Source organism: Lissotriton vulgaris, chromosome 9, assembly GCF_964263255.1.
Source record: "Lissotriton vulgaris chromosome 9, aLisVul1.2, whole genome shotgun sequence".
In the NCBI taxonomy this organism is placed as follows: Eukaryota; Metazoa; Chordata; class Amphibia; order Caudata; family Salamandridae; genus Lissotriton; species Lissotriton vulgaris.
In genome coordinates this window covers 135,696,171-135,984,528 of record NC_141697.1, presented here as the reverse complement: position 1 = coordinate 135,984,528, position 288,358 = coordinate 135,696,171, and the positions used below count along the sequence as shown (strand labels likewise).

General features: G+C 45.3%; 2 protein-coding genes across 2 annotated transcripts; one reads left to right on the top strand and one right to left on the bottom strand.

Moving 5' to 3' along the window:
* Positions 1-38,858: 38,858 nt before the first annotated feature.
* On the top strand, positions 38,859-62,737 carry LOC147689726 (carbohydrate sulfotransferase 9-like). Its single transcript, XM_086939433.1, has 2 exons — positions 38,859-38,940; positions 61,926-62,737. Exons 1-2 carry the CDS (start codon positions 38,859-38,861, stop codon positions 62,735-62,737), a joined length of 894 nt encoding a protein of 297 aa, XP_086795559.1.
* Positions 62,738-99,926: 37,189 nt separating this feature from the next.
* On the bottom strand, positions 99,927-262,426 carry LOC147689725 (carbohydrate sulfotransferase 9-like). Its single transcript, XM_086936584.1, has 3 exons — positions 262,233-262,426; positions 138,859-139,021; positions 99,927-100,992 (listed from the first exon to the last, which is right to left on the bottom strand). The coding sequence occupies exons 2-3, from the start codon at positions 138,965-138,967 to the stop codon at positions 100,181-100,183; spliced, it is 921 nt and encodes a 306-aa protein (XP_086792710.1). The 5' UTR covers positions 138,968-139,021; positions 262,233-262,426; the 3' UTR covers positions 99,927-100,180.
* Between the last annotated feature and the right edge of the window lie 25,932 nt (positions 262,427-288,358).

Genomic DNA, 288,358 nt, shown 5'->3' with positions numbered 1-288,358 from the left:
TCAACTCACTGAGGCCTTGGCGAGCGGTGATCGGCGCTGGCCCGCACCCCCATGCTCCTCACCGCACTGTGGACATCACTGATGCTGGGCAGCTCTCAACCACCCGCGCCTCCGTAGCTCACCAAAATGGAGCAGCTACTCCCGGTGGAGGGTTTAACTATGAGGTAATGTAGAGCCTGGAAAGGCGTTTCAGCACTATACAATCTTCCACCGCACCCGACCTCGCCCACAGAGCACCCAAAGTGCTCCTTTCAACCTCTGCAAGCAGGCAGCAGTTGTTGAATTCGGATAGTACAAAGAAACCGGGAACAGGACAATAGTCAGGAAGCAATAAATAGCTGGGCCGGGCTTAAGGTACGACATAGTTCGTCATCTGCGTGATCTCTGCACCACCTGCCTCGCCCTTTTGCAGTCTGGCACCACGCTTTTAACCTGCACAACGTGTGCTAGAAGGTACCGGAAAGTTTGGTAGCGTGTAAGTAGCCTACCTTTTCAAGTCCAGCACCACGTCTCTGATTTGAGTGAGGAGCAGCTGATCAATGGGTAAGTCCTGGCCACAAAAAGTTGTGATTTCTTAGTTTGTTAGTTTGCGAGTAGTGGCAGATGGAGTGGCAGCGAGGGGGAAAAAAAACAAGAGCAGTCTGCCTGGCCTGAAAGGGTAATTTTCCCTGCTTGATGTCTCCTACCCCATGATTCTTACACTCATAATAAAGACTGCTGTCAATAAATGGTGTGCATTTTAACAATCGAGCAACAGAAATATACATTTACATATTTTAGGAGACAATTATTCATGGATTCGAGGCAGCTTCTTGTGGTGTGAATGCTGGTGCCTAGAGACAGCTGGAGCGCTGCTGGGTTTGTTGCCGAATACCTCGGTTGACTAAAAAAAAAAACGGCTGGATTTCTCCATCAGGAGGGGATAGAAACACCCTAAATGGAAAAGGATTGGAAAAGCAACTTCAGCTCCGCCCTTAGCGGTGATCTAAGGTTGCAGGTTCAGTGCTACATTAAGAGCACTGCAGACAGCTGTCTGACAGCTCTGCTACAGTATTCCTCAAGAGGACCCCAGGCTGTGTGCTGCACCGCGGGTACAACTGGTGGAACAGAAGTAAACTTTCCCCTCTCGCATTACTGCAGGACAGAGTCCATGTGGCACCTAAAGTTACCACGAGGAATGTATTTGGTTAATACCTACATGCCCATGCTGTCAGAGGTTATCAGAGATGCCAGTTCCAATGCAAATGTTATATAGAGCGGGAGGAGTGAGGTGTGCCAGGGGCGGACCCTCACCCTGGAACACACATGTTTGGAGAGGTACAAATCTGGATAAGATGTATCTGATTTTGGCAATGCCATCAGCAACAGGTCCAAGGTTCCTCTGACTAGTTAGTAGGCCGTTCAGTGGACAAAAAGCCATCGAATAGTGTTGAACTAATTGCAAGTGAGCAGCGCAGTGCTTTATGAAGAACATTTATATTGGAGAAGGAGGTGATTATGGTGCGTGGAGTCCAGTTGAGAACCTGTTACATATATCAAGTTGTGATGGACCCTGGGAGCGAGTACATGTACCAAGTAGAATGCTATATATTCTATTAGGTGTTTATATTACTTCTAATTACAGATGGGTGTGACAGCGTTGCCCTTTAGTGGTCAAGGAGTGGTCAGTTGTCCATGGTGCTGCCTGTACTGATTGTATGATACCACATTCCTAACCAGGCTGAGAGCTCTTGCGAGGGTGTCGAGGGGGGTCTCTTGTAAAATGTGCTAGCTGGTTGGCTTTTAGTAGCTCACGATGGTTTTCTCTGATCAGAAGTAGCTCTCACTACAGAAAAGGTTGGAGACCCCTGATCTGGAGAGTAAGGGGAGTAGAAGCCTGGGATGTGAAAAGGCCTGGGCCTGTACTATAAACTAATTGACCCATCTCCTGCTGAGTAAATAAGGATCCAGACCCCCAGTATCAAAGGCAGAAAGGTGACAGTGGGAGGGAGACAACCAGAACTGATTTAGGGAGGGGTCAGAGACCCCTGAGCACAACAAACTAAAAAGACAGTAAGGGGTATAACTATGAGAGGTGAAACCCCTGAACGTTGGAATGAAACAGAAATGGATTGCGACTGAAAAGGCTTAAACGCATTTCGTGGTCAAGCGGAACCTTTGCTGAGGAAGGAGCAACTGAAGAGACTGCTGGGGAAAGACCAATCCTTGCTTCATGAGCTGTGGCTTGTCTGCAGTTTTCTGTTCTAACCAAGGAAGAGGTTGTTTGGACTGTGCTTTGAGGCACTGTGTCCTCCTGCTTTGCAAAGACTGTGGTTTGTGCTGTGTCTTGTAATCCCAAGGGCACGAGTTGAGTTGGCTCCCTGTTTGGAAACACAGGAACATAAAAGCTTCCAGAGAAGTTTCAAGCAACTCAGTGGGCGCGTGTTGTGACAGCTTGAGACCCTCGGAAGGTGTTCCCTGTGATCTTGGACACAAAGAGGAGAAGTGAGAATCAGATGCGTTTGGTGCGTGTCGTGGTGCACAGGAGGCGTTAGTGAAGAGCGTCTGGTCAACGTGTGCACCAAAGCTGAAGTGAGTCTCTGATGCGCTTGGTGCGTGTTGTGGTGTACCACAGGCATTAGTGAAGAGCACCTGGTCAACGTGTACACGGAAGCTGGAGTGAGACTCGTATGCGCAGTGTTCGTGTTGTGGTGCACCGCAGGCGCTGGGGAGGAGCGTCTGGTCGGCATGTGCATCGGAGGAGGAGTGAGTTTCGGACCCGCAGGGTGCATGTTGTGGTGCATCGAAGGCGTGGTGAAGAGCGCCTGGTAATCGAGTGCACCGACGGAGAAGTGAGGCTCAGACACTGTGAGCGTGTCGAGGTGCGGCCGCAGGTGAAGAGCGTCTGAATATCGGGGTACCGGAGTTGGAGTAAGTCTCAGTGAAGCAGCATGCGCGCTTTGGCGCAACCTGGGACTGTGGAGGTGATCGGCTGATCATCATGTGCCCTGGAAGAAAGTGAGTCTCTGCAGCGCGGTGTGCAGGTCTGAGACCGCAAGGAGAAGTGCCTGGTGAGCGTACACTCAGAGTCGAAGTGAAGTCCCATCAGTGTTGTGTGGTTGGCTTTGTGCCAGAGGAGACGCGGAGGGTGCGATGGTGAACGAGCACCTGGAGTAAAAGAAATCTCGGGGGCATGGGGTATGTGTGCTCTGTGACCGCCTGAGACCTTCCTAACAGTCGCGGCCCAGACCAGCATCCCCAGAAGAGCTGAGCTGAGCTGCCAGGCCAAGCCGCTGACACCCGTTGAGAGAGTTCTGCACAGAAAGCCCAGTTCCAAGAAGGAGGAGAGGAGAGTGGGGTCGCGCCACCAAGTAATGTGGATTACTACCTGGGCAGGGGGCGGGCTTGGAGGGGTACTCTCTCGCCCTCTCAGTCCTTTTAATGATGTGAGCCTTGCTTCGGCTCAGAGTGGGGCCCGCACTGACAAAAGGAGTGGCAGTACAGGGGCCAGAGTAGTAAGCTGAACTCTGTGTCATCGTTGAGCCGTGTGGGGGGCAACTGTTATCAAAGAGGCTGATTGTTGCAAAACACATTGGCAATATTGCTGCTAACGAACTGCCGGACTATCTTATGACGCCTGACATTATTATTGCATAACGAAGTACACGATTGTAGCGCTACGCATCGCTTTATTTTTCCCTTGCCAAGTACATGATTGTAGCGACCTGCATTGCATTATTTCTTCATTGCAAAGTACATGATTGTTGTTACGCATTGCATTATTCCTTAATTGCAAAGTACATGATTGTAGCAGCCCGCATTGCATTATTTCTTCATTGCAAAGTATGTGATTGGTGTGTGACGCATTGCATTATTTCTTCATTGCGCAGTACATAAATGTAGCAGTAGGCATTGCATTATTTCTCCCATTGCAGGTACCGGGGTGTTTCTTTACGCATTGTATTATATCTCCTTTGCCCAGCACATATTATCATTACGCAGTGCACTATTGTTTCTCCATTACAACGTGTCTGAGTCTAGCATTGCGACCAGTATAGCATTTTGAAAGCGGTGGTTGGGATTTGAACCTACCAGTGAATATTACTCTTTATTCTATGTTGGCTTATGTATTGTGTGGTCTGATTGTATCTTTTTTAATAAAGTTTATACTAATTTTTATCAAACTCGTGTGGAGTCCATTTGTGATGTCACCAAGAGGTTGCTGTGGGCGTGGTTGCAAATACTGAACACTCATGTCTTGGAGATAGGCCTGGCTGCTCGTGCCAAGCTACTAAGGGGGTGAGCAGAGCCATCTCAAAGGGTGTCCTTACTTGGCCTAACGTTGAGTGGGGAGCTCCGGTTCTCACACTTGGTGACAGTCATGCAGGACTGGAACTCCGGCTTCCAACATTTGGCGGCAGAGCGTTGGAATAAGATCCTAAAGTAATTAAAACGCCTATGTTCAAAACCACTCACAATAATTGGTGTACATCATAAATTGATTGCAGACCACGTCGCATCAACATATTGTTTTGATTGGGTGGTTCTATTGTTGAGTAACCTTTAACCCACACATCATGTCTTGGGAGAGCCTGATAGCCGGTGAGGCTGAGGCAGCAGAATTAGAGTTTAACATTGAGGTATTGTTTACAGACAAGGTTGATCAGTTGAGGAAATTATGCAGAGCTTTGGGATGTCACATGAAGGGTAGTGCCAAGAAGGAGGAGCTGCAAGTGGCCTTAAGGGCCTGGTGGGAAGCCGAGGCTCAGGAGACGGGTGATGTTGAGGAGGATGATGATGACCCAGGGAATGGATTTGGTCCACAGGATTTGCCAGTGGAGGGACCAGCTGCAGGGGCTTGTAGTAGCCATCCAGGGAGGAGTGAAAAGGCTTTGACCCATTTCGTGGTCAAGAGGAACCTCTGCTAAGGAAGGAGCAACTGAAGAGACTGCTGAGGAAAGACCAATCCTTGCTTCGTTATCTGGGACTGGTCTGCAGTTTTCTGTTCTAACCAAGGAAGAGGCTGTAGGGTCTGTGCTTGGAGGCACTGGGTCCCCCTGCTTGACAAAGACTGTGCTTTGTGCTGTGTCTTGTAACCCCAGGGGGCCCCAGGTGAGCTGGCTCCCTGTTTGGAAACACAGGAACATAAAAGCTTCCAGAGAAGTTCAAGCGACGCGGTGGGCATGTGTTGTGGAAGCTTGAGACCCTCGGAAGCTGTGCCCTGTGATCTTGGACACATGGAGGAGAAGTGAGACTCAGACATGCTTGGTGTGTGTCGTGGTGCACAGGAGGCATTAGTGATGAGCGCCTTGTCAACGTGTGCACCGAAGCTGGAGTGAGTCTAGGACGCGTTTGGTGTGTGTCGTGGTGCACTGAAGGCGTTATTAAGGAGTGCCTGGTCAGCGTGTGTACCGAAGCTGGAGTGAGACTCGAATGCGCAGGGTGTGTGTTGTGGTGCACCGCAGGCTCTGGTGAGGAGCGTCTGGTCATCGTGTGCATCGGAGGAGGAGTGAGTCTCGGACGTGCAGGGTGCGTGTCGTGGTGCACAGGAGGCTTTGGTGAGGAGCGCCTGACCAACATGTGCATCAGAGGTGGAGTGAGCCTCAGACGCGCAGAGTGCGTGTCGGGGTGCATCAAAGACGTTGGTGAAGAGCGCCTGGTAATCGAGTGCACCTGAGGAGAAGTGAGGCTCAGACACGGTGAGCGTGTTGAGGTGCATCCGAAGGCATTGGTGAAGAGCGCCTGGATATCGGGGCACCGGAGTGGGAGTAAGTCTCAGTGAAGCAGCGTGCGTGATTTGGTGAAACCTGGGACTGTGGAGGTGATTGCCTGATCATTGTGTGCACCGTAAGAAAGTGAGTCTCTGCAGTGCGGTGTGCATGACTTGGTGCCAACTGAGAGCGCAAGGAGGAGTGTCTTGTGAGTGTGCATTTTGAGTCAACGTGAAGTCTCATCAGCTTTGTGTGGGTGGCTTTATGCCAGAGGTGACCCGGAGGGTGCAGTGGTGAACGTGCACCCAGAGTAAAAGTAATCTAGGGGGTGTGGGGTACGGGTGCCCTGCAGCCACCTGAGACCTTCCTAACAGTTGTGGCCAGGCATGGCAGTTCCAGAAGAGCTGAGCTGCCAGGCCAAGCCGCTGAGGACCATTGAGAGAGTTCTGCACGGAAGGCAGAGTTCAATGAAGGAGGAGAGGAGAGTGGGATCCTGCCCCCAGTTAACGTGGATTACTAACTGGGCCGGGTGGGGGTTCGAAGGGACACTCTCTCGGCCTCTCAGTCCTTCTGATGACGTGAGCCTTGCTTCGGCTCAGAGTGGGGCCAGTGCTGATGAAAGGAGTGGAGTACAAGGGCCAGAGTAGTAAGCTGAACTCTATGTCATCGTTAAACCGTGTGGGGGGCAACTGTTATCGAAGAGGCTGATTGTCGCAAAACACATTGCCAATATTGCTGCTAACAAACTGCCGGACTGTCTTATGATGCCTGACATTATTATTGCATACGAAGTACACAATTGTAGCGCTACGCATTGCATTATTTTTCCCTTGCTAGGTACATGATTGTAGTGGCCCGTGCTGCATTATTTCTTCATTGCAAAGTCCATGATTGTCGTTACGCATTGCATTATTCCTTAACTGCAAAGTACATGATTGTAGCGGTCCGCATTGCATTATTTCTTCATTGCAAAGTACGTGATTGGGGTGTGACGCATTGCATTATTCCTTTATTGCTCAGTACATAAATGTAGCGCTAGGCATTGCATTACTTCTCCCATTGCAGGTGTTTCGTTACACATTGTATTATATCTCCTTTGCCCAGCACAGGATATTATGGATATTATTGTTACAGAATGTATGATGATACCACGCATACCATCGCAACGCGGTATTTTACATCACGGTTTTGTCAACGCAAGTCGTTAGGAGGGCGCTGGATTTAGGAATAATGTAAATTACTATTTCAACTCCAGTCTACATACAGTAGGGAAGGTGTTGGAATAGTAATTCACTCTATTCCTTAGTCTAAAGCGCCCTTTAGTGCAAGTCGATGTAACAACTTGTGTTGTTAAAACCACAATGTAACAATTACGCGTTGTAATGGTTTTGTGTAAAGGATGTTTCCCATCGTTACGCAGTGCACTATTGTTTGTCCATTACAACGTGTGTGATTCTAGCATTGCGACCAGCATAGCATTTTGAAAGCGGTGGTTGGGATTTGAACCTACCAGCCAGCCGGAACGAATATTACCCTTTATTCTATGTTGGCTTATGTATCCTGTGGTCTGATCGTATATCTTTCTGTATAAAGTTTATACTAGTTTTTATCCAACTCGTGTGGAGTCTATTTGTGGTGTCAACAGGGGGTTGCTGTGGGCATGGTTGCACATACGAACACTCTTGCCTTGGAGATAGGCCTGGCTGCTCATGCCAAGCTACTAAGGGGGTGAGCAGGGCTATCTCAAACTGTGTCCTTACTTGGCCTAACGTTGAGTGGGGAGCCTCGGGTCTCGCACTTGGTGAATGTCGTGCGGGACTGGGACTCCGGCTTCCAACAATCAGACTTTGTGTCACGGTGATGGGCTGGTCTCAGTCTTTGTAAAGTTATGATATACATATAACCCACTAACTCTGTGTTTTCTTTCAATCTAGTTGCCTGTGATGAATAATCCTTCTGATTAATCCTACAGCTGGAGTTTACCTAGGTGGGAGTGGAATCTCTCTTGTGATGCCTTCACTGTCAGCCCTAGCCTGCAACAACTATCATCTCCATTAATAAGGCATATTGGGTAACCCTTCAGCGAGGGTTTGGAAGATTGAGAGAGGTAGCAGCCATCACTTTATCTTTTCAGGTAAGAGAATTATGGAGTGAAGTGATTAAGCATGGGCGGAAAATCCGTTCCGCTCGCGGATTTTGCAGATTTTCGGTAAATTCGCAATCCGCGAACGCTCGCGAATTTACCGAAAATCCGCAAATTCGCACGCAGCAGATTTTTTTTTCTTGGTGAAACAATTTTGTGGCGTTCACTTACCGTCATTCAGCGTTTGCCGAGTTGTTTTTCTCGATATTTTGCGAGTGCTGCGCCATTTTGGATCTTGCTGCGGGATCCCGCGGGAGTTTGGCGATGCATCGCGAGAGTTCGCAATTGCGAACATGTAGGTGCGGCGGGCAGCAACAATCTCGCACTCGTGAAATTACAAAATTTGCAATTCTGCACAAGAAATCCACTAGCAAGCAGCATAGACCTTCTGAAAATGATGATTTTTATCAGAATAACTCCTCAGGTTGACATTTGCCTGCACTTTCTTGGATTTGAGGCCTTTTGACTCTCTTTGGATCACTTTTGGATTAGAAATCAACTTTCATAAGTAAGTTTGTTTGAGGCATTACAGTTGCTGTTCTGCAGAAAGCACTCAGCAGGTGCAAAAGTTCACTCATCATTAGTAACCATTCCCTGTAGTACTTCCTGAGAGCCCCCTCCAGAGTTCAGTTGCCTATGTTTGTTTGGGGCATTACAGTTGCTGTTCTGCAGAAAAACGAATTTTGCAAAACTGAAAGCACTCAGCAGGTGCAAAAGTTCAAACTCATCATTAGTAATAGTAACCATTCCCTGTAGTGCTTCCTGACTGGGGCCCCTCCAGAGTTCAGTTGCTAGTTGCAACAATTGTATGACCCTGCTCTGACCCTCACAGCAGGCTCATAGAATAGCTACAAGTTGGCCACAAAGGTCCTGGAAAATTAATTGCACTGCAACAGAAAGCAAATTACAGATAAGGAAGCAGGTGCCAGACTGGAATTTTAAAACAGTGACACATTAATAAATCAACCCCAAATTAATTCATGTCAGTTGAAGCAGGGCAGGTGTGCTTGCTTTCCCCCCCCCATAATCTACAGTGATGATGAACCAGAGGGTGGCATTGATGTACCAGAGGGTGGCATGGGCGAAACAGAGGGTGGCAGTGGTGAAAGAGAGGGTGCTGGGAACCTGTGATGATGAACCAGACGTAGAAACAACATAGTCACGACCGTTGCGAGCCGACAAGTAAGTTCACAATTGCAAACTGGTACAAAACCCTCGTGAACTGGCAGAAACCCTTGCGAACACACAAAAAATACAAATCTGCAAATTCGCGAGAATTCGCAGATTTTGCGGATTGCGAGTTCGCAAATACGCAAATTCGCGAACGTCAGATTCACAAAATTTGCCCATGCTTCGAAGTGATCTAGTTTAGTTAGGAATTAACTTCTACTGAAGATTAAGATGTTGTTTATCTATGTTGTTGTAGGCAATATAGACAATGGCAGCATAGCCCTCTAGTGGTCAATATAGTTACAGAGGGTAAAAGGAAAAGGGTATAATTAAATGGTATAAACTTTGATAAGCGGATTTAAAAAACCAGACTGTGCTGAAGGGCAGTAGTGCAAAGTAAAACACAAAAAAACAATTTCAGGGATAAAGTAAAAGAATAATTTCCCCTTACTTTTTCTTAGCAATATAAAACCCACCCTCGCCACCCACAACAGGTCCACCCCTCTCCCCAAAAAATATCACTCAGCCCCTACCAATGTCCAAAATGTCCAAAGAAAAACCCAACGTCCCCTTCCCAATTCCCACCCCTCCCACCAAACCAAAAATAAACAAGGGTATTGTGCTGCATAACTAAATACATATAAGGTCCCAAAAGGGAAATCTAATGGCTATGCCAATGCTTGTTTCCAGTAAGTATCAGTAGGTTTGATCTGACCAAATGTATCTGAGGATGAAGCTCTTATTGCACCCAGTATGTATTGGGGAGAGGATGTTGCCTTACAGCTAGAGCTGCCGACGTTGGAGCTGAGGAACTGGGTTCGAGCCTCTGCGTTGGCTCAACATTCTGTGATTCTAGGCAAATCACTAAATCTCCCACGCCTACCAAAATAATGAATGTGTCCTTGTGTAATGTAACTGGTGCTCATCTAAAGCCCTTTGGATCGAGTTTGGGCTATATAAATCTGCAACAACAAAAAAACGCAATTATTTTATATCTGGATAACAGGAATTATGGCATATATGGGACATTATTAGTCAGCTAGTAACGTGTGCCGCTAAGGAAATAAGCTCCCTCTTGCTCCCTGGGTGAGTGCAGGGCAGCACCTCAGTGGGGCAAGTAGGCAGAGCTGGGCCGATCAATAATTTAACTTAGAGGCGTCATGAACCCCCGTGTTAGCAGATGAAGTAGGGGTTGTCACTGGACTCCATGGCCTAATAAGTTGATTGGACAAGACAGGAAGGAAGGAAACATGAAGGAAGGTGAAATGGAGGACGAAAGGGACGACTGAAATGAACAAATGAAGGAAGAGTGCAAGGACGGGTGGATGGATGTGCAAAAGAAGAATGACAGGGTGAAGGGATGATGGATGAGCGAAAGGGTGCTTTGTGGATGGATCTATTTATAAACAGAAGCATTGTGGCTGGCTGGAATGGTGGATGGAGGGATAGACGGGGAAAGAGGGAATAATTGGATGTGTGTGTTAGTATAAATGAACGAAAGAATGAGGGACTGAATTGATGGTTTAAGGGATGATGAACTGGGAGAGGATGTGGCCTAATGGTTAGAGCTGTCGACCTTGAAGCTGGAGAACCAGGTTCGAGTCCGGGCAGGAACGCTCAACATCCTGTGATTCTTGGCAAACTGAACGTGTCCGTCTGTAACTCAACTGGTGCTCGTATAAAGCCTTCGGGTCGAGTTCGCGCCATATAAAACCCTCAACAAACATGTATACAGTGTTAGCTGTAAAGATGAAGGAAACCTTTCCAGGATGACTCTGGCTAGTTTATTTTACCTGCTCCCGCGTACTTAGGAGTTTGGTTCCGGGGGCGGGGGTGTTAAATGCAACAGCCTTGCATGGACTTTCATAATTGAGTCATTTGTTGTTAGCGCGCAGTTAAACACTGTGCAAATGGTCACTATTTGAACGTTCATCTACTCGACTCTCAAGTTTAGTGGCACCATGGCTCACAGAGACAGTGGTCTCCAAGAGCCGAGAGAGAGAGAGAGAGATAAGGCTCCTGTGATACAGACTAGTTGCGCCCCTCAGCCCCTTTGAGTTGCTGGGAGAGCCTGGGGTCACCATCGTCCCCCATAGCTTCAGCAGCAGCGCTAGCGCACAGAGCCTGAGCCAGTCAGTACTGGTCCTGTGCGCGCTGCACCTTGTTGCTTGACAGAGACAGGCAGAGAGGCTTCTGCTGCTGAGACAAACCAGAGGGTACAGTGGGGGGGGCAGCGAGTGGAGGCCGCCACAGTTTGTGACATGCCACACCAGGTATGGAAGTGGTAACAGGAGTTCAAGTTCGAGTTCAGAAATTTGTATAGCGCACTACTCACCCAGAGGGTCTCAAGGCGCTTGAGGGAGGGGGGGTGCTTTACTTATCGAATATCCAAGTTTTTAGTTGCTTTCTGAAGAAGAGGTGGTTCTGTGTAAGGCGGAGGTGGGTGGGGAGAGAATTCCAGGTTTTGGCCGCTAAGTAGGAGAAGGATCTTCCCCCCACGGTGGATCTATGGATGCGCGGAATTGCGGCGAGTGCTTGATTGGACGATCGTAGTTGGCGGGTGGGGGTGTAGAAGGACAGTCGCGTGTTGAGGCATTCGGGTCCTAGGTCGTAGAGAGCTTTGTGTGCGTGGGTGAGGAGACGGAACGTTATTCTCTTATTGACGGGTAGCCAGTGGAGGTCTTTCAGGTGACCGGAGATGTGAGCTTGACGGGGGATGTCTAGTATGAGTCTGGCTGAAGCGTTTTGGATGCGTTGGAGTTTTTTCTGTAGTTTGGCTGTGGTTCCGGCGTAAAGGGTGTTTCCGTAATCCAGTCGGCTGGTGACCAGTGCATGGGTGACCGTCTTTCTTGTTTCAGTGGGGATCCAACTGAAGTTTTTTTGAGCATGCGTAGGATGTTGAAGCATGATGATGAGACGGCGTTGGCTTGTCTGGTCATCGAGATGGAGGAGTCCAGGATGAAGCCCAGGTTAGGTGCATGATCCGTAGGTATGGGTGCGGTTCCCAGGGCCGGTGGCCACCATGAGTCGTCCCAGGCAGAGGGGGATGACCCTAAGATGAGGACTTCCGTTTTGTCCGAGTTTAGTTTTAAACGGCTGTTCTTCATCCACTCGGCTACTTCTTTCATTCCTTCGTGTAAGTTGGTTTTGGCGCTGTTTGGGTCTTTGGTGAGGGAGAGGATCACCTGGGTGTCGTCTGCGTAGGAGATGATGTTGAGGTTGTGTTGGCGCGCGATGGATGCGAGGGGACTCATGTATACGTTGAAGAGGGTGGGACTAAGTGATGATCCTTGTGGTACGCCGCAGATGACTTTGGTGGCCTCTGATCTGAATGGGGGAAGGCGGACTCTCTGGGTTCTTCCGGCGAGGAATGAGATGATCCAGTCCAATGCTTTTCCTTGTATTCCGACGTTGCTGAGGCGTTGTATGAGGGTGCTATGACAGACTGTGTCGAAGGCTGCGGAAAGGTCAAGTAGGATGAGGGCGGCTGTTTCTCCGTTGTCCAGTAGAGTTCGAATGCCGTCTGTAGCTGCGATGAGGGTGGTTTCGGTGCTGTGTTTGGCTCGGAAGCCGGACTGTGAGGGGTCGAGGCATTTGTTGGATTCAAGGAAGGAGGCGGTGAGAGTGAGAATGTGGAGTTGGGGGCACATGTAGGTTACAGAGAGTTAAGGTTTGGCTGATCGAAGGAACCCCTTGTGGTGAGAGCTGAGCCACCGGAGGTATCCGGTGGCATATTCCGAGCGGATACAAACACTTTTATGTACCTACCCAACGACAGCCACTCCAGGGTAAAATTACGCAGTTATGCGCATTGTAAATTAAAATGTTGGAAAAAAAATTCGGGTCAACATGCGCACCCCTCATCGACGATGTCACCTCAGTCACACAATATCACCTGCCTTCCAAGGTGCACACCTACCTCATCGATGCCACCTTTTCAGAGACCCCTAGAGTAATCACTGCCTCTCCAAGTACACATCACCTTAACAACAACGCCTCATGGATACACAGTATCTCCCCGCCTCCTCAGGTACACACAACTGACACTAGCCTCCTCAGGAACGCACACAATTAACACCACGACCACCATCCAGGAATTTCCCGGGGCACACACCATCCATCGCCCTTTTCGTCTGCACCCCCCTGCAGCACAGAATTGAGCTTGGATGCTTGGAGCTCCAACTTTAGGACTGAAGTCCCAAGTTCACACTCACTTTGTAAAATGTTCACCAACAAGGCTCTGGTGAAAAGTGTGAGTAAAGGGGGCCCACTTGCTTGTTGGTGCATCTCCCAGGCCGCCTGGAGGGGGTCTGCTTTCTGTCGGGAGTCTCTGCATGGCACATCTACACTGAGACTAATTGGTCTATATGTAGTCCCTTCCCTCCCCCAAACTATTTCGGTGTCACACATTTTACATAAGTAACCAGCATCGCGACCTTAACCTGACTCTTATCTACTTGCAACTGTTTGGCCAAAGCATCGTTTTGCCAAGAATTCTCCGCACATTTTGTGATGAGAAAACCAGATAACTGAGCTACCATCACTACTACTAACGACCATATTCCGCATATGAATAACACATGATTTCTAAGCGCTGTAAAAGTCCATCTCCTGAAGGCGTTTCAAAGAGGAAAGCCTCAAGTGATTTCATGGAGTCATCGGGGGGCCTTGGACGAGGGCGGCGGAGAAGCTTTGAAGTGGATGGGAATGCAGAGTCTTTCCCGCCTTGAAGGAGAAAGGCCAGCAGACAAAGTGCTGTGGGATGGCTGAAGTACGACGGTTAGCTGGTCAGGAAGACAGTAGATTGAGCTGTAGCAGTCAAGGTGAGAAGTATTTGTGGTGCACAGGGCTAAGCACTGATGTGGGAAGGGGGTGGGGGAGGGGGTGACAGAACTGCTCTGCTATTCACACTTTAAAATGGCACATTTGTCTTTAAAATAACCTACAGGGTTTGTGGTGTGGGCGGTGAAATTGCATAAGACTTCCTTTTCTGAAGCAAGAGAGGAGTGGTGCAATACTATGTACTTTCTGTTTCTATTCCAGCACAAAGGCAGTGGTGAAAGTGCAGTGGATTGGAGTTTGTCACTGGAGTAATCTTCAAATGCTGCTCTCCTGTTCCAAGGCCACAAACGCCTCCTCCGTTGTCCTCTCAATGCAGGGTGCAACTGTGCTCTTCCCTCTGCTGCCTGCACGAGCAGTACCACACAAGGGACAGTCTGCAGGGGGATATTTCAGTAGAGGAAAGGCCTACATGAAATCAAAGCATTTATTCAACACTCGAAACTAGCCTGTTGGAGATACCTGTACAAAACCTATGTGTGGCTTCACGGCTAGAGCGACCGACTGTGGAACTGAGGACCCAGGCTCGAATACAGTAGGAGACTTAAACATCCCAGGATTCTGGGCACATCACTTAATGTGCGTGTCTGTCTGGAATGCAAGTGGTACTCATGTAAAGGGCTTTGATACCTGCTGGTTGAGTTTTGGCTATATAAAACAGGCAAACAACACCCTTTACCCTGCACCAAAAAATGTCCGCAGTTAGTGACTAGTACGGAATTCAGTAAAATGTTGGCTAAAGTCGATGATTAAATGACCTCTAGCGCCACCAAGTGTTATGAGAGCAGAACTTCTACCTCTCTAAGGAACAAAAATACGTGTCACAACAGAGATTTTCTAGACCAATACAACGTCTTCACCAAAAGTTGTGTGCACACGCGCAAGCTATAAGCAGGGGGGAGGAGGGGGCCTGCGCGATTTACTTGCGGGAGCTATATGGTGGTGCTCGCTCCAGCAAGTAAATCGCCTCACGTGCAAGCGTTGTCATTGAAGGCAATGGAACGCGTGCACGTGTTTGGCTGAAAAGCCATGGCGAAGGGAAAAAGTATTTTTGCCTATGCAGCGCATGCGCGCTGCGTAGGCGAGACCCAAAAAAGGGCATCTGAGGGCATTATCTGTGCAGTGTGAAGGCTTCCTAACTCTTGGCAAAGACTTGCCACCCCCTGGCAAAGCAGCACCAGCTTGCAAAGCACGCAGCGTGGGAAGTGCTCTGGGTAGGAGGGGAGCAGCAGAGTTAGATCGGGAGGATCCCAGCTGCTGGTGGTGCTGGCAATGTTGTGGCCAAGATGGAGGCACTGGTGGCTCGCTAGAGAAACAGGGGCCCTGGGAAGTGACAGATGCCTCCGCCTCCTCCTCCTTCAGTGCCACTAGCTGACAATATTCAATCTGGATGGCCTCTATCCGGTGCTAATGCAGACAAGCAACTTTCACCTGCCAAGATGGTGGACCAGCAGAAGTAGCTATATCAACAAAGAAAAAAAGAAAAAAGGCAAATGTTAAACAATGCTGTCTGCAAATACTTGTTTATTTAGTGACACCGTAGCTGTACATTGCTGGTCCGCTAGGGCCATTGGAATTGTTGATGTGATTAGTCACAGGGCCAAGTTTTCCCCACATGCCTAACATAAAGCACAGACTGGCTGCGACGAATTAAGTCAGAATACCGCCAGATTAAAACTAAGTGATATTTTTCTTTTAAAGGATTTCCTAGTAAAAAAACTAAACAGACACTTTGTGTATAAAAATCCAAATGAATTACCTCACATGGATTATGCATCATGCAACACAATATTCTTGTTGCGCTAAATTAATGAAGGAATGGTAGCCCATTGGGTAATTTGCTACTCTCTGCAGTCTGTAGCTGGGGACGTTCTAATGGACAATGTATTACCTTATTTTAATTCCAATAGCCCTGCTCTCCTACTGCCTTTCAATTCTACCTTGACTCCAAAGAGGCATATGAATAATAGTAATACTACATCACACATGGCACATATAAAATGTGGATATCCTTTCTGCTGTAAGTAGACAGTGGGTAAAATGATGCACTGCAGTAAAGGGAAAGTAACAGGATATAGATTTTATTTGGCACATTGTCCACAGAGTTACCCATACTTCATTTCCTTCCAAAACAGATTTGATAATGATGATGTGCTGCCCATCGCTCTGGGGAATATTGGTGTGTAGTGTTTGTATTTGTCACACCTTTCCCCAAATACCTTTCCCATCCATTTATCAAACCCCTAACCCTCGTCCCCTAGGCTGTGTGATTTACTGAGTTGTGACTTAATTTACACCATAAATAGATTACGCACTTGGTGGGGTAGATGGGGTGAAAGTGACACCAAATCACTGGGTGATCTTCTATTACTTGAACAATACCCCATTCCCACTTACCAACTCACACATATAAGGGGTCCAAAATTAAAATATATAACATATTTTGTCAACATCAGCATTCAGGCCTTGAGTTGCATAAACGCTTCACCCTGTCCACTCCTAACTCTGAGTCCACTTCTCCTGAATTGAGGATTCCGTAAGTTTAGTTTTAAATAAATACTAGCTCACCATTGCTCAGAAGAAGTTACTGTTGCTAGTTTTTGTTATAATATCAGACTTTGTGTCATGGTGGTGGGCTGGTCTCAGTCTTTGTATGGTTATTATATAAATATAACCCACTAACTCTGTGTTTTCTTACAATCAAGATGCCTGTGATGGATAACCCTTCTAATAAATCCTACAGTTGGAGTTTACCTAGGTGGGAGTGGAATCTCGCTTGAGATGGCTTTCCTGTCAGTGCTAGCCTGCTAAAACTACAACCACCATTAATAAGTCACATTGGGAAACCCTGCAGTAAAGTTTTGGAAGACTTATAGAGGTAGCAGCCATCCTTTTATCTTTTCAAGTAAGAGAACTATGGAGTGAAGTGAACTAGTTTAGTTAGTAACTAACTTCTGCTTACGATTAATATGTTGTTTATCTTGGTTGTTGTAGGCTGTATAGAAATAGGCACTGGCAGCATAGTCCTCTAGTGGTCAATATAGTTACGGAGGGTAGAAGGACAAGGTATAACTAAATGGTAAACACTTTGATAAGCGGATTAAAAAAAGGCTGCACTAAAAGGCAGCAGTGCAAAATAAATCACAAAAAACAATATCAGGCATAAAGTAAAAGAATAATTTCCCTTAAAATGTTCATAACAATATAAAAATAACTACAGGCGTACCCCTCTACCCAAAAAAGATATCACCCAGCCGCTATCAATGTCCAAAATGTCCAAAGAAAAATCTGACTTCCCTTTCCCGTCTCCTTCCCAATTCCCACCCCTCCCACCAAACCAAAAAATACAAAGAGCATCTGAGGGAATCATCAACGCAGTGCGAAGTCTGCCCAACCCCGGGCAAAGACTTGCCTCCTCCTGGCAAAGCAGCGCCAGCTTGCGAAGCACACAGCGTTGTAAGTAGCCTACGTAGGTGGGGGCAGCAGGGGTAGATCAGATGGATCACAGCTGCTGGCTGTGCTGGCAATGTTATGGCGAAGATGGAGGCCCTAGCGGTCAGTTGGAGGAACTGGGGCACTGCCTCTGACTCCTCCTCCTTCAGACCCACCAGCTGACGATATTTAATATGGATGGCCTCCATCTGGTGCTGCCGCCAGCAAGCAGGTATCTCCTGCCAAGTTAAAAACTAAAGCCTGACAATGGACCCTTCCTACTAACAGCACCTGACCTCCTTTCTCCCCATAAAAATGTATCTTCCCCTCAAATTACAATTGGGGTTTGTGTGCACACTGACTGGCACCCACCGTTACTGTGCCTATTCCCTAGGGAACTAGATTCAAATAAACAACCGTAAAGGTGCACCACAAAGTTCTTCAAACAACAATATTATTAATATAATGAGTCGCGAAAAGATGATGTTTTCTTGTTTTTCAAAGTTCTTTATTTTCAATCATTAACACCATACAGCCGACGCTTTTCGTCCCGATGGGACTTCATCAGGGCTGTTAATAAAAACATATATACAATAAAATTTTGTTAAAAAAAGAGGATTACAGACGACAATTTACATTACATACATATACTAAGTGCTTGAACAAAACAAATATACTATGTAGACATTGTTAAAAATAGGCCTACATCTAAGAAACAGCCAATACAAACATGGACAAAAAAAGGCCTAATTCCTATTTAATGAAACATTACTAATCAGACAGCAAGAAAATGATGTCAATTGAGGGGGCCTCGTGAACCACCAAGTCTGCATTTTTCTAATGTCTCCAACCTTAAGATTCACATATGAAGTCTTAAATCAATGTAAGGTATATGTTACACGTAGTAATTGAAAAGAAGGAGGAAAGAATGGGAGAACTGGAGCTGAGAGAACAGTGAACGGAAAGCCATAATACTTTAAAAATGAATACCTTGGGAGGAGCCAAGATGGCGGACGGGACGGACGTGTGAGCGCCCGGCTCCCCGAGCCGTCCGACTTTACATTAAAATCCTGGACTGTATCCTTCCTACACCGCGCTCAGATGGGGACACGAACGCGCTGGTGACAGTCACGTTCATTTGCGGCCTGCGCCGGCCGTTTTTGATGGAAATTGGCGGACTTAGCTGACCACCGGGGCTCCCCCTGAACCCTGCGCCGATTGACGCCGCTGGACGCTGCTATCCTTAACCGGTAGGACGGGCTGTGGAGACACCGGTGCTTGGGATTGCTTGCTGATTGCCAGGGGACGGGGGAGCTCCCACTACGCACGGCCCCTGCGCTGATAGCTGCGTGCTCCTTAGTGTTGGGACGAAGGCTCTTTCTAACGAGCCGCCCCCCTCCCTCCAGGGTGGTTCCGAGGAGGAGATGATAATGGCGCCTGCCTTTCAGCATGAACAGACGGCTGCTCCCTTTCCCCCAGCTTGCGTGGACCTGCCTGCACTAGACCCGGAGGCTGCTCGTAATGTGCCACAGTGCAGAGCGGATCGGCAGGGGCTGCAGAGTGTTCTGACTTGTGGGGATATCCTTGATGCCCTTACAGACTTGCGGGCAACATGGCGGCGCAATGCTCAAGAGCTGGGGAGAAAGATCGAAGAGGCTACTTTTTCCACTATGCGACTGGGGCTGCCTATCTCCCTGCTGCCCACGTGTGTTTCTACACTGGATACAATGTTGCAGCATGTACGAGCGGTAGATCGAGGTGTCCCTGGCTACAATGTTGCATGTCTCCCTACTGACGATGCCATTGTTACAAAGTCTCCCCTCGCTCCGAGAATTGTGCCTCTGCCTGAACAACTGCTGCCAGAGCTCTGTTTGTCGCCCTTCCAGCTGTTTGCCCCCTACGAGGATATTGCCTTCGGAGCCTTTTTTCTGCGCTGCTGGAGTGTGTGTCATCCTGCACGGCAGGGGGGGTTCGCCATTTTGTCCGCGGCAGCTGTTGGAGACTGGGACCACTCGTCTTCTTCACTTCTGCCCCTCCCATGTCGAGAGCGGCCATCTTGCTCCTTTGTCCTGCCTGCACAGTGTCCGCGGAGATGGTCATGCCTGGAGAGATTTCGTCGTTCTGGCCAGGGTTGAAGGTGCCCCTCATCTCGATTTTGCTTGACCGGCTGGCGGAGACCCGGACTGTACTGTATTTTGCTATGCTTAATTGTTGCAATTTTAGCCTTTTTCCCACTTGCGATTGCGATTAGTATGCTCTTCTGTGTTTCTAGCTGATGGGGAGGCGGTTCTGTACGGGACCGGGGTTCTAAGTGTTAATGTTCTATTCACAGGAGCTGGCTTGTTTTACACCCGCTACCAGGCCGAGATTGGGCTGATTCATAACAAAATGGCTTCCCGGGTGGACTGACCGGGGATTGGGACTGCTTGTGTGTACTGTTAGCGCACATGGCGAAATGACTTTTTCCATCTATGCTATTGTTGCAATTGACTACAGCACTGTTGCTTTTGGAGTAGGAGGTTTTAGTGTGTGGAAGCTGTGGATGGCCGGGGGTCCCGGGTGCTCTGATGATACGTAGGCTCCTCCCCACCTTCTTCTTTTTGGGAGTTTAGATCAGAATAGTGCATTCTTTTCTCACCCCCTATATCATAGGTGTTCACGTTTTTCTTTCTCTTTCTCATTCTTCTCTTGCTCTTCTTTCTCTTCTATATTTCGGGTTTACTGGGCGACAGGCACTATGCTGGGGGGGGGGGTAGGCCGTAGCCTCCGCATTGGTGTAGGGTGGGGGGGGGGTAATTTAGTATCTTTATTGGTTCTATGGGCCTTTATTTCTTTCTTTGTTTTCTGTGCTTTTTCCTTGGTTTGATTCTGGGTCCGGGCTTGGGGTTGGCTGAATGGGGACGGCGCTGTAGGGGTGCGTACTTACTGGTGTGAATATCCTGCTGTTGATTTGCACCGCCTCACTGCCTGAGATTTTAAATTTCCACAGTTGTTTTCCGAAATACTGCCGCTCTCCCGTGATGTGAAGATAGTATGCGGACTTGAATCTCCTTGGACTTATTCTTCACTGCCTTTTTCCCTGATAAACTTATAAAAACTTTAAAATTAACCTTCATTTCTCCTTCCCCCTGGTGTCATGGTTCCCCTCAGTGTAACATACACAAATTGTCGCAATTTTTTGTCCGTTGACGCTCGGGGGTCACAATGTTTGTATTAGTGCTCAAAAGTATCGTGGCCGGCCTGATGGTTGTAGGCCCGTATTTGTTCTTTTTACATGCACGAATAAAGGTTTTCAAAAAATTAAAAAAAATAAAAATAATGAATACCTTGTAAATTGGAAGAGAATGCTTCCAAGTTAATCCTCAAAGGAGAAATTCCGTACGGCTCCTTTCACAATATTGATAAATCTTAAATGATGAAAACCTGGACTGAATCATCTAATACGACTCTGTAAGAATCCAAAAGAAGGATAGGAAAGGAAAAAAGAAAAGAGAAGAAAAAAGGAAGAAAGGCTAATTTAGTGACACTGAAATAACGCCTGAGGGCATAGCAGCCTTTTGGGAGTAATACTAGGGACCACAGAGGAAGAGACGGGGACAATTAATGAAAAAAACGTACTGTCTACGTCTGGTATTGATGCAAAGTTGGTGGACTAGCAGAAGTACCTATATCACGAAAAAAAGGAAAATGTTAAACAATGCTCTATGCAAACATTTGTTTATTTAGTGGCACAGTAGCTGCCAATTTCTGGTCCTCTAGTGCCATTGGAATTGCTGATATGATCATTCACAGAGCCAATTTTTCCTCACACATGCCTCACATAAAAGCACTGACTGGCTGCAAGGAATGAAGCCAAAACTCTGCCAGATTAAAACTAAGTGATATTTTTCTTTTAAAATATTTCCTAGTAAATAAACTATACAGACACTTTGTGTGTAAAAATACAAATAAATTGCCTCACATTAATAAGTATGGCATTATGCACTATGCAGCACAACTATTCTTGTTGTGCTAAATTAATGGAGGCATGGTAGCGCTTCTGGTACTCTTCTACTCTCTGCCGTCTGTAGATGGGGAAGCTGTTCCAGTGGCCTTGCTCTCCGACTGCCTTTCAATTCTACCTCGACTCCAAAGAGGCAGATGAATAATAGTAATACTACGTCACACATGTCACATATAAAATGCGGATATCCTCTCTGCTGCAAGTAGGCAGTGGGGAAAATGATGCATTGCAGTAAAGGGAAAGTAACGGGAAATAGATTTTATTTGGCACATTCATCACAGAGTTTCCCATCCTCCAAACTCTAAATCAGGCACTTAGTCCCACTACAAATTATTTTCAATAAATACCTTTACCTGTCAGTAAGGAATTTATTTTACAGCAGGGTAAATTAGAGGGATTAGGGTAGGTAGGAGTTTTGCTATAGAACAATGGGGTGTCACTGATTGTCATGTGCTAAGCTTTGGCTGTAGCTGATGACCGAAGAAAGGGAAAAATTTGAACAGGCACAATTCCGTTATGGATACCATCAAATTACAAAAATCACTTGGCCAGAAAAATGTGGCTAATGCCAAGAATGTATTTTTCAACTTTTTTGGTAGGCTGGAACAGAATTTAGGAAAGAATAAGAGTGCAGTACTAGGAGGTGACTGAATGTGCACTGGGAAACGCACCTTGTTTTTGGTTTGTGATGCATTGAAACATTTGAAAATGCTGCATTAACTGTAGCAGATGCACACTGCACAGCCAACACTGCAGTGCCAAATTGAAGCATGCTACACTTGGGTCAGAGGGAGTTAAATGCCATTGGCAGGGAGGTGATGACTGGGTGGGATATCTGCCTCGCTTAACTATTACAGTAAGTATACTTAATTTGTCAATAAGCAAGCAATGTGAATTGCCACCAACCATTCCTACCATCCCTGAGATTCCCCCTCCAACCACCTTCTCTGACAAGACGGGTGCACTGGCGCTGCCTCTGGCCCCTGCACTGGTGGTCTGTGTGGCTAGATAAAACAGTGCACATTTTAGATGCCAGATATGCCTCTCCTTATTATTTTAACAAAATACAACTTCAATATCTCACTACAGTTCAGTTAGCAGTAAATTCTATCAAAACTCCCACTTTGGGCCGTTTGTTGGTTGACAATGTTAGAAAATCCAGATAGTCAAGTTACTAAAGGCTTTATGTAATGCAGGGGCAGAACTATGATGACTGTAAGTCATTGAAGTGTGCAATGAAGGGGGTGTAATAATGCTCAATGAAGAACATATGGTCAAAGGCAAATGCGCTGGGACCTCATACTTTCCTGCCATGCCACACTGACATGGAAACTGTGGAAAACTGTATAAATGTATGATAACACAACAATGAGGTGGTCCACCATGACCATGGCAACTCTCGCCTTTTAACTGTTTGAGCATGAGCAGGAAAAAGAAAAAGTAAGCCTTTTCAAATAACATGCCTGTGAATAATAGCTTACTTGGACGTGCAATCTTCACAGTAGAGTACCAAAAATCTGTTCTCTTAGTCGTGCAGTACCACAAGACTATAAGGGGAGAGGGAAAGCTTACTAACAAAACAGATGGAAGCTAGAAGCTACAGACTAGTAAAGACAGGAGGAAGTCAGATACTTTAAACATGAACTATAGAAAAAAAGGATAATGCGGGGATAACAAGAATTAACAACCATGACCGACTTTTGTCGTGGATTTCGGAGTTAGGCATCCAGGGAACAGCCCTTAAATGGCTCATGTCCTCCCTAACGGACCGCTCACAGAGAATACAGCTGGCCGACCAGGTGTCGGACGCCGGCAAACTCACTTGTGGGGTCCCACAGGGCTCGGCTTTGTCTCCCCTCCTATTCAATGCCTACCTTCAGCCCTTGGTGGCCGCTCTGAAGAACATGGAGTGCCAGGTATATAACTACGCGGACAATACCGAAATTATCATCCAGATAGAAAACTCCCCTTCTGCCCACACACTTCTGCAGAACATTCTGAAATACACTGTCAACTGGATGACGGCCAATTCCCTAAAAATCAATCCTGATAAGACTGAGGTACTAGCATTCACCGCAGACACCAATCCCTGGAGGAACCTCTTCAGGCCAGAAGAGTTGTGCACAAAACCTGAATCCGCTCAGGCCGAAATAAGCTTGGGCATCAAAATTGATGCCAAGCTCTCCATGACCCATCATGTATCGGCTGTAGTAGGAATGTGTGTTGGTCTGCTAAGACAGCTTCGGAAACCAGCACCCCTTCTCTCCTTCACGACACTTAGAATGGCTGTATCGGCCATGATAGTGTCACAACTGGACTACGGAAATTCTCTGTACATTGGCCTCCCAGAAAAAGTGCTTGCTAGATTACAGGTGATTATGAATGATGCCGCTAGACAGATTTTAAGACTCCTGAGGAGGGCCCACGCCACCTCCCTCCTACGCCAGCTTCACTGGCTTCCGGTCAGGCAGAGAATCAAGTTTAAGGGCCTCTGTATCGCACACAAAGCCATATATGGTCAGGCCCAATCTTACATCAAAGATCCCCTAGTAAGCTACACACCAAGCAGGCTACTCTGTTCCTCGGAGGCTGGCCTGCTGGCCTGCTGCCGCTTCAACTTAGCCTCCAAAGGAGGTAGAGCTTTCTCAACCTCCATTCCTAAACTATGAAATAAGCTGTCAGAGAATTTGCATAAGGAACAGACCCTCCTCCCTTTTAGGAAGAAGTTAAAAACACACCTTTTCGTAGAAGCCTGGAGCAAAATTAATCAATCATTCCCTCGCCATGCGCTAGGGTGGGGCTCTCTCTCACAGCGCTTAGAGACCTGACGGAGATTATGCGCTTTACAAGCTACAATTACAATTTACAATTTACAAGGAGTTGGAAAAAAAGGAAACAGTATAAAAAATAAACAAGGAAAAATTATTCAAATAGTGGAGAGAGGTCAAAGTTAGGGAAATATAATAATAATAGGTCTTACTGGGGCCAGCAGAACCATCATTCCCGGCGCTGGTGTTGGTGTTGGTAGTTCCACCCACCACAGCACTAGTAGTGGCTGCCCTTTCATCCGCCTTAGTTGCCCTCTTGCCCTTGGATGCTGATGTAAGAAATAAAAAAGATCAAAAAATAGATTAGAGGTACAGTTAAGCTCTCCAAAAACATTTTCGCAGGCAAACGCAGTAGCTTTGTAGTTTTATAAATCAGATCGCCTAAGGTACTAGTATTGAATTGACCTACTCCTCATTGCCCAACACTAAGCCCTATTCCTAATTTCCAAAACCAAAACTACATTTAGAACTACTAATGTATTGCAAAGAATGATGTCTGCATCTCAACCCCCTTTGATGGGCAAACTCAGTCTCCCTTTTCAATGCATAGATTTATACTACACATCACTGGGAGATGGGGACTGTATGAGCTACATAAATAAAGACATAGAGAACACTAACTCACTGATATTATTACCGTTCAGTTCAGTTAATCAGTTCATTAACTTTATTCGGATAAACATTGTATCTATAAAAGTACAAAACAGTAAAAACAGAATAAATGACGGGAGAAGAGTGACGATACATAGTAATAAGGATTTACGATTGCAAAACACAATATTACAAACTCAGGGTTGTAAATAAGTGACAATTCTAGACTTGACCATTCATGTTTTAAAAACTCAAGGATTAAGCATTGCCTTACGTGCCCTAGTAGCAATTCTCAAAAATGTACTTAAATAATATTATTGCCATTATCTTAGTGACAGGAGAGAGGAGTCTGCATGACTTCTTAAATAATTAATCAGCCCAAGCGAATGCCGATGAGTGCGATTAGGTAGCGCCGAGCACCTGGCTAGCTAAAGCTGCATCATATAATATTTGTGATGTCAAGTAAACTCACCTCTGAGTGTGAGTAGCATGCTATTTGAGAACAACTATTAGCATTCTAGTACATAAAAAAGGAAATAATTACTTATATTGATGCCCAGCAGGTTGAGCAGGTCCTGTTCCCTGTCCAGCAGGTCGGTCCAGAGGTGCATCAGCTGCTGCATTGTGCACTGAACCCCAGTGCTCCAGTGCACGCACCAATGCACTCTCCCCCACAGCAGCTGATGCTCCAGCATGGCATACCCCCTCTCAGGCCTGATGCCAGCATGGAGGGGAGGTAGTGCTGCACATAAAAAACGTGTGCAGCCACCTCTGCCTTGGAAAAAATGGGGGGGTCTGCAACCCCTGGTGATGCTGGCGACCGCAAGGTGTGTGGCTTGTAGAAACTGCACTGGTGCCGCCCCTTGCTGACTGTTGCTCCTCCAACATGGTGCTGGGGTGGAAAAAAGCTGTAGGAATAAGGAAAAGAAGCAGTCAGTAAGAATTAAGGATGTAGAAAGAGTAAACAAAACAAGTACAAAAGTCACAGAAAAATGGGAGGTGGGTGATTGGGATAGGGGGAGAATTTAAATAGATTTGAAAGGGATGCAAAATCAGGACAGAAAGCAGGTAAAGCAAAATAGCAGCACCCATGTGGAGCACGTGGTGCCGTTCGTGAGGATTTTTCAGCGTGAAATGTACTGCTGGCATGAAAAGGCAGCAGAATTGGGCGGGCAAGACTTCTTTCATCCATTCATGAAGTTCTGCGGAATCTCGCTGAGTTTTTTGGAACTCTGCAGAATTCTGCAGAGCAAAACGCCACAAGTTTTGCCCAAGCCTAACTTCAACATGACCTCAGAAGCTGGAGCATTTGTCCGAGGTACTCTTGAGGGTTCTACAGTTGGCCACTGTACCAACACTTTACATTCAGCCAACAAATCAATAGTAACCACAATATCGAAAAAGGTAAACCTTACCACAACACGTTTGCAATGTTCATAAACCATTGAACCTGAGTGTGCCACAAACCAGGATTCGCTTTCAATTGTGGAAATTGGCTCATCTAAGTAGCAAGATCCCTGCGGCTTCAGGGCACATGCACATACTCCCATCCATGCACCTCTCTGAGGGAATAAACTTCACTTTGACCCCACCAAATCCTTCTTGTCTATTTTTGTCTTTTTTCTCAGAGTCTACGTATCCCTAATGTTCTCAAGATTACTTCATTTCTGTATATTGATCTCTTGCTCCCTTATATGTGTTTTCAATCTAGGTGTTCTCATACTATTTAGTGTATCATCTTTTATGTGCATCATACCATTCTTTTGCAGGATTTGGCTCTTAGGTAAGTCAACATTAAATTTGGCAGCTGTCCCTTCTAATATTGCATAGGCTCGAATAGCAAGTCAGGTAACTTCTTTGCCTAGGAACAGTAGTTCGTCTTCATGGTATCCATTTACACATCTCGCATTTAGGGTTCCTTTGATAAATATCGTCCAATTCTACATTTAGCCTATCAGTATCTAGGGGTCTTGGGGCAGCTTGCACTATTTGACTATCACCAATCTCCTGTGTGGTTCCACTTCTACTTGGTGTCCACTCTGACTGGGGTCGAGCTCCCAGTTTTAGGAATTCAGTAATACCTGGCGTAATTGGCATCGAGAAGACTACTGATGGATCAGGTGCAGTAGCACTTCCTTGCTTACATGGGACCCATACAATCATTTGTAAACCCAGTGCTCTGGTGACAGTAGTAATTAATAGGGTCCTGCTGTCATGAATGAAACAAAATGGGGTAATCCTCCTATTTGAGTTTGGGCCTGATTAACAGACATAGTCACAATATTGTCAACACATGATTGACTTCATCCAGCTGGCTGGACTACATTATATGGAGGTAGCTCGGAAGCCAGCAATTACTCACAAAAATCAGCACTAGAAGTGCTATCAATGCTTGCCATGGACTGTGTACCTATGTCATCCCTTCTGCTTTGTTCCTCAATGCTTTGTTGTTTGTTAATATAGGGTACATCCTAACTTCTTCAATCATATCTCATCTACATGCTTGTTGTTCGGCATCCCATTTTGCATCCAGCCAACTATGAACTGTCCTCTTAGGGTGGGTTAGATATTTCTCTTTGTCATTTGCATATGAGGCACACTCCCACATCTGCTGTGCTGTGCTGATCGAGGAGTTTCCTAACCCTCTTGGACAGGCACTCTTACATCACTTCTAAAGAAATCCTTTAATGTCTTAAATCATTTAAATTTTACTTTGAGTTTGGTGTATCAAAATAAACAACTTCAATTTAACCAAGTGGCAGTTCTCAGCGGATCACAGTGTAATACATAGCAATATCAGTGTCCAATACTAGTGCGGCACACATATCAATTGACCAATACCAACTCAATGCCTAATGACATAGCTTGCAGCACCTCATAGAGGCTTTCCCCCTTTACAATTAACTTTGCAGAAGCAATATTTTACAAACACAAAATGAAGAACAAATAAATCTTGTCTGTTCCAATAAAGAAATTTGAGCAACCACTCACTATAGGGGATAAATGGGGAATAACGCTTTCCAGATATAGGGCCATATGAATCAAGTCTTTTTCCCGTTTGCAAACGGGCAGATTCTCAGAATCGGCCTGTTTGCTAATTGGAAAAAGCCTTTTGGGATGTATCATCCCAAAAGGCCAGCGCAAAATAGAGAATTGCTAAATTTGCGATTCTCTATTTTGCAAATGCAATTAAGGAATTGCTAATTGCGATTCCTTAAATGCAATTCTGGGCGGGCGTGGCCAAGATGGTGGAGTGAACGGACGTGTTCCTCCCGAGCTCCCGCACCCGACCAGGCCCTGAGCCCTGAAACATCGCTTTTCTCCCCCCTCGCCAGCCCGGAAGACCAGGCGCGGTTCGGAGAGCCTCTAAACGCGGCTGCGTTGAGCTCCGGTTCCCCCGCCGGCCGCGGCATCAGGAGCGGTGAGCCCGGTCGCTGGAGCCCCGAGCAGCGGTGGTGGTGCGGGCTGGAGGTGGCGCAGACCCGGGGGATCGAAGAGAGAGGTCCTGCGAAGTATCGATGCACGTCGGCTGCCCAGCGGAGCTGAAAGCCTGAGGCCGGGGTGGGCTGGCCAGATCCCCGGTGGCGCGGTGAGCCCCGGACCCGCCCCGGAGACTAATCGAGGCCGCGGCTGCGGCCTGGCCGGAAGAGAGCGGAGGCCCGGAGCGCCGACGAAGCGGCACTGGTGGAGTGGCGAGTCACGGCGGGAAGTCCTGCGGTGTACAGGAGCACGTCAACGGCCCAGCAGAGCTGTAAGCCTGGGTCCGGAGAGCGCTGACAGGTTCCCCGGTGACGCGGTGTGCCCCGGACCCACCCCAGAGGCTACTCGAGGCTGCGGCTGCGGCCTGGCCGGAAGAGAGCGGAGGCCCGGAACGCCGGCGAGGTGGCGCTGGAGGAGTGGCGAGTCTCGGCGAGGAAGATCCCAGGCGCTCCGCGGTTAGCACTTAGAGGCTGGAGCAGTGCTGGTCCGGAGTATCGAGGCCGGACTGAGGCGGAGCAGTGCCCTGGATGCAAGATTCCCCCCCCCCCCGATTTCGGCAGAGAAGGTGAGGAGCTAGCTTGGGGGGCGTAGGGCGACGCGGAGCTCCCAGAGATATTGCAGGTCGCCCATGCAAAGAGCAAGTGTCTGAAGAGTGCCACACCGGGGAGGACTTGAGGCCGCAGCGGCGTCTGGCCCATGACACCTAGCTGGGAAGGGGAAGTGGCCCCTGGGAGCAGTGACTGAGCAGGGGAAGGCTTCCAGTGAGTGCGCGGACATTGAAGGCACGGTGGGTTCCACCGGATGGCGCAGTAGACTTTGGGGAAGTGGCGCTCTGGTCCTGGGCTGCTGCGACGTCACCGCTCCGGCAGCGGTGGGGGACCGCCTGACCTGTGGAGGAGAGGCGCTCGCGGAGCGCGGAGAGGCGGCGGCTGCTGCTGGTGCACCTATCTCGCTGTCCGGCCGGGCGGCTTGTAGGCCCGGGCCTTTGTTACTGCGCACATCTGAGGCGATCAGCGGCAGCGGAGGCACACGGGGACGGGCACTGGTGCCCTAGGCCTGGCATTGAGCGTCGGCTTGGCTGGGGTTGCGGTTCATAACGTGCGCGTTGCAGGAGCACGGGACAGATGGCTGGACAGAGGGGCGGCAAGGGGAGTAGTCGCACACTCCCGGAGATGCTTAACAGATCCCAAGGTAAAGGGGACAAGACTTCAACGCCGCCGGGAGGTGCTAGCGGTTCCCAAGTGGTGGGTGGCGGAGAGCCCCCGGTCACCAGATCATTTCTGGAGTCCCTTTTTGGGACGCTGAGGGAGGACTTTCAGGCGTTAAAGCAGGAAGTGGCTGGCAAAGTGTGCGAAATACGTAGAGAAGTGGATGGACTCGGCGAGAGGGTGGCCACGGTCGAAAGCTCCACGCAGAGGCAAGACGAGGAGATCACGCACCTGCAGCAGGAGGTGCTCCGCCTCAGAGACCAGCACATAGATCTACAACTGCATAATGAGGACTTGGAGAACAGATCCCGGCGGAACAACATAAGGGTCCGGGGAGTGCCGTCCTCGGAAGAGAACACTGGCATAGTGGACTACCTGCAGGGGCGGTTCCGTGACATCCTGGGCGAATCTGTAGACTTCCCCATTAGGATAGATAGAGCCCATAAAGTGGGACCGCAACGACGGACGACAGGGCCCTCCCCAGACATTCTGGCATTCCTTCCAGATTATCCGCTGAAGGAGCGGATCATGACCGAGGCGAGGAGGAAGCAAACGATCGTTTTCCGAGGTCACCCAGTGGCGCTGTATCAAGACCTGTCCGCGACCACTCTCCAGAAGCGGAGGGCGTTTAAGATTGCGACGGATTTCCTGAGGCAACACGACACGCCCTATTCATGGGGGCACCCTTTTCGCCTCATCTTCCGATGGAATGGAGAATCACACCAGCTACGATCCCTCCTGGACGTATGCGAAGTGCTGGGGATCACTGTGGAAGAGGAGGACTCCTCCACGCCTAGGAGGGGAGATCCTACCAACAGCGGTTGGCGGAGAGCTTCGAGGCGCAGGTCGTCTGCCGCTTCACGGAGGCCGGGCTCGCCCACCATTAGGGCGGAGATGGCGAATGCAATCCAAACTGTTTCCAGGTCTTCAGCGGCCGAGGATGAAGTGGCACTGACCGCATAACCTGGCTCCGGGGGGAGAATGACGACGCATTACTGTTGGAGCAGGCTCGGGGGGAGGTGGGGGTGTGGGGGCGGAGGAGGGATGCTTGTGGCAGGTCGCCCACTAAGGTAATCTACCACAGACTTGTCCGGTAAGGGCAGGACTTTGATTATCAGGACTGAGGGTCATGGGGGGTTGTGAGAGATGGGTGAGTGGGGGGAGTTTGGGGTTCGAGTTGGGGAACGGGAGGGGGAAGAGTTGGGGAGTTGGGGATTGGGGGTCTGGGGAACTGGGAGGGGGGAGTTGGGGACAGATCTGTCCGGTGCTTTAGTTGAGTCCATTCAGCATTGCCAGAGCTCGCAGGCCGCTGAGGCGAGGTGACTCTGGTTTGGTATGGCAGGGCTGAAAGTAGTGACCCTGAATGTGAAAGGGTTGAACAATCCCACGAAACGTAGAGCTATTCTCTCCTTATTAGAGGGTTCTCAGGCGGACATTTGTCTGCTTCAGGAAACACACCTGCTATCCGGAGACTGCCATAGGTTGCGGTCCCGCTCCTTCCCCACACAATTCTTTTCCTCCAACACCACGAAAACGGCTGGGGTGGCTATCCTAGTGTCTAAATCCTTTAGAGGGGAAGTCATACACAAACTCGTAGAGCAGAAGGGGAGGCTGCTGGCATATAGGTTTAAATTGGGCCCCCTGCAGTTAACCATAGGGTCAGTTTATAGCCCAAACGAGCACCAGGACTGATTCCTCCACACTGCTTTAGTGGATGTCACGGCGTCACCAGAAAGGCACATCATTTTGGGGGGGGGCCTGAACTTGGTGTTCGATTCCTCTCTGGATAGGTCAGCACAGCGGTACCCACAGACTGGGGAATTGTCGAATGCGGTGAGAACACAACTAGCTGATTTGGATTTACATGACCACTGGCGGGGGTTTCATCCCTTAGATAGGGACTACTCTTATTACTCACACGCACACAAGACATACGCTCGGTTGGACTATCTGCTGGTCTCTGCTTCCGAGGTGGGGGTCATCTCTCTTTCGGATCACGCGCCGGTCTCGGGGACCTTCCTCCCCCTGCCGATCCCGGCACAACGTGGGGTCTGGCGACTTCGGGACACTCTCCTACACAAAAAAACTGTGGTGCAGCGCATAACAGAGTCCGTGCAGGAATTTCAACTGCATAACTCCAACCCCGACACCAACTTAGCGACCCAATGGGGAGCACTCAAAGCGGTCTTGCGGGGAGACTTCATAGCAATTTCGTCAGCCGAAAACAAAGAGAGGAAGGTTAAGCGGGAGGAGCTCACGCAGAAGGTCAGGGAACTGGAGCAAGTACATCGTCGCACTGGGGCTCCCAGAATTTGGAAACAGCTGAAAACGGCGAGGAAACTCCTTTCAGCCTTGGATTTAGACAGGGCTGAGTATGCGGCACTGCGTCTAAAACACGCATACTATACAGGGGGGGATCGCTGTGGCCGATTACTGGCAGCCAAGCTTAGGGTTGCGCACCAAAGCCGTCGAGTAAAGGAAATAGCGGTGGCGGGGGTCAATCAGTCACAGACGACATTGACATAGCTGAGAGTTTTCGCCAATTCTATTCTGAGCTTTACGCGGGGGATGACTCGGTGATAGGTGAGCCCGATGAGTATCTGGACTCGGTGGCTCTCCAGTCCCTGGCTCCGGTGCAGGCCGATTACCTGGAACGGGAGATTCGGATTGAGGAGGTTGTTACGGCAATTTCCAGGCTGAAACTCGGAAAGGCCCCGGGCCCGGACGACTACACCTCCCTTTTCTACAGAACGTTCTGCACGATCTTGGCGCCCATACTGACTAGCTGTTTAATTCCTTTGCTTGCCCTGGTGCCATCCCGCCAGATCTCCTGCTCAGTTATACCTAAACCGGGGAAGGATAGGACTCAGTGTAGCTCGTATAGACCAATCTCCCTTCTAAATGTCGATCTTAAAATATATACAGGGATCCTGGCTGCGAGATTAGCGCAGTATCTCCCTGGGCTGATTGAACCGGACCAATCCGGCTTTGTACCTGGCAGGCAAATGGTGGGTAATACTAAGAGGTTAGTGCATGTACTGGAAAAAGCCTCACGGATCCCAGGGGAGAGGATGCTACTTTCGGTTGACGCCGAAAAGGCGTTCAATCGGGTGCACTGGCCGTATCTGGAGCGGGTGATGGCACGGATGGGCATAGGGGAGAAATTTAGGAACATGGTGTTTAACTGTTACAAGTTCCCGTCGGCTACGGTGCGCGTCAATGGCTGCGGTTCGAGGAGCTTTGATATTGAACGTGGCACGAGGCAGGGGTGCCCATTGTCCCCTCTTCTTTTTGCTCTCTACATGGAGCCCTTTGCCCAGAGAGTGCGGCGGAATCCGTACGCGATCGGGGTGCAGATGGGCGGGTACACTCACACGGTCAGCCTATATGCGGACGATGTGATATTCACGCTAGGGGACCCGAGGCGGGCCTTACCCGCATGTATGGAGGAGCTCGATGCCTTCGCGGGAGCAGCTGGGTTTCGAATGAATGTGGGGAAATCTATAGCATTGGACGTCTCCCTGACGCCTGCGACGAGACAGGACCTGCAGCGGCGTTTCCCGCTTCAATGGTCGCGGCACCACGTGCCATACCTGGGTATCCAACTAGCTCCCACGTTACAGGCGATGGTGGCGGCTAATTATGAGGGGCTGAGCAAGAAAGTTAAAGAAGAGCTGGGGAGATGGGGCAAGGGGACGATATCCTGGCTAGGCAGAATAGCGGCGATTAAGATGACAGTCTTACCCCAGATTCTGTACTTATTTCGTGCGCTTCCGCTACAGCCCCCTCGGGCTGGATACGGCAGATGCAGACTGACCTGTCCCGATTTGTTTGGCAGGGCCGCAAGCCCCGAATGATAAGGGCATTGACGACTCTAGCGCCGGAGGCTGGTGGACTGGGGGTCCCTGATCTTCAAAAGTATTTCCAGGCGTCACAGCTAAGGTACCTGGTGGAATGGAGCAGGTGGGAGTCAGACAAGCACTGGCTCTTCCAGGATCAGGCGGTGGCGGGCCGGCCCCTGCAAGAAATACCGTTCCTGCGTAGACCACACCGTCCCCCGAACCTTTAGGCATCCTATATCACGAGGGTGCCACTGAGGATTTGGGACGCCAATAACTCACCTTTTGGCCTCACCACGTTCCCTTCTCCGTTCACGCCCATTGTAGACAACCCAGACTTCAAGCCGGGGACGGACCCGGGAGCCTATACACACTGGCGGGGGAGGGGTTGTAGAGCACTCTTTCATGTATATGGTGAGGACGGGGTCCTCCCCTTTGAGGTTCTCAAAGAGACTTACCAGTTGACAGAGGCTGACAGGATGAGGTATTGGCAGGTTAGACACTGGGCCCTGCAGCCGCAGATGCGGGAATCAGCAGACAGGAACCTGTTGCCTTATGAAAGGTGGCTATCGACGCGTACGGCGGACGCCAAACTGATATCGGATCTGTATAAAATGCTGCAACCGCCGCCCTCTCATTTTTATAACCCCGGTCGAGAGAGGTGGAACAGAGAACTGGGGAGAACACTCAGCGACAAGGAGTGGGAGCAAATCTCGTACAGAGCACGACATTCCGCATATCATGTGGGGCTCACAGAAACCTTCACCAAGGTCTCTACGTATTGGTACCACACTCCGGAGCGCCTCCATGAAATGAACCGGCTCCTAGACACTGCATGTTGGCCTAATTGCGGGCACGTTGGCACACTAACACATATTTTATGGGACTGCCCACTGCTGCAGGATTATTGGACGGAGGTGATCAACGAGATAGATGCATGTTTTGGTATAGAGTTGCCCCGCTTCCCGGCCTATACCCTGCTGGGACTCCCCAATGACCTAATGTACCCACTGAAATCTCGGAGGGGGAGGCACATTGCTATTGCGCTGGGCTCGGCGGTACAGAACATTTTAATACACTGGCGTACACCCACCATCCCCTCCATCACGGGTTGGCTACATAGGCTGTGGCATGTTCTGGGAATGGAAAAAATATCACTTACACTGGCTGGGGACATAGATCAATTCCAAGAGCTGTGGCTACCCTTCCATACGCTACTGGCAGCCGAATTCAAGGAGCTTACCTGCCCGAGATACCTGAGGCTACTGAGACTTACACCTCCCATACAGTGAGAGGTCAGAATGGAGGGTTGAGAATCGCACACCGGAAATGGGAGCGCATGCAGATGGGAGATGCGAGTGTCTGCGTTCTACTTGGTGCAGAACCGGACAGATGGGGGGTGGGAAGGGGAGTGGGGAGGGTGGGGGGCTGTTGGGATGTTTGTTCCGTTGAAAGAGAGGTACAGCGGGGTTGTTATTCGCATACAGTCCAACGCTTGAGTGTGCTGCGCGAGCGAGCCACCCGGGGCGGCTTTGACAAAGCTGGGACTATTGAACTCTATAGGTAGCGGCAAGCCCCGGAGGAAGCGTTGATTTATCTTGTCAGTATTTGTCTTTTATCGCCTTTTACACTTATGCCTCCATTGCTGTACCACTGTACTTAATAAAATACTTTAAACCTAAATGCAATTCTGGAAGCACCAGAAATGTGCTATTTGGCCTTAAGGAATTGCAAATTACCACCAACTTGAAGTTGGTGGTAATTTACGATTTTCTCTAAAAAAGCACTTTTTTTTAAAAAGTACCATATGTCGCACATACATGCCCTTAGGGCATGTATGTGAACAAACTGGGCACACATGCATATTTCAGGGGTGCAACAGGGTGTCCTTTTGGCACCCTTGCAACCTTGAAATTGCATTCTCAATTTGCGATTCTCTAATTGGTAATCGCAAATTGAGAATGTCTTCCCATTCATTCCTATGGGCCTCTTAGCCCATAGGAATGAATGGGAAGGTATTCCTTATTTGCGGATCTCAATTTGCGATTCGCAAATAAGGAATATGTAGGATTCGCAATTTTTTTAGCAAATCCTACATACATTGCATTTTGCCATTCTCTAATTGCGATTCGATAAAAATCGCAATTTGAGAATCGCAAAACTCTTTTTTGATACATATGGCCCATAATCACATACACAATTGAAATCTCAATCAGTGCGAAATCACCCTGACTAGTGTAATATCCCTTCTGCACAATTGGATTTACCAATACTAATCTCTATTAGTACAGTTTCACACCAGAAATTTAATACTGCTGACAATATTTTCATACGCCGATGACACTCAGATTGTTTTCTCCCTTTCCAGCAGTGAGTGCAACAGTATATCGGTCTTGAAGACCGGACTGTTGCGTGTCGCTGAGTGGATGCAGAGGCATCTCCTCAAGTTAAACGGTGACAAGACTGAGATTGTCATCTTAGGGAAGAACAAAGATCTCTGGGGCCCCCAGCACTGGCCTAGTGATATGGGACCTCTCCCCCAGCCGGTCTCTGAAGTTCGCAACCTCGGATTTCTTATAGATGAGAAGCTCTCTATGAGGCAGCAGGCCACCAAGGTGGCCTCTGTTTGTTTTGCCACCTTTAGATGGCTTCAGAAAATCTTATGGATGCTGCCGCGTGCCACCCAGAGAACCGTTGTCCAGGCGCTAGTAATCTCCCGCCTGGACTATGGAAACGTTCTTTATCTCGGTGCCGACACTCTAACCATCAATAAACTTAGGTGGTGCAAAATTCGGCGGCCCGACTTCTTTGTAATGTACCAAGGAGATCTTCGGCCTCACAGGCTCTTCGTGGTCTACACTGGCTTAGGGTCCTGAGCCGTATTAAGTTCAAAGCCCTGTGTTATATTTTCAAAATTAAACATGGCTCGGCCCCTAAATACCTACAGAGTCTTGTTCAAACCTACAAACCCAGTCGCACATTGAGATCTTCTGCAAATGGTGATTTTGTTGTTCCGAGATTTAAACTTATAAAGATAGGGGGTCGGTCCTTCTCCTATCTGGGCCCCAAATCCTGGAACGCACTACCTATCGCCCTGAAATCAGAGACTGATCTATTCTGCTTTCGGAAAAGACTTAAGACTCTGCTCTTTCAGTAGATCTGTTCTTTTGCATTGGTTGGCTCATTGTACTGTATTGTGTTTCTTTTCTTCTTGTGTCTATCCCTGGCACCGGGAAACTCACTGCGGGTAGCTGTTGCGCATTATAAGTTTAAATAAATAAAATATTTCAAGATGCAGCCTATGGTACTTCAGGGACTGACACCACAACTCTTAACAGTCATTTTAAACCACAATATACTTAGGCCTATATTTATCAAGGTTTTGCATCACCCTTGCGCCACACATGGGGGTGCAAGGGTGACGGAAAACCTGAGTGAGATTTATGAAACCACGCAAGGCCACCTTGCGTGGCCCTGAATCACTTGATTAATCCAGAGCAACGTAATGCAGCGCAAAACAGTGCCTTGCATTACTCTGCTCCTGGGAAGTTTACCATGGGTGGAACATGGGTGTTCCTATGCATCCACTCATCGATTTTGGCACATTCCCAGAATTACCATTGGCGTCAAAATGCTACGCCTCTGCCAGTGAATAACAAGGAGAAATAGCTTTATTTCTCCTTGTTCTTTCATCTTTCTAAGTGTGGAAAATGCCTCCCAGGATTGCTTTTGTGCAGGAAGGTGTCCCTCCTGCACACAAACAATCCATCCTGTAATGCAGGCACCCATGCACCACGACGCAATGATGCCTGTGTTGGCGCTTGGCAGGCGAGCACTAGTAAAGGACAGGAATGCACCATTTAATGTTAAATAATGTGCATTCCTACCTTATCACGCAGCAAGCAAGGGGGCTTGCTATGTTGTGCTGCGTGAAAGATTGATAAATCTGCCCCATAATATCTATTGTGGAACTTAAACTACTACAATTCTGGTAACCAACTTCAACTTCTTAGCAACAAGCACCTATGCATTTACATGAACAATCAATATACACAGAGAGGCACAATAATTCTTCACAGCCTTCTGGGATCCAAAGTGAACACTACACCACAAGAAACACAACATCAGCACTAACGCTGTAAAGCTTGACAACACCAATTAGCGACATATAGCCCTGCTTACACTCATTCCTGGAACACCACCGCTACTTTCAGAAACACCAGAACATCATTGCTAATCCGAACTGGACCAGGGACTTCAGGGACATGGGCTGGCCTCGGGCAAGTTCTAATTCTTTCTGGATTGTTGCTAGCTCCCTGTAGGTTCGACCTGGACCTCTCTGCAGGGTCACCCCCAGATTTTGTTGTCTTTACCCCTCATGATTTTTTTTATGTATTTTTGTTCGCTTTAGGACTCTGCACACTTTACTACTGATAACCAGTGCTAAAGTGCTTGCACACTCTCCTCTAAAAATAGTACAAATGGCTTACAACCAATGATGCATTTAATTTCTTTTATAAGTCACCAATAAACTGGTACTACTGGTACCCAGGGCCTGTAACTTAAATGCTACTAGTGGGTCTACAGGACCTATTGTACCACCCACTTAAGAAGCCCTTGAAATCATGTCTCAGGTCTGCCATAGCAGCCTGTGTGGGCAGTTTTAAAACTGCAAATTTGACCTCACAAAATAAACCTTTTCCAGGCCTAAACCTTCCTTTGTTGATACATATACGTCACCCTTAGCGTAGGGCCTAAACAGTTCATAGAGCGGGTTGCATTGTATTTAAAAGGTTTGACCTGTACTTTTAAGTTTTACATGTCCTGGTAATGAAAAACGCAGAAATTCGTTTTTCACTATTGCAAGGCCTAATTCTCTCATAGAATAACATTGTATTACCTTATTCCATTTAATAAGTGATCATTTTTGTTTGGGAACTGGTAGGAGTGTCATTTTTGTGTCTGAGGAATTGTAATTTAAAATCCTCTTTTGTGGTAAAGTCAGATTCTATGTGACAATTCTGAAAATGCAACATTTAGAAAGTTGGAATTTTCTTGTCCTAACCATTTGGTGCCTGCAACATTTTTTTTCTGGGTCGCATGACTTGGTGTAGTTGTCAGTTGGCCTTTGTGTATTCCTCTCAGACAGTATCAGAATAGAGGGCTTTGATGTTGGCAGGATGGAACATCCTGACTTGATGGGAGGGCCAGAGCTGTCACCTGTCACACTCGCACTCCCTCAGCTCACTCACACTGGACCTATAATTGGACCTGCCTGAGCCCTGCTGGTCTCTGCTGGAGTGAGTTCTTGATCCCCAAGAGGTGCTTCCCAGGTCCTGGACCTTTGGCTGACAGCAGAAAGAGGAAAAATCCAGACAATTTGGGCTCTTCATGAATGCAAACATGGCTGATCTTACCCCTGTGTTGACCATCAACATGAAGCTCTGGGAAACCAGACTTTCTTCACGCTACAGTGACGACCGGCAACACACGATCTGCAGACCACCCTGCAGCAACAACAGTCAGCGGTGAACACCAGCGCGAAGCTACAGTGATAACCAACCGTGTCACCCAAATGGATCTTTGTGCTACAGCAACTGCCGTCCACCATTCCTGAGCTGCCCTTCGCGCCAGAATGACGACCATCAGAGATGATCTTCCTGCTTCTCACAGCCTCCTTCACTGCAAATGGAACTTTTCGAATCAGACTTTGGAAGGTAACCTATTCAGTGGGACCTGTTCATTGTATCTGGCCTGCCCTCTATCGCTGTCAGTCTACCATGACCTGATGACCACAAGTGGCGCTTTGTGCTTTTAGGTGCTATACTTACCAAACTCTTTGAAACTGCATATCTTTGGTACTAATGATTGGATGTTTGTCATTTTGATGTCAAATAATGTATTAAAGTTGTTCCATTTTTCTAATTCGGTGTGGGATTTTTCTTGTGTTGTGTTTTATTTTATTACTGTTTGTGTGCTGCATACATACCTTGCAAATTGTTGCTAAATTAAGCCAACAACCCAATTTCTCACACTATACTTCAGTGATAAACCAGCCTTCTTTGCTACCAATTAATACATCACAGATTTCTATACCTTTAGGCTCTGGTGTAGTCATCCAGATTGCGCAACTGTTAATATGAACCTTTAGATATCAACGAACTGTGTAGTCTAACTCTAACATTGAAATATAGTGAAACCCATTTGTCTCAAAAGAACGACAAAGAGGATTGTTTTCAAATCAGAAACGTTTATTAACAAATTAAGCAAAGTTACAGGTGTTGTTCATTCAGTTAATAATTTGTCAGATAACCATAAAATTAATTAGACTTAATCAATCCAACAGCGTATTTTCAGTAAACTGTACCATAAATTCTTTGCATGGTACAAGATGCAAAAGAGAGAAATTATCAGTTCCATAAAGTAACTTCCCTAAACTAAATAAATCATCTAAGGATAAAAAGAGGAAAACCTAAAGAGAAGGTGTTAGTCTAAAGTGAACTGAATAAAGGTACAGAGCACAGGAAGGCATCAACATTCAAGAGTTTAACTAAAGAACCAGGGATATTAAATCTCAGGTAGGATAGATCAGCAGAGTTAGGGAAAGGTCTTCCCTCGGCAAAGTCAGGACAAGATCCACTCCTCACTATTGTGAGACACACAGTTAAATACTTTGTTTCATCCAGAACTTCTTCCCACCAACTCCTCTGAGCTGGGCCCAATTAGGTTTCGCAGTCTCCTCGAAACAGGTAAACCCCTCTTTTTTTCATAATCGAACAAAAGTGCACACAGATGCACAACTTTGGCTGTATCATCAGTTCGGACTGCATGGTACAGGAGACACTTTCTCATCCACATGCATGAAGTAAATCACAACTAGCTGTCAATTAAAGTTCTCTAAAAGAAAACAATAAACTCCACTTCTAACTAAGCTTGTTATCTTGCTCCTACAACGAGAAAGAAAACGTGAAAGCACATTTCAAAATCAACATTACGTTTAACAGTGAAAAGGTTTTGAGCAGCTGAGGCTTACTCACAGTTAGGCATACATTTAGAATGTGCATTTTTAAACATACAAATACTATTAGTTACTGATTACTCTTCTGTTTTTCATATGCAACCACACAATAACACACGGATTAACACATGACTATTAAAAATTATAAAGCATACATTTTTCATTGCACCATACAGGACCTTTCACTTTGTAGAGTTTATTAGTTTCAAAGTGGAAAGGTTCTATGTTGTATCAAGTTTGCACTAACCCAGCAATCCTCATCCAACAAGAGTGATGTGAATCTCCTCACTTCCCAGAACTCACTGCCAACCATACATAGGATATGGTGCTGGTTAACAATAGACACATGGTAAGGGAAATGGGACATGAGAGAGAGCAGATGCCCTCCAGTGCTTAATTTGAGCCAGTGGTTTCTGGTGCTCAGCACCAGCACTTAGTTGTCAACATCGGCACTTATGACAGACTGCCATATGGTGGTGCTGTTTATCTAATTTCTATTCAGAAAGGGGGTGGTGATGGACAGAGTATCTGAATTAAACAGAACACTCGTACCCAGTCAAAAGATCAGGGCTTGATCCATCACCGTTTTTTAGCTCACTGCTCCATCCCAGCTCAGAACCTGGCTACATGCAAATTAGTCTGTCCCTGGCCCAGTGCATCATGGGAACAGGGCAGACCAAACTACCAAGCCAATTCTGCTTAATTCAGACACTCTGTTCATCACCACCCCCTTTTCTGAATCGTTTTTGGCCACTATAGGTGTGGCAGGGTATACTCAGAAATGAGTCCCTTGCTCACTGCACCATCAGGATTCAAGCAAGCCGGGCCGACGACGGCTGAAATGCCAGAAACCGGTCCCCGGAAGCTTGTCTCCTTTCCAGTGAAGAATTGGCTTGATAGTCTGGTCTGCCCTGTTCCCATGATGCACTGGGCCAGGGACAGACTAATTTGCATGTAGCCAGGTTCTGAGCTGGGATGGTGCAGTGAGCTAAAAAACGGCGATGGATCAAGCCCTGATCTTTGGACTGGGTAAGAGTGGTCTGCTTAATTCAGACACTCTGTTCATCACCACCCCCTTTTCTGAATAGTTTTTGGCCACTATAGGTGTGGCAGGGTATACTCAGGCATGAGTCCCTTGCTCACTGCACCATCAGGATTCAAGCAAGCCGGGCCGACGACGGCGGAAATGCCAGAAACGGGTCCCCGGAAGCTTGTCTCCTTTTCAGTGAAGAATTGGCTTGGTAGTCTGGTCTGCCCTGTTCCCATGATGCACTGGGCCAGGGACAGACTAATTTGCATGTAGCCAGGTTCTGAGCTGGGATGGTGCAGTGAGCTAAAAAACGGTGATGGATCAAGCCCTGATCTTTGGACTGGGTAAGAGTGGTCTGCTTAAGTTAGCCACTCTGTTCATCACCACCCCCTTTTCTGAATCGTTTTTGGCCACTATAGGTGTGGCAGGGTATACTCAGACATGAGTCCCTTGCTCACTGCACCATCAGGATTCAAGCAAGCCGGGCCTACGACGGCTGAAATGCCAGAAACCGGTCCCCGGAAGCTTGTCTCCTTTCCAGTGTAGAATTGGCTTGGTAGTCTGGTCTGCCCTGTTCCCATGATGCACTGGGCCAGGGACAGACTAATTTGCATGTAGCCAGGTTCTGAGCTGGGATGGTGCAGTGAGCTAAAAAACGGTGATGGATCAAGCCCTGATCTTTGGACTGGGTAAGAGTGGTCTGCTTAATTCAGACACTCTGTTCATCACCACCCCCTTTTCTGAATCTAATTTCGACACAAGCATAACAACAGTTGTTTATTAATTCAATATACATTAATATGCACAATACCTGCCAACAAAGCCATTCCTAAAGTTTGTGGGACTGGACTAGTCAGAATTGTTACAGTTGTAGGAGAGAGATGGTTAGTAGTTGTGCTGTTTCTGTAATTCAGACAGTTGCAGTGGGGTGGTGCAAGCTGAAATGGCCTCCTGACGAGGACCCTGGCACTTATCTTTATACAAATTAAGAACGGATGCCTTCTTGATATTACAGGTGGGCTCAATTTGCAGTGCAGAAGCACTGATATCTAAAGACAAGAAATAGTACTTTCGAACTTCAAAAGTTTGACTCCAGGTCACTGTTACTATAATGACATAGGCTATACCTTCTCAAAATCTCTGTATCTCTATAGTTGGATGAAACTCTGTATCTTTCTGGATGTGAATTAGAAATCACATTTCTATCACATGTGCTAAAAATAATATGAGTGGTAAAACATGTTTCAATGTAGATAAATACCTATCTTTTAAAAAATGGTAAATACAGTCTACGTTCTGAATAAATCTCACTAGAATACAGTTGTAAAATTGCAGCATAATATATGCATATTTGAATCAAAAGGTGTTGACTGACAATAAACGATCACATCCCCAAATATATTAATACAATAATAACATACAGGAAAAATAAAGAAAATACATTCTGTACAAGATTAGTAAATATAACAATTCATAATCTTTGGAAGAATGACTGTAGATACAGTATATAATCATCAAGACTACATTATTGGTCTCACTTGAATAGAATACTTCTCTGTATCCGGAAAGTCTTTGTTAACTCCAGGCAATGGTTCTTTCAACTCTGGTCTCTGGTAATAAGGGTCCGTCAGCAGCAGGATATTAATTGCAGAGCAAAGAACGCTCTGAAACACGAGCAGCTTATTCTTCATGACTCAAAGATGGCAAAGACCCTTGCAAGTTTAGGGAGAGTTCCGTACATTGTGGGACATGTAGTATGTTTTGTCTCCACCAAGCTGTGCCCACACTCTGCAAGCACTGATGACTGCTTCCACCGTAGAAGACTTGTACCCCAAGAAGTTCTAAGTAGGATGTCTCCAAGCCAACCTTGTGTATGTATGGGCCACAGGTACTGCCATCTTGCGGTGCATGGACAGTGTTTTGGGGGGAGAGTTAAATAAATCATTTAGGGGTTGTAAGCTGAGGCAGCTTTCTAATTGACAAAAGATACATAGCATTACTGTCTGGATTTAAGAGAATAGATGATGAATAAACAGCGTGTGCAATCCTCTACATGTGGAGTTATGGCTTCAGCTACCAATTTGTTTTTAAATTCGAGAAGAGATTGGGAGTGGCAGCAGGAGATGTGGTTTTGCTGTACTGTTCCTTCCACTTATTATGTTGTGTTTTATGTTAATGGATGTGTATACTTACCCAGCAACTGGTCAAATAGTACAATATCTCTGCTATTTACCCAGAGGCCGGAAAAACAGTACATAATCTCTTCTGTGTAGACAGCCATGGACGAAATACTAGAGATGATGTACAATTTGAACAGAAGCTGGATAAATACTGTGAAAGAGTGCTTTATTTAGTTGGGCATAAAAAACAGGGCATGGGATAAGGAGGATGGTTAAGACAACAGAAATAAAAAGAACTTAGTGGAGATTCGCGTAGTTCAAGTTGACAACTTACCTCAAATGCTGAAAGGGCACGGCTCAGCTTGGTCGATTTGCAGATAGGTGAAAATGTTGCCCTAAATAGTGAAGAAGAGACCTACACATGACATTGGCAGATGAAGACTAGAGCTACTAGTTCACAAGATAGTGCCCCGACCGTGGGGCAACCAGGAAGTACATAAACAGTAGACCAGAGAGTTTTTAAAATGCAGAATAAAATTTGTGATGCTTCAAATGTCCTTGTTCCATTTACACAAAAAGGGTGTCTCGTGAATCCCTTTTGGTTGTTTCCTGTGTGGTTTTAAGGAATAATGCCAGTGGCAATGGAGGAGTCTTTTCTGCTGCCAGCGAGTCCAAGGTTTCTAGTACGACCAGATGGGGAAGACCATCTTCTAGAACATCATGAGAACCTGAATCTTCTTGTTTTGAAGATATCAGGGAATCAAGTGTATACAGAGATATTTTACAGCAATCCAGTGGACTTCATAGGGAGTCAGGGGAACTTGGTAAAAGAAACAGGTATCAAGGATCTTATAATATTTAGGCAAAGTGGTGTATTGGACATGTGTCACATATCCTTTTGTGGATTTTTACAAAGGGTTTTAGCTACAGACGGTTGAATTAAAACAGATATAGGATTATTAATCTGCTGACTAGAGAAATGAAAGCTATGATAACCATATCTTCTTTAATTGTTTTCTAATTTTCACACTTATCCTGAATTAAGTGTGGTGAGGTATTAATAGAGGTAAGAGTTAAAAGTGTTTGAGATTCGTCCACATGGAGAAAATAGCCTGTTGATTTCTTTTGAAATATTTTAAAATGTCCTTAGGTCAGCATTAGTCAGATGGGTGAAATATTTATGAGTGAAGCTGGTGTTGATAGGAGTACATTTTCAACTTATATTCATGAGCAATGATATTTATGTTGGGAGGAAGGATGGGAGTCATAATGACTACTGATGACTGGCTAAATTTTCTAACACTGTCAGGTTTTTATTTCAAGCCCAGTGAACATTGTTTCTGCAGTGGCTTTCTAAGAGCAGAGGACATACATAATGGCAGACTTTGGTCTTGAAGTAAAACATGTATTCCACATAAGAGTGTTAGGAGAATAAGGATTTCATGGAAGATACAGTGGCTAGCAATAACCATCCCTGTTACAGATGAGTAGTACAAATGTGTTTAAAAAACAAAAAGAGAAATAATAAGTGAGGAAGAGCTGAAATATGAACATTTTTATACTGTTCTGCTTTTTGGTTCTTTCTTTGAGGAATTTTGAAATATATTAGTAATTTGCCCAGTGGATTTCCTAGGACGATATCTGTAGATAAAGTTAGAAGGTTGGTGTCTTTTATAGCTACAGATGGATAAAGAGTTTATTGTTGTCTTTGGAGATTTTAATCAAATCTATCTGGTTTTATATCATCGTAGACATACTTTCCTAGTTATAATGTCAAAGGTCTTTAGAAATTGTGGCATTATAGAGTCTAATACAACATGCTGTTGTTATATCCAGATACTCGCATTATTTATTAATCAATATTAATTTCCTATCAGTATAAAAAATTAAACAAAAATGTTGAGCTTCATAAAGGTGGTCAACACTATCTCCTTTATCCAAAATAGTGCCTTATCCGCTTTACACACATAAAACGCCTCATTCACTGCAGAGGATGCACATCACGTAGTTTAGGATGTTTCATTACAGGGATTCAAATCCGATGTGCTTTGACATTAGAGGCATGTTTGTAGAGTGCACCTTATTAAACATACTTTAAAACAGGATACATTTATAACTGTTATGTTCCTAGCTCTGTCTATTATCAAACTGTTGTTTTTTATTTCATTTTGTTTTCAGTTAATTCATTGTATCTTATCTACCGTACTGTAATATCCCAAATGCATGTTTTCCATCAATTGAATTAACAATTATAATACATACGTGTATGCCCACTGGTTCTGTGAATGGAGTTGGAAATGTATAAGCTAAATAATTTCATTTTCACTGCATGTTTTTGGACTGAATACTGAATACTAAATCATGTTCATCCAACCAAATTTGTAGATTTACAAACACTGACAATCTAAACCTAAATTTCAATAATTAATCTTAGTTTTAAATACTTCGGACCGATTCACAGAACTAACTTAAGACTAAATCCTAAACTTATTACTTTTGGTATTCAAGAAGTTAGGATTTTGTCTTAAGTTTGTCTTAAGACAAACTTAAGACAGACTTAAGACAGAAATAACTTAAGTCTGTCTTGTGTCTGTCTTAAGTTTGTCTTAAGACAAACTTAAGACAAAATCCTAACTTCTGTGAATACCAAAAGAAGTAAGTTTAGGATTTTGTCTTACGTTAGTTCTGTGAATCGGTCCCTTCGAATGAATGATGTATGTGCTTATTAGCTCTGTTTGAAAATTCTATTTCGGAAATTGAAATTATGAATTTATGTAATCCTCAAGTTGTCTTGACTGGTTTACTTCAATTTGCACAATCTTGAAATGTGTCTGGGAAACCATTACACCGGACTATTCTATGCTGCTACTACCATGACAGAGAAAGAACCCAAGAAGATACTCATTGCTTATTTACTTATGAGCTCTCTTTGGAATTTCTTGTTTGGGAATTAAAATTATGAATTGATGTATTCTTGAAGCTGACTTGGCTGGTTTTCTTCACTTTGCAGAACCTTGTAATTTGTCTTGAAAATTATTACGCTTGACTCTTCTATGCTGCTACTACCATGATGGAGAAAGTACACAGGAAGATGTTCATTACTTTTCTTTCTCTACTGTGTTTTGTCCTTGCATTTTACATTGCTCTGCAGCCCAGCCATCCAAAGATCTTAGGTAAGTAATTTCTTTAAGGTGGAAGCAATGGGTGTCTTGTTATACAAATCATAATCTTTCCAAGTGTATTGGTATACTGGCTGGGTTACTTTCTGAGGACAGCCTATGATCCACATTTTACAAGGTAGATGGGGGTTCTCCTTACAAAACACATAGGCAAATTGGCCTATTGATTTTAAAGTAGATTATTGGATGTAAAGGCATAGACTGCTTACCTGGAACAACTATGTTAATTAAGCATATGCATTATTGTATGTTACACCTGTTTACCTTTTCCACAAATTAATTTGGGGAAGGCATGCATGACAAATGCATTTCGATAAAGTGAACCAGTGCCTAGAATTCATATATATCGCACATTTATGCTTGAGATCATATCCTTACTGACACGTATGCTACTAAGCCCCTTAAATATCAATGCATTTTCCCAGAGAAGTAGAATCATTAAAACCTTTTGCTACTTCAGACCCTGGAGCACCAATCAAAGACTCGTTCCCAAACCTGGAGGTACAATTAGCACATCAACAGGTTTGTGAAGGCTTAGGCAATTTGTGATGAGACCTATGTACTAATAGGTTGCATCGAAAAATGTTACATTTTCAGGTGGCCACAAAACGATGCCTATAAAGATTAGTTAAGTTGGTTACAATTTAGAATTCCATGTGAATATGTGGCCTGCAAGGGTAAGCAGGCTAAAATACTTGCATTTTTTTCCCCAAATTGAAACGTTTTATTTTAAAAGGATCCCCTGTTCATTAAAGGGACAGATTCTGTTTAAAAAATATTTCCCTTTTGTTTGGTGAATAGGTTGAGGACGCAATCAGTGGACCACTTATCCCCCACATGCTAGTCAACTCGATTCCTAAAGTGGAACCTTTCTTACTGGGCCAAATTACCCCTGTGTAAATCAGATTATACACAGTTTGCGATGTCAGTATATGATCAATAGTTTGATGCCACAGCTGTGGTGGCAAAACATTGATACATTTGAATACAACTCTCAAATAAATCATAAGGAGACGCTCCTTTCACGTCCACCCAAATTTGCAATTTGTTATGGGTCGTGCAACCCCTTTTGTAAGACAGAATGACATTCTGGTAAAAAGAGTACAAAACACTTTGAAGCACCAGTCATCAGTCTCTGATGTTTCCATCAGATGTTTGCATTTGCACATTTATTTAAAATGTGTTTGTCTAATTGCAGTCTCTGCAAATTAATGAGTAATATATTAATATATGTGTACATTAAGTTGATATGAGAATGGATGAGTTATGCTCATTGTACAGTACTTGTACATTATATTGTAATTTGGTGAAACTGTCAACGAAATGTATGTATGGAAGAAACAAGTGGAATACAACAAATGAAACTGAAATGTTTAGGTAGACAAGTCCATGAACAGTATACAGGTAGTGATTTGATAAAAGATAAGAGGAAAGTGTAAATACTTGCTCCAACACATGGTATGAAGCAACACTGAAACTGAGGAGCCTATTCACAAACTGCAATAGTAGTTTTTGTACAACTACAATAGTACTACTAAACCTGCTAATACTAATAAAATACTACTTACATACCTACACGTGGCGGTCTCTGCCTCCGACTTGCCTATCTTTTCAGTATGAAGATCCCCACCAGTGGCGTAAAAAAAGGTCCCCGCAGGGGACCCCTTTAGCACAGTACAATAGCATGACGGCTCCTGACTGAGTCCGGAGGGGGGGTCTCAATGTAGTTTGTAGGGGGGCCACTCAAGTTTCGTTATGCTAGTGATCCCCACCCCAAATGTGTGGATCTCAGCAAAGGTAAGGATTTGTTTTAGAAGTAAGAGCGGTCAGACAAAGGACAGTGGTTGGACAATGGAGAACACTACTACTAAAGAGTAGGGATTAAGAAAGGAGTAAGGAGGGCTTTAAGGAGGATTAGGGAGGAGTTTAAAGAGAGATCCTCCACCCAAAAAAAAGTAAGTCCATTGCTATTCACAAACTGGCATTCTATAGTTACTACTGCCAAAAGGACCCAAAACAGAAGTAAATGCAATTCAGCTCAGAGCTGGAATAAGCCCAGAACCCTAAATGGCAGGCCACTGATACTGCAACATCTTCCCATAAAACTAAAACTCATAGCAACTAATGCTAAAATAAATGTAATTATTTAAACTATTGTTTTATTTTAAAATAATTTTTCATTAACCTTAATTAATTGAAAAATGAATGTAACATTAATTGTTATTAAACATCATTAAAATACTTTCAATTAATTGTATACATTAAGTTTTATATGTATTATGCACATATCTATATCTATATATATAGATAACATTATATATCTATATACATATACTAGCAGCCCGTCCTGACGTTGTTCGGGCATGAATTGCTGCCGGACACTAGTATATTGTTTTGTAGGTTTTCGTTTTGATAGCATTTCTTATCTGTGACAGGTCTGTGAAACGCTCCGTAAGTATTTATTTATTTATTTATTTTGTAATTTGTACAGCGCATACAATTGCCCGTAGGCATCTCGGCGCTAGAAACTGTGCATGTATTCCCGAAGGCTAAGCCATTAACTATTCTTGATCAAACAGCCAGGTCTTTATTTTTCTGCGGAAATGCATCAGGGACGGGCTGTCTTTGATAGAGGCTGGCCGGGAATTCCATAGTCTGGGCACTGCCACTAGAAAGTACATTGGTGGCACGGCGGCCCACATCTCCAGCAACATACTCATTTTTTTTCACCACCCATTTGAAAAATGCACAGGTCTCTCTCATTGATGGCCAGCACCGACATACACTTTTAGACACATCTCCCGCCACAAGTTCTAGAATTGCGAACTTTAGAGCTGGGGAGCTACGTTCGAATCTCGGCATCAGCTCAACATCCTGTGATTCCAGGCAAATCGCTTTGTCTCCCCGTGCCTACCACAAATGAATGTGTTCTTCTGTAATGTAATTTGTGCTCATGCCATGTTGTCGAGGCCGCGCTACATAATATTGCAAGGAAAAATAAAGTAGGGAAACTCGAGTTCACACACTACTGAACGCGCACTCTTAAGTGCATCAGCAGTGCACTGTGAATTGGAGCGTTTCACAGGCTTGTCACAGATAAGAAATGCTATCAAAACGAAATCCTACAAAACAATATACTACTGGCCGGCAGCAATTCATACCCGGACAACGCCGGGACGGACTGCTAGTATATATATAAATACACATATATACAAATATATATTTGATATTTTAATAATTTACTTTTAAAATGTATATGACTTTACCACACATGCATTTGCGTTATAATGGCATGCGTGATAAATTCATATGCGTTGTAAAAGTTTTAGAAATGATATCTTTGCGGAGTAATAGTCCCGCGTTATAAAAATTGCGCAGTGATGGTATGCGGGATGTTGGTTTGCGGAATATCATCACATATTCCCGGGGGAGGGATAGTCCCTTTCTTGCTATTTCCGTGGAGGCGGGCCTTGTGTCCAGAAGTGCGTGGCCCGAGGCCTGTGCGCAACAGAAGTGGAAAATCTCCAGTGTGCGCATCAGGCGTCACCGGAAGTTAAGGCGAGATTACATTTCCTGCACAATGGCCCCTGTTTGCGCTCCTTCCGGCCCTTGGGAATAGCGCCATGCCTGACCTCCATACAGTAAAGCAGGTGCACGTCACTGGGAGCGCGGGGCAAGCACACCCGGTGCTGGAATGTACAGAACCTGGGAAGAGAAAACAATGAAATATTGGGCATAACGCTCATTTTTTTCCGTAATCCCGCGCCCCGCACACACCCACGCCCCTAGCACACGCCCACAGCACACGATATGAGACATGGCATGAAGGGCGGAATGTACCACACGCCCCAGCGCACGCCCACAGCACAACACAGACACGCCCACAAGAGACTACTTTGCTGGCACGGTTCTTTTACCTTTTAAATGTATATGGTGGGCGTCTGCATAGCCTATGTCCTTCTGCTGCAACTGCCCTTTCCAATGCTATATTGGGTGTTGTGATTGGTGCTGTGGTTCCTGAGATTACCCGCCTCAAAGGTTTGGGCTCTCTCTTTATTATATTAGTATATATATATATATATATATATATATATATATATATATATATATATATATATATATATATATACCATCTTATGCACCATTTCTTAAGAGCCTCAGGGGCCCCGGCCTGGGCCCGCACCATTTCTTAAGAGTCTCAGGGGCCCCGGCCGGGGCCCGCGCACCATTTATAAGTGCCTCAGGCCTGGTGTGGCAGCACCTGGGATTTGGTGGCCCTGTGCAGGTGCACAGCTTGCACATGTCTAAGGCCGCCCCTGGACAAGGAAACTATTAGTGTTGAGGAGAAGCAAAAAGATAAACAAAGACAGGGACATAGGGGCAGATGTGCAGTCAATTGTTTCAGTTGCAAACACTCTGCAGTGGAGTGGAGTTTGCGTCTACAAAAATAGATTCTCCAATGGACAATTCACAAAGTGATAGTGACTGGATACCAATTTGATATTTGGAAGGGGTGACTTTGGGCGTCCTGTCCAAATACAAACTCGGTATTGAATGTTTAAATGTTTTTCAACTGTAACTCCGGTCAGTACGCAGTGAAAAGCATTGATAAGTTACGACTCCAAGCTGGGCTGGTAACACATTTATTATATCATTGGATTATATCATCATTATCGAATATTCCTAACATTTAAAAAGAATCATTGAAAAGGAGAAAACAGGTTAATACTACACTAAGGCTACGAAAAAAGGAAAAGTACATCCCAGAAGCCAGCCTAATAAGGGAATAATCATTAACTACATAGTACGGTCTAACTGACCTTAAGAGTTTGCCGTCTCAAGGCCCAGAACCAACATAAAAATTTCGCCACAGCAATAACTATGTCTGGGCGAGTGTTTGAGACCAAGATACGGAGAGCTGTTAGGCATGATCTAGTACTTAAGTTAGAACACACGGGCCTTAGCCACCTACGGCGAGGGCCCTTGTATGCTGGGCATACAAAAAGTACATGTGTTAATGTTTCTTCCCTTAGATTACATGAGGGGCAGACAGTGTTTGAGGTTTTGTTCCATTTAGCAGTAAAGGATCTTATGGGGAGACTCCCTACTCTGAATTGGAGATAGAGTTTTTTATCACCTGGGATAGTAATTAGATTCCAGTAATCCTCTGGTTCCGACGTGAATTTATGTTCCATAAAAAGAGCTGTGAGCGAACTACTATCTGCTAAAGACAGAGTTTTCCTAGAAATCATAGCCCAGTATAATTCTTTGTATTCATTTTTACTGGGAAAAGAATTCCCAGATGGGTCTTCCCACAAGTGTCGGAGCCCCATATCAGTCAAGTTGCTCTTGATCTTCTGTAACCATATGATTTTAAAAGGCTGAGCAGTTTGTCTGATATGCTTAAGGGCGCAGGCATATGGTGCCAGTTCTGGTGTAATCCAGATACTCCTCCAATAGGCTAGGGGTCTAAACCCTGCCACTTCATCAATGGATACACATCCTAAATCTAACAATAAGGGCTTGGTAGGGGTAGATTGGGCAAAGAAGTCAGTGATCCCAGGAATTTATTTTGCGCAGATACAAGGGGAGTTAAATTTTCATACCCCCATAATTCTGCGACATATGTAATGGAAGCTCTAACCTTTCCATTATAAATCGCTATATCAGGGCCTACCGGTTTGGTATTAGAAAGTTTATATTTTTTAAGTAGGGCTCCTGCTAACTGATTGTGCCTGAGTACTAAGACATCTAGCTGTGGTGACCAGTTCATCCTCCTACCCATAGTCACGCCTAAATAAGTGAATGCATACATCTGCTCCAGAAGCACGTCATTCATTAAAACTCTGCTTTTAATATGTTTATGTTTATGCAACACCATGAACTTGGTTTTGTCAACATTTACTAAAAGGTCGTGGTCGTTGCAAAACTCTGTAAATCTATCAAGGGCACGTTGCAGACCAGATAGCATTTTGGATAAAATTAACGTATCGTCTGCAAACATTAACAAAGGCACCCTTGAACCAACAAGAGTTGGCGCGTCTGTAGGAAAATCAAGATAATATGAAATTACCTTATTAATAAACAGGGAAAATAGTGTAGGTGCAAGGACACATCCTTGCCGCACCCCCTTATTTGCTTAAGCCTAACCAATCGGTAGACAGAGTCTTTGTCAAGAGGCCGGCTACATTCCAAGAAATCAAGGAAAGTAGAGGGGGTAATGCCCAATGGAGAAGCCTCAGATGGAATAAGTTCCAAACCCACCGGAATCACTGATACAAATTTCTGGGAACCCTTTTCCAAACTTAATATTGAGGTAGAAGGACTTTCATGCAGTTCATCTTATTCAGCGGGTATCTGGGGAAGTCAGTCCCACTGATCTAGGCCAGAAAGAGGAGTATGTCTGTGGGTCAAGGGGACCTCACGATATTTAGTCATATGGCTTTGTGGAGCCTGGAGGCGCCAACCCTCCCCATAAAAACTCCAGCCAGATAATGGATAAGGGCCAGATTTATAGAAAAACCCTAGAGGTACAAAAAATACCTTAGCCCTATGTCTGCCGTCCACCCCTCCCAAGTTATCCAGTAAAAACCTAGGCATGTAAACATAATTAAAATTTACAATTACACAGTCACCACCACCTTCTTTCAATGAATGGCCAATCCAAGATGTGCGTCTAACCATAATCAGGTGCCTATTCAAGCCCCCCTCCCAAATCCCAGCATTCTTTAGGTTGGCGGTAAGCCAATGCAAAGCCTTAGACATGAGCTGCTCGGTAGATTCTGTCTGCTTTGTAGGTAGCGTGACACATTCGCTAGGACAACCACCAACGTGCAGCTGCCGGAGGTAGATTGAGGATCGGGCTCCCAGAGTGCACAACATTATGCCCCCTATCTCCTTGTCGGTGAGTATCTACAGGTACAGTAGATTGCCTAGATCGGGGCCAAAATCACCAATAGGAGCCTTGGCTGGAGCTGGTCTCATATCCAAAATGCCATCGGCAGCGGGGCCTATAATCGGCTGAGCAGACTCATACGGCAAATATCCTACTGTTGCTGAGCTTGTAATAGACTCCAATACAGATAGATGTTGAGTTTCCCGGATTGAGCATTTGGGTTTAACTATAACCTGGGCTTGCGTAGAGTTCGCTGGTTGGGTAAACGGAGTACCTGAGAAGGACTTAAGGTCTGCGGCGAGGCCCTCAAGTGCAGAAGAATTCAGTTTCACTTGGTTTTCAACAGTGCCTAGATGGTCTTCAATCCGAGTCAATCTATATGTTATAGGTGATAACAAAGTTGACAAAAGATTTTCTAGCCTTCTCCACATATCTTCATTAGAGTTCGAACCATGATTACCCAATGCTGCAAACTCAAAATCCGGAAGAGTTGTTGCCTGTGTACTATAGTACTTGACACAGCAGTTGATACAGTGGTTGGTATGAGGCCTCCCTTTTTACAGATCCTGGGTGCTTTAGCTGTAGCTGGTCTCTGAGATCCACCCCCTCTTTTCCTTTTAGTTGTGGGATGAGGTTTTATGCTAGTAGTTACTTTGTTCTTTTCCAGAGACCTAGCTGATGTTCGTACGGGTTACACTTGGCACTGTCATTGTGGCTGTTGATGGCTTATTCGGGTTCCCTTGTAGGCTTGGTGAGGAGGACCCCGAAATACTATCCTCATTTATAGATAAGGACATAGATTTATTTACTTGATGATTAACCGGGGAAAGAGCTGCAGCAATTAAGCCTAAAGATGATCTTTTCGTCAAATACGGGTCAAGGGACAGGCGGCGCTCCATTAGCATTATCTCTTTCTCAAGAACTGAGGCTGCCCTAATTATAAATTGGTCTAGAGTCCCCGTTATGCTTTCTCCACTGGGAGCTTCTCCCCTCCTCCCATCACGCTTACTCATTTTTTTTATATTGGGATTTAGTCACAGATTTAATCGAGCTTTCAGTCCAGCAGAATTACAGTAGAATGCTAAACACTAGGACACTTGATAACACTAACCTTGAAGTATGTTGGGGGTTAGAGAGGGGGCCCAGCCCGGCCTCATCCGGTCTCAGACGGGCTCAGATGGGCCCGCCCTTGGCCTGGGCTTCACCCGGCGCGTGCCCGCGCGCTTGCCGCGGAGCGGGATCGGCGAGGTAATTTATGGCCCCCTGCCCCCTGCAGGCTCAGGTGAGGCCGGATACTGCGGGCTGCCTCCTGGGACTTCGAGTCCCACGCTGATCCTTCTCTGTCCCGGTGCTTGCTGCCAAAGACGCGGCGAGATAATTTATCGCCCCCAGCAGGCTCAGGTGAGGGCGGTTACTGCGGGCTGCCTCCTGCCTCCTGGGACTTTGAGTCCCGTGCTGATCCTTCTCTGTCCCAGTGCTTGGGAAGTCAGTACAGCATGTGCTCCCAGTTCACTCGTTCTCTTGTGTGGACAATATAGAACACTTATCAAGGTTGCTTATAACCAGGACATTTGCTCCACTGCCGTTTGGCTAGGTTTGCACTATACAATTGCCACACAAGTACACACACACACAGCATACACAAGGTTGATCCTCAGCTTCTTCTGGGGGGATCAGCAAGCAAAGTCTGTCTGTTACCACTTCCTTTGCATGCAGAGTTTTAATTTCCCAGGCACTGCAGAATCTTATGACAATGTGATAAATGGCATTGCACATGTTCAACATTTGGCCACAGCCATGTGGTTTTAGACCTTCCAGATCTGTTTTCCAGGTTTGTCCTGTTTGTTTAGAGCCCTTGTTTGTCCTTGTGTGTGGCCAAGGGACTCTAACTTCCTGTAACCAATACATAGAATCGGATTACTCTCTAGATAGATGATAAACAGCATCTCATCTGTGTGCACGTACTCTTTACACTCCTGATTTTATTAACTCTTTAATTCCTTGGTCACATGCTTCACTTGCATAGCATCTGAGTATTTCCTTCTGGTCATTTACACAGGCTTCTACAAACAAGTAGTTGTCCATAAGAGTGTCTCATCTTGTTCCGGGTTTAACCAACACAGAAATAAGTGGGCTTTGTCCAACCAAAACACTCATTTATTTTAAATCTATGATGTTCTTGAATAGTCTTTAAAGAGCACCTGTTATGGATGCACCTCTTTTGTGCCTGCCTGGGAACCTTATGTACCCCAGGACTTCCTGTCTTGTGCCTTTCTGGTCCTCTATGTCTTTATTCTCCTGCTCCATGGGATTGCATTGGCCCTATACCAATTTCAGGCGGTAAACAATGCTACTTGTGGACTACCACACTTGGCTATTTTTTCTGTACTTATGGGAGTCGAACTCCTCACATTAATAGATCTCTACCATGACTGTCTGTTTCCAGCGCAAATTGTTGACTGCCTCTCTCTTGTCCATGAGTGTAAAGACCTCCACAGTCCGTTATTGTCAGGCAGAATCAACAATTAATGTGATGTAATGCAAGTGCTCTCTCTCTCTCTCTCTCTCTCTCTCTCTTTGGCATCTTCAGCCACGACTGCCAGGAGAGATCTACATTGGCTCCCTGTTCAGCATAGAGTCTTTTTTAAGATTCTATGTCTTACATACAGAGCTCTTGCGGCTGGCACGGACGATGCACTTGGGTCCCTGCTTACCCGCTATATCCCTACCAGATCTCTTCGATCTGCTGGGTTATTTCAACTGGTAGTGCCCCGCACAAGGCTAGCCAGATGGGGAGCGAGAGCTTTTTCTGTCGCCGCTCCTAAGCTCTGGAACTCTCTCCCAATTGAGGTCAAAACCCTACCCTCAATCGATCTGTTCAAAAAGGCCCTTAAGAAGTGGTACTTTACCAAAGCCTACCAATGAGAGAATGCTGATTTGATTTGCGAGCTGTATTATTTGAATTAGGCGCCTTGACGCCCATTGGGCAAAGTTTGCGCAAGATAAAACTCATTTCATTCATTCATTCTCTCACACATACACCTCTTCCTCGATGTACAACAAGTCTAGGGGCAAAAACCTTCCGAGACAAGATCAGCCAAGTTCACCTTACTTGGCCCTGAACCTGAAATCAAAGGAGAACACATTTAAAAACTCAATAAACACCTTTGAACACACACACACACAATACATATTGACCATACAGTCAGTAACCAGGAGTAAAATAGATAAATTCAACTAAGGCCCCTCTTTACACATTTGGCAGAATTTGGTGTGGGGATAGCGAGAGGGCAGAATCTTTGAACCTAATTGGTATCCCAACAACAGTTCAAGTTTTGACCCCAGACTAGGAAATACCCACACAGAGTTGAGATTACCAGTTCCTTTTCTATACAGTTTTCCCCAATTCATGCTGCAAATCTGCTGTCATTTAACACCTTCTGATAAGAAGCAGAGTATGTGGCCAGGAGGTCAGTAGGCATCAGGGTCTTCGAGGGACAGGGGAGGCTACAAGAGTCCTGGGCAGCACTGTAGCAGTGCCTGTTTCCTACATGAAGTGCTCTGGACAGGGAGAAATTGGGAACGCACCCAAACTTCCACTGCTATTAGCATTAGGCTGTTCTTTACCTTGTGGTGTAGTAGGTAGGAGGTGCACACAGCTATGGACATCTCTGTTGGGCCGGTGCTGTCCTTTTTTAAGGAGCATGGATGGAGGCGAAGGGGATTCAGGGAAGAGCTGGAGCTGCTTGTGGAAGTGTAGGTTGCTGCACCCGTGCAGGCGTGGGCTTGCTTGGGGGCCCTTGCATGTGGTCGGGAGCGCTCTTGCACCTGATCTTGTGACTTTTTGGGTGAGGTAGATCTGGGACTTGATTGGGGGATTATAAGTGAATCCATGGAAAATGGGGGCTGGCCTGAACTCCTGACCTCAGCCTCTGCCTTTGTGAGCCTCTGCACATGTGAAACCAGGTCGCATGTCTCCAGACCCACAATATCAGGTCCAGAGTTTGCGGCTCTGGAATCATCAGGTTTGGAATTCCCTCTGGGTGGAATACTGCCACTTGTACTGAGGATCCAAGAAAGAAAAAACAAAACACAGCAAAGTATAAGATGAAAGGGAAGCTTGGAACCTTAACGTACTGGTCACAGGCCAGCCCTTATGTATCTAGAAGAGGTCAGAGACACCAAGATTAAACTTTAGTGAAAAGAGAAAATAGAACTGCATGCTACACTGTTGCCTGAGAGAAAAAGTTACATGGACCTGTGAGCATGAACATATCTCCTTACTTGTAGTAAAACCTGCTAAAGGTCCTTGTTTGTGGTTCTGCACTCATTCCAAGTGCCACACATTAATATATATGGGTGGATCTGTTGTCACAGTGTCCAATGCAAGCACTCATTACTCTGTCCAATCTTTCATCCTTCATGGAGAATAAAATAAATATCATTGAGTTGGGTAACAGACACATCTGTTTTCAGTCAATAGTACCAATTGACCTATTTACTGCCATATTATTTAATCTCCAGATGAATGACACCACACGATCTACATTTTAATTTGATCCTGTTCCTTTCTAGTTCTCCCCACTCTATTATTCTTGTAGTTATCTTCTTACTTTTCTCTTGGAAAGCTTTGTGAATTATACAAAATGTGCAGTCTGCATCAAGGAAGTAACCCTATAGATGCAGATATCTGAAGTTTGTTATAAATTCTCCACTCTGTTCTGTTTCTCCATCATGGCAGGAGGAGCCGGCAAGAGTCGGGTGTAATGGTTTTCCAGGCTTAGTCTTACCCAGTCTTAGTTAAATATGAAATTCCCGAAACTAATTCTTAATTAAATAATTAATTAATTAATAATAGTAATGAATAATAATTTATTATTAATTATTTAATTCTTGATTCTGACATTGGAATATATCTGTTTCTAAACACTGCCCTGATCTGCCAGTATATTTAATGCCCCATACATGCTCAATTTTTGTGCTTATGAAAATAGTCAATAACTATTTAAAGGAGGTCACAAACACAGTGAAACATTTAGCATTTTGATGTAAGTTTATTTTCACTGATAAGAATTTTATTTTATTTCAGTAATTGTTCAGATCCATTATTAGTTATACCCATTCCGGTTCTTCACTTCACTGATGTCTGTAGATCAACCTTTTGTGTCACCTGTGTTCTGTCCCCAACATTTTTTTTTAATGATGAAGGGGTATTTCACAGTGTTTTCTTTTCTTTAGGTCTAAAGCATGCCAAACTACTGGCAACTTTGGCACCATTTCCATATAGCCTTTGTAGGGACTACATATTGTACCTTACTGACATCCTTTCCTGTAATTAATGTATTATTTACCAGCTCCGTCCCCTCACGACCACAGCCCCATGTGATTGCAACTTGTCATTTGAAAAGAAATGTTCAATAATGGATGGATTTTATAAACATTTTCAGAAAGATAAATAGTTGTTTTTGTACAAAGGCATCTTCATTTAAATCATAATGTAAAGCATTAGTTATATCATTAACTACCAAGAGGAGTGTGTAGTCATGTGTAGGTTTTCACACACATTCGCGCACACACACACACATGCTTGCACACATACACACATGCTTGCACACACCCACACACCCCCAACATTGGAGACTCAAGTTCTCTCTTAAGGGCCTACCCACAAAGGAAAATCTAGATGTATACACTTACTACAAGTAAATTTACTCTTAGACGTTAGAATAAGTTCACTGCTTTTGGCTATTGACCGTTTGCACGTGTAAAGTAACTCCAACGGGGTAGACTTATATGTTCCCACCCCTGAAATAGGAAATTGATCCATTAAAAACCTCACATACGACTTAAAAGTTACTACTAGCAGTGATTTTAGGATCGTATTTGCTGTTCCAAACATTAGTTTAAAGCTAGCAGAACACCTCAGTGCCACATATCCAGCATATCTAAAAAGAAAGCTGTTGGCCCTTAGATTCGGAGTCTGCCATCTTCGGCTGACCAACCCGTATGGAGATACAAAGGTTCAAGTTCGTGCAGACTTTGTGATGCACCGAAGGAAGACAAAATCCACCTAATTTGCCTTTGTCCGGCCTTAAAGCAGCCCCAAACTCTATTACTGAAATCTGCATTCAATGAACAGGGGATTTGGCCGTGCTGCATGGCAATAATTAAGAGCCCCTAGGGATCCCAAGATCAATTGCAAATTGCTGAGATTTTTGACATTGCATGAGAAACAAATCAACCCTGTTGGATTTCCTAGAATATAGCACAACTCCTGAGACTCCTGGGCAGTTCAACCATAGAAACAATACCTCTCAAACATAAAACCAAGGGGCAAATTATCAAGCAGCAGCGATAATTATCGCTGACCGCACTTAGCGCGCATTTTCCTATCGCTGGAACTTATCGCCATGTAAGCGCTGTATTAACAACGCTTAGTGCTATGGCGATAAATATTCAAGCAAAAGCGGGGATATCGCCGTTTTCCATGGAACAAACCTGGCGTCCACTGATGTTCCATGGCAAACTGCGATATCCTTGATTATAGGGCCTGTGGTCTTAGCCACACAATCTACCTCCATGTTAGGGATGCCTTGGTCTGGAATTAAGGCCTAGTTAGCGTGAAAAAAATCAGCAGCGCAAACCAGACGGGGCTTCGTTGTAAATACAGCACCGTTAGCGATATTTTATAATGTAGTTGTAAGGTGCACGCCTACTTTGCATCTCATTAGCGATGCGAAGCGATAGGAAACCAGGCGCTAAGGCAGGGAAACACGCGCTAGAATGTCCTTGTTAATAAAGTGAAAAAATTATCGCCCCTTTTTGCCCAAAAACGGACGCTAAAGCGGCGGTAATGTTATCACCAGCCCTTGATAATATGGCCCCAATAGTGGTATTTTAGTCAAAGGAACGCCTTTCGAAACCTTGCAACAGCTTTCAACAATTTATAGGGTATAATGTGATCACTTATAATCACGTATGTATGGCATTACTCACTTGACAACCGAAGGTTAATCTTTGTAACCCATACATTAGGCAGCCTGGGAACAATGATACTACTATAAATACAAGGCCAGCGAACATTACTAGAGACAGCGGGAACCTTGGCTGCCATAGCAGCATAATCAATGCAAAGTAGAATCAGCACGCACAATGGCACCTCACTTATTCTAATTACGATTGCTTTTAGAACACTTGGCACCTTAAAATGAATTTTAAATAGTAAATACAGTGTCAATTTCATTCATTGTGTTTTGCATGCCTCATGACATTTTTGTATTTAATATTATTGTGATGGTTTCTATTAACTTATAAGAATAAAAAAGATGGAATTGCATTGCATGCCAGATTATTACACTTGCTGCATATTTTCACATGTAACATTTGGACTGCACTTTCATAAGATTCCTCAGTGGGTTATTTGGTGGCAGCAGAGAGATGTGTGTCATGTAACAATCACAGTGAAATAGAGCAAGTTGTCAATGTGCAGAAAGCGGGATCTACTTTACTCTGCAAGTCAGGTAATGTGGCTACTTCACACATTTACTTGTAACATGCAACATAATATAGTTCTGTATTGAGCTTGTTGCCCACATCTGTGCGTAACATGAACATCACTGATTTTAATTCCTGCAGAATCAGCCTAGCCTTTTGCACCATTCTGAAGTCAAGAGTCAACCAAATTAATACATATCTAGGACGGGCATCCCAATTACTTGAAATGTAGTGTTGAAGGTCAAACATAAAATAGTCCTTATCCTGCTTCACTACCTTCTAGCTTCACATTTTCTTCTTCTATGGGTTCTGACCAGTGTATTTAGAGAATCTGTAAATAAATATGAGCTAAAACGGTCCATTTCTAAATGTCTACTTTCAGTCTCTCCATTTTCGATCCCTCCTTTGTTTTTTAACATATTTTTCTCCCTAACCCCTGATCCCTTTCTCTGATAGATGTCAAAGGTAATTCCACTATGTGCTCTACAGCTACATTTTGAATGTTCCCCATATGGAAAGACATTTTTTAAATATGTGTGTAGGTATCTCTGCTGCATTAGGTTGTCTTGAAGAATGTTTATTTAGTACTTTTTTAGCTGTGGCAGAATATGCATTAGCCACTTTGGTCCTGAATTTGAGATGAGTAGTAATGCGAAAAACTCTGATTTGTGGAGGAAGTGGTACATCAGTTTTGGAGGGTTTACCAGGGTAGTGAATCCTCTGGCGGAATCATCTCCACTGCAGTATGGTGGATCCTTCTGCCAGTGCATTCTCCAATGATAAATAATCATTCGACAGAGAGTTTACCACTCACTCCACAAGATGGAAGATTTTCCAATTCCAACTCTAAATCAGACCTTCTTTCTACTGGGGCATCTGTTTTGATGTTTACAAATGTCAACAGATATTTAATAACAGTGAGTTTAATTTCTTTATTTTTTTTCCTTATAAACTTAACTCTTGCAGACCTTGAACAAAATTGGCATGATGTGCAACAGCAGCGTAAAGCCATTTTAAATTATACGTGCACAAAGTTCAGACTCTACCGCCATAATGGCATTCTGGATCCAAGTGTTGCCAAGATGCTGTATGTGGAACACACACATAAATTTATATACTGTGAGGTGCCTAAAGTAGGCTGCACCAGTTGGAAACGGATCCTTCTTCTCCTCAAGATGAATTTGAGTAGGGATTTCTCAGAGTTGTCACAGGAAGCCGTGCACTCAACAAGACTGTACACAAAACTGAGCTCGTACTCTCCTGGCAAGCAGAGGCAACTGCTCAACAATTACACCAAGGTGATGTTCAGTCGGCAACCCTTCGAGAGATTAGTTTCCGCATATCGTGATAAGTTCCTTCGCAATCGGACAGATCAATACTACATAAAGTCGATTGCCGGCTTCATTAAATCAAAATTCAGAAAATCCAATGACTCTAAACGACCTGTGACCTTCATTGAGTTTGTCCGCTTTATCTTTCAAGAGAATCCAAAGCACAGCGACATTCATTGGAGACCAATGTCGCTCCTCTGTGACCCCTGCAATATTCGTTATGATATCATAGGAAAATTTGAGAAGCTGAAACAAGAGTCTAATCGTGTACTTATGGACATTGGTGCTCCTAAAGAGTTTTATTACCCTCATATTATAGAACATGCAACAGACACTGATGATGAGGCCACAAAGACATATTTCAGAAACCTGACCAGCGATCACCTGCAAGGCCTTGTTAATAGATATTACCTGGACTTCAAACTGTTCGGCTACCCTGTCTTCTAAAACAAAAGGGGCTTGTAAACAGTAATGGCAGATATCGTTTGTATTCGGAGTCACTGAGCTTAAAAATTGTGAAAGGTTTATGCATATCCATAATATTTACCTCTTCAGTTTGCAGGTGCTGAACTTAAGTGGGGTTCTGTAGAATCTGCATATTCAATTTGGACAGCTGTACTGTTTCCTGTGTGTAGTGTTTTGACAGGCAAGTATTGCATGTTCTAGTGTTCTACTCTGGTATATGATGGGAGAGTCCTGGGTTTGACAATTGCTCACTCTACCTAAACCTGAAACGTTATATCAGAGTTTGGTTCCTGGAATAAATTTACTATGTGCACGTAATGCTAAGGTGTGAACAAGAACAAAAAATTAACTTTCTCAAATTGCTGCAAAATTAAAGGTCTAATTAGTTAAGTAAAGAAGTTCTGTAGGACTTCCATTACCTAAAGTAGTTTGTTATAGGTGTGGGTCTGTTGTTCATATATCCTACTTTAAGTATGCATAAAAGATGGATGAATTGAAACAAGTTTATAATTAAGTGCTACAAAACAGATTTGGCCCTTTTTGTGCCAATTCCAAGATCTGTATACGTGCTTTATTTGTGTTTGAGGTATAGACACACATTCATATTCAATGTAAATTTGAGAGTCTCATCCACATTTTAACATTAAGGATGCAAAAGATTGTTTCTACACTAGTGCATCACAGCCAGTTAGTAAATGAAAGGTTAGATATTCAAACATACATAGATATATTGGATTTGCATAATGACATACATATCCAGACATATAGAAACATTCATACCTAGAAGATATATTTGATTTGCACAATAATTCCAAAGTTGCAGTATGCCTCAATGGTGACAAGGCATTAAACAGGGTAAGGTGGTCTTTTTTTTATAATTACACAATTGCAAGAAACTTCCTTGAGGATAATATTCAACTTTTCATGTAAATGGATCTTTTAAACTTATTTGTATTGAATAATGTTGCTAGCATAATGGCCTTTCAATATATATTTTTCCTTTTACTACATAATTTGCCACTACCCAAATGCTGTTTTGGGTAGAGTCCCCAAACGTTTTTGTAGATTTGTATTCCCATACAACAAAGTTTATGCTATTGTTATTGTCCTAATGTAATTCATAATTGACTATATGACAGCAAATGGCCCAACAATGTATGGGGAGCGCTGCTATCTCCCCTGTAGAGAACTCCATCCAACTTGGTGCAGGATTTGTGGCCCAATATCATTTAAGATTCACAATTTCACATGATCCCAAAAATCCTTGACTGGAATCCATGACAGTTGTGAAATAGTGTTTAAATTAGAATGTTAACACTCTCAGTACACTACATTGCACCTCATCACTGGGTATGACTAAATTGTCACACAGATTATAGTGGAGAAGTGTGGCTCAGGGGTTAGAGGCGGCAGACCAGGAAGCTAAGATCGGCCCTGCACCAGGGTTTAATTCCCCGCCTCGGCGGATCTTGGGCTAAAAACTCCCCGGTCTCGATAATTCTCGCTCCGGTGCCTTCTCGACTCACGGGTTCACGCTCTGCGACTCTGGGCAATAGCTTGCTTAATCTCCACAACGGCCCCTCGTGGCGGGATGCCTGGCTTTCACCTTGTGGATACCCTGCCGGGTCCTCTCACAGGGGAATACCAGGACGGGTTCCCTAGGCAAGCGCCAGGATGCCCTTTGGGTGACAGGTTGCGCTATATAAGTACACCTACATTTACATTATGGTAGATAACTGCTAATGTTAATTAGATATGGATATTATTCTCATTACAATACTAAATCATGCATCAATTATTTCACCATCAATCTATGTGATTATGTTCCTCTGTATTTTGGATGACATTCATCCTTGTGACTGGCACACAAATGTTTCTCATTGCTTGCAAAATATTGGGGATCCCAGCCCTATTCATACATTTTAGAAATGATCCAGCGCTGAAAGGGATATCTCCTGATAATGTAAAGTACTAACCTATGCTGATTGGGATGGGTGTGTCGTGTAAGCAAAAACAATTCCCAACAGGTATCATGCAAAGACAATTTCAATGATGTATGCAATATGCATTACACAAAGGAAGAAACCAAGGAGTCATTTGAGTTTTTTGATAAAAGGCAGTATTATTCACCAAGAGACAAGGGGGAATGGTCTTTCTGGAGCTCCAGCATTTACTGCTTGCAGCCACCCCCAGAAGAGCCCCAATTGCCTTCAACAGCCCTGATTCACTTCACTCAGACGCTGAAAATATCCCGCCTGCTGATCAGATACAATCTACGATCAGTTTTCGACCTTTTAGCGACCGCTTGGACTTCGGCTACCCACGCCTCCCGGCCTGGGTACCACTCACTGGTTCCATTGACAACCCTGTCCTGATGACGATCCCGACTGAAGGGGATCGAAACGCCGTCGACTTCACAGCTGGAATTATATGACGCATTTCACGTTTTGTGCTCCTGTTCAAATTTTGAAAAATCTTAATTTAAAGTGATTACAACTTGTTTCTGTGGAGCTATTATTTGATGTAAATACTTCATTTCCATGCATCAATCACGCTGTTCACTTTAGCACTTGCACCTTCACCATCACTAATTGTATATAGCACCTTGCACCAAGTGCCACTGTGTTGTCACATGATCTGCTCTGTACAGTGCTGTTTTAACTGTATTGCCATGTGAAAGACCATTCCCCCTTGTCTCTTGGTGAATAATACTGCCTTTTATCAAAAAACTCAAATGACTCCTTGGTTTCTTCCTTTGCGTAATGCATATTGCATACATCATTGAAATTGTCTTTGCATGATACCTGTTGGGAATTGTTTTTGCTTACGCTTATTCTCTCAAAGCATTGTTGAGACATATAGCCAGTGTTCAGGCTACAAAGTCAGTTTGTCCCAATCTCTAAAACTTACCTAGAGGGGTATGTGGAAAGCTTAGGCATTAAGTGGGGTCACATAGGTATCAGGTATGTGCTTATACACAGTCTGTTAGAACCTTTAAGGATCTTAATTGTTCGTTTTTAATCTATGGATGTTATGAAACGTAAGGACAGCGTGTGATAGATTGGCTAACCAAAATTGCAAGAAATGTTCTTAAAATGCATTTACAGCACAGGTTTTGTTACGATTTTGGTTGCATAGCACATTTAATTAAATAAGAAGGGACATCTGGAAAGCTTAGGCATTAAGTGGTGTAATATAGGTATAAGGCATCTGGGTATTTCCATACTGTTAGGACCTTTAAAGGTCTTAAGGCTTGATTTAGATCTTGGCAGATGAGTTACTCTTTGACAACAGTGACGGATATTCCATTCACTGAAATATAAATGCCATAGGATATAATGGGGTTTATATTTCAGCGGACAGGATTTCCGTCACCGTTGTGATGGAGTAGCCCGTCCAGTAAAATCTAAATTTTAGTCTTGCCAGAATCTGGTTGGGAGGCTGATTATCTCTATGGGTAAGCTAACCTTCTGCAGTACTGAAATGCTGAGCTAGAGATGGAAGATTTTAAGAAACAACCTAGCGGTTCACATCATGCACCCTCAGGTTAGGTATCTACCTACGATGGGTGCCCCATCTATATCTGGCACTTAGTTTTTAGTCTACAGGACAATATAAAAAGTAAGGACAGAGTATGATAGACTGGCTAATCTCAATTAATTATAAGGAATGTTATTAAAATGCATGTACACCTCAGCTTTTGATATCATTTTGGTTGTATAGCACATTTAATTAGAAAAGGTGGTTTAAAGCCAGCACATAAATTGCTTGGTATGTTTCTTTGAGGTCAGAGACCAAAGCTAAATGTTCATGGGAAATACTAAAAGTGGCTAAATATGGGGTTGTATTGGATTCCCTGATTTATATAACTACTAGTTTTCTTTCACTTTGGGTCAGTTGTCTATAACTCTCTAACTGGGAACACAGACTGACCAATTCTGTTGTTGCATGTATTTACCTGTATGAATAAGCATTGGTATTTGTTAAAGCAGAAACTATATCTTCATAAGGAATGTACAATCTGGTGACACCCAGCCTTTAAACATTCATGAATAATTATTTTGTGGTCCTTTTAGATTTCTGTTGGTATAACAAATTGGAATAATGGATGTATGTTGAATTATGACCATTTGCATTTCATAAACAAGGTGCAATATTTGGAAGAAAGAAAATATAATCATTTGAAAGGAGCAATTGAAAATATTACTGACACACATATATTGGGCTCTCCATCCTCACTTTTTTAGATAATAAAAAATAAGAAAATATCAGCTTCGGCTATTCACAAGCGTCTGTAAATCTCTTAAGGATAAACCATTGTGAGCTTTATAATGCATGGAATTTAGAAATGGAGGAATAAAGAAGAGACATTGTTGTTAATAAAGCACATGAAGCAGGAAAAAGTAAGAACAGTCTTTATTCCATCACCTGACTCTCCAAATTGCCTGGAGAACCTCAACATTCCAAAGCAGACTCCAGCAGAACACACCAACAGGTATGAGTCCAAGGGGGGGGGGGGAGGAGGCGGAATGTGCCATTAATAAATACATAACAGATTAAGCAGATTGCAACACATCTCCCTCCGCTAATAAGGGGAACATAAGGGAAAGGAGGGGATAAGACACTAGGAGAAGGAAGGTAGGAGGGGAAGAGTGGTAGAGTATATGCGAAGACAGAGGCAGTAAGACGGGGATGCAGGAACCCCCCTTGAAGAACGCCAGCACGAGGGGCGGGTAGGGGTAGAAGGGTCCCATGGACTAGAGGGGAAAGGAGGGAAAAAGATAGTTCTGGCATTAGCAAGAAAGTAATATAATATGTAGCAGGCCCAAGGAACACATGCACCTTAGTGACCACAGAAAAAGAACTAAAGTCACAGGAAGAATGTATAATGGCTAAAGTACTAGGAATACAGCTTTCCTAGAACACAACATTTGGAGTACGTTCATCTTCACTGTGTACCACCTTTACCTGATCCATTTCCCCATCTTTGCACACTCTTGCAAAATGGCCCCTTTTGTTGCACTTAATGCAAGTGGAATTACGTGCAGTGCAATGGACACTATTGGCTAGGTGGTTGCTGCTCCCACATCTGAAGCATTTCAATCCTTCTGTAATACTAACAGGTTTATCACTCTTAATATCCCTAGATTTGATCTTAAGCACTTCCCCATCTCTATTATGCTCACAAACATAACCTTTGATTTTGTTCACATCACTAACAGGTTCTTTAGGTTGGTTCATTTCCAGAATACACCTCGCAGTGTGTTCGATGGATTGAGCCATGGTGACGGCTTCTCTCAAAGAGGGATTCTTGGCAAGTAACTTCTCCTTTATTCGAGGGTTGTTTGTACACCTCACCAGCTGATCCCTGATAAGGGAGTCATTCAATTCTCCAAATTTACAAAACTGGGTGAGACCTCGGAGAGCGGCTATAAGTTGGTAATTGACTCATGCCTGAACTCGCGAAAGAAAATTATGCCCCTCGAGAACAACATTAACTTTTTCCCCGAAGTGGGTTTCTAGTTTTATCATGGTAATTTTAAACACATCTAAGTCTATCTCATCTTCCTCTAAAACTGGGTCAGGAAGGGTGTCATAGATTTTTCTTTCTTGAACTCCTAAATTATGGAGTAACACATGTTGCTTACATACAGCCGAAAATGTCTCCCCCCTATGGCAATGAGGTATGAATCAAATACATTGATCCAGTCCTTCCAGTGGATAACTGGATCCCCGATATGGTTTAAAAAAGAGGTGGGTTGGTTCATGGATGATGCCGCCATGAGAACAATTTTACAACTATACTTATTATATGGATTTTGATTGGGATACAGGGTACTCACTATTATAGAACGAAAGGACTTACGCACTGTACAGACACTGCAAGATGTACCTAGTGTACCAGACTGTCACTTTAAATTACTAAGTCACAAATGCACAACATCACATGAAACAGGGTCTGTCTATACCAAGGGATAAAACATCCCAACCCCAATCAATAAATGCACTTAATTCCTATTTGAAGAGATAAGGATTACTATCAATTGTGGCAACAAATTACAGGGGTGTTGTAATACTTTTTTAAAGATGTCACACACAGCACGGTACACCGAGGAATGTACCTGAACTACCTGACTATCACAACTTCTCAAGAAGTTAAACTTCTTAAAATTGCACAGTATAACGTCAAAACTGATTCGTAAATTACCCGTACTGAGGCACAAAAGTTGGGAGCCCTACGAATATCTCCTGCTTACACCTGAATAAAAGATTTGAAAAAAACAACCAAGGAAGGGCGCCTAGAAGATCAAAAAGGAGCAGAGACTTTTACAAACATTTCATATTGCCAAAATGCCAATTTGTGAAACCTTACGCAGTAAGCACATACATTTTCAGATACACGCAGATAGATTGACGTATTACTAATAAGTCTCAGCACCCAAGTTGAATGTAGAGATCCCCTAATGCAATGTAAATATGAAGATGAGATTAGGTACAAAATTTTCGGAATGTACTGCCCTTGGCAAGGTACTGGAAAGTACAGTAAATAGTAGTACTCTTTTATAAGTTATAATATGGCCGTCGATTGGAGTCACCGTGGATAGATTACCACCCTGAATAAAAGTCTTGCCTGGAGGTGTGGAGGCTTCCGACGTATGTTCCCCTGGAAAGGGCGAACACGGTGTGGCAGAACAGAGGATGATGGCCGGAAGGCAGGACCGGTGCTGAAGTGGCTGGGGCGTCAGGAAACTAACGAGGTGCGCACAGAAGAGAATTGACGAGCGCTGTTCCGCTGACAGGAACACTTGAGGATTGACACGAGGATGATGATGTCCGGAAGGCAGGACCGGTGCTGAGGCGGCTGGGGTGCCGGGAAACTGGCGAGATGTGCACTGAAGAGAAAAGATGCACGCTGTTCTGCTGACATGAACCTCGAGGATGAAGAGCTGCCTCCTGGAGGATTTGGTGCGCACCGCTGGTGTACCGGACAAGAGGCACGCTGAGGGAGAATACATTTTCGGCACTGTTCTGACCAGAGCCCACGGAACACTTGAAGAAATAGGAGCTGACCCCTTAGGGAATTGGCGCCCAGTGCTAGTGCCCCGGGAACTTGACTGGAGGCGCACTGCGGGGAACAATTTATCGGACTACAATATCGGCGCTTTTAAGTCAGGAACCACAGAGTCAATACCAAAAGCGCCCAGTAAGGAAATGTAGAGCGGAGCACAGGCTTAGAACGGTCCAGAAGAAACTTAAACTTTGAACGGTGTGTCGTCTGAGGCAAGGGTCTTAAAGCACTAAAGTACAGAGGACTTGAGACATAGCATTGTAGGTTTTGAGGCAGAAAGTGCAGTCTGAGAATTGGAAGGCACAGTTGGACCAGGAACCAGGGAAGGAAACTTGACACGCAGCTGGTGCACTAGAGAACTGACAGAGGCACTCTGAGGTAAACTGGTTTGCAACGCTCCAATGACAAGATCCTCCGACACTTGACAGCAGCGCCCAGTGATGAAATGACGAGCAGCGCTCAGGGGCAAGGATATAACAACCAGTGCTGGCAGCCGCTGACAAGCGTACTTCACGGCACCACACCTAGGTCGTCACCCCTCATGAGGCTTAGGATCCGGCACATGCAGGGAATTACTCACGCTTCCTTCCTAGTGGTGTGGTGTGGCTCACTGGTTAGAGGCGGCAGACCCGGGAGCAGAAGTCGGCCGGGACCAGGGTTCAATTCCCGACACGGCAGGGTCGTGGACTTGGGTCAGTGGGCTCGATAATTCTCGCTTCCGTGCCAACTCTAATCAGGGGTCCCACTCAGCAACTCTGGGCATTAGCTTGCCTAATTTAAACAACGGCTCCATCAATGCCGGGGATGCCTGGCTCCACCTTGAGGACTCCCAGCAGGGACCATCCCACAGGGAAAGCCAGGACGGGTTCCCCAGCGTTATACAGCACCAGGAAGCCTACGGGTAGCAGTGCGCTTTACAAGCTCAAACATTAACATTATTAATTCCTTTGGCTCTTGAGAGTTGGCGGTGGTATCCCACGTTTCCACCAGGATCCTCACCATAAGCTTGAAATAGCACTTTTATCACAGAAGTACTGGTCACCAGGGACTATCATTCCGATTCACCAGGAACTTGAAGCAAATGGAGAGAGTACTGAAAGGGGAGGTGACAGCGTGGCCCCCTTCGCCAATTTCGTCGCCAGTGTTGTGAATAAAGCACTTGAAGCAGGAAAAAGTAAGAACAGACTTTATTCCATCACCTGAGTCTCCAAACTGCCTGGAGAACCTCAACATTCCAAAGCAGACTCCAGCGGAACACACCAACAGGTATGAGCCCAGTGGGGGGGGGGGGGGGCGGAATGTGCCATTATTTCTTTTTTTTTTGGAAAACCTTTATTGAAAATTCAAAGCACACAACTATTCAGCCTTACATCCCTGAGGCTAGGCAGCATTATAAGGAATGGAGAAGAGGTGCGCACAAATCAAATCGAGGAGCACATCAGGTTTAATTTTATATTATATATATGAAAAAACTAAAGAATCAACAAGAAAGGAACATGAAAAGAAAGGAAGTGGCAAGGTACAACACATGAGCGGCAATGCACTATTCCAGGGGGCGGGTGGGACCATTTAGCTCCCTGTAATACCCATACTGGAAAGGCATACAAAGTGGGGGGGGGGGAAGAAAAGCAGGATTCCATTGTAGTAAAAAGTTGGGTGGAAGGAAGGGCTAGGGAGAGAGACGAACCTCCAGCTGACCTGCATCGGGAGGCACACAAAGATCACCCCTATATTCATTCCAGGCCCCCCAAACAATCCCCCACCTCCTGGGCTTACCCCGGGCCACATACACAGTCTTCTCACGGAGCATGCACCAATCCATATTGGTTTTCCACAGTTCCACGGTGGGGGGAGTCGGGGCGCCCCACTTCTGAGCAATATCTCGCTTGGCCACCATGTTCCCTAGTGTAACTCACTGGGTTTGGGCGGTAGTGTAGTCAGTCGGACCCCACACGTTCAACAAGCAGCGCCGAGCTTCTGCAGGCAGATCCACACCAGTCACCTCACGCATAACCGCATGCACCCGTTCCCAATAAGAAGCAACAACCTGGCATTCCCAGATGGTATGCATGAAAGTGGCCAGTGCACCGCACCCACGCCTACAAAGACCGTCCACTGAGAGCCCCATGTGAATCAGTCTAGGGCCCGTTACATAGACTCTGTGGAGTATCTTCAATTGGACTAAGCGAAGCCTAGCCGAGATTGCCACTTCTTTGGGGGAAGACACCGCACACTGCCAATCCTCATCATCCAATTCAATCCCATCACGCACCCACTGGTCTCTCACATTCAACAACAGATCCGTCCGGACATTTATCAGCTTTTTATAGGTCAGGGAGATGGCACTGTCAGGCATATGGCCATCCAGCACCCTGTCTTCCAGCGGGGATGATTCGGGAACATTCTCACCAACGGGCAGGGCAGCCGTAAGGGCATGTCGCAATTGGGCGCATCTGAAATACTCTGTGGCACCCAGTTGGAACTCCGTTTTCAGAACCTCAAAAGACTTGATTTCCCCCCTTGGCCATCACATCAGCCACCTTGGAGATACCAATGAGGTCCCACCGGTCAAACCCCTTCGAGTGCCACAGCCTACCCAGCAAGTCAGACTCATAAAGTGGAGTGGCCATAGTAAGTCTACCCTTCCACCCCAGTGCTTTCGTGATGATCCTCCAAAGGTGCACAGCAGTCTTAGTGGGACCAGTCATTTTCCCATCCAGAGATCTGGAGTATAGCGCTCTGTAGTACATCCCGTCATTCAAGAGCCAACGATCCATGGCGTACCCCGGACTCTCCGCCGGTCCATAAAAGCCGTGGTTAAGAGCGGCCAATTGAGAGGCCCAGTAGTACCGGGCAGAGCAATGCCGCCATCATACCAGGGGATAGTCAGTTTAACAACGGCGATACGCGGCCTGCCCTCCCATAAAAGGGTCCGCTGCAGATCTTCAATTTCCTTGACGTATTTGGAAGGGACGGGATCCTGCGTGTTTTGGAGCGTGTATAAGAATCTCGGCAGGGACATCATCTTGAACAATGCCGCAGGCCCAACAGGGACAGCGGCAATCTTTTCCAGCCCTCCACATCATGCCTGAGGCGCGCAAGAGGGGGAAGTAAGTTGTTAGTGTATCGTGCCCGGGCATCCGTTGATATATAGATACCCAGGTACTTAAAACCCTGCTGCGAGACCTGTATAGCGCAACCCCTAGGAAGACGTGGGGTTTCTCTACTGAGCACATAGTGGTAGGATTTCGACCAATTAATGACTAGGCCCGAGTACCCACCAAAAGTGCTCAACACGTCAAAAACCACAATCAAAGACCGACAGGGGGAAGTTAGGTAGAGCAGGATATTGTCCGCGTACAATGAGACTCGGTCCTCAAAGGCCGGCGACCACTTGATCCCACAGATGTCAGGGTGGGCGCGTATCCAGGCAGCGAGCGGCTCAAGCGCTAAAGCAAAAAGGAGCGGCGACAGCGGACAACCCTGTCTGGTACCCCTGCGCAAGGCAAAGGAAGCTGACACCCGGCCGTTGACCGTTACGTTGGCCAGCGGGGAGGCATAGAGAAGCCTGACCCAACCAATAAAATCAGGGCCAAACCCAAACTTAGACAACACCGCCCACAGATAATTCCATTCAAGGGAATCAAACGCCATCGTCTCGTCCAGTGAGGCCAGGACGGTCGGCTCGCAGAGTTTGTGCACCCGCGCCATGACAGCGTGAAGCCTCCGAAGATTGAGAGCGGTGTTGCGGTGAGGTATAAAGCCCGACTGGTCCGGATGAACCAAATCGGCGATCACCCCCACCAGCCGGTTGGCCAGTAACTTAGCCAGAATCTTGGGTTCAGCATTCAGCAGGGAGATCGGGCGGTACGACCTGCAAAGGTCCCTGGGCTTTCCCTCCTTATGAATAACCACAATGGTGGCCAATCGCTGGTCCAGCGGAAGCTCACCAGCCTCACGAGCCTCCAAAAACATACGCCGCAGGGGCACTGCGACGGTGTCAGCCTTAATCTTGTAAAGTTCCACCGGAAGACCGTTGGGACCGGGAGCCTTGCCAGAGCGCAAAGATCGTATCGCGAGCGCTACCCCGTCAGCCGTAATGCCCCTGTCCATGTCGTCACGCTCAGTGTCCGACAGGCAAGTGAGCTCAACTCCCTCCAGAAAAGAGGCCGAGTCCGACTCAGTCAAGGTGGAGACCGAGGTGTAGACCGTCTCGAAATAGTCGGCAAAAGCCGAAACAATAGCGCTGGGGTCAGTAACAACTACCCCGTCCTCGCCCAGAACCTCGGGCACCACGCGGGAAGCCATCTCCATCCTATCCAACCAGGCAATAAGCTTGCCCGCCTTGTCCCCCGCATCGTAGATCCTCCCTTGCTGTTCCCTGCCCATCGCCTTGGCAGCGTCAGTGGCAGTGGCTCGGTACTCCGACTGCTTTAAGGAGAGGGCGTGCAGCAAAGCGGGTGTCGGGTCCGTTTCCAGTAGAGAATCAAGGTCCTCAATTTCCGACTCCAACCGCACCATTTCCTCATCCCTGCGTCTGCGCACCTCGGCTATTAAGGAGAAAGCTTCTCCTCTCAGGACAGTTTTGAAGGCCTCCCACAGAGATAAGGCCGACGATACCGAGCCCGTATTCTCGGAGAAATACAGGTCGATAGCTTTAGCTAGGAGATCACGAGTTTTGGGGTTGCGAAAGTACCAAGGATTGACTGGTGTTAGTCTAGAGGCTGCCACAATACCAAAGTCAAACGACACCCAGACCGGGGAGTGGTCCGATATGCCTCTGGCCATCAGGCGGGCCCCGGAAACGGTCGAGGCCTGGACCGCCGGAGTCAAGATATAGTCAATCCTGGAGAGGCTTCCGTGCGCGCCCGAATGAAAGGAGTACTGCCGCTGGGCGGGATGGAGAAGCCGCCAACAATCAATAGGACCCATGGAGCTCAGGAAATTTGGGAGCCATGATTGTGCACTACGAAGATCTCTGGATGGAAAACGGTCAAGGGTCCCCGACACCACCGCATTAAAGTCCCCACCAATTATGAGCAATCCCTCCGGCAGGCCCAAAATGGCGCCCCCGAGATCCTGGAAGGTAGTCGTCTGCAGGCCTGGGGGGACATAAACAGAAACCAAAACCAGGGTATGCCCCTCCCATCTACCCACAACGGCAACATAGCGGCCTCTGTCATCAATCACCCTAGTCTCCACCTCCAATGGGAGAGACATGCGCACCATGATCCCCACCCCTCGGGACCCCGAAGAGAACCCCGAGTGAGCCACCATCTTAAACCCTTTTCCTATTGAGTGCGTGGCACGTATTGCCAATGAGATGCGTCTCCTGTAGCAAAATGACATCGGGTACACACTGTTTAAACATCTGCAGTACCACCCCACGTTTAATGCGATCCCCCAGCCCGTTCACATTCCAACTCAATACATTTAGCGTCTTACCCCCCATCATCAAAGAAGCACCGTCCCAACCCCCATCCCCAGAAAGCAGCTACCGCAACACAGTAAACAGGAGAATAAACACCTTGCCTCAAGAGAAAAGAAAAAGGAGAAGCATAAGTAAAACACTCAAACCAACCACCCCCCACCCTGCACCCCTGCATTAGACTAAGAAGCCCCCCTAACCAGCAGTGTGCCTGTCGCCCCCAAAAACTAATCTACGGAAAGCCCCCCGAGGAGAAAGGAGACATCCTATCACCCCCCGTTATCCCCCAGCCTTGAAAAAGCAGCATTAGAAAGAAAAAGAAAAACAATAGTCTGTGACTGATTGCATTTGCAGGGCCATCCACCGAAAGAAGTCCGAGGAAACATTGTTCATTCCTGAAGATCAGGACCACCCGACGCCTCTTCCGACTGATCCTCAGGGGCATTCCGACGTTGAGGCAAGGTGTCCAACCAGTCCCCAGCAGCCTACGGCAAGTCAAAAAACACCACCCGGGTGCCATGTTCTATCCGAAGCTTCGCCGGGAATAGCATAGAGTACTTCATCCCCATCTCCCTCAGCCTACGCTTAACACCCATAAAGCTTTGCCGGCGTTTCTGAACCGCTTGAGTGAAGTCGGGGAAAAAGTTCACATCGGCATTCTGGAATTTCAACGGACCACCTCTTCTCGATGCCTGCAGGATCGCATCTCGGTTCCTGAAATTGAAAAGTCTGGCAATGATGGGGCGCGGAGAAGCTCCCAGTTTCGGTTGCCACCAGGTAGTCTGTGCGCTCGCTCTACTGAAAAGAACTTGCTCAGTCCACCGGGAGCCAAGTGCTTCAACACCAAGTTCTCAACAAAGAGATCGGCAGCATCTTCTTCGGCGCCCTCCGGCACACCGATAATGCGGATGTTCTGGCGCCTTGCCTGTCCTTCAAAATCGTCGAGCCTGCGGGCAAGCAGCGTGTTCATGGCTTTCAGGTCCCGAACCTCTGACTGCAGGTCGGACAAATCAGTAGTCAAACTCGACATCTTAATGTCAAGCGACTTGACTCTGTCGTTCGTCTTTCCGAGGTCGGCCCTGATGAGGTTGACTTCAATCACCAACGTATCGACCTTGTGCGACAACACTTTGTGCTGCTTATGCATTTCGGCCTTGACACCCGCAATGGCCCCCATAACATCCCGGAGGGTAGGTTCAGCATCTTCAGGAGACACATCGCGCTGCAAGTCTTTAGTATGACCTGAAGCACCAGGCGATCCCTTTGGGAGGGAGAAATGTTCAGAAATGGTGGTCTGCGAGAGGGAAGGTTTCCTGCTGACTCTTGGGGGCTTCCCTTTGTCCGGGTCACCTCTGCCCGCCATGATGGGCGACGGGGGTATCACAGTCAGAAGAAAGGTCCAGCCGGCACTACTGCTTCCAGGCGGCAGAAATCAGTAATCACCTCCACCGTCTCATTAGAACGTCAGGCCGCCGAACAGTCTGATCTGGCCATCAGCGCAGAACGGGGCAGCTCCAACCCTCTCAGACTGCCACCGTGTGGAAGCACAACCGTCACCCTCGTAATGCCGGACTGTTATGGCGTCGTCGTCACCAATCTTCACCACAGTGTAACTCAGCACAGGAAACCCGGATCTTCGATCGGAGAACGGGCCCCACCTCAGCAACAGCACCGCAACAGATTCCCACTACTGTGAGACAGGATAGGTAGCAGGATCAATACGGAGGATCGGAGGGTCTTCGGAGCTCCGAGCTCACGCGGCCATCTTGGTTGCCCGCGAAGCTCCTCCCCCGGAATGTGCCATTATTAAATACATAACAGATTAAGCAGATTGCAACAGACATGTTTTATTCTGAGATGCTGCATACAAACTACAACAACACTGATGATCTAAGGATAACCTTTATACAGCCTGGCTGATGATCCACACTGGTGGAAATGAGCTGATCATGCCTGCGAGTGGCTTCAGTATGGGAGAAGGCCTTCCTTTGCTCCTCTGTGGGCTGAGACGCTGAGCTTGCTTGCCTGTATGACATTGCTTTCTAAGACAAGGCATACTGGCTCCTGATGAGTGGTTTCTTCAAAGATCAGTTTGTAAGAGGATTGGAGACGGGAAAGGCCCATTAAGTAGTTGTTGTGGCAGCATTCACTCCCAAAAATTCCTCCTAAGCTAACATGGTTTTAGGGGTTTGGTGTGTACAGCTTTTTAGTATTTCATGCTTTGGACATAGTGTTGTTGGAAAAAATAACACCTCTGACCTGGGGTTGGGGAGCTGGGGACAGTTATATTGTTCATACCTAGCTGTGGTTTACAAATGCACTAATATACACTTGCTTGTGTATTGGGACCCTGGACCTCAGTAGGTTGGTTGTGAGGTGGAGGGATAGTGCTGTTGGGGCTTGGAGGGAGTAAGAGAGAGTCGAAAACCCACACAACATGATAGGGAGGGTGCTGAAAACTCCTTTCTCATCTGGAATGTCCAGAGTTTGGTGTCCTTAACCTAGCACTACAAGATCTTGTCCTTACTGAGTCACAGTTGGGTGTATGTGGCCCTTCTCCAGGAGACTCACCTAGTGGGTGCAGAGGTGACCACATTTCAAAGTAGTGGAGGGAATAGATGTATGCCACAGGGTACTCTGCATTTTCCAGGGGGCACTGATATGGGTGAGATATGCGATTCCCTTGGACGTTACGCAAACGCACATTGATAATGAATGAATACTGTCATGTTGTTATACTAGGGAGATCTAACAGGCTACAGATAATGCCTGACAGTGTCTATGTCCCAAATGTGGGACATGCACACCACATTGAGACCCTCACTCACATATTTTCACATGAACCTGACACCAATGTTACTAGGGAGTGATTATAACTGCTTTGCTGACACCCCATTTGCCAGGTCTGACCCCCCCCCCCCCCCCCCCCCCAGTGGATTTCCAAACAGGTTGACTGGTGCTCAGCTTCAAGGACTAGTTGGGCATTGGGACCTATATGATGTGTGGAAATTGAGGATTATGAGGCAAAAGGAGTACTCATTCTACTCCCTGGTGTATAACGTATATGGTATAAAATAGTGTGCTCCTTCGGGATCATTGTGCAGGTTACACATACACACGCTGTTCGACCATAACCTACTGCTTGTGAATATCCAGTGTGGTAGGCAACTGAGCCCATTTCCACCTAGCGAATCTCACCCAACCATTTACACAAACCCACATTTAGGGATTCCCAGGGAGAAATGATAGCAGACTACTTTCACACAAACTCACACACAGCATCTCACATCAATATTAAATGGGAAGCTTTTAAGGTGGTGATAAGGGGTTACTAACTCATTGAAATATCTTTATTCGGCAATTTTATCACCATAAAAGAGCACATATACATATACAATTCACATTACTAACTTAATCAATTGGTGCGGGTTGAGAGATCGCTCTGAACTGAACTGTCCAGCCTGGACGACAACATCCATCAACTTGAAAGGAAAGTTCACGGCCACCTGTGGGTGCTCCTGCCAGCCCTGAGGGAGGAATGGTAAAGCACCCTGTCACCCTGTCATGCTGGAGAGGTTCCAGGCCCTGACCACTCACCGCTTATACCGAGGTTGGGTGTGCAGGCAGACTGCTGTTGTGAGGATAGGGGTGTTTCATCACTCAGCTTGTGATCTTCATGGGACACTATGTGGGGTTATATGGGGAGCATGACCCCATGCCGGTGGAGAAACTAGACACCTTCCTTGCCAGTGCAACATTGCTGTGATTGAGGAAGACTGAGCCATGCTTGGAGCACCCATTTACAAACCCGAGATTAGGGAAGTCATTAAGGGGCTCGCACAGGGTAAGACCACCGGGATGGGCAAACTGCCAGTTGGATTTTACCAGACATACACCTTCCACATAGTCCCAAAATCATCTGAATATGTATGCCAACTACCAGCCCGTCCCGACGTTGTCCGGGTATGAATTGCTGCCGGCCAGTAGTATATTGTTTTGTAGGATTTCGTTTTGATAGCATTTCTTACCTGTGACAGGACTGTGAAACGCTCCGATTCACAGTGCACTGCTGATGCACTTAAGAGTGCGCCTTCAGTAGTGTGTGAACTCGAGTTTCCCTACTTTATTTTTCCTTGCAATATTATATAGCGCAAACTCGACAACATAACATGAGCACAATTTACCTTACAGAAGAACACATTCATTTGTGGTAGGCACGAGGAGACAAAGCGATTTGCCTGGAATCACAGGATGTTGAGCTGATGCAGAGATTCGAACGTAGCTCCCCAGCTCTGAAGTTCGCAATTCTAGAACTTGTCAGCGGGAGGTGTGTCTAAAAGTGCATGTCGGTGCTGGCCATCAATGAGAGTGACCTGTGCATTTTTCAAATGGGTGGTAAAAAATATGAGTATGTTGCTGGAGATGTGGGCTGCCGTGCCACCAATGTACTTACAGGGGGAGGGTAAACGCCCATTATTCCGCAACTTTCTTTCCGCATACCATCACTCCGCATACTTTCATTACGAAAGTAACATGACTCCGCAATGCCATTATAACGCATGGCATTACATTTTGATATGCTTTTACCACGCATACATTTACAACGAAATTCGTTGTAAATGCATGAATGGTAAAAGCATGTTTTTTTTTAATGTTTGGATAAGGTAAGTATGGGTATAGGGGTATATGTTTTAGGGTACTGAGGTATGTGTTTTGGGATGTTGGGGTATTTTAAGGGTTCAGATATAGTTTTGGGTTATGGGGTACAGGGGTAGTTTTAGGGTTTAGGGATAGGTATGGGTTTTGGGGTACAGTGGTATTTTTAGGGTTAAGGGCTAGGTTTGGGTTTTGGGGTATAGGGGTATTTTTAGGGTTCAGGGGTAGGTTTGGGTTTTGAGGTACAGGGGCATTTTAAGGGTTCAGGGGTAGGTTTGGGTTTTGGGGTACAGGGTTATTTATTGGGTTCAGGGCTAGGTTTGGGGTTTGGGGTACAGGGGTATTTTAGGGTTCAGGGGTAGGTTTGGGTTTTGGGGTACAGAGTTATTTTTAGGGTTCAGGGCTAGGTTTGGGTTTTGGGGTGCCAGGGTATTTTTTTTGGGTCAGGGGTAGGTTTGGGTTTTGGGTTAAAGGGGTATTTTAAGGGTTCAGGGCTAGGTTTGGGTTTTGGGGTACAGGGGTATTTTTAGGGTTCATGGGTAGGTTTGGGGTTTGAGGTACAGGGTATTTATAGGGTTCAGGGCTAGGTTTGGGTTTTGGGGTACAGGGGTATTTTTAGGGTTTAGGGATCGCTTTGGGTTTTGGGGTACAGGGTATATTTATAGGGTTAAGATGGGTTAGTGTTTAAGGGTGTTGGGGTATTTTCAGGAGTAAGGGTGGGTTATGATTATGGGGTGCAGGGGTATTTAAAGGGAGCAGGGTGGGATTCGCACACGATATGAGACATGGCATGAAGGGCGGAATGTACCACACGCCCCCAGCGTTTGTCACGCCCCCAGCACACGCCCACATCACAATGCAGACACGCCCACAAGGGACTACTTTGCTGGCACGGTTCTTTTACCTTTTATATGTATATGGTGGGCGTCTGCATAGCCTATGTCCTTCTGCTGCAACTGTCCTTTCCAACGCTGTATTGGGTGTTGTGATTGGTGCAGTGGCTCCTGAGATTACCCGCCTCAAAGGTTTGGGCTCTCTCTTTATTATATTAGTATGGATGCATTAGACTCCGGGTTCCTTCCTAGCACGACCAGAGAGGCCCTCATAGTCTCTATCCCTAGATCATTGTGAGAGATACCACTGGTATGACAGCCTACTGCCTCTGTCTATGTTGAACTTAGACTATAAAACCCTCAGCAAGGTCCTGGCTAGCCAGTTGCAGCCCCATCTTCAGGCTTTGGTGCAGGAGGATCAGATTGTTTATTGCCCAAACGTAACACCTCTAATGACATAAAGCACCTATACCACATTATCTATGGGACTTCCCTGACCCAGTACCCTGAAGCAGTGGTCTTACCGTTAAAGATTTGAAAAGAATTCAACACCCCACAGTGGAATTACTTTTAGGCGGTCATGTCTTGGATATCAGGATATATGGGAGGTGGCTGGAACAAATGGGTCACTTTTAGATATGCAGGTGTGTTGGCGCAGGTACTTATGGGTCGTTGCATTGCAGACCCCTTCCAATCTACAGTGGCAGCAGGCAGGGTAGTCCTCACTAGTCCATGCTCTTTGAGCAGTTGGTCGAACCGTTGGCCAACATACTGCCCATAGAGGGATGCAACAAGGGGATTCCGTTTCATGACAGAGGGTTTGTGATCTCGCTATATGCAGACAACAAGCTCCTATATTTTAGAGAGGCCCAAACGGGAGTTCGGTGGTGTGCTGACTTGCTGGGGGATCTTCAGTGGGTCTATGGACTGTGAATTAACTGGCAGAAGTCTTTGCATTCTTGGTGTCAGTGGACCTGTTGGAGCCCCCTGCCTCAGTATGGCACCCAATGGGAACCCAGAGTTTTTATATATTTGGGGGCTAAGGTGGATACTGATGCTGACACAAATAGTTGCTGGAGAAAAAGACAGAGCCTCTAAAAAGGCCACCACTGGTAATCCAGCTCATAGGACAGCCCTCCCCCCTGCCCCTGTAACGTTAGTGCTGGCCCTGAGGCCTTACTGTTGTGCTGAATAGATAGATAGAGTGAAGGCGATAGATAGATAGATAGTTAGATAGATAGATAGATAGATAGATAGATAGATAGATAGATAGATAGATAGATAGATAGATAGATAGATAGATAGATAGATAGATAGATAGATAGATAGATAGATAAAGAAATAAGCATTACAAAACATAACATAACGCTAAAAACAAATTACCTTGCCATCGCTGCGCTCCGACACCGCCATCCTGTGCAAGCATCTCATTGGTGATTCAGAAAAGGGGGTGGTGATGGACAGAGTCTCTGAATTAAGCAGAAAACTCCTACCCAGTCAACAGATCAGGGCTTGATCCATCACCGTTTTTTAGCTCACTGCACCATCCCAGCTCAGAACCTGGCTACATGCAAATTAGTCTGTCCCTGGCCCAGTGCATCATGGGACCAGGGCAGACCAAACTACCAAGCCAATTCTTATACTGGAAAGGAAACAAGCTTCCGGGGACCGGTTTCTGGCATTACAGCCATCTTCGGCCTGGCTTGCTTGAATCCTGATGGTGCAGTGAACAAGGGACTCATAACTGAGCATACCCTTCCACGCTTATGGTGGACAAAACGATTCAGAAAAGGGGGTGGTGATGGACAGAGTCTCTGAATTAAGCAGAAAACTCCTACCCAGTCAACAGATCAGGGCTTGATCCATCACCGTTTATTAGCTCACTGCACCATCCCAGCTCAGAACCTGGCTACATGCAAATTAGTCTGTCCCTGGCCCAGTGCATCATGGGAACAGGGCAGACCAAACTACCAAGCCAATTCTTATACTGGAAAGGAAACAAGCTTCCGGGGACCGGTTTCTTGCATTACAGCCGTCTTCGGCCCGGCTTGCTTGAATCCTGATGGTGCAGTGAACAAGGGACTCATGTCTGAGCATACCCTTCCACGCTTATGGTGGACAAAACGATTCATAAAAGGGGGTGGTGATGGACAGAGTCTCTGAATTAAGCAGAATACTCCTACCCAGTCAACAGATCAGGGCTTGATCCATCACCGTTTTTTAGCTCACTGCACCATCCCAGCTCAGAACCTACCTACATGCAAATTAGTCTGTCCCTGGCCCAGTGCATCATGGGAACAGGGCAGACCAAACTACCAAGCCAATTCTTATACTGGAAAGGAAACAAGCTTCCGGGGACCGGTTTCTGGCATTACAGCCGTCTTCGGCCCGGCTTGCTTGAATCCTGATGGTGCAGTGAACAAGGGACTCATGTCTGAGCATACCCTTCCACGCTTATGGTGGACAAAACGATTCAGAAAAGGGGTTGGTGATGGACAGAGTCTCTGAATTAAGCAGAAAGCTCCTACCCAGTCAACAGATCAGGGCTTGATCCATCACAGTTTTTTAGCTCACTGCACCATCCCAGCTCAGACCTGGCTACATGCAAATTAGGCTGTCCCTGGCCCAGTGCATCATGGGAACAGGGCAGACCATTCTTAATTCAGATACTCTGCCCATCACCACCCCCCTTTTCTGAATAGCATCTCATTGGGGCACATTATAAGACCGGAGCTGGGGAAAAAAGAAAGAAAGGAGCACTACAAAACATAGCATAGACAAATCTGTACTACGAAACATAATATAGCGCTAAGTACAACTTACCTTGACATCGCTGCACTCCACCACTGCCATTCTGTGCAAGCATCTCATTGGGGCACATTATAAGACCAGAGCTGGGAATAAAACAAAAGAAATAAGCATTACAAAACATAACATAATGCTTAAAACAACTTACCTTGCCATCGCTGCACTCCGACACCGACATCCTGTGCAAGCATCTCATTGGGGTACATTATAAGACCGAAGCTGGGGGAAAAAAGAAAGAAATGAGCATTACAAAACATTACATAGACAAATCTGTACTACCAAACATAACATAGCGCTAAGTACAACTTACCTTGACATCGGGAAAAGGGAGGGGGCAGGCAAAAGCATTGACAACAACAAATACATTCTTAGCTTTACACAAGAAAACACGAAGCAAGCGGAAATGGAGTCGGAAATACTTCTTAGCTTTACACAAGAAAACACGAAGCAAGCGGAAATGGGGTAGAGGAAAGCATTCACGCGCTAAATGAAAGAAGAAGCATGCCAGCTGGGGTTAGAGATCAAAGCAAAGAGACAAAGGGAAGCATTCACGTGCGCACTGGATGAAAGAAAACGCATGTCAGCTAGGAGTAGAGATCAAAGAAGCCGCTACAGCTGTGCACATTGAGCGTACGCCTGTGCATGTTCTAGCAAGGTGATCACCGGCAAAGTAGCATTTCTGAGAGCCCCAAAATGTCTCGGCCAAGTCCAGCGCATGCGCTGGCTCAGGCCGAGACCTAAAAACACAAGGAAAATGAGGCTATTTTATTATGCAGAGGCGTCCACCATCCTAAAATGTGCATTACCTCTCAAGGCCCATTATATCACAAGGACCTGTCTACACCCTCCCTGACTTAAACGCCAGACTATCAGCGACAAACAAACAATATTTTTTTTAAACTGAGAAGGAACAAAAGTAGTACTGATTGCCATTAAAAAGAAGTTTGCAAATATCTCCACTGAAGGTATATGATTTAAAAAATAAAACAGTACAGATTCCAACTTCCAATAGTGGATGACGCAGCAGAGATGCAGAAAAAGGAAGAGCGATGATTTCCCTCCAAAATAAAATGCCAAAATATCAAGGGATGGACAAAGCACAGGGAGTAGTCATCAGGAAAACAAGAAGTTGATACCATATGTAAAGTATCTTCATATCTCTACAACAATTCCTCAGTGTTACCCAAAAAGATGCATTGCATGCTCAAAATGTATCTGAGCAGTCAGCATGGGTACAAAATAACTTTTAGCGGTACTTTGTAAATGCAAGCATTAAAGAAATGCTGCCTGCTTCTGTGTCAATTGCGTTGTTTCTGTGCTCCCACAATACTTTTTTCACATTTACGTTAGGCAGCTTAACGGTGTAGTCTATGGGTCTTATTAATAGTTTGGAGGTGCAGGAGCCCATGCTCCTGCACCACCAAGCTCATGTAAGAACTGCCCACCAAATCAGGAGTTTTCTCCTCTCTGGCAGGTGGTTCGTATTCCCAGGGTGGTATCTATGAAATAGGCACTGCAATGAAAACGTCAAAGGCACTCCCTGCACGACATTGACTGCTCCAGCCCATGCCATTTGTGCTTTGTCTGTGCCCCCTTGTGTACATTCACATGACGTGAGGCACAAGTAGGGCCCCCTTTTTATCCTCACTGCCACACTTTTCATGGCGGTCGCACCGCCATGAAAATTGTGGCAGTGAGGAAACTAGTATTATGCTTGGCAGGGCTGCAGCAGCCCTGACTAGCATATTGCAGCCTCGTGGATGCCCCGCTACCGCCAGGGAACGACAGTTGTGGTGACCCTAGGCCGGCCCAACAGCCCTAGCCGTAATAGGGCAGTTGGGAGACCGCCACAGTGAGACTGGCTGTCTGTGGACCACCAGACTCATAACAAGGACCTAAGGCATTACTGCCCACATGCATCAAACTCCCGTTTTGCGATTCCAAATTTGCGATTTTTACCGAATCGCAAATAAGGAATCGCAAAACGGGATGCATTATTGAAAGTGCATAATATTTGCGATTCGGTAAAAATTGCAATTTTTACCGAATCGCAAATATTATGCGAATTCCAATTTGCGATTTCGCAATTCCCATTTATTCCTATGGGCCAAAAGGCCCATAGGAATCAATGGAAATTGCGATTTCGCAAATTGGAATTCGCAAAATGTTGATGCATTCCATGGGTGCAGGGGGGGGTCCTAAGGACCCCTCCCTGCACCCCTGAAATGTATTTTAAAATGGATGTTTCGCACACAGATGTCCTAAGGACATGTGTGTCTGTAACATGACAGTGTTTAAAATGCTAATTTAAGCATTTTAAAAAAAATTCGCAAATTACCATGAAGTTCAACCTCGTGGTAATTTGCACTTGCAATCTTCAAAATCGCAATTTTTTTAAGAATGATGCATTGCATTAAGGAATCGCAAAATTGTGATTACTTAAATGCAATCGCATTTTAGAAAATCGCAAAATTAGCGATTTTCAACAAAAAAAAATGATGCATCTCAAAAAGCATTTTTGGAGTCGCAAACGGCCGATTTTAAGGAATCGCACCGTTTGCGACTCCAAAAATGCTTGATGCATGTGGGCATTAATCTTTTTTTTTCTCTAAATGATGTAGTGTCAGGCATTACATCTCATTTTTACAACATGAAGTTCACAGAGTTTGTGACAGCCGCCCCTTAATTTCACTACTCCCATCAGATACTTCCCAGCCAGCCTTCTTGCTCACCTTATTCTCACCCTCCGCCATTTGTATATAATAAACCAACAAACAGCCTATAATCCGCAGCTTCCACCTCCACACTAAAGTGCTTGTCAATGTATAAATAATATATAATATAATTGATTCGTATTGTGGCTGAATTTCTATGGTGCATCATATCCTTATCAAGGTGCCGGACCACTTAGCAGATGGTTAGCACACATGTTGTAGGATGTGCTTGGTTCGCCAGGTATGGACTTGCAGTATAGCCTATATTAGTTTGTTTCTGAGTCATGCTTCATGACCATATATAAATTAAATATGCGTTCTTTGTAGACAGATGATATAGATCGGCGCTCCCTGAGGAACCGTCATCCCCCCTGGTACCAAAAGCTGCCTCGGCCACTGTCCAGAAGGATTAAGAAAGCTTAAAGATCTACAATTTAACTAGGGATAAAGGGATATTCATCCCACAAACCACCAGATTAAATATGTTGGGGAAAAGAGCACCCTGGCTAATTTAACCTGCTTATATAGACAATGAAAAATGGGGCCCAGTGAGTGATACAGCTGAATTATTGAGACAAGAGGGCATACTTCACCACTCGTCTACAGTCATCTATGAGGGAGAGAAACACTTATTTTGGGTATATTAGCCTTGCCTAAACCATACCTGAAAAGTGTCCAGTAGTTGATGATGCTCTACAAATGCCTAAGACGAGACTGAGATCAAACAAGGTTGACCAAATCCTTATGCTCTAATGATGTCTTTTACCAGAGAGATGTCTTTCCCTTCAGGTGAGATCTTTCGTAGCAGCATATTGGTTTGAAAGGTATCAGAGCTCAGAGGTGGAAGATCTTACAGAACCTATGTCTTGAAAACTGATTCCATTTGGTCTATTGCGGGAACGGATTATGCCTTCCAAAGCCAGAATTGTTGTTAATATCAATGCTGTGATTACAGTGGTCAAAAGTACAAATACCAAACAGTGTAACAAATGTGTAGAGCATCAACTATGAAGAATGGTCAAACTCACTTTGTGGCCTGCTAAGGAGATTGTCAATTAGAATTAGAACCAGATACTCTGTTGTATTCTGTTAGCATGGAGGGATTTCCCCATCTCAGCATCATTAAAGATTTGCAGGGGTTCTTTGCTTATACATAGGTCACTTCCACCAACTTTAAACTGGTTTCTGCTCAGCACAATGTGTACATGTTTATGCAGTCTTCCTTCATGCCCCATCATCTTCTTTTACTTGCCCTACTGATCGGTAGTCAAACCTATCTTTTCCCATCTCCTTAGGTCCTGATTGCAAGGTCTGGGTTAAATTCCGAACTCAGTGCAAACAGAGGTTTGCACAGTGACTCAAATTCCGAGTTATGTGATAATTGTCATACCCTTGCTGTCTTTACAGATTTCGCAGATTAAAGTTGTTGAAATTTATGGTGAGATGATGCTCTTAAACAAGGTTAAACATGCAGAATGAGGTGTGTGACTGTGAATACCAATGATATAAATTGCGCTGCATTTCGATGTTCAAACCTCAGAATAGGAGGTACTTACCACACCGAGTAAATACCTGACCAGAGAAATTGTAATTCCCGCTGTGGAAAATGCCCTACCTATTCCTGACATCTCGTACTGAGGAACTACATTTATCTGATACACTGATGACACAAACAGTAGCGTGAGGGATACTATATTGTTTAATTCTGATAGTCTTACTTGTCTTTAAATTGTTATTGGTTTTACTGTTTACAAGAATATAAATTACACACAAGTTACACAAAAAGACCTAAATCACTCTATAGACATTATATGCAAATTACAATTTGTAAGGATCACTTTAGATAAAATACAACATTATACAAATTCAGTGCCACATAGTTGTACAGTGATATTGGATATGAAAATTTGGTTCATAAAAGAAAAAACGTGGATTAATATTTGGGGTGGGCAGTCGCCCACCTCAAGAAATAATTAATTTAACTTTTCAGGGTGTACCCCAAAGTCACTAAATTAATCTGAGCACAATACCCTATTAGCAATAGTACAGAGCAGAGAGGCTTGTCTAAGGACAATGTGTAAAGTAGTATGCAGTATCAAAACAGTAATAAAGTCATAACAACAAACAATAAAAATACCAAACCTAACTAGTAGCATAGAGTAAAATGAAATAAACAAAATGACACCAAAACAACAAACATTCAATTGGGCACCTTTGCTGTGAGTTCCCTCTGATGGCTCCTGAGGTCTAGGAAGTCCAAAATGTTCTAAGTCTCAACTTTCCAGTGTTTCTGATGCAGCTTCCCTGGGTTACGTCCCAGATCTGCAGGGACAGCATTTAAGGGCCAGGACTCACTGCAACAAAGGCTACCACTGTAGTCTTGTCAAGGTCCAGATCATACCAGTTGTTAGAAATAGGGTCTCTAGTTGGCAGTGATTTGTACCCTTTCCAAGTAATAGCCCTCACTCTAGCCAGGATAAGGGAGTCACACAGCTAAGATAGCCCCTTGGTAGCTTGTCACGAGCATTTAGGCTTATCTCAGATGCAATGTGCAAAGTATTTGTACACACACACACACATTAATAAAGTGAAAACACTACTAAAGAAGTACACACCAGTTTAGAAAATTGCCAATATTTTTCTAAATAAACCAAGACCAAAACAACAAAAATCTAACATACACAAGTCAAAATATCACTTTTAAAAGATTAGGCAATTTTAGTCCATAAAAATCAATGGATGCGTTTGTTTAAGCACAAAGTACCTTTGATGTGTCAAAAATCAAAGACAGTATGTGGTGCAAGGGAGGTGAGGTGCCTGAAAAGCATGCGTCAGTTCCTTACTGGCAAGGGTGGTAATGCATTGTTTTTTAACTAGCAGAGGAGGTGATGCGTTGGTTTCTGGACATGCATACTCAGTTCCTTATGGTGGTGCTGTGTTGATGGAGAATCAGCGCACCGGGACAATGCACTAAAAATCCAGACGTGCTGCAGTGATTCCACCGCTTCTGTGCTGGAAGTGGCGATGCATTGAAATTTGTAGCAATGCATTGATAAAACAGACACTGGTAGTGAAAACGTGGATTATCTCCTTAAGATCACCAGGTTACACTTTCAAGGGCCCAGGAATTGGATTTAGCACCCTTTTGCAAGTCAGGGATCTCAGCAGAAGAGCCCAGGCACTGTCAAGTGAAGTCTTTGATGGCCCTGAGGCTTCCTAACAGGAGGCAAGCTCAACTCAAGCCCTTTGAAAACCTTGGAAGCAGGATGCAGAAAGCAAAGTCAAGTATTTTCACTCCAAGGACAGAAACAGCAAGCAGCAGGCCAGCACAACAAATCAGATTTAGAATCAAGCTATTTAAAAAAGAAAGACGGAGATAAGATCTAAAGCATGGGAAGATTTGGAACAGGCTGCCTGTTCAAAAGATAACAAGGCATTCTGGGAGATTGTAAATCGACCTTTCTTTAGTGAAAAATCCCCTACAGGTATAGAAGGCCATATATTGGAACGCAATTGAGTCCGACACGTCACAAAAGTGTTTAACAAAGAAGGTAATGAAAGAGTGCCTTCAGCACCAGTTGACTCCAGTGTTACACCCATGGCCCTTGTAGGCTATAGTAAGACTATCTCAGTTGGGGAAGTGCGAAAAACTATCCTGAGCTTCGCGAATGGTAAGGCCTCAGACCCAGAAGGGGTCTCAGCAGAGCTCTTTAAATTCAACATAGATTCTGGGCCATCCTGATAACAAATGCTTTTAGGGCCATAATTATAAGGGGCCAGATTGAGTTCTGGAGAGAAGTCAGTTACAGTCCATATTTATAAGAAATAACCCACTATTTGTAAAGCGCAAACTAATCACCCCTATGGGTCTCACGGAGCTGGAGACCATCGAGAAGATTAAGCAAGCTATTGCCCAGAGTCACATGGTGCTGGGCTGAGCTACCCCCAGCGATCGAACCATTAGCCCCGTAATCCAGAGTCAGCCACCTTGGCCACTGCGCCGACCCTCTCCCCAGAACGAAAAAAAAGGAGACAAGAATGACCCAGCAATTTCCCGGCCCAATTCCCTGTTTGACTCTTCCCTAAAAAAAAATTGGGAGGGTGATTCTGGGAAAATTTGAGGCACGGGCGGAAGTAAACGACTTTTTTACAGAAGTCTAATATGGGTTTCGCCCAGGCCGAGGTACTATCAAGCAAGCGTTAAATCGGTCCCTGATTTTGGGCAAATACTTCAAGACCAGAAGAGGGGCCATTCGGATGGCTTTTATGGACCTCTCCTGCACCTTGGACTTATTGGACAGAGACAAACTAGAGGACATCATGGAGGTAGCAGGGGTTAACCCCTTCCTTTATTAAAAGCCTCCATCGACACACCCGCATGAGGGTTCGATACACTCAGCTTGGAGATTAGACGCCACCCATTCAAGTCACTTGTGGGGTGAGACAGGGCTGTATATTGGCCCCCTTCTTATTGCCCTTTAATAATAATGTAACTTAATCAACTGGGAGGGATGAGGAATTTACAGTGTCCGTTTCTTTCCCCGAAAATGTTCAGTTTGTAATCAACAAAATTGGACACTTGTTACACTGTTTGACTTTTGGTTCAGTGCAAATAAGGAAACCCTCATAGAGGTCAGTGTATATTTAAGATTAGCGGTATATTAGCTTCATCCGCCCCACACTGACATTCATGCAGTTATCATCGGGTTTTTCCTCTTGGTGTGTACTGCTAGCCTCATCCAGAGGCACCTCCAGTCTCGAGTGCAGTGTCCAGAGACAAAAAGGATTTTCCCAAAAGGATTGGATAAAAATGAAAAAGAGTGCCCTAAAATTTTTTTAATGTTGGGCAAACTTCACATTATTAAAAACTTTGAATACTCATTCATAAGCCAAGTTACGGGACTATATAGTATTACTAGGGTGGTATTGTCGACATGTTTCAGCTCTATTGGGCCAGGCGGTCTGTAGAGCTTTCGTCAGGACTTACAAAGGGGTTGGTACAAACAAACATATAAAAAACTACTCACACGAATTGTGCGGTAATCCCACAACTCAATGCATTGATTTGAGTATTGTATTCTTCTGGATCTATGAAAGAATATACATATAAAAGCTATGTTAAGCTGTGAGCAGTGAATCCTTAAAAAGGGGGGGAGTGCAGTAACATAGATAGTGATTAATAGTGACACTAGTGTAGTTCATGAAAGGTTTTTTCATGAAGGTGAGCATTTTGAATTTTCGGGAAATGATTACTTTCCACTGAAAATCGCTCGTGAACTATGGAAACGGGAAAGTGGCTATCGCTATTAATGCTTTTACGTTTATAGGTGCAGGCGCTGATCAATATTGTGGCTCAACCGGAGAATCATAGATAGTCAAAATGTTTTCTCAGCCTCGCATCGTATGTCATAGTGCAGATCATTCACATTCAACAAAGTTACCCTTTCATTCATTTGTAATCTTTGTTTTAAAACAATAGTTGATGTTAAAGCTCTCGCTAGAGTGAAAACGGCATCATGGCTAGTATTTACGGGAAGGCGCTATGAAAAGGTCGAAAAAACACAAACCGGCTATTACGGCATTCTGTGAGATCTTACCTGTCGTGATTACGACTTCTACTTCCTACAGGGGTACCTTCAATCGCCACAGAGCTGGAGCGGAGACAGGGACCACTGTCAGGACAGATTAGCTGTTAATGCTTACCCACAAGGAGAAAACGGAGGCTTGTTACATCGCCATTACCCGCATGGAGTCCTTCCTCCTGCCTTGTGCTGACTCTGCCCCCGGAGTGATGGGAGCCGGGTTGTAGTTTCTTTTTAAAGGAAATTGGCCCTTCCTCCTGCCTTGTGTTAACGAAGTGATGGAAGCCGGGTTGTAGTTTATTTCTAAAGGAATTTGGCACTTCAAAGTGATTCCTGCTAGGTCAACGCTACTAGCGCGCTGACGGGGAATTGTAGTTTTTGGCGATTAAGCATCTAGTAGTGGGAGAATTCAATTATTGCGGGATGCAATTCCCACTAATTTCAGGGCGGTCAAAGTATTTGATCTGCATTTTGGATGGTAGAGTACTTATATCCTAATGTTAAAATAATTCCTGAAGACTTTTTTTATAAAGACAGGGATGGATGCTTAGATATTTTCATCGTTTTACTTAGCAAAATGGTGCCAGGCCACATTATCATTCAACCCAGAGTCGTAGGTACGTAGGCGGTCCACCCACCTTTGCTCCTTCTCATACAGGATCTTTTCTGCATTACCGGTTCTGTTGGTCAGCATTTCTATTACTGTCCATTGCATTTCTTCATGTGTGTGGTTACTTTCAGTGAAGTGGGCACATAGCTTAGTGGTATTCTTTTTCAGCTTGATGTTGCTCCTGTGTTCCCCTATCCTGAGTTTAACCTTGCGACATGTCATCCCGATATATCTCTTTTTACACAGGCACTGGATCATGTAAATGACATGAGATGAGTTACAGTTTGTGAACTGTTTTTGCGTCCATACAAAGTTCTCTCCCAGTTGTAGACTTTTTGTGGCTGTTGTTGTTTTGCAGGCTATACATGTCCCGCATGGGAAGTGTCCTGAGAGTGGTGTCATATTCACGCTGTTGGTTACAGATGCTACAGCTCCCAGCCTGGGGCGTGTATGTACAAGGGTGTCTTTCAGGTTTTTGGTCCTTCTATTAGCGAATCTTGGTCTTGGCAAGTCGAACTTGCCCGTGTTGACTATGTGCCAGTTCTTCTTGATTAATTTTTGAACAGCATATGTTGCTGGATTGTAAGTGGTCACACACGTGGTTAAATCTTTCACTGGTTCTTTTGGATATGTTTGCAGGAGACATTCACGGGGTTGGTTATCAGCCCTCTTCTTGCATTTTTTGATAACTTTCTCAGTGTAATCTCTTATTTGCAATTTTTTACTTAATTCCGCTGCCTGTGATTGATAGTCGCAATTTTTGCTGCAATTCCGTTTCAGTCGAAGGAATTGACTGAAAGGCAAATTGTCTCTTAGGGGTTTGGGATGGTGGCTCTTGTGGGACAGCAGGATGTTTTTCGCAGTTGGCTTTGTGAAAGTTTTAGTTTGTAGGGTGTTATTGTCATTGAAGATTGTTAGATCCAAAAAATCAAGGTGGCTATTGCTAGAGGTGTATGTGAATTTTAACCAAGGGTCCAGAGAGTTAAGCCATGTCATGAATTCCGGCAGATCTTGGTTGATGTTCCATATTAGGAAAATGTCGTCAATATATCTCTTCCAGTATATAATACTGGAAGAGAAAGTGTTGGTTTCATTGAAAACCAACTCAGTTTCGAAATGGCTGACGTATAGTCCCGCCACCGACGGCGCGAAGGCGCTGCCCATGGAGGTACCATGGCATTGAAGGTACAGTTGGTCATTGTACCTAAAGAAATTCTCTTTAAGTGCCAATTTGCAGCACTCCAGGATGAAGTGTCTGGGTGTGTTGTAATGCCACGTCGTTGAGTATAGAACATCCTCTAGCATCTGGAGAGTGGTATCTTGGGGCAGGCTGGTGAAAAGGGATTCCACATCCAAGCCTACTAGAAGCATTGTGTCTGAGTTAAAGGGCATGTTTGCAATTTGTACCAATAGATCCTTGGTGTCTCTTAGGTATGAGCTTGTTTTCTGAACAAGAGGTTTCAAAAATTCATCTGCGAATTTTGACAGGGGCTCTAACACAGACCCGATTCCGGACACTATTGGGCGTCCCGGGGGCGGTGTTCTGTTCTTGTGGGTTTTTGGGAGCGAGTAAAAGTAGGGAGTGACTGGTTCCCTAACCATTAGAAATTCCGCCTCTTTTTTAGAGACCCATCCTTTAGTTTCGGCCTCGTACACCCTGATTGATATGGTGTTCTGCAGTCTCTCGGTGGGATCCATTAAGATTCGCTGGTAGAATCTGGTGTCGGAGAGGAGAGCAAGGCATTGTTGGTGGTATCCTGTTTTTGTGAGGATCACTATTCCTCCCCCCTTATCCGCTGGTTTTATCACCAGGTCTTCATTTTTGCTGAGATTTTCCATTGCTAGGCGTTCTGTCTTAGTTAGATTTTGGAAGATTTTGATGCCTGTTGTATCCAATCAAAACAAAGATTACAAATGAATGAAAGGGTAACTTTGTTGAATGTGAATGATCTGCACTATGACATACGATGCGAGGCTGAGAAAACATTTTGACTATCTATGATTCTCCGGTTGAGCCACAATATTGATCAGCGCCTGCACCTATAAACGTAAAAGCATTAATAGCGATAGCCACTTTCCTGTTTCCATAGTTCACGAGCGATTTTCAGTGGAAAGTAATCATTTCCCGAAAATTCAAAACGCTCACCTTCATGAAAAAACCTTTCATGAACCACACTAGTGTCACTATTAATCACTATCTATGTTACTGCACTCTCCCCCTTTTTAAGGATTCACTGCTCACAGCTTAACATAGCTTTTATATGTATATTCTTTCATAGATCCAGAAGAATACAATACTCAAATCAATGCATTGAGTTGTGGGATTACCGCACAATTCGTGTGAGTAGTTTTTTATATGTTTGTTTGTACCAACCCCTTTGTAAGTCCTGACGAAAGCTCTACAGACCGCCTGGCCCAATAGAGCTGAAACATGTCGACAATACCACCCTAGTAATACTATATAGTCCCGTAACTTGGCTTATGAATGAGTATTCAAAATTTTTAATAATGTGAAGTTTGCCCAACATTAAAATTTTTTTAGGGCACTCTTTTTCATTTTTATCCAATCCTTTTGGGAAAATCCTTTTTGTCTCTGGACACTGCACTCGAGACTGGAGGTGCCTCTGGATGAGGCTAGCAGTACACACCAAGAGGAAAAACCCGATGATAACTGCATGAATGTCAGTGTGGGGCGGATGAAGCTAATATACCGCTAATCTTAAATATACACTGACCTCTATGAGGGTTTCCTTATTTGCACTGAACCAAAAGTCAAACAGTGTAACAAGTGTCCAATTTTGTTGATTACAAACTTTAATAATAATGCTCTAGATATCTCTTTAAGGTCTGAAACCCCTGACATTCCCAAAATCACTCCACGCTTGGTTCATATTCTCTTGTACGCGGACAATGCTATCCTTTTAGCTCGTATTGCAAAGGGACTGCAAGCACCTTTAGATTGGTTTCATCATTTTATGCAGAGTTGAAACTCAAGATTAATCATAATAAGTCTATATTTTAACTTATGGCCAAAGGAACATCCGCTCAAGAAAATTTTTAATTGAAGAAACTCCAGAAAGGAAAACAATTAATTTTAGTTATCTGGGTATGTTATTCATCTCGAATATGAGCTGGGAATGCTTAAAAACTCAGAGGTCCATTTCAATGGAGGCTGTGTGAGAAACAATATTTAGGTTTGCTAGGAAACTGGGACATAAGCCCTCAAAGAAATGACCATGCTTTATAAAAGCAAATGCTTATCCATGGCCTCCTATGGAGCAGACGTGTGGGGACATACATTTGGTAAGCCTTTACAGTTGGTAGAGAACAGGTTTCAATAGGTTTTGAGGACTCCCTAGATCTAACACGAGCTTCGTCTCCTACAACAAATTGGGCTTAGGTTTTTAAGAAGACCTGGAGGGCCTGGCTCCCTTTCTGTTATGGATCAAAATTTGGTCCACACCCAACTTAAGTCTCACACACATCATAGTGGAGGATTGCTTGAGCCAAAGTAGTAGGCTGGCTATCCCCTGGATACACTATGCCCAAAACACTCTTCGAGACCTAGGATTGAAAAGCATCTTTGAGATCAAGGATAATATTAGTTAATCTTCCAAGAAGTTTATAAAAGAAAAGTATTTTGCACACAAAAGAAAAGCTGAGACGTATGAATCTACTTGACAAGGGAACTGTCCAACCTTAAATACCTCTTGCAGCAACCAATAGCATAGAGCCTTTTTTAATGTGGATAAAAGCATCAGTACATAGGTTTTATTCAACACAGTTTGGAGTCAACATTATTTAGAGACGTTCCTTATCAGTCGGTCTTGGTTCTAGTTATTGCCATGCTGTCCTTGTGATGGAGTTTGCACTCAGTTAACGAAGCACTTTATGTTTGTTTTTACTCTGTATTCCTTTTTTAGGTTGCGTTTCCTTCGACCCATTCTAAGTGGAAAATCTTTTAATTCACATCAAGAGGGTTTGCTTGCTTTACAAGACTTGAATCCCCAACAATTTGTGTCTCAATCCTGAATTTTATTACACAGGCACTAAATGTAATGAAAAATATGCATCATGATTTGTGATGATGATGGTTGGGTGACAGATGGTTCTAACCACAAATTGATTTGCACTGATTTTGATATTCTGAGACGTTTGAATGTTTTTTTAACAAATGTGCTTCTATGGTCACATTTCTGACCAAATGAAGATTTTTTAAAGGATTGATTGCGTATTTTTCTCATTTCCTGTCAAAAGTTCAGCGGCAGCCAGCACGGATCAGAGGTAGGAGAGCTGGGGCAGGGGCGGGAGGGGGGAAGGACATGGGGGAAGTGTGTGTTAAAATATACATTTAAAAATGTACCTTCTCTCAGCGTCTCTACTCTACAGTCCTCCCGCTCTTGGCATAAACAGGAAACACACCCGGACTTCCAGTCAGCCAATCAAAACGCTACCTTAGCAGCATTGTGATTGGTCTGAGCACCTTGTTTCGGAGCTCAGACGCTGACTGGGATCCTGGCCTGGGCATGTTCCCCAAGAAGGCTGTAATGCAGCCTTCATGGAGAGCTTGCGAAGTGCGTGAGACTGTTTGGTCGGCCCAAGATGGCAGGCCAACCAGTCAGTGCACTCTTAGGAGGGTGCTATCACTCCTCCCATGCCCCCACCGCCTCACGCAAAGCTGCGAAAGTAGGAGGAAATAAAATGATAATGAAATGAAATTAAATGAAATTGGATTTATAAAGCGCATGGCTGCCCGTAAGCGTCCCAGCGCTACCATGCGAAAATAAGAAGCTCTGAAGGGGGGCAGGGAATTTAAGAGGCTTTGGGAAAAAGAAGGAATTTAAGACATTTGCAGAATTTGCTAAGGGATGGTTCAGTGCGAATGTGTCTCGGGAGGGCGTTCCAGGTCTTTGCTGCATTTACCGAGAAGCGACGGCCTCCCGAGCGAGCTTTCCTAACTCTGGGGACTATGACCAGGTTTTCAAGGTCCGATCTCAAGGCCCGTGAGGGTCTGTACGGGCGTATCAGGCTACTTAGGGCCTGGGGACCTTTACCTTGAAGAGCTTTGTGGACGATGCATGATGATTTAAAGGAGATACGTTCACGCACTGGGAGCCAGTGCAAGGTTTTCAGCAATGGTTTTGCTGATGCTCTTCTTGGGGCACCCAGGAGCATCCTGGCAGCAGCGTTTTGTACTCGTTGTAGGGTGTTGATAGTGGCTTCCGGGGCTGCCAGGAGCAGAGCATTACTATAATCCAGTCTGGACAGGATCAGTCCCTGAATTAGTAGTTTTCTAGACTGGAAGGGTAATGGTGCAAGTTATTTTATTTTCCCTTTATTTCACTGCTAAAAAGCAGTGGGTGACGCTCCTCCGCCTTAGTGGAGAAGCTGCAGCGGCAAATGTTACAGAATATGGTTTAAAATCTGTGAGTTGACGTTTTCTAGGATCCAAGTACTGCCCTGGCCAGTGAAGATAGCGTTTGGGGTCTGGGTACTGGAGGGACATTTCAAATTAAATTTTGCACATGTTCTAATTTTAAGCGTCAGACACTCAACCTTGTGACTGATGATGAGGACTTAGGAGCACTTTCAATCAATCGTAGGACCCTACGATCTGCCCAGCTCTCCCACGCTGTGGTCCCCCACACCAGAAAGGCCAGATCAGGAGGCCGCTCCTTCTCCTTCTCCTTCCTCGCGGCCCGAGCCTTTAAAGCCCTGTCCCTGCAGGCACTTTTCTGAGGAGACCAACCTTTCCACCACCAGCGTCCAGTTAACACAGGTATTCTACAGAGGAGTGATGTAGACCCTATCCACTTTGACCATCTGGAAGTACTTTAAGGAAACTCTCAGGAATCATCAACTTTCCCGCTGGGACCACCTTCCAAAAAAAGAACGCTATGGTATGCTCTACCCTCCGATCCTGGGAATAATCTCCCCTAAGCACTAAACCAGCTACCTCTGTAGAGTGTCCTCTAGTGAGTGCCTACCTGGGTTGCAAGGCATCGCCCTCCCTTTACCCTGGATGATGACAGTCAAAGCACCTGCCCCTGTTGAAGGGCTTCCTGCCCTCTTACTCCCCATCCCTGCATTTTGGCCTTCCAGCTTCCCTGAAGTGAGTTGGGACTCTCCCCTCTGATCTAACGTTTAGGTTCCTAAGGGGTTCCCACATTTTTACTTCTATTGGGTGCCTGACCACCCTTCTTGTGGCCACCACCTGGAACTTTTTTGGACACTCTGGTATTGAGCCAGACTCCCTGGGCCGGGTGAGCTTGAAGTCTAGTAAGCAGTTACTTGAGATGTGCTCCGTACAAACAAATTATAAAGCACACTGTAATCATTTACTTTGCTGCTCTTCACCCAACAATCCAATGCCTCGAAAATAAACCACAAAATCTTCTCAAGACTGGTGTTACAGTTTCTGGGAATTCCTCAACTATGGGTGATACTTTGCTGGGGTTAAACCAAATGTGAACGTGATGTCCTCTTTTATGGGGGCACACTTTACCTAGTCAGATGCATCTAAGACCAACAGTGAATCTCTTGTGAAAATCAGCAGGTGCTTCCAGAGGCTAATCCCCAGTTCTCATCTCGGATTCTGTACATACGAAAGGCCACTGCAAAAGCTTCAAACCACTTAACAATGTCGTCCCCCCATCACATAACTAGGCACTAGGGCCTTTGGGATGAGTTTACATTTCCTAGGCACTTCTGAATTGCTAACACCATCATCGCTGGAATTAGATGCCCTTCTGGACCTCATATCCATTTTAAAGCCAAGTTCAACGTTTTCTCCTCCAGTGAGAGGGATGCTGAGCAGCCATGGTCAACTTTTTACCATCAAGGGCAAGGGTAGCCAGTTTCAACTTTACAGCCCTCTCAACCTTCCTGATCAGGACAAATTGCAATTTTATACACTGCTCCTTGCCGTGGACAACATAGAGGATGCCCCTTCTTGTATTTAATTAACTATATACTAGGAAATTATAGGCAGATTAAATATGTCAACCAGGGGTAAGCTAATTTAACCATTTTTAAAGGGGGGCACAGGCTCTTCGCACCTGTTTAGCAGGGGTAAAGTGCCTAGAGATTTAAGAAAACTGCAAAACCAGGGTCCAGAAAAAAGGTGCTAAATCTGGGGTGACCATCCAGAAAAGCCAGATTTGCTGCATTCATCTTTTATCCTGTTCTATATTGCATCTGGTAAAGTATTAACACGGTACACTGACGAAGATCCGAAGGTCTGAAGATGGGCATCCTAACAATCTGTAAAGATTCCATATCAAAGACTTATTCCCATGAAAGTATTGGGTAAAAAAATAAATCACGGAATCCCGTCAAGGGTTCCCTTTATGCCCTTACTGAATTAATGGTGCCTGTGAGTGAGAACATGGCTTGGTGGATTGGCAACTACTGTGCCTGGTTTTATATTCCACAAATGAATGTTTCCTGTTTATATTCTAGTGCCATAGACTCAACAAGGAAAACTATTAGCATGAGAATAGCATTTGCATAAATACAATATAATTCATGTGCCAACTAAAAGGGGAAAAAAGTTGAAACATTGAAACATCCTAAGTGTACAGTGACTTTCCACGTTTCAAATAGACATATAGGACATGAACACCGTCAGCAAGAAACAAGAACTCCTGTAGTCAGGAGTACCGCTTAAAGGAGGAAAGTAAAACGTATTAAGAAACTGACATTGTTCTTGAAGTCTTTCTTCTTTTAGAATACTGGGTAGTCGAACAACATGAAGTCCATGTGGTATTTCTTCATAAGGCTCAGCACATCTTGAGTGGTCAGATTACTGAAATAGGTCTTTTTAATGTCACTCCTCGTTTGTGTTGATGGTTCTAAAATAAAAGGGTAACGAAAATCTTTAGAAGCCCCAATGCTCCTGAGCACCTGATCAGAGTCTTCTTTCAGCTTCTTAAATTTGCCTATGATGTCATAATGAATGTTGCAAGGATCACAGAGCGAGGACATTGGTCTCCAGTGAGTGTCACTGTATTTAGGATTCTCGTCCAAGATAAAGTGGACAAATTCCAGGAAGGTGACCGGTCCGGTTGACTTTTGAGATTTGCTGACTTTTGATTTAATCAATTCTGCCATTGTTTTTATGTAGTATTTATTTTGCAGATTGCGGAGGAACTTGTCGCGGTAGGCAGAAACAAGTCTCTCAAACGGGTGCCGGGTGAACATCACCTTGGTGTAACTACTGAGCAGCTGTCGCTGTCTGTCCGGCGGGTAGGAGCTCAAGATTTCAAATGATTCTCTGGAGTGAACAACCTCATTTGACAACTCAAAGTATTTGTTGGTCATGTTCATCTTAAGGAGGAGAATGATCCGTTTCCAGCTGGAGCAACCAACCTTGGGCACCTCACAGTAGATTAATTTATGTTTGTGTTCTACATACATCATCTTGGCAACACTTGGATCTGGAAGGCTGGAATTCCGGTGAAGTTTGTACTTCTCGCACATGTACTTTAAAACGAGCTTCCGCTCTTTCTGAACATCTAACCAACTTTCTTCATATTCTGCAAAGAGTAAGGATTACATTAAAGATTACGTAAAATGAAATACACATCACAATAACTTTCTTACTCATCAATAGAAAATGGGTGACAGGCTAGATAGAGCACCATATAAATGCTTGTACTCATACCTAAAAACAATAAGTGTCATAAAAAGCTGGGGTATTTTATATACATGTTTTTTTAAATGTACCAAAGACAACAAGCATAGACTATTGAAGGTCTACATTTGTAAAGACTAAATATGGCCTGGTACTCCCCCAAGTCCAATTTTTTTACTTGTTACCTACGGCCAGCCCTTGCCCGGATGGAGTCTCCCTCCCTCCTTCAAGTCAAGTATTGAGACCATACCAATTTTGGGAATTTTTGGATTAGGGGGAAGTTACCCCCCCACCCCCGGCCGTATTTATTACAAAATTAAAAAACATTATTTATTAACATTATTTACAATTACGCAGAAAGGCCAGATACATTGTTAGGCTGATGATGTCACATGGCTAACCTTAACTCTAATACACATGACACTCCTACTGTAAATCTAACAATGCATAAATACACTTTCTGCATGTCCCCTCTAGAGCCTACGGCAAGGTCAATGACTGGCAGTCTCCTGAGACCCGTAAACTACGAGAAATTACTACGCCGGAGTCGGCTTGCGCAGGGGGTACAGCTTATCGGACAGATACTTTCCACCGGGCCCCCCTACGGCCTGTGCCTTAAACTCCATAACGTGGGCTGCAGAAACTCTGCATACTTGCGCCCTTCTGCACATGCGCTTGCGGGGTGGCCACAGGCCCACTGGGAAGAAAGACTCCCCCGGCCCCCGCACCCCGACAGCCTACCTACCGGCTGTCACTGCCCCTGGAGTTACATGTTTGACCGCTAAGGACCGAAGACTATGCTTACCAATCATGACCTTACCACCTGACCGGAGACACAAAACTAAATACAACATTTTTAACTGATATAAAATAACATGTACTGACATTTTTTCAACATTACATACTTCAATTAGATAACTCTGTCCTAACCGATCCTGTTCTTGACAAGTTTATACATATGACACTTTTATTATAAATGCACCAAAACATCGCATTCACATTGAATATCTCCTGGGATATCTGTAAAGAAGTAATAGAACAAAGCAAACATATCACATTTACATTACTTCTATCTCCTGAGATACCTGCAATAAAATGTAAATGAACATAGTAAACTGGTTACTGACAGACATCATTAACAGGTACCCACTCATCAAGCTTACACTAATGCTATCAACCAAGATTTCTGTAATAAAAACTTTTTTAGAGAAACGTCAAAATAGATTCCTGACCAACGCATTTAAATTACATGCCTTAGGGGATGGTGGGTGGGAAAAAGAAATTACGGGCCACTGGTGGCCCGGGTGCTGCGCATGTGGGGAGCGTAAGAACAAGAGAATGTTCTGCTCCCCACACCCCCTTTTAACAGGGGGGCACTGGCTAGTCTAATCTGGTCTGGCCCCGCTGTTGTGTGCCCGTGTGAACCGGAAGCCCATAAGTCCTTCCGCTTCACGCCTGCCGTAACCGCCTACTGTATGAAAATATGGGAGGTGGGAGTGCTCCCCTCTCCTCCTATCCCCCGGGGACAGGCTCGACTGCCAAAAGGGCGGCCCGTACTATTCTAGCGCTCTGCCTGTTCCATATGGCCCGGTACTCCCCCAAGTCCCCTTTTTTACTTGTTACCTACGGCCAGCCCTTGCTTGGATGGAGTCTCCCTCCCTCCTTCAAGTCAAGTATTGAGACCACACCAATTTTGGGAATTTTTTGATTAGGGGGGAGTAACCCCCCCGGCCATATTTATTACAAAATTATAAAACATTATTTATTAACATTATTTACAATTACGCAGAAAGGCCAGATGCATTGTTAGGCCGATGATGTCACAGAGCTAACCTTAACTCTAATACACATGACACTCCTACTGTAAATATAACAATGCATATAAACACTTTCTGCGTGTCTCCTCTAGAGCCTACGGCAAGATCATTGACTGGCAGCCTCCTGATCCCCACAAACTACGAGAAATTACTACGCCGGAGTCGGCTTGCGCAGGGGGTACAGCTTATCGGACAGATACTCTCCACCAGCTACCCCCCCTACGCCCTGTGCCTTAAACTCCATAACGGGGGCTGCAGAAACTCTGCATACTTGCGCCCTGCTGCGCATGCACGTGCGGGGGTGGCCACAGGCCCACTGGGAAGAAAGACTCCCCCGGCCCCCACACCCCGACAGCCTACCTACCGGCCGTCACTGCCCCTGGAGTTACATGTTTGACCGCTAAGGACCGAAGACTATGCATACCAATCATGACTTTACCACCACAGGACAGCATAGTTGCCCGACTATCTGTCCTCCCCCTCAGCCCACTAGGAAGGTCATGCCCTTAATTAGCCTGCCCCTGGACTCAACAACATCCCTTCACCCTAGGTGTACGTCTACGAAACTGTGCTCTCGGTGACAAAATTACGCACCATGGCCTTGGGAAACTGCAAGCGAATCTAAAACTAGCACATCCGTCGGTGCATTTCCCTACAGAGAGGCTAAAAACTCACACTACTCTTCATGATACTATGTAACAGCGTAGTGATGCAAACTTCTCCCTGAATCACAGGATAAAGAAGCTTGCAATTCACATGAAACAGAAACCAATGGGCAACAGCATGTGCAGCCGCACGTAGTGCTCACAGCACAAATGGTTAGTCCCGGCTGCCTAGGTATGATACTGTGTGTCACCACATATACGTCTAGCGCGTACAAACTGTACAAACCGGGGTGCTTAGGTATTGTATGTTCCGACCTAGGCATCTAATGCCGGAATGCGCCCAAGCACAGGCACCGTGACACAAACACAGACATCTCCTGCATTCGTGTTACCAGGGCGCTGAGGTACCGCGTGGCACAATACATTAATGGTATAAGTGTAGGCGCACAAAGGGGGTGACTCACCCCAGGCATGTAAAGCTTGATGGTGCATGGGTACCGTGTGACACGGACATCCCCATGCTTCAGCATTCAGGCACCAAAAACTGCTGAGATATTGCATGCTACCATACATAACTCATCATAAGTGTATGGACACAGGTATAACTTACGTGGACCAGTACATACGGTGCAGAGCTATAGGGTGACTAGATGATACTTGATAACAGACTCCTAATACATATTCATAACAGCACCCACGTGCCTATGGCACTCTCGAAGGTGTGACAACAAGGCCTAGTATATGGTGACTGTATGTAAGTAACCGCAGAGGCAGGTGCCTCTCGGGGCTGACCTCCAAGACTTGCAGTATAATGACGTGACAATAACCTGGTTTGAAATGTCTTGAAGTAATGCCCCGTAGTCAATGGTTTGACCATTCAGTGGCAAAATAATGGACCTTCCATGGAAGCGCAGCATTGTGCTCCTCACGCCTCATACTGACCAGACACATTCGTACCCCCGAGTAAGTTGTAACCCAAAAAAAGTGGCGTGAAATTAGAGTGAGCTAACCAGGCTGTCTTCACGCAGTAACAAGCATGGATATGTTCGCATTCGCTAGGCTTTGTTTGTGGAACTACACGAATAACGGGTAATATACTGTATATATACCTTGCTGCCTGACCTGAAACAGATCTTTTTTAACTTTACAGTGACATCAGACTTTCAATTCTGACCGCTTAAAATAGCCTCAGTTGCACTACATAAGGAACATTGCATGCGACTTTCAATGAGAGCGTCCACCATAGCGCCATTTGCATTAAGTGAAGGGACATAAAAATTCATATTACAAATAAAGAGCACCTAGCATAGCACCAGTTGCGTTTACCTGAGGAACATTGAAATCAGACTTTCAACTCTGACCGCTTAGCATAGCACCCTTTGCATTAGGTGAGGCACAATAAAAATCATATTACCAATTAAGGGCACCTAGCATCGCACGAGTTGCTTATACTTGAGGAAGCCTGGAATCCAACTTTTAATTCTGCCCGCTTAGCATAGCCTACATAGGGAACCTTGCACATGACTTTCAATGAGAGTGCCTGGCACCCACACAGCACTTTTCAGGGTGTTGCCAGTAGATCCCATATGGCAGCTATGGTAAAAACCAATCCCTGTCACCAGATAGAAGGCATATGCCCCATCAGTACTGCCCAGTATTGCCCCTGAATCTAGATTTGAACTCTAAAGTATACCTCCATTGAGACTTGTGAGACTTGTGAACCTATGACTCAATCTGTTTACAGTTGATCCCCTCTGGAAGTTGTTTGGCATTGTCGATGATCCTAGGAAGTCACTGGTTGGAACTGTGATGCAGCAATGTAACCCTCCACTACAAAACCCCATTGATAAACATCTTTGGGAGTTTTCCCACCCTTTAAGCCAAACCTGCAATTACAAAGCTCTTGTACACCAGAAGGCGTGTCGGCGCTAAATCACAGATGTTTATTGTTACCCAAATCAATGGTACACAGTTTTTCAACTTCAGAAGGATAAAGGCTGAATGCTACCCACCAAGTTCTGAACCTGGGACCATGAGGTCGAACACCCTTGTAGGGGACACATTAGTGAAACAGGAGTTCACCCAGGAGTTCCAGCAAGTGGACATTGCTTAGCTTTTTGAGCCACTCTAGGCTTCGAGATATCTGCTGTTATCACACACATTAGACTTCAAGCAGTGCCTAGGCAAGAGCACCATGTGTGCACCATGCTTGTGTACACCTTGGGTCTGTTTCTGCCCTGAGGTGCCGAGAAATGAGAGGAGCTCAACATCCGTGCGGTTTCACCCCATATGAACACTTTTTACCAGTTTGGGTTTAAGTTTGCAGCTCTTACATCTGAGCTTCAACTGCTGTCTCACCAGACCAAGCTGCCTGATGATAGCCTACATGGGCACACGTTCCAGCACGAAATGACCACAATACTGATGTCAATGCTGACCCACAGCGTTGGCTTGTAGCCAAGGCACACATGCCAAGAGGTGTGCATACGGAATCATATTTAAATAAGCTAAAACAAACTTTGGTCAAGGGCCTGGCCCGCGTGCACATACAACGCCTCAGTAATTACGCAGAGGCAGACTATTATAGGTGCAACCCCATTTGAATCAAACTTTCAGGAAATTTAAACACAGCTTATGAAGCAATGGCTTAGTAAAGAAGAGTCAAACCCCTACTGTGCGGAACACCATCACACGCAAAAAAAAACAACCACCATGGCGGCAGTGCTGGCCCACAGAGCTAGCTTGTAGCTGAGGGATGCATTGGCAAAACGAAACGGCGGTGCAACTGTGATGTAGCCATCCTCACTCTTGCGCAGTTATGGACTTGTTTGTGACACGGCTAAATTATTTGTTTTTTTTAATAAAATATACTGAGTGATTTCAAACGGCACGCCTACTCCGGGGCTTGAACCCTGGTCCTCTGGACCCAATGTGACCGCCCTAAATAGGTGCTCCACCCCCCATCACCACTGCAAGTACCCTGGCATCCGATGTCAAATAGTTAAACATGCCACTACATGCTTCACTAGAGATAACCAAAGGAACCAACTTAACTATTTGCGATGGCTGAAGGAGACGTTGCCTCGTGCTCAAAACCCTTGAGAGATGTGCGCTAACACTCTTTAAAACAAGCACTGGCGTTGCCAATAGGTCTCGCAGTAGGAAAGTTTGAGCTATTGGTTTTCTAAATGACATTTTTTTTTTTTGTTTTGTGATTTACAATGCCCATACTTTTAACTTTTCGCATTAGGAAAGTTTGAGCGATTGGTATTGTAAATGACACTTTTTTAATTTATGTGTTGGTTTTGAAAATAGCAAAATTAATAGCTTTGTCAGTTACAATGTCAATAGTTTTAACTTTCGCAAATGTGACACCTATAGCATTTGTAATGCAATGTGTGTTGTATTTACGTGACTTAGATGTATTGATATTACAAATAACAATGGCTTTTAATTTTGTAAATAATTAATACTTAAATAAAAGTTATTGTAATTCATAATGGCAATAGCTTAAACGTTTGTAAATACATTTTGTGAAGATTATGTTCAGTGTATTTTATTGTGACGAAAATCCAAGAACATTGCATTTGCACCTACACACACATATGTGTTGTAGCACTGAGTGGTGTGAGGGTGAGGGGGTGTGAGGGTGAGGGTGAGTGGGTGTGTGAGTGTGTGAGGGTGAGTGAGGGGGTGTGAGGGTGAGAGTGTGTGAGGGTGAGGGTGTGAGGCTGAGTGAGGGTGAGAGGGTGTGAGGGGGGTGAGGATGAGGGGGTGAGTGAGGGTGTGAGGGTGAGGGGTGTGAGACTGGGTGAGGGTGGGTGAGGGTGTGACGGTGGGTGAGGGTGAGGGTTTGTGAGGGTGAGAGGACGTGAGGGTGTGTGATGAATAAAAAAAATATAAAATAAAATACATTTGTATGCGCTTGCACAATAGCAATACAAAAATGCTCAATGCATAATGGCACGTTTGCATAAAGCAGAAAGTAAAGTCAGACATCAGCGAAGTAGCCATCTTTAAAGCAATAGGGAAGCCCATTCTTGTGTTCAGAATGACCAATAAATATGCAAATAGTCTCAACTCAAATGCATAATATGTAAATTAACCTCATACATATTCATCGTGGTTAGCCTGAGAACCTGACTGTAATGTGCTACTCTGTTGCTCCGTTAACCTAGTTTTAAATTCCTACGAATGAGGTAGAAAAAGACATGAACAACTATGTGTCCGGTTTTTTCACAACAATTTGAACGTCACCCAATAATGCTGTGGAAATCTGCAGAGTGAAATGCTTCAGAATGTCTGCAGGCAAGACTCTAAAGGCCTTTGCGGATAGTTTTGCAAAGTCAGTAAATCTGTATTTTCCTGTACAGGATTTCATTACAAGTGCCAAACGGAGCGCGTGAGTTGGAATGGAACAGGACAGGATGCGGAAATGCGCTTGTGCGCGAGAGAGGCAGGGAAGAGGAAGCAGCCGCGAGTGACCCGGAATAACCCTGGCGCGGCACAGAACCTGCTGCGTCATCTCTTTATGCACTGCTTCTGGGGTGGGCTGCAGTACTGGTTCTGTGGTTCCAGATTCACGGGGTGTCGGGTGGTGGCTGCAGTGGCACGAGGCAAACAGATGCGCCCCACCCCAGAATGTGTGAAGGACTCCCCGCGTCTCAGACAGTTCAGAGATATTCATTGAGAATTTGAGATTAAGCTAAAGTGTGTCCCCCACCCCCTCAGTGGTTGGGCCCCCCTGGAATGCTGGGGGAAGGGGGGGGTCTATGCCACAGGGACCTGTGTTATGTCCCTGGGAAGCTTCAGTTCACTAACTTCAGTTCACTATCGTTCCCCGGCCCCGGCAACGCTTAGAAACTTCGCACCAGGAAAATTTGTCATCTGGAGACATTTCTCCTTTTATATAGAAGCGCCTGAAATATAGTTATTTTAGCGTATTTTTTAAGCCATTTTATTTTAAAATTCTTTCAAAGTCTATTAAATCCGAAAGATTTAAACAGTACGTCATGCACTTTGCAGCAGCACAAATGTGCTTCTTTGTCGACTCTTGAATATAATTTCAGGGTGCAGTGCTGGAAATGTAACAAAAAATACTCTGAGGCAGCGCCTCTGGGGCCTGGTGGACAGGGCTGGAGCGTGGTAAAGGGGCGGCCCTTGGAAGCCAATAGATCAAGATGCCAACAACTGAAGGGCTCCCAAGACGGTGACAAATCTGCATATGCAAGAGCGAGAGATGGAGGGGAGGAGGAGGAGGGAGTAAAGGGGGCTGGAAACGAGGGGCATATGAACAGGTAGTAGAGGAGACAATGGGATGGGAACTGGGTAAGGCAGGAATGGGGACGCAGAAAAAGAACACCAGGGAGAAAGCGGGAGAAGGAATATGTCGAGTATTGTTTACGTAAAGACATGAAAGGTGAGGGACTGCAAATGGACGGATGAGGCAAACAAAGAACAAGAGCGGCCGTGAAACTGAAAGTACGGCCGGCCACCGGCCAGCCATGAATAATTAGGGGAGGAGAAGCCGCAGAGCACACGCTGGGAGAAGCCCTTTGATGTGGTGGCGGCCGTGAAAAAATGCAATTAGGAGGGAGGCAGGCTGATGCGCGTGCTTGTTTGGTCACGTGATTCACGTGAACTCAAAGAAAACCGCACGAAAAAACCCTTGGTTTCACGAGTATTTTGAGCACTTGAATTCTCGCCATTTTCCATTCCTTCGGAATGGAAAAGGCGAGACCTAAACAGAAGACAGGCTGTGCAACAATGCAATCTCCGCAAACAGTATCGCATCCTTCCATCTAATACCCCCAAACGAAATTAAGAACGGTTAAAACTTGGAACGGAATGCTTTAGGTGCTCACTGTCGGGGGGGCGATACTCCGCTTTCTCACTCCCTATCTCGTGTCCCCACGATGTGAAACGCTAAACCTTCCAGTGCTTTCGCTTTCTTCAGTGTTGTTATTTTTACACATGATACGGTCTCCACAAAGTTTCCTTTTAATAACAAATTGCTCATTTGAATACAGCAATCATCAGCAAATGAAAGGAGACCTGCCAGCCTTTAAAAAGCGGGGGCACTCATTGAGCAACTGTCGGTCTATTTTGAATCAGAAGCCAAAAGCAAATAATGCAGCAATCATGCTGTCATTCCTACACAAGATACGGTCGCCACAAAGTTTCCTTTTAATTACAAATTGCTCGTTTGAATACAGCAATCCTCAGCAAATGAAAGGAGACCAGCCAGCCTTTGAAAAAGGGGGCCACTCATTGAGCAACTTTCGATCTATTTTGAGCCAGAAACCAAATAAAATGCTTGAAATCTGCGGCAGGCTGCTGGTTTTGGGGCAAGTTCACTCAAAACGTAATTACACAGATATTACCACAGCCTTCCATATTTCGGGGGTCCAGACTATAAGCCGCCCAAATGACAAGCTGGCAGCAATCTTTAGGCATGGGAATTTATATTTATTGCGTTTATATGCAAAGAACCGATGATGGCATTTAATATTACGAATTGCGTATGTATTGTGCTTAAGACTTTTAATCACGTGAAAAGGACCATGTCAGTAATCGTCCCAAGGGGGTGTAAAATTCGAGGTCTCTATAACTATGCATACAACCCCACAGGATTGGCGACGCGAACCTCGAGAGCGCTGGTACTCAGCCTGTTAGTCATCTTCCGGGACCCCTGGTAATAGGGAGAGAAAGCAGCTCCATTTCTCGAATTCTTTAATAAATCCTATACCGTGTCTCTGGTAAGGCATATGTCTAACAATATATCAAGCGTATGGTTGATTTATATATGCTTCCCATCTACTCATTTTATATATAGCACACAGTTTTACTTCCCATCTTAAAGCAGAGCCGGGAGACCGGCTGGGGCACGAGAGTCTCAGGGACTCGAACCGCGGTCTGTGGCACTAGAAGGCAGGGCACTGCCTGGCTGAGCTGTGACAGAGCTGTGCGGTTTTTCACAAAACAATCCCCTAGCCACTCCTCTGCAGTCTACTGTCTTAACTGTAATTTTAACTTAAAGAATGCAACAACTTTCTTCGTTAAACTCTTCTACTCGCAGCTAAACAACGCACAAAATTAATCTACATTCCTTATGATAAAAACGAGGCATAAATGACTGCCATGCCTAAAGCGTTCACAATGCTTTCAGACACACTGCTGCCTGTCGACTCACCTGTGGAGTGCGGGGACTGGGCCTCGCACGTGGACTGCTCAGCGGACAATGAGACACAGGTACACTTAATTCAATGGTGCCGGAAAGACCCCGAGCGGTCTTCCGCTTTTTTTTTATACCGCGGAGAGAGCCAGCCCCGGGGGTGTGGGGATGTGTGTGAAGATGGATACAAAGTATAGAGAGGCCCAGGTGGCTCTATACATCCCTCCTTCAATTTAGTCTGTCTTTATGGCTGGGGACTCATCAGGGTGAAGTCCAGGCAAAGTCTCTCAGTCTCTGGCTCGGACCCGGATTGGGCCTCAGGTTGTACTGGCGACTTCGGCACACCGGGGATGCCACAACCCCAGCCGGGGTTGTCTCCTCACTCATTGCCGGAGGGGCAGGGCACGACGAGGTGGTGTTGCGTGCGGTAGTGTGACTAGCCTCTCCGACCAGACTTCCTCCAACTTGTTGAGGGGAAGGGGGGCCGAACCATGGTCCTGCAGCTTCTTGAGTGTAATCTTTCTCTGGCTCCTGACTGGTGACACTCGCGGGGGAGCCGGCCGGCCCTCCCGCCTTTTTGAAGCATGATACGTTCCGGGTCACTGTTTGATGACCCCGACGAACAGTGACCATCGTTCCTTGAATCTTCTCTACAATCCATCACTCGGGCTCATAGGGTGTTCGGAATTTCCACCCTGGATGACGATCTCGAACCACCACGGTGTCTCCTTCTTGTAGGCCCGGTAGTTGGGCATGCCGGGCCTCACTCGCTTTCTGGTTGGTGGTTTGTCTTCAGGTCTGGATGGCCTCACCATCTCTTGCCTCGGGGTCCAGTTGTATGCAGTCGGGATGTTGCCTCGAGGTGCCTTCTTGAATAGCACGTGCACTGGGGCACACTTTGTGGTGCTATGTGGTGTCTGCCGGTAGGAACCCAAGAACTGATCCAGAGCTGCTTCTGGGTCGTTTCCACTGTCTACAGCAATCCTGAGGGCCCTGTTGAGTGTCCTAATTAGTCTCTCTACTTTCCCGTTCGCTTGGGGCCACAGCAGTGTGATCTTTCAGTGTCTGATCCTGAGGTTCTCTAGATAGTTTTGGAATTCTCTTCCTTGGAATGGCGGTCCGTTGTCGGATTTTATCTCCTCAGGGAGCCCCATTGTGGCGAAGATGTGGTCGAGGGCTTTCTTGACTTGGGGAAAAGCAATTGATGGAATTACTTCTACCACTGGAAATTTGGAAAAAGAGTCCACCAATATGAGCGTGTGTCAGCCATCGGGGAAGCTCCCAAAGTCAACGCTAAGGTGGGTCCACGGTGTCCGAGGGGCATCTTCCGTTATGACCGGCGCTGGCGCCGGGTCTCCGCCTGTAATGGTGCAGGCATGGCAGGAGCGTACCATCTCGTCCACCATGTTGTCCATGGCTGGGAACCAGACCTTGTTCCTTAGCCATGCCTTGGTCTTGGCCATTCCCTGGTGACCGGTGTGTGCGATCGCCAGCATATGGCGCTGAAGACTCTCAGGCACGACAATCAGATCCCTCGGAGTACGACTCCTTCGTCTCCTACGCTCACTTCCTCCGGACTTGCCAAAGTTGCTGCCGGGCATGGCTGACTTCCGGCCGCAGAATCTGGATCCCGTCTAGGAAGTGTGCCCAGCGATTCTCCTCGAGAGCATGCTTGACTCGGGATAGCGTGCCATCATTGGCGGTGGCTTTGCCTATCTCCTGCAGCGTCATCGTGTCTGGGCACGCAGCTTGTGAGATCATGTGGACAAACTCCTCCACACCTGGTCCATCGGCGAGGGGAAGAAAGAGCCTGTTTCGTCATGTCCGGATGCCGGGAGAGGTAATCTGCAGGGTTGTGCGCTCCCGGTCGGAACAAGAGTTTAAAGTTGTATCCTTGCAGCTGAACGGCCCAACGCTCTATCCGTGGGGGCGCGAGTCTGGATGATCCCGTAAACAGAGGCAACAGAGGTTTGTGGTCTGTCACTACGTTGAATTCTTGTCCACATAGGTACAAATGAAAGTGTTGGCATGCCCACTTTATTGCCAGGGCCTCACGCTCAATCTGGGCATACCGAGTTTCCGTGTCGGTCAGGGCCTTACTCGCGTATGCAACTGGATTCCACCCATTCACGCCATATTCTTGTAGTAGCACAGCTCCCAGGCCTACCGGGCTGGCATCCACGATCAGTTCTGTTTTCCGGCGCGGCTGGAAGTATGCCATTACTGTCTTGTCGAGAAGGCTTGCTTTAATGTCTTGGAATGCCTTGTTAGCTGTGCCGGTCCACTCCCAATCGTGATCCTGTCGAGTGAGTGCCCTCAGGGGTTCTGCCAGAGCCGCTAAGTTTGGGATGAACCGGCCACAATAGGTGGCCATGCCGAGAAAGCTCCACACCTCGGTGGGGTTTTGCGGAGTGCTCGCGGTCCGGATTGCTTCCGCCTTCTTGGGGTCAACCTTCAGCCCCTCTCGAGTGAACGTATATCCAAAGAAGTCGATGGATTCTTGGTAGAACAAACACTTTGACCAATGCAGGGTCAGTCCATGCTCCACCAGCCTCTGCAGTGTGGCTCTCAAGTGGGTGTGATGTTCCTCGAGAGTGTTGGAGTAAATGAGTATATCGTCACTGAGGCTGATTACCCCGCTCAGCCCTGACAACACCTCTCGTATGGGGTTCTGGAACACTTCTGCTGCCGAGGATACGCCGAAACTCAGCCGCCGATATCGTCGGAGCCCTACGTGGGTCGAGAAAGTGGTTATATAGCGGCTCTTGGGTTCCAGTTCGAGTTGGTGGCACCCCGAGTTGAGATCTAACTTGGAAAACCACTTCGCCCCATTCAGGTCCCCGACGATGTCGTCCATGGTCGGGGTAATATGGCGTTCTCTCTTCACGGCGGCGTTGGGGAGCCTCATGTCAACGCACAGCCTGATTGCACCTGGTTGTTTGGGTTTGGGCGCTACAACCAGTGGAGATACCCATGGGGTCGGACCTGACACGTTTTCTATGACTCCGAGATCTTCTAGCCTTTTGAGTTCAGCCTCCACCTGTGGTCGGAGGTTGAATGGAACCTGCCAGGGCCTGAGAGCGACCGGGCGCACGGAGGTGTCTATGTGTAGGCGAACTTTCTTCCCTTTTAGCTTCCCCAGGCCACTGAATAGCGCTGGGAATTCCTGCAACATATTGTCCGCATGCGACTGATTTACTTGGTTTGCAAAGAATACAAGTCCTAAGTCTTCTGCTGTGTGACAGCTCAGAAGAGTGCCCTTCTTTCCTTCGGTAATGTGGAAGCGAGCTTCTGTCGAGTATTCACCCTTCACGACAGTGGTGCTGATTACTCCGCGCAGTGGCTGCGGGTCTGTTCCTCCGTAAGTGTAAATGCGTGCGCTTGAGGGTGCAAGCACAGGCTTGGGTGACATTTGCTCATATTGTTCCGAGTCCATAACATACACAGACGGCCCCGTGTCTATGAGTGCTCGCATTTCGGTGCCTTCAACGGAGACGGTGCACATGGGCGGTAGTCTCCTCTTCGTGGATACCCTGCTGACATACGAGATGACGTATACTTCGTCGTCATCGTCATCCTCATACAGTGGTCTTCTTTCCTGAGCTTTGTTGTCGGGGGTGGACGTTCAGACTCTAGAGACAATTGCCTGACTCGCTGTGTCAGTTGTCTGGGTCCATATCCTGCGCGGGGTCTTGGTGCATTCGGCCTGTATCTCCCTCCCTAGCACACTGCTGCAAAGTGGTTCAGTCAGCCACACTTTAGGCATGTTTTCCCTTTTTCACTGCATGTCGCAGTCGCCGGGTGGTCTTCCCCACAGTAGGCGCACTGCGTGCCCCGGGAGGACATCTGTCGCGGACGGTTGGACTGGGGTCTCCTTTGTATCGCGTCTACTCTTTCTTCTTTGATTGGCGCCATTTTGGACACTGTGGGAAGTGCCATCGGTGAGCGTAGGGCAACCTCCATTTCTTCGGCCCGCGCATCCGACAGCTCGTGCGAACGAGTGAGAATCAGTATTTCATCTAGTGTTATTCCAGGCTGCCGGAGGATGAGTTTTCTCAGCAACTTTGAGCGACACCCCACGATGATCTGGTCTCTGATCTCTTCTCTCGGATTGAGGAAAGGGCAGCTGCTGGCCAGCCGGCGCAGCCTTGCATAGTACATGTCGACCGATTCTGACTCTGTTTGCCACGCCCTCTTAAACTTAAACTTCTCGAAGTCATTGTTTAGTTGGGGGTCGAAGTGGGCGTTGAGCGCGTCGCTTGCCGCCTCATAGTCGTCCTCCTGTCCGGTGTTAGGGAGTGTTTTGAAGAGGTCGTATATTTCAGGGCCTCCGTATAGGATGAGGAGAGACCTCTTGACCGTCCCGTCTGTTTCTCGGGTTCCCTTGAAGTATAGGTTGAGCCTTCAGAGCCACGCCATCCACCTCGGTGCCGCCGCCGCGGGGTCAGCCGACTCGCTGAATGGGGGAAGGGGCGCAATGCCTGTGTGGGCATGGCTGGCTACTTGGGGGCCTAGTGCTACAGCTTGGTTCTGGGCGGTTCCTGCAGGGCCGGGTGGTGGCGGTGCAGTCGCTGCACCCAGGTTCTGGCCGTTGCCTGGTTGGCCAGACCCTGTCGCAGGGTCCGTCATTGTGCTCTCCTCCACAAGTCTTGTTGCGGCCTCCTGGGGTTTTGTAGCCCGTGTATCGCTACCCCCTTTGTGATGTTTCCCAAAACCACTCCGGCGGGTCTTCTGCCCCACGTCTCTGTGGGTGTGTGAGGGTCACAAGAGAGGATTGCAGGCGGGGCGGGGCAGAGGTGCGTAGTGTGTCTCTGCTGTTCACCTTTGAGGCGTAGTTTCAGTGACCCAAGGAGCTGTCCTTGCCTAATGCCCCTTTTCAGCTTCTTGCATTAGTCAATGCTTGATTGCCTGTGTATGAGGCTGGGGTCGAGATGCGGTGTCCCACGCTGGCTGGGAGAGATGGGGGGGGCGCTGGCAGGATGAGCAGAGAGCTGACGTGCAGCGTCGCTCTGATTCACCCCTCCCCCTTGAGGCCGCGTGTGTGTGTGTCTCGCACGCCTGGGAGGGGCTGTGCGCCACGAGGGGAGCACGTGGGGCCAAGGCCGTGCAGGCCGCAGATGCTTGGCGTGGGCGGGGCTGCTTGGTAAACCACTCACCCGTCGGACGCGCTTGGCGAATACCACCAGCCAAAAGCGCTCCCTAGAGGGAGACGCTTGGGCGGGCCTCGAGCCGTAGCGCGAGCAGTATGATGACACGGGAAGGCTTCTGGCCAGAGCGGGCTGGCTCCGCATCGATCCTCTTCCGGCGCTGGCAGCGCGCCGATGTGTAGACGCAGGAGGCGTGCCGATGCTCCAGGCAGGAGGCAAGGCAAGCACGCGCGAGGTCTATACCGGCCTCGTCGCCAATGTGGAGTGCGGGGACTGGGCCTCGCACGTGGACTGCTCAGCGGACAATGAGACACAGGTACACCTAATTCAATGGTGCCGGAAAGACCCCGAGCGGTCTTCCGCTTCTTTATTTTATACCTCGGAGCGAGCCCGCCCGGGGGTGTGGGGATGCGTGTGAAGATGTATATAAAGTACAGAGAGGCCCGGGTGGCTACCTACATCACCTACCAAGCTCAAATTATGCAGTGGTGCTTAAACGGAAAAAAGGCTCCAGTTCCCACATGTTTGCACCGTTATCCTGCAGGGAATCAAGGAGCTGGGCGGCTTAGCGGAGGGCTGCAGCCCGACTTTGCAAATCCCCGAATACAAATCCCTGCATACCTCTATCCATTGACCCCCTACACAGCCTGCCATATCGTTAGGGCAGAGAACGATTGCCTTCTCCAACAGCACCAATTAGTCTCTACATACAGCGATGGCTATACCGTCACAATCTGCCGATCTCGGTCTTAGGCTGTCCTCGCTCCTCCGCAGATAGGGCACTCCATTCCCGCGGCAAATCCTTCCTCCGCCTGAAGCTATTCTTCATGCTCTCCAGCAAGATCAACCTCGAGACCAGGAAGTGTTCACCGCCGAGCACCATCGCGACGCCTCACTGCAGTTCTCCTCGCCCTCGAAGCCGCCTCATACCATCCATACGACTTCGCGACCTGCAATAGGAGAAAAAGAAAAGAAATTACGGGCCGCTGGTGGCCCGGGTGCTGCGCCTGTGGGGAGCGTAAGAACAGGAGAATGTTCTGCTCCCCACACCCCCTTTTAACAGGGGGGGCACTGGCCAGTCTAAACTGGTCTGGCCCCGCTGTTGTGTACCCGTGTGAACCGGAAGCACTACAGTGCTTCCGGTTCACGCCCGCCGTAACCGCCTACAGGATGAAAATGGGGAAGGTGGGAGTGCTCCCCCCTCCTCCTTTCCCCTGGGACAGGCTCGACCACCATAAGGGCGACCCGCACTATTCTAGCGCTCTGCCTGTTCCATACTTTGTGTAAATACAGAGAACGTAGCATAACATAACATATGTTATTGGCCTAATGGCTAGGACGGTCGACCTCAAATCTGGGGAACCGGGTACGAGTCTCGCCAATGACGCTGAACGTCCTGTGATTCTGGGCTAATCACTTAATCTCCCTGTGCCTAACAAAATGAATGTGTCTTCATGTAACGCAACTGGTGCTATATAAAGCGCTCTGATACCCGATTCGGGTCAAGTTTGCGCTATATAGAACTACGTTAAATAAAAAAATATAAATGTATTTGTAAAGCGCACGTTCACCCATGGGTATCTTGCCGCAGAATAAAACAATTTTATTGTTGTCAACTCAATGGTACACATTTTAACGACCACAGATAGATGAAAGGCTGAGTGGACCTGTCAGGATGTGAACCTTTCAACATGTGACCATAAGGTCAAACACAGGCCCCTGCAGTGGAAACATTAGTCCACTGAGCACCAGACCCTGCGGAAGCCATGTTAGATATATGATGGAGCTAGAATGGGAGGCATGAAAGGGAAGCATTTGGCACTAGATCCTCAGCTTCATTAAGTAAATGTTTCAACTTATCAGAAGCCACACTGTCTGCCCGTACAGAAACATTTGTTGCAGAATGATGGCCCATGAAAATAAGTGCCAATAGCAACATAAGCAAAAATCACAAATACTTCTGTGGACAAGACAGGCTCTTTTAGCATAATCGTGTACCTTGTAAATATTGGACTTTTGTTGAAGGGTAAATGTTGGATTTTCAGGTTTATAAATGTGGACAGTAATTGCATGTCACCCACTGACATATCTGTCATTATGAAGATTGGAGCAACATATACTAGAGCCTTGACGTGCTAGGGACGTTGGTGAGTTTCAGCAAAGTTATGAGAGAGAGGGAACCACAATTGGAGAGGGGCCAGATGTGGGGAGAAAGAGAAATAGTGAGAGAACAAAAAAGGGAGGTGTAGGCTGTGTAGAGAGAAATATGTTTCAGCAACAGATAAACTGGATAATGGAGACAGAGGAAAGTAGAAGAAAATGGCAAAAAGGGACATCTGAAAGTAGGAAAGAAATTAGGAGAAGGGGGAGAAGTAAATGGAATTGTATTGAGGAGGGTCTCTTAGGCCTGAAAATAATGGTGAATATGTTACAAGGATAGAGACAATTTGTATTGTAAATAAATACATTAGATCAGTCTTGCCCAACTAGGTCTCCCCAATAGCAGACCAGCTCAGAGATATGCTCACCAATTCAACCAAGGTGCTTTAAAAATAATTGCAGGGGATTGCAAAACTTGACTCTCTAGGATGGGATGAATATGGCAAGACCAGCAGAAGCTGAGGGCTTAGCATCTCTAGAGGGTGTCAGGGGTCAAGTAGCATTGAAACAAATAGCTGTCGCCTCCCAATTAGAAGAACTGATGGTTGAATATGACCTGAGAATTGCCATTGCCAACCCCCGCTCCGACTTCCTTCCACCTCCAACTTTTAAAAGAGGTGTTTCAACTAGCCGAATTGATTAAATATTTATTGACCAGGCACTCTGGCCAGCGCTGGTGGACATGGTCATAATCAAGAGGTCAGACAGGGATCACCAGGCATCATGTGTCAGGTCCGACCTAGCCATATTCATGAGTGATACCCTGGTGCCCTTAACTTTTTCCAGCTCAGTCCAGACAGTTAATAATAGGCGTAACATAAAAGGGGCAGACGTTTAATCTAATGTGGTATTCCAGAGGCAAATCTATAAACCCCTATTTATATTTTTTCGGCCTATGATGCACCTGCCTATGCTCATTGTCAGTTTGACTTTGTCACCGCGCACTGACCATTCTTGGATTAAATAAAGCCCCTCTTCCTTAAGGCTAGAACAAGGGCAAGTATCATAAAGAAACAACCTCGCTGGTTTGGTAAAGATTGTAAAAAGGAAAAAAACCTCCCTGATAGAAATATTTTAAAAAGGCAGCAAACCTGAGATATCTATGGCCAGGAACAAGTATACGTCCACTCTGCTGGCAGCAAAAAAAGAGATGGGAGTGGGGACAGTGGGCTGACCTTACAGAGGCATTTGATAGCAAAAACATCAAGTCCTTGTGGGAGCTAATGGCTGAAGGTACACGCACCACTGATGATCAACTGGAGGCTGCTATACAGCCCTATAAACAGGTTACCCACTTCATGACACTTTTTAAGGAGGAGGCTCCAAGAAAGCGATTTGATAGGCTCCAGGAGACAGTGGGTGTTTTCATGCCCCCCACCCTCCACCAAGAAAGGAAATGCTCCAGGACTGGATGATATTCCAGGAGATTTGTTTCTATCTAAACCTGAGGTCTGGGTCCCTTACCTCAATCACTTGGTTAACACCAACATGAAGGGCAGCAAAATTCCACCATCCTGGCAGGGTGCTACTATTATCCCAATCTATAACAAGCATTTGCAATGCAATGTGTCTCGCATTTGTGAAAGTCAGAGCTATTGGCACTGTAAATGACAATGTGTTTTACATATTTGGTTTGCAGTGGAGTGATTATGTAGGAAAAAAGTGCACGCTATACCAAATAATAGTAAAAAAATGCACAAGCTTCACGAAAACAGTGTTTATAATTGTATCTTTTTGCATGCATTAGAGAACGTTCTCTGACAAACGAATACCTGTATTTTGAACACGTATTTTGAAATGACTGGGTTAAAAACAAGCATTGACAAACATGCATTTTTGCAAAGTTATGTAAAAGAAAATAAAAGTATACAAAAAATAGTAACAAAATTAAAGGAGAGACTAGCCCTAAAGCCCTGAAGTGCACTACTTCTCACTTGTAATCCGGTAAAATGGTACAGGAGAGACAATGGCTGAAGCAGGCTGGCCTATTGCTCAATGCCTTATGCAGAAGTATGTGGAAGAAAGATGTCATTGGCAATGTCACAGACCAGTGAATGAAGAGGAAAATCTAAAGCCCATCTATATATTTTTCTATGTATATATTTCTAGTTATGATTTTTATTTAATGCATGTCGGTGGCCAGACAGGTAAAACTTTTTCTCTCTAGGCTAGACGCAAACCAGGATCTATCTGATGGAGAGATCTAACATCCTGAGATTTTTCAATCACATGATGCTTATGAGAAGGGCAAATCCTAAAAGAAAGATATGTACCTGTTAAGATGACTGCACCATTTCCCACACCTTTCTACATGTTTAAAAGGGGCTATATGTTTGACGCATCTCTGTGACTCTCACAAGCTACACCTAGCACTTCCCAAAGAGATCACACCCTTCTAACGAGGTACTCAAGAAGGTCTTTACAGTTATACTTTCATCACCAAAGTGCTTTACAACATCAACAGGAGTGTTAAGTGCTATAAAAATGCAGCACCACAATTTACTTTCAAATAAATCTAGCCTACCTCAACATACTTTTCTTAAATAAAATATTGTGGTCTTGTTGACAGACATTTGCAATCTGAAATTGATTTGCAATTATATGCCATATTAGCAAATAGTTTGCACTGGCCGACATTTGAATATTGGTGACAGTATTCATCGTGCACACTTGGTGCTGCTAGAAGCCCTGGGGAGGCACTGAGGTGACACAGAGAGCCACATGTGTGTGCAGGGTCAATGCAGACTGATGTACTCAGTAGAGCAGGTCCAGAGATAGAGCTAAGGGAGCAACCATGGAGATCCAGGCAGAGATGGGAGGTAAAGGGAATATGTAGAGGGCCATAAGAGGCTCAGAGGCTGAACAGGCAGGCAGAATGAATCAAGAACTATACAGCAGAGAAAGAGAACACAGACCACCAAGGTGGGAGGAGGTGTTTAAAAGCAGCAACTGGCTGAGCAGACACAGCCAATGGCAAGCGAAAGGATGAGCATGAAGTGGAATGAATTAGTACAACGCAGAAAACCCATGGCCTATTTCAGTATAGTTACTGGCACGAGACAGAGCAAAATATGTGAGTTGGTAAGAAAGCACACTAGCAGTGGCCGCGAGTAACCACAGACAGCATGGCAAAGACAAAGGAGGATCATGGGACGGAAAGATAAGCCACCATACCACACACCCCAAGGCAGAGTCTGCCAAGTACCACAGACACGAGGTGCACAGGGAGAGAGTGTGAACAGTAGAGAGCGCATGCAGAGAGGACAGACCATGCAGTGTACAACAGTCTTTCACCGCTCAGGCTCCATGGAGTAGGCACTGCCATTTCTTTCAATAAAATCCTGCATTCTGGTGCACGGGACCTGCGTGGAGCATCTCAGGGACTCACTGCAGCCTTCGCTCGACTAAGACCTTGTGCCCCGAGGGGTGCTGCTACCAAGAGAAATTCATGTTTTGAATTCCGTCCGGGCACCAGATATCTCCTTGACAGAACCAGGTCCTCAGTATTCTTTTACAACAATATTATTTAAAAGCCATGATCAACATGACTGTGCAAGAATCGGTTTCTTTTCAATATTATCAAGGCGCCATATTTAATGAACACTAGCATTCCATAAACGTTAGCAACGGTCACTGGGTGTTGCACATCCTCCAACAATGGAGAAAACAGCATTAAAGTGACAGCAACTCACCTACGATCCAAACTACAGGACCCATTGATAAAACAGCCACGAAAACGTGGTATCCGTCCATTAGGCCTTTAGTTTTGGTGAGCTATGTTTGATTGAGCTGGAATTGACGCTATTCTAAAAGTTACTTCCTTCACCATAATGATAAGCCATATAAACCAGCAGTGAGTGCAGCGCACAGCTGATGGGGATAGGCGGAGCGACTGGAGATGGTGGTGGAGTACACCACACGGAGAAGGGGTAGCGACAAACAGGGGCACGAAGACACGCAGCTGCAGCCATGTGGATAGGAGCAGCGACGGCGCAATTAGGTGCTGGTGAGCAGGGGCACCGAACACACAAGATAGGCTTGTAGTGCAGGGAAGAGCAGCAGTACAAAACAAGGAAGTAGTCCCGAAATAAAAAGATAACAGCCCAGCAGCGGAACTAAACTGTAGTTAGTCAGTGCTGCTTCCTACAAAACTGAAGCAAAACGGAAGTGACATATCGGACCACCAGACAATCAATGAGCGAGATAGTAAGAGCAATGCCAGATGTAACCAATGGCAAACGAAAAAACAAAGTTTTCACCACTAATACTGATTACTTGATGCCTCAGAAAGGCAGCGCATGCGCTGCCTATGCGAGACCTAAAAGAAGGAGGGCAGCAACAAGCTATCAAACTACAGGCCTATTAGCTTGCTGGATAACAGCCGAAAAAAATTCTTCAGACAGCACAGGCTGCTAACTTGGCTTGCCAACAACCATATCCTGGAACATGCCCAGGCAGGTTTCAGGAACAACATAAGCACCACTGGCCAGGCCTTTCGTTTTAACGTTCTGTGTTGGAAGTTTGTCACCCAAGAGAAAGAACACTTATATGTTGCCTTTATTGACCTTTGGTCAGCTTTCCATCTGGTCCCTAAGAATAGGCTAAAGAGGGAGCTGGGAAACTATGGTGTTCCATAGGATCTCCTCTAGATTCTCAGAATATTGAATACCAACACCTTTGCTCAAGTAAGGTGGAACAGAAAAGATCTCCATCAGAAGGGGGACAAACAGGGCTGTGTACTTGACCCAACCTTATTTTCTTTGTATAGTAATGGAGCGGTGAACTGGGTCTCTGCATTTGAACATGTTGCTCCACAACTTGCTGGTGTCCGGGTCCTAATCTTAATGTTTGATGATAACACGCTACTTATTTCCAGAATCCCCATGTGACTCCAGAAGGCACTGGATTCGATTGCAGTTTCTGTAAAAACAGAGGCTTTGAAATAAACCAGATTTATGAGGATTAATCCTCAAAGGTCCTTTAGAGGAAAAATAACAATTAATGGTTCCCTGACAGAGCAGACTGCTCACTTCGACTATTTGGGCACAAGGATGTCAGATTCTCTAAAATGGGGGATTCAAATAGATAAGAGAAAGGTCGGACTAAACCAGCCCACACTCTAAATCAGAAGGAAACACAAGTCCGCAGCAGGAGGGGCTGTGTCCCCAGCCCTAAAATTCTATCATGCCACCACAGTGTCAGCTGCCTTTTATTTTATTTATTTAGCTTATTTAGCTGTTTTATAGCGCGCTCTATTACTACCAGAGTACGCTGGTGCGAAATGGCTTTTGTGGGACAGAGATTTGGGGCTATACTGATGCATCCATATTATCCATTGAGGAAAACAAATTTATGAAAGGTCTTCTCAATTTGCCACAACGAGCCCCATTGGTTCCGTTGAGATTTGATCTAGCCCTTAACCCCATCCACTTGGTGTCTTTTCTCAAACTATTGGGATATTGGGTGAGGGTTTAACTATTTGCAGAGGAGCACTCAGGGACCTGCTTAATTGTCACAAACTCATCCCCACCCCATGGTTGAAGCATGTTAAAAAGCAGTTTGAACTTCTTAGTTTTGGAAACCTATGGATTACTCCTGATGAAGTCACTAAAGGTTATAAGCTGATCTTAAATCAAATCTACTGGTATCAGGCTTTGACTAGAACCTGGGCCAAGCACAGGGTGGGGTCCCTAACAGGTCAATTCCTGCTTCACAAATGCTCCCCCAATGTTTAAATCTTTTTGGACAAGATTTATCCCACCGGGGCTAAACGTCTGTATTTCCAGTTCATATCTGACTCCCTACCTTTAAGATCCTTTACCTCGAGATGGTGCAAAAATGGAGTGTGATCTAGAGACATGCCCCTTTTGCCCATCATCAAAGGAAACATGGGCCCACTTTCTGCCCTTTAGCCCCAGATATTCAATTTTATGCAAAAAAATGATAATTGCATTATGAAAGTTGGAGGGTGTAAGCCACTATTGGGAGGCACTGCAATTATTGAAAAGCAACATGGAAGTTTCAGTAATATTTGAGGTCTCACGTTTCGTTTGGGGGTTTGGTTGATTCGAATGAAAAGTCGACCATCAGGGAATCTGAAACCATTATTCCTGCAATTCATGTATGAGGTATACGTCTACCAAATCCTATAACAATAGCCCAAATTATTTTTACCAATTGATTTTAATCTTACCTCTTTTTATGTGAACTTTTAAAATGATTTAATAGCAGGTCAAGGTACTTAATATGTATGGACATTATGAGAGAGATAATCCTTCTCTTGGAATGGTCGGGGTACTCAACATGGTAGACCACATTACAGCCTAGTCTTAGGTTACTATGGAGGTTTATGTTGATAGAGGTAACTGTTTCCCTGGAGGTTCCCTACCAGGCTCATTGCATTGCTTACTGTTTTTCATAATGTTTTTTTAATATATTTGTCTGATCAATGCTTTATTTATTATAATGTATTTATTGCAACTGCACCTTTGTTGTCATCAGACCGAAATAAAGTATATTGATGATGCTGGCTGGGGAGGAGGGAGTTGCAGGAAGTGAGGGAGAGAGAAAACAAACATTACCAAAACAAATTTGTATTGCCTTCAACATCTGAGCAGGGGCATAGCTTAGTCAATAATGTTAGGAGGGTGTGGGTCTCAGATTTCCCAACAAGCAACCTTGAGTACCCAACTAAAATTGGTAGAGCTGGCCAGGTTAATGGGTAGGGTTAGGAACTTTAGTTTTGAGTTACTTATAAAAGCAGGGTAACTTCAGAACATGGATAGATTGGAATTCTTGAACTGCTCTAGTCAGGTTCTTCCGCACAGCAATGTAGGAGAGGGAGGGCAAAGACAGTAGGCCTGGCATCAGAACAGGTCTAACATAAGCAGACCAGGCTTGGGGAGAACAGCATGAGCTGGTCTAGGAGTAACCCATGAGTCCTGTCCTGCAGATCTTCAAGGAAGATGAGGACACATACTGGATGCTCCCAGTCAAGATCACCTGCTTAGAACCCATACCCAGATACACATATTTGGCACCAACAGGCCGGTACACCATAGCAAGTATGCCTAATGCTTCTGAGAAAATGGAAATGTAATAAGTACAGCACATCATCTACTGTGTAAGCATCCCTCATATAACAGGTACAGCTGGGCATAAACAGTGCAAGTTTCCCTCCTTCACAGAATAAGTACAACACAGCAGCTTGAGTTCGAGATTCACTCTCTCTCAGAAAAGGTATAGCACACTATTCACAGTTTTAGCGTCCAATCCTCAGAAAATAGGCACAGCAGCAGAAGTGCAATCATCTGTCTCAAAGAAAAGCTACAGTCCACTATCATCAGTGCAAGCTACCCTCACATAACAGGTACAACAGGGCCTCAGCAGTGCAAATCTCCCTTTCTTCAAACAGGTACAGCATGATAACAGCAGTACAAGCTTGATTTATCTCTGACAGATAAGTTCTACCACTACATCAGCAAAACAAGCTTCCTATATATAACAGGTACAGCTCAGTCTGCATCAACAGTACAAACAACCTTTCCTATTTGACGTGTATGCCTCAGTATGGTTGCGTGGATTGGTAAGTGTATGAATGGATGAGTGGGTAAATGTTTAAATGTGCATTAGGTAAATCAGGTGAATGGCTGAATCGCTATATGAGTGGATAGAGGTTTGGGTCGTAGGATGATGGAGTGAGTTGGTGAGCTGTTGGGGGAGTCTGGATGGCTAATGAATTTACATTTGGATGATTTTTGAATTTGTGTGGATGGATGAAGAATGTGGGTTAAAGTATGATGTATGGATTTGTGCGAGCGATGGTCGTTCGTGTGTTTATAAGTAGATTAACGATCACTTTGTGTATGACGTATACATGCAAGCTTATGGTGTGTGGGTGGATGTATGTGTGGACAGATCATGTGGGAATGCAGATGGATCCATGTACCTTGGAGCTGTTCTCTTTGGCGCATGGTGAGATGTAAAAAGGGCTTGTGACCTTGATGGGTAACAAAACACGGTGAATCACTGTAATAGGACAGCACATCATCTAATACCATTGGAAATACTGATAATACAAAATGACAGTTGCCCTGAAATTACTGGCTTACAGATTGGGATATTACACAAAACTCATAATATAAAGAATAAAAGTGATCCATCTCAGAATGAGGCATAAGGTGTGATAGCGCTGAAAATAAAAGGGTGACATACATATTCCAAGAAGTGAGCCATCTCGAAATGAGGCATAACATGCGGTATCACTGGAAATAAAGGGCTTGACATGCACATTCCAAGTGAGCCATCTCAGAATGAGATATAACATTCAGTGGTACTGCCAATAAAGAGGTTGACATGAAAACTTCAAGAAGTGAGCCATCTCAGAATGAGGTGTAATATGTGGCAAAACTGAAAGGGGTGACATCCACATTCCTAGAAATAGCCATCTCAGAATGATGTATAACATGCAGTAGAACTGGCAACAAAAGAGATGGCATACACATTCCAACAAGTGAGCCATCTCAATGAGGTATAACGTGTTAGCCTGTAATAAAAGGGTGACATGCACATTCCAACAAGTGAGCCATCTCAAAATGCGGTTTAACATACAGTGACACTTGTAACAGAGGGAGTGACATAAACATTCCAAGAAATGTGCCATCTCAGAATAAGGTACTACATGCGGTCACACTGTAAAACAAGTATTGGCATAGCCAATAGGTCTCACCTTTGGGACCTTATAAGTGTTTAGCCATGCAGCAGTTAATGTTGTTGCAGTAAGGAGGTTGTGCTGCAAAACTAAATACTTATAAGGTCCCAAAGGCGAGACCTATTGACTATGCCAATGCTTGTTCCTAGACGCTAGGGAGATTATAGTAGAAACATTTGACTGGTCAATGTGATGTGGTAATCTCAATAAAGTGCCACAGGCCAACTCTCTGATGGATTTTCCTACATGTGGCCATCTCGCACCAGCCGGAAGTTTTCACAGAACACAAAGCGCCTAGGTGACCAATCTCAAAAATATTGAGTCAGAAGAAACGTGGCAGCATTATGCAATGAATCGCCTCGCCAAATACTTTGCATTTTCTGTTACATAATTCTTATTAGCGAAGACTCAATAACACACACCTAGGACAGGCACAAAAACATTCACCCGGAAATGAGACTTTGTTTTCTGATCTCTAAACTAGAGGTCGGGCACTAAAACTAGACGTAACAAAGCTAACCGCCGACCACGCTATCTCACCAAAAACATTCTTCAGTCCACAACTGAATTGAGAATGTGCGAAGCTCAGACCTGCAGATGTGTGCTCGCTCTTTGAGAGTGTGTACAGTGTTTGTAAACATGATCCTCACTCACTAGCATAACTGCTGTCAATCGTTGTAGTTTTCAAGGCAGACGTACCGTAACCAGTTTAGACGGTAGGTGCCAATGAGTGCAGACTGCATGCGCAGTATCACACAAGGCTGAGCTCACGACAAAGGGAAAACGTGATGGGGTGGATAAATGTTGCAAAAGAGACAAGAGAGAGACGTTGGCCAGTCTAGCTCGCTCACATCAGAGAAATGCTGTTTCAAAAGCAAATAGAAGAACATACTCGTAAAGTGGGAAAGTTAGCATGATATGACATTACATGTCAAGTGGTAAGATGAAATTTCCTAACGAACACTTTCAAGAAAGGCAAGCCCGGGAGTTTTTAAAAAAAGCATGGCAAAGGTGCGTGCGCGCGCAGCATGCTCTTTTTCAAAGCACATACTTGTGCTCATGGTGCGCAGCTGCGCACTCCCGCAAGCTGTATGCCACCACAAGCATGAGTATGTGCTACGAAAAAGAGCTGTATGACGGCTAAAGGTCTCCTATGCATCACATGCGTGCTGCGTAGGCGAGACCTAAAACGTGAGTGACATACACATTTCAAGAAGTGATCCATGTTAGATGGGGTGAACAGTCGCAATATCAAATTTTTTATATCGAAATGGCAAAATATTGAGTTTTAAATATCGAGTGGACATAATATCGAGTTACAAAAATATAATGGTGCAGAATATTGAAATTCAGATAAGAAATATCGATTTTTATAATATCGAAGTTAGTAATATCGACAGTCATAATATATTTGTTAAAAATATCGATTTTTTAGAGTATTTTAATATGTGTTAAAAGTATGTATTATTTTTGTAATGTATGTTTACATTTTTTTTAAGTAATACATTTTATGTTATTTAATTTTTGCGTAATTTAATTCCGTAGCGGGTTGTGAGTTTATTGGGGAATAGGGTGGGAAGTAATTTAATTATAGTAAATTAAATATTAATTTTTAGGAATTATTAATTATTTTTTATTTAATTTTGCGTTTTAGTTCTGTAGCTGGTTGTGGGTTTATAGGGGAATAGGGTGGGAAGCAATTTAATTGTAATTAAGTAAATATTAATTTGTATTTATTGGTATTGTATAATTAATTTATTGTTAATTAATTATTAATTGGTAATTCGTTTTTATTAATTGGTAATTAATGTGTAATAATTGATTAATTGATAATTATATTAATTGTATTAATTTATTATTCTGAGAGGGTTGTGGGTTTATAGGGGAATAGGATAGGAAGTAATTTAATTGTAATTAAGTAATTATTTATTTTTATTTATTGGTATTGATAATGTATTGTTAATTATTAATTGGTAATTAATTGTTAATAATTGGTAATTCATTTTTATTGATTGATTAATTGATCATTATAATAATTGCATTAATTTATTATTTGGAGCTGGTTATAGGTTTAAAGGGGAATAGGGTGGGAAGTAATTTAATTGTAATTAAGTAATTATTGAAATTATTTTTGTGCATTGATAATTAATTTACTGTTAACTAATTATTCATTGGTAAAAGAGGTATTACTTATTCATTTTTGGTATTGAAAATCAATTTGTTGTTAATTAATTATTAACAGGTAATTACTTTTTTATCATTAATATTTATTGGTATTTATTATTAATTAATTATTAAATAATTTGTCATTGGTAATTTATGTTTATTACTTTTTTATTGGTATTGATAATTAATATATATATATATATATATTTAATTATAAAATCATTACTTTCCCTACTGTTGCACTCACTGGAGTGGGAATAGTAAATTATTCCTACCCGCTATCCAACACTTTCCCTAATGTTGCACTCACTGGATTGGGAATAGTAATGTTTACCTGTATGCTATCCAACACTTTCCCTTCTGTTGCACTCACTGGAGTGGGAATAGTAATTTTTACACCTACGCTATCCAACACTTTCCCTACTGTTGCACTCACTGGAGTGGGAAAAAGTAATTTTTACCCCTACGCTATCCAACACTTTACCTACTGTTGCACTCTCTGGAGTGGGAATAGTAATTTTTACCACTACTCTATCCAACAGTTTCTCTACTGTTGCACTCACTGGAGTGGAAATAGTAATTTTTACACCTACGCTATCAACCACTTTCCCTGCTGTTGCACTCTCTGGAGTGGGAATAGTAATTTTCAACACTATGCTATCCAACACTTTCCCTACTGTTGCACTCACTGGAGTGGGAATAGTAATTTTTACCCTCCCACTATCCAACACTTTCCTTACTATTGCACTCACTGGAGTGGGAATAGTACTTTTTACCCCTACGCTATCCAACACTTTCCCTACTGTTGCACTCACTGGAGTGGGAATAATAATTTTTACCCTCCCGCTATCCAACGCTTGCCCTATTGTTGCACTCACTGGAGTGGGAATAGTAAATTTTACCCTCCAGCTATCCAACACTAAAAATATTGAATATTTTGTAATATTATTAAGTTAACATATATATGTAATAACAAATAAAAATGCATGGTTTTTTTAAATTTACATTAATTATACATTAATTTTAAGGTTAAGTATTTTTAAGTATGTTTTACTTAATTATATTCATTATTTAATTATTTTACATTACTTTTAAGACATTTAAAAAATTCAATATTTTAACAAACTATATTATTTTCAACGATATTTTGGATTCGATATTTTTGTACTTACCTGTTTGTAGATAGGAAGTCGATATTCTATCATTATAGATTTTTTCATCTATATTTTGGCAGGTCGATATTTTGCTCCTCAATATTCTGTCAGTGATCCGTTAGATGGAAGTATAACGAACTTTGTAGCAAGCTCCGGCAGTGAGGGAAGCGGCGGCGGGGCAACTCCGTGTCTCTGTGGCTTTCGAGGCACCGTGAGGGCAACGGCAGAAAACCACATCCCCAGGTGTCCCAGCAACTACCGGCGCACCCGTGACGCCACAGCCAGCGCCCGGAGGTGCCATTTAACAGCCGAGCGTTCCGGGGTGTTGACGAACTTTGCAGCAAGCACCGGCCGTGAGGGAAACGGCGGCGGGGCAACTCCGTGGCTCTGTGGCTTTCGAAGCGCCGTGAGGGCAACGGCAGAACACCACATTCCCCAGGTGCCCCAGCAACTACCGGCGCACCAGTGACGCCACAGCCAGCGCCCGGAGGCGCCATTTAACAGCCGAGCGCCGAGCGCTCAGGGGGGTTGACGAACTTTGCAGCAAGCTCTGGCCGTGAGGGAAACGGCGGCGGGGCAACTTCGTGGCTCTGTGGCTTTCGAGGCGCCGTTAGGGTAACGGCAGAAAACCACATACCCCTGGTGCCCCAGCAACTACCGGCGCACCGGTGATGCCACAGCCAGTGCCCAGAGCGCCATTTAACAGCCGAGCGCTCAGGGGGTTTGACGAAGTTTGCAGCAAGCTCCAGCTGTGAGGGAAACGGCAGCAGGACAACTCCGTGGCTCTGTGGCTTTTGAGGCGTCGTGAGGGCAACAGCAGAAAACCACATCCCCCATGTGCCCCAGCAACTACCGCCGCACCGGTGACGCCACAGCCAGCCACAGCCAGCGCCCGGAGGCGCCATTTAACGGCCAAGTGCCTCCCGTCCCAGGACTAAGCCCGGGCAAAGGGCAGGTCGTCTGTGGCCGTCAGGGGCAGGCAAAGGCTGGGCTGGGCCCCCCCTTTTAGCTCCTGAGTGAGGTGAGTGCAAACCAAGTACTATGGGGAAACGTTTAGCTACTACAACCACCTCGGACCCTAAGAGTTCCACTATAATCACCTCCTCCTTTGAAAGTATGCTTGAAAATGCCGTCAACATGGTCACCTCGGAAATTGAAATTACTGAGAGGAGACTCTCTATGGGCCAACTATTATCTAATCCGCACATGGTTGATGAACCAGAGAGAGGTGGTCAAATGGTGCCCCCGTTATCACCTACTGTAATAATTAATAATTCTGCCCATCATGCAAAGCTAACTGCGGGCACTGTGATTGATAAAAATACAGTAGATACCTTAGACCCCCAGCAGGGGTCTCAAGTTAATACCAGTGTTCCCAAACCAGCTTTAATTACAAAAAATGTGGGGGAGAAAAGGAAGAGAGGACCATCAAAAATGACTAATAGTAAGAGGAAACAACCTACCCGCAATAAATCTCTACCTACCCCTCTGAGTATGTGGTCACGAGGAGCGACTGGAACAAGTGGGACATCAGTTAGTCCGACTGTGCAATTAAATGACAGCACTGTAGATTTGACCACAACGGAAGCTGTATTTAATTCTATCTGTACCCAAACTGAGACAACATCTGTAAACGGCGTACAAGGAAGGCCAAATGGAAATTTAATTGACACTATAGTGGACTCTACTTTTCCTCGTTTGAAAAGTCTAATGGATAAACAATTTAATGCTATTTTTAAACGCTTGGATAGATTGGAAAGCTTGGTGAAGAAAGAGGATGCCAAAAAAAATGGGTTACTATTATTGACCAAATTAGGGGTGAACGGCTCTTAAAAGACATGGAAGCAATTAATAAGGGCATTGCGGGGGGAAATGGTACTCGTATACCTTCTGGTACTAATGATGTATGTGAAAAGTGTGATGGTAAAAAGAACAGCCTATCACCCAATCTCACGTCCAGTACCATGGCTAGCATGTTGCTTTTGTTAAATGTGCCCATCGAGAACAGGTCCTCCAGTAATCATCACTCACATTAGCCCCACCGCATTGCCTGTGCCAGCCTCCACGAAATCGATGACGGGCTTAAATTTTAACCCCATTCCCGATATACAGGTTAAAAAATACGCTGAGGCTGTTCTTCATTTACCCCCGGAAGCATGCCCCTATGTCATGATTTTAGCTGGTGTACCTCCATTGAAAGAAGATCAAATCGAGTCCTGGGACCAACTTAAAAATAAGTGTATTGATTGGTCATCAAAGTATAAGGGGACAGGGTGGGAGATTGCTAATGAAATTCTGATGGTGAGACGGGTGGAATGGGTAGGACCTTCAGTTAAGAACATTATGGGCTACTGTATTGTTGTGAACTTTAGGTACCCTTCCCTAGTGAAATGGATACTGAAAAGCCAAACCGACCACATTAGCACTCCAACTCTCATAACTTCGTTACCATTGGGTTTTTTCTACAGACCCCCCAGAGAGCTCGCAACTTAGTCACCCCGACATATTCTACACATAACCGGTTTACCGCTCTGTCTGACCTGGAGAGACAGGACTGACTACCGAATAAATCTTTGACTACTGTAGTAGGGCCAATGGATTTACTAAAGGCCCGTCCGGCTGATACCGAACCTAGGCCCACAGATATCCTTCAAAAAGATTCCCCGGTAGAACCACCATCAATTTGTCCTGTCATTATGGAACCCAGACTTTTAGACCATAACTTAAATATACTTAGCTGGAATATCGCAGGTCTAAAATCTAAATTGAATATAGCGGAGTGGATTAACTTGGTTGGTAATTTTGACATCTTAATGTTCCAAGAGACATGGTGTACCGGTGGTTTGTTTCTTGAGGGATTTGTTTGCCACAATAATATTGTACCCAGCCCTGAATTTGGTCGACCAAGCAGGGGATTATCCACATGGATAAAGATTACAGCAGGAAGTAGTATAAAACCCCTGGAGACAAATGATGGAAATTTTCAAGCTATGATCTATTCACATGGGATTATGCTATGTTTGTTCAATTTTTATAACAATGATTTTACATCACATTAACTTGTTTGAATTTATTGACAACTTGGTAGATGAACAGAGGTATGGCAAATTGGACGTAATCTGTTTAGGGGGGAATTTCAATGCATATTTGTTCAACGGAATTGATAACCCTGTTGCTACACCTGTTCGGGAAATTCCGTGCAAAAGAGGGGAAGAACTGCACAATCATCTATCCACTCGGGATTTAATCAATGTAATGGATAAGGTTGGATGTGTGTCAGACAAAGGCCTATTGCCTACCTATAGAGGACGTGGCTGTTCTTCAACCATTGATTATGTTTTTATATCCTCCTCTCTTGAGAATTGTCTAGTCAAGGCTGAAGTTTTAGGCACTAGTTATAGTGATCACAACCCAATTTTCACAACTATCAGATTTCTTAACAAATTTATAAAATGGAAGGAAATAGGGGCAAAGAACCTGGTAGCATTGACTGACAAACTTAAAGTGATCTGGAAGGGCATAGATAACAAGGCCCTATTTGCACGTATCATAAAATCTTACCCCCTCTTGGTGGAGACATGTTTGTCTAGTAGCTGCTCAGGCACAGAGATTGTCCAGGCCATTACTGGGTTATGCGCTGGCATTAAATACGAAATCGCTAAACCTGTCACGAACCTGAGTAAGAACCCTAGATGGTTAAATGGCACTTGTTCCTGGGCCAATAGAGACCTTCGTGAAGCATTAGCTGGGGAATCCAGTGACATGACTTTGGTTAGAGCATATAGAGAGCGCTATAAGAATGCAACTAAATTACGTTCAGAGGAGATACTGAAGTAACGGTGGGACTCTCTCGCCTGCGCTGCCGCACTTAAAGATGTAACCTGGTTTTGGAGTGAAGTAAAAGCTATGAGGTCAATGGGAATAAATATCACTCCTATAAGCTGCAATATAGCTAGTGAGTCATGCGAGGAGCATTTTTCAAGAATATACACAGCTCCCATAACGTCTGTTGATAGTTATCTCCCAGTTACAAATGTTGCTATATCAATAACTGAAGTTGAAGATGCCATACATCAAAGTGCAGGGAATAAAACCCCGGGTCCTGATGGACTGTCAATCGATCTTATTAAATCTGAACCCGACTTTTGGTCCCCTCTTGTATGTAATTTTTTTAATAATTTGACCAATACTACAATCCCAACAACTTGGTCAACTAGTATTATTGTGCCCATTTTTAAGAAGGGCGACAGATCCAACCCTAGCTGTTATCGCCCAATATCTCTGATAGATAATACCCTGAAGATTTTGGGCAGGGTTGTTTTTAATAAGATTAGGAACTGGGCAGAGGATAATCAAATTTTAAATTGCTGTCAGTTGGGTTTTAGGAGTAATGTTGGAACTGTGGAACAGTGTCTGAACTTAAATCTTATATTGGGTAAATACACCATTGCTAAAAAAGTTCCACTATATTTGGGTTTTATGGATTTAACTTCAGCCTTTGATTTTGTTAATCGATCACGTTTATGGGAGATTCTTTTAAATTATGGTTTGGATGACGCACTTGTTCACTTCTTGGCGTTTTTGCACAGAGATCTGAAAGCACGGGTGCGGATAAGCAATGAAGGAGAGGTCTCCGGGGACATTTTAATCGGTAGAGGGGTTAGACAAGGTTGTGTCTTGGCCCCTCTACTTTTTATTCTTTATATAAACGAACTAAATAACTTTCTGTCCAAACTGACATATGATGTACCTAAAATTAATGGTAAATTGTTCCCCGTACTTTTATATGCAAACAATTCGGTCCTTATGGGCCGCACACCAAAAGCACTTCGCACTTTAATTACGGGTTTTGTATCATTCATGGCAGATTTGGACCTTTGTACTAATTTAAAAAAATCATATATTATGTCCTGTGGGCCTAAAAAGCACTGCATTAATCATATAACGCCGGGAAACGATTCCCTTAAAAAGCACTAGCACTTTCCCTTATCTGGGTTTAGTTTTGCCAGATTCAGGATCATGGCTAACACATGTATCCCATGGCAGAAATAAACTTGGTAATGCGGTTAATTCTATCATTAGCCTGCGATAGCCTAATCAGGTAGAGGTGGTGATACCCCTATTACAAAATTATAAATCCCAATGTGTACCAACGACAACTTATGGCGCCGAAGTGTGGGGGTATGCAAATTGTAGCATGATCCAAACTGCGGAAAATAGATTTTGTAGAAAGGTACTAGTGGCACAAATCTCATCGTCAAATTATATATGCTATAAAGAATTGAATTTACATTATGTGAAGGATTTTTTCAAATCCCGGCCAGCATTATTCTGGCTAAAGATATGGCAAAACCCAGCTGCAATTTTAACACAAGAGATAATCGCAGATTGACTTAAGTGTGATAGGAGTAGCAGCATACCTTGGCTTGGCGCAGTTAAAAATAGCCTAGCCAGTGTGAAGCTGGAGCACACCTTCCTCCACCCTGTAGCCACAGACGGTATAAATCTAAAAACAGGGGCATTGTATGATTTATACCGTAAGGAAAGAGGAAATATTGAGCTCTGTAAATCATCAATTATTAGATATATCCCTATTCTGGTGTTATCAGGCATTGAATATCATATGCCACAGGAATATCTCAGGAAAAACATTGAAAGATGGAATAGGAGTTTACTTTTTCGTCTCAGGGATGGCAGCATAAAATACTCACTTTGTTTTCTGATTGGTTTTTATAATAATTTGGAGAAGTTGTACTGTCCATGTGGCATTGGTAGCAAACAAACTGCTACATTTTTTTTTCTTTTGTAAATTTGATGTCAGATACACCAAACAGTATTTAATTCCCTACTTTAAGATACATGCCATTATCGATTTTAATTTGGCATACCGTGAAATATTACGGTTAGGAAGTGGCGATATGATTTTCCGAGTAAGCTCATTCTTGCAATCTGTGGTACGCTCACGAGCCTCTATGAATACACCTTAAACAGGTAATATATTTGCAATCGCTTTTGAATCAGTCTTTTATACTGCACGCTGTAGCACTTTATCTACAGAATGTTGCTATTTTTGCACATGTAATGCCTGTCTAAAAGGATTCAATTAACATGTAACTGCCTATTTTGCACTTAGTCCAAAGTTTACAACCTACGATTTTGCACAATGGTACTCCTAGTCTTGCTGCTTGTCAAATGTATATACAGCACTTTATTTGCACTTTATTGCTATCCTTTGAACCTTGGCTGTATGTTATTAATGATGTTAGATCTGACTTACCAAAACCTATTTTTATTACTTTTAATGTATTTTGTTCCTGATATTTGTACATTTATGTGCTATTGGTGGTGATGATTTGTACTTTTATGGATATTTTATATCCGAATAAAGATCATTTGACTTGACTTGACTTGGAAGTATAACATGCGGTAGCACTGGTAACAATAGGGTTGACATACAGATTCCAAGAAGTGAGCCATCTTTAAATGAGGTACGACATGCAGTTGCACTGAAAATAAAGGGGAAGACAAACATATTCCAGACGTGAGCTATTTTGGAATGAGGTATAACATTCAATGGTGCTGAAAATATGAGGGTGACATGCATATTCAAAGAAGTGAGACATCTGCGAATGAAGTACAACATGCAGTAGCACTGAAAATAAAGGGGTGACATGCATGTTGAAGGAAGTAAGCCATCTCGGAACGAGATTAACATACAGTAGCTCTAACAATAAAGGGACAGTCCACTCATGAGGTATGAGGCATAACAGGCAGTGGCACTGAAAATAAAGGGGTTCATATGCACAGTCCACGTATGAGATATGAGTTATAACATGCAGGGGTACTGAACATAAAGGAGTGACCCACACATTCCAAGAAGTGAGCCATCACAGAATGAGGAAGAACACGCAGTTGCACTGAAAATAAGGGGGTTATATGCACTTTACAATTCTAAGATTGGATATACATAGATGTGACTCCAACTAGGGTGTTAACCAAGTGACCAGTTATCAGAACACTTCACCAGTTACTACAGGCGTCTGCGCCCGACTGGCACTGCACCTCCCTGCATAGTTTCAGCCATGTCTGGAAGCGCACTTCCGTAGTCCTTATGATTATAAATGCTTCCCCTCACAGCTCGACAATTGTACATACTTTTGCACATAGTTCTATCCTATCCGCTGTGTAAAACGATGTTATTATTTACACATAGTGTAATTTATTTTGCGCCTAACCTACTCTTATTGTAAATTGCTCTGACGACTTTGAGGTATACTTATGTATTATATTGTTTTCATCCACATTCCCAATATAGCGCTTTGACACGCTTTTAGAATCTGGTCCATGGCCCGTGCTGTATAAAGTCCTCATGCTAGTCAGCAAACGTTCTATGTGAATGCCCCCGAACGAATGTTCCAGATGCTCTGTTTGGTGACTAATTTACAAGACTGGTAAGGAACAGCCCTATGATTTTGGCAGGAAATATCATATACTGTTTCTGATATTTTCTGGGAGTGGTGAACCTTTCTCTCCTCGGATTGGTAGGTTCAACCTACTTGCCTGGCTACTGGCAGATTTGTGCAATTGGCCAAGCTGATGGTAAGGATGAAATAGCAATGTGAAGGTCTAGAGCACCGCAACTACATCGCTAGTACTGACTAAAGCCCTGATTATGAGTGTATCGGTGTTTTCCGGTTTCCCTGTTTTCCGGTGTTTTCCAACCACTTTGCAGACTCCTGTTTGCATAGGGCTTGGAGTTTCGAGTTGGGTGTTATTTACCACACTGATCACTGGGCATGTTAAATCCCTCACTATTTGATAAAAATCGACAGGTCAAAACTGTAGAAATTTAACAAGGGAAAAGCATACATTATTTACCATACTATGTAGACTTTGGTGCATTAAGCACCAAAATACCCATGTTATTACCCAACAAATCCTAATAGACTCTATTCATGGCACTCGATAAATATTGTACAGTGGAGTATCATAATTTATGAGGTGCAATAAATATCACCTTGAATCAATGAACTCAGAATCAGACTGACTCCTAAGAACACCAATAAAGAACAAACTACCGTAAATAACACATTTTGGGGAATATTATCAAGACAGGTGATAAAATTATCGCCATTTTAGCGGCAGAAAACTGCTGCTAAAACGACAATAATGAGCTTGATAATATGCTCCATGGAATTCCAATTAAAGCCCATGTTAGATGTCCTTCACATCTAACATGGGCTTCAGTTAGAATTCCATAGAGTATATTATCAAGCCCATTATCGCCGTTTTAGCTGCAGTTTTCTGCCGCTAAAACGGAGACAATTGTATCGCCTGTCTTGATAATATGCCCCTTTGTTTATTTTTCGATTACAAAATATATAAAATCGCTACATAGTATATTTGTATTTAAATATCCTAATAAAACAGTCGAAATTATTAATCAGACAACCGAGTAAAACTTTATATACAGTAATGAAAACACAAGCATATTTGACCTTCATATTGAAAGGTTGATTTTCAAAGTCTGAGTAAATGAGATGGGACCCGATTCACAGACATAACTTAAGACAAAATCCTAAACTTACTACTTTTGGTATTCACAGAAGTTAGGATTTTGTCTTAAGACAGACTGAAGACAGACTTAGTTAGTATTCTGTTTTAAGTCTGTCTTAAGTCTGTCTCAAGACAAAATCCTAACTCCTGTGAATACCAAAAGTAGTAAGTTTAGGATTTTGTCTTAAGTTAGTTCTGTGAATCAGCCCCATGATGTGTAAAAGAACATCCTATGTTTAAGGTGCTCTACAGGGCAGTGGCATAATCAGATTTACTCACCAGAGGCCCTTGGACGGGTGTGCCACTGTTTCAGAGGAATGTAGTACACAAGGAAGGAACACAGGAGAACAGGAAAGAAAATGAGCAGCTTCCGGAGGAGTCTTCCCATCGCGATATTCACAACGTGGACGATTTTTCTGGACCAATCACGAGGTTCTGCAAACTGAAAAACACAGCCTTGTCAAGCTGAAGATTTCATTATTCCACAACAATGTTTGTCTTTTGTAAATGTCTACAGTTTGTAGATAATCGATAAGAGATTTCATTGTGCTTCGGAGTCTGCAGTGGGTGTGCCAAGGACATATGTTATTGGAAGCCCACCTGTTCACCTGAGGCAGAGCCGGAAGCAAAGGTACAGAGCAAGCAGGCGACAGTGATGCCCCTGACTACACCCATGCTCATGCAAGGTATGGGAAGCTGGTTCACATCAGGCCAGTGCCTTCGACTCATACACGCACATCTGGAGCCACAAGCTGCTGTTGGCACAGAAGGCTTGTGTCCACTAGACCAGGACCGTGCTACTATTGGGATAGAGAGCTCGAGGCCACTAGACCCGGACTGTGCTACTGTCGAGACAGAAGGCTTGTGTCCACTAGACCCGGACTGTGCTATTATCGAGATAGAGAGCTCGAGGCCACTTGACCCGGACTGTGCTACTGTCCATACAGACTGCTTGAGTCCTCTAGACCCTGACTGTGCTACTGTCGGGACAGAAGGCTTGTGTCCACTAGACCCGGACTGTGCTACTATCGAGATAGAGAGCTCGAGGCCACTTGACCCGGACTGTGCTACTGTCCATACAGACTGCTTGAGTCCTCTAGACCCTGACTCTGCTACTGTCGGGACAGAAGGCTTGTGTCCACTAGACCCAGACTGTGCTACTATCGAGCTAGGGAGCTTGAGGCCACTAGACCCGGACTGTGCTACTGTCAGGACAGAAGGCTTGTGTCCACTAGACCCTGACTGTGCTACTGTCGGGACAGAAGGCTTGTGTCCACTAGAACCAAACCGTGCTACTATCGGGATAGAGAGCTCGAGGCCACTAGACCCGGACTGTGCTACTATCGAGATAGAGGGCTTGAGGCCACTAGACCCAGACTGTGCTAATGTCAGGACAGAAGGCTTGTGTCCACTAGACCCTGACTGTGCTACTGTCGGGACAGAAGGCTTGTGTCCACTAGAACCAGACCATGCTACTATCGGGATAGAGAGCTCGAGCTACTAGACCCGGACTGTGCTACTGTCGGGACAGAAGGCTTGTGTCCACTAGACCCAGACTGTGCTACTGTCAGGACAGAAGGCTTGTGTCCACTAGACCCTGACTGTGCTACTGTCGGGACAGAAGGCTTGTGTCCACTAGAACCAGACCGTGCTACTATCGGGATAGAGAGCTCGAGGCCACTAGACCCTGACTTTGCTACTATCGGGATAGAGAGCTCGAGGCCACTAGACCCTGACTTTGCTACTATCGGGATAGAGAGCTCGAGGCCACTAGACCCGGACTGTGCTACTATCGGGATAGAGAGCTCGAGGCCACTAGACCCGGACTGTGCTACTGTCAGGACAGAAGGCTTGTGTCCACTAGACCCTGACTGTGCTACTGTCGGGACAGAAGGCTTGTGTCCACTAGAACCAGACTGTGCTACTATCGAGATAGAGAGCTCGAGGCCACTAGACCCAGACTGTGCTACTGTCAGGACAGAAGGCTTGTGTCCACTAGACCTGGACTGTGCTACTATCGGAATAGACAGCTTGAGGCCACTAGACACCGACTGTGCTACTATTGGGACAGAAGGTTTGAGCCCACTAGTCCCTGGCTGTGCCACTGTAGGAATAGCCAGCTCGAGGCCACTTACTAGGACTGTGCTACTGTAGGAATAGACAGCTTGAGCCAACTAGACCCTGACTGTGCTACTGTCAGCATAGACGGCTTGAGCCCACTAGGCACTGACTGTGGCACTAGACTCAATGGCCATTCATAAGAAAGAATGTAAATATTAGGACCAGCACCCAGGTTCAGCATATCTACCACAGTCTCATTCATGCAAAACTCAAAGGAATGAACATATGCAGTCAACAAGGCAGATGACTCAGAAAATAATTTTTTTCAACTTCGATTCCAAAATTTCCCGGATATTGGCCTCCCTCCCAATTACCAGTCCACCCAACCACACGGACATAGAGGCTCCCACTAACCCTATGGGTAACAGCCTACACCCTCGGCTGTCTACATTTAGAGCAGTATCCCTGAACGAAGTAGTCTCTACACTGGCCAAGATGAAAAGCGGCTCCCCCCTCGACCCGGCCCCGGTAAGATTCTTAAAAACAGTGTCCCCTAGCATAGCTCCCTCTATCATGGAACTTATCAACATCTCCCTTTCACAAGGCTCTGTTCCTCCGAACTGGAAGAGTGCTGTTGTCAAGGCTCTTCTCAAAAAACCTCAACTGGACCCTGATGACATGGCCAACTACAGACCGATCTCGCTTCTTCCATGCATTAGCAAGATGGCCGAGAAATTAGTCAATGTGCAACTATCCCAGTACCTCGAAGCTAACAAACTCCTGCGTCAGTTCCAAACAGGATTCCGTCCCGGCCATGGCACGGACACCGCACTCCTCGCTGTCATCGAGGAGGCAAGGTGCATTCTGGATTCAGGAGGATCAGTGGCAGTGATCCTCCTGGACCTCAGTGCAGCCTTTGATACGGTGGACCACCGTGTCCTTCTCCATCGTCTGGCCAGGGCAGGAATCGCGGGTGCTGCGCTCGCTTGGATTGACTCTTTTCTATCCGGCCGCTCATTCCAGGTGTGGGACGGCAACTCATGCTCTGCCCCACTACCACTCTCTAGTGGAGTCCCCCAGGGGTCTTCGCTTAGTCCCACCCTGTTTAATGTTTACATGGCCCCCCTTGAGGATGTCGTTACCCCTTATGGGATAAAAATAGTGAACTATGCGGACGACTCGCAACTTGTCGTCTCACTATCCCACCTTGACAACCACCCAGACAACCTGTTGAATTGCCTCCAGGACATTTACACCTGGATGAGCGAGTCCTCCCTGAAGCTCAATGGAGCAAAAACCGAAATCATGCTCATGGGCAAGAAATGGACTTCCATTCCCCCGTCGGTCTGGCCGGACGTTTTCGGTGAGGTGCCAACCCCGAAAAAAGAAATTAAGACACTGGGAGTATGGCTTGAACCTGACCTGACCATGAAGACCCAGGCAGCCAAAACAGCAGGAATCTGTTTTGGACTCATGCGATCCATCCGCAAGATCCTTCCACTCCTTCCTCCCCTATCCAGAAAACTACTGGTTCAGGGTCTTATTCTTGCCCGGCTAGATTACAGCAACGCCGTCTACCTCGGCGCCCCCGTTTTCACCTTGGCGATACTCCAACGTACTCAAAATGCGGCGGCGCGGCTCTGTATGAATCTCCCCCCCAGAGCTTCGGCCAGGCCTGCCCTCAAGGCCCTACACTGGCTTCCTGTGCGCCAGAGAGTAGAATTCAAGGCCCTGTGCACTGCCCACAATCTCATCAACGGTGTAGGCCCAGCCATCCTGAAAGACATGGTCACCCCCTACAAAGCTCCCAGACCCCTGCGCTCGGACAACGAACACCTGGCCATTGTCCCCAAATTCAGGAAGGTACGCACCGGTGGGCGACGCTTTGCGGTCAAAGCTTCCTCAGGATGGAACTTACTTCCCCGCAGCCTGCGTCTGGAATCCTGTCACACCCTCTTTCGTAAAAAATTGAAAACCCTCCTTTTCCCCAAATAGTATCCCTCCCCTCTGGTCTCCACTGATTTTATAGCGCGGGGATGCCTCCGGGTCACCAGGCGCTCAATAAATCGCAATAAAAAAAGATGTCAACCATTCATTATTCATTAATAAACAATTCTTTGTTATTTCTGTTGCTTATTTATTTGTTTAAATAATACTTATGCCCCTGTATCGTACTGTACTATTTATGATGTAATTTGTTCTTTATGAAGGAGTTTTGTAAAGTGCTGGGCTTTTCTTTTCGGTTACTTAAAGAGCTAGAAGAGAAGGAAATACAACTTGCTATTTCAAAAGGGAAGTCATAGTTCAGTAGTTTGGAGTAAGTAATCATGCCTGATATTCTTCAATCACATTCCCTCTAAAGGGAAGGGATCAGTTGAAGTCTCCTGAACCTCTTGTAATTTTGTTCAGATGCAAGATTAGGGTTAAAGGTATTGCAGTCTCAACCAATAACCCAATAATCTGCACCTTTGTTCCATTGACTTGAAACATATTTGACGGTGCCATTAGGTTGTATAAAACCAATATTCATTCCACCGAGCATTATTAAGGGGATATTAATTTACCTTAAAGGATATAATGCATCAGACAAGACAAAATTGACAGAACCAGATATGGAGGGAAGTTTAGAAGTTTGTCCCACTTCAAAGGCTGGCACCAGGGATTCTATTCTATTCTATTTGGTTGTTCTTGTAAAGCGCATGGCTACCCAAAGGCCTCCCAGCACTAGAACAGTCATCATAGATTACCATATCGCCACGGAAGAGCAATTAGTTACTATACAGCCAGGTTTCAGGGCCTTACGAAAGGAAAGTTTGTGGGTTAAATGACATAGTTCAAATGGAAGGGTATTCAATAGTTTGGGGGCCAAATATGATATTGAATGGCCTTCCCAGCGAGACCTACAAATCTTGGGAAAATTTAGCAGATGTACTGAAGAGGATATAAGAAACCTCCCAGAAATATACCGGGTGGTTAAAGGTATTAGGAATATAGGGCCTATCCTATGATCTATGCAAAATACATAACGCCTTGAATTGCACATGCTGCTCCACCTGGGAGCCAGTTTAGATCTTTCAGGGCCTTTTTGGTAGACTGGTGCCTTGGGAGGTTCATAAGAAGCCACAGAGCTGCATTTTGGTCGACCTACAGCCTTATGATCACATGTTGAGGTAAGCCAATGTTTAAGGCATTAACATAATCCAGCTGTGACATTATGGGAGTCTGGACAGTTAATCTTCTAGCTAAAAAAGGGAGAGAATTTAACATGGTACCAGACTGAGGCGGCTTGAACTGGGTTCAGAGGAAATTGATATCACCAGCTGAGTGTCATCAGCGTAAAAGACCAATGACAACCCAAAGGAGTACACAATTTCAGCCAGGGGCTACATATAAAGAATAAAAAGAGTTGAACTCAGGGAAGACCTCTGAGGCACCCCACAGCTTAAAGGAAAACAAGATTGATCTAACACCTGGAACGTTCAATTCTCCAAGAAGGAGGAAAGCCATTTCAGTGCTCAGCCTTTGATATCCATATTTGATATCTGCTGGATAAGTGTGACATTATCTATGGTATTGATGACTGCACTAAAATCTAAAAGGATAATGGACACCACGCTACCTTGATACAACAATCATCTTAGTTCCTCAACCACTGGTATACATATTGGACCCTCAGATCAACTCTCCAGTTGACTCCTGGAGCTGCAGTGGACTGCCTTGTTCCTCAGAGGATGGCCTTGCTGTTTGAGGCTTGCTTTGCTGATTGATCCCTGCACTTCCAGAGTGACTAAAAGAGCTAGTTGGCTGGACTCCTGTTCTGAGCTACAGGGACTCAAAAAACTCCAACAACATTGTACCTGCACCTGGACCCTACTGAAAGTGAGAACAGGAAGGGGTGAGAGCACACTGCTTCACCTCCCAGGACAGTTCGCCTATTGGCATTATGGTAAATGCAGTTCTTAATACATGCTTACTTGAGATTTTACTGGAGTTTTCCACCAAAATTGGTGCAGGTTAGTGCCGTACATCTCAAGACATGTCTTTCTGGATTTCATCCGTCATCAGTACCTATCACAGGTGCACAGGTGCATCTCCACAAGCTCACACCACTAACATGCACCAACCTTGTAGAATACTCAAGCGAAATTTGAAGTAAGCATGTACCATGAACTGCATTGACTAGAATGCTAAGGTGCAAACTGTGCTTAGAGGTGAAGCAGTATGCTCCCACCCCTTCCTGTTAGAAAAGGCTCCCTTGAACCATTGAGCTGAAGATCTTGTGGAGATGCACCTGTGCGCCTGTGAGAGGTACTGAGACCTGAAAAGATTGTGGCAGCCTGCTCAGCAACCCCAAATTAAATTTGTTTTTATCTGTACTGATGCCAGATGATATCCAGAAATACGTGTCTACAAATTTACAGCACTAACCTGCACCAACTTTGGTGGAATGCTCCAGAAAATTTGATGTAAGCTAGTACCATAAACTGCATTGACCAGAATACTAAGGGGCAAACTGTGCTGGGAGGTGAAGCAGTGTGCTCACACCCCTTCCTGTTTGAAAAGGCTCCCTTGAGCCATTGAGCTGACGAGCTAGTGGAGATGCACCTGTGTGCTTGTGAGAGGTACTGAGGCCCGAAAAGATTGTGGCAGCCTGCTCAGCAACCCCAAATTAAATTTGTTTTTATCTGTACTGATGATATCCAGAAACACATGTTTACAGATTTACAGCAGTAACCTGGACTAACTTTGGTGGAATACTCCAGTGAAATTTGATGTAAGCATGTACCATGAACTGCATTGACCAGAAAGCTAAGTGGCGAACTGTGCTAGGAGGTGAAGCAGTGTGCTCCCACCCCTTCCTGTTTGAAAAGGCTCCCTTGAGCCATTGAGCTGACGAGCTTGTAGAGATGCACCTGTGTGCCTGTGAGAGGTACTGAGACCTGAAAAGATTGTGGCAGCCTGCTCAGCAACCCCAAATTAAATTTGTTGATATCTGTACTGATGACGGATGATATCTTGAAACACATGTCTACAGATTTACAGTACTAACATGCACCAACTTTCGTGGAATACTCTAGTGAAATTTGATGTAAGCATGTACCATGAACTGCATTGACCACAATGCTAAGGGGCAAACTGTGCTGGGAGGTGAAGCAGTGTGCTCACACTCCTTCCTGTTTGAAAAGGCTCCCTTGAGCCATTGAGCTGACGAGCTTGTGGAGATGCACCTGTGCGCCTGTGAGAGGTACTGAGACCTGAAAAGATTGTGGCAACCTGCTCAGCAACCCCAAATTAAATTAGTTTTCATCTGTACTGATGACAGATGATATCCAGAAACACGTGTCTACAGATTTCAGCACTAACCTGCAACAACTTTGGTGGAATACTCCAGTGAAATCTGAAGTAAGCATGTACCATGAACTGCATTGACCAGAATGCTAAAGGGCGAACTGTGCTGGGAGGTGGAGCAGTGTGTTCCCACCCCTTCCTACTGAATGTGAGCCCTGCCATCTAAGCGGTGCCCATCCAGTCCTGGACCCTTGTAAATGGTGCTAATGGTGCCAAAATCTACAACTTGAAACTTTGGGAAACTTTTCCATTGCAAAGTGGTCTGAGAAGTGACAGGAGACTGGGACCCACCTACTTGCCGGTAAGCCTGTCTTCATGGTAGCTCCCACTACGTTTTGCTCAGCAGTAGCAAATCTTGTTCAGCGACTCCTTTCACGAAGGGTATCTGACCTTGTGTAGCAGTTGTCAGTTGCAGCGTACAGGTTAGTTCAGCTGGATATGCTCACCTTACAAAAAACATGACTAAGTTCAAATGCAGAAATCTTCACTGCGATCTCCTCCATCGGCTCCCTGACCATGACGACGTTTTCTCCTCAGACCCCGCTTTCTGCTTTGCCTCACTTTCTTACACTTTTAAGACTTTTTTCTTCAAAAATCTTCAAAGTCTGATGATAAGCTGAGATCGAGCTCAATCCACTTCTGGTATCCAAAGCACGCTACATTACTGTTGGCCATATCTTTTCAGCTGTTTGTGTCTTCCGGGACTAGATGTCTGCAGGAGGTGCTTTGATCTTTTAAGTGCTAGTTTTTACAAAAAATGTAAAAACTCATAACTCTGGTTCTACTGTTTGGATTTTTGTAGTTTTGTCATCAAAGTATTCATTACATTTTCCTCTACCTTGTATTGTGTTTTCACTTCATTACTGTTTATGTGCTGCATAAATACTGTACAGATTGCCTCTAAATGAAGCCTGACTGCTTTTGCGCCAAGCTACCAGAGGATTAAGCACAGGTTATTTGAGTGACATTTGTGGTTCACACTAGCAAGGACTGTTGTTGTTGTTCCAGAAGGGTTTTGACACCCTCCCTCAATCAATAAATTGATTTCCTTTATTGGTACTCAGTGGTGGGATCCAGTATGTGTATTTGTGCAATGTCACTTTGTGCTTTTGTGTACCACTCAAATCCCAGAAATATTCTGGCATCAAATTCAGCTTTTTTGAATTCCCCTTAGATCTTGATTTGGCTATTTTTTCTTTTTCTAAATTTAAGTAACCTCACCGACATTTTGCTCACAATGGAGGTGAACAATGTGAATAACCTCAGCCAAGCAGAGCAGCAAAAGCTTTGAAAGGAGAGGGGGCTGAATGTGAGGAAGAGGGCACAAAGGTGGATGTCCAGGAAGCCCTCAGAGCCTTTGAGGAAGTCAAAAGGATGCAGTCCACCTCAGCATCGGTGGCCGGCACAGGTAAGCACGGTGGGATGGGGTAGGGGCGGAATTGGATGGGGGAAGTAGACAGCCAATTGAATAGGTATATTTAACTAAATAAATAACACCTATTCCGTTGTCTGTTGGCTTCCCCCTGCTGCTCCCTGCCCTGCCCCACCATGCTTACCTGTGCCGGCCACGGCTGCACCTCAGAGGAGCAGGAAGAGGATGTTTCTGAGTAGGAGGAGTTGGACTTGGAGGAAGAGGAGAAGGATGGCCTGGCCACAGACCCTGAGCTGCAGTAACCTGAGGAGGATAAGGAGAGGAGCGACCTGGTCACTGGAATGGACACCCTGTCAGAGCAGGGAGCAGTATGTCCTCCAGCAACCTTTTTTCCTGAGGAACGGGCAGATAGGAAGGCTGAGACAGGGAGTTCAGGCTGCAGCTGGCCAAACTCAGGATAGAAAATACAGCAGACAAAAGGGCCTTACAGGAGGAAAAGTTGGCCCTAGAAGAGAGAAAAATATCTAATGAAATGAGTCTGAAGGAGCTGAACTTTAAAGCTAAGCAAACAACAGAATCCAGTAGCAATTGTGACAGCAATCTGGTGCGGGTCTGCATACCCCAAGTACCTGGTGCCCAGCTATGTGGTGCAGGATGATGCAGACAAATGGTTTTTGCCTCTGAGCTAGCCCTGAGGATGCATAGGGTCCCAGGGGAGGATTAGGGGGCAAGCCTGTGAAAACACATGCACACATTGGGGAGAAACACTCTTCTTACATTAGAGGTTGGGGTTCAGATGAAGTATGCTCCCATGAAGACCATTTTCTCACCAGGTTTGGGCTGACTCTTGAGAATAACCACATCAGGTTCAGGGACAGCGAGAAGTCAACAAACCAGTCTTGGGTGGATTTCTTAGACTTCTCCAGCAGGGCACTGAGTGATTGGGTGACGGCAGTAAACTGAGTAATTCTAATGGGCTGTGTAATCTAATTTTGAGAAAGCACATGCTTAGTGCTTCATTTACAGAGTTGTGCGGACACCTGATAGATAGCAATCTAAATGACCCGAGGGAACTTGCAAAGGAGGCAGACATCTGGGTCAACACCTGAGCATCCAAGGAGGCATTTGCGTGGAATTGCCAAAAGGCTGGTCAGGGACCCCAACAGAAGAAAGAGGGAAGATGCAAAAATACAAGTAATGAGTAAGGAGCCTCCCAAAATAGTTCACAGATGAAGGAAACCCAGCCCCAACCTGACCAGAAAAAGGTTTACTGACAAATAGACAGGAATGTTTATCCCCAAGTGTTATGAATATAACAGGAATGGGCACATGGAGGGAGATGCCAGTGTCCCAAGAAGGCACAGACCCCCCTAGTGGGCAGACCTAAGGGTTGGGCAGTGTAGAGCATGGGGGAGTTTGCCTCAGTTAGCATGGGGATCAGTGGTGTAATAAAAGTTGAGGGGGGCCCCCTGCAAAGTACACAGAGGGGGCCCCCTCCCCGGGCCACCACCTACCACTTTTGCAGAGGAGGCCCCCTGGAGCTTGATGGGTAACCCTGCACCAAGTGGGCTGTGGGGGCTTATCTTACGCCACTGTGAAGATGCCAGAAATGCCTCTTATTTCAGTTATGGAGCTATCTCATTAAAAAAACAACAGACCTACAACTTCGGGCCATAAGACATCTACTTTAACACCAGGTAAAAAACAGAACAAATTCATTTTGCACTGACATAGCAACAATAATTTGCCCATAGTAATCTTATTCTATTTTGGCCACAGCACAAAAATAGAAAAACGTTCACATGTGGCAGGATTTTGTGCCTGGGGAGGTTTGTGGGGCTGGCAGGTTTCTCTGCCTGGGGAGGTCTGTGGGACTGGTAGGTTTCTGTGCCTGGGAGGTCTGTGGGGCTGGCAGGATTCTGTGATTGGGGAAGTCCGTGGGGCTGGCAGGTTTCTCTGCCTGGAGAGGTCTGTGGGGATGTCAGATTCTATGCTTGGGGAGGTCTGTGAGGATGGCAGGTTTCTGTGCTTGGTGAGGTCTGTGGGGCTGGCAGGTTTCTGTGCCCGGGAAGGTCTGTGGGACTGGCAGGTTTCTGTGCCCTGGGTGGTCTGTGGGGCTAATAGGTTTCTGTGCCTGAGGAGGTCAGTAGGACTGGCAAGTTTGGCTGCCTGGGGAGGTCTGTGGGGCTAACAGGTTTCTCTGCCTGGAGAGGTCAGTGGGACTGGCAGGTTTCTCTGCCTGGGGAGGTCTTTCGGACTGGTAGGTTTTTCTGCCTGGGGAGGTCTGTGGGATTGGCAGGATTCTGTGCTTGGGGAGTCCTGTGGGGCTGGCAGGTTTCTCAGCCTGGAGATGTCTGTGGGGATGGAAGATTCTGTGCTTGGATAGGTCTGTGGGGCTGGCAGGTTTCTGTGCTTGGGGAGGTCTGTGGGTCTGGCAGGTTTCTGTGCCTGGGGAGGTCTGTGAGGCTGGCAGAATTCTGTGATTGGGGAGGTCAGTGCGGCTGGAAGGTTTCTCTGCCTGAAGAGGTCTGAGAGGATGGCAGATTCTGTGCCTATGGAGGTCTGTGGGACTGGCATGTTTCTGTGCTTAGGGAGGTCTGTGGGTCTGGCAGGTTTCTATGCCCGGGGAGGTCTGTGGGACTGGCAGGTTTCTGTGCCTGAGGAGGTCTGTGGGGCTAGCACGTTTCTGTGCCTTGCGAGATCTGTGGGACTGGCTGGATCTCTGCCCGAGGAGGTCTGTGGGACTGGCAGGTTTCTGTCTCCTGGGAGGTCTGTGGGGCTGGCAGGTTTCTCTGCCTGGAGTGGTGTGTGGGAGTGGCAGGGTTCTCTGCCTGGGGGAGGTCTGTGGGACTGGCATGTTTCTCTGCCTGAGTTCTGTGGGACTGGCAGATTTCTGTGCTTGGGGAGGTCTGTGGGGCCGGCAGGTTTCTGTGCTTGGGGATGTCTGTGGGGCTGGCAGGTTTCTGTGCCTGGGGAGGTCTGTGGGACTGGCTGGTTTCTCTGCCTGGGGAGGTCTGTGAGGCTGGCAGGCTTCTGAGCCCGGAGAGGTCTGTGGGGCTGGCAGGTTTCTGTGTCCATAGAGGTCTGTGGGACTTGAATGTTCCTGTGCCTGGGGAGGTCTATGGGCCTGCTGGTTTCTCTGCTTAGGAAGGTCTGTGAGGCTGGCAGGTTTCTGTGCCCAGAGAGGTCTGTGGGGCTCGCAGGTTTCTGTGCCCAGAGAGGTCTGTGGGGCTGGCGATTTCTCTGCCTGGAGAGGTCTGTAGGGCTGGCAGGTTTCTGGGGCAGGATGCTTGGTGATCTTGTTACACCAACAGAGTCAGGGATTTGGACCCATTTATGGACCAGAAACATGCGGAGTACGACGGCTTCAGGGTGGAAAAGTGCACGGAGCGCCCCACAGTTCGAAGGTCGCAAGTGAGATAGGTTGTGCTGTAGGTAGAAAAAAAAGTCCAGAAAGAGCAGTGAGTTACACGCACTGGTGCCTGTTTCCACGGAAGTCATGTGCAAACTCTGGTAGAACATGCTTCGTAATGTAGAAAGGCTGTACATGTTATTTTTTTCCTTTCATATCTTTGGGGTAGGATTGGTGGCTCTTTACGACAGCAGTAAACAGAGGGGAAGTACATGGTATGCAGTGCCATGAGAATTATGCTGCAAGTACTCAACTATGCAGCACGAAAAGGCAAATGATGCGGTCTAATGCCGCACATTTTGTGATTCCTATACTTATTTTTTTGTAATTTTTGCACCTTTTAAGACTGTTCTGGCAAACGTTTCACCTCAGTCTCAGTTTAACAACCAAACAGCAAAGAGTAACTGAAAGGTGGCCTGTCAATTTGAGCGAAGAGCATTCAACTGTGCAGCAATGCATGCTGCTGTATTTTAGTAACTTTTATCTGTTTCAGCTAGAGACCATTTTTTCTGCAAGCTGCAATTTATGTAGCACAAGTGCCACCACAGCCCCAAGCCTCACCCTCTCTGCCCCAACCCTCCCCCCACTCCACCCCCTCATACCCTGATGTCCAGATCAGCTGGACCCGCCCCTTCAGAACTGATATCACTCTGCAACTAGAAATAAGAGACAAGAAATCGGGTCAGTTTTGGGGGGAAGTGGGTACCACTTTGCCTTGACAAAGTCGGGCGAAACCGGGAAACTTCTCCCAAAGTCACAGACGAAGGTGTAAATTCATAGGTGAAGGATACATTTTCTTGCGCCCACAAACTGCAATGACAATTTTTGTGTCTCCTGTAAAATACGCAAATCAACATAAATCGCAGGTTAAACTGATGACACACACTTTTAATCTTTAATGTGTTACATAACCCCCCCCTCTTTTCCAAACAACCTTCATGTACCAAATGCGCCTTTCTTTTACTAAATGCCTTCACTCTAAACTGGAGACCTTACGCACACAAGTTGTCGTCGCAATGAATTTTGGGTGGGGTGCACTTTTCTACAGGGGAGTGGCATAGATTGGGGGAACAGACAGGCTCATCTGCGCGGGCCGCAGAAGACAGGGCAAACAAGGCTAGCCAGAGAAAAAATTAAATTATGGCCAGTGGTCGCCGTCGTACATTACCTCTCAATTGTCTCCAATCTGGCCTCTGGGATGCCTCCTTGGTTCACCAGTCAGCAATGTGCATGACAATTGGTCGCCAGCCCCACCCTAAGGGTGAAGAGTAAGACCGCGCAGACACCGCGCCGGAGACATCTGCACACTGTGCAGTGTGCCCCATTACAATTTTTTAAAATTGTATCATTTCATTTATGAAGAAAAGTCTAGAGCGAGCGTAAGTAACATAACCTACCTATTTTAATTCATTACCTAGCCCAGACGGTTGCGGATGTGTAGTGCTTGCTGGCACCACTGAGGGGGTCCCTGGAGCGCAGTGCCCCCCCCCCCCCAGCAACGCGGGAGCTACGGGGGCCTGTGTTACGCCCCTGGGGCCTGTGTTACGCCCCTGCTAATAATTCCACACTGCACAATTCAACTATAAATAATTTAACCCTACAACATTCTATACCACATAATTACAATCCTAAAAATACACATATTTCCACTTCACTCCATACCACATAATTCCACATCACAGAATAACATTCCACACAACTTAATACCACTCCCAACCATATAGTTACACTCCACACAACACATAATTCCACTTCAACCTATTTAATTACACTTCACACAACATATTTACGCTCAACTCCAAAACACATAATTTCCCTCCACAAAATACAACTCTGCAACATACTGCATAATTCCACTCTGCACAATTATACACCACACAATGCCACATAATTCCACACGTCACACAATTCGTCCCCACACAATTCATCACACAACATAATTACACTACACATAATACCACTCAGCACCACATAATATACCTCCACATAATTATGCTCTACTCCATATTGCATAAATACACTCCACATAAATCCAGTCTATGCCAGGTAGCAACATTCCACATAACTACACTTCACACGATGCCTCATAATACCACTCAACATAATTTTCACTCAACAGTGCACACTTCCACGTCACACAAATTGAACTCTACACATTTCCATTCCACACCACATAATTCAACAAACTACGTAATTCAAACCAAAAACACAATTACACAACACACCACATACATCTAATCTACACCACAAAATTCCATATCATGCTACAATATTTAACAGCACACCATATAATTAAACACCACTACACTCCACAGCACACAATACCATTGCAGATAATCTCTCTCCAAGACACACAATTCCACTCCACATAATTCTATTACACTCAATACCACACAATTACTATCCACATAATTACACTGCACACCATGCCACCTTATTTCACTACACAGATCCAATCCACACAACACAATTCCACAGCTAACTATTCCAATCCAAACCATATATGACTTGCATATATGCAAATGCATATATTGCAAAACCATATATTGCAAATGTTTGTTTACCTTCCAATGCGTGCCAGCAGATCCTGTTCCTGGGGGAGCTGCAATCCTTCTCCTGCCCCTGTCAGCTCTCCTCTGTGCTGCCTTGTCCAAAGTTTCTCAGAGGCTGTGCCCTGTGGAGAATTCTCTCTCTGAGGGCCCCCACCCCCAATCTTGTCAGGGTCTGACTCCTGAGTAGTGCCCTGCCCTGTGGTGAGTGCTGTCTCTGGGGGCCCCCACCCCATCCTTGTCAGGGTCTGACTCCTGAGCAGTGCCCTGCGGTGAGTGCTTTCTCTGGGGCCCCCCTGAGGCCCCCACCCTGGTCCTTGTCAGGTTCCTGAGCAGTGCCCTGCGATGAATGCTGTCTATGGGGCCCCCACCCCGATCCTAGTCAGGGTCTGACTCCTGAACAGTGCCCTGCCCTGTGGGGAATGCTATTTCTGGGGGGCCCTCCCCATCCTTGTCAGGGTCTGACTCCTGAGCAGTACCCTGACCTGCAGTGAATGCTGTCTTTGGGGGCCCTCACCCCCATTCTTGTCAGGGTCTGACTCCAGAGCAGTGCCCTGCCCTGCTGCAGTGAATGCTGTCTCTGGGGCCCACCTGGGGCCCCCACTCCCATCCTTGTCAGGCACTGACTCTTGAGCAGTGCCCTGTGGCAAATGCTGTCTCTGGGGGCCCCTACACCCATCCTTGTCAGGGTCTGACTCCTGAGCAGTGCCCTGCCCTGTGGTGAATGCTGTCTCTGGGGGCCCCCACCCCCCTCTTTGGTAGAGTCTGACTCCTGAACAGTGCCCTGTGGTGAATGCTGTCTCTGGGGGCCCCTACCACCATCCTTGTCAGGGTCCTGAGTAGTGCCCTGTGGTGAATGCTGTCTCTGGGGGGCCCCACCGCCATCCTTGTCAGGGTCTGACTCTTGAGCAGTGCCCTGCCCTGCGGCGAATGCTGTCTCTGGGGCCCCCACCCCCATCCTTGTCAGGATCTGACTCCTAAGTAGTGCCCTGCCCTGTGGTGAGTGCTGTCTCTGGGGCCCCCCTGGCGCCCCCACCCCCCATCCTTGTCAGGCACTGACTCCTGAGCAGTGCCCTGTGGTGAATGCTGTCTCTGGGGGCCCCCACCCCCATCCTTGTCAGGGTCTGACTCCTGAGCAGTGCCCTGCCCTGTGGTGAATGCTGTCTCTGGGGGCCCCCACCCCCATCCTTGGCAGGGTCTGACTCCTGAAAAGTGCCCTGTGGTGAATGCTGTCTCTGGGGGCCCCTACCACCATCCTTGACAGGGTCCTGAATAATATCCTGTGGTGAATGCTGTCTCTGGGGGGCCCCACACCCATCCTTGTCAGGGTCCTGAGCTGTGCCCTGCCCTGTGGGGAATGCTGTCTCTGGGGGGCCCCACCCCCATCCTTGTCAGGGTCTGACTCTTGAGCAGTGCCCTGCCCTGCGGCGAATGCTGTCTCTGGGGCCCCCACCTCCATCCTTGTCAGGGTCTGAATCTTGAGCAGTACCCTGCCCTGCTATGAGTGCTATCTCTGGGGGCCCCCACCCCCATCCTTTTTCCAGCTTGTGGCTCTGACTGAAGAAAAATAATATAAATTAATACTTTGTTTCTCTTCAGTCAGAGCAAGGGGCTCAGAGCAGGCTGCTTCAGAGGGAGGGAGGCTTGCTTTAGAGCAAAGCAAGCCTCTCTTTTACAGCTCTCACCGAAAAACTGATGGGGCCCCCTTCCTTTACTGCAGAGAGGGGCCCCCGCACCGCGGGGGCTACGGGGGTGTTTGTTACGCCCCTGATGGGGATAGAGCATAGGTTACCCCAGTATCCCTTGGTGAAAAGGAGATAGTGCTGAAAGCCCACATGGCTGCTAACACTTGCAAATATATTTAGGTGAACATCAATGGAACGAGGATAGAGGCTCTGAGGGAGTCAGGAGACAATATTACTATTGTAAGGTATATTCTGGTGTGATCAGAGCAGGTAATCCCCAATACATTCCACCAGGGTGTAGTAGAAGACAACTGTGAGAGTCACTTCCCAGTGGCTCTTGTTCCCTTTGAGTGGGGGGAGGGTCCTCAGATTCTCTAAAAGTAGTGTGAATCCTGACATGCCTATCGTTTGCTTGAGAATGACTAGGAACACACTGTTGGGAAGGAAGTGGAGCTCAGGTCACACCTGGAGATGCTATGGTTGCCTGAGTGGGTGTGCTTGACCACAATGTCCATGGCAGCCCGAGAGGGACATCAAGAGGTCTGGAGCCTCGAAAAATGGCCCAGGCAGTTGCCAAAAAGATGAAGGGCAAGGGATGTGGGAAACCAGCCCCTGAATTTCCACAATCCAGGAGGAGGCTGAGCCTGAGGGCGCTGCCCTGGAATCCACTTGTGAGGACATTCCAGCCCTGGGAGACCTGCCTGAGCTTGCTGGATGGCAAGCTGGAGGTGGACACACCAGTTAGAAGTTCTGTAGAGCTTAGAAAGACTGTCCAGCTCTAGTGGGTAGCAAGCTGAGGCCAAGGCAGCTCTCAACACCTCTGAAGTTCACCTTGTATTTTGGGTGAATGACCTCCTGTTTAGTGATCCTAAGGATCCTGAGCCTGTGACATCTCAAGTGTTCATGGTCCCCGAGTGCTAAAGAGCCTTCCTATTGAGTCTGGCTCATGATATACCCCTTGCAGGACATCTGGAGCAGAACAGGACCTTTGCCAAACTTCTCTCCCACTTTTATTTGCCAAGGATGTAAACAGCCTGAGACGCTTTCTGCAGGTCATGTTCAACATGCCAGGATAGTGGGGAGTCAGGGAAGAAGCTCAAGGCTCCCTATTTCTCTTTCCTGTCATTGACACCCCATTTGAAAGCGTGGGCATCAACATTGTTGGCCTCCTGGACCCCAAAACAGCCTTAGGCAACAGGTTCCATGACATAAGATACCCAAAGGCCATACCTGTGAGGCCTGTGACTACACCACAAGTAGCTTTAGTCCTGGTAGGGATTCATACCCAGATGGGGTTTCCCAAAGACGTAGTGTCTGACAGGGGCACAAACCTCATGTCTTCATGCATGGAGTCAATGTGGAATAGGTTCTCTACATCCTAGCACACACAGACCAATGGGTTTGTTGAGAGCATCAGCGAGACCGTTATAGGCAGGATTATGGGCCTACCTCAGCTCATGGGGAGGGTTTAGGATGTCCTTTTGCCATGTTTGCTTTTTGCCTACAGTGAGGTCCCACATAAATTAGATGGGTTTGCCTACTTGAGCTCCTGTATGACAACCCTGTTGGCAGACCTCTTACTCTGGTGGAGGAGGGAAGAGCTAGCTCTTAAGTAGCCTCGCCCAGAATGTAGTTAGCTACATGTTGGCTTTCAGAAATCAGATGCAGTGCTTCTGGAAGAAGGCCTCGGAGAATCTGGATGCCAGCTAGGAGGTAAGGAAGTTCTGGCAAAACCAGATGGCCACTCTGGTTAATTTTCAAGCTGGACAAAAAGAGTGGGTTATAAAGCCAGTGAAGCCCATGGCCTTTTGACATAAAGGAGAGAAAGGGGGAGATAACTTGCTAGGTAGACCTTAAAACCCCCAGGAACCCAAGAAATGGGACAGCTGGATCAAACTATATAATAATCATCTGGTGGCCATGGACTAAAAAGGATTTGATAATGAGAGGAAAAAAAGGTTTACAATTGAGCCTGCTTGGAAAAGAGACTCTAAAGTGTTTTTACCATTTGCCAGTTTTACACACGACCCAAGGATTAGCTACAAGTGACTATGAGGAGTACTTAGAAGCAATTAATAAGCTAAAAGCCTGCTTTATTGGTCAAACTTAAATAGTCATGGAGAGACATACGTTTTACACTAGAGATCAATTTTCAAACGAATCAGGTGACTTATACGTTATGAGAGGTCTGAAGTCACCATGCTCCTGATGACTGATCATGGAGTGGAAGAGGAAAATGAACCTCTCGCTGACCTCCTATCTTCAATGGCGCAGGATAGGTCAGTAGAAGGTGTCAACCTCTACCCTACCCGGACTCCAGGACAGCGGAGTAAGTGTGGGCCGCAAACTTTGCTCTGCAGGCGGATTTTACTTAGTTTTGGGCACTCCGTACTCCGCTATGAGTGCGAATTTTGGAGAAAAAACTCTTTCATTCACTGGCGGAGCGGAGTTTACCGGCACACGCAGCTAATTACCTGTAAAGTGCAGCAAAACATCACCCTGCCACAGTCACTGCAGGACAGGCAACAGGTGGCAGTGCATCACTATGTCACTGCCCATTTTCCCTTCATGCTAAGATGAACTAACTACAGTACAGTAGCACTTCTGTCACCCCGGTATATGCATGCCTTTTCTGCAATTAACACTGCTTGCATGCCATCAATGTGCAATCTGTGATGCTATGGACTCCTTCGTGCATGTGTATGTCACCTTTCCTGGTGCAACACATTCCACATTCATCTTCCTTCACTCGTTGATTGCATTTCACTTGACTGTCCAGAATTACAGTGGCATGTGCTTGCAAGGACCGTACAGTAAGACAGTCAGGAAAAGCATCTGCACTTCACAATGATGAGTACTTGTCACTGACCTTGATGTCTCTGCTTCATGCCTGTGACAAGACATCCCGGTGCAGGAACACCCCCATCAGGGCTCTGCCTCCCACCCTACCTGCTTCTCGCCAGCCGGGAGCACCGCGGCGTCTGCTGGTGAGGCCTGAGGGCCCAGCCTCGTCTCCTGTTGTTCACCTGTTCGGCTCTCAGGCTATATTGCAGCTATTTTGCATAATGATGCTGGTAGTGAAGCTACTCGTTCTCGACCCGCAGAGCACCAGTCCAGAGCTGCTTGCCACTTCCTCCTGCCGTGTCAGGAGGCCGATCCCCCCGGTTAGAAGGGGGATCACCTCCTTCTGAGTGGATAGATGGAAGGTCATTTGGGCTGCCATGGTGTCCAGGCCAGGGAGGTCTCGAGACTCGAGAGCAGCAGCCGGGAGCCTGGTTGGAGACGAGGGAGGCGGGGCTCTGGTGTAGGAGTCATACAACAACCAGATATCCCAGCTGCACCACCCGGAAGTGCATACTGGTGAGACCCCAAGAGCAATGAGGTCTGCCCTGTACCAGTAATGGAGGTCTAGGGAGGAGGGAGATACTAAGGAGTGCAGTGGACTCACTGGATTTCTTACATTGAGAGGCGTGCTCTTGCGCGGGCTGAGCGTAGTCCCAGTGGGCGTCATATTGGCAAACTTCTGACAGGTAAGACCCACGATATGGATCCTTCAGCTGGGTTTAGGAGGGTTCTGTACAGTTGGGGAAACATGCTTGTTTGCACTGTCATTTTCCTCCCATTACGTTTGTCTTCAATAAGCTGTGTTTAGGAGCGGCAGAGCAATCTAATAATATACTCCGCCATGACAAGGAACTCCGCGGAGTTCCATAGAGTTTTTCTGTAACTCCGTGGAATTCCGCAGAGTGGAACTCCGCGAGCTCTGCTCAGCCTTACATTAGAGGGACTACGGCCAGTTGCTGGGGAAGTTTTCCTGTGTATTCTTCCTCACCCCTGGGCTCACACATTTGTGTACCTATGACATTGACACGGGGGACAGTATGGCAGCCCACAGGGGTTGCATGGCAGATGGGGACTCGAATATGGGCTGCAAGGTTCATAAAGAGGGGATCTACAGGAAGTGTGGGCACAAAGAGGAGCTATAGTGGGGCCGAAAGACTCAAGGACAGGCTTCCGGGACAGGTTAGGGTGGTAAGAAGGGATGTAGTGGGGCTTAGGACACAGATCAGGGGCAAGGGGGTGGTGTCACTTTGATGAAATGACAACAGTTGTAGTGGAGTGCGGGGCACATAGAGGGGCTAAGGGAAGCACACAGAGGGTTTTAGGGCAAGTGGGTGTCACATAAGGGAGAGTCAGAGGGGCACACGGATGACCTGCAGGAGTTGTGGCAGGGGCAGAGAGGCACACAAATGACCAGCAGATGGAGCAAAGGGCTGTAGGAGGGACTGGGGGAATTAGCGGCTATGTAGTAGAGATGAGGTATGTACAGAGGGACAGCAAGGGTAGGGGGCACACGCACCATTATGAGCCAATGCCTACACCAACAAACCAAAAGTCAATATACCCACCATCATATGCTAAAACACTCACCATCATAAGTCCACACAGCCAACATCATACCTGATCTATGATTTCAAAATCCCCTATGAAAACTGGAGAGCCACCCCTCACCTTGCTTGCTACAGCGTCCAGCACAGACCTCCAGGTAAAGGGGAGAAGGGTAAGGATGCCATCCCTCTTTAGGTGTTTAGGCCAGCAACTCTGCCTAAACTGGCCACTCTCCTTCAGGTTTCCTCAGTCACTAGCCCACAAGTCTGCTACAATCACTGCCCTCTTAGATAGAGGCCCCAGGTGCTCTACCACTCCTTTCAGTCACTCTTTGGTGGACGCCACACACTCTCTACTGAGGTATCCTGTCACTCTGCTCTTCGATCTCCTGAGGGCTCCTTTCCCTCTGTTTCTTGGTGAATGCCATAGACCCACTACTGACGGCTCTTCTAAGTCTGGTCTTGGGTAGATGGCATATACTAGCTTCTGGGGGCTTCTTTCACTCCACTCCTGGATTAAAGCCATAGTTCTTCTACTCCAGGGTACTTTCCATCTGGCCCTGAGTGGCCCTCATTGACCCTTTACTGAGAGCTGTGCCTACTTCATGCTTGGCAAACCTTACTGATCCACTACTGTGAGAAAGTGCAATATTTCTGCATGGATGCCCCCACTTTTTGCTGAATTGCTGATGTGCTTTGTCTGAGTGTGCCCTGGGTTCCTGCTAACCAGGTACACAGGGCCTATGTTCCTTCCTTAAAACTGGATTGAAGCCTAAACCCAATTGGCATCTCTGGCCACAGGTCAGCCCCTGGTAAATGGTACCACAGGTACCCAGGGCACTGTATTTATTTATTTATTTTTAAAGTTTTATATAGCGCGAACATGACCACCGAGGGTATCAGAGCGCTTTACAGATTATGCATCACTAAGGGTATAAGCAAACAAAACAGAATAAACAAAGTGACAAAGTCAATGTCTAAGATTGACCAATATTCTCGTGAGGGAAAAGCAAACACAACAGAATCAACACAGTGACAAAATCATATTCTAGAATTGTCCGACAAACTCGAAAGCCAGGTGGTTTGTCAAAGTCAAGTCTATGGACCCAGAATCAGATGAAGGAGACAGGCTAAGGCAGAAATGTCTTCATCAAGAGCCAATTGACTTCTTTATTGAAGAAGACAGTGGAAGGGTTCACCCTGACTTCGGGGAGAAGGGCGTTTCAGATCCTTGGAGCCAGTCGGTTATATGTCTTTTTTTCCTTGAATTTATGTGTTTTTTAGCAAAAGGGTACTGGCGCTTTTGGAGGCTCTAGAACCACAGGAGAGCTCCAGTTTCTGCACGAGGTACAGCGGGGTCTTGAAGTGGATGGCTTTGTGAGCCATGCATGTAATTTTTAACTGTTGCCCTACCATAGTCCAGCTTTGAGATCACTAATGCTTGTACTGCTACGAAGCTAACAAGAGGAAGATGCCTACTCAATTGGCCCCAGCCCTACCGGCCTGTCTCCACCCCAAACCTGCTCCTGCGAAATACCAGTGTGTCCCGCAGCCAGCAACCTCAAGAAACCCAAAGGACCTGCCTGCCTTCAACCCCAAAGACTTTGTCTCCCATGAACACCGGATTTATTCATCCTCAACCTCTGGCCCCGGCCGGAAACAGCAAATCTGCCCCACTCTGCACCCGCTGTCCACAGCCCGAGCTCGAGTGGGCAAACACCCCAAGGAGGTCTCCCCGGTGATCCTGACCTGATTGAAAAAAGCCTAGGTCTACTCATCCAGATCTCAAGTGAGATCTGACTGAGCGGCTTCCAGGTAAGAATCTACCCATAAATGCTTTTGGTCGTTGGTAGAACATTTCCACTCTATCCATGAAAGAGGGGCAACTAAGTTTCTGCTAGTCAATAATCTGCCTTCCAATGCCCCTCATCTCTCGCGGCCAAGTGTTGGCTACATAACACTAATTTCTCACACTGCTTAAAAGTTTGTAAGTGATGCCCAATCAGTGCTCAATTTGTACACGAATGAGTGCTGTTCCCCAAAGCTCTGCTCACAAGGCAGCAGCCAGCGCTATTAAGTGTCACCAAAATTGAAAAGTGTTTATTTGGGACACAAATGTGTGTACTTGCAGAACTGATAAATTGATATTGGAGGCATATGGTTAAATTTCTAAAGCATAATTATGGTTAATTGAGTGATAAACCACGTGGCATTCGGGGAACGTATTACAATTAACTTAGTTCCATGGTCATTGCAGATATTTGATTTTGTTGAGGAGTTTTAGGTTGTAGAGAGCGCCTTTTGCTGTGGATTTGATGTGGGAACTCATGTTGAGGCTTGGGTCTAGAGAGATCCCTAGGGATTTGACTGAGTTTGCTGGAGTGAGTTTACAGTTTAGAGCGGTAAGGTGGTTTAGCCATTCTTGGATTTGAGCGGGTTGCTCGTGATTTGAGAAGACAAGGATTTCGTTTTTTTCTTGGTTGAGTTTGAGGAGGTAGAGAGTTAGCCAATGTTCTACTTTTGAGAGAGTGGAGTTTAGGTGGAGGATGTCATTGATGGAAGAGACTTCGAGGTACAGCTGGGTGATGTCAGCATAGAGATGATAGTCGATGCTTGCTCGTTTTAGAATAGCAGTGAGTGGTTCCATGTAAATGTTGAAGAGTGTGGGGGAGAGGACTGAGCCTTGAGGAACACCTCGAGTTGAGGGGGAGGTGTCGGACATTGATTTTTTGATTTTTATGAGTTGTGAGCGGTTATGTAGAAATAAGGAGAACCATTTTAGGACTTTCCCATCAGCTCCTACGCGTTTTTGAAGGGTGTCTAAGAGTAGGTTGTGATCAACCGTTTCAAAAGCAGCTGATAGGTCGAGGAGGACAAGTAGTCAGCATTTGTTGGAGTCAAGGGAGATGTAAATGTCGTCTGTAATGCTCAGTATAGCGGTTTCTGTGCTGCATCCTTTTCTGAACCCAGATTGGTGTGAGTCGAGTAGGTTATTAGATTTCAGGTGTTGGTTCTAGTTGGGAGAGAACACATTTCTCCCGGATTTTGGCTAGGAAAGGGAGGTTGGTGATGGGTCTAAAATTTTTGATGTCATTTGGGTCGGCCTCAGGTTTTTTTAGGAGGGGGGTGACTTGTCCTAGTTTGAGGCAGTCGGGCATCAGTCCGTTGTTTAGAGAGCTGTTGATAATCTTTGTCCACAGTCGGGTTAGGGTGAGGTTGAGGTTCTTGGCTAGGGAGGCGGGTAGAGGGTCTGCAAAATGGTTGGAGGGTTTGGAGTTAGCAATCCCATTAGAAATGTCCTCTTTGGAGAGAGGGTTGAAGTCTTTCCACTGCTTGGGAGGGGGTGGGGGGCAAGGATGAAGAGTGAGTTTTGGGGTCGGAGGAGGAGTGGTCTCGGCTTCCTTGAGCGTGTTGTGGGCTGGTGATGGGAGAGGTTTCATAAGGGGTGTGGATTTACTGTGTTGGGATTGAGGGTGGTGATCTAGGGAGAGCTCAATATTGGAGTTTTTGTCAGCGAAGAATTTAGCTAGGTTGTTACACTGCAGTTTGGAGGCTGGGGGGTTAGCTTTGGTGGGCTTGGAGGTCTGACTCTGGATGATGTTGAAAAGTTCTTTGGGGCGGTTTTTGGCTTTGTCTAGTGCGTTCCGAAAGAAGGAGGCTTTCTCCTTGATTATGTGTTTTTTGTAGTTGTTACGTTCTTTCCTGAGTTGGAAGAGGTTGAAGGTGGATGGGTTCCCTCTCCAGAGTCTCTCAGCTGCTCTTACTTTCCTTCGTTCGGAGTTAAGGTCGTTATCGAACCAGTATCGGGAGGGGATGTCTCTAACTCTTTTGAGTTTTATGGGGGCTAGTTGGTCAAGGGCAGGTGTCATTGTGTTGTTGTACAGAGTGGTGAACTTGACCGTGTTGAGGTTGTCTGAGCAGGTTGGGAGCAGTGATGTTATGGTTTCTTGAAGGTCAGGGAGGGGGATGTCTTTGAAATTTCTGGACCATTGGTGGGTGGTTTGAGACTTGTTTGGAGAAGCTACTGTTTGGTTGAAAATGAAAAGGATGATGTGGTGATCTGACCAGTCGACTGGGAGAATGTTATTTATGGTTGTAGTTTCGCTTCTGGCTATGATAGCCCTTGTTGTGGGCTTGACCCTTGCAGTGTTGGGTGAGCTAGTTTGTGAGAAGGAGTTCATTTAGGGACTGTATAACAGTGTCATTATCATTGTTCCAAGGGAGGTTAAAGTCACCTAGGAAGATGTTCTCAGAGTTTGATAGGGAGCACTGAGTTAGTAGGTCCGAGATTTGGTCACTGAACGCCAGAAAGTTTCCTGGGGGTGGATGAGATGGCATTTTGTTGTTTTGTTGTTTGGGCGTGTTATGATGGTGTTAAGGTATTCGAAGGTTGAGAAGGTGTGTTTTGAGTTCAGTTATGTTTATGTTGTTCTTGTGGATAATGGCAATGTGGCCACCACATTGGTCAATTCTGTCTTTTTTAATGATGGAGAAGCCAGGGGGGACTAGGAGGTCAAGGAGCGGGTAAGATGTTTCTTTGAGCCATGTTTCGATGCGGAACGCAATGTCAGTGTTATTACACAGTATGGCATCAGCCAGCTCTATAGCGTGTTTGGCTCCAGATCTGCAGTTTATAAGCATGCAGTTTATCATGTAGCTGTTGGAGTGGGCTTGAGAGGGGGTGGTCTTGGGGGATGGTTGTGCGCTAGGAGGGACGTTTTGTGGGCCTAGGTTGGGGGTTGTCTCTACCTATACCGGTGATTACTAGGATGTGAGAAGGGGGGGTTAGGGTTTTTCTGTGGTCATAGGTTTTAGTGAGTGTCAAAGCCTCACTCGGAGACATATCAGGGGTCGTTCTTTTTGGTCTGGTGTATTGGGAGTTGCGAGGGGAGGAGCGCTAGCTGGACGTCATGAGATTAGGCTGTTGAGGTGGCTCACTGGTGTTTGAGAGGGAGGGGATCGTTCTTTTTGGTCTAGTGGATTGGGAGTTGCGAGGGGAGGAGCGCCAGCTGGGCGTCACGAGATTAGGCTGTTGAGATGTCTCACTGTTGTTTGAGAGGGAGGGGAGTGTTGGATGTTTGGAGGGGGAGGAGGGCGCAGTGGTGTTGAGAAGGATTTTGTTGATGGCATGGGTGATAGTGTTGAATTGGATGTGAAGTAGGGACGGGTTTTCAGTTATGGTTGAGAGGTGAATCCAAGGCAGAGGTAAGAGGCACTTGAGTTGTTTTTCTATGCGTGTGAGGCGCTCGTTTATTACATCCAATGTCTCTGGGGATTGGGGAGGAGTGGGTTTGGGAGGCGTAACTGACTGGGGCTGTTGGTTGCGACAGGGGGTTTGAGTGTTGTTGCGGTGAGAGGGAGGGGAGGGGTTAGGTGGAGGGTTAGGTTTGGGGTGTGAGTTGGGGCGGGGGGTCTGGGGTTGGGGGGGTTAGGTGAAGTGGAGAGGTGTGTGTCTTCCGATAGGGGGTGGGGGGGATTGTGTAGGGTATTTCTCGAGAGAGCAGGACTGGTTTTGTCCGATGGTCAGGGATAGGTTGGGCAGGTGCTTAAGTTTGTGTGAGGAGGGGGTTTGGGGAGGATGTTTTGGGGGGGCTTGGTGGGTGGGGCAGGGGGCTGGTTTTTGGGGTGGGTGGTGTGGTTGGGGGGTGGGAGTGGGGGATAGAGGGCAATCTTGCCTGTGAGGGGGGTGAGTCTACGGAGTAAGGTAGGTCCAGTCTTTCTGGGGACAGGATGGAGTTTAGCAGCTTGGGAAAGGTGAGTTTGAATTGGTGCAGGTTGAAGTCGTTGGCTTGGACCATGATTTTGCCATTTCTGTATAGGGTTATGGTGGCGTTAATTGGGTGTGGGGGAGACTTGGAGATACTTAGTCTTTGGCCGTGGGGGATGTTGGTGGCTTTGGTAACTCACAGGTGGTTGGCTAAGTTATTTTTCAATTTGGCTTGGTGGGTGGTGTAGAAGATAAGGTCAGTTTTTGTCTTGCCTTCAGAGGAGTTGTGGTAGACGTCGGCTATGAGGGTTTCAGGGTGTCGCTTGAGTAGATTGTGTTTAAATATTTTAGTGGCGTTAGGTGAGAGGTTGGGGGGTAGATGATGGAGAAGGAGTGTGGGCCGTAGGGTTTCAGGTTGGGTGCGGACGTTGGGTGGGGGATGACGGGATGGTCTGGTGGGGGTTACGGTTGGTTGGCATCTTTTTAACTGAGGGGTAGGGAGGGTCGGGTGGGATGGGGAGGGGGGTTACGGGATGTGTTAGTGGGATGTGTATGTCAGGGGTAAGCTGTGTCTTGTTGCATACTGCATTGTCTGAAGAGGTATGTGTCAGTGGGGGAGGTGGAGCCATGTGGAGATTGGCTAGGGAGGGAGTAGGCTCGGAGATTCCTACTAGATATAATGAGGAGCGGTGCCAGATGATTGGGGACGGGGGAGAGGCACCCAGTGAGCAGCCTGCAGTGAGCTCGAATGGGGGTCGGGTTAGAGGTTAATTTGCAGAGAGGCCTAGTTACTGCTGCTGTGGGTGGGATGGGGGGCACTATCTCACTTAAGGTGCCGTTGTCGTAGGACCTGGGGAAGTTGAGGAGTTAAGACTGGCGATCTTAGGATGGATGATGTCTTGTCTCACTTAGCATTGCTCCATAGTTGGGCAGATGATGTCTTGCCTCTCTTAATTCAACAGTATGTCCATAGAGATTTGAGAGATATTTGTGATAGATCTTGATATTGTGCCATCCTTGAGTATAGTGGGGGCGTTTAGGGGTGAAATAGGTTGAGGGCCGATGCCAAGATGGCTGCTGCTGGGGATCTGTTAGTCCTCTTTTTATTACTATTTGGCATAGCTCTCTCGGTTACAGTCTTGAGCAGGAAAGCATTACAGGACTCACCCAGTTGTTGCGGGGGTGGGTTGTTCAAGATGGGGGATCAGTAGCTTTTTTTCTTATGTATTTTTTCCTCTTGCAATTTCCTTTATTCAGTCTTCGTGGGATTCAGGAGCGCTGTGGAGAGCTTCCTGGTTGAAAATGTCACAGCCGGGCGTCATTTTAAAGTCAGGCGCCCGACTTCAGGAGCTCCCGCCTCGCCCAGCGCCCAATTCCGGTCATGTCTTCAGCAACAGAAACTGCCGAGGTCGGACCCCTTTCCTCCACTCTCTGGGGTCGGATCTCTGGGGCAGATGTGCGGCGCGATCCGCCTCGGCCGCCTCAGGCTCTCGCACGTCGCTCTCTCGCGAATGTGAATGCGCATTCACCCCATCAAGGGGGGCATAGCCCGGGAGCTCGGAGGCAAAATTTGTCCGGCAGGCGACTCATCCTGTGGCCGCTGCAACGTACCTCAGCCTTCGCTCCAGGCTGGCCACCCTGTGGCAGCTGCAATGCTACTCTGCTTTCGATTACCACACGAGGCAGCGACTGACCACCGGGAACGACAGAGTAGCAAGCATGCTTCTGGTAGGTTTTCACTGGATGTTCCGGATGTGCTTCTCTGCCTTCGATTACCACACGAGGGAGCAACTGACCACCGGGAGCGACAGGGTAGCGAGCAGGCTTCCGGTAGGTTTTCACTGGATGTTCTTCATAACGTTGCTCCAATTATCAAATCAGAGGCTCTAAGAATATGGTTGCGTTGCAGCTGCGTCCTGCATGCTGGGTTGTCCGATCGGAGGGTGGATGGGGGGCATGGGCATGGATATTCACCGAAGTGTGATCCCAAGCCCCGGAGCTTCGTTGGGGAGCTCTAGCTTGGCGGCCAGTCTGTGTAAGACTATTAGTGTGTCAGAGGTGAGCTACAGAAAAGTAAGAATGCAAGCTGTGCAATCATCTAGCCGACAAAGTGCTACATTTATTGATTTCCTTACGTTGGCCTCAAAAAATTCTGATAAAAAGTATGAATGTATCCTCGTCTAGATATCTTGACAAAATTGTGTAAAAATATGTTATGGCTCATGCAAATTTCGTTAGGGGTGAGATATGATAGAAATTACCTCAACTGTGGGTATCAGAAAAAGCCTATTTTAGGAAGGCGATTACCCCTACTGATATCTGAAAAAGAGCAGTAATTGCCATTACTTTAATATAAAAAAACTCCTCTCCTTAACAATCCATAAATTGGATTGATCCCCAGATTAACAATCAATAAATCCACTCCACTAATACACCATAAATTAATTCCAAATACATAAGAATGATAAGAATAAAAGAATATGCTTATCTGCTCAGAAGCAAAAGAGGGAGAAGATGGAATGCCATTCTGTTTTATGGACAGAATGTTCTGAAGTTCTTTATGAGGCATGCAATGTTCTTTCTTTGGAACTTTGAAGTGTTTGCTCCTTGGAAGTAATGAATATAATTTAATGCATAATGCTAGCCTCCTTGTCTTTAATAAAATTATACTTTCTCTTGTCACCCAGGCTTTGAGAATCGTCATTCTCCACCTAATTCCCACTCCTCTAGTACGCCCCCAAACTCACTACATACCCAACTTCACCTGCACATTCTCTACACTTTTTGCAAATCCGAGATTGCCTCTCTGAGCTTCCTAACTCTAACTGCTTCCCTCCTTTCACTCTCACACATAAACCTGCCCTGCAATACATCAAGCATCACATTAAAATTCACTCAATCCACCTCAATTCTTCTTTTTCCTCTCACCACTTGCCTTCAACTCCATCCAGTTTTCTACAGTCTTCTCCTCCTCCATATATCTTCCAACACCACCTTCACTCCTCCTCTTAACACCACGCCAGCCAACATCTCTAGTGTCCTGGACTCTTCTCCATCTCACCGCCTTCGCCAATCCGATAAAAATACTACTAAGTATACTTGACTCTGACCTGAACCCTTTGTTACATAAGACTGATTTGCCTCATTCCTATTCCTAAACCTATCAAACCTTCTCCTCAATCCTCAAAATCTCCTCAGCACCTCTATTGCCAACTCTGGAATGTCAGATGAAAGAATTAAAATTGTCTCAATATTTAAGACCTTATATTGGAGGCCAGCCAGACCTACTTTTTAACTAAAACATGGCTTAGAGATGATACACACCCTATCTTGCATGACATTGTCCATACAGGATATAAAATGCTTCAAATGAACCATCTAGTCGACAAGACAATAGTTGTTATCCACAATGAAGCCCCACAGACCACACAAATGGAAGGTATTCAAGTCCTGCACTGTGGATCATTGTGTATCCAAGGCTATTGGTTACCAACTCTCACTTGTGCCTCACTTCTTATCCACAGACAACCTCCCTACGATCAGTATTTGCTGAATTCTTCTAGACCTCAATGCTAAAATCCTTAAAATCCTTCTATAGCAACCACACCTTTGCATACTTTGAGACTTTTACACAAGGGCCCAGATTTCTAAAGGTTGTGTGTCTAATTGCGTTGATGCAGACCCGATGCAAAATCCTTCTTGGGATTTACAAACCAACGCAAATATATTGTATATCTTGTTTCTTTTCCAACTTTGCACATGTGCTGCACTGCTCAATACACATACAAAGTGGAAAACGTTTTACAGCTTGTCCAGGCTTAATATTTTGTACTGGAAGGGTATCCTTCAAGAACAAAACTTATGATAGATGCACACAAACACCCTTGCATCAAGGTTCAAAGGTGTGTGCGTGGTGCTCATGAGCCTGATAGTGTGCCGGCACTAGGGAGAGGAGAGGAGAGTTCCATATTTCGGTAGATATGGCGCTCTCCTGCTCTCTCCTTGTCACGCAACACAGCTCATCAACTTTAAAGGATCACTGACAGAATATCGACGATCTAAATATCGACCTGACAAAATATCGCTGACAAAATATCGACTACCAGAATATCGAATTCCTATCTACAAACAGGTAAGTACAAAAATATTGAATCCTAAATATCGTTGTAAATAATGTAGTTTGCTAAAATTTCGACTTTCTTAAATGTTCTAAAAGTAATGTAAAATTAATGAAATAATAACTAGAATTAAGTAAAACATACTTAAAAATACTTAAATAACCTGAACATTTATAAAATATACATTTAAGTGAAAAAAACATGCATTTTAATTTTTTATTACATATATATTAACTTAATAATATTAAAAAGAAATTATTATTTGTAATAATTAGATGTTAAAAACGTAATCGTAAATATAATTACACATATACATATATAAATAAACCCATAACATAAATATAAAAATACATTATATATAATAAATTAAAACATTAGAATAATTATTTTTTTAATGTTTATTTTACAGTACATTACATATGGAAAGGGGCGACCATTCGGTCCCCCCGAACGTATGGTGGAGTACCACGATCCCCCCGGGAAGCCATCTTGGGCGGGAGGCGAGTCTCGGCTGGTATGCCCGAAGCGGCGTAGCCGGGGCGCGCCTTTTTCCCGCCCTAGAGTGGGCTGGCCTAGACACCGACGCGGCCGGCCACGCCCTCGGAGGCAGGCGGGGGCGGGTTTACGCCCGCCCTGAAGACGGATAAAAGGAGCGGAAGCCAAGAAAGCATCCTCTTGTTCCTGTGCTCTGAAGCTGCACCTCCCCGCTGCACGTGAGCTCGAGACGGAACGAAGAGCCAATTTTGAGCGTTGTAATCTTTCTTTTGTCTTACAGATATCCCGTCTGAGAATGCCCAAGAAAGTCGGAAAGCGGGTCGGTACCGAGCAGATGCTCCGCATGCTCATGAAGGAGATAGCCGATCTGAAGAAAAAGGTGGAGGTTAAGGACGGAGAGGGAGGACCGAAACGGCCTTTGCAGGGAGCAGTCCCCGGTGGAAAAAGCAAGAGGCCCAGAAGGGGAGCACTTGGGGGAGACACCCCGGTTCCCGATACCCCACGTGAGGAGCCAATCCCGGTGCCGAAAGATGGGAATCCACTCCCTGTGGTGGTCACCCCCGTGAACAGGGAGGATATGCCCCCCGAGTTAGCGGCACAATTGGCAGCGTGGTTGGGAAAAGATAGCGAGGGCGCCACGGCTGACGACGCCCGGGCAGTAATGAGGCAACTGCGGGAATCGAGGGAGGCTGCGAAGGCAACATCTTCTGTTCCCCCACAGGTTCTGGCGGCTGGAAGTACGGCAGGCCCAAGTTCGGCGACAAGCGCGGGGTCTACTTCAGGTAAGCGGCCATTGCCGATTGCGGGGGAGGGGTCTGTACCTTCTCGAAGGGAGAAGATTGCCCAGCATGTCCCACTAGAAATTAAGGAATTGATTTGGGCGGATAAGTATGTAAACATGTTTTCATTGCTTACCGACCATTACGAGATAGAGCATGTGAAGAGCCAAAAGGAGCTCATGCATCCGAGTGTTTGGCGTGCAAAAATGGCCGCCTTTAAGGTTGACGAGAACATTGGTACTTGGGGCAGAGCGTGGGGCATATTTACCTCCATCATGGGCGAGCGCAGGCCCGAGTTGCTGACCGAGTTACCCATTTATCAGTCACGTATTATGGAGTATTTTGTGGCATATGGGGGCAATCAGTGGTTCTGCTATGACAATCTTTTTAGAAAAGCTAAGGAACACAACCCATTGTTGACTTGGGATTGTTACGACTCCGTGTCATGGCAAAAAATGTAGAGTACAGGAATGTTGAAGGTACCATTGGTAGGGAGTAACGGAGGAGAATCTTCCCGCCAAAACTCTGGGACGCCCTTTCAGACGGGTGTAGGTAATGAGTACCACTCGGAGCCGAGTGGCAACACAGGGAAAAGGGGGATCTGTTGGAATTTTAACAGAGGGAAATGTACGAGGCCCCAGGGGTCATGCAAATTCAGACATGAGTGTGGGGGGTGTGGGCAGCCATCCCACCCTGAGTCCTTGTGCAGAGCCAAAACGGGTGATAACGGTGGTAAGGGAGGCGCCAAACAGGTCTGATATAGTCCGAGGGGCGCCTTTACCTACCCCGATTGATACCATGGCAATGATTCCTTGGCTCAACGAATACCCGGATCATGCTTCCGCTGGGGTGTTGCGAAACGGGTTTTCATATGGTTTCCGCATCCCAGTGGGGGATTTTCAGGGTGTAGCAAACTGTAAGAATCAACTGTCGGTCTTGCAGCACGCGGCGGTGGTACAGGTAAAGATTGGGAAGGAGGTGACTCGAGGTCGTGTTGCCGGTCCATTCGATTTGCCACCTGTTGCTAACTTGGTTTGTTCCCCTCTTGGAGTGGTCCCCAAGAAGGACCCGGGTGAGTTTCGGCTGATACATAACTTGTCAGCCCCACGTGGTCTTTCCGTGAATGACGCGATAGACCCGGAAGTGTGTTCAGTGCGGTACGCATCTTTCGATGAGGCCGTAGCCATGTTGAATCGCCTGGGGCCCGGGGCGCTGATGGCAAAATCAGACATCGAGTCAGCGTTCCGGTTGCTCCCGGTACATCCAGACGATCAGCGTCTTCTTGGTTTCATGTTTCAGGGTCGCTATTACATGGATAGATGTATGCCAATGGGGTGCTCGATTTCATGTGCCTATTTCGAGAAGTTCAGTTGTTTTCTGCAGTGGGTGTTCACAAGGAAGACAGGTTTTCAACATGTTATGCCCTATCTCGATGACTTTCTGTTTTTGGGGGCGGCCGGGGATCCGGAGTGTGGACAGGCTTTACATGAATTTTGTGTCTTAATGAATGGATTTGGTGTGCCATTGGCGCCAGGTAAGACTGTGGGTGCCTCGACCTTGATCGAGTTTCTGGGGGTCGAGCTCGACTCGGTGGAAGGTTGTTTTCGATTACCCAAGGAAAAAGTGTTGAAATTCAGATTATCCCTTGAGACATGTATTCATGCAACAAAAGTAAACCTGCATCAATAGCAACAGGTGGTGGGTCAGTTGAATTTTGCCCTAAGAGTGATACCGATGGCGCGCCCCTTTTCCCGCTCGATTGCACAGTCCATGGTCGGCCTGAAGGAAGGACATCACCGCACGAGACTCTCGGCAGAGGTTCGCCAGGACATGCGCATTTGGTTGGCATTTCTGGCGGATTTCAATGGTCGAATTGTCTGGAACAAACCAGCGGTGTCCTCCGAGGAGCTGGGGCTTTGGACAGATTCGGCGGGGAGTATGGGTTTTGGCGCCATATTTGGTACACAATGGTCGGCTCAAAAATGGCCGTCATGGTGGCATGAGTGCGGGTTGACGAGTAACATTGCTTTTCTCGAACTTTTTCCTATTTTGGTGGCCCTGAAAACTTGGCCTGGGGGTTTCCGTGATCACTCTGTGGTGTTCTGGTCTGATAACATGACCGTGGTGGAGTGTATCAATAGTCAGGCAGCACGATGCAAATTGATTCTGAGACTGCTCAAGGAAATTGTGTTGTTATGCATGCAACTGAATGTACTGTTTAGGGCAAGACATGTGCCGGGGGTGATGAACCAAGCGGCTGATGCGCTTTCTCGTTTCCGTATGCAGGCCTTCTGGGGTTTTCTGCCCACAGCGGACCCGGTGGCGGCACCCTTTCCCGAAGCTCTCTGGTCTCTCGGTGCCCCGAACTACAAAACCTCGTGGGAGAGAGTTTAGCACCCAGGACGAGGAAGGCATATGAAGGGGCGTTCCGTTCCTATTGGGCCTTTTTGGGTACTGCTAGGGGGGAGCTTTGGGGTCAGGAAGAGTTTGTAGTGAAATTCCTGCTCTCTTTACATCAGGCAGGCAAAACAGTAGCTACGGCCCAGAGGCATCGGGCCGCCATTTCCTTTATGGCAAAGGCTCATGGGATCCAGGACCCGACAGCGTCTTTCGTTGAGCAGAAAGCGCTACGTGGGTGGCAACGCCTTGAGGGTCGCAGAGTAGATGAGAGGCACCCGATAGGTTTGGACAGGCTGACCCGGTTATTGTCTGTGCTCCCGACAACGTGCTCATCCCAGTATGAAGCGGTATTGTTCCGAGCCGCATTTGCACTAGCATTCCATGGGGCTATGCGGATAAGCGAATTAGTGGCAAAGAACAAGCGGGATACGATGGGGGGATTGTGCCGGGAGCACATTCAGGTCAGGGGGGGGACGATGACGGTCTCATTTGTTAGGTCCAAATCCGATCAAGGAGCAATCGGGGACTGCGTAATCATTCAGAGGATCCCCGGGTCTTCCATGTGCCCTGTGGTATGCGTAGAGGAATATTTGGCACAGAGGGTTGCAGCATGGGGGGGGACCTTCTTGAGACACGCTGACGCCACCCCACTGACGAGGTTTCAGTTCCAGAGGGTGCTTGCGATGTCTATTTCGGCCGCGGGCTTGAACCCCGGCGAGTTCGGGACCCATTCCTTTCGGATAGGGGCTGCTACTGAGGCTACAGCCAGGGGTCTGAGTGTGGAGCAAGTAAAACGTGTGGGGCTTTGGTCCTCTAACTGTTATAAAAGGTATGTGCGGTTGCACATGTTGTGAAGCTGTAATGATATACTCACGCTTCTTGTCTCTGTTTGATTTTCAGTTACGCAAGCTTACGAAGCGGGGCGGACTGTACAGTCGACCCGACTCCTGGGGACCAGCGGTCAGAAATCACCGTCTGCGAATAAGGAGGTGTGGGTCGTGGGCCACTCATATGTGAGGCGTGCCGCGGACGTATTCAAAGCAGGTGATATGTGTCACGTGGCTGGGGAATACGGGTACAGGGTGTCCTTCTACGGAAAGGGCGGGCTCTGTATTGACCAGTTTCAATTCTTTTTTGAGGGTTTGTTAGAGCGGACGAGGTCACCGCCGTCTATAATCATAGTCCATCTTGGGGGTAACGATCTGGTGGCCACTGGTAGACGACTTCTTCTTGAGGCAATGCTTTCCACAGTAAGTTGGTTGGCAAGAAGAGTTCCAGGGTGCACAATTGCATGGTCCCATATGATCCCACGGAAAGTGTGGCGGGGGGCTATTTCGGTTACTGCATTGAATCATTCAGTAAGGAAGATAAATAACAAAGTGAGTAGATTGTTTCGTTCAAATACACTGCATTCTGTTTCGCATGGTTGTATCAAAGGGGACAGTATGTATTTGGGGGACGGTGTTCATTTGTCCCGGGTGGGGAACGAGTTACTCATAGGAGACTTCATAGCCTGGTTAAGGAGTTTACAGCATGACCTTTAGGTAGGAGTGTTTTGTGGGGGGTCCGGATAGCCGGTCAACTATCCGCCCTGTGGCGGTAAGGTCATGATCGGTGAGCAGCAATTCGAAGATCCCTATGAGGGGGCGTCACCCATTACGGATGGGCGCGCTCGGGGGAGGTGGCCAATTGGCCCCTCAACGGGGAGGCGGTCCTGTCTAAGGAGAGGCCGCCGGAAGGAAAGGAAAGGTGGTCAAGGCCCCTTCCTGGATAGGAGGGGCTACGGCCCCTCCTGGGGAATTTCCCGGGGCCAGGACATCTGCGACGGCAGATGGGTAAGTTGTGTGGGGTGCGGGAGGGGGTTTACGCTACCTTTTAGACACCTCACACGAGTCCTCGAACGACCGTTAAATGGCGTCGAGTTTATTGGGGCCCCCGTCAAGTACAAAGGGAAATTGGTAGATGCACTTGAGGTACGCCTCTGTGCGGTCGCTCCTCTCACAAGTGAGGGGGGTATTTCTGGTTTAGGGATCTGACACCGGTTACGACCTTGCCGTTGGCCCTTAACGTTAGGATGTACAATTTCAAGTCAAATGTTTTGTAGGATGTTAGTTCGGCTAGGAGAACCTTTGTATTAGAGATCTGTTAAGGTTAGCCAAACATCGTAATGTGGAAATGAAATTGTACATAATATGAAACTGTTATTTTAATGTTTTATTTTTGTTTCATATTTTAATAAATACGGCCGGGAAGGGTAACTCCCTTCCCGCCTTCCAAAAGTTCAAGAACTGTTTCCGGTTTCCCAATTCTTGGGGATTGTGTTGAGAGGGGGTGGCGGGTATCTCAGCCATATGGAAAGGGGCGACCATTCGGTCCCCCCGAACGTATGGTGGAGTACCACGATCCCCCCGGGAAGCCATCTTGGGCGGGAGGCGAGTCTCGGCTGGTATGCCCGAAGCGGCGTAGCCGGGGCGCGCCTTTTTCCCGCCCTAGAGTGGGCTGGCCTAGACACCGACGCGGCCGGCCACGCCCTCGGAGGCAGGCGGGGGCGGGTTTACGCCCGCCCTGAAGACGGATAAAAGGAGCGGAAGCCAAGAAAGCATCCTCTTGTTCCTGTGCTCTGAAGCTGCACCTCCCCGCTGCACGTGAGCTCGAGACGGAACGAAGAGCCAATTTTGACCCACCCACCAGCCCCTGAGGACAGCGATTCGTTGTGAATACAGTTGACATAGTATCTGTTTTGTTTTCTCTGTTTTCTTACAGGTTGTGATGATTGTCGTGAAATTTCTTAAGATGCAATAAAGATTGGTTATTTTCAGTATGTTTTGCAAATAAAGTAATTTGGAACAAGGATTGATCAGTATTTACGCTTGGTAATAAGTGATGTTTGCTTTGTAATCTTAGTAACTTAGGTAGAATTGTCGTATTTATTTTGGTCGGGCGGTAAGGTCATGATCGGTGAGCAGTAATTCGAAGATCCCTATGAGGGGGCGTCACCCATTACGGATGGGAGCGCTCGGGGGAGGTGGCCAATTGGCCCCTCAACGGGGAGGCGGTCCTGTCTAAGGAGAGGCCGCCGGAAGGAAAGGAAAGGTGGTCAAGGCCCCTTCCTGGATAGGAGGGGCTACGGCCCCTCCTGGGGAATTTCCCGGGGCCAGGACATCTGCGACGGCAGATGGGTAAGTTGTGTGGGGTGCGGGAGGGGGTTTACGCTACCTTTTAGACACCTCACACGAGTCCTCGAACGACCGTTAAATGGCGTCGAGTTTATTGGGGCCCCCGTCAAGTACAAAGGGAAATTGGTAGATGCACTTGAGGTACGCCTCTGTGCGGTCGCTCCCCTCACAAGTGAGGGAGGTATTTCTGGTTTAGGGATCTGACACCGGTTACGACCTTGCCGTTGGCCCTTAACGTTAGGATGTACAATTTCAAGTCAAATGTTTTGTAGGATGTTAGTTCGGCTAGGAGAACCTTTGTATTAGAGATCTGTTAAGGTTAGCCAAACATCGTAATGTGGAAATGAAATTGTACATAATATGAAACTGTTATTTTAATGTTTTATTTTTGTTTCATATTTTAATAAATACGGCCGGGAAGGGTAACTCCCTTCCCGCCTTCCAAAAGTTCAAGAACTGTTTCCGGTTTCCCAATTCTTGGGGATTGTGTTGAGAGGGGGTGGCGGGTATCTCAGCCATATAACAATCCTTTAAAATGGTATAGCGTAAAAGGTAAAATTTCTATTTCCACTCCGAGAAGTGGTACTGTAGGGAAAATGTTGGATAGCGGGTAAATAAAAATTACTATTCCCACGCCAGCGAGTGCAACAGTAGGGAAAGCATTGGATAGCGGGAAGGTAACATTTACTATTCCCACTCCAATTAGTGCAACTGTAGGGAAAGCGTAGGATAGCAGGAGGATAAAATGTACTATTCCCACTCCAGTGAGTGCAACAGTAGAGAAAGCATTGGATAGCGGGAGGGTAAAAATTACTATTCCCACTCCGGGGAGTGCAATAGGGCAAAAACACTATTCCCACTCCAGTGAGTGCAACAGTCGGGAAAGCGTTGGATAGCGGGCTGGTAAAAATTACTATTCCCACTCCACGGAGTGCAACAGTAGGAAAAGCGTTGGATAGCAGGAGGGTAAAATTTACTATACCCACTCCAGTGAGTGCAACAGTAGAGAAAGCATTGGATAGCGGGAGGGTAAAAATTATTATTCCCACTCCAGGGAGTGAAACAGTAGGGAAAGTGTTGGATAGCGGGAGGGTAAAAATTACTATTCCCACTCCGGGGAGTGCAATAGGGCAAAAAACACTATTCCCACTCCAGTGAGTGCAACAGTCGGGAAAGCGTCGGATAGCGGGCTGGTAAAAATTACTATTCCCACTCCACGGAGTGCAACAGTAGGGAAAGCGTTGGATAGCAGGAGGGTAAAATTTACTACACCCACTCCAGTGAGTGCAACAGTAGAGAAAGCATTGGATAGCGGGAGGGTAAAAATTATTATTCCCACTCCAGTGAGTGCAACAGTAGGGAAAGCGTTGGATAGTGGGAGAGTAAAAATGACTATTCCCACTCCGGGAAGTGCAACAGTAGGGAAAGTGTTGGATAGCGGGAGGGTGAAAAATACTATTCCCACTCCAGTGAGTGCAAAAGTAGGGAAAGCGTTGGATAGCGGGTGGGTACAAATTACTATTCCCACTCCAGGGAGTGCAACAGTAGGGAAAGTGTTGGATAGCGTAGGGGAATAAATTAATATACCCACTACTTAAATATAATTAATATTAATTAAATATTTATCTCCTACCATTTCCCCCTATAAACATCACCTGCATTATTGTAACATATTAATAAAATAACATAATTAATTATCAATTAATTAATTCATGATTTACAATGAACAATATAACTAATTAACATACATACAAATTAATTATTATTAATTAATACCTACTTAATTACTAATTAATAAAAAAGATTCCACAGTTAACATAATTACCAATTAATTGTTATTAATCAATTTATGATTGATTATTAGTAAATTATTTTACCTAATTACCAAATATAAATTATTAAATATTACATTATTAAGTAATAACATAATACATTTATTTTTTTCAATTAAATTACTCTCTCCCTATTCCTCTATAAACCCACAACCCGCTACAGAATTAAATTACGCAAAAAAGTTAACATATAATTAATTTATTCTAAATAATGCTAAAAATATATATTATAATTAAATTTCTTCCCACCCTATTCTCCTGTAAACCTACAACCCGCTACGGAATTAAATTACACAAAAATTAATTAACATAAAATTCATTATTTTTACAAAATTCAAACATACATTTAAAAAAACGCATGCTTTTAACACATATACTAACAGTTAAAACACAGAAAATAATCGATATTAATAACTTCGATATTGTGGAATTCGATATTTCGTACCTGCATTTCGATATTCTGCACCAGTATATTTTTACAATTCGATATTCTGTCCATTCAATATAAAAAACTCGATATTCTGTCCAGTTGATATTTTTTTTCGACATTGTGACTAGTTAGCACTTTAAGGTAACGCAACAACTAAGTCATACTTAGGCCACCTTGCTTGGCCCAGCATGGCTTGATAAACTTGGAGTAACACAAGGCGGCACATGTCGCTGCTTTGCATTACTCTGCCCCAGGGAAACATTCCATGGGTTGAGCGTGGGTGTTCCCACACATCCATCCACCCAAGAATTTTGGCGCATTCCCAGATTTTTCATTAGTAGTAGACCTGGGAATGCATCAAAACGCGACTCTTCCCCAGGTGAGGTGTAACGAGGAGAAATAAACCTCTGAGAAATATCTTTATTTCTCCTCGTTACTTCCTCTTTCTAAGTGTCCTGCATTCTGCAGCACAGATATGAAGAGGGAAATGCCTTTCAGGATTTTTTTTGTGCAGGAAGGTGTTTTCTTCTGAATTCGTTTTCCCCATCCAACATCACTGATAATTGCTCCATCTTCGGGTGCCTGATCACAGTTTCTTGTCAAGACCTTATTGCTTCATTAAGCTGTTTGTCAGCCTGCTTACTCGTCTATTTCTGCATGTTACTAACTCTTCCTTGTTACAAAAGGGGCGGCACCGATTTATCAGCAGTTCGTTTGTGATATCCATGGTTTAGGCTTTTTGCTGCTTTCCGGACGACACCTGTATTGCAGCCAATTTTTTCTTTAGTACAATTTAATACTAATAATAAGAGACGAGATGTCTGGTCAGGAGAAAACGTGTGCTGCACTGAAAACTAGAGGCAGAATGAGATCATTTAACAACCAATTGAAGTAACACAGGGCTGAGAAACTCCCATCAGCCCACCCTTATGGCGGAACATCATCATGTGGGATACAGATAGTAAATCCAAACCTCGCCCAACCCATCAGTCGATGGTGCAGAGATGAATTTCTGAGGTGGAACTTTAGCCACAGTGTTATTCAATTGATGCTGATGGTGTGCAGTGCTGTGAATAAGTGTGTGAAAGATATTAAAATTAACTACTAGGCAAAAAATAAGTTTAACAAGCATTGTCCCAGTGTCAAAAAATAAAATTACGCCCAGTAGTCTGAAAGTATAACTATGTTGAGGTGCTGTGTAGTGAGGTCAACATGTTTCAGCCAAGCGAAACAACTGTCCGGCTTTCTTCAGGACCTAGAATGGATAGCTACTGCAAAAAAGTGCAAGTGGAAAAAATATACATAAAAAACCATTAATGTGCAATACATATTCAATTACTCCTACCAGGAACTTGGATCTCCAATGTAAAACTGGTGGGATTGAATTAGTTGTCCTTTCCTACAGGAGAAAAAGGAGGCAAGAGAGTTAGCCAAAGTGATAGAAAGAAGAAGAGAGTTCCAAAGTTTAGCTGCCGCAACAGAAAAAGAATGACCCCCCATTTGGAACGATAAAATCTAGGCAGGGCAAGCTTGTTCTGGGTGGAGGACCTCAAGGATCTGCCTGGGGTGTACCAGTGGAACAAGCTTGCAAGGTGTTAGGTTTTGGTACCATGCAGAGCCTTGTATACAAGATTCAGAGCCTTGAAGGTGATACTCTTCCTAATCGGAAGCCAATGTAAATTCCGAATTCCCTCCATGATGGAATGATATTTGGGGATGTTCAGGATAAGTCTTACTGCGGCGTTTTGAACAACCTGCAGCTTGTTCAGTGAGCCTTTACTGATATTAAGATCCAAGGCATTGCAGTAGTCAAGCCGTGACGTGACTAGAGCAAAGATAGTAGGTCGATGAAGCTCTTGGGGAATTTAGGGCAGCACTTTCTTTAGCATTTTAAGGATATAAAAACAGGTACTAACCGTACTGTTTACCTGGGCGCCAAAGGCCAGCCCCTTGTCAAAAATAACACCTAGGTTTTTGGCAGTTGTTACTGGAACAGGGAGGGGGCCACAGGTATCAGGCCACCAGACGGCAGACCAGATTAGAGTCTGAGTACCAAAAACCAAAATTTCAGTTTTCTCCGTGTTGATTTCAAGAGAATTGTCCTGCATCCAGTGTAGAATGCTGGTCATGCAGGTGTTAAACCTTTGAGCGACCAATTGCAAATCATCAGAGATGGAAATAATGATTTGCATGTCGTCCGCATAGGAGAGGACTTGAAAGCCAAAAGATCTCAGCAATGAAGCCAAGGGGGTCACATAACAATTGAAAAGAGTAGCGCTAAGCGAAGAGCCCTGGGGGACCCCATATAAAAGATCGAAGAAGCTCTAAGGCCTTCCCCATGCCACCAACATCCCTCAGTCGCTGAATCATGCGAACTGGGAATATGGTGTCAAAAGCTACCGAGAGGTCGAGCAGGACCAGCACTGCTGACCCGCCCTGATCAACCTGCATACGAATACAGTCAGAAGCTGCAACCAAGGCGGACTCGGTGCTGTGTCCTACCCGGAACCCATTCTGGGAGTTATCCAGAATGTTGTATGTTTCGATAAATTTCATGAGTTCTGAATTAATAAATGTTTCCAACATTTTGGCAGAGGCGAGGAGAAGAGAAATAGGCCTATAGTTCTTCAATACTAGGGGGTCGGCATTAGGTTTCTTAAGGAGGGGTGAGACAATGGCTTCCTTCCAGATAGCTGGAGAATGTCCAGACAAAAGAATGTGATTGTACATTTTACACAAAGACTCTGCTATAAGATCGGGCACCAGCTTAAGTGTGGAGACTCTGCAAGGAACAGTAGGAGACCAAGATTTGAGACCAAGAATGAGTTCCATAATACGTGGAACTGTAATATCTGGGAACAGTGCCAGGTTAGGCATAGACAGCAGGCCTGCCATTGCAGACTGCAGGAGTAGTGCAAACTGCTCGAACTCAACTTTGCCCTCACCATATGTGGTAAAGTCAATGTGCTAATTTTAATATATGCCAGTCACCCCTAAGGCAAGCCTCCTAAAGCACAGGAGGCAGGGTGCATCATATTAAACGCGTGGACATATAAGTCGAAGATTATATGTACCATAGTGCCCTTTATCATTAAAGGACACTATGAGTGGCACCCGGGCAATCCTGAAGGTAGCAGCTACATTATTGTATCACCTAAATATGTCATGTTTCGTATCTAGCAACATGCCTCCTCACCCCTGTATGAAATTCGTGTGGCCTGTACTTAGGTCACTACCTTAGAGGGTGCCAACCTGGTTGCCACAGCTTTCCTGTGCCCTGGCTGCCAGCCTACACTTGCTGCCACCAAGACAGGATTCTGCCTTCTGCCAGGAGGTATGAACTCTGCCAGGAGTCAGAAACATTGGCCTGTACGGAAAAGAGGTCATACCTCCCTCCCTGACAGGCTGGCTAGTGAAGAGGCACATCAAGGTGAAGAGCTTCTAAGGCTGCACTGCCTGTGATATGAAACCATATAAAAATATAAAATTGCACTGACGTTCATGGCTTGGTCATGGGACCCGCATCACCTTTATCCTCCTTGGGTTCCATGCACCTCGATCTGCAAGTGATCGATTGTCACTACCACTTTTTCCCATTGACCGCAATGCAAAGGTTCTGCAGTATTGAATTCCTGTGATTTATGTTTTCTTCTCAAATCTATAACTCTTTAATTTTGGTGTCTAAATTAAAATTAAAATTGCCTTTATTTTTATAAATTGGTTTTGGATTCCTTTCGAGCCATGTCAATTACTCATCGTCCATGTTGGTACTCCCAACTGTTTAACACATTTTCCTCTAGTAAAGCCTGACTGCTCTTGCCACTCTACCAGGAGTGAGCTAAGGATTTAATATTGTGAATTCAAGGACCATCTTTGGGGTTTGTGCGAGTATTATATGGTGAAGCTTAACCTGCATCATCACATAATTCTCCACCTTCCTACAGTTGCTCAGTATTTTTCAATAATAAAAAATGAAAAGCAATTACTTCATAACAAAAATTGTACTCTATATGAAACTGTGGACATTGTTCAAAGTGTGGAAATGTCAATGTGATTAATCAAGGAACTGTCTGAATCTAAACCATTTGATTTAGACATGTGTTTAGTTCAAAACAAAACCTCATAAGAATTCAAGAATTTACAACACAAAGTTAAAGTTACTTCTGATGGTAGTTCAAAAACCAAACATTTTCGTTGTAGCTCACCTTCTGCCAATTATACCTTTTGTCCTGCTAAAGGTAAAAAGTGCTCTAAATGCCATAAATTAGGTAATTTTGCCAGGGTAAGCCACATCTCCTCCAAAAAGCTCAACCTTGTTCAGGAATCAGACGATGTTCCATTGGATACTAAAATTATTGTTATTTAAGGGATTTCTGATTAATAAGAGTCTGATCATTTGGAAACATTTCAACAGTTCATGAATATTACCAAGGCAATGAATCATCAGAATGGGTTGCACCTATAGTTCTTGTCTGAAAAAAGTCAGGAGATTTGAGGTTATGTGCATATCATCGGTCTTTGAATAAGCAAACTTTGGCGGAGTATCATTCCCCCCACAAATTCAAGAGCTATTTGCTAAATTGTGTCACGCCGAATATGTTTCCATTTTGGACTTGCAGGTGGCATATTACCAGATTTAACTAACATACAATTGCAAGCACCTCACTATGTTTACTACCCCTAACGGTGCATTTAGTTTTTATCGCACATCATCTGGTTTATCCTCTGATGCATCCCTGTTCCAGAGACTAGGAGATTCACTGATGAGGGTCATGGATCGGGTTGATGCTTTTCAAGAGGGTATCATCCTTCCCCCCAGAGCTGAATTGAGTTTATTATTTATGAACATAAATGTATAATCAGGAAGTATACCTGCTTGTAACTTCTACACATCTTATTACATCCCTGTGAGAGCCCCTGAATATCACTAGTAACCATGGTAAAATGCTAATCATTCCACTACTTAACCTGTTGCAAAGTTGCAGAGACGTTCAAGGCTACAGAAGGGATGTTGTAAAGTGGTCAAAGTATTGCTGCACAGATCGTCAATTCTGGGCTGTTAGATGTTGTCTTCCCTAGGTTGGATGGCCCAATATTTTGTGCTGGAGATTTTAACACAGAAATATCTGGTGAAATGGATAAGTGGAATCCATAGATCATGTCTTCTCTCCTCTGTTGCACGACATTTGTAGATGGAACAGCAACCACATGAACTGATCAATTCATTCAGTTCTCCTCCAGTTGGTTCACACACCAGGATAGAGTATATATTTGTGAGCAGAGACATATGTAATAGATGTAATGATTCCTAATCACTGAGACACATTCTTTAAGGTCTCTCTCCCCAATCCCTGCTCTATACACTGCTTGGCAAAGACATAAAATACTCACCTGAAAGCTCAGAGCGGAGTCACTGTGAGACAACGCTTTTAGAAGTGAATTGAAAGAGTGTATATCTGGCTACATTATGATAGGTTTTCTGAAAATTCCTTTGGGAAGAACCTATATAGGGAGGATGATAGGTCCAAAAGATTACTGGCTTGATTTGTATACAGAGACAGATAGGCAACCTGTTCTCTGATTTATTGACTAAGATATGAGAACTCCACACACACCACAGTGATCAATGCCATTTTCAGCTAGTACTTACAAGACCTGTCTTCATCATGGGAAACAATGGAAGTCAGATGTGGCCCAAAACTAGTTCAACCAGGTGTACATAGATACACCTACCAAAACTAGCACTGAAATGGAGAGCATAATTAATCAGCCCCCTGGCCAGAAGAGGGTTGCTATCCTCACTGGAACACATGTAAGGGGAAACAAAAACAGACGCTGATGTACTCCCAGCAAATTTCTACTGTGAATTCCATGAACCACTTATACTAAACTAATGGAGGTCTGCAATGAACCTCGTAAAAAAGGACAACTCTCTAGTACAATGGGAGAGGCACTCGCAAACAGGAGTTCAGTCCGTTTGCGACCGCAAAAAAGGTGAGCCCCATGGGCAAACCATATTTGGTGATTCGCTAACCTATTAGCGACTTGCAAAATATGGTTTGTAACTTGCTATTAGGAAGGCCTACCCTTCCTAATAGCGAGTTCAAATGGCATGTAAGATTGTTTTGCAACCACATTTGCGGTCGCAAAACACTTGCAGTTTACCACCCTTTTCAAAAGGGTGGTAAGCCACTCGCAAACAGGAAGGGGTCGCTATGGGACGACTTCCACTTTGTGAATAGGTGTGAAAATGTTTTTTAAGAGCGACCACTTCCTGCCCTTATTTAAATGAAACTGACAAGTTTAATTTGTCTTTCTTTTAAATGCATCCCGTTTTCCTTTATTGAAAATCATCAAGCGAATGCCAGGCTTCGCCTTATCCAGTTTAAGTACATACACCATACAGACTTCTCGACTATCATGCATACTATGTGAAGTTGCCACACTGTGGAACATCAGGGCTTTGGGTGGAACACCAACAAGAATGTTCACCTGCAGATTCCTGATTACGCGACATGAGAAAGTGAGTGTATACTTTTGTAGAGAGATAGCACACATTTGAATAGTGCCCTTTGAATTGAAAGTTTCTAATTGACCAATTAATAGAGTACACACACAAGTCTAGTTGGAGAGATGCCGCACCAGATTATACACAGGGCCACTGGAATTATGCGACAATGGAGAGCAAAATTATGTGACACGGTTGACTAAATTATGTGTCAATAAAAAGCCTGATGTTGCACAGTATTACTTTTTTTATTTTGTAATTCTTGCACATGTACATTGTCTGGGCAAAGGTTTAACCTCATTAGTACCAATTTAACACCTAAATACAACAATAATTCGCTTGAACTTCTAAGCACGATCAAATCAGGTTCGCCAAAAGACCTGCTACCATGTTCCATCTTAAAACTACTTAGCAGAAAAGCCTTATCCACTGTCACAGACCTTCTAAATAAATCCTTGCAAGAAGAATGTGTTCCACCGGGGTGGAAACATGCCATGATCCACCCCCTCCTAAAAAAAGCTAATGCTGACCCGAAGGTACCCGCAAACTTTCGACCAATTTCTCTCCTACCTATATTTGCAAAAATTCTAGAGAAACATGTCCACCGCTGTCTCTCAAATTATATAACAACACATGACTTGTTACCTCCCCTTCAATCTGGCTTCCGAGCAGGTTTTTCAACAGAAACCACTCTCTTAGGTGTAACCGAAAATATTCGTCAAATGATAGACAGGGGTGAAACAGTGGCACTGGTGCTTTTAGACCTCAGTGCCGCATTTGACACTGTTTCACATGCGGTACTAATAAAAACCCTTCGGTCAATGGGCATCTGTGGCCCTGCTTTAAACTGGATCACATCCCTACTTGAAAATAGAACTTTCCAAATCTTTTCTAACTCTACGTACTCAGATACCTATACCTTTAAACATGGCGTCCCCCAGGGTTCAATTTTAAGCCCATTACTTTTTAATTTATACATGAGCCCTCTTGCTAAAATAGCTAAGGATACTGGACTGATAATGTTCTCCTATGCTGATGACTCTCAGCTTCTCTTTTCCCTTCCGCCAACAGATAACAATGATCCCTCGATCTTGAGAACTGGGCTTACAAAAATTGCTGGATGGATGGAAAATAATTTCTTAAAATTAAACGGTGAAAAAACCGAACTCATAATCCTAGGAAAAAATAAAGAACTCTGGGGACCCCAACACTGGCCCCCAGAAATGGGCTCTCCTCCTATACCAACTAACCAGGCCCGTAACCTTGGCTTTGTGGTAAATGACACTCTTAGTATGCACCAGCAGGCCATCAAAACATCAGCCACCTGCTTTGTCATCTTGAAGTGGCTAAAGAAAATCTGCTGGATGCTACCAGAGCACACCAAAAGAACTGTCATTAACGCCCTCATAACATCCAGATTGGATTATGCCAATATACTATACTTGGGAGCCAACAAAGCCACTGTCCGCAAACTACAAACCGTGCAGAATGCTGCGGCTAGATTGTTAGGTAAAATTCCCATCCATGCACCTACTACCAAACTTATACGAGAATTGCACTGGTTGAAAATTGAGAGCAGAATTAAATTCAAATCACTATGCTTTATGCATAAAATCTCAGCAAACAAAGCCCCTAAATACCTGTTAAATCTGGTACAACATTACCGTCCATCCAGGACGCTGAGATCCGCAACAGCGAACAAATTTGCTGTGCCTAAAATAAGACTAGCACGCATGGGAGGTGGATCCTTTGCCTACCTTGGCCCCTCCCTGTGGAACTCTATGCCACAGGCTTTGCGCTCAGAGGCTAATGGAAAGGGGCGACCATTCGGTCCCCCCGAACGTATGGCTGAGTACCACGAGCCCCCCGGGAAGCCATTTTTTGGGCGGAAGGCGCGAGCCTCGGCTGGTATGCCCGAAGCGGCGTAGCCGGGGCGCGCTTTTTCCCGCCCTAGAGTGGGCTGGCCTAGACACTGACGCGGCCGGCCACGCCCTAGGGGCAGGCAGGGGCAGGTTTACGCCCGCCCTGAAGACGGATAAAAGGAGCAACAAGCCAAGAACGCATCCTCTTGTTCCTGTGCTCTGAAGCTGCACCCCCTCGCTGCACGTGAGCTCGAGACGGAACGAAGAGCCAATTTTGAGTGTGGTAATCTTTCTTGTTTGTCTTACAGATACTCTGTTGGAGAATGCCTAAGAAAGTCGGAAAGCGAATGACTACCGACCAGATGCTGCGTGTTCTTATGAAGGAGGTGACCGACCTAAAGAAGCGAATGGCGGAGAAAGATGGAGAAGAGGGGCCGAAACGTCCGTTGGCTGGAGCAGCTCCGGGAGGAAAAGGCAAGAGGCCCAGAAGGGGAGCAGCTGGAGGGGGCATCCCGGTTCCCTGTACCCCACTCCAAGAGCCAACTACGGTGCCGGCGGAGGGGAATCCGATTCCCGTGGTGGTCACCCCTGTGTCCGGGGAGGATATGCCGCCCGAGCTGGCAGCACAATTAGCAGCGTGGTTGGGTAAAAATAACGAGGGCGCCACGGCTGATGACGCACGGGTTTTGATGAGGCAACTGCGTGAAACAAGGGAGGCGGCGAAGGCAGCATCGCCAGTTATCACGCCGGCCGCGGCAGGAGGAAAGCCACCTGGGATAGGCTCAGCCGCAGATACAGCTTCCGGTTCAGGTAAGCGGCCATTGCCGATTGCGAGGGATGAGTCTGCCCCGTCACGAAGGGAAAAGTTGGGTCAACATGTCCCTCTAGCTATTAAGGAGAAGATATGGGCAGATGAGTATGTAAACATCTTCTCGTTGCTTACCGATCATTATGAGATGGAATATGTTAAGAGCCAAAAGGAGCTCATGCATCCGGGTGTTTGGCGCGCAAAGATGGCCGCCTTCAAGGTAAATGAAAACATTGGCAATTGGGGCAAGGCGTGGGGGATTTTTACATCCATCCTGGGCGAACGTAGGCCCGAATTGCTGTCTGAATTGCCGATTTATCAGTCACGGATCATGGGGTATTCTGTGTCACATGGGGGCAATCAGTGGTTCTGTTACGATAATATTTTCAGAAAAGCGAAAGAACATGATAAAAACTTAACTTGGGATTGTTACGAATCTGTGTCATGGTCGAAAATGGCGGATACTGGTATGTTGAATTTGCCATTGGTAGGGAGTAGTGTGGGGGAGTCCTCCCGCCAATATTCTGGGACCCCCTTCCGATCAGGCGCGAGTAACGAATACCACTCCAGGCCGAACGGCACCACAGGTAAAAAGGGGAGTTGTTGGAATTTTAACAGGGGTAAATGTACGAGGCCCCAGGGGTCATGCAAATTTAGGCACGAATGTAGTGGGTGTGGGCAAGCGTCCCATCCTGAGTCCATGTGCAGAGCCAAAACGGGTGATAACGGGGGTAGAGGAGGCGCCAAACAGGTCTGAAATAGTCCGAGGGGCGCCTTTACCTACTCCGATTGATACCATGGCAATGATTCCTTGGCTCAGTGAATACCCGGATCACGCTTCCGCTGGGGTGTTGCGAAACGGGTTTTCATATGGTTTCCGCATCCCAGTGGGGGAGTTTCAGGGTTTAGCGAAATGTAAAAACCAAATATCAGTCTTGCAGCACACGACCGTGGTACAAGAGAAGATTGGGAAAGAGGTGGCTCGAGGTCGAGTCGCCGGTCCGTTTAACGTTCCACCGGTTGCTAACTTTGTTTGTTCCCCTTTAGGGGTGGTCCCCAAGAAGGACCCGGGTGAGTTTCGGCTGATACATAATTTGTCGGCCCCACGTGGTCTTTCCGTAAACGATGCGATAGACCCGGCAGTGTGTTCAGTACGGTATGCATCTTTCGATGAGGCCGTAGCCATATTGAATCGCCTAGGGCCCGGTGCGCTGATGGCGAAATCTGATATCGAGTCAGCGTTCCGGTTGCTCCCGGTACATCCAGACGATCAGCGTCTTCTTGGTTTCATGTTTCAGGGACACTATTACATGGATAGATGTATGCCAATGGGGTGCTCTATATCTTGTTCCTATTTTGAGCAGTTCAGTTGTTTCCTGCAATGGATCTTCACAAGGAAGACGGGGTTTCATCAGGTTATGCATTATCTCGATGACTTTTTGTTTCTAGGGGCAGCCGGGGATCCGGAATGTGGTCAGGCCTTGAATGAATTTTGTGTCTTAATGAATCATTTTGGTGTGCCATTGGCACCCGGTAAGACGGTGGGTCCTTCGACTTGCCTCGAGTTTCTGGGGATCGAGCTCGACTCGGATGAGGGTTGTTTTCGTTTACCAAGAGAAAAAGTGCTCAGGTTCAGGGCATCCCTGGAGACGTGTATTAGTCAGTCTAAGGTTAAGTTGCAGCAATTACAACAATTGGTGGGACAGCTGAATTTTGCCCTGAGAGTAATACCGATGGCCCGCCCCTTTTCCCGCTCGATCGCTCAGGCCATGGTCGGCCTGAAGGAGGGTCACCATCGCACCAGGCTCTCGGCCGAGGTTCGCCAGGACATGCGCATTTGGTTGGCATTTCTGGCGGATTTCAATGGTCGAGTTGTCTGGAACAAACCGGCGGTGTCCTCTGAGGAGCTGGGCCTGTGGACAGATTCGGCAGGGAGCATTGGTTTTGGCGCCATATTTGGCACACAATGGTCAGCTCAAAAATGGCCGTCATGGTGGCATGAGGGTGGGCTGACGAGTAACATTGCTTTTCTTGAACTGTTCCCCATTCTGGTGGCCCTGAAAACTTGGCCTGAGGGGTTTAGAGATCACTCTGTGGTATTCTGGTCTGATAACATGACCGTGGTTGAGTGTATCAATAGCCAGGCGGCACGATGCAAATGGATCCTGAGGCTGCTCAAAGAAATTGTCTTGTTATGTATGCAATTGAATGTCCTATTTAAGGCGAGACACGTGCCGGGGGTGATGAACCAAGCGGCTGATGCGCTTTCTCGTTTCCGTATGCAGGCCTTCTGGGGTTTTCTGCCCACAGCGGACCCGGTGGCGGCACCCTTTCCCGAAGCTCTCTGGTCTCTCGGTGCCCCGAACTACGAAACCTCGTGGGAGAGAGTTTAGCACCCAGGACAAGGAAGGCATATGAAGGGGCGTTCCGTTCCTATTTGGCCTTTTTGGGGACTGCTGGAGGGGAACTTTGGGGCCAGGAGGAGTGGGTGGTAAATTTTTTGCTGTCTTTACATCAGGCAGGCAAATCTGTGGCTACGGCCCAGAGGCATCGGGCAGCCATTTCCTTTGTGGCAAGGGCTTATGGGATCCAGGACCCGACAGCGTCTTTCGTTGTACAAAAAGCGCTACGTGGGTGGCAACGCCTTGAGGGTCGCAGAGTAGATGAAAGGCGCCCGATAGGTCTGGATAGGCTGGCCCTGTTATTATCTGTACTCCCTTCAACGTGTTCATCCCAGTATGAAACAGTGTTATTCCGAGCCGCTTTTGCGCTGGCATTCCATGGGGCTATGCGGGTAAGCGAACTAGTAGCGAGGAACAAGCGGGATGTGACGGGGGGACTGTGCCGAGAGCACGTTCAGGTCAGAGGGGAGACAATGTCCATCTCATTTGTCAGGTCCAAGACCGACCAGGGTGCGATGGGGGACTGCATAATCATACAAAGGATTCCCGGGTCCTCCATGTGCCCAGTAAGTTGCGTAGAGGATTATTTAGCGCAAAGGGTGGCATCATGGGGAGGGACCTTGTTGAGACACGCTGACACCACCCCATTGATGAGGTTTCAGTTTCAGCGGGTGCTTGCGATGTCAATTTCCGCTGCGGGCTTGAACCCCGGCGAGTTTGGGACCCATTCCTTTCGGATAGGGGCTGCTACAGAGGCTACAGCCAGGGGTCTGAATGTCGAACAAGTTAAACGTGTGGGGCGTTGGTCCTCGAACTGTTATAAAAGGTATGTGCGGTTGCACATGTTGTGAAGCTGTAATGATGTACTCACGCTTCTTGTTTTTGTTTGGTTTTCAGTTGCGCAAGCCTACGAGGCGGGGCGGACTGTGCAGTCGACCCAACACCGGGTCAGCGGTCAGACATCACCGGCTGTGAAAAAGGAGGTGTGGGTCGTGGGCCACTCATACGTGAGGCGGGCCGCGGACGTATTCAAAGCAGGTGACATGATTCACGTGGCTGGGGAATACGGGTACAGTGTGTCCTTCTACGGAAAGGGCGGGCTCTGTATTGACCAGTTTCAATCATTTTTTGAGGGTTTGTTAGGGCGGACGAGGTCACCGCCGGCTATAGTCATAGTACATCTTGGGGGCAACGATTTGGTGTCCACTGGTAGACGACTACTTCTTGAGGCAATGCTTTCCACTGTAAGTTGGTTAGCGAGAAGAGTTCCAGGGTGCACAATCGCATGGTCCCATTTGATCCCGCGAAAAGTGTGGCGGGGGGCTCTTTCAGTTTCTGCTCTGAATCATTCAATAAGGGAGATTAATAATAAAGTGAGTCGATTGTTCCGTTCAAGTACACTGCATTCTATTTCGCATGGTTGTATTAAAGGGGACAGTATGTATTTGGGTGATGGTGTTCATTTGTCCCGGGTGGGGAACGAGTTACTCATAGGAGACCTGATAGCTTGGCTGGGGACGTTAAGACATGACCTTTAGGTAGGAGTGTGTGGGGGGTCCGGATAGCCGGTCAACTATCCGGCCTGTGGCGGTAAGGTCATGATCGGTGAGCACTAATTGGTAGATCCCTATGAGTGGGCGTCACCCATTACGGATGGGAGCGCTCGAGGGAGGTGGCCATTGGCCCCTCAACGGGTAGGCGGTCCCTTCTAAGGATGGGACGCCGAAAGGAAAGGAAAGGCGGTCAAGGCCCCTTCCTGGGTAGGAGGGGCTACAGCCCCCTCCTGGGGAATTTCCCGGGGCCAGGATATCTGCGACGGCAGATGTGGTAAGTTGTGTGGGGTTTGGGAGGGGGTCTACGCTACCTTCTAGATACCTCACACGAGTCCTCGGACGACCTTTAAGTGGCGTCAAGTTTATTGGGGCCCCCGTCAAGTCAAGGGAAATTGGTAGTTGCACTTGAGGTACACCTCTGTGCGGTCGCCCCTCACAAGTGAGGGGGATATTTCTGGTTTAGGGATCTTGACACCGGTTACGACCTTGCCGTTGGCCCTTAAACGTTAGGATGTACAATTTCAAAATGTCAAGTTAATGTTTTGTAGGATGTTAGTTCGGCTAGGAGAACCTTTGTATTAGAGAATATGTTAAGGTTAGCCAAACATCGCAATGTGGTAATGAAATTGTACATAATATGAAACTGTTATTTTAATGTTTTAATTTTGTTTCATATTTTAATAAATACGGCCGGGAGGGTCACTCCCTCCCGTCTTCCAAAAGTTCAGAACTGTTTCCGGTTTCCCATCCTTGGGGAGTGTGTTGAGAGGGGGTGGCGGGTATCTCGGCCATATGGAAAGGGGCGACCATTCGGTCCCCCCGAACGTATGGCTGAGTACCACGAGCCCCCCGGGAAGCCATTTTTTGGGCAGAAGGCGCGAGCCTCGGCTGGTATGCCCGAAGCGGCGTAGCCGGGGCGCGCTTTTTCCCGCCCTAGAGTGGGCTGGCCTAGACACTGACGCGGCCGGCCACGCCCTAGGGGCAGGCAGGGGCGGGTTTACGCCCGCCCTGAAGACGGATAAAAGGAGCAACAAGCCAAGAACGCATCCTCTTGTTCCTGTGCTCTGAAGCTGCACCCCCTCGCTGCACGTGAGCTCGAGACGGAACGAAGAGCCAATTTTGACCCACCCACCGGCCCCTGAGGACAGCCAGTTGTTTTGAATAAAGCTTTGATGTGGTAATTCTATTTCTTGCAGGTTGTGGTGATTGTCGTGTTATTTTGAGTATGCAATAAAGAATGGTCAGCTACAGTATGTTTTTCAAATAAAGTAATTCTGCACTAGTATTGATCAGTAATCACACGTGAAATGGTTATGGTTTTTGTAATTGAGTGATTTTAGTTAAATTGTCGTATTTAATTTTGGTCGGGCGGTAAGGTCATGATCGGTGAGCACTAATTGGTAGATCCCTATGAGTGGGCGTCACCCATTACGGATGGGAGCGCTCGAGGGAGGTGGCCATTGGCCCCTCAACGGGTAGGCGGTCCCTTCTAAGGATGGGACGCCGAAAGGAAAGGAAAGGCGGTCAAGGCCCCTTCCTGGGTAGGAGGGGCTACAGCCCCCTCCTGGGGAATTTCCCGGGGCCAGGATATCTGCGACGGCAGATGTGGTAAGTTGTGTGGGGTTTGGGAGGGGGTCTACGCTACCTTCTAGATACCTCACACGAGTCCTCGGACGACCTTTAAGTGGCGTCGAGTTTATTGGGGCCCCCGTCAAGTCAAGGGAAATTGGTAGTTGCACTTGAGGTACACCTCTGTGCGGTCGCCCCTCACAAGTGAGGGGGATATTTCTGGTTTAGGGATCTTGACACCGGTTACGACCTTGCCGTTGGCCCTTAAACGTTAGGATGTACAATTTCAAAATGTCAAGTTAATGTTTTGTAGGATGTTAGTTCGGCTAGGAGAACCTTTGTATTAGAGAATATGTTAAGGTTAGCCAAACATCGCAATGTGGTAATGAAATTGTACATAATATGAAACTGTTATTTTAATGTTTTAATTTTGTTTCATATTTTAATAAATACGGCCGGGAGGGTCACTCCCTCCCGTCTTCCAAAAGTTCAGAACTGTTTCCGGTTTCCCATCCTTGGGGAGTGTGTTGAGAGGGGGTGGCGGGTATCTCGGCCATATTATATCAGTTTCAGAAAAGCCATTAAAACCTGGCTGTTTAACATCTAAGTCAGCTGTCCAAACTTCCTTCTCTGAATCACAAGCGCCGGGAAACCCTTTGTTGGGTAGCTGTTTGCGCTATACAAACTAAACAAATAAAATAAATAAATAAAAGGTGACCAGTCAACCTTGGCAAAGAGTCTACCAGTGCATTGCAACACGTATTGCGTGTTTTTTTCTTTTTTGTTTTTTTTAATGACATGAGGTCACATTAACAGCAAGGTTGAAAAAAGCAAAGCATAATCAAAAAAAAGAGTAAACGCCCAACCACATATATCAAACTATAGAAATTAATACATATTGAAAAAACAAGGGCATGATTAATTTCCAGTAACAGAATAAAAAGCCAATTCCCACAGGCATACATTACTATAAACAGCCTAGTCTGATTTTTATACAAATTAAACAGATTCTCCCCAGATTTTTCCAAATTTATGTAATGCCCTAGCCACCCCGAGTTTTAGCTAAAGCATGTTCCATATTATATGTATCTTTAACTATGGCCCACCATTCTGCCACCGAAGCTCGTGCAATCCATGCACGGGCAATAGTTAGCCTAGCACAAGCCACTATAACACTTAGAAGTTCTCTCAGGCTATGGGCACACAAGTGCGGCCCCAATAAAACATCTATAGCCGTAAATAAAACAGACTTTTTAGGTTTCTGAGATGTAATCCTTTCTATTCCACCCCAAAACAGTAATGATGATGGGCATGTATAAAAAATGTGCTCTAAGTCAGCTGCATATAGGTCACATTTCGGGCATCTAGTCCTGTCACTACTTGGATTGCTTGAGTTAACTACTGCCCATTTTGAGATACGTGCAGGAGTATAATAAAGAAAACAGATAGTTCTATATGATTGTAAGCTTAAGCTGGAGGAGTGAACTGATTTTCTAATAGTATCAAATGCAAGAATTATTGAGTTAACAGTAATAGTAAACCCCAGTTTCTAGCTCCAACGTATAGCAAGCTTCCCACAGTCACCTTCCTTTTATATACAAAATTAATTAATGATCTATCTTTTGTTGTATAAATACATTCCCACATACTGGAATTAGTCGGTTCAGCAAGTTTAAGGTTGCGTTGAAAATAATCTCTGATTTGATAATATTTTAAACGTATGCTCTCGGTGACATTATACAGAAGTTAGAGTTTAACAAAAGTTGGAAAACCTGTGTTAACCTATAAATCCCCTATTGATTTAATCACACATTGTGCCCATTGTCTCCCTCCACCATCAAGAAAAATTCCTGGGCGAATTGGATTATCCCATAATGGTAATTTAGGGTGATATATCGGTATTTGGAATTTATTAACAATAGCCTTCCAAATAAAAGCTATATCTCGTGCAGACTTAAATTTGACCCGCTTAAAGTAATTCGGATCGTTTATTCGGTATAAGAACATTTTAGACTCTGTTCCCAACATCAATGTATAACAGAAAAAAGGTTCTTTGTCAGGAAGTATCAGGCTACGGATACACCCTAAAAATGCTGACCAGAAATAGGTTTTAAAATCAGGAAAGTCCATGACACCATTTACATGAGGTAATTTAGGTGCGTCTATTGCACGACGTGCTATTTTATATCCCCAAATAAAGCTACTTAGTATGCTGTGTAAGCGCTTAAAGAAAGGGTTGTTAATGCATAGTGGGATGGATCGAAAAAAATAAATAAACTTGGGGAAAATCTTCATTTTAATTCAATTAATTTTGCCAATTAAGCTAAGTGGAACCTTATGCAATTTTTTAAAAGTAATAGCTGTTTCCTTTAATATAAATTCGTAATTCAGCATGGCTATCTCTTCTGGACATGCAGAAATGTTAACTCCAAGGTAAATAGTATTTTACATACCCTGAATTAAGTCCTTTGGTTTTTAATTCATTAATATTTGAGTTTTATTAGTGTTCAACCTGTAGCCAGAAACTGTACCGAACGTCCTAGCCTCCCTATCATTGCCTCTTCTGTATTTGTAGAGTAGACCACGATATCATCTGAGTATACCGTCATCTTGAGAGTATTTAAACCAGATGAGAACAGAATATATGTCCATTATTTTGTAATGCAACTATGAAGGGCTCGATAGATAGAGCAAATATAAGGGTGATAGTGGACACCCTTGACGGGTACCATGCAAGACAATAAATGTATCCGATTGTGCCCCTGCATAGCATACTTTGGCTCGAGAATTGTCATATAAAGCCTTTATCCATTGCATAAATAAACCCTTGATGCCAAACCTGATCAGAACAACCCATAAATAATCCGACCCCACTCGGTCAAATGCTTTCTCAGCATCTAGTAGTATCATACCGAGTGGGGTGGATCTAGCCTTAGCAACATCAAAGGCTATGAAATAATATTTATATGAGTTGTAGTGTCCCTGCCCGGTACAAATCCATGTTGTTGTGGTGATACCCAAAAACACAAAAAAGGGAGGTCCCCGTATTTTATCGAATCTGGGACAAGGAGAAAATAATCCCAACAAATGTCACAACAGTAATTACAAAACCATGGGTATCATTTCCAATATTAAGTAGGATTTATTTCATACAATTGTTACACAAATTCATTTAAAATTGAATTGGATCCAAACATATCAAAAAACATATAAAAACATATTATACATTCCCATGTCCAATTCAATTGGAATTTTTTTTTTAGATGGTTGTCGACGCAGCGTTTCGGTTTTCCGAGATTAAAACACCTTCTTCAGGGCAGTTCTCAACTAAAATCTTTCAGTCAGGGAAATAACTTCATTGACTTCTATTCCTTTCTTTATTGTGTCAGGACCCAAATGGGGATAATGGGATTCTGATCCTAACTAGGTTCTCAAATTGACCTGCTCTCTTAGTAGAGTGAAGATAAATGGTATCCAGAGGACACACCAACCGGGTACCTTGATCTTCCAAGTGTATTTCAGGGTGAAAGGCAGTTAGTGGCCTTGCATGGAATACTGCTTATTTTAGCGGCATAGGGTTTAAGGGGGTTGTCCTCCCTTGTGTGTTGATCAATCAAAACACAATCTGTATTGATAACTTTGGCCTCCCTGCTCCTTCTGGATCTTCACCGCACTCGTCCCTCACAATTCAGATGGAAAAGTGGGGATATCATCATAGAGAATATTGGGGCTAGTCGATTTGCCAGTATTTTAGCAAATATCTTTGCATCGGTATTTATTAATGAAATTGTTCGATATGACCCACACTCATCCGCCGCTTTGCCCTTCTTTAGGAAAAATATAATTTGCGTAATAGTCCAAGACTCTGGGTCCTTTCCCCCTTGTCCCGTAAAACCAATCACCTGGCTAATTATAGGGGCTAATTCCTCAATACAGTATTTATAAAGTTCTAGCAGAATAGAATCTTCCCCTGATAACTTACCAGAGGGCAGAGAAGAAACTGCCAATCTGATCTCTGCTATAGTAATTTCTTTGTTCAGCATATCCAGTTTATCCTCATTAATACGGTTCACTGCATTAATTTGTAGATATGAGTTAATATCCCCAGATCCTGGGTAGCATTCAGGGGTGTATAAATCTCTATAATATTTAGCAAACTGTTCAAGAATTTGAGGAGGACTATTGTATAGCATATTATCTGGACCTTTAATAGTCCAAACCATTGTTTTAGCCTTATTTTCTGCTACCTTGTAAGCTAATATGTTCCCTGTAGTTTCCTCACCCTCATACTGAGAGAGGCGATATTTGTGCAGTTTGATTAAGCTTTTTTTCTCCATCGTTTGTTTTAGAGCGGAGTTAAGATGAATTAGAGTTTAGCCTAATTCTTCTACTAAGCTGGACCCTTGTAGAAGTGCGGCCACCAGTTGTTCCTCTGGGTGTAGTATTTTTGCTATAGTATCAGATGTATTCTTTTTATTCTCAAAATGTTCTCCAAAAATATACTGCTGTGTGAAGCCCCTAATGCTAGCTTTACAAGAATCCCATACCATGTTATGTGAAGCTGAGTCAAGATTAAATTCCAAGAAGTCTTTAATATGAGCCTTTAGTTTGGTCATGAAATCTGCATTAAGGAATAGATACCTTGGAAACGCAAAAGAGCGGTAATTTAATGTTTTTGTAATTGTCTTAAAAGAGAGGATAATGGGGTTATGGTCTGATGTGACCCGCGGGCAGATCTCCACATTGCTTGTTTCCAAGATATTGTCGGATGCCCAGGCCATATCTATGCGGGAGCATAGTTTATGCACAGCTGAGTAGTAAGTATATCCAGCAATATCAGGGTATAGTATCCTCCAAGCATCTCTGATGTTATGAATTTGCCCTATTTCTCTAATAGCAGCACATGTTTTACGCATCCTCCTAAATGCCCCCCGCCTGGTAGTATCAATATCATATTTCATAATACAGTTGAAGTCACCGAATATCAGACGCTCTCCCTCCCACTCAAGAAGCTCCATATTAATTTTATCCATAACAGTGGGATCATCAATATTTGGGCCATAAACCACACAAAAAGTATATTTCTTACCTTCTATAATAAATTGGGCAATAGCCCATCTACCACTCTTATCTATGAGAGTTTTAGTAATCTCAGTTTTAAAAAATGTATTTTGTAATATAGCGACCCCAAAAATTGACACGTTTAGATCTGAGCTTTTAATAACATTCTACCCTAATTCTTTAAGGACTTTCCGGGCCTTATAACATATATGTGTTTCAGTCAGTAAAACTATATGCGGGTTATACATCCTTAGCTCCTCAAAAACTAAACGCTGTTTATTCCTGCTATTTAGTCCTGCCACATTCCATGCTAAACACCTTATTTTATCCATAACAATAGTTTCCCCCTTTTCCCTTGCCCCCTACACACAAAAAAATGAGAATAGAGAATAATATTGTCAAGTAGAAACCTTGCGGGTTGTTGTACTTCTTAGAGCTTGCCTCATGTCAATTTTTTTATATTGCGTGTTTTAGTAACTTTTATTCCGTTTGAGGTAAAACTTTTTTTTTCATTATATGGCAAATGCAGTCCATCCATAACTATGCAGAAAATGAAAATGCCGCACAATAGCATAAATCCAGTATCATTGGTTACACCTTTGTTTCACAATCAAAGTTTGCAATGGTTTATGATTTATTTATCTTCCATAGAGGCGATAGTGGCCACGCTCTTCAAACATTAAAAATACGCTGTAATATAAATAAAGATGACGGGTTTATAAAATCAGATCATAAAGCAGGACTTGCCAGTTAAACCGCATCAAATTGACTCCTACTGTCAGCTGTCAAGCGAAGTTGTGAAATGAGGCACAACCTACAACTAGCACCATATGTCTGGACAAACACACTGTGTTCGTAACAAGTGCCATCTGGTGCTCAGTGATAGAAAATGTTATCCTCCTACAGTAGAAAAACAAACTTTTGGGATCAATCAGTTTAGTAATGCCTGGTTCAAACAGGACTTCACGATAATAAAGAGGTTTTAATATATGGGATAAAGTACCCCCTGGCATAAATTATATGCCCATGACCAAATAGAGGAGCAAAGTTGAAGGTCAAGTTCTGTTATAACGTCATGCAACTCAGGTTTGACTCCTTACAATGTACAGTAGGGGGTACTTTATTCCTTACAATACATGGTCACAGCATAACCCTTTCCACAAACCACTTATGTGGGTTGTATGATAGAAGCCCAAATAGTTTCATAATATGTGCCTCTACCATGTAGCCCAACCACGAATGCGTCTTAACCACGCATTCCTTTGCCACGCATGCCTTTACCATGACATTTTGTTTATAGCATGAATGGTAAAGGGGTATGTGTGGCTAAGGTCGCCACTACCCTGCATCTCCCCACCACTCCCACTCCTACACCCCTGCCCCACAGCGCTGTTCCTTTAACTACCCCAACCCCTTCCACTTCCCTAAAACCTACCCCGACCCCCACAACACTAAAAACAACCCCAACTACCCATTTCCCTCCATGCCCTGAGGCCTAAAACCCTACACTAACGGGCTCCCCGCCGTCCCCTAAACTATCCCAACCCCTTTCACTACCCTAAAACCTATTACGACCCCCCTAAAAACTAACCCAACTACCCATTTCCCTCCCACTGCCCTAAGGCCTAAAACCCTGCACCCTAGCTTACATTAGCTTGACCTCATACCCCCTGCTCCGTCCCTTAAACTACCCCAACCTCTTTCACTGCCCTAAAACCTACTACGACCTCCTCCCAGCCCTTAAAAAAAAGCAGTCCCACTTACCTCACTGCGGTATCTTCCTGCTTCCGTCTTCCTGCAATGAATGCAAGTTGCTTGCAAGGGATTTTTTCTGATGTCTATTGATTTCAAAAATGACTTAGAAACAGGAAATTGATCAAGCTTGACTGACTTTGATTTTATGATCAACTTAAACTAATTCAGGAACCTGTTTTTGATCTGATTCCACATTCATTAATTTATCAAAGGAGTACCAACTCTCTATAGAAAATGCTACACGGGGAGTAATCTTCCTGCAGCTAAACTGTGCACTGCCTTAACCACGCATGCCTGGTTAAGGCATGTGCATGCCTGGTTAAGGCATGTGCGTGAAGAAGGCATGGGAGGTAGAGCATGCATATTCAGAACACGCGTGGGACAGACCACGGTGTTCTGACTGTTTCCCACTTATGTGTGGTGCACTATTTATATGAAAGAGATATGATGTTCATAAACATGAAAAATACAATTATAATCTCAAGTGCACAACCAAACACAGCAAAAAGCAGTTAGATTGCTGTTTAAAAAAATTATACACTTTAGATTAAAAAAATGATACTTCTAAATGTGTAAAAACATGCAGAGATTCTACCTTTCCTATATTTACCTAAAGGGTGGTGTCTGAACTCAATTGTAATAAGTTATTGTCCAGAAATATTCAAATTCGTAAGCAAACAACCTGCATTCGGGTGTAGAAGCTGCTTCAGAGGACCATGATGCTCTATACTCTGTAATAGTAAATAACATGAACCTCATTCGCACTATCTTCTGCCCTATTAGCTTGATAATGTTTGCGTATAGATAGTACAAGGCATTGAAGGGTCTATTTACTAGAATTTAAGGCCTTGTGTGCATCACAAAAGTGATGCTAAATCTTTTTTACTAATTTGGTTTGTTAAACTTGTTTAGCGCTTCAAAATATATGTAGCTATGCCCCTTCCCATCTACCTGACAGGGGAAGCATCTATTCTCTGCTTCTGGATATTTTTTATTAAGTGCTTTAGGTGTATAGTATGCAATCCACCGAGACAAAAAGTCCATTCTTTTAAAATCGGCAGCTCTTAAAGCCTTACTCGATAACTGAGATGTGTCCTGCCACTCTCGACTTGAAAAGGTATATTGAGTTTCTCAGGTTACTTTTTCTAAGCATTTCTCGACCAACGAAGATTCTCTTTGGTGGTATAAAAGACAGTACCAATTACCCAACCCTCTTACCTTTGCTCCAAATAGAGCGATCACCAGCTTTGTTGGAGCGCCACTAGATGAAAGATCATATCTGTTTAGAAAGTATATAATCTGTAAATATGCAAAGAAACCAGGTTTATTCCAGTCACTGCATCTGTTCTGAACCTCTTGCCATGTAATTACTCTGTTCTCCATTAAAAAGGGCCCCACCTCATCTAGTCCACATTCCCTCCAGTGTCTAAGGTGACTAGATTGGATTTGAAGATCCAAACTTTTACATTCACCTAATTTTAGATAATAAAACCCAGGAGAGCCAGCTTGCTTAAAAAAGGACTGTATTCTAAAGGAATATTCCCGCAGAGTTTTATATCTAGTCCTCTTGGGGATTTTGGATGTTTTTAAAAATATCGAAATCTGTGAACCGGTCTCCTGCACCCTTTTATCCATAAAAAAGTTGTCTAATAAGCCATTTGAATCCAGCAAATGAGCTGTTAAATGTAAAATAGGCAATTCATAATATGTACGAATTTGCAGTAATGCTAACCCACCCTGATTGATATCCAGTTGTAGCACCAAGAGTTTAACCCTGGGTGCCTTCTTACTCCAGAAAAACTCTCTAAACATAGGTTCTAGCTCTTTAAAATAACTGCTATTGATTTTTATTGGTATGTTTGTAAAAAGAAAGACGAGTAGAGGGAGAATGGACATTTTGACGAGAGTCACACGGCCTATCAGAGTTAGTGGTATAAGCAACCAGTTATCCAGCAATTCTTTTACTTTACCCCGCATGGCTTCATAGTTTAATTTGTATAGCTGCCCATATTGATTATGCTATGTTATGTTATTTTATTTTTATATAGCGCAAATTACCACTGGTCTCTAAGTGCTTAAGAGAAGGAGCAGGGGACTGCAAGACTGCGGGGCGGGGGGCTAAACAGATGTCAGTGTTGCTCTGAACAGATGTGTTTTTAGCAGCTTTCTAAAGGGGAGCACGGTTGGTTCCCTCCGTAAGCACTCTGGTAAGTCATTCCAGATCCGTGGCGGGAGAAACGAAAATGCTCTGCCCCCTTTGGTCTTGAGGTTGTATCTGGAAGAGGCTAATCTGCAGGTCTCTGAAGAACGCAGAGTCCGTCCCGGCACGTACTTTTTTACTCTGTCTTTTATATATTTTGGCGCATCTCCGTGTATGGCCTTGTGGGCTAGATGCAGGCACTTGAAATGCACCCGGTGTTCTATAGGCAACCAGTGCAATTTATGCAACAGTGCGCCTAGGGACGCTAAAGATTAACCTAGCTGCGTCATTTTGAACAACCTGTAGCCTTGTTATGTATGCAATTGAATGTCCTATTTAAGGCGAGACACGTGCCGGGGGTGATGAACCAAGCGGCTGATGCGCTTTCTCGTTTCCGTATGCAGGCCTTCTGGGGTTTTCTGCCCACAGCGGACCCGGTGGCGGCACCCTTTCCCGAAGCTCTCTGGTCTCTCGGTGCCCCGAACTACGAAACCTCGTGGTAGAGAGTTTAGCACCCAGGACAAGGAAGGCATATGAAGGGGCGTTCCGTTCCTATTTGGCCTTTTTGGGGACTGCTGGAGGGGAACTTTGGGGCCAGGAGGAGTGGGTGGTAAATTTTTTGCTGTCTTTACATCAGGCAGGCAAATCTGTGGCTACGGCCCAGAGGCATCGGGCAGCCATTTCCTTTGTGGCAAGGGCTTATGGGATCCAGGACCCGACAGCGTCTTTCGTTGTACAAAAAGCGCTACGTGGGTGGCAACGCCTTGAGGGTCGCAGAGTAGATGAAAGGCGCCCGATAGGTCTGGATAGGCTGGCCCTGTTATTATCTGTACTCCCTTCAACGTGTTCATCCCAGTATGAAACAGTGTTATTCCGAGCCGCTTTTGCGCTGGCATTCCATGGGGCTATGCGGGTAAGCGAACTAGTAGCGAGGAACAAGCGGGATGTGACGGGGGGACTGTGCCGAGAGCACGTTCAGGTCAGAGGGGAGACAATGTCCATCTCATTTGTCAGGTCCAAGACCGACCAGGGTGCGATGGGGGACTGCATAATCATACAAAGGATTCCCGGGTCCTCCATGTGCCCAGTAAGTTGCGTAGAGGATTATTTAGCGCAAAGGGTGGCATCATGGGGAGGGACCTTGTTGAGACACGCTGACACCACCCCATTGATGAGGTTTCAGTTTCAGCGGGTGCTTGCGATGTCAATTTCCGCTGCGGGCTTGAACCCCGGCGAGTTTGGGACCCATTCCTTTCGGATAGGGGCTGCTACAGAGGCTACAGCCAGGGGTCTGAATGTCGAACAAGTTAAACGTGTGGGGCGTTGGTCCTCGAACTGTTATAAAAGGTATGTGCGGTTGCACATGTTGTGAAGCTGTAATGATGTACTCACGCTTCTTGTTTTTGTTTGGTTTTCAGTTGCGCAAGCCTACGAGGCGGGGCGGACTGTGCAGTCGACCCAACACCGGGTCAGCGGTCAGACATCACCGGCTGTGAAAAAGGAGGTGTGGGTCGTGGGCCACTCATACGTGAGGCGGGCCGCGGACGTATTCAAAGCAGGTGACATGATTCACGTGGCTGGGGAATACGGGTACAGTGTGTCCTTCTACGGAAAGGGCGGGCTCTGTATTGACCAGTTTCAATCATTTTTTGAGGGTTTGTTAGGGCGGACGAGGTCACCGCCGGCTATAGTCATAGTACATCTTGGGGGCAACGATTTGGTGTCCACTGGTAGACGACTACTTCTTGAGGCAATGCTTTCCACTGTAAGTTGGTTAGCGAGAAGAGTTCCAGGGTGCACAATCGCATGGTCCCATTTGATCCCGCGAAAAGTGTGGCGGGGGGCTCTTTCAGTTTCTGCTCTGAATCATTCAGTAAGGGAGATTAATAATAAAGTGAGTCGATTGTTCCGTTCAAGTACACTGCATTCTATTTCGCATGGTTGTATTAAAGGGGACAGTATGTATTTGGGTGATGGTGTTCATTTGTCCCGGGTGGGGAACGAGTTACTCATAGGAGACCTGATAGCTTGGCTGGGGACGTTAAGACATGACCTTTAGGTAGGAGTGTGTGGGGGGTCCGGATAGCCGGTCAACTATCCGGCCTGTGGCGGTAAGGTCATGATCGGTGAGCACTAATTGGTAGATCCCTATGAGTGGGCGTCACCCATTACGGATGGGAGCGCTCGAGGGAGGTGGCCATTGGCCCCTCAACGGGTAGGCGGTCCCTTCTAAGGATGGGACGCCGAAAGGAAAGGAAAGGCGGTCAAGGCCCCTTCCTGGGTAGGAGGGGCTACAGCCCCCTCCTGGGGAATTTCCCGGGGCCAGGATATCTGCGACGGCAGATGTGGTAAGTTGTGTGGGGTTTGGGAGGGGGTCTGCGCTACCTTCTAGATACCTCACACGAGTCCTCGGACGACCTTTAAGTGGCGTCGAGTTTATTGGGGCCCCCGTCAAGTCAAGGGAAATTGGTAGTTGCACTTGAGGTACACCTCTGTGCGGTCGCCCCTCACAAGTGAGGGGGATATTTCTGGTTTAGGGATCTTGACACCGGTTACGACCTTGCCGTTGGCCCTTAAACGTTAGGATGTACAATTTCAAAATGTCAAGTTAATGTTTTGTAGGATGTTAGTTCGGCTAGGAGAACCTTTGTATTAGAGAATATGTTACGGTTAGCCAAACATCGCAATGTGGTAATGAAATTGTACATAATATGAAACTGTTATTTTAATGTTTTAATTTTGTTTCATATTTTAATAAATACGGCCGGGAGGGTCACTCCCTCCCGTCTTCCAAAAGTTCAGAACTGTTTCCGGTTTCCCATCCTTGGGGAGTGTGTTGAGAGGGGGTGGTGGGTATCTCGGCCATATGGAAAGGGGCGACCATTCGGTCCCCCCGAACGTATGGCTGAGTACCACGAGCCCCCCGGGAAGCCATTTTTTGGGCGGAAGGCGCGAGCCTCGGCTGGTATGCCCGAAGCGGCGTAGCCGGGGCGCGCTTTTTCCCGCCCTAGAGTGGGCTGGCCTAGACACTGACGCGGCCGGCCACGCCCTAGGGGCAGGCAGGGGCGGGTTTACGCCCGCCCTGAAGACGGATAAAAGGAGCAACAAGCCAAGAACGCATCCTCTTGTTCCTGTGCTCTGAAGCTGCACCCCCTCGCTGCACGTGAGCTCGAGACGGAACGAAGAGCCAATTTTGACCCACCCACCGGCCCCTGAGGACAGCCAGTTGTTTTGAATAAAGCTTTGATGTGGTAATTCTATTTCTTGCAGGTTGTGGTGATTGTCGTGTTATTTTGAGTATGCAATAAAGAATGGTCAGCTACAGTATGTTTTTCAAATAAAGTAATTCTGCACTAGTATTGATCAGTAATCACACGTGAAATGGTTATGGTTTTTGTAATTGAGTGATTTTAGTTAAATTGTCGTATTTAATTTTGGTCGGGCGGTAAGGTCATGATCGGTGAGCACTAATTGGTAGATCCCTATGAGTGGGCGTCACCCATTACGGATGGGAGCGCTCGAGGGAGGTGGCCATTGGCCCCTCAACGGGTAGGCGGTCCCTTCTAAGGATGGGACGCCGAAAGGAAAGGAAAGGCGGTCAAGGCCCCTTCCTGGGTAGGAGGGGCTACAGCCCCCTCCTGGGGAATTTCCCGGGGCCAGGATATCTGCGACGGCAGATGTGGTAAGTTGTGTGGGGTTTGGGAGGGGGTCTACGCTACCTTCTAGATACCTCACACGAGTCCTCGGACGACCTTTAAGTGGCGTCGAGTTTATTGGGGCCCCCGTCAAGTCAAGGGAAATTGGTAGTTGCACTTGAGGTACACCTCTGTGCGGTCGCCCCTCACAAGTGAGGGGGATATTTCTGGTTTAGGGATCTTGACACCGGTTACGACCTTGCCGTTGGCCCTTAAACGTTAGGATGTACAATTTCAAAATGTCAAGTTAATGTTTTGTAGGATGTTAGTTCGGCTAGGAGAACCTTTGTATTAGAGAATATGTTAAGGTTAGCCAAACATCGCAATGTGGTAATGAAATTGTACATAATATGAAACTGTTATTTTAATGTTTTAATTTTGTTTCATATTTTAATAAATACGGCCGGGAGGGTCACTCCCTCCCGTCTTCCAAAAGTTCAGAACTGTTTCCGGTTTCCCATCCTTGGGGAGTGTGTTGAGAGGGGGTGGCGGGTATCTCGGCCATATTATATCAGTTTCAGAAAAGCCATTAAAACCTGGCTGTTTAACATCTAAGTCAGCTGTCCAAACTTCCTTCTCTGAATCACAAGCGCCGGGAAACCCTTTGTTGGGTAGCTGTTTGCGCTATACAAACTAAACAAATAAAATAAATAAATAAAAGGTGACCAGTCAACCTTGGCAAAGAGTCTACCAGTGCATTGCAACACGTATTGCGTGTTTTTTTCTTTTTTGTTTTTTTTAATGACATGAGGTCACATTAACAGCAAGGTTGAAAAAAGCAAAGCATAATCAAAAAAAAGAGTAAACGCCCAACCACATATATCAAACTATAGAAATTAATACATATTGAAAAAACAAGGGCATGATTAATTTCCAGTAACAGAATAAAAAGCCAATTCCCACAGGCATACATTACTATAAACAGCCTAGTCTGATTTTTATACAAATTAAACAGATTCTCCCCAGATTTTTCCAAATTTATGTAATGCCCTAGCCACCCCGAGTTTTAGCTAAAGCATGTTCCATATTATATGTATCTTTAACTATGGCCCACCATTCTGCCACCGAAGCTCGTGCAATCCATGCACGGGCAATAGTTAGCCTAGCACAAGCCACTATAACACTTAGAAGTTCTCTCAGGCTATGGTCACACAAGTGCGGCCCCAATAAAACATCTATAGCCGTAAATAAAACAGACTTTTTAGGTTTCTGAGATGTAATCCTTTCTATTCCACCCCAAAACAGTAATGATGATGGGCATGTATAAAAAATGTGCTCTAAGTCAGCTGCATATAGGTCACATTTCGGGCATCTAGTCCTGTCACTACTTGGATTGCTTGAGTTAACTACTGCCCATTTTGAGATACGTGCAGGAGTATAATAAAGAAAACAGATAGTTCTATATGATTGTAAGCTTAAGCTGGAGGAGTGAACTGATTTTCTAATAGTATCAAATGCAAGAATTATTGAGTTAACAGTAATAGTAAACCCCAGTTTCTAGCTCCAACGTATAGCAAGCTTCCCACAGTCACCTTCCTTTTATATACAAAATTAATTAATGATCTATCTTTTGTTGTATAAATACATTCCCACATACTGGAATTAGTCGGTTCAGCAAGTTTAAGGTTGCGTTGAAAATAATCTCTGATTTGATAATATTTTAAACGTATGCTCTCGGTGACATTATACAGAAGTTAGAGTTTAACAAAAGTTGGAAAACCTGTGTTAACCTATAAATCCCCTATTGATTTAATCACACATTGTGCCCATTGTCTCCCTCCACCATCAAGAAAAATTCCTGGGCGAATTGGATTATCCCATAATGGTAATTTAGGGTGATATATCGGTATTTGGAATTTATTAACAATAGCCTTCCAAATAAAAGCTATATCTCGTGCAGACTTAAATTTGACCCGCTTAAAGTAATTCGGATCGTTTATTCGGTATAAGAACATTTTAGACTCTGTTCCCAACATCAATGTATAACAGAAAAAAGGTTCTTTGTCAGGAAGTATCAGGCTACGGATACACCCTAAAAATGCTGACCAGAAATAGGTTTTAAAATCAGGAAAGTCCATGACACCATTTACATGAGGTAATTTAGGTGCGTCTATTGCACGACGTGCTATTTTATATCCCCAAATAAAGCTACTTAGTATGCTGTGTAAGCGCTTAAAGAAAGGGTTGTTAATGCATAGTGGGATGGATCGAAAAAAATAAATAAACTTGGGGAAAATCTTCATTTTAATTCAATTAATTTTGCCAATTAAGCTAAGTGGAACCTTATGCAATTTTTTAAAAGTAATAGCTGTTTCCTTTAATATAAATTCGTAATTCAGCATGGCTATCTCTTCTGGACATGCAGAAATGTTAACTCCAAGGTAAATAGTATTTTACATACCCTGAATTAAGTCCTTTGGTTTTTAATTCATTAATATTTGAGTTTTATTAGTGTTCAACCTGTAGCCAGAAACTGTACCAAACGTCCTAGCCTCCCTATCATTGCCTCTTCTGTATTTGTAGAGTAGACCGCGATATCATCTGAGTATACCGTCATCTTGAGAGTATTTAAACCAGATGAGAACAGAATATATGTCCATTATTTTGTAATGCAACTATGAAGGGCTCGATAGATAGAGCAAATATAAGGGTGATAGTGGACACCCTTGACGGGTACCATGCAAGACAATAAATGTATCCGATTGTGCCCCTGCATAGCATACTTTGGCTCGAGAATTGTCATATAAAGCCTTTATCCATTGCATAAATAAACCCTTGATGCCAAACCTGATCAGAACAACCCATAAATAATCCGACCCCACTCGGTCAAATGCTTTCTCAGCATCTAGTAGTATCATACCGAGTGGGGTGGATCTAGCCTTAGCAACATCAAAGGCTATGAAATAATATTTATATGAGTTGTAGTGTCCCTGCCCGGTACAAATCCATGTTGTTGTGGTGATACCCAAAAACACAAAAAAGGAAGGGAGGTCCCCGTATTTTATCGAATCTGGGACAAGGAGAAAATAATCCCAACAAATGTCACAACAGTAATTACAAAACCATGGGTATCATTTCCAATATTAAGTAGGATTTATTTCATACAATTGTTACACAAATTCATTTAAAATTGAATTGGATCCAAACATATCAAAAAACATATAAAAACATATTATACATTCCCATGTCCAATTCAATTGGAATTTTTTTTTTTAGATGGTTGTCGACGCAGCGTTTCGGTTTTCCGAGATTAAAACACCTTCTTCAGGACAGTTCTCAACTAAAATCTTTCAGTCAGGGAAATAACTTCATTGACTTCTATTCCTTTCTTTATTGTGTCAGGACCCAAATGGGGATAATGGGATTCTGATCCTAACTAGGTTCTCAAATTGACCTGCTCTCTTAGTAGAGTGAAGATAAATGGTATCCAGAGGACCCACCAACCGGGTACCTTGATCTTCCAAGTGTATTTCAGGGTGAAAGGCAGTTAGTGGCCTTGCATGGAATACTGCTTATTTTAGCGGCATAGGGCTTAAGGGGGTTGTCCTCCCTTGTGTGTTGATCAATCAAAACACAATCTGTATTGATAACTTTGGCCTCCCTGCTCCTTCTGGATCTTCACCGCACTCGTCCTTCACAATTCAGATGGAAAAGTGGGGATATCATCATAGAGAATATTGGGGCTAGTCGATTTGCCAGTATTTTAGCAAATATCTTTGCATCGGTATTTATTAATGAAATTGTTCGATATGACCCACACTCATCCGCCGCTTTGCCCTTCTTTAGGAAAAATATAATTTGCGTAATAGTCCAAGACTCTGGGTCCTTTCCCCCTTGTCCCGTAAAACCAATCACCTGGCTAATTATAGGGGCTAATTCCTCAATACAGTATTTATAAAGTTCTAGCAGAATAGAATCTTCCCCTGATAACTTACCAGAGGGCAGAGAAGAAACTGCCAATCTGATCTCTGCTATAGTAATTTCTTTGTTCAGCATATCCAGTTTATCCTCATTAATACGGTTCACTGCATTAATTTGTAGATATGAGTTAATATCCCCAGATCCTGGGTAGCATTCAGGGGTGTATAAATCTCTATAATATTTAGCAAACTGTTCAAGAATTTGAGGAGGACTATTGTATAGCATATTATCTGGACCTTTAATAGTCCAAACCATTGTTTTAGCCTTATTTTCTGCTACCTTGTAAGCTAATATGTTCCCTGTAGTTTCCTCACCCTCATACTGAGAGAGGCGATATTTGTGCAGTTTGATTAAGCTTTTTTTCTCCATCGTTTGTTTTAGAGCGGAGTTAAGATGAATTAGAGTTTAGCCTAATTCTTCTACTAAGCTGGACCCTTGTAGAAGTGCGGCCACCAGTTGTTCCTCTGGGTGTAGTATTTTTGCTATAGTATCAGATGTATTCTTTTTATTCTCAAAATGTTCTCCAAAAATATACTGCTGTGTGAAGCCCCTAATGCTAGCTTTACAAGAATCCCATACCATGTTATGTGAAGCTGAGTCAAGATTAAATTCCAAGAAGTCTTTAATATGAGCCTTTAGTTTGGTCATGAAATCTGCATTAAGGAATAGATACCTTGGAAACGCAAAAGAGCGGTAATTTAATGTTTTTGTAATTGTCTTAAAAGAGAGGATAATGGGGTTATGGTCTGATGTGACCCGCGGGCAGATCTCCATATTGCTTGTTTCCAAGATATTGTCGGATGCCCAGGCCATATCTATGCGGGAGCATAGTTTATGCACAGCTGAGTAGTAAGTATATCCAGCAATATCAGGGTATAGTATCCTCCAAGCATCTCTGATGTTATGAATTTGCCCTATTTCTCTAATAGCAGCACGAGTTTTACGCATCCTCCTAAATGCCCCCCGCCTGGTAGTATCAATATCATATTTCATAATACAGTTGAAGTCACCGAATATCAGACGCTCTCCCTCCCACTCAAGAAGCTCCATGTTAATTTTATCCATAACAGTGGGATCATCAATATTTGGGCCATAAACCACACAAAAAGTATATTTCTTACCTTCTATAATAAATTGGGCAATAGCCCATCTACCACTCTTATCTACGAGAGTTTTAGTAATCTCAGTTTTAAAAAATGTATTTTGTAATATAGCGACCCCAAAAATTGACACGTTTAGATCTGAGCTTTTAATAACATTCTACCCTAATTCTTTAAGGACTTTCCGGGCCTTATAACATATATGTGTTTCAGTCAGTAAAACTATATGCGGGTTATACATCCTTAGCTCCTCAAAAACTAAACGCTGTTTATTCCTGCTATTTAGTCCTGCCACATTCCATGCTAAACACCTTATTTTATCCATAACAATAGTTTCCCCCTTTTCCCTTGCCCCCTACACACAAAAAAATGAGAATAGAGAATAATATTGTCAAGTAGAAACCTTGCGGGTTGTTGTACTTCTTAGAGCTTGCCTCATGTCAATTTTTTTATATTGCGTGTTTTAGTAACTTTTATTCCGTTTGAGGTAAAACTTTTTTTTTCATTATATGGCAAATGCAGTCCATCCATAACTATGCAGAAAATGAAAATGGCACACAATAGCATAAATCCAGTATCATTGGTTACACCTTTGTTTCACAATCAAAGTTTGCAATGGTTTATGATTTATTTATCTTCCATAGAGGCGATAGTGGCCACGCTCTTCAAACATTAAAAATACGCTGTAATATAAATAAAGATGACGGGTTTATAAAATCAGATCATAAAGCAGGACTTGCCAGTTAAACCGCATCAAATTGACTCCTACTGTCAGCTGTCAAGCGAAGTTGTGAAATGAGGCACAACCTACAACTAGCACCATATGTCTGGACAAACACACTGTGTTCGTAACAAGTGCCATCTGGTGCTCAGTGATAGAAAATGTTATCCTCCTACAGTAGAAAAACAAACTTTTGGGATCAATCAGTTTAGTAATGCCTGGTTCAAACAGGACTTCACGATAATAAAGAGGTTTTAATATATGGGATAAAGTACCCCCTGGCATAAATTATATGCCCATGACCAAATAGAGGAGCAAAGTTGAAGGTCAAGTTCTGTTATAACGTCATGCAACTCAGGTTTGACTCCTTACAATGTACAGTAGGGGGTACTTTATTCCTTACAATACATGGTCACAGCATAACCCTTTCCACAAACCACTTATGTGGGTTGTATGATAGAAGCCCAAATAGTTTCATAATATGTGCCTCTACCATGTAGCCCAACCACGAATGCGTCTTAACCACGCATTCCTTTACCACGCATGCCTTTACCATGACATTTTGTTTATAGCATGAATGGTAAAGGGGTATGTGTGGCTAAGGTCGCCACTACCCTGCATCTCCCCACCACTCCCACTCCTACACCCCTGCCCCACAGCGCTGTTCCTTTAACTACCCCAACCCCTTCCACTTCCCTAAAACCTACCCCGACCCCCACAACACTAAAAACAACCCCAACTACCCATTTCCCTCCATGCCCTGAGGCCTAAAACCCTACACTAACGGGCTCCCCGCCGTCCCCTAAACTATCCCAACCCCTTTCACTACCCTAAAACCTATTACGACCCCCCCTAAAAACTAACCCAACTACCCATTTCCCTCCCACTGCCCTAAGGCCTAAAACCCTGCACCCTAGCTTACATTAGCTTGACCTCATACCCCCTGCTCCGTCCCTTAAACTACCCCAACCTCTTTCACTGCCCTAAAACCTACTACGACCTCCTCCCAGCCCTTAAAAAAAAGCAGTCCCACTTACCTCACTGCGGTATCTTCCTGCTTCCGTCTTCCTGCAATGAATGCAAGTTGCTTGCAAGGGATTTTTTCTGATGTCTATTGATTTCAAAAATGACTTAGAAACAGGAAATTGATCAAGCTTGACTGACTTTGATTTTATGATCAACTTAAACTAATTCAGGAACCTGTTTTTGATCTGATTCCACATTCATTAATTTATCAAAGGAGTACCAACACTCTATAGAAAATGCTACACGGGGAGTAATCTTCCTGCAGCTAAACTGTGCACTGCCTTAACCACGCATGCCTGGTTAAGGCATGTGCATGCCTGGTTAAGGCATGTGCGTGAAGAAGGCATGGGAGGTAGAGCATGCATATTCAGAACACGCGTGGGACAGACCACGGTGTTCTGACTGTTTCCCACTTATGTGTGGTGCACTATTTATATGAAAGAGATATGATGTTCATAAACATGAAAAATACAATTATAATCTCAAGTGCACAACCAAACACAGCAAAAAGCAGTTAGATTGCTGTTTAAAAAAATTATACACTTTAGATTAAAAAAATGGTACTTCTAAATGTGTAAAAACATGCAGAGATTCTACCTTTCCTATATTTACCTAAAGGGTGGTGTCAGAACTCAATTGTAATAAGTTATTGTCCAGAAATATTCAAATTCGTAAGCAAACAACCTGCATTCGGGTGTAGAAGCTGCTTCAGAGGACCATGATGCTCTATACTCTGTAATAGTAAATAACATGAACCTCATTCGCACTATCTTCTGCCCTATTAGCTTGATAATGTTTGCGTATAGATAGTACAAGGCATTGAAGGGTCTATTTACTAGAATTTAAGGCCTTGTGTGCATCACAAAAGTGATGCTAAATCTTTTTTACTAATTTGGTTTGTTAAACTTGTTTAGCGCTTCAAAATATATGTAGCTATGCCCCTTCCCATCTACCTGACAGGGGAAGCATCTATTCTCTGCTTCTGGATATTTTTTATTAAGTGCTTTAGGTGTATAGTATGCAATCCACCGAGACAAAAAGTCCATTCTTTTAAAATCGGCAGCTCTTAAAGCCTTACTCGATAACTGAGATGTGTCCTGCCACTCTCGACTAGAAAAGGTATATTGAGTTTCTCAGGTTACTTTTTCTAAGCATTTCTCGACCAACGAAGATTCTCTTTGGTGGTATAAAAGACAGTACCAATTACCCAACCCTCTTACCTTTGCTCCAAATAGAGCGATCACCAGCTTTGTTGGAGCGCCACTAGATGAAATATCATATCTGTTTAGAAAGTATATAATCTGTAAATATGCAAAGAAACCAGGTTTATTCCAGTCACTGCATCTGTTCTGAACCTCTTGCCATGTAATTACTCTGTTCTCCATTAAAAAGGGCCCCACCTCATCTAGTCCACATTCCCTCCAGTGTCTAAGGTGACTAGATTGGATTTGAAGATCCAAACTTTTACATTCACCTAATTTTAGATAATAAAACCCAGGAGAGCCAGCTTGCTTAAAAAAGGACTGTATTCTAAAGGAATATTCCCGCAGAGTTTTATATCTAGTCCTCTTGGGGATTTTGGATGTTTTTAAAAATATCGAAATCTGTGAACCGGTCTCCTGCACCCTTTTATCCATAAAAAAGTTGTCTAATAAGCCATTTGAATCCAGCAAATGAGCTGTTAAATGTAAAATAGGCAATTCATAATATGTACGAATTTGCAGTAATGCTAACCCACCCTGATTGATATCCAGTTGTAGCACCAAGAGTTTAACCCTGGGTGCCTTCTTACTCCAGAAAAACTCTCTAAACATAGGTTCTAGCTCTTTAAAATAACTGCTATTGATTTTTATTGGTATGTTTGTAAAAAGAAAGACGAGTAGAGGGAGAATGGACATTTTGACGAGAGTCACACGGCCTATCAGAGTTAGTGGTATAAGCAACCAGTTATCCAGCAATTCTTTTACTTTACCCCGCATGGCTTCATAGTTTAATTTGTATAGCTGCCCATATTGATTATGCTATGTTATGTTATTTTATTTTTATATAGCGCAAATTACCACTGGTCTCTGAGTGCTTAAGAGAAGGAGCAGGGGACTGCAAGACTGCAGGGCGGGGGGCTAAACAGATGTCAGTGTTGCTCTGAACAGATGTGTTTTTAGCAGCTTTCTAAAGGGGAGCACGGTTGGTTCCCTCCGTAAGCACTCTGGTAAGTCATTCCAGATCCGTGGCGGGAGAAACGAAAATGCTCTGCCCCCTTTGGTCTTGAGGTTGTATCTGGAAGAGGCTAATCTGCAGGTCTCTGAAGAACGCAGAGTCCGTCCCGGCACGTACTTTTTTACTCTGTCTTTTATATATTTTGGCGCATCTCCGTGTATGGCCTTGTGGGCTAGATGCAGGCACTTGAAATGCACCCGGTGTTCTATAGGCAACCAGTGCAATTTATGCAACAGTGCGCCTAGGGACGCTAAAGATTAACCTAGCTGCGTCATTTTGAACAACCTGTAGCCTCCTTAGTAGCTTCTGTGGGATGCCTAAATAAAGGGCATTCCCATAGTCTAGCCGGGAGATGACCGTAGCTGAAACAATTGATTGTAGGACAGAGGTGGAAAGAAGAGGGACAAGTTTCCGTAGTTTTCTGAGTAGGCCCATACATATACCCACCACTGTCGATACCTAACTAGACATCGACAGCTCAGAGTCGATCTTCAGACCCAGGCTCTTTACTACTGGTACTGGGGTTGGTGCCCCACCTAACTCTGAAGGCCAGAACAGTACGCACCAAGGGCTATTTTGAACTGGGACGATAAGCACCTCGGTTTTATCCGGATTGATTTTTAGCGAGTTAGCTACCATCCAGTTAACAGTGTACCTGAGAAGATTTCTCACAGATTCTTGAGCCTGGCTGGTATGGCCAAGACGGACTAGGAGTTGGGTGTCGTCAGCGTAGGTAAAAACCTGGCAATCCCTGCCTGTGAGCGCCTCCACCAAGGGCTGCAGATAGGTGTTAAAGAGGAGTGGAGACAATGCAGAACCCTGGGAGACTCCATAGGTCAGGGAGCCCGCAGTAGACACCTGGTCCCCCATTTGGACTCTCTTGGTACGGTTAGTTAGGAAGGATCTTGGCCACTGGAGTGCTTGTCCTTTTATGCCAAGATTCGACAACCGATTACAAAAAGGGGGTGGTGATGAACAGAGTGTCTGAGTTAAACAGACCACTCTTACCCAGTGAGACCAGATGTGAGACCCTTGCTCATTGCACCATCAGGATTCAAGCAAACCGGGCCGAAGACGGCTGTAATGCCAGAAACCGGTCCCCGGGAGCTTGTTTCCTTCCCAGTGTAAGAATTGGCTTTTGTAGTTTGGTTTGCCCTGTTCCCATCATGCACTGGGACAGGAACAGACTAATTTGCATACAGCCAGGTTCTGAAACTGGGATGGTGCAGTGAGCTAAAAAACGGTGTTGGATCTAGCCCTGATCTCTTGACTGGGTGAGAGCTTTCTGCTTAATTCAGAGACTCTGTTCCTCACCACCCCTTGTTGTAATTATTTTTGTCCACCCTAAGCGTGGAAGGGTATTCTCAGATGTGAGACCCTTGCTCATTGCACCATCAGGATTCAAGCAAACCGGGCCGAAGACGGCTGTAATGCCAGAAACCGGTCCCCGGGAGCTTGTTTCCTTCCCAGTGTAAGAATTGGCTTTTGTAGTTTGGTTTGCCCTGTTCCCATCATGCACTGGGACAGGAACAGACTAATTTGCATACAGCCAGGTTCCGAAACTGGGATGGTGCAGTGAGCTAAAAAACGGTGTTGGATCTAGCCCTGATCTCTTGACTGGGTGAGAGCTTTCTGCTTAATTCAGAGACTCTGTTCCTCACCACCCCTTGTTGTAAATATTTTTGTCCACCCTAAGCGTGGAAGGGTATTCTCAGATGTGAGACCCTTGCTCATTGCACCATCAGGATTCAAGCAAACCGGGCCGAAGACGGCTGTAATGCCAGAAACCGGTCCCCGGGAGCTTGTTTCCTTCCCAGTGTAAGAATTGGCTTTTGTAGTTTGGTTTGCCCTGTTCCCATCATGCACTGGGACAGGAACAGACTAATTTGCATACAGCCAGGTTCTGAAACTGGGATGGTGCAGTGAGCTAAAAAACGGTGTTGGATCTAGCCCTGATCTCTTGACTGGGTGAGAGCTTTCTGCTTAATTCAGAGACTCTGTTCCTCACCACCCCTTGTTGTAAATATTTTTGTCCACCCTAAGCGTGGAAGGGTATTCTCAGATGTGAGACCCTTGCTCATTGCACCATCAGGATTCAAGCAAACCGGGCCGAAGACGGCTGTAATGCCAGAAACCGGTCCCCGGGAGCTTGTTTCCTTCCCAGTGTAAGAATTGGCTTTTGTAGTTTGGTTTGCCCTGTTCCCATCATGCACTGGGACAGGAACAGACTAATTTGCATACAGCCAGGTTCTGAAACTGGGATGGTGCAGTGAGCTAAAAAACGGTGTTGGATCTAGCCCTGATCTCTTGACTGGGTGAGAGCTTTCTGCTTAATTCAGAGACTCTGTTCCTCACCACCCCTTGTTGTAAATATTTTTGTCCACCCTAAGCGTGGAAGGGTATTCTCAGATGTGAGACCCTTGCTCATTGCACCATCAGGATTCAAGCAAACCGGGCCGAAGACGGCTGTAATGCCAGAAACCGGTCCCCGGGAGCTTGTTTCCTTCCCAGTGTAAGAATTGGCTTTTGTAGTTTGGTTTGCCCTGTTCCCATCATGCACTGGGACAGGAACAGACTAATTTGCATACAGCCAGGTTCTGAAACTGGGATGGTGCAGTGAGCTAAAAAACGGTGTTGGATCTAGCCCTGATCTCTTGACTGGGTGAGAGCTTTCTGCTTAATTCAGAGACTCTGTTCCTCACCACCCCTTGTTGTAAATATTTTTGTCCACCCTAAGCGTGGAAGGGTATTCTCAGATGTGAGACCCTTGCTCATTGCACCATCAGGATTCAAGCAAACCGGGCCGAAGACGGCTGTAATGCCAGAAACCGGTCCCCGGGAGCTTGTTTCCTTCCCAGTGTAAGAATTGGCTTTTGTAGTTTGGTTTGCCCTGTTCCCATCATGCACTGGGACAGGAACAGACTAATTTGCATACAGCCAGGTTCTGAAACTGGGATGGTGCAGTGAGCTAAAAAACGGTGTTGGATCTAGCCCTGATCTCTTGACTGGGTGAGAGCTTTCTGCTTAATTCAGAGACTCTGTTCCTCACCACCCCTTGTTGTAAATATTTTTGTCCACCCTAAGCGTGGAAGGGTATTCTCAGAGTGAGACCCTTGCTCATTGCACCATCAGGATTCAAGCAAACCGGGCCGAAGACGGCTGTAATGCCAGAAACCGGTCCCCGGGAGCTTGTTTCCTTCCCAGTGTAAGAATTGGCTTTTGTAGTTTGGTTTGCCCTGTTCCCATCATGCACTGGGACAGGAACAGACTAATTTGCATACAGCCAGGTTCTGAAACTGGGATGGTGCAGTGAGCTAAAAAACGGTGTTGGATCTAGCCCTGATCTCTTGACTGGGTGAGAGCTTTCTGCTTAATTCAGAGACTCTGTTCCTCACCACCCCTTGTTGTAAATATTTTTGTCCACCCTAAGCGTGGAAGGGTATTCTCAGATGTGAGACCCTTGCTCATTGCACCATCAGGATTCAAGCAAACCGGGCCGAAGACGGCTGTAATGCCAGAAACCGGTCCCCGGGAGCTTGTTTCCTTCCCAGTGTAAGAATTGGCTTTTGTAGTTTGGTTTGCCCTGTTCCCATCATGCACTGGGACAGGAACAGACTAATTTGCATACAGCCAGGTTCTGAAACTGGGATGGTGCAGTGAGCTAAAAAACGGTGTTGGATCTAGCCCTGATCTCTTGACTGGGTGAGAGCTTTCTGCTTAATTCAGAGACTCTTTTCCTCACCACCCCTTGTTGTAAATATTTTTGTCCACCCTAAGCGTGGAAGGGTATTCTCAGATGTGAGACCCTTGCTCATTGCACCATCAGGATTCAAGCAAACCGGACCGAAGACGGCTGTAATGCCAGAAACCGGTCCCCGGGAGCTTGTTTCCTTCCCAGTGTAAGAATTGGCTTTTGTAGTTTGGTTTGCCCTGTTCCCATCATGCACTGGGACAGGAACAGACTAATTTGCATACAGCCAGGTTCTGAAACTGGGATGGTGCAGTGAGCTAAAAAACGGTGTTGGATCTAGCCCTGATCTCTTGACTGGGTGAGAGCTTTCTGCTTAATTCAGAGACTCTGTTCCTCACCACCCCTTGTTGTAAATATTTTTGTCCACCCTAAGCGTGGAAGGGTATTCTCAGATGTGAGACCCTTGCTCATTGCACCATCAGGATTCAAGCAAACCGGGCCGAAGACGGCTGTAATGCCAGAAACCGGTCCCCGGGAGCTTGTTTCCTTCCCAGTGTAAGAATTGGCTTTTGTAGTTTGGTTTGCCCTGTTCCCATCATGCACTGGGACAGGAACAGACTAATTTGCATACAGCCAGGTTCTGAAACTGGGATGGTGCAGTGAGCTAAAAAACGGTGTTGGATCTAGCCCTGATCTCTTGACTGGGTGAGAGCTTTCTGCTTAATTCAGAGACTCTGTTCCTCACCACCCCTTGTTGTAAACAGATTCGACAACCGGCACAGCAAGATGTCATAGCTGACCGTGTTGAATGCAGCTGACAGATCTAATAAAATTAGGGCATTCGGATGTTTGTTGTTGCACCTACATCTCAGCTCATCCAGAACCGACACCATCACCAGCTCAGTTCTATGATGTGTCCTGAAACCCGCTTGCTAGAGTGGAGGAGATGGTGGTCATCTAGATATTTTGAAAGGATTTCAGGACATGTTGTTCCAATATTTTGGCAAGGAAAGGGAGCTGTGAGATGGGTCTGTAATTTTTTAAGGCTGACGCATCCGCCCCTGGTTTCTTCAACAGGGGAGTGACCCTTGCTTCTTTCAGCATTTCTGGTAAATAGCCCAGATCTAAGGACTCATTAAGTAGATCCAGGGCATGCTTTTCCACTCCCGGCAGGGCCATTTGAAAAAGGCCCGGCGGGCAGGGATCCATTCTGAGGAACAGCATTTACAACGCAACTTTTACCACGCACTACCTTTACCACGCAAATTTTACAACGCAAGTCGTTACAGCGACTTGCGCTGGGGGGCGCTGTAGGATAGGGAATGGTTTAATTTACTATCCAAAACCTTCCCTACTATCCACGGGGACTGGAGTTGGAATAATAAATTAAACTATTCACTATCCAGCGCCCCCAACGCAAGTCGTTGTAACGACTTGCATTGTAAAAGTTGCGTGGTAAAGGTATGCGTTGTGAAAGCATGCGTAGTAACGACATACATCCAACATTCTCGAGCCTGATTTAGTCTGTTTGTCCACCGTGGTTAAGGTGAACTGGTCGAGTTTTGGAAAGCTGGCCAACTGACTACTCAGGCAGGAAGGGCGTGGTGGGGCATACTGGTCCAGGAGACTCTGATCTACGGGGTTTGAAGTGATTTCTGAGACAATATCCCGAACCTTCTGAAGGCAAAACTCCTGGAAGCTATCACAGGTTGGCAAATCTCCCTTGGCGTTTCTGTCCCCTAATTGTCTCAGTTCTTTTAGTATTGTAAAGATCTCTTTTTGTTTGTTTCCCGCCGAGCTAATTCTAGTTTCGTAGTATACTGCCTTCTTTTCTAGGATAACTGATTTATATGCACCAAGGATGGTTTTATAATTTATTAGATCTAAAGGATCATACCTAAGTCTCCACCTCCTCTCGGCTTGACGAAGGGTTTGTTTTTTTTCCCTTAAGGACTCGTCGTACCACTGGGCTCCTTTCCCTTTATCTCTAGCCCTTTCTTTCCGTTCAGGTGCTAAGGAATCAAAGGCCTGTACTAATCGGGTGAATAAGGCTGCACATTTATGGTCCCGATTATCCTCACTTAGTACAGGGACGGGAATAGAGTGGAGCAAGGCGACTAGGGAATCTGCCTCGACATTCTTCCATAGTCTAACTTTCCTCCACAGAGGTGGTGGTCGCAGAAGTGGACTATCCATGGGGACCCAGCATCTCAACAGCGAATGGTCCGACCAGGCACAAGGACTGATGTCAGTTATCTGTGCCAAGGGTTTAGAGGACCAGACTAGGTCTAACGTGTGCCCTTTAATATGGGCTGGTCCTTTTACTACCTGCACCATTTCCATAGAGTTCACGTTTGACTCAAATACAGATTCCGCCGGTTCTTTTTGCGACCTGTCCCAGTGATAGTTAAAGTCCCCCACTACTAGGAGGTGTTTATATCTGGAGCATAAATCAGACAAGAGTTCCAGAAAGCCCTCATTAAAGTCCAGGGTGGATCTTGGGGGACGATATGCTACTGTTAGTAAAAAGCAAGACGATTTCAAAAAGATTTTTAACGCCAAAATGTCAGCGCTGTTACAGTTATCCGCAAGTATTTTGGTCACTGTGAGACTCTTTTTGAACAAGACCGCTACTCCCCCGCCCCTGCAGTCGCCAGGCCTATTGTGCCAGATTGCGTCATAGTCAGCAAGCAAGGCTGTCACCATGTCCGGCATAGAGGTGTCTCCCAACCACGTCTCAGTAAGAGCCAAGATATCGATGTTACCTTTGTGTAGAAGGGAGAATACTTCAAGGTGATGCTTCTGCAAGGAGCGCGGCTTAAGGACCGCTATCTTCAGACCGTTCCCTAAAGGGACTTTGGGCTGCCTTAAAGACATATATCCAAAATATCGGATTGGATCCAAATTAAGTGCCTGACCTTTAGGATTTGCAGGAAGAAAATCGCTATCAGTATTTAAAGTTAAAATCTCTGTTTTATTTGATTTATTTTATAGCCCCCAATCAATTCAAATTGACTACATTTTGTTAAAACCAGGTCTAAATTCTGGCTCTCAGGACTGAGATATGAATAATGCCATCCGCAAACAGCTTTAATTTTGCCATACCCGGAATCGGAGCTCTAATTGCCACATGTCGTGGATTTTAATAGCCAAGGGTTCAATTAAAAAAGTAAATAATAAGGGTGAAAGCAGACACCCTTATCTGGTGCCCCGGTTTATATTTACTTTCCCTGCTTGGTTTGCATTTATCACCACCTGAGCCTGTGGCCCCTGGTAAATATTCCAGAGCATTTTTGTGACCTTGAAGGGGACACCAAACCTACCCAGACCACGGAAAAGAGTGTCCCATTTAACCAGGTCAAATGCTTTTTCGGCGTCTACCATCATGATGAGCGCCGGAGTACAGAGAAAGTCGAGGGCCTGCATTAAAAACCCTGTATTCGAAGACATCAACCTCCCGGCGATGAACCCAGACTGGTCTCTGAGGATCACTTCCTGTGCTATAGGTGTAAAATGCTGAGCCCAAATATATACAGCCCGTCGCTTCCACAGGCTTTCGCCCCCACGATTGAATTCAAGACTGCCAAAATTTCAGCACCTGATATATCAACTTGAATCTGTTCCACGGGGAAATTGGATAAACTCTGGAGATTTACACTCTCAAAATAATGTTGTATTGAGTCTTGCCTGACCGCATATTTAGTAGCGTAGAGCTGTTGGTAATGCTCCATGAATACTTGGGCAAACTGTAGTAGTTTCCCTTTAACTCTATGGCCATTACCTCTGCATGTAGTCCTTGTGATGTCATTGTTGCCTTGAGTGCTTACTTCACAAACCTATCCTCAGTCATCATCGTGACTCTGATCGTGGGATCTATGACCTCTGTAATTAAGGCCACTGCCTGTCTAGTCTTGGTTGACCAGGCTAACAATTTGCCAACCATTTTACTTTCTTCATATTCTCATTGTTGAAAAGTCCGGGAGCTATTGATTTCTTTATTAAAAAAAAATCTCTTAACGCCTTTTTAGCCTTTTCAAGCTGATTCACTGCTAACCTATCTCCCCATAGGGGGGCCTTTTTCTGAATCAAGGTTCTATCGACTGCCTGCTCGGGTTCTGCTATTTTAATACATTGTATTTTGGACTGAGCAGCCAAAAAGGTGATCATTTGCCCACGCACAGCTGCCTTCAAACCCGCCCATACTAAGAACGGTTCCGCTGTCCCCTCTTTGATCATGAAATAATCATGAATCTGCTCTCTTAAACCTGTTACCCATTGGTGATCTAGGAGAAGGAGACTATCCATCTGCCACTTGGTTCCCGTCCTCTTTCCCTCTTCGATTTCTAGATCTAACTTAATAAAGGAGTGGTCTGAAAATTAGTTAGCCCCAATTTCTGCAACTACTTAATTCAGGGAACGAGATGTAAAGATAAAATCAATAGGAGAGGCTGTCTGAAATTGACAGGGTAGCATGTATAATCACAAGCTACCTGATTGGCTTTACGCCATGGATCAATTAACTGGTAATCTTGTATTATAGCACATAGGACCTTTTTTGTCTTTGGCTTTAGTTGCTTCTTATTTTTGTTGGAAGTGTCTTTTCTCAGGTCTTGGATGTAGTCCCTTCAAAAAATGATCTGTCCCGAAGTCCTCCTGAGCAGATCATTAACCTTCATCAAAACTGAGGGGTCATCCATGATTGGGCCATAATAGTTAACAAAATTCAATGTAGTCCCATTTAATTTACTGAGTGAAGGGTCAGGCGCACTGCGTAGATTTGATAGTACTAGTTTTTGTTTGGTGAAATTTGAGAGTTCATTGATTTTTAGGGTGCTCCAACAAGTGACATATCCGTCCCATACGTCAGAATGCTAATAACTGGTTAAGTGCGTTACCGAGTGCGTAAACGCATCCTTGTAATAGGGCACACCTTTGGGTTCGTCAATCACTGAGAGACTCCGTGGATTTTTGAAGAAAAAATCTTTTTAATTTTTTTGATTAAAGTTTTTCATTGTTGTTCACATCGTTTTTTTATCCATGTGTAACCATATAAATTCATTGGGATTGAAACTCCACTTTGTTATATAACACAAATGCTCCGATGCATTTCGGGCTGGAATAGCCCTTTCTCAAGGAGCGCTGTAAAATAATAATATACGCTTTGGTAAAAAAGTAACCATGACATCAAAAAATCACATATAAGTATACATAACATTTTCTTTGACTACGTTCAAATAAATAAACATGCTCGTGTGAAACCCATGAGTGTATTGGAAAGTCACCTTATAAACCAGGGGGGTGGAGTTGGAACGGGGGATCAGGGTATGGGTGAAATGGAAAGGAAAAAGGATCTTACATCACTGGCGGTCGACGGTTAAGTAGGATACCTATTGGGAAAATAAAGAAATTGGTGAGCGTTTGAAGCCGAAATGGCGAGAACGGCGTCTTTTCACCCGTCGGGGCCCCGACTTACCTGTAAAGGTTATTGCGCTGTCATAGCGCTTCTGGTAAACTCCGTTGTCCAAAGCGGTAACCGGAATTGGATGCGGAGTATTCCGCGTAAAGGGCTTCTGGTTTAGCGTAGTTACGGTGAGTCATGTGACACAGTCACGTGACTCAGTGGGTGACATCGAAAAAGGACTAGTGGTGATTATGGAATGGGAGTTGCCATATTGGAATGGGTAGATGGTGAGGAAAGGGATCGGGGGCGGGTGGGACAATGTGTGGTTTGAGTGGATTACGTACTCATGCGGCTGATGAATCATACATTAAAGAATCATGTATGTACAAAGAATAATAAATGAATAAACACTCAAGCTGCACCTGGCAGGCAGTCAATGTGTAGAAAAGACAGGTACCACAGGGGTACTACAGGAATGCACTTAGTTCAAAGCGGTCATTAAGACCGTATGGTTTCATGGCTTTCAGTCTATAAATCCAGGCTAATTCTCTCTGAAGAAGCAATTTGTTGTTGTCTTTTCCTTCTTTTTTTTGAATAGTTTCTAGGACCATGTACTTCACTTGGGCTACATTATGATTGAAGTCATTAAAGTGAGTGGCAACACTGGACTTTTGGTTTTTTGTGCGAATATTTGATTTGTGTTCGTTGAGACGAACTTTAATTTTTCTAGAGGTCTTGCCCACGTAGATCATGCCACAGGGACATTTGAGGAGGTAAATGAGATTTGAAGAATCGCATGTAGCATCAACGTTGACTTTGATTTTAAAACCTTTCATAGGGTGGTTTATATAGTTTCCAAGAATGACGTTATTGCAACTGTTACAGTTGTGGCATGGTCGTGTACCGATATGTGACTTTTGTTCATCTGGGGGTTTCGATAGAAGTTCTTTGAGGTTTTCTGATCTTGTATAAGCAAATATATTGCCAAAGTCTGGTTCAGATGATAAAATGCGCCAATGTTTCAAGATGATGGCCTTGAAAGTTTTACTGACTGTAGAGAATTTTTTTGACTGTTCTAGTGTCAAAATTCCCTTGTCTTTTGCTGTTGTCTCCACGCTGGGTCTGCTGTGGCTGTAAAGTTTCCTTTGCCTCTTCTGGATACTGCTCGCGGTACCCGCTGCGCGGGTCCCGCTTCGCCTGAGGCCACCTACTAACAGCGCTATTGTTTGAACTTTGTCTCTGGGTGCCGGGACCTGCAGGGCTGCGAGCGTGTTGTGGGTGCAGGACTACAAGTCCCAGGAGCGCCCACAACTCCCAATCGTTACCAGCTGGGACGCTCTCCCTGCAGGCTCCTCCCCTTCCTTTTGAGATAGTATTTTATCAACTGAAGAGCCCCGCGGCACGGGAGAGCGCGGGAGCGCGCCGGGAGAAGCCCGGGACAAGGGCGGGACCGTCTGTGGCCGTTAGGGGCCGAAGGAGGCCGGGCTGGGCCGTCCCACTAACATCTTCAGAACTGGTATTTTAATACAGTTATTTGTGTAGTGTTAGTGATTTAACCTGTCCTAATATATTGAGGTGGTAAAAGGGTTGCTTATATGGCTTGTTCTACAAACACTTCCACCTTGCTGCCCTCCCTGAGTGAGGTGGAAGCTGCTGTTATGGGCCCCCTAGATACCTATTTTAAACGGCTGCCTCAGGATATTGATAGGGAAATCGCCTTGGCAGAAAGACGTGCAGGGCGCAGGTTGTCCATTGAGCTTTTGAAAACCCCTGTTGACAAACGTAAAAGCCAAAGTTTTCCCTCATTGGTCACCCCTTTATCATCTATTACGCTGCCTGCTGTACATGATATTCCACATCTTTCACCCCCAATAAATGAGTCATTGGTTACTTTTCCTTTAGAAATAGTAACCGCTACTCTGCCTGCAACCTCCCCTAGTGTTCTTACTAATCCACCCACTGGGCAACATTCTACATCTCAACCCAGTGTTTTAGCACATGCTACAAAACCCAAACCCTGTACCAAAAGGAAAAGGAGTGTAACTGTAAAGAAATGTCAGGTCCCAAAACCTCCTAAAAAATACAGGAAATTAGGGACAAATACACGACCTCGTCATACTACTGGGGATAACCCTACTGGGTTACCAGTGGGCGAGGGAGAAGTTGTTCCATCAGGCTTGGATCCCGTAATAATAGCATCCCCTAGGACACCATTACCATCAGGTCCAGATCCCATTGTTATAGCATCCCCTGGGACACCAACATCTAAGCCACAACTCCTCCTGGAATTGGAAAAATTAATACGGTCCCTCTTGAACCCCTTTGAAGATAGACTCAAAAAGCTAGCTGATCAATTGGACCACCTAGAGCAGGCTAGCCTAGATAATTTTTTTTCTACAAAATCTTTAATTAAGTCTTGTCTCAAAACGGGCGAAAATAGGAACAACCAATAAATAGCTGAGCGAGATGTAGGTGCCCCGTCGGTTGATTCACATCCTTCTGCTGCGAGTATTGCAACTAGCCATCGGGGGAAAGGACAAAGTAGTAAGACTACTAACGACCCACCAACTATTCTAACTAATAGCAATTGTGGGAAAACCAAGCCCCATAGTACTGTAGCCAAAGGTAGCAAGGAATGCTCAAAGAATGCCACCGCTGTTAGTAATAATATTCAACCCCTACCAAGTACTTCGATAACTTGTCAGGGTCCTTTGGCAAGCAATGACAGAAATTCCTGTAAAAAATAGTGTTGGAATAAATAAGTCCCATGCTCCACAAGTGCAAAATAGGGGTGGTCCTGTAAGTGATGGAAACAATAAATTTGAGAAAAATAAGGCTTCCATGGTACCAAAGAATGTTCCCCCACCATGCCCTGTTGTTCCAGAACAAAGCCGACCAATACCCTGTGTGATAAAACCTCCGACTAGGATACCCCCAATACAACTTACCCCTGATTCCTATCCCTATGTGGCTATCCTTACCAATGTTCCACCCCTATTGGTAGGGCAAACAGAAACCTACCAGATGTTAAAAAACAAGGTTATGCACTGGTTAAGGGTCAATAGACCTCTGCCCGGGGAAGTGGATCGTTTGATTATCGGGGTTAGAAGGGTTAACTGGATAGGATGCACCCCGAAAAAATTGGGGGGCGAATGTATTATAATTAACTTCCAAGATCCAAGGGTGGTAGGATTGATCACAAGACCAGGCTGGAGTACTAGCAGTGGTGGGATTGGTATTGTGGATCTCACTTTTTTCTATCCAAGACCAGTGGACGTTCATCTTGGTGGGAACAACGAGCTAGGGAGATTCAGTTTCTTTCCTCAGGCAGAGATCAACCATTTAACGTTCCTTGCCCACGACTAAATGACTGCTATGAACAAGCATATAACCCTCATGATGGGCTGGGAAATTTGAGGTGGGGATGTTGACGGAAACCGGCTGACCTCATTGATATAGGTGGTAACATGGTTAGGGAGAACATATCTGAGAAACCACTGGCAACAACTAGGGATGTAACATCAAGTCCAAATGGAGTGATTATCAATGGGAAAAATGAAAATGGGAGGGGGGAGAGTATGGTGTGTATGGAAATTTTGGGGGGCGAATTAAGACCTTTATCAAATACGGGTGTTACTGAGGGAAAGGATGTCAACTGTGTGGACACTGTCATAGGCGCGCATAAGGCAAGCTCGTCTGCGCTCGTCCGCGCCGAGGACGGGCCAGGGGCCACCCCCCTTGCAATACCAGTACCACGACTACCATCGAACACGGTGAGAATACAATATACATCATCTGAGTTATTAGAACTCAAGCATACTGCCGCAATACCCCATGCTCCTCCTTACCTAGAATACTCCAATCCCATTCTAGGTCCGACCCTATGTCCAACATGTACCAAAAGACCCCCGACACCTAATATAGCTGTCCCCTCAGTGGTTCAAGCAGCATTAATAAATGCCAGATCCCTCCCCAAACATAAACTAGAAATCGCCGACCTGATCGACGCATACAAGCTGGATCTCCTGTTTATCACGGAGACCTGGAGCGATGAAGCCTCTGGACCCGACTTTAGAGCAGCCACTCCTGCCAATTACAACGTAAGCAGATTGGACAGGCCAATAAAGAAGGGTGGCGGTATTGCGATAATTTATAAAGATCACTTCAAAATCACAACGAAACATTCAACTTGTCCAGAATATGAATCCCTTCTTTTTTCGCTATGCCTCTCTACCAAGTCTTCCTTCAAGGGCATATTAATCTACCGCCCACCCGGCTCAAGAGCCAAGTTTCTAGCAAATTTAGGCAACTTAACTGAAGCAGCTGCAGATTCCACTCATTTTACGATACTAGGTGATTTTAATTTTCACCTGGAAGCACTTGACAACCATGATACCTCACAGTTACTAACAGACCTGGCAGCAGTTGGCATGACTCAAATGATAACTTCTCCTACGCACCAAGCAGGCCATACTCTAGACGGTCTGTTTACTAACAGCCCCTTAGTAAAGATCACCCGAACTATCCCTCTCGTCTGGACAGGCCATTCAGCGATTTTCTTCACTGTAGAAACTAATCCACCAAAACATACAGTCACAGCCTCCTCCCTATCTTCATATAGAGACTGGAAAAACATCAACCTACCGCACTTAGCGGAGATGATGCAAGAAAATTTTACTCCTGAAGAGCACGACCCTGTCATAGCGTCCTCTACCTACTTAAGGAACCTAAATATGGCCTGTAATAAGCTAGCACCAACCAAATCCTCCTATCGAAACAGGAAAACACCATCAGCACCATGGTTTAATGAAACCCTTCGGCTGCAGAAACAACATTGCAGGAATCTTGAAAGGCACTGGCGACACAACTATAATCCTGCAGATAAAGTGACCTATAAAAATGCCCTGGCCATCTATAAAGGACTTATAGTCGCAGAAAAAAGCCGCTATTACACCTCTCAAATTGAGCAAGCAAAAAATTCAGCGGGAGAACTATATAGGGTGGTCAACACTCTGTCCAACCCCCCGGCACCTCGTTTAGAGGGCTCTCAGTCATTAGTGGATGCCCTAGCCACCTACTTTGAGGAAAAAGTCAGATCCATCTTCATCACCTTTACGAATTACGCCCCCCCTTCTCTCTCCGAGACACCCCCCACTAATACCCTGCCCTCCCTATTATCCTTTGATGCTGTTGACCAGATTCATATTCATCGCTTGGTATCCAGCATCAAATCTGGCTCCCCTCTTGACCCTTGCCCTCCAGCCATCTTAAACCGCATCCCTGACGCAATCTCTCCTGCTTTGACCACCATCTGCAACGCCATGTTTGCAACTCGCGTATATCCTTCAGTTTGGAAGGAAGCCATTATTAAGCCCCTCCTAAAAAAGCCTTCACTAGACCCTCAGCTTCCAGCTAGTTACAGACCCATCGCCTGTCTCCCCTTCCCAGCTAAAATCTTTGAAAAGTCTATTAACATCCAGCTTTCCAAATTCATCAATGATAACAATCTTCTTGATGAGACCCAGTTTGGTTTTAGACAAGGTCATGGGACGGAGACGGCACTTTTAAAGGCCGCAGATGAAATCAGAACCACCATGGACATGGGAGGAGCAGCAGTCCTTATACTTCTGGACCTTTCGGCTGCTTTTGACACGGTCGATCATGTCACTCTGATCGACCGTGTCTCAGCTTTAGGAATAAAAGGCAAAGCTAAAGATCTGATTGCCTCATTCCTAGCTAACCGCCCTCAGACCATCAAGATGGGCAATTTCACCTCTCACACCTTCTCCCTTCCATGCAGTGTCCCCCAGGGCTCCTCGCTAAGCCCGACGCTATTTAATATCTATGCGTCGGACTTGGCGAGGGTGATAAAATCTTATGGAATTGCCCTCACTACTTACGCCGACGACACCCAACTAGTGTTATCGTTGTACAATAACGGAACATCTGTTGCAGCCAACTTCCAGGAGGGAATGAAGGCGATAAGCTCCTGGATGTCATCAAATTGTCTCAAGCTTAACTCCGACAAAACGGAGGTGATGACATTCGGGAGCTTGCGCCCAGAATGGTCTCCTCAGTGGTGGCCATCTCAGTTGGGACCCCCACCCCAGCCGGTGGAAAAGGTCCGCAACTTGGGAGTCATCTTTGACAACAAGCTGACGTTTCACCACCACGCCAATGCCATTGTTTCATCGGCTTCTACACTCTCAAAAAAATAAAAAAACTGCTTCCTTACCTTCCACAATCAGCTGGAAAGACTCTCATCAGCACATTGGTGTTCTCGAGAACAGATTACTGTAACTCTCTTTTTCTGAATGCACAGGAAGGAGTTCTCAACAAATTACAAACAATACAAAATGCTGCAGCCAGAACCCTTCTGGCTATTCCTAAATTCTCATCCGTCTCCCCGTACATTAGAAAACTCCACTGGCTCCCCATCAGGAGCCGAATTAAATTTAAAGCTATGTGTATAGCTTATAAGACCTTGAACAATACTGGACCACAGTTCTTAAAAGAAGCTCTCCGCCCAGTTGAACAACATAGGATTCTACGCTCTTCTTCAGTCTTTCTGTTGAAAGTCCATCGAACTAAAAGGGCCAACTGGGGAGATAGACGCTTCACCATTGCCACGGCCAAACTGTGGAACACTTTACCCCTCCACATCAAAACTGCTCCCACGCTTCTAAAATTTCGTAAAAGCCTCAAGACATGGCTATTTTCTTCCTCCTACTCATCTGTCTAGACTCCCCTGACACCCTCTAGTGAGTTCTGTGAATTAGCGCCGAGACACCCTCAGGGGTATTTGTTTGCGCTTTAAAAATTGCTAAAAAATAAATAAATAAATAAAAATAGAAGAGGAAGGTACTGTGAGAGTTTGATTAACCTCCCGTCTATGCCAGTTATTGATGTGGGGACTTGTAATGGCAATACCACAGGGAGGTTCTTTTCGTGGAATATCGCGGGGCTGGGTACTAGATTGTTGTCACAAAATTGGATAGACTTTGTCAACGGGTTTGAAATGTGTTTATTCCAGGAGACATGGGCTTGCGACCCAATCTTCCTCCCAGGCTATTTAAACTTTTGTATCCCAGCGAGTATAGGCCCAAGGGGTAGACCCATGGGAGGTCTAACAGTTTGGATCAAGCAGAGTTTACAAGTTAAAATAAAAGTGCTTGATCTGGGTTGCAAGGATATACAATTGCTAAGAATATCATCAGACAAGGGGGGTGTGATAGACAAATTTCCAATATTTATGCCAGGGGTACCAATGCTGGGAATTCCCCCACCCTAGAGGCTCTATCCACCTTCCTAGAATCACAGTCCCTGGGAAATAGAGTGGTTGTGGCTGGTGACCTCAATAGGACCTTCGAACCGTTGGAAAATACGGAAATCCGATAGGGCAGGAGGAAGATGTCCAATGGGGTGTCCCAAACCTAAATCTTGTACCAGTCAAACGGTGGACAAAAGATATATTGCTACTGAATGCGCTATGTTTGGAATATGGCTTGAGGGCCCTTAATGGAAGGACAAAGAGCGACCAGGGAGGCAACTGTACATTTGACAATGGTCACAGTAAAAGTAGAATAGACTATGTCATTTGTAGCCTTAACTTATGGTGTGGGATAGGCGACATGGAAATCAAGGGTAGATTAGAAAGTGACCATAATCCCCTTTGTGTCAACCACTCCTGGTGGAGGGTCACGCCTGATAATCCAGAATCGCGTAGTGAAGTTGTACCTGTTATGGCCAATGATATGCGAAGAGTTAAATGGCCAAATGTGTTGGCAAATGTGGCATCCATGGACTACATAAACTCGGAGGTGGATAAAGCAATTGCCGAGATAGTAAATCCTGTAACACCTGGCTCCTCTTCAACAACAGCCATACATGATACGTTCTTTTCCCTTTTAAAACCACATTTTACTAGATTAAATAAGGTAAATAGAAAAGCCCCACTTAAAATGGCTAGGTGGTTTAATAAACAGTGTAGGTTAACCAGACTGGAACTGGGTAGGGCAATTAGAAGTAGAGATAAGGTTTTGATTAGTATAGCTAGGAAACACTACAATGTTAGTATTCGTAAGGCCAAGAAAAAGTGGGATGAGGAATATTGGGATGAATTGCTGGAAGCTTCTGGGTCAAGGGATTCCAGACTTTTCTGGAAAATTGTGAAGTGGGGCCGAGGTGGCACCCCTAACAATCCAGATAATAATGTCAATGAGGCATCATGGGTTGAGTATTTTAAACCCCAGTATGCAGAGAACAGGGATATTGTGGCCATAGAACCTATTCCAGTGGTATTTTGTAAGGGAAACCTGTTCTCAAATAAAGAAGTAGAATTGGTAATTTCAACCCTACAAGGGGGAAAGGCACCGGGCTTGGATGGGATTCCCTCTGATATATTTAAGAACGACAAGGTACGGTGGGCTAGGTATGTGACCTCACTGGGAAATGCTCTAGCTAAAGGGGCTAAAATCCGAGAAATATGGAAGGGGGCAATAATTATACCGATCTATAAGAAAGGTGATTGGTCACTCCCGGCCAATTACGGGCCGATAAGTTTGATTGCCACTATCCAAAAAGTGGTGGGGAAGATGGTGGTCAATAAACTTATGGACTGGGTAGACGAGAATAATGCCCTTTCCCCCTACCAGGCAGGCTTTATGTAGGCAACCAGCACAGTAGATCAAATATTTCGATTTACCATGTTGCGGTGGGGGACGGTACTCCTTGGCGAAGGCAGCCTATATGTCGCATTTGTAGACTTGAGGGCTGCCTTCGACCTGGTTCCAAGGAGCAAGCTTTGGGCAGTTCTGAAAAGGATAGGGGTCCCACCCGAGTTGCTCACTCTAATAATGCGTCTCCATGAATGCAACTTTGCCAAAGTCCAATGGGGAGGAACGGGGAATCTACTGTTAATTTTCCTGTCGAGCGGGGTGTACGGCAGGGATGTGCAATGGCACCCCTGCTCTTCTCCCTGTTCATCAATGGTATTGTGGATAGGATGTTGGATGCAAGTGTGGATGCACCTTCGCTAGCGGGCATCAGGGTCCCGATCCTGATGTTTGCTGACGACACCCTAATTGTGTCCAAAACCCCAGCAGGACTTCAGCGTGCCCTAAATATATTTGACATGTTTTGTAGGGAGCATGGCCTCGAAGTCAATGCTAGCAAAACAAAGCTGATGGTTTTCTATCAAAGACGCCGACCTCAACCAAGGGTATCTCTGAATAACACCGAGCTTGAGGTAGTAAATGTTTTTACTTATCTAGGGGTAGAGATATCAAGTAAGCCAGGTTGGTCACAACACATAGAAAAGGCGGTATTGAGACACCAGCAGATTTCAGGGGCGCTCCGGGTAGAGCAAGTAAAATCAAAAACTAGGCCTATAAAACCGGTCCTCATGGTTTATGATGCTAAAGCCTTAGGGGCAGCCCTGTATGGGGCAGAAGTATGGGGTTTTGAGAGGCTCCCTACTCTACAAATATCAGAGAATAGGTTTCTGAGGGGAATTACGGGTCTCCCCCAGAGTGCGCCATTAATACCGCTTGGCCTTGACCAAGGGAGGAGATTGGTTAGTGACCGTGCTCGATTAAGGCCTATCCTTTATTGGAGACGGCTTTGGACGACCCCAGAGATCCGACACTATGCTGATGGGTTTTTAGCCCTAGTTAAATCAGACATATTTCACAAAATATCATGGTTGAAGACGCTCAGGGTTGTTCTTGCTGAGCTCGGTCTTTCTAACCTTTGGGAAAATCCGTCTGGGGAAGTATTCCCAAGTAAAAACACCATCAAGGCCATATATTGGGATTATGTAGAAGACAAGCTCTGGAGGAGTACACATACAGAAACAATGGGGGGTAGATTCATGGAAATTAAAACGAGACCTGCACTGGAACAGTATTGGGACAGTATAACTGTCCCGATAGATAGAAAGTTATTTTTTCAGTTAAGGTCAGGTGCTCCCCCCTTGAGGTCATTGACGGGTAGGTGGAGGAGTACTAACATCTAGTGTTGCCCGGTATGTGGTGCCCCCAACGAAAGCATTATTCACTTCTTATTTCTGTGTGAGGCCTATGCAAACCCAAGGAGAGTATGGTTAGCTCCAGTTTGTAGAAACCTTGGGGTATCAAGCGGTGTTGAGGGGTTGAGAATTATTTGTACCTCCACCGAAATGCCTATTGTGCTGGGAACAGCAAAATACTTGGGGTGGGCATGGTCCATTAGGCGGAGGGCTTTACCTCCCAATATGAACTAAAATTTTACAGTCATTTTAAATATTCTTTTTGCTAAAGCTTGCACAACTACTTAAAATGTATTTTATGTGTATGAAATATGAATTTTAATTGTAATGTATTTTAAAATGTATGAATTTTAAAATGTATGTTGTGCTTTTATGAGTGTACAACTCGAAAAAAGCTTTTTCAATCAATCATCTGAACCAGACTTTGGCAATCTCTTCAAAGAAACTCCTATATTTGCTTATACAAGATCAGAAAACCTCAAAGAACTTCTATCGAAACCCCCAGATGAACAAAAGTCACATACCGGTACACGACCATGCCACAACTGTAACAGTTGCAATAACGTCATTCTTGGAAACTATATAAACCACCCTATGAAAGGTTTTAAAATCAAAGTCAACGTTGATGCTACATGCGATTCTTCGAATCTCATTTACCTCCTCAAATGTCCCTGTGGCATGATCTACGTGGGCAAGACCACTAGAAAAATTAAAGTTTGCCTCAACGAACACAAATCAAATATTCGCACAAAAAACCAAAAGTCCAGTGTTGCCACTCACTTTAATGACTTCAATCATAATGTAGCCCAAGTGAAGTACATGGTCCTAGAAACTATTCAAAAAAAAGAAGGAAAAGACAACAACAAATTGCTTCTTCAGAGAGAATTAGCCTGGATTTATAGACTGAAAGCCATGAAACCATACGGTCTTAATGACCGCTTTGAACTAAGTGCATTCCTGTAGTACCCCTGTGGTACCTGTCTTTTCTACACATTGACTGCCTGCCAGGTGCAGCTTGAGTGTTTATTCATTTAATATTCTTTGTACATACATGATTCCTTAATGTATGATTCATCAGCCGCATGAGTACGTAATCCACTCAAACCACACATTGTCCCACCCGCCCCCGATCCCTTTCCTCACCATCTACCCATTCCAATATGGCAACTCCCATTCCATAATCACCACTAGTCCTTTTTCGATGTCACCCACTGAGTCACGTGACTGTGTCACATGACTCACCGTAACTACGCTAAACCAGAAGCCCTTTACGCGGAATACTCCGCATCCAATTCCGGTTACCGCTTTGGACAACGGAGTTTACCAGAAGCGCTATGACAGCGCAATAACCTTTACAAGTAAGTCGGGGCCCCGACGGGTGAAAAGACGCCGTTCTCGCCATTTCGGCTTGAAACGCTCACCAATTTCTTTATTTACCCAATAGGTATCCTACTTAACCGTCGACCGCAAGTGATGTAAGATCCTTTTTCCTTTCCATTTCACCCATACCCTGATCCCCCGTTCCAACTTCACCCCCCTGGTTTATAAGGTGACTTTCCAATACTCTCATGGGTTTCACACGAGCATGTTTATTTATTTGAACGTAGTCAAAGAAAATGTTATGTATACTTATATGTGATTTTTTGATGTCATGGTTACTTTTTTACCAAAGCGTATATTATTATTTTACAGCGCTCCTTGAGAAAGGGCTATTCCAGCCCGAAATGCATCGGAGCATTTGTGTTATATAACAAAGTGGAGTTTCAATCCCAATGAATTTATATGGTTACACATGGATAAAAAAACGATGTGAACAACAATGAAAAACTTTAATCAAAAAAATTAAAAAGATTTTTTCTTCAAAAATCCACGGAGTCTGTCAGTGATTGACGAACCCAAAGGTGTGCCCTATTACAAGGATGCGTTTACGCACTCGGTAACGCACTTAACCAGTTAGTCCCATTTAATTTAGCCATAACACATAACCATCTCCCCTGAGGATCCCTCCGAACTTGAACAAACTCCCACACCAAACTTCTGCAGAAGTAAAAAGCTACTCCTCTCATTGCCAGCCCAGGTGACTTAAAAAAAGCATTCAAAAAAACTCTTAGGAGAAAGAGCTTAGGTGAGTTTGGTTTTTTTTAGTTCAAAATGAATTTATTGAATTTTTGACAGAGGAAAAACATAGAATACATACAGAAAGTTGATAATAGAATTAATTAAATTACATAAAGCGAATAATCGCAGTCAGAAATAAGCAGTCATAAATAAATCACATCGCTTAAAAACTAACGTCAATGAAAGGATAACAAAAAATGTAAGGGAAGAAGGAAGGGAAGGAAGGAAGGGAAGAGGGAAATATACAATTCATGTCATAATAAATAAACCAAATAGAGTTACTAACTAATAGTTACAAAATCAATATAGTAATCAATAAATAGCATAATAACATCAGAAAAACATAAGTCATAACAGGTGAGTTTCTTGGAGAAAGAGATCTTGAGGCATTAAGGAGTCCAGCCATCTTAATAGCCCTTCAAATGTTTGTTTGTTTAGCAGACCATTAACATTTACCAACATGATACAACATTTACTAACCATTTCTATGATTTATATAGCAACCATGATCATTCGAGTTCAAAACCCTGTTTTCCTCTTCCTTATCCCATTTGCTGCTGCTCTTTTTACTGCAATACAACCCACTACCTCCCCTACCCCCACTCAACTTCCCCAAGAGATGTGTGAAACCCTGTAGGCCCCATATCGCCCCCCTACTTTGCTGTGGGGTGACCTGGTGCTGCACCCTGGGTGACCCTCCCCCCCAGCCCAGTAGACCATTAACATCAAACTATGTACATTTTCATTTTGAGGAAGAAATCTCTCTCAGCAAACCTTGGGCTTCCTCTATATTGGAGAACATATGGAATGTTTCTCTCACAAGGACTCGTAGCTTGGATTGCTGGGCTATTGAAGCCTGCGCCGCATGAACTTTCAAAAGATATAGTTTCACAAATTCTTTGCACCTGCGTGCAGCTACCTCCGACATATCAGCAAATATCCTACAGCTAGAGACCTCATTGATTGGAAATTGCCTCTGCTGTATTGCCTTAGCTAAAATCTTCTCTTTAATTCGATAGTCAGCAAAGTATGTGGAATCTTTGAATTAGGCAGAGGGTGTGAGGGGACTTGATGTACCCTTGTTATGGTAAGGTCTCCAGTACATTCGGGCAAGACCTTCTGCTTGATGAATGACTCAGCCCATTGAAGAGTTTCAGACCCCTCACTCCCCTTGGGTACCTCAACTATACATAGGTTTGAACTTCGAGAGTGGTTCTCAAGTTCCTTGAGTTTATTTTCGAGGATGATTTTATCTTTTGCTGCCTAATTTACTCTCAGGAGCATAGTGTTCATGTGATCCTCCAAAATGGCGATCCTTGATTCAGCTTCTTGATTTCTAGCTGGCAAGCAAGCTACCGCCTCCTCGATTTTCCCAAGAAGTTAGTGGAGGGAGGCTATCTCATTCTCTTGGGATTTCTTTCATTTCTCTTATTTCCTCCAAGATAAGATTCAGCATGATCTTTATGTCCTTCTATTGATGATTCGGACTCACCCTGTTGTGATATTCCATCTTGCTTCTGGTTCCCAGCTAGCTGGTCTAAAAATTCCGAACAGCCTTTTCTATGCTTCTGCTGAACTATGATATCTTCCGGATGTAACTGAACCGATGCATGAGTCTGTGGCGTTGATGGTATAGTCTGACCTTGCAAAAGTTGACCAGACGTTTGTGATACCAGAGCGACTAGATAAGGTGCCTGCACCAGCGCCTGAGCCCGTGGAAATGATGATAATGTCTGTCCTTGGTTCTCAACTTCATCAGGGGGCTCCTTAGGTTGAGTGTGATTTTCTCTGACTCTCTCTCTTCGGCAACAGCTCCAGGTCAAGAGAGCATTTGCGTGTTTTGCAGGGGACTAGTTGGTACACCCTCTAGGCCTCCTCTATAGGTCGCTGCAATTTTGCCACGGATTTATCGAGAACCGGATGAGATGCTTTTGTATTGGAGAATAACGGAAAGTCTTTGGAGTTTTTCATCTCATCCTTGCTTGCCCCTGCAGAAGACTCGGCTACCTGTTTCTTCTCCAAACTGGTTGAATCGTCATTTTTCACGTGTCCATGGCTAGGGCTATTTAGGGACAAGATTCTTTGGGCCATAAGCCTAGCGATCCAGAAGAGGTTAGATCCTGAGGCAGACACAGCCCTCTTCGGCATTACCAGATCTAGGGTAAACCTGACAATGACAAAAGTGGAGGAGACTTTTTTAACTATTTCCTCTCTTGTTGCTTGCTCCCTAATACTTCGGATTTGAAGGTCGGCGGAGCACCTTCCTATTTGAGGTGGCTAAATAAGAGGAAAGGAACCAGGAAATTCGAAGAAGCATATGTAATGCGAGTGGGTGCTATAAATGAGTTCACAGCGGTTTGGAAATATTTAGTGAATCTCGAAACTACGAAAGAATAGAAGCCTTCACTACATCCCAAAGCCACACTATTTAAATTTTAGGTTTAGCGTTAATAAATTAACAAAAAAACACAAAAAAAACAACAAAATCAAGTACTATAATTTGGTATATCAGGTGGAGCTATTTCGTTTGGTAAAGGACAGTTTGCTCTGGGTTTTCCTGTGCACTTTAGCACATTAGAATTGCATATTTGTAAAAAGTTGGGATATTAACTTCTGCACTCTTGAAAAACGGGTATGCTGCCGGATTATTGTCGCAATATGTCTCTCTGCACTTTACTGTATTGGTTTTACTTGTGATTTGTATGTATTGGTCAAATTATGTTTCTAAATTCCCTGTTATTATTGTCGTTTTATGCCCCATATGCTCTGCTCAATAAAATAAAATTTAAAAATAAATAAATAATTGTTTATTGCTGGAAACACTCAAAAGTAACACAAAGCAGTGTTTTGCGCTGCTTTTCATTACTTAGTGCCAAGGGGGCGTGGCATGGGTGGTGCATGGGTATTCCTATGCAACCACCCAGGGTTTATGATACTAAACCCTATTTACTTAAAAAAGTAGACATGGTTTAGCATGAGAAAATAGCACCCATTTTAAATAGAAGCTATGAGGTAAAAATACATTCATTTCTCCTTCCTTTTCTGACTTTTTATGTGTGCTGCACTGTGCGGCACACATACAAAGTGGTAAAATGTTTACAGTTAGTCTAAGCATAGTATTTTGTACTTGAAGGCAATCCTTCCAGTACAAAACCTCTGCTAGACTCACGCCGGCCCCCTTGCAATATGGTGCAAAGGTGTGTGCGTGGCGTACAGCAGCTAATTTCAACGCTAGTGCTAGGAGAGGGGAGGAGGGTGCCATATTCCTGTAAATATGACTCTCTCCTAACGGGCAACACTGCACAGCTTTATTGTCTGAGGCGTTGCGTGAAATTTTATTAAATATACCCCAGATGTGTTATATGATTCCAAAATGAATGTCGAGAATTTGTTTAGGGCAAACTCAATAGTGCAGGATTCGGGGACAGTTTTGCTGATTTGTTATTCCATATGACCAATTTCTAAAGACTCAATTTCTTCATATAGATAGATCGACGAGGGGTTACAAGTTTTTTCTCTATCCAACAATAGGCCAAGGGCCAGATGTATGACCAAGAAAATAGCGCCTCGCAAATAGCAATTTGTGAGGTGCTATTTTCTATGCACAACAGTGTATTTCACACTGTTTGCAATTCCCAATGGGGTTGCAAATTGAGGGGCTCATGAAGTTTAATGAGCCTCTCGCAATTTGTGAGCCCATTGGGAATGGCAGGCCCTCCCAGGTATGGTGACCTGCTGGGCTCAGCAGACCAACATGTCTGGGACTGCTTTTAAATAAAGATTTTTTTTAATGCAGCCAATTCCTTAAAGGAAAGCGGGGTGCATTAAAAAAAATGAAACGTTTTTGTTTCATTTTATAAGGGCAGGTAGTGGTCCCTGGGACCACTGCCTGTTCTTAAAAAATGTTTCCCCCTGCATTTGCAAAGGGGAAGGGGTCCCCTGGGGAAAGGACCCCTTCCCTTTAGAGAGTGCATTACCACCCTCTTGAGGAGGGTGGTCATTTGCAAGTGTTTCGCGCCAGCAGTTGTGGACACAAACCATTCATACATGGGCTTGCGCTCGTAATCTGAAGGGAACGCCCACTCCTAACAGCAACTCGCAAAACACAATTTTCAATTTCAGGACTCGCAAAATAGGCTTCGTACCTGGCCCATGCTGTTTTTGCATGCGCAAAGGGGTTCACAAACCTGTTTGCACATGCAAAACCGGTCGCACATCTGGCCCCAAATATATACTTCAAGCTGCCAGGCTTTGCGCGAATGGCCTGGTGGCAATATTGTACAAAGTCAGCTTTGCACTGCAAGGTCCTTTCTCAAGAGGACTAGCTCCAGGAGTAGCTGAGCCCTAGAAGTGCTACTTGGCAAATAAAATCAGTTTAGAGAAGCTCTTTTTACAGAAATTGCACGGTCACATGCTATCATATTAAGATAAACACTTCAAAAACCAGTCATGGGGTCCATATATTTTTTGCATTATAATTAATTTCTTCTGGATTAATCTCGGGAGATTAATCTCGTAATAATTTATTTTGTATCCCGATTATGTCTACCTGTTATGGAAATTAAAATCAAATGAACTATTTTATTTTTAGCAAATGGTAATTTAGTTTTTTTAATCTGTAGATGGCAGTGTTATGGCATGTGCAATATTTGTTTTTTTACGTTTAACAATTGTTATATGCTGTATTGTTTTGTATTTTTGGGGGGGTTTGCTCTGGGTGTACATGAATAATTTGAACAAGGATAAGAGGAAGAAGAGGGTAATGCAGATTCGGAGAGCCCTCGGAAAAAACATCTTAAGCAAATATATGTTGTAAAAAAAAAGCGAAGCTATGATTGAGCTGCCCTTAAATTATAGCTCAGATTGCACCACGAAATGTGCCCCAGCCAGGTAGTGACTCTAATTATGGGATGCAGGTTAAATGTCATCCCAGGGCCGGGTGGCACACCAGCTGCTGGCTTCAGGGAAGATCCTGTTTACTTGGCGGGGTATTGTTTTCGCTATTTGCATACCGCCCCAGTCCTGGCAGAGCTCCGAACTACACGCACTTTTTTAAATAAAGGAGCGACGTCGAATCCCTTCAATTATCGCCTCATACAGGACTCATTTGTAAAAGAATAAGTGCTGGTGTCCAGGTGGCAGTGGACTGTCAGGGGTACCGAATGCCAATGCTGATTCTAGCTCATCCCTCTCCCATCCACCACAAGACATTCCCTGCCCTTTACCGCGCCCGTTCAAATTATCTTTAACCCTTGCATTCTTTCATTATCACTTCTCTTCCTTTTTAGGTTTCGACCTGGCGAGGGGCAAAGCCCCTCCCAGATCGAAAACTATTGTCTACAGTAGGGATGTTTGGACCGCCTCTGTCTATCATTGGCTAGCTCCATAAATGGAGGCTAGCCATTGGGAGACAGAGGCTGTCAATCGCGCTTTCTCCAGAAAACGCGATTCGGGGGCGTTTCTGGTGCTTTTTTTAAGCCCCGCCCCTTTGTCCCGGGCCGCGCTGCGATTGGCTGCCGGCCCGGGACACCCCCGTGACGTCATTCCCGGGCCGCGCTGTGATTGGCTGCCGGCCCGGGACACCCCCGTGACGTCAGCCAATCACAGCGCGGCCCGGGACCTGACTTGTTTTTGCCTGAGCCTACCAGTCAGGTTTGGGCTTATTTTACTGTCAACATAAAGCATTCCGAGACATAGGTAGAGGGTGCAGCCATCTTGGAGTGTTAGTATTTTCTGGGCTTAATATAGAGAATTGAATTACATGCGACGTCTCTCTTCCGAATCTGTTTGTAAATGAATGGAACGTTACCCTAAATGAATTTATGATGAATAATGTACGTGTTTTCAGCAAGCCGCTGCATGCGAAATCTCAATACTTTTTACCGCTGCTGTGCTAATCTAGTAGCATAGTGGTCGACGTGTTTCACTTTTTAAAAGTAGCACAGAAAATTCTTCAATACTCTTTTCCCCTATTGGAATAGTGAAAGCTGTCTGTTCACCACCAACTTCTGCTCGTAGTGGAACTATTCTGAGTTCCATGTTTCCGGCCGGACCGGATATGCACAACTCCACGCCAGAGTCTCTCCATTGCTTCACATGTGGGTTTCTGTTTCTGAAGGATGGGAGTGCAGCAGAACGAAAACGTGCTGCAGAAGTGCCTAAGGTAGCCAGTGCCCGACCCGAGAGGTTCCTAAGGTGAGACCTAAACGCAGTACTTATAACATATTTCATGTTTACAGTTCCATCAGTCAAAGTGCTGGTTAGGAGCCTATGTGTAGCACAACCAAGCATTTGCAGTGCAGTCGGTCTCTCTTCCGAATCTGTTTGTAAATGAATGGAAAGTTACCCTAAATGAATTTATGATGAATAATGTACGTGTTTTCAGCAAGCCGCTGCATGCAAAATCTCGATACTTTTTACCGCTGCTGTGCTAATCTAGTAGCATAGTGGTCGACGTGTTTCACTTTTTAAAAGTAGCACAGAAAATTCTTCAATACTCTTTTCCCTGCCGAAATGTTCCGTAAAAAGGAAGCGTTTTTCTCAGAATAAAAAGCATCAAATGATTATTAACGCTCTCTGCACCCCACCCCCTAGCCCTGCTCCGGCCGAGGTGTCCTGGAGTTTGGCGGCATTAATATCTGGAGTGCGCGGCGCACTCGGCTGCTCTTCATTAATTAGCCTCCCTGCAGCCTGTCATTAATCATATTTCCATCCTCCGGGGTCACTAGGGGTCCCTGCAGTAACAAATTGCAGTAATTAATAACACACAAAAGGCTCTTTTAACAAATAAATGAGGTGTGAAAGGTGATTCCATGGAACACGCCCCCTGATGATCTTTAATCACACACCTCCCTATCCCGCTCACACAATGGGCGCAGTATCAGCAACGAAAACCAATTGTGTATCTTCTTTTCTGAACCAGGATTTTTAGGTCTTGTGGCGATTACAGCGCAACCTGTAGACTAACGATTATGTTTTTTTGTTTTGTTTTAAGTTTCTCTGGTTTGTAACCGAGTCCAGTGCATCAAAAACGAATTAAAGTGGTACCCAGGGCAGCATAGTGGGGCCTGAGGCCCTGGATAATTAAACCAATTAAAACCATCTCCCTCCCTCGCCAACCAAAAATAGCACCTTTAATGTCGCAACACTAAACTTGTCAAGAAATTTCTTTCGAGCAAAAGGCCAACACTGCTTTGTCGTATTGTATTGCATGCGTGTGAATGAAATATGAAGAAGGTGGGAGCTGCTGCTGTACTGTGCTCGGAGTGCCATCTTCAACACTACCTGAGCTGTGGAAGTGTGCACCACCGCTTGCAGCTCTGGATTGCTCGAGGACCAGTCCCAAAAGCAAGGTACACTTCGTTGTGTGCATGTGAAATTATTCTATTAGCTGTGCACACATGTGGTTGAATATTCAGAATATGCCTATACAAATAGGGTTGGAATTGTGGATGGACGGACTTGTATAGGGCAGTGAAGAGTGGTGTAGTGGTTGTGGTTGATTGTCAGCTGAACCCCTTCACCGCAGTGATAGTTTGAAACATGGAGGTCAGTGGTTTTGCTTGGCTATTTTCTTGAAACTAAAAGAAGATTAACAGTGTGCGTTGGATCCAAAATATTTAATTCTAGCCCCTCATTCTCATGTGCGTATGGCAGGGGCAGCACATGGAATGCTTTGCGATATTATGTGCACATCCCTCACGTCAGCACATAGGTAGAGTTCAGCTCACTGACACGATATGCACATGATAGGCAGACTGTGATCCTTCAAACGCCTTCATCTGGCCTGCATGAAGTCAATCCATGGCAAGACGGGGATAATAGGGAAGGGGAGCAATTAGGGTGTGAATTTGATAATTCTGTGTGCTCTGAAACAGTAGGACTAGCCAGTTGAATTTACAAAGCCAGTAGATCTGGGATTGGCTGCCATCCTAGTGGCTTTTGCAATGCTTTTTTGTCGAGTTGGCAGACTCAGCTGAGAGGCCAACAACTGAATGGGTGCGCGCGAAGAGTCAGTTAGCCTGTACTTTTGCCACTACACCAATTCAAAGTTTACATTTTTTTGGGGATGCAATGCATTGTCATATACAATGCCAAAAACTCAAACTTTAATGCTGCGAAACCTATTGCATTGTAAATGCTTGTTTATTCTACCTTTTGCTTTTTTCTTGCTCTTGCTCTGGATCAAGGTCTGATGAGGAAATATCAGTGCCAGCCCGTAAAATAGGTTCCTGTTGGCCCCACCCAGTGCTTTGAATGGGCAGGTGCTGTCAGGCGCAGGGCACCTGCTCTTCTTTATTTGGAGAAGGAGAGTACCTGCATTTCCCAGCAGAGGGGCAATACTTTTAATTAGAGAGGACTATGGTAGAGGATACGTGGCCTGCACTTCTATTTTTTCTATTTCAAGCACTGGCCTCACCTGCAACCATGAGTTGAAAGTAAGCACTGGGCTCATAGTAACCCTGCAGAACACAGGGGCAAATGGTGATCCAAGGGGCCGGTGGAAGAGTTTTCGGATTGGTTACAAATAAACAAGTATTGCTTTGCTTCATACGGGATTACCATTGGATTATCCCATCCTTGACAATAGGCATGCTCTCTCAGTGTTCGTGTACTGCACCATACATTCTACCAAATTTCACCTGTATGCTTGTTTCAGAGATTTCCAGGCCTATTTTGAAGTAGTCAATGAATTTCTGTTTTGGTCCAAGTTACCCCTTTATTAGGGAGACCAATGTGAGGCGAGGTAGCCTCATGGCCAAAGCTGCCAACCTTCCAACTGGAGAACCAGGTTCAAGTCTGAGCCTCAGCTTAACATCCTTTGATTACAAACAAAACACTCGGGGGGTTATTTACAAGCTGTTCGCGCCAAAGAGTGCGTCACTTTTAATATGGAAAAAGTGACGCACAGGCTGCACCAGGGGGGTAAATAAGACCCTCAATTTCCATGTGCCTGAAAGAAATAGGTAATGTACCTAGTGTTCATGTCAAGCAATCTAAGGTCCTTGGGCCAAGTTCACCCTATATGGACCGGGGCAAAAACTCATGCATGGCCTATATTCTACACGAATTACGCTTGATCAGAACAAAACCTTACCCTTACAAAATCAACATAAATCAGGGATTGAAAAAATGGTGCGTGTTGGCACTCTTGCCATTTGGTTCATGCTTAGCAGACATTGACCCTTGAATGAACTAGGGGCCAGATGTAGGTGGCCATTTACCGACCGGTAAATGGGTTTTTGGGATGTAGGAGGCCAATTTTACCAATTCGGTAAATTTACCGAAAAGGTAAAATACCGAATCGGTATTTTTACCGATTCGGTAACTTCTAAATGTAGGTGGGACTCTTCTGAGTCCCAAAGGCCTTTCAGATTCGGTATTTTACCACCCAATCCAATTGGGTGGTAAAATACCAAATCCAGGTGTCCATGCACATGTGTGCATGCACACATATGCCATGTGACAGACAGACATGCCCTTAGGGCATGTCTGTGTGCCACATGGCACACATACCTGTATTTGGGGTGCTAGAGGGTGTCAAAGTGACACCCCCTGCACCCTTACTGGAATCGGTATTTACCGAATCGGTCTAGACTCCTAAATTATAACCATTTCCAAGCCATGCCAGCATCACTTGGCATTGCAAACTGTCTTGTTCTGCAACCTCACCTGTGGCTCTGGCTGGTAATTGTCGGCGGGGTTACTAACAGCTTTTATTGTTTAGGTGTGCTGGCATTATGAGTTCAGTAAACGTTATGTTTATTTGCGAATAACCCTCTATTAACTTAATATTGGGGTTTCAGTCATTTCCTACTTATACTAACTCCAGTTCTATGCCTCCTTTAAGACTGCTGCACATGTGTTAGCCTCCTCTGCATGGGGAAGCTCCTACTTATCCATCTTGCTCGAGGACACCCCTGTGGGCTTCTCGTGCCACTACTCCCAATTAGCATATCTATATCATTTCACATCTGTACCTGGCCTATTGACTTCAGTCACCTGTTTCTACTGTCAAATTCACTTTAGCTTCTGCTTCTCTGTGCAATTAGCTGCCTCTCCCTCTACTCCAGCCAATATTCTTCCACTACCCCCTTTCTTTTATAATATTCAGCTCATATCATACCCAAACCAAGTCGTGCATTTTTAATCTGCTTCCTCGTTATCATCCATGTCCTCATGCGCCAGCCTCATTGCCATCTGTGTGTCACTTTCCACGCTTCCCATCCCCTTTTCCCTCTCTACCAACCCAATCCCATCGTTAGGTCTCACCTAGCGATGCAGCGCTTGCGCTGCTCGCCTTGGCGAGATGTATTGTTGTGGATTTTGCATCAGAAGGGGGACCGGAGATGTGCACTTGCCCAGACAGCCGATGTGCACACTCACGGCGTGTCTTCTCTGGCGATCTCAGCTTGCGCCCGGACAGCAGATGTGCACGCTCACGGCGTCTCGCGCACTCCCACTGCGCTTTCACTTTCACGCACTCGAACAATGCTTCCACTGCACTCGTGACACAGAGTGCTGCCTGTGTAACCATGGACGCGAGGACTTAAAGGGTGAGAGCCGCTCGCACAATTATTTTTTTTTGTACTGTAGCAACACAGACCGACTGGACGCTTCAAGCCTCCCACTAAAAGCCAGTGAACGGCAGGGTGCTTGTTTTTCATACAGTGATCACTGGCTTACATGTCCGTTTGACCCAGCCTTTGAGTGTTTTCTGTGCAAACCCAGGGTGTAGTGCTGGGAACGCTATTATCCAACTTTCCTCCTAGCAGCAGGAGACGGGAGTCATTTGACACTCCCTCTCCCCCAAAAACCTTAGGGTCTCGTTAGTGTAGCCTTTGTTTTGAAAATACTGATCAGGACAATTTGAGCAGGTCCCTCTTGCATATAAATGTGTGGTCAGCTTTTCCCTGTACCTCACACACCACCCTTGCTTAAAAGTGTCCAGGTATCGATTGCTACAGCAGGCAATGGTAATTATTTCCATCTGGTTAAACCTTGCAGTGTAAGTTCGTTTCTGAAGTAGTAAGATTTCAGAATGCGCGGAAGCTTGAATGGCACAGTACGGCATAGTTAAAACAAGCATTTGCAATGCAATAGGTCTCGCATTTACGGAGGTTTGAGCTATTGACATTGCAAATAACAATGCCCTTTTTGTTTTGTTTTAGTTTAAAAAACATAAATAAAAGGCATTGTCATTTACAATGCCAATAGCTTAATCATGTGTAACTGCGAGACCTATTGCATTGCAAATGCTTGTTTATAGCTTTTGCAGATTTCAGTGCCTACGTCTGTGGCATGTGATAGCTCTCACAAACATGAGTGTAAAAAGGGTTTATCCAGAGGTGTTAGTAACAACATTTAGGATATGCTTTTTGAAATCAGTGCAATCAAGCAGCAAACAATAATCTAGTTAATCTCTGTCCTGGATTACTTTGTATTTGTGTATTATTTGTAAATCACATGGCTTTAGACACCTACCAATGCTACCACACGGTGTCAAAAAGGTTTACTGACTGATAATTAAATTGATGTATTTAAAAGATAAGATCATGACAGGTGATTCATCCCATAAAGAGGACTACAATTCTCTATACCTATGGTTTGTAATAAAGTAAAAGACGCTTCTTTCTTCAGAGGTTCTAGGTTAAAATTGGATCAGATCTTTTTTCGTTTTCACCATACCTCCCTTTGAATAAAGTTACTTGCCTATGTTCAGTAAAAACCCTCTCAACCCTATGTTTCCTGTGAGGGTGAAAGACCACTGAACTTATAAAATTATCGAAAGTCTCAATTTAGGGCCCCATTAGGATGGCGGGCGGATTGCCCCTGCCGGGCCGGCGGTGGTCACCGCCGGCCCGGTGGAAACAATCCGTTCGCCATCCCTGTTGAAAAGACCCCCCGCCATATTATTATGGCTGGGGGGTCAGTGGCGGACAGAAAGACCGTTCGCCGCATTTCCGCCCGTTCGACTTGCGACCAGGCGGAAAAGGCTGCAATAAAGTGGAGACGTCTGTTTGACACCGCCAGCCATATTACAATGTGCATTTAGGAATGCCTTTGAAGGCAAGCGGAGTCTGCTAGTGGGGCCCAGTGCGGGCCCCCAAGGACCCCGTGGGGGGGTGGGGAGTGCACATGGGGGGTACCTATGGTACCCCACTGCAGTTCTATGCACGACATGGCAGGCACTGCACGGTGCCTGCCATGTTGTGCATGGAAGTGCACAACATGCCTCCCTAACATTGTGGCGGGCGCATCCTAATAGCACCCACGGGACCCCCGCCCTTATGGCGGGCGGTCCATTTTCACAACAGGATGGCCGGTGGACAAAGTCCGCCCGTCATCCTAATGGGGCCCTTAGTATTGACTACATTGTAGGTTAAAAGTCAGAACTGCTATGGAAGATAGCTAAACATTGCTTACCAGTTGCACCAGTTGTGTGGGATTTTTGGGTGGTCACAGCTTTAAGATCCTTTTGAGTTGAATCTGAAGATAGGTACAAGTGTGGGAATCCCCTGGTTTGTGATTTGGAGGTGCTGATGAGGGAATCCTCTGATGACGGGTTCAGGCTTTGGAACACAGCAGTGCAAAGACAATTTGGTACCCCCTGAAGAGCTGATGCATCTTGTAGGACGAAGCAGTGAAGGGAAATAGCTGTGTTGGTCTTTTCAGCCCAGACGCGAGGATAGAGACTTTATTGTACTGTGGTGGAGGACTCTCGATGCTTTTTAGTACACGTGGAGGAGAGTGATGCAGACAATTTTATGGCAGTCCTGATCAACTGTCTGAGTCTCACCATCTAACAAACATGGTGCACAAGTTAATGTTTAATCATTTTTACTAGCATGGGTGAAACACTATATCATCGAACAGCAGAAGATTGTAAAACATATTTGCATGGTTAAGAACAATTATCATTAAAAAGTCACAAATGCTAGAAATAAGCTGAGTGTAATATCAAGCACAAAAGAGACCTATGAGGTTTGGATGGCTGGCTCGGGGGTCTGAAATTTAAAAACATGCAATAAGGGGAAATAATTAAGTATTGTGCTTTTTTAGATATTTTTTGCTAATGTGCTGGTGATATTTAGAAGAATGACAGAATTGTATTTTGACATATCAATATACTTTGTAGTGGCAGTTTTCAACCAAATGAACTAATTATTTACAGTTATTGCAAGAAAATACATATTTAATCTTTTGGGTCCATGAAAAGCCCCAGCCAAACAGCAGAATATCGAACAGCTAGAACATGCACCTTTTGTCCCTCTGGCAACGATCACCAGGTCTAAGTAGCGATGTCACTTGCTTATACAAATGCTGAGACCGACGGATTGTTATGATGCATGGTGTGTCGAGGTCTGAGAATAGCAAAAGGATTGGGCGTGGAGTGGATCTTAATAAGCCAATCAGAGTGCCGAAATATCTCTGGAATTCTTGATAAGGAGACCAGACACATCTCGAATCCATCATAGTCCCTAGATCCCAGAGAAAGCTCCATTTTTAATGGCACACGATATTAATTTATTTAGGCCCCACTTCATTAGAAAAATAGTTATTATACGTTTATTATAAATTTTAGTTAGTTTAGAAAATGTAAAAAAACAATGGGAAATCTACTGATATTCTTCCCTCTCCCTTAGGTATAATTTGCAATACTAATAAATACAAAATAAAGATAGATTGCAAATAAAATATGAAAATATATATTTAAATATATAGATTTTTTAAAGAAACGGTGGGGCGTGCCCAAATATAGGTTGTAAATTATTTTGACAAATTAAATGAAAAATGTATTTGAAAATTTAGTAAAATGAACAACAATAAAAACAAGTTCATGTAAAACAGTAAATCTTTAAACACTAGAACTAATTGCAATTATAATGAATTATATCAGGGATAAAGCTGACTATAAAAATAATATGAAACATTACACATAATTAAAAGAAAATAAGATCTATTAAAAGAAAATAAAGGGCAGCGTTAGAGGTAGCACACAATATTTACAAACCAAGACTGAAATTAAATAACTTACATTTATTTGAACCAAAACTATGAAAAAAGGCATGAGGAAATAGCAGGAACAAAGAGAGAGAGAAGAAAAAAGGAGTAAAATGAGGTTAACCTTCGCGCGATGAAATGTAGTTGATTAAAGAATGCGAAGAAACGGCAAGAGGTGATAAGGCAGTCAAATCAAATCAAATCAAGCTTTATTCGATTTTTATAATACAAAAAATCATAAAACCATACATGATATTGCAGCTATGAATATAACATTTTGACATAATACTAAAATTAATGTATTAAACAATCATAATTACATAGAAACTGAGAGTAAATAGTGCTATGTCCTGTCATTTTACATTAACACATTAAAATTGTTTCCTCCCCCTGAATGTACTTTTTAAAAATAGAACGATATCTCTTGTAAAGCATTTGTTGTCTAATATCTGCAGTGCGATGAAAGCTGAGCACCACTGCTTCACTCCCCATAGTTTGAAAATGGGAATAATCTGTCTCCTTCTATTTGCAATGTAAAATTTTCAGAATAATACTATATGCAAAGTGGTTTCCTGAGACACCTCATCACACGGGCAAGGGCACAGAATTTTAGACCAATCGTTTGTTGATGGAAAGCTTACCAAACAATGGAACATGCTAAGTCTGAAGCGAGTCAGAACTAATCTATCGTACCCGTTTGACGTATTAGTTAGATAAGGCTGAATGCCGTGGGTACTTAACAGCATTTGGTTTAGAAGTACCATCGGTAGTGAGGCTTCCCCAGCAAATCTGATTGCCTCCAGATGTGCCATACAGGACTTTTTAAAAGTTGTTCTTGAAATATTTCTCATAGAAAGGGGGTAATCAAAATAGCCCGCTTGCCCCATATCATTCGTGAAATTTTTAATTTATTTCAGCCAGATTATTTCAAGTGCGTGATCTAATTTAAGGCTGTCTCTTAGGATTTCACAATTAAATTCTGTGTTAGTTGTGGACCAAATGCGATGCCAAAGGAGGACCGGTTGTACTTTTATTATATCTGTTATATACGGCACTCCCAATTCAGAGTGACAAATATAGGTCGAAGTGCTGCGTGGGACTGCCAACAGGAATCTTAAAAAGGCATTCTCTGTCTTTTGAATACAATTTACGTTGCAATAGCCCCATATTCCAGCGCCATATATGGTCGTGCTGAAGCATTTCACGCTATAAAGGTGAAGCAGTTCAGCTGGGGTCTTTTTCCCTAACTTCTTAGAGAAATTTACCAGAGCTGACGTTGCTCGCATGAAATGCAAGTTTCTAGTTTTGATTGCTTGGTCTAAGATCCGTTGGAATCAAATACAATTCCTAAATAAAGATATATTGTGGTCTTGGCTACCTTTTTAAGGTCGATGTAAATGGCTCTGCTCTTAAGGCAGTCAAGGAAATACTTTGCTTCCAGGCACACCTGAGAGCTGGCCTATGTGTTCCTTCTGTCCAGCTCTTCAGAGGTGCAAGTCAGTCTGGCAGCAAGTGCCTCTGAAAGGCCGGTGAGATTAGGGAAGAGTCAATCTCTTGCCAAGTGACACACACCTATGCAATCATGGTTATTAGCCATTCCCTCTCCTAACAAGGCCAGGGCAAGATTGCAGTCCACATGCAGACCACACCCGGGTTTTTCACCTGAAGCCACACACAACCTAACCTATTGTTTTAAGTCCGTGAAGGCGTGTGCTGCCTCTTGCACAAGCTAACGCTTGATCATTTATGATATGAGCATCTGGAAAGAATGTTTCTGCTTACACAAGATCTCTGTTTACTTTGGGTATTTGTGATACACTTACTCCATCAAAAACTCATTTTCCTCTCCTATGCTCCATTTGTGAAATAAGCCACACTTCCAGCCAGTTAAGTTTTAACCAGAACTCTTTAACAAAGTTTAAAGTTGTTTTATACCTAGGTCATGTTATGACAAAAAATTAATCTTTAAAGATAAACAAACTGATATTTACCACTTATGTGTAACTGACCTAAGTAAATCTTTCACTGTGCTAGATTTCAGATGGCATAAGTGATGAAGTATGTGACCTCATGAGCAGTGCATCATAGCAGTGCAATTTACACTTAGGTCGATTATGTATAAATGGTGAATTTCAGTGCTTGTTTTTTAAATATTAGTTTTTTTGATTATTAGAAGACCTACGTATCATTCCACTATAACCTTTGTTTTTTCAGTGACATTTTTATGGTTTCTTTTTAAGTTAAAATCTTTTTTGCAGTAAATTTGTATGATTTATGTAACATAAAGATTTTATAACCATACGTCCGCAGCCAACCAATAGTCACGCCATGTGCAGCTGGGTTTTGGCCACAGGGCCTGGCCTGAAGCCATCCCCCATGGCCAACCCCCTGCGGTCAGCTAATACCACGCAAGTTGCCAACCAAACCAAACCTCATCTCAGATTTTCTTGTTCTTCAGGAGTTCCTACTTTTTTGTTTTTTATCTTGGGGTTAGGAGGACAGGGTACATTTACTCTGCTCCTTATACTGCAATTAATTTTAATTGTAAGGACATTCGTCCCAGTGTCCTGTAATGTGGGACAACATTTTCTTCATATTGCCGTAAGAGTTGAAAGATGGGGGGGAAGCCCTTGTGACTGATCAGAGCGCTCTATTTTTCCTGTTTTTGCGTTCCCGCAGGCTTAGTGATCTAAATATTTCTATTTTTCGCTTCCTGGCTACAGCTCTAGCTTTTTGCCAAATTTTGTGTAATTCTGTTAAACCGTTTAATCTTTATTATTGTCTGAAAAAATCTCCATGCAAAAGAGTTTTGGGGCTCTCATAGTTTTCTCAGTAACTGCTTGACAGATCACACCAAGCTCTTCCAGTAAAGAGCTGAGGTAGATGAACTTTTTCTTTGGAATGTTTGGGGAAGATTCGTCAAACGGTAATGAGGAATTTCCAGTAAGAGAGGTTGTTACAGTCCACTAATGGATATTTCTAACCACCGATTCCTCACCTTTAGAATTGATATCAAGGTAGTAGCACCCAATGTGGAGGTTCTGGTAAATGGTTTCATACCACAAAGTCTTGCTGGACAGAACCGTCAAAATGCTGTTCCCGTTGCGCCTGGCTGTCAAGACAATAATGCTTCGTAAACATTCAGGTGATCGCTCATGCCGTGGCCTGTCAAATATCGAGAGCAGGTCCTCTGCTTTCAGCACCTCCTTTATGGCCAATATATTGCACATCTTGATGTCATTTCTACTAGAGGAGAAGTGTGGCTCACTGGTTAGAGGAGGCAGACCGGGAAGCAGAGGTCAGCCCGGGACCAGGGTTCAATTCCCGGCTCGGTGGGGTCTTGAGTCCTAAAATGTCCATGGACTCGACAATTCTCACACCGGTGCCTACTTGATTCACAGGTTCACACTCTGTGACTCTGGGCAATAGCTTGCTTAATCTCCACAATGGCCCCTCGCGGTGGGATGCCTGGCTTTCACCTTGCGGATACCCTGTCGGGGTTATCTCACAGGGGAATACCAGGATGGGTTCCCTAAGCAAGCGCTTAGAAACCGCTTGGTGATTTGCGCTATATAAATTCCTGTACATTTACATTTACTCATCCTTGCCTTTCTTGGCCACAGAAAACCCTGTGAAAAGCTAATCCTCTACCCGATGGTCTTTAGTGCAATCGATGTAAAAACTCTTTCGGGGTTCTGCCAAAGGAATCTCTCTTCCTCTTTTGCAGGGTGAGGTAGAACAAAGAGTTTTGGAAGGGTGTTTGATTGCTCAACATGAAAAGGATATAAAAACAACAGTGCTTCCAGGAGGTAACATTCAAATATCACATAAATTAAACAGAAGAAAGAATAAATCTAAGAAACGGTGTCAAACACAGGATTATGCAAAAAAGTTAGGTTTATTGTTAAATAGTGTTTCTTACCAAAGCTTAATGTACTAACAAACAATAATATAATGGTTCTGCACTTTATACTAGGCAGACATATAAAGACAATATACAGGGTAAACAAGTAAACAGAGGCAAAGTGTCTCAAACTCAATTAAATGCACCACAAATAACGGAACCTAACACAGTCGATAAAACATTGTGTTAGGGTATGTTATTTGTCGTTTTTTTAGGCCCTTTGCCTGTGTTTCCATGTCAGAACCGGTGGAAAGTACCAGCGGAGATTTTGACATTGGTTTGGAAGTCTGCAAACAATGCTCCAGGCTTAAAGATTCCTTAAAGATGAAGAATGATAACTGCGTCTCACGAACAAGGCCTAACTAGGTCAACATGTATCTGAAGTTCTTGAATTACCTTAAGCAATGCCTGTTTTTGAGCACAGTGTGGTCATACCTGTTGCACTTTGGGTGCCACATGGAGAAATACAGAACAGTGGTGGGTGAATGCTTGCGCTAATCTCAGGAACTGGTAACTACTCAAGACCGCATCCCAGTCCTTCTTATTTTTGCCCACCATACCATCTCAGACTGAACTCATCCATATGCAAATCAGTCGTGGTCCTGCTCCAATAAGAACAGTCTAGCCTGAATTACGGGGCTAGATCCACTTTAGACACGAACAGAAGCAACCCCAGTTTATGTAGACAGCATTTTATGCTGCAGTTTTGCTTGAGTGTAGGTCAACTCAATGTAGGGCGACAAATAAAATAATGAGGCATTACATATTATAGTGATTTTCCTAGGATCACACCGTTAATTTAAATATGGACATCAGTGTTTAGTGCCTCCTGCAACACCAAGCTCCCCATAAATCCTCCACCGCTAACCCCCACACTACACACTGTCTCTCACTCTCTGACCACACCTTTTTGTCCCTTGTTTTGCTAGATTTTTATTTTCAACAATGGACCACTCTGGCCCTTCCTCTTCTTTTAGATTAATTTTACTTGCTTTTACTTGCTTACCTAAAATTCTACTGATTGGATTGTTTTGTTCCGATATTATTTCATTAATTAAAATGTAACCTATTTGACTAGAGTGGTGTGGGAACTTTCTTGTGTTGTGCTTTCACTTTATTACCATTAATGTGCTGTATAGATACTTTACAGATTGCCTCTAAGTTGATCCTCAATAGAATTTTTTTAATCTATGTCTATTAGATGGCTATCACAAATTTGAGTTTTTGTTTTCATGAGGAAGATTTTAAAACAATTGTAGCATTAGTTAGTTCCTTCAATACAGTGTGTGGATTCACATTCTCATAGTACACAGCCTCAATCACTTTAGCGCTGTGACAGTGTCATATTACAACTGTTTGTTCACAACTTTTAATATATTTTCATAATTGTTGGTGCAATCCAGCAGTAGCAATGTCTTCTTTCTTATTATCCATTGTGTTGATTTTATGTATTTAGGTGGTATTTATATAGAACAAATCTCAGTTAAAAAGGCAAGGTCAAAGGTAAGCATGTAGTCAGTGAAGGATAGGGGAAGTAGCGGAATTTTAGGTTGTAAAATAAATTGTGATGTACTGTTCTTTAAAGAGGTGTATCTTCAATTTATGTTTAAAATATTCAATTCATTGTCTGAGAAATCAATTACAAGGTGTATGCCTGCCTAAACCTTATGCTCCCCCTACACTTTAGTTTTGAACTCCAGTGTGGATTATGTTATTGCCTTACAGCTCAGGTAATTCTGGTAAAAAGTACTAACTTTCCTTTAGAAAGCAGTAACACTGGTAACAGGAGTGAGCAGTAAAACAGCCCATGCCTTCTGATATTTAAATGAGAGCAGGACACTGTAAGGAAATCCCCCTTTAACTAATTTAAAGAATACTTTTATCACTGGTGGTGGGCGATATTGCTTAACATTTGAAAATTGCATGTCTGTTGTGGTGAAATTCACACATTAACACATTTTACATAAGTGTAGTTGGATAATATTTTACAAATTTTATAACAGGGTTTAAACTGTTACCATGAATCCAGACAGCATCTCGTCCAATATGGAGCTGCTGTCTGCAAATGTCTTAACTTTCAGGAATTTGTTGAACAGAGGTAAGTATCTGCCAAAGAGCTTTTGATGGACTCCCTTACTGGAATTTTTTGCTTGAGCCTGACCGACGAAGACACATTAGCATTCAATTTCATTGTCTAAATCTCTCTCCCTCTCGCTGCCTACATCTACCTATGACTCTATTTCAACTGTTTTTCTGTTAAAGTTTGCCATCATATAGAATAAAATTAGTAGAATTTGGGCCCAGGTCTTTTCAAAGAGCAATGGAAATGTAATAACAATGTACCCCAAACTGTTCATCTTGGGACTACACCCTTGTTTAAAAAAAATCTTGCAAAAAAAAAAGAATGGCCTGAGCTTTTGCATGGTGGCAGTGGGTTTCTTGTTGGCCAAAGGTGCTCAGTCATACACTAGATGCTGAAAAGGGGTTAAGTCCAAAACATGGCATAGAGACATTCCAGAATGGTCAATGGTTGAAGGAAACCAGAAGAAGGTATACGGGATTGGAGAAATATGTGTGCATTATAAAGGAGTTTGAATGAGGGGAAAAACATTGAATAGTACTTCTACATAATGTCATAAATGTAAAACCTGAAGCCTGCTTTTGTCTGCGGTTGATCAAATATATCTATAATTCTTACTTCGTTGTAGTCTTGGTTATATTACCAAATTACCAAAAATGAATAAAAAATAACGCAACTGGTGTTAAAGTATGCACACATTTTAGCCATTAAGATCAAAATGGGTTTACTGAGGGTTTAATAAGTCTGGAATAACACGGCTATTGTCACAAATATCTGTCTTAATCCCATACTCCCGGACAAGAGAATTAAATTGAAGCAATTCATCTACTGTGTGGATGCTCTGTATGTTAAATATAATTACCACACCTTTATTGTATACATAGCTTTCAATGTAAACCTTGAGATAAGTGGCCCAGATAATTAATGGGTGGATCTCTGAACAGAATGTTTACAGGCAGGTTCCTGACATACTTGTACCAATTAGGAGCTATGAAAAAGTGGGTGTGCACATTTTAGAGGGATTGCACAGCTTTGGATAGTGACCTTTGACTGGAAAGTTTGTAAATGACCAACAGCGCCTTGAGCCCCTAACGAGTAAGTGGTGCGTTCGACAAATCCCTGATTGATTGGAAAACACCCACACGTCTATTTTCAAACACATAGTTCTATATTATACCCAGGTCCACTGGAGTCATGCGATAAATTATGAGGAATGGTTGACTAAATTATGCAGCACGAAAAGGGGTGAAGCTGCACATTTTGTGATAGTGTTACTTTATTATTTTGTCATTTTTGCACATTAACACTGTCTGTCTTTACAACAATGTTTTTACCATGCAGTGCCTTTACCACGCAGTTTATACCATATATGTCTTTACCATACATGCAATTCTGGTGCCTTTATCACGCATGCCTTTGCTATGCATGGTAAGTATAGGTAAAGTAAGTATAATATACACACATACACACAAACATATACGTTTTCACTAAAAATACAAAGGCTAAAGTAGCGTTATAGTTACGTGAGATTAAAAGATCGCTTTTTTTTTTTAAACCTTATGAATTCTCTGAAATAACAATGTTATAGTTAGGTGAATATATTAGTAACAACATTAACGTTTTTAACTTAAAAAATAAAAGACATCAATTCACCAGTTATAGTTAGCAGGGCCAAATAAATCTTGTGCCCCCGCCTTACACTGCTTATGACCTCACATATTACATTACTCACAACATGGTCTCTGTTTTATGGCACTCAAGGACCTAAACTGGCTGCCAATAAAAAGTCGTATAGAGTTCAAGAGTTCTATGTATTGTCTTTAAGACCGTACAGGTCTTGGGACTACTGCCTTCTCTTAAAAATAATTTTTACAACAATTCCCAAAGGGGAAGGTCTCCGTGGGGACCCCTCCCAATTTACGAATGGGTTACCACCTACTTGAAGTAGGTGGCAAAGTGCAAATGTTTCGCGACCACATTCACGGTCACAAAACATTCATACATACCATTAGGATTCGCTAATTGGAAGGGACGCCCTAAAAACACCCCTTCCAAATACTGAATTGCAAAATCCCATTTTGCTGTTCGGTAACAGGTTACTGAATCGCAAAAAGGGTTTTGATACATATAAAAGGCCTTTTTTTGCGTTCACAAATGGGCCGATTTGCGAACGCAAATTTGGTTGATGCATGTCCCCCTAGTTCGCAAGCACCAGAGCTCTAAACACAGTGCAGAGGAAGGAACGAGTCAGAAATGTATGTAGCGAGGCTATTAGAGCTTGAACTTTATATAGACTTTAGATGAGTGAATGACCCGCTCCTTGAAGAGAATTTGCAGCTCATTTCTGAAACATATGACTGGATAGTCGAGTTCTGTAGGGTATTCCTCCATAGAATTGGTGCTTAAACAAGTCTCACATCCTTGTATTTTCTTTTTGCCCTGCTGGTGTAATCAGCAGCGGTTTCTTTGTGAGGGCGAAGGAGCGTTGCCCCCCACCCGCTGCCGGCTGCGCTAAAGTGAAGTGAACACTAAAAGGGAAATGAAATTATTTGATTGCAATTTTATTATTTAAAAGCAGCCTGCAGCTGTCAGCTCGCCCTGCAGCTAGGATGAAAGAGGGGCGTGTACTCTGATGTTCTGTTCAGAGACTGGTGACGTGGCTGGCCTGACACTGCGGAATTGCGCAAGTCAGTTTGGCCGGCTGTCTTGAGCTGGCCAAAGTGACATGCGCACTTTAGAGGTGACCACCCGGCTATCTTAGACAGCCGGGTGGAGACCAAGCACAGGCCTAAATTGCCTGAAGGAGCATCCATCCAGGACACTCCATCCAATCCAGGTAATGCTGTCATGCAGCATGAGAGCAGCATCTGGATTGGTTAGGGAACTTTCCGCTTCCACTGGAGCCCTTCGGACCCACGGACTGCAAGGACACAGAGGACGCAGCACAGGTAAGTGGATTTATTTTATTTTTAAGTTAATTTTAATGCATGCAAGTGTTTTTATTTTGTATTCTTTTTTAATGTAAATGTGTTTTGAGATGCAGTGGGGCAGTTCGCTTGCCCCACAGCTTTAATATGTTACTAGCCACTTCTGGTGTAATGACAGTGTGTTTTGCTTGGTCTGCCTTGCTGCCTCTGCCGTGAAGAATGAGCTCGAGCAACGAAACCTTATTTTGTTTCTAATTCCTTAGACACCCCCCTCGCTCCCCAGGATATTGCGGCACTGAAATTGACATTTTGCGGCACATAGATCCAGTTTTTGCGGCACACGTATCCATTTTTTGTTATTTACATTCATTCCAGTTTTCATAGTATACTTTACGCACTGTTGCGGCAACATTTGTTTCCTCTGATGCTCTCCAGCATGGGAAAATCATCATTTTTAGGCATGACATTTTGTTTTTGAAGAAAAACAAATCTGATAAAATACATACATATATAAAGGAGCTTTAGGCTAGTGGTCTTCGCCTATTGATCTGTTAAACTGTCATTCACATTTTGCTTTCACTCACCGCAGTATACAGCATCAGACAGGTAATTAAAGGTCATTCAAAGCAGTGCAAAAGTCTTGAAAAGAGTATTCACTTTCCAGCGACTAACTTCTTTTGAGATAGATAAGTGCTCTTTTTTAGTTATTTGCACTTCGTTGGACCACTGCGTTTACTCTCCCTCCTGGTTATTGTCCATGTTCCATGCCTGCCTGCATCAACACGGCTTTATATGGTTAGTTCTTGCCTCGCCCACTATTCCATCCTAACGTCTTCCACCACCCACTTTCTTTTGCAATATTCTGCCCCTATTGCTCCAGCATCCAGTCTTCTGCCACCGCCTAGACTGCTTTCCTGTCTCCGACCACAAATGTCGCAAAATGAATCTCCTGCTTCCAGCCATTTTGACTGCCATTTTCAATGCCTGTTCCAATGCTCATATCTCACCTCCTACAGAGCAGATTTTTTTAATGCATTTATTTATTTATTTGCTGTTTTATAGAACCCAAACATGGCCCAAATGCATTGAAGCACGCCACATGAGAACCATTTACAAAACACATGGTCAGATTCATACGGCCACATGCATCAATCTAGGATATTGCATTTCCTAAATAGCGAAAATTAAGGAATCGCTATTTAGGAATTGCAAAATCCTATGCATCAAGAAATCCTAATTTTTTTTAGGATTTCTTAAATTTCGTAATTTGCGATTCCTTAATTGCGAATCGCAATTAAGGAATGGCATTACATTGATTCCTATGGGCCTAGAGGCCCATGGGAATCAATGCCGTTTTGCATTTCTTTTTTTAGGAAATCGCAATTTGTTGATGCATTGCAAGGGTGCAGAGGGGGGTCCAAAGGACCCCCCCTGCGCCCCTGAAATGTATTTTAAAGTGCATGTTTCACACACACATGTCCTAAGGGCATGTGTGTCTGTAACATGACACTTTTCAAAAGGCATTTTTGTGCTTTTTGAAACAATTTCGCAAATTAACACGAGGGTCAACCTCGTGTTAATTTGCACTTCCTATTTCAAAATTCGCATTTTTTTTAAAAATGATGCATTGCATTTAAGGAATCGCACAAATGCGATTCCTTAAATGCATTCACATTTTTAGGAAATGCAAAAAAAAACGAATTTTGAAAAAATGTTTCATGCATCCCAAAAACGTATTTAGGAAGCGCAAACGGCTGAATATGCACCCACATGCATCAAACTCCCGTTTTGCGTTTCCAAATTTGCGATTTTTACCGAATCGCAAATATGGATTCGCAAAACGGGATGCATCTTTGAAAATGCTAAATATTTCCGATTCGGTCAAAATCGCAATTTTTACCGAATCGCAAATATTATGCGAATTCAAAATTGCGAATTCGCTATTCCCATTGATTCCTATAGGCCCATAGGAATCAATGGAAATTGTGAATTCGCAATTTTGAATTCGCAAATGTTGATGGATTCCATGGGTGCAGGGGGGGTCCAAAGGACCCCCACCTGCACCCCTGAAATGTATTTTTAAATGGATGTTTCACACACACATGTCCTAAGGACATGTGTGTCTGTAACATGACATTGTTTAAAATGTAAATAAGAACATTTTAAAAATTTTCGGAAATTACCACGAGGTTCAACCTCGTGGTAATTTGCACTTCCAAACTTTGTTTTCGCACTTTGATTTCAGAATGATGCATTGCATTTAAGGAATCGCAAATTTGCGATTCCTTAAATGCAATCGCATTCTGGAAAGTCGCAAAATTAGCGATTTTCATTACAAAATAATGATGCATCTGAAAAACCATTTTTGGAGTCGCAAACGGCCGATTTTAAGGAATCGCACCGTTTGCGAGTCCAAAAATGCTTGATGCATGTGGGCATTACCGATTTCCACCGTTTGCACTTTCTAAATAGGTTGATGCATGTTAGTTATAGTCTTTAGGCATAGGGAGATTAAGTGATTCGCTCAGAATCACAGGATGTTGTTGAGTCAACACAGGCACTCGAATTTGATTCGCCTGTTCCAAAGTCAGCAGCTCTGGCCATAACATTACCACCCAAAACCTCCATTTTTGCTCTTCCTCCTGGTTATTGTCAATGTTCCATGCCTGCCTGATCGCCATCTTTGTTTTCCTTCCCACTTTTCACGTCCCCTTTTCCCTCTTTCCAATCTCCATTTTCAATAGCTTTTGCAGATTTCAGCACGTTTGTATGTGGCAAGTGATACCTCTTGCAATTGTGAGGGTTGAAAGAGGTTGCCTGAAGGTGTTAATACCAAAATGTAGGATGTGTTTTTAGAAGTCAATTCAATCAAGCAGCTAACAATAATCACCATGAACGTTCTAGTTCATTTCTGGGCTGAAATACTTTGTTTTTGTGGATTAATTGTAAACCACATGATTTTTTATTGAAAGATGCCTACCAATGGTACCACATGGTGATCAAAAAACGTATTGTCTGATACTAGCTTAAGTTAACTGTATTTTCTAGGTAAGGTTATGACAGGTGATTTGACCACATAAGAGAGAGAGCGTTCTCTCTAATAAAGTAGTAGGCACGTTCTATCTTCAGGATTTCTAGTTTAAAATTGAACCAGAGCTGCAAAATATTTTCATTAAACCTTGCCTTGAATCATGTTACTTGTCTATGCCCAATAAGGACCCACTCTACCCTCTTTCCTTGTAGGGTGGGTGGCCACCGTAGATATACAATTCTTAGAAGGTCTGAGCTTAGTATTCAATACAGAATAATGCACTTTGAACTGCTATGGAAGATAGCTTAGTATTGCTTACCAGTTGCACAGAAATTATGGGTTCCAGAGGATTTCCTCTTGTTTGACTCTCGTGTGAGATTTCTTGGTGGTCACATCTTTGAGATCCTTTTGAGTTGAATCTGAAGAAGGTGGAAGTGTGGGAATCCCCTGGTTGGTGGTTTGGGGTGCAGGTGAGGGAATCCTCTGATTGGGGGTTCAGGCTTTAGAACGCGCCAAAGGAAAGGCGGTTTGGAACCCGCTGAAGAGCTGATGCTTCTTGTACGGTGAGGCAGTGAAGGGAAATAGCCGTCCTAGTCTTTTCAGCCCAGACGCGAGGAGAGGGACTTTAAGAGTCTCCTCGGTTGTACTGTGGTGGAGGACTCTCAAAGCTTTTTAGTAGGCGTGGAGGAGAGTGATGCAGTTTCATGGCAGTCCTAATCAGTTGTCTATGAGTCTCTCCATCTGAACTTTATACCAGGAGCAAACATGATGGGCGTGTGTTAATGTTTAATCATTTTTACTAGCATGGGTGAATCAGTATATCTACGAACAGTGGAAGATTTTGTGGGGCAATAAAATCTACTCACGGTTCGATTCCAATTTCATCCAAACTTCGCAAATGATGGAAATAAGCTGAGTGTAATGTAGTATGAGTCTTCGATGGCAGGCTTGGTGGTCTGAAATTTAAAAACCTGCAATAAGATGAAATTAATAATTATTGTGTTTTGGGCATATTTTTAACTGGTGTACTGGTGAAAATTTAGAGGATTGGCGGGACGGTATTTTGGCAGATCAATGAACTTTGTGGTGGCAGTTTTTAAACAAATAAACAAATTAATTATAGTTCCTGTAAGAAACTATATGTTTGACCTTTTGGGTCTATTACAAGTAACAGTCAAATAGGAAGATACCGGACAGCTAGTACACGCAAAGTTCAAATCAAATCAAAATATCTTTATTCGGGTTCCATATATGAAAACCATAAAAGTACATAAAAACACAATAAATATTAAAAATCATTATTCATTCATTGTAGAAAAATTATTAAAACTATTACACATCATTACAGGTTCGTACGGTGCCTAATGCATAATTTTAGATATTGTGCCACAGATTTTGTCATCAAAGAATTTTCCAGAAGTTGCAGGGCTAAATAGGCAGGGCGACATCTACGGATGTTCATAACTTTTAGTAGTGGTAATATCCACCTCCTGCGTAGTTCCATATAAAATTTACAAAAAAATGTGACATGTATTGTAGACTGTGGGGACATAGAGTCACACGGACACACTGCAGTGTTATGAGTCCATACATTCTGAATGGGAAATAGAACCAAAAAATGATATATGTTAAGCCTGAAACGAGTGAGGAGTAACTTTTCATATTGCGACAAATGGTACTGTAAATAAGGTTGGATAGTTGGGACCAGCTGTATCATTAAGCATTGTTGTACTGAGGGTTTACCTATTTCACACAGCATTCGGAGTTCAGATAAATGTGACAGACAAAGTGTTTTTAGATCTTTTTTTGAAATGTCTGTTACAGATGGTGGGTCTTCAAAGAAGCTCGGACGGCCGATGTCAGTGAAAAAAGATTTTACATATGCCAACCATTTTATCTTATTCATATGGTCTAGTTTCATGCAGTCCTCTATTATTGTTCTTGTAAGGTGGCATTCTTCTCTGGCCCAAATTCTACGCCATAGCATGATAGGCTGAATCTTAATGATGTCCGATATATAGTGTACTCCGAGTTCAAGGTGACAACCAAATGTGGTGGTGCTTTTGGGAACAGCCAATAAAAACTTTAGGAAGGAGTTTTCGATTTTTTGGAGTTGCTCTACATTAGTTGTACCCCAGACTCCTGCTCCAAAAGTGGCTGTGCTGATAGATTTTGCATTGTATATCTTAATCATTTCGTTGGGTGGTCTTTTTCCCAAACGAAGTGAAAATGCTTTTAAAGCGCCGACTGTTCTTATGAGGGCTAACTTTCTGGAGTTAATTGCCTCTCTCCAATTAAACGCCTCATCAATAGTTATACCAAGATAAGGATAGATGTTAGTTCTTTCAAGAGGCAGGTTGTCCACAAAGATTTTTTTCTCTTTGTTCCCTCTGTTGCCGATGTGCATTACATAAGTTTTCCTTATGTTCACTTTTAGATCGAGACTGGTCATAAAGGTACAGTAATTATTTAGGGCCCACGCAAAGTTTGTCCCGCTGGCGACAATCACTTGCTCTAAGTATTGTTGTCACTTGCTTGTAAACACAGGCTGAGACTCACCGGGTGCCTTGTTGCATGGCTTATGGAGGTCAGCTATTCTGCAAGAGGAGGGGGGGTGCGGGTAGACCTTAATAAGCCAATCAGAGTGGACAACAGTCTCCCTGGAATCTCGATCAAGAGACGAGACAACTCTCGGATCAATCGTGATCTCTGTTGAAAGTCCAGTTTTCTGTCACACGGTGTAAAATAAACATTTCAAAAATAACTTAAAGTGTATAGAGTGTGACAGAAGTGGGAAGGTGGGAACATCCTGTCGCCTTTCAGTCATTTCTTCGTCGTACTCTTTCGTCTTGAATTTTCCCGTTGTCACATCAATATCCATTTGCCCATTCACCATTTCATCGTGTGTATCACAATTCCATAAAAACGTATGCTAGGATAGACTTATATCTATTTAATACCGAGTATTTCATTTAATTAGACCACAATGACATCATTACGTGAATAAAATAGTTCTTACACTATTATTAAATTATTTTGCTTAGTTTTATAAATGTGAAGAAACATTGTGGAGTCCAGGGTAGTTCCCCCGCACCCTCCCACCCCCAGGTATTATTTGCAATAATAGCATTACACAGAAGATAAAGATAGAATGCAATGAATACATTAAAAAACAATGAATTATATATATTTATTTTAAAAGCAAGGTCGGGCATCCTCTGATATACCTCCCAGGTTATTTTAACGAAGGGAATGACAGATTCATTTCAAAACAGAATAACAGGAACAACACAAATCTAATTAATGTAATGCAGGAAATCATTAAATATTACAATAATGTATAAATAATAGTATTGAGCAGTATTAGGGATACTGTAGACTATAAAAATCATATGACTTCATTAAAATGAAAAAAGAGATAATAAAATAATAAAGGTTAGTGGAATATTTAGGAAACAAGACTTTAATTAAATACATTACAAATACTCGAAATAAAACACTCGGGGGCAGATGTATCAAAATATCTATTTGCGATTCTCAAATAGCGATTTTATGAGAATCGCTATTTGAGAATTGCAAAATGGTATGTATATAAAAAATCGCTATTTTTTACCAATTTCTTAAAATTCTTTAATTGCGATTAGCAAATTGCTAATCACAATTAAGAAATAATTCATCATTCATTTATATGGGCCAGAAGGCCCATAGGAAGGAATGTGAAGTCATTCTCAATTTGCGTTTCGCAATTTGCTAATCACAAATTGAGAATAATTTCAAGGGTGCAAGGGTGTCTTAAGGACACCCTGCTGCACCCCTGAAATTTACATGTGTGCGCATATGGCGCACATACATGCCCTAAGGGCATGTATGAGCGCCACATGGCACCTTTACAAATGCCAAAAAAAGCATTTGTAAAAGAATTCGCAAATTACCACCAACTACAAGGGGTAATTTGCGATTTCTTAGTGTAAATCCTCAAAACTTAAATGCTTCTTACATAGCATTTAAGGAATTGCAATTTGTGATTCCTTAAATGTTTACGCAATATTAAGGAATTGCAAAATTTGCGATTCCTTAATATTGCGATGCGTTTTAGTTGATACATTCAATTTTCCAAATTTTTTTGTCGCAAGCGCTGCTTTTTACCGATTTGCAGCGTTTGCGACCAAAAAAACGTGTGATACATCTGCCCCTTAAACCACGAAGAAATCGCAAGAACAAACAGAGGGAAACGAAGAAATTATGGAAAGTAAGTAAACCTTTCCATGAGGAAAAGGCACTTGAGAAAAACAGCGAAGAAACGGAAGGAGAAGATAATGCAGGAAGGGTCTCCAGGAAATTTGGGAACTGGCAGGTGCGGAGGGCGTGATTAATGGAGAGGGGAGGGGACACCGGTCAAGCTGATGAAAAACTAGAGCATTCTGCAGATGTCTGCAGAGTCTGTCTCAGCGGAGTACTGAGAGGTGACCTATGTGTTTCGTCTTACCAGCTGTACAGAGGTGCTGGTCTGTCTGCCAAGCAGTGTCTCTGAGAGGTCGATAAGTCTAAGAAAGAGTGAGACTCAAGCCAGGTGACAGACACACATGCGATATCTAGATTATTAAACATTCATACTCCAGGCAAAGCCATGCCTATATTTTGCTCCACATAAGGATCAAACCTGCTTTCATACTGTTTTTTGTTTACCTGAATTCACACACAACTTCACCTATTTCTTTAGGACAGCCTGGATGGAAAATATATACCACCTTCAGCACTTGTCAATGTCAACCCATGTCCTCAGTGAAGGCGGGTGCAACTTCTTGTGTAAGCCAGCATTTTACAACATTTTAGAATTTATTGCCTGAGCATCTGGACATATAATTTTGCTGCTTAAATACTCCTTTTCCTCCGGCCACGCCAAGCCACTTACAAAATAAGCCATGATCACTTATTTGTGTCTGTGTGTGTGTGTATATGTCTGTGTCTGGGTACACACACATATATATATATATATATAAATATGTCTGTAGCTATATATATGCATATATTTATATATATGAATGTATATTTATATGTTATAACGTACTGGAGGTCGTCAGTAGGTAGTTATAGTTAGAACGATGTTTCCATAGGAAAAGCGTTTATTGTCTTGCCTTTATCTTTGGCGCCGGTTGACGGATCTTCACAACATTTTCCCAAAAGGGTGTCATTGTGATTCTTGTTGTTCAAGGAAAGTTTCAGGGCGATATGTCTAGCACGGCTGAGAAAAAGGGGGGCATCAAAAAACGTACTCTTTCCATGTCATTTCCCTTTAGAAATTTAGACACAGCTACAGCCCGAACATCTGAACGGAATTACAACAAATTTGGCAGAAAGGTAGATTTGGTCCAGGGAAGTGCCTTTTTGTTGTTTGATGTAAATCCGTTTAGCAATTTTAGATATTAACCGAAATCCAAATTTGTATATATAGGGATGCAAAAGTTCTGCAAACCCTCCCGATCTCGTGCTGAGATCTGAGTGGCTGCCAACACTTCATACCAGGAAGTGTTGGCAGCCATCTTGGGAATCCCACAAAAACATTAAACAAAAAGAAGGGACTAGGTAGGAATACCCTGATCTCTTGGGGGTGTCCCAGAAGGACCCTGCCAGGGCAACAAAATGTGTTTTAAAAAACAGTATAGGCGGCAGCCGAGCTACAGCCTTGGCACCTGCAGAAAAAAATAAAGAAGGTAGATCAAGTCCCAGGGGCATGGGGGAATTATAGGAGGGTAGTACCCGGGCCACATGGACCCCTCTGGGCCAACGGGACCACCGCCTTCCCAGGGTCAAAGTAACTTTAAAGGTGGAAGGAGGCAGCCCGGCCTCCCTCCCAGGCCATTCTCAGCACCAGGGACTGCCACCTCCTGGGCCGAATCCTGCTATGTGCCAGGGTGCCCACCCCTGGGACATAACTGTTTGCTGTGGCTTGGCGGAAACAGATTAATTGCTTTCAGACACAGGGAGCTGCATGTTTAGCAACTCCCTGTGTCTGAAATCAATCCCAGCTCCTGCAGGAGGAGGGGAGTCAGCAGGGACCACTGGGGCCTTGAGACTCCCCCCTGCGGTCCCAATGTTAACTGGGTGCCCTGGGTGCACGCAGGACTAATGGGCAGGCCCTTGGTCCTGCAAATGGCCGGGATCTGAGGGATGGGATCCCCAGGGCCAAAATCAGCCCGGTGAGGACCACCGGCCAATAATAGTTCCCTTACACTCGTAAGTGTTATGTGTTATTTGGGGACTACGTGTTTAATGCTAGTGTGTGTCAACAGTGTGTTTTGGCTGCAAGTTATATATGGACATGGAGGGCCCAATTCACAGAACTAACTTAAGGCAAAATCCAAAATGTACTACTTTTGGTATTCACAGAAGGCATTTAGTAGTAGTAAAGTTAGGATTTTGTCTTAAGTCTGTCCTAAGTTTGTCTTAAGTCTGTCTTAATTCTGTCTTAAGTCTGTCTTAAGTTTGTCTTAAGTTTGTCTTAAGACTTAAAACAGACTTAAGACAAAATCCTAACTTTACTACTACTAAATGCCTTCTGTGAATACCAAAAGTAGTACGTTTCGGATTTTGTCTTAAGTTAGTTCTGTGAATCGGGCCCTTATAGCCCTTATAGTATGCAGCATTTGTATTTGTTTATTAATATCAGTCAACTCCACTTCAGATGCACAGCTCTTGCCCCGCCCCATGGAGAATTAACAAGTCAACAAGCAGTGATGCATACTCTGCTTGTGCCTTTATCTTGTTTTTGTTTGCATCGACTCAGGGGCGGCTCTAGGCTCATGGCGGCCCTGGGCAGGGAGCGTAGGTAGGGGGCCCCAGAAGAGGGGGTGGGGTGGGTCGGGGCGGGGTAGAACCCCCTGGAGCTCAGGAACCAGGAGGAACGCAGGCGCGGAGGCCAGTGAAGAGGGGTAGGGACTGGGCTCTGGGTGTTTGGAAGTGGAACAGAGCCGGAGGCCGCCAAATCCCTGCCAGGGGCCGCCACGCAAATATGTATCCATCCTCTGAGGATTATTATATTAAGGATATATATTGGCGTGGAGGCCCCTGGGGTTTCGGTGGCCCTGTGCAGGTGCACAGCTTGCACATGCCTAAGGCCGCCCCTGATCGACTTGTGCTCAGCAGATGTGGCTTGACTGGGAATTAAACATACTCCGGCAATTTGTTTTTCTCATCCTCAGCATTCATGTTTAATTCTTTGGGGAAAAATACACTGGTTATTTCTTTGTTTAGGCTCTGAAACAAACGTGCTCCACAGACTGCATTTTTTTAACACATACGGCATTCACTTTTCATTTTAATTAACAATGGGGAGAGCTGATGCCGAGAACCTCGAACATACCCCGTTAACTATGGACGTAAAGGTGGTAGAGACTAGATGCAGCTTTCCACTCTCCCTGACAGCAACAACCTCCCCTTCTGTGCTCCTCCTCCTCCTACCTCATTTGCTCCAGACCCAAAATACCGGCCACGAAAGAGGACTGGCACTAGTGCCCACACCGCCATCCGCTCCCCCCTCCACATTTTACATTTGCCCATATAATGATTACACCGGACACATTGTTGATGGGAAAAGAACTGCTGCAGGTTTATTTTCATACAACAAAAGTATGCCGTTTTTTTGTGGACTATCTTACAGGCGATCCAGGGCAGGCAGCCTCCCGCTGCCCCGCCCGCCTAATGAGCCAGCCGGCACGGTGGGTCGACTCCCGGACAGTGCAGCACCTTTGTAGATCCCCTTCCGGATCACCTGATCATGTCTTATACTCCCACCCCTTTCGGGGCTGAGCCTGGTATGGCACACCCCCGGTTGGTCAGGCCCCAACCGCCCGAAGGACTAACGGGGCGCCGTCGCGGCTTTCCCGGAAACTCCCTGCGGCTCCAGGTCTTTGGCTCTGGCACCCTTACTGTGCCAGGCAGAGGTACCCTTACTGTACTAGTCTGCTGCAGAGGTACCCTTACTGTACCCGTCTGCCTCCAGATCGCCCTGTAACTCCGCCACAGCTCTGGAGGAGGCTGCTGTCGATGACAGAGCCCCCCACCTCCGAGTTCCCTATTTACATCCCGCAGCTTCCAGTACCTCCTGTACATCAAGGAGAAACATATCCATCCCGCCTTTGGATAAGTGCACACCATCTTTTTCATAGTAACCTTTCACTCTTGCCTGTATCAGAGCATGCCTGATGAACCCCAAGTCTCTCCGTTCCATGAAGTTCTGCATGGCCCTGTTGACCCTCTTGCGTGAATGCTCTACTGCAGCTATGGACCTGGCCCCCCGCCACTCCCTACGTGTAACAATCTCTTAACCACCATAGCTCGCATGACCCAAATCTATTGCTGATTGCCACGAGGTCTGTTTGCATGACCTGTATAAGTGCCCTCCTCCCCCTGGTTACCAAGTCATTGCCACCCAAATGGGTAATCAGGACATTGGGAGGGGGTCCCCCTAATGAGAAGTGTTGCTCTAGACTGCTTCTCGCACTGCTCCATCTCATCCCGGGGAAGCCCATCCATACAAACTGCGTCCGTGCGAAGCCCCGGGTCCAATTCTTGTGTGTTGCCCACTGTGCCAACCTGGCAACCTAAGAGTGTCCCAGCAGCCACACCTGACAACCTGATAAGTAAAAGGGATGCCATCTTGTAAAAACTTGTTTAATTGTTTAAAAACACTGCACACATTAATTATTGCACCATTATTAATACTCACGACACACATATTAACACTTCATAAGCTCCTTACATTTAGAGACGAATGTAATGCTGAAAAAATTTGATTGCCAGCGCCCCACGCTCTTAACGCCTTCTGGCCCCATGCCTGCCTTGAATGCAGCCGCGGCCGCACCAATCCTAAACGAGTGGCTTGAAAACTTCCTACCTGAACCAGCGAGACCCGCCTGAGACAAAGCAGCGGCCATGATGCGGTCCAGCTGAAACCTAGTCAGGGGCGCCCTGTTTGCATGTATAAGGAAGTGCCCTGGAGTCGCCAGCCGTATTATCAAGTACTCCCTTACCGTGGTGACAGGGCAGTATCTGGAGTCCCCCAAAGCGTGTAGTACTACTATCATACCCCGCCCTGCCTGATCTGTTTTTGACCTACGAATACGTACTACCAGTCTTTCCGCTACACAAACATCCTGGATGGCCAGGACCACCCCTGATGTGTCTGTCTTGGATTTGGCAACAAGCTCACTCACCCTGAAGGCCCCATAAAATGCTAGGCAGAATGCTATCGTGAAAAGCCTGGCCTCAAAGGGGGAGTTGGTGACCTGTGGCAACTCCTCTATCATGCCCTGCAAGGTGGGGAAATCTATCAGTGCCCTGACGTCTGGGATCCTCACCTCATCCCTGGCCCACCCCTTCAGTGCTGCCCTGACCTTGAACGAGCCAGTGGGGTCATAGCCCCTGTTAAGCTTTGTGTCATGCCTTGGAGCAGCCAGATGGCCGCACACCCATGAATGGCTCTTGCCGGTGTCCTTGGCCCATACCACAAAGACCTGCACCTGTTCCTCCAGTGACATTGTCTCAGCTTTCACAGACTCTATGATTGTCCTAAATGTTCGCAACTGTGACCCATATTTCTTCCTGGTTGCCGGAGCCAGCGAGCACTCACCCATCATCTTCAGTCGTTCGCCCACCGTAGTAGTCTCCATAGGGATGCCGGGAATGGAGTCATCTCCGCCCTCGCCCGCGGCCAGGCCTCTTGGAAACGGAGCCACTGAAAGCGAGAGAGAGCGTCAGCTGCCACATTCCTCACACCCTCAATGTGCCGTACCATAAACTCGATGTTGCGGCGCAAGCCCACCCTGACCAATTCTCTAAACAAGCTCAACACCAGGGGGCACGTGGCTGTCAAACCATTTATTGCTTACACTACAGCCATATTATCCGACCAGAACGCCACCTTCCTGTTGCCCAATGTTTCTGGCCACAAATAGAGTGTGACTATAATGGGGAAGAGCCCTAGTACTGTGATGTTCGAGGTTATCTTCTTCTTCCGCCAAGCATTGGGCCACCTCATCGCACACCACTTCTCCCCCAAGATAACACCAAAGCCTTCCCTACCTGACGCATCAGAGAAAATACAGAGTTCGGGGCTACCAGCCCAAGGGGCCCTCCAAATGATAGTCCCATTAAATTACTTCAAGAAGTCCGCCCACATCTCGAGGTCGGCCTTCAACCCAGGGCCCAGTCTCACCAAATGATGCTTCTTGCCTATGTTGGTCGTGGCCTTAGCCAACCTGCGTGAAAATACCCTGCCTGCTGGTATGACTCGGGAAGCAAAGTTCAACTTGCCCAAGAGGCTATGGATTGTCCCCAAGGTCACTTTATTCTTGCCCAACAGCGCCTGAATGTCCCGCTGCAGAACAAAAACCCTGTCATCAGGGAGCCTAGATTCACCCTTGATGGTGTCCAACTCGAGGCCCAAAAAGGTCAGGACCTGCGCAGGACCCTCGGTCTTACCTGGGGCAAGGGGAACCCCGAGGCACCCAACCATTGCCTCAAAGGCCTGCAGACCCTCTGCAGACTCCTTGCACATACATTTGTGTAATGTTGCGCGGCTCCCCTGCGGGGAGAAAGCCCCGTTGCGCTGCAAAGATGGAGGACGGGAGCCCACCCCGCCTCCACGCGCCACGGAATGTTGCGGAGCTCCCATGCGGGGGAGGGAACCCCGGTGCGCTGGCAAGATGGAGGACGGGAGCCCACCCAGCCTCCACGTGCCACGGAATGTTGCGGGGCTCCCCTGCGAGGGAGGGAGCCCCGGTGTGCTGCCAGATGGAGGATGGGAGCCCACCCCGCCTCCACGCGCCTCAGAACGTTGCAGGGCTCCCATGCAGGGGAGGGAGCCCCAGTGCACTGGCAAGATGGAGGACAGGAGCCCACCCCGCCTCCACGCGCCACGGTATGTTGCGGGGATTCCCCTGTGAGGGAGGGAGCCCCCGTGTGCTGCCAAGATGGAGGACGGGAGCCCATCCCGCCTCCACGCACCACAGAACATTGCGGTGCTCCCTGCGAGGGAGGGAGCCCAGGTGCGCTGCCAAGATGGACAACGGGAGCCCACCCCGCCTCCACAAGGGACTCACCTGCGAAGAGTGAGCCCCAGTGATGACGGAGGCCCCCACGCTGCCCTGAATCAAGGGCCGGAGCGAGGGAACCGGCCGGCGACCACTCGGTGAATGGGGCAAGGGGGGGACGGCACGTTGCGGGGCTCACCTGCGAGGAGTGTGCCCCGGTGATGGCGGAGGCAGTAATCATTTTTTCCGCGAGCATAGGCCGGCCGCCCCTGCGCCCACCCTTGGACAAATAAAAATTGGTGTCTAGCCAGTTTCAAACCGGGGACCTTTGGGACACCAGTCTTGCCGACATAAGAAGGGGGGAGCACCGCACCACCGCCCACAAAGCTGGCGCTTGACCGAGCACAAGGCTGCAAGTTGCTGACCCCGGGACTGAACTGGTGACCTCAGGCTTGGGCTAGGTGCAGGTTAGAGAGGCTGCCAAGGCTGCCATCTGCAAGGCCTGTAAACTGCACAAACACATCTGCGTGTGGTGGGGGAAGGTATGCAGCGCTGGCTCCGCGAGAAACCGGAGGGAAAGGGGGGCGCCCGGATCTTCCAGTGCAGCCCCATGACCACGTTCCCCGGCCCACCACCCCGGGCCACTCGCGTGCCTCCTCGAGGGGCCCGCCTACCAGCGCGTACATCTGGCCACACCCTGCACCCCACCCCCATGGAAACTCATACCACGGGCCCCTGTACAACCTGGGCTTAACCCAGGGACGGGGCAGGTGGGGGGAGAGATGTGCGCAGTCACACGAGGCAGTGCAGCGAGGCAGGCAGGCAGCAGGACGACCGGAAAAGAGGTCGACATGGTGGCGGCAGGGGCCTAAGTACCCGGCTCGCCCACAGGCATCCCCTCCCCTGGACGCACGTTACTGGTGCACTCGCCCACGGGGGGGGCTGGTGAGGCCGCCGAGAGCCTCCCCCTCCTAAGGGACAAGGGGGGGCTCTGACTAGTCGGCACTAGAGGGCTGTCCTGCTGATGTCCCCCTGCGGGGGACGATGGCAGCAGTATTCCTGGTGAAGTTCTGACTCCATTCAGAGTACCCTCCCACCAAAGCTAGTTCTTCCTCCAGAAAGTTCGAATAGCTTTGGGCTTCTCCAGAGCGCCCTTCCTGCAGCTCCAACCAAGGTAGGTATGCTATGAGCAGCTGCCTTCAAGTTACAAGAACAATGCACTGCAAAAGGGAGGCACATAGAGCCTGAGACCACATTTATTTCAGCTTGGGGGAGGAGCCATCTGCTGCACACAAACACGCTGTGCAGGGGGCCTCGCCGGCTGCTTAATTATCATTGCCAATAGAACTACAATTGGTGTGGCTCTAATCAGTAAGGCTGGGCCCCTGAATAACCGATAATTATCATTGCCAGCAGGAGTGCAGCGTGGGAGTCAGAGTTGAGGGGTCGGTGTGTTTCCAAAACTGAATCAAAGTTGTATTTTATTGTTATTACAGAGTTGAAGCGACTTGTTCCGCAAACTTCTGAAGGCAACTTCTAAGTCACAGGTATGCTTAGCTGATGTTTCGTGGCAAGTCATATCTGTACGTTAAACTATTGCATTTTAACCTGAACAAATAGCAGCAGTTTGTGCAAAAAAGTCATCTAATGCATGTAAAAGTTAATTAGAGGACACTAGAATATTATGAATGTCAGGTAGCCACAACCACATATTTACACTCTATTCAATACCACATAAATTCATCCCACATAAAACCACTCTATGACACCTAGCCACGATCCATATAAATATACTCCACACTATGCCACATAATCTCTGTCAGCATAATTTCACTCAACGCCATAAAGTTCCTTGCCACACAACTGGACACAACTGGACACAATGTTAATTGCTTCACACAACTGGACACAATTGTATTTGCAATGCAAAAGGTCCTGCATCTCTCAAAAGTTTGAGCTATTGCATTGTAAATGACAATGTCTTTTTTATCTGTTTTGAAAACCTGCAAGCGGTGCGTAAACACACACTTTGTACTTATAGCTGTTGCTTGCGTGAAGCAAGGGTGGCCATAACTGCGCCTCTTTACTGCCAGCCCTGCATTTGGTAAGCCCAATTTCAGCACCTGGGGGTCAATCGCCATTTGTATATTCCTACTTTATATCCTCACTAATAATACTAACATTTACATCTATCTGTGCAACCCACTCAATACCACGCTAAACCACACAGTGCGACTCAACTCCATAGCACAAAATGTCAAACAATCCTGCTCCACTCCAGTCCATGCTACACCACTACACTCCTCACCACATACATCCACTCCAAAACAAAACACCAGTAGCTCTAATTCTAGCAAATGCGAGACATATTGCATTTCAGGCTGTTACTCTTTGTGACGTTTGTGTGGGTTGCTCCTATATGTCTGTAACACATCTCCATTTGCCCTGCTTGCAAGTAGCATGCACAGTCATTTTTTTTCTGCAAATAGCCTGATTGTGTTGCTTCCCTGTGCCCCGGTTGCCTGCCCATTTACTCCATTGCTCACAGCCTGCACATGGGCAAGTTGTGCCTGAGCAGAGTTCTGTTAAACTGCTTTGGTTGGGAGGATACAATCGATTGTCAATAAGCTCAGTATGTTCACAGCAAGAGATTGACATGAGATGTCTGACTTCCCTGGAGATGGACACGTTTCTCCACCAGGTGGCGTAATCTTAGCTGCCATGGTACACCTTCAGCATGGTTTTTTTTTTATGCGACAGCACTTTACCATTCAAGACATATCGTTTTTTTTTGTTGCTATGTTGTATGGTTTTAAAAATCCAGGGTTTTTGGGTGCAAATCGAGGGCGACCTACAGTTGTCACCCATATCAGGAGGGCCTTTGGTGTTGTTCATTCGTGTTACTTTACTGCTTCCGCGTCCTAACAGGACTAAGGTCCAATCTCATAAGCAGGTAAGCCGTGCCCTCACCCCCCCCCCCCCTCAAAAAAAAATCAGGTCTTTGAAGTATGGGGGCCAGGAGTTTGAACGACAATATGTCACTGTCTTTTATATTGTTTTTTTCTGACGTCTTGCAAATTTGTAACACTGCATGAAACAGCTGTTTCAAAGGTTCTCGTTTTAGGGACTTCAGAAGGATGATAGGCAAACGCAGTCAAGCATAGAAACGTAGCTATTGCATTGTACACAGCATTCTGCAGAAGAGGCATGAACCTGCTAAGCTGCCTGGTCTTCTATAAGTTGCAGACCTCCTGCTTGTGGCTCCTCTTTTAAACGTAGAAAAGAGAATAGCTCCAGTAACACCGACTATGCATGTAAGCGGAAGAGCCAGAGGTAGTGCTTAATTTGAGTTGGTGGTTGCTGGTGGGGAGTCTGTATGATTGCACGATGAGTGGTGTGCCTGTTTAAGTGGGCTGCAACATTTTAAAGCCAGACCCACTGGTGTTGCCACTGCTTGTTTGTATACATTAGGGCAACATTTATTAGGTCTGCAGATCACTTTGTGGTAATTGTAGTTATTATAAGAGATTTTAGCACTCCTTCTGTATTGATTTGTGAGTTACGTTTGGTCACACTCCAATATTGTGAGGCTCAACAGGTATTGGAGGGACACTGTCACAGTTCTGCCTGGATAGGCTGTGATACAGTCCTTTAAAGTGATCAACAAGATAGTGAGATAAGGGAAAGAGTATAACGTTAGTTGTCCCTTCAGTTTCAGAGTCCTCCATTGGCCAGCATTATTTGACAGGTGTTTCTAAAGCATACCTACTTTGAACTCTGAAAGTCCAGTTTCTGCATGGTGATTAGTTACATTGTACAATTAGTATAGCTGTTATTAGCCCTATGTGGAAGGCAGAAGCACAAATGCACTTGGAATGCATACTGCACCCTCTGGTTGTGTGGTTGAAAGTATGTTCTCTTTGCCTTGAGTCTCTGTGGGAAGGTTTTCCATGTCATGTATGATCACCACCAAGGTGCAGTTACGAAGTTATCGTGTTATATGGCACAATGCTTGATGCTTATGGATCTGAGGTTGGTAAAAGTTGTGGTGGAGAAGGGGTGAGTAGGAATCTGAGATCTGCACAGAAAGACTGTTTCTCAGTTCTCCTTTGTATGAAAGCCATCATGAGGGTCAATGAAGGAGATATGCCAAGATGCACTATGTTATAAAAATCCTTTTGTCATAGTAGGATGTAGGTGCTCGGGGTATGTGACTATTTGGGACCTGCAGGGTGGAGTGCCCAGTTCACCAGTGATCTCTCCTGTCTTTGCAGAACTGTCTAGTTAGTATTCAGTGGTTAGCTAGGTGAGCTGGTATAGCCAGTAGTCAGTCAGTCAAAATTTCTTTATTCGATTAATTAAAATCATAAAAGAAGAACGAGCAATACACGGTAACATTTCATCATGACACATAGTAATACATACACGAAAATTTATGAATTTACAACATTTTTATAAAAAAAAATTAATTTTTTTTTTTTAAAAACCCTAAAAACACATTATACAAGATTAAAATTGTACCATAATCTAAAAAAATTCATTTAAATATAGATGGTAATCATTGATCAAGGACACAGTGCCTGGCGTTGAAACGATGCTTATTTATACGTGCGCCCGCAACCAAAAAACTAGCAACATGAAATGCCACTTTTAAACTGGATAAAAGTTGCAGAAATAGCATAGCTGGTTTAACTTGAGTAAAACCCATATTGCACAGTATAGGCAGCAGGAATTTTTTTCTGCACTCTTTATAATGACCACAGAACAGGATAAAGTGCGTTGTGTCTTGAATAGAAAATTGGTCACAATCACAAGGATCGGCATATTCAGGTCTAGACCACTTTTTAAAATTGCCCAGTATAAAAGGAATTAAATCAAGGCGGAATCTTGTTAGGAGGAAACGATGGTATGGTTTATGTACCGAACAGAGATATGGTTCCATACCTGGGACAGTTATTATCATACAATGTTTCCTAACCATATGTTTGTTCAACTCTGTGGCTTCCCTCTCCAGGACATAACGCTCAGTCAAAAGATTTTTGACTGTCTTTGTGTCTTCTAGATTTATCAAATGTGGGGAGGAAAAAAGTTCAGATCGGCCAACTAGAGTTAGCTGCGTCTTGACATATTTTAACCAAGGAATGTTATGAACATTGTCCAAGGCTAAGCAGTCTTTAAAAATATGATGGTTTAGAGTGAGCTCCTGATTGAGCCACACTTTCAACCAACCAATAACTGGGGCTGCCTTCAGGGTGTCGGTAATGTAGCCCAAGCCGAGCTCTGTATGTATTATGTAAGTAGAAGTTGACTGGGGGACAGAGAGCAGAGTTCTCAGGAATTTATTTTCAACTTTTTGAATTTTATCATGCTCATGATTAGTATGCCCCCAGATGACAGAGCCGTATTGGGCAACCGATAAACATTTAGATTTGTAGACCTTTATAATGCTCTCCATGGGGCGAGCACCCAGCTTTTTAGCAAAGCCAAGCAGCCCAGCAGCCGCTCTTGCTACTGCGTTGCTTTTGGCCAAGAGCTGGGGGCCCCACTTGCCTTTTTCATCAAAGATCACACCCAGGTAGGGGAAAGATGGAACTCTCCTGACCTCCTTCCCTGAGTAGAAGAAAGTTTTAGACTTTTTTTTCCTGCCTGCGGCTCCTACTATCATTACGTGGGATTTTTCTACGTTGGTTTTCATGTCCAGTGAGGACATGAAATCCCCAAAAGCTGACAGTAGTTTGCTTAGTGCCACTCCAGAGCGAGCTAAAAGGACAGCGTCATCCGCGTACAGGAGAACAGGAATCTTTATTTCTCCTGCGCGCGGAATGTCCATGTGGGACGCAGCCAAAACTGCCTCAAGACCATTTATATAGAGTGTAAAGAGAAGGGGTGCAAGGATGCATCCCTGCCTAACCCCTCTCCCTGAGTCAAAGTGACAGGTACATCTCCCTTCTCTGGTCACTCTGACAGACGTCTTGAGGTCTCTATGTAACTCTGCCAAGTATCCCACTAAAGGGGCATCAAAGCCCATGGCCAAAAGGACCCCCCACAGCTTAGCCCTGTTGACCAGGTCAAAAGCTGAGGAGAGATCCATAAAGGCCATGTACAGGGAGCCCCCCTTGGCTGCCACATACTTACTAATGATCAATTCTAAATTCAGACACTGATCCAGGGTTCCCCTTTTTGCTCTGAAGCCGTATTGTGCATTCGATAAAATGCCCTTTTCTTCTAAAAACAGGGTCAATCTGCCTAAAAGAACTCTTCCCAGAATCTTAACACTTGAGTCGATTAGGGAGATTGGCCTATAGCAGGCTGGATCTGTTCTTTGTCCCTTTTTAAAAATAGGTATTATGGTGGACTTTGACCAGCTACTAGGAAAAACAAAATCTCTTGTGGCATTAAAAATGTTGGTAAGAATTTTGGCGCTTAATTCAGGGGCGCTCTTAAAAAAGTCAGCGGGGACCCCGTCAGGCCCTGGAGCCTTTTTAGAATGTGTGTCGCTGATAGCTTTTTTTACCTCTTCTATACTAAAAGGAGAAATGGGAGGGACTGCTTGTGTGGATTGTAATCCACAGCCTGAGGTGTTATCAGGACAACTGTAGATATTGCTGAAGTGTGTGACCCATTGGTCGTCCGGAATGGTGCAATCTGCTCTCTGCTTATCTGAATCGACAAAAAAGGGATGATTTATTATCGCCCAAAATTTTGAGCTATCTCTCTGGATTTCGGGCGAGAGCAAATCGTTCCAGGCCTCAATTTTGATCTCTGATTTTCTCTTTTTGATGGCGTCGTTGTAATTTTTCCTTAACAACGCTATCTGTATTTTATCTCTTGGCTCCCCTTTTAAAGCCTTTAAGAGAATAGAGTGGGCCTTTCAACAACCTGTGTTAAACCATTTTTTACCTCTACATGTCCGACCCTTATTCCTTACAGTCAGATCCAGGTCAATCTGGTTGCAGATGATATTAAAAGCCTCTATCAAACTAGAAGACGAGTTGTTTTTATCTAGGCAGATTACAACCTCACCCTCAACTTTGGACAGGGTGTCCTGTATAAAAGTGATCGGTGTGACTTGATCCCACTTCAGCCTACGGTTCTGATCTCCCAGAACTAAATTAGTCGCACATGAGGCTGCAGCTTCTCTCTTTCCAAGAACTCCCTGGGATAAAATCTCTAAAATTACTGGGTTATGATCACTAAAAACTGAGGTTTCTACCTTATAGGCTGAGACCTCAGACAAAATACTAGACGACAAAAAAATATAATCTACTATTGTGCCAGAGTTGTTTCCCACAAATGTCGGCGGTAACCTCAAATCTCTATTACCGCTAGAGAATTCATAGAGATTAAAAGTTGCTAAAAGTGATTCCAGTGCCTCCCCACGCGGTGAGTGTTCAAAGTGCGGAATACAGAGATAAGGGGGAAAATCTTCATATTCCTCACGGCAATCCCTGTCGCATGGGTGGATATTGTAGTCTCCCATGAGAATCACGTCAAAGCCGTGGGCACTGTTTTCGCTGTGGGAAGACAAAAAATTCTCTAAGGTTTCCAAATGCTCGTTGAGCAGTTGACTGACAGGAGAATTATAAAAATTTACTAATAGGATAGGCTGTGAGTTAAAAGTAGTTAATTCTACTGCTAGTATGTTTGTTGAGTTAAAATTAATTCGTCTTGGCTTTCCCTGAATGTTTAAGGAAATATAAATAGCCAAGCCTCCCTTTGCCCTTCCGGATGTGCTAGGAATAGCAGGTACAGAGAACTGGGAAAAGCCGTCTAGAACAAATCCGTCGGACGTCTCCCAGGTCTCCTGGAATACAAGAATGTCGTGGGAACTAACCATTTCCAGCCAGACCTTGTTACCAATTTTTGAGTTAATGCCAGCGATGTTCCAGCTCAAGATACTACACACCCTGTTGCTTTTATTTTTTAGATCTAAATGTACAGGGGCAGGAAAAGAAACAGGTAAAAAGTCCTCATTGTTAGTATCTTCTATAGGAGCGAGTCAATCATTCTGGTCCATGAAGGACAATGGGGCATAGCGGTTAAATAACTGGAGAGGTTCGACAAAAGAATTTTGCCGTGATAGGAAGGGATATTGAGCTACAGAATTATGCCTTGTATCCTGCCCTTGTCTGGGGTTGGAATCCCAGGGTCTGTCCCACCCCAGCGCTGGAGTCCTTGGGTATGTGACATTTTGTTGCTCCCCATAGAAAAACTTCAGAGTAAGAGGAACAACAGTGCCTTTTCTGCGTTGAGGGGGGAATAGATTGGCCTGGATGTTTGGGAGAACGTCTTGGTTCGAGAGGGTCACTGCCACGCAGTCCCCCTTGAACTTTTTCGGGCGGTTTCCCAGCCAAGGAACCCTGGTCGCAGATGTGATAACATTTGCTAGATGATGTTTCCCCCCAGGGGCTAACCGCATATTGTTGGTTAGCCAGTGCAGAGCCTTACTAGTAAGGGAGGTAGGGCTTTCAACTATTCCCCCTTCCAGAGGGGGTACGTTTGCAAGCACCAGAACCACAGGGGTGGCCTCAACTAGAAATTGGTGAGGGACCGTTGTTTGGGTATTTGCTGGGGGTAGTCCAACAGAAGGGGGAACATCTGTTGGTATGGAAACCAGAAGGGGGCCCTCAGAGATGGTAGACAAAGGTATTAATGGCTGGGGCAATGGATTATCAACAGGTAACTGAATCCCTTCATTATCGCGAAAGACTTCATTAATCACATCTCCCCCTATGTTGTTGGGCATGATAGTGACTATCTTGGTGATATTTTCCACCCCATCTACTACCTTAGTGCTTAAACCACCCAGCCTCTTGACCTCTGCATGCAATTTGTCTAACTTAGATATTAAGGGTTTGACAATGGCATTGATTTTATGCTCAAGAAAGTCAGAGATCCTTTCGAAAAGAGCGTCCTCAAAATTATGACACTGATTATCCTCCATGACGTTTGCTTGTTTAGTCTTTGGGGTAGTAACCCTTTTCTTTCTTGCCCCTGTGCGCGGGCCACTCAGCTTCAGGGGGATCTTTGTGCATAAGCGTCTAGGTCTTGTAGCATGCCCTTTTGGTGTCATCTCCTTGGGTGCAGCTTGTGCATGTGTCTCTTGATCAGAGTCAGTGTCAGAAACAATACCACCCTCAGCCTGTGTGTTAGAAGACTCAATAGCCGTGACTACATTATCTGGTGCACTGCTTACATCCAGGAGAATGGGGCCGCTAATTACATTCTCCTGGCTAGTTTCTTGCAAGATGGTGTCATCAATCATGGTGGAAGCTGTAGGTGACAAACAGCGAAGGTCTGGGGATTGGCTTAGACCAAGAGAGTCTCTCCTTTGCATATTAATTTTCCTGACAGTCTGGACAAGAAAATTATCAAGGGTCTTCTGTGGGGCTTCCTTGGTTTTCGCAGTTTTCAATGTATTCACAGCCAACGTTAAAAACTTTAGATACGTGATATATGGTTAACACCACAATATAGCTTACTTGATATCAGTCCTGTAAGGTTTCTGGCCCAGCCCTGCCTCCTCGTGCCGATGAGGGCCGTAGAGGGCCCGCCCTTTGCCCGGGCTTCGCCCCGGGCGTCCCGCGAAGCTGGTCCTGGTGCGCTTTTGTGCGCCTCCCCTGGCGCCCTCGCGGTGTCACAGCGTGCGCCGCCGCGTAGGCTGCCGGGATTCGTAGTCCCGGAGCGGCGGCGCTTTCTGACTCCAGGGAAGGTGACTCTCGGCGGTGGCGGCGTGGGCAGTGGCGCCTGGCAAGCTGTGGCGTCCTGCGTGTTGCGGCGGCTTCAGGTAAGTTTTAAGGTATAGCCAGTAAAAGTACACTTGAGTTGCCAGTAAGTTTCCGGAGGACCTTTCTTCCATTTTACGCCTATCCCATTGAAGATGAGAGACCAGGAAGTCAATTGGTATATAGTATTACATGGTGACATATATTTTATCAGGATGCGACCAGCAGGACTGTCAAAAAACTACATTTACTGTCCTCCATCTTGAGGTTAGAGGCAGGGCAGCTATTATTTGTTATTCACTGGAGCCCAGAAACAGCAATCCTCCCCCTGTGGTTCTATATCGGGTTTTGTACTCAGGTGTGGTAATTTCTTACATCCTAGTTGAGGTTATCCCCTGTGGTAATGCGGTAATGGAGAGGCAGCATTTCAGGGCCTCTTTAAGGTCTAAACAAGCAACACTCTTAACCTATTGCCCTTTACCTAGACACCCATGCTGAACACCCTACCAGTCCTGCTTACACTAGAAGGGAAAGCCATAGTTATCAGTTAGCCTAGAATCAATAGGAATACTAAGCCCTAAACCTAACTATAAGGTGATCTAGATCCAAGGGGAGCCCAATCTTAACAGGCAGGTGACCCGAGGAGCCATAGGGTGGGAGAGCTATGTTGAGCCACATTTGAACCCACAATATACAGGTTTACCAATTGGCACCCTGTTGCTCGAAACCCTATGTGAAATGGAAGGGGCCGGAAGCAAAGGGCTGAAATTGATTCAAATCTGTACCAAAACCCCAATACTAAGCACAATAGCATCAATAAAATGTTTTTGTCTAAATAAACTTTACACTTTCTGACACAAAAGCCTTAGTCTGCACAGCGAAAAGAAAGTTTATTTCGGGTGAATCTGCAATCTCGGGATAGGGAGGCAAAGTTAGTCCTTTAGTCCCCTGCAGTTCAACGTCCCTTCTAATTGGAGTCTCCAGGGCTTAAACTTTGGGTTGCCTGGAAAGGAGCTATAGATGATTTTAATTTGTTTAATAAGTGGCATCCACAAAACATTTTGTCCGCAAATTTTCTATTTGAGTTCATAGCATGACAGGGACAGTGTTGTAGTACAACAGTTTGTTAACACCTATTAATATTTTCTTAAGAATGCTTGGAGTGGGGGGCGTGGCCAAGATGGCGACGGAGTAAGACGTGCCTGCGAGCTCCTCCGGCACCCCGAGCCTTTCATAGCTTTGTTTAGCTGCACTGGGGCGATTTCAGCCCCGGCTTTGACTCTCCTGGGGTCGCTAAGGTGTCCTGAATTAGTTTGATCCTTCTCCCGTCGAGCTACGACCTAGGACGGCGAACTTAGCCGAGGTGTTGGTGTGGTGACGCACGAGTACCGGAGCGGCCTACGGAGCTTCGCCAGGGTTGCATCGGCCCTTAGCACGAGGGGACCCTGAACTCTAGCAAGTTGACGAGTGAAGCGCTTGCTTTGCGGGTCTCCCCGACTGGGATTGTAGCGAGCCTGCCGGAGATCCCGGCGATCTATCTGGTTGTTGACGCCGGAGCGGAGGTAACGAAGAGGCGCCGACTTGTCTGGCGGCTGTTGGACAGCGCAGAAGGCTGAAGGAAGGAGAGGTGGTGCCATCTTGCCTCTAACCCTCTATGCCCTGGGGGCGACCCATCGGACGACCCAACGGACTTTGAGCGACGCGGCGAGTGCTGCCTTCTGATCGCATCGGTCCCCCGGTGTCTACGGAGCGGAGATAGCTGAAGGTGTGGAGAAGCGTAGCTTGCTATCCGGAACGCTCTGGGAGATCGCGAGGAGCCTGGACCAAGCTGAGGCGTCGCACCATGACGACTAGGAATCGCTTGAATAAGCCGGGGAAGGATGGACCTGGTAAGGGGGCGTCCGGATCGCCCCCCGGCGCTAGCAAGTCGCCTGCCAAGGACGACACTGAGGGCGCGGTCACGAAGGCCTTCCTGATAGAGCTTTTTTCCTCCATCAAGGACGATATCACGGAACTGAAATCGCAATTAGCTTCCGATCTCCGTGAGGTCCGCCGAGACGTGGACGGCATCGGCGAACGGGTGGCGACTCTAGAGGACCACGATTTGGGCCTCAGTGGGGATGTCCATCAGCTACAGCAGGACTTGCTCCAGCTACGCGAGCAAAATTTGGATCTTCAGATCCATTGCGAGGATTTGGAAAACCGGTCCCACCGTAATAACATTCGGATCCGAGCGGTGCCCTGGGACGGAGACGGTGGGAACCTGCGGGAGTACGTGGAAGCTCTGTTTCTGCAAATTCTGGCAGAGGACGATCGCACGGAGGTCCGGATGGACAGAGTACATCGGGTAGGCCTGCCACGTGGTGCGCGCTCGCCGCCTCCCACATTTTGGTTTGTGTCCAAGATTTTCAACTGAAGGAGACAATTCTGAGGAAGGCGAGGGACACCAATAACTTGCTTTTTCGTGGGCACAGCCCTCAGCTTTTTCAGGATCTGGCGGCTTCCACCTTGCAAAAACGATGGGACTTCCGCCCGATCACGGCCTTTCTGAGGGAGCACGGGGTGTCCTACTCCTGGGGTCACCCCTTTCGGCTCATTTTCAGGTGGCAAAACAGACTGGTGCAAGTGAGATCCCTAGCAGCCGCCAGGGAGCTGCTGGGCATGGAGGAAGCAGCCGCGTCGGCGGGTGCCAGCGCCTCCCCAAGAAGACGTCGCCGTTCCCGCTCCCCAGCATGGCAGAGAGTGGGCCGACATGGTGTGGCAGAGGGTCCGACTCCATCGGCAAGCCAGAGTGAAAGGGGAAAAGTTTTGGCCTCGCTTGCCCTGGTGACTGAGTCTAGCCGAGTGGACAGCTCCTCAGCGGCCTAGGCTCCCTCGATGGCGGCCCGTGGGGGGCCGGGGGGGCTCTACCATCTCAGGTACTCTGTGTGACAGTACTCCATTGGAGGGTTACCCTGACCCTGAACTCGAGGGGGGCATTACCAGGGTCTTCTACCCCCGACCCTTAAGGTCATGTCCGACTTTCATTGTTCTCTTTCTAGTTCTGACTCTTTCTTTTTTGTGTTTTATTTTTGAGGCTCCTTTTGATTGTGGGAGGGTTGTTTGGGAAGGGACCTGGTGGTGGTGGTGGCTGGGGATTTGGTATGACTGTAGTGTGTTTGATTTGGTTCTGCCGTTATGGGGTGCACTGATTGGAGCGGTGGGGGGAGGTGTTTGACTCAATGTTACCTGTTACAATAGGATCCTGGAATGTTAAAGGCCTTAATTCTCCTCAAAAGCGCCAGAAAGTGTGGAAGTATATTCTTGATCATCAGTTGGATGTGGTGGGCCTGCAGGAGACTCATTTGGCCCGTAAAGATGAATCTAGACTTAAGCACAGGCAATATCCCCTGATTTACAAATCCTCTGCCACTACCAAGCACCGAGGAGTGGCGCTTTTGTTCCGCTCTACACTTCAATTTCAACCTGTGGGGGTGCGGGGAGACAAGGAGGGGCGGTGGCTAATGGTGAAGGAGATGCTCATGGGTAAGCTTTGCACGTGGGTGGTTGTCTATGCGCCGAATGCGGGCCAAAATGGGTTCCTTGAGGCCTTTCTGAAGGTAGTGGGGGACTTTGGGGAGGGAGCGTTGATAGTGAGGGGGGACTTTAATTTGGTTTGGGACAAATGTCTTGATTGTTCACATCAGCAGAGGACGGAGGCGGGTCTCTTCTCCCCTGAACTGCGTGATACTTTGATCAGTCTGGGCCTTATTGATAGCTGGCGTTCCCTCCACCCCCGCACTAGGGATTACACGGTCTACTCCCATGTCCACCACACTTATTCCCGCCTTGACCACATTTTTTTGCATCAATCTTTGCAGGGCGACTTGCGGGACAGCAAAATATTTCCACTCTCGGTCTCCGATCATAGCCTTTTGGCGACATGCTTGATCTGGGCCCCGGAGTCGTCCCCTCACCGCAAATGGTATTTCCCTGCATCCCTTACGCGAGATGAGGAATCCTGCAAAAAGCTAAGGGTAGCCATTGGTGAGTTTTTTGAGCTCAACAAGACTGGTGACACCTCGGTCTTCACCCAATGGGACGCCTTCAAGGCGACGACACGGGGCACGTGCATTGCGTTGAACTCCGCCCTGAACAAGCTTAGGTGCCAGGAGAGAGAGGCGTTGGAGGCGGAACTGGCGACACTGGAAACTGCGCATAAGCAGAATCCTTCTCTGGCGACACTGGAAACTGCGCATAGGCAGAATCCTTCTCGAAAGACCCTTCGCCCTCTTGCTGCGGTGCGAGGGAAGCTCAGGGCGCACTATAATAATCAGGCTGAATATACCCTCTCGCGCTTACGGCGCCTCTCTTGTGCTCAGGGCAACAAAGTGGGGAAACATCTGGCACGGCAGCGCCGTGATAAACGTGAGAAGGAATATGTGGGTGGCATTCGGACGCCTTCCGGCGCCGTGGAACATAGGGATGCGGTTAAAGCCGAGCTTTTCGGCGACTTTTATGCCGCCTTGTACTCGCCGGACCACCTGGCGCCGGCCGCTCAGCGGGAATACTTAGAAGCTCTGTCACTTCCACAGGTTTCCAAGGATTGGAACAAACTTTTGGAGGCCCCCTTTACTAGGGAGGAGGTGTTGACCGCCATTCGGTCCCTTAAACCGCAGAAGGCACCGGGCCCGGACGGCTTCACGGCTTCCTTTTATCAGACGTTTGCTTCTGAGTTGGGGGACCACTTGGTGACTCTTTTCAACAGCATGAGGGAGGCGGGCCACACTACGGGCACTATGGCGGAAGCTATGATCTCGATCATTCCCAAAGCGGGGAAGGACCTCTCTAAATGCGAATCGTACCGGCCCATAGCCCTGTTAAACGTAGATGCTAAACTGTACTCCTCTATCTTAGCTGCCCGGCTCCAGGACCTCATGCCTGCCCTCATCCACCCCGATCAATCGGGCTTCATAAAGGGTCGCCAGACCCATGACAACACTAGACGTCTAATCCATCTGATCGAGAAAGCTAATCGCTTTAAGATCCCAGCGGTTCTGGTAGGCCTCGATGCTGAAAAGGCGTTCGATCGGGTGGATTGGGACTTCCTCTTTAGTACCTTGCAGGCCTTCGGTTTTTCCCCCAAGTTTATAGATATGCTTCGAGGGTTATGGTGAATGGTCATGTCTCACCCTTTTTTGCACAATCCCGGGGTACGAGGCAGGGCTGCCCCCTATCTCCTCTACTTTTTGCGCTCAGCATCAAGCCTCTTGCCCTTCGGGTGCGGGAGGACCCGGATATTGTTGGTCTCCCCTTTTCGGGGGAACAGCACAAAATATCTCTTTTTGCTGACGACGTCCTATTGTCACTAGCTGACCCGGGGACTTCCCTCCCGCGTGTGCAGGATGTGCTTTCCCAATTCGAAACGGTGGCGGGTTTTCGGGTCAATCCTGGCAAATCCTACATTCTCAATCTCACGCTGCCACCCACTGAGGTAGCACGCATCCGACCGCTCACGCCCCTGTCATGGTCTAGCTCCTCCATACAATATCTCGGGGTCCGGCTGACCTCGTCCGTCGCTACCCTATATGCGGCCAACTTCCCTCCTCTGCTGACCCAGATACAGGCCGAGCTTAATCGCTGGAAGCCCATGTTTATCTCCTAGTTGGGACGCATGCATGCCGTCAAGATGACGATGCTCCCCAAGCTCC

Excerpts from the sequence above, each read along its gene's own strand:
- LOC147689725 (XM_086936584.1), bottom strand. The coding sequence starts at position 138,967 with ATGGGAAGACTCCTCCGGAAGCTGCTCATTTTCTTTCCTGTTCTCCTG. Across the intron at positions 100,993-138,858 it reads CACCCGTCCAAGGGCCTCTG|AATATGAAGAAAGTTGGTTA; the intron begins GTGAGTAAATCT and ends TACTCTTTGCAG.
- LOC147689726 (XM_086939433.1), top strand. The coding sequence starts at position 38,859 with ATGACGACCATCAGAGATGATCTTCCTGCTTCTCACAGCCTCCTTCAC. Across the intron at positions 38,941-61,925 it reads TTCGAATCAGACTTTGGAAG|ACCTTGAACAAAATTGGCAT; the intron begins GTAACCTATTCA and ends TAACTCTTGCAG.